The sequence below is a fragment of the Brassica rapa genome, chromosome A05, assembly GCF_000309985.2.
Source record: "Brassica rapa cultivar Chiifu-401-42 chromosome A05, CAAS_Brap_v3.01, whole genome shotgun sequence".
NCBI lineage: Eukaryota > Viridiplantae > Streptophyta > Magnoliopsida > Brassicales > Brassicaceae > Brassica > Brassica rapa.
Genome location: NC_024799.2, coordinates 12,370,543 through 12,642,125, shown reverse-complemented (window position 1 = coordinate 12,642,125; position 271,583 = coordinate 12,370,543). Strand labels below are relative to the sequence as shown.

The following is a 271,583-nucleotide window of genomic DNA, read 5'->3' as shown; positions in this document are numbered from 1 at the left end:
CTCGGTCGCTACGTAGCGACCGAACGATCGTCCCGCTCGGTCGCTACGTAGCGACCGAGCTCGGCCAAGCTCGGTCGCTACGTAGCGACCGAGCGATCGTTCCGCTCGGTCGCTACGTAGCGATCGAGCGATCGTCCGCTCGGTCGCTACGTAGCGACCGAGCTCGGCCCAAAGCTCGGTCGCTACGTAGCGACCGAGCGATCGTCCCGCTCGGTCGCTACGTAGCGACCGAGCTCAAGCCGAAGCTCGGTCGCTACGTAGCGACCGAGCACTCGTTTCGCTCGGTCGCTACATAGCGACCGGGCTCGAGCCAAAGTTCGGTCGCTGTGTAGCGATTGAACCTTTCCGAACATCGATACGACACCAGTCCTTGCATTCTCGTCAAACCTTCGAATGCTATCTCCCGAAGACCGTAGCAAGCTCAGTCTATGTTTCCCGCTATTCTAATTCATCGATCAAACTTCGCGGATTAGAAACCGCGGAAAACTCGTAGTAAACGTGTCGAGTCGGAAGACGGCCCAAAGGGACCTAAAACACGACTCGAGGCCCATCCTACGATTTTTCCTAACCAAAAGCCCGTGAACCACAGCATGGTTCGCGCTTGGCCCGCGAGGAAGGATAAATGTCAAGTTTCCGCGGATAAATACGGAAGTTTTGAAGATAATTGTGAAGATCGGGAAAAATGGAATATCTCCATTTTTATGCTATGACGGCTTAAGGGCAGAAGAGTAAAAGCGTAAACCGACCTTGGAGCTAGTATATAAGGAGTCCTAGGCGAGGAGCAGAAAGGGAGAACTTTTTCAGAGCAAACTTAGCACTTAGAGCGATTTAGGCAACTTTCCGTTTTTGTTATTTCGAGCTGCGACTCAATTAGGTTTAGCCGTCTTAGGGTTGCTAGAACTAGGAATCTCGCCGACAGCTCTCGAGCCCAGGCTTATACCTTGTTGTAACGCTCATACGCAGATTCGGAATAAGATCTACTTTGCTCTCTTTTCGATTTCTTATTTTTATCGTTGTTATTCTCGTGTTCTGATTGCTTGACGTGTGGTAATTAACAGATATCCGGGTCCTCTGGGAAACTAGGGTTTTCTTAGTTTCCTTATTTAAACGGAAATCGACAGTGCGAATTTCGGTTCCCACAGTTTGGCGCTAGAAGGAGGGGGACTTACGGATCAATCTAACCCGCAAAAACCACTCAACGATCAGGAAAGACATGCGAGATTCGACGTGCGCGAATGTCATCTCATTCAGGGGGGGAGAAACGGTCGATCGAGCCAAACCTCGGAACGATCTCCTTGTTATCGAGTTGACAATTCGAGATATCGACGTCGCTAGAGTACTAATCGATACCGGAAGCTCGGCCGATATCATCTTCAAAGACACTCTTGAAAAGATGGGGATCAGTCAATCCGAGATCGCAAAATGCCCAAGCCCACTGCTAGGGCTTTCGGGGGAAACGACCATGGCCTACGGATCGATTAGACTCGCTGTCAAAGCCGGAACCGTGACAAACATCACAGAGTTTCTAGTCGTCGACCGCCCCGCATCTTACAACGTTATCATGGGGACGCCATGGCTGAACACCATGCGCGCAATCCCATCAACCTACCATCTTTGCCTCAAGTTCCCGACCCCTAACGGAGTCGAGGTAATCTGGGGAAATCCAAGAGTTTCTCAGGTTTGTTTCGCCGCGGAACTAAAACGAAAGAGACCGATCCTCGAAATTACTCCTAAGAAAGCGGAGAAAGAGACCTCCAGCAAAGATACGCGAAGTCAGGATTCAGCGGAATTCTTCTGGCAATCTCGTATCTTCGCAGCTCTAGATGAAAAACGCGAGCCAACTTGTGAACCCGTGGTAACGATCTGTCTCGACGAAGCCTTCCCAGAACGCTGCGTCGAGATCGGAGCCAATCTCCACGAGCCTTTAAAGACAGAACTCATAACCTGTCTTAAAAAGAACCTTAATACTTTCGCGTGGGCTGCGGAAGATATGCCAGGAATCGACATTAACATAACATGTCACGAGCTGAACATCGACCCAACATTCAAACCCGTCAAACAGAAAAGACGGAAGCTGGGACCCGAACGTGCTACCGCAGTAAACGATGAGGTCGAAAAACTGCTTAAAGTTGGGTCGATAACGGAAGTAAGATACCCCGACTGGCTCGCCAACCCCGTAGTAGTCAAAAAGAAAAACGGGAAGTGGCGAGTTTGCGTAGATTTTACCGACCTAAACAAGGCATGTCCAAAGGATAGCTTCCCTCTACCACATATCGATCGATTGGTAGAAGCAACGGCGGGCAACGAACTCCTATCCTTCATGGACGCTTTCTCAGGCTATAATCAAATTAGGATGAATCCCGACGATCGTGAGAAGACTGCGTTCATTACCGATCGCGGAACCTATTGCTATGAGGTAATGCCCTTCGGCCTCAAAAACGCTGGAGCAACTTACCAACGACTCGTGAACCGAATGTTCTCCAAACAACTCGGAAAAACGATGGAAGTTTATATCGACGACATGCTTGTCAAATCCCTCAAAGCAAGGGATCACGTGTCACATCTCGAAGAATGCTTCGCACAACTAAACTCCCATAACATGAAGCTCAACCCGACGAAATGCAGATTCGCCGTGGCATCAGGAGAATTCCTCGGCTACTTGGTCACCAACCGCGGTATCGAAGCAAATCCAAAACAGATCAACGCTCTAATCGAGATGGCTTCGCCAAAGAATAAACGGGAAGTCCAAAGACTGACCGGCAGAATCGCAGCACTTAACCGATTTATCTCACGATCAACAGATAAGTGCCTGCCCTTCTACGACGTCCTGCGAGGAAATAAAAAATTCGAATGGACGGAAGAGTGCGAAAACGCCTTCCAACAGCTGAAGCGTTATTTAGCTACTCCTCCAGTCCTCGCAAAACCCGTGGAAGGAGAGCCTTTGTTCTTGTACATCGCGGTATCGGCAACAGCCGTAAGCGGAGTCCTGATCAGGGAAGAACGCGGGGAGCAGAAACCTATTTTTACATAAGCAAAACCTTGCTGGATGCCGAATCTAGGTATCCGTTGATGGAAAAATTGGCATGCGCGGTCGTAACATCGGCCCGAAAACTACGACCATATTTCCAATCCCACACGATTGTTATCCTCACGACTTTTCCCTTACGGACAATTTTGCATAGCCCAAGTCAATCAGGCCGATTGGCGAAGTGGGCGGTCGAGTTGAGCGAGTATGACATCGAATACCGACCAAGGACGAGCGCAAAATCACAGGTGCTCGCGGACTTTTTGGTCGAACTTCCAACGGGAGCAATAACCAACGAGGAACCAAATTCCACCTGGCTCCTCCACGTCGACGGATCTTCATCCAAGCAAGGATCGGGTATCGGGATCCGTCTCACATCTCCAACAAGCGAGATCCTGGAACAATCGTTCAGACTGGAATTCCATGCCTCAAACAACGAGGCCGAATACGAAGCATTGATCGCAGGTCTACGTTTGGCTCACGGCTTAAAAATACGCAATCTCCACGCTTACTGCGACTCCCAGTTAGTGGCCAGTCAATTCAGCGGAGAATATGAAGCCAGAGACGAACGGATGGACGCGTACCTCAAACTGGTCCAAGGTCTAGCTCAAGACTTCGACTGTTTCGCCCTTACCCGGATCCCCCGTTCCGAGAATGTCCAGGCGGACGCCCTCGCGGCCTTAGCATCAAGTTCCGATCCAGGACTCAAAAGGGTAATTCCGGTCGAGTTCATCGAACATCCGAGTATCGGACCCCCAGTCGTTGTCAATCTCATAGAGGGTCAAGACGACGAGGAAGAAGAGATTACGATACCACCACCATCGGAGCAATCCGATTACGGTTGTGATACCCCATGGCTTCAGACGATTCGAGACTACATTATCGACGGGCAACTGCCCGCCGAAAAATGGTCAGCTCGCAAGATCCGAACACAGGCCGCACGCTACGTAACAGTGGACGGCGAAATCTACAAGTGGAGATTCTCCGGACCGCTCCTGACGTGCCTGGAAGGAGAAAAGGCGAGGAAAGTAATGGAGGAAATACATTCCGGCTCATGCGGCAACCATTCCGGCGGAAGATCACTAGCCGTGAAAATCAAACGCCACGGGTACTATTGGCCAACAATGATCGGAGATTGCGAAAATTCGCACGAAAATGCGAAAAATGCCAAAGGCATGCGCCAACTATCCGACAACCCGCCGAAGTTCTTTCCTCCATCACGTCGCCTTATCCCTTTATGCGCTGGGCCATGGATATTGTCGGACCTCTGCATAATTCAAAGCAAAAGCGTTTCCTTCTAGTCCTTACCGATTTCTTCTCAAAATGGGTAGAGGCGGACTCGTACGCGAGTATAAAAGACGTCCAAGTCGAGAATTTCGTATGGAAAACATCATCTGTAGGCATGGAGTTCCTTACGAAATCGTAACCGATAACGGGTCTCAATTTATTTCCACCCGATTCGAGGCATTCTGCGAAAAGTGGAAGATACGACTCAACAAGTCAACTCCCAGATATCCGCAGTGCAACGGACAGGCTGAAACAATCAACAAGACCATTCTCGACGGACTGAAGAAACGCTTGGAGGCCAAAAAAGGTAGATGGGCCGACGAACTCGAGGGAGTCCTCTGGTCTCACCGTACCACCCCAAGGCGAGCAACGGGAGAAACTCCCTTCGCCTTGGTATACGGCGCGGAGTGCATGATTCCCGCGGAAGTAGAATTTCCCGGTGTTCGAAGAAGGTTCTTACCCGAACGAGAGGAACTCAACAATGCTATGCTCTTGGACGATCTCGACCTCATTAACGAACGCCGGGATCGAGCGCTCATCCGAATTCAAAACTACCAGCACGCCGCTGCGAGATACTATAACTCCAACGTACGGAACCGAAGGTTCAATCAGGGAGATCTGGTCCTTCGCAAAGTCTTCCAAAACACCGCTGAACGAAACGCGGGAAAACTCGGAGCAAACTGGGAAGGTCCCTATAAAATCGAAAAAGTCGTCCGACCAGGTTCTTACGAAATAGCCAACATGCAGGGCATAAAAATCCCTAGAACCTGGAATGCGATGCATCTCAAAAAATACTATCACTAAACGAACCAACTCGCAATCACTGAACTACGAGACGGCTTGATCTCCGCAAGGAGTACGTAGGCAGTTTGCCGAAAGGCAAATTCAGCTGTCCTCCCTTATTAAAAAGGGGGGGAGTGGGTACGTATACTCGTATACTCCCAAAAAATCGAAAAACTTCTTACCGCACTTTTGGTGTTTTCGACTTATCAAAACATCCTCACCCGCGAAATCGCAACGAGGTCTTCGGAAATTGGTCGGCCGCTTGGGAGAATCGAACCTTTAGCATCGCGAGACGTCGCAAAAGATGCCTCAAAATTGGTTTCTTCCGAGCAAACGAAATCTCCGCCAAAAGACACATATATGCACACATTAACATTTATTTTGCGCAAATTAATCAAAACAACGGCACACGCCACCAAGTCCGATGCTGATCACATCGAACTCACAAACGTCCTAAACAGACATAGCCATCTCATGGAGATGACTCTCTTACATCCGACACAAGGATAATAGCGCTATAAAAGAAATCCGAAATTTTGGTCTAGCACTTCCGGTCTCCGGAGAGATGCTCGATTCGTATCAAACAAGTCGTATAAGCCGAGAACTTTTCGCGGACTTTACATCGATACGAATCAGGAAGAAATCGCGACAGGAAAAACGATAGCCGGTTAGTCACCGCACAATCCTTAAACCGAAAGTAAACCTAGGTCTTGCCCTAAACCCAGCGCACTGGTCTCTAACATCTCAAAGGCATGATATCAAAAGATAAGAGATTCTTAAACCACGCCTCTATGTTTACGTTCGATCCTTCAGCGCCCCCGCAGAGTTCACATCTCGCGGAAGAACTCTCGAAACAGGTCTCGATAAAACATTTCACAATCGAAGAAGGATATGAGACGACAACTCATCACCTTCCTCCCCACTATTCACAAATTCATAAAAACGTTATCCGATTATCATACCATAAAGCCGCGGAGCGGCAGGGATTCAAAGCCACACACGGCCAGTCCCGAAATACAAACAAGGCCGTTCAAGGCCGAAGCATAAAGACATAAAAAAAAAAAAAAACAAATCTCTCGCAAGAGATCTAACCCAAGTCACCCTCAGAACTTACGCTCCCTCTTCACCCGCCGCCTCGTCCGAGCCTGGAGCCGCGTCGCTTCCGTTCTCCGACCATCGGATCTTTCCCCTCTGGGTCTTCTGGACACGTCGGAAGGAAGCAAGCGGATTTTAGGTCGGCCAGGATGAGATCGAAATCGCCATCCTCGGCCGCCATATCTCCCTTGCAGCCGGACAGTCGGGCCTCTTCGGCCTCCAAGGTCGGGGGAGTCTCACTTTGGAACGACCGAACCACGGCCATCCCGCCCTCAATCGTCGCCAAAGCGAAATCCCTGCTCCGGATACGCTCGAGGGAACCCAGGGAAGCAGAAATCTTCGCCAAGCGAGCCTGAAACTCCGCACGAAGGGCATCCGTAGCCTCTTGGATCCCGCGGCGCGCTAGTCCAGCGTCACTCTCGATCTGACGCTGGAGTCGACGCACCTCCGAGGATTTGGCCTTCCTGGTTTTCTTTTCCTTAAGCAAGGAACTCGCCGTCTTCCCGAGGTCCCTCTCAAGCTCTCCTATCGCAACCTCGAGCTTCGACACTTTCGCAGAGTGAGAGTCCTCGACAGCCGTCAACATAGCCTCGGTTTCGGACCATCTACCCTGAAGCTCCACCAACTCCCCGGAAAGACGACTGGTCTCAGAACCACATTCGCTGATCATCCCATCGATCAACGATATGAACTGCGAACAAAAAAAATTCTTAAGACTAAGTCCATGAAAAGAATGCACGACAGACGATCGAGAATTCAAACAGGAAACAAACCTTTCCGCGAAGTCCCGATGCTAGGCTCGACCCACCTCGCTGCGAAGTCTCCCCGTCACCGCTCTTGGCCAGTTTCCTCTTCCGACTCTTAGGCTGAGTAGCCTGGACAGCGCTAGGAGCACGCAATGCCAGAACGATTTCTTTTCTGGCTGGAGGCGGAGGCATAGAGTCAGCGGCCTTCTCTTTGTCCTCGACGAGGATCGGAGTCGTGGAAGATCCCGCAGGTAGGACTTGCGGGGGAAGAGCCGCGACGCCGGTCCCGTGACACGGGGCAACGACCTGCGCGGAGGAAGACGGAAACTCGGAGCCAGTCTGAGCCAATTCTTTCTCGGCTTGGCGACGAACTAGTTTCTCTCGGAAAGAAAGATGACCGGCAACACAAGCCGGCACTTCCGCCGGAGAAGTTGGAACCGGAGCCAGAGAGGTGGCCTCACCCATCTCGACGTCGGAATCCTTCTTATCACCTTGGGAGGAAGACATGTTGAAAGGAAAGTTATGAAACTAGAGAGGTTTTGAAGAAAATGAAGGAGGAAAGGTGTGAAGAAAATGAATGACAAGAGCTCACTACTTATAGAAGTATGGGTTCGGAATGTCGCCTCGACAACTTTTTTCCGCGGAGTTTTAACTGTAAATTTCGTCCAATACACTTAACCTTGTCAAAGTCATCTATCCGCCCGCTAGAGTCACAACTCTAACGGGCTGGGGGGCTAACTGTTGGGGTTAAAAACGGTTACGACAAATTTAAACATTCAAAACGTTCGAAGAAGAAAATAAGAGTTTCTCCGAAGAGTACTTTTCGAAATAGATTCTTCCTTACGAAAAAGCTTGGCGGAAGAAAGAATCGAGACGTCCGACGAAAGCTCGAAACAGGTCGTTACGCAGCGACTGAACGTCCGTCCCGCTCGGTCGCTACGTAGCAACCGAACGATCGTCCGCTCGGTCGCTACGTAGCGACCGAGCTCGGCCAAGCTCGGTCGCTATGTAGCGACCGAGCGATCGTTCCGCTCGGTCGCTACGTAGCGACCGAGCTCGAACCAAAGCTCGGTCGCTACGTAGCGACCGAGCGATCGTCCCGCTCGGTCGCTACGTAGCGACCGAGCTCGAGCCAAAGCTCGGTCGCTACGTAGCGACCGAGCGATCGTCCCGCTCGGTCGCTACGTAGCGACCGAGCTCGAGCCAAAGCTCGGTCGCTACGTAGCGACCGAGCGATCGTCCCGCTCGGTCGCTACGTAGCGACCGAGCTCAGCCAAGCTCGGTCGCTACGTAGCGACCGAGCGATCGCTCGGTTGCTACGTAGCGACCGAGCTAGCGACCGAGCTTAAGCTCGGTCGCTACATAGCGACCGAGCGATCGTCCCGCTCGGTCGCTACATAGCGACCGAGCTCGAGCCAAAGCTCGGTCGCTACGTAGCGACCGAGCGATCGTCCCGCTTGGTCGCTACGTAGCAACCGAGCTCGGGCCAAAGCTCGGTCGCTACGTAGCGACCGAGCAATCGTCCCGCTCGGTCGCTACGTAGCGACCGAGCTCAAGCCGAAGCTCGGTCGCTACGTAGCGACCGAGCACTCGTTTCGCTCGGTCGCTACATAGCGACCGGGCTCGAGCCAAAGTTCGGTCGCTGTGTAGCGATTGAACCTTTCCGAACATCGATACGACACCAGTCCTTGCATTCTCGTCAAACCTTCGAATGCTATCTCCCGAAGACCGTAGCAAGCTCAGTCTATGTTTCCCGCTATTCTAATTCATCGATCAAACTTCGCGGATTAGAAACCGCGGAAAACTCGTAGTAAACGTGTCGAGTCGGAAGACGGCCCAAAGGGACCTAAAACACGACTCGAGGCCCATCCTACGATTTTTCCTAACCAAAAGCCCGTGAACCACAGCATGGTTCGCGCTTGGCCCGCGAGGAAGGATAAATGTCAAGTTTCCGCGGATAAATACGGAAGTTTTGAAGATAATTGTGAAGATCGGGAAAAATGGAATATCTCCATTTTTATGCTATGACGGCTTAAGGGCAGAAGAGTAAAAGCGTAAACCGACCTTGGAGCTAGTATATAAGGAGTCCTAGGCGAGGAGCACAAGGGAGAACTTTTTTCAGAGCAAACTTAGCACTTAGAGCGATTTAGGCAACTTTCCGTTTTTGTTATTTCGAGCTGCGACTCAATTAGGTTTAGCCGTCTTAGGGTTGCTAGAACTAGGAATCTCGCCGACAGCTCTCGAGCCCAGGCTTATACCTTGTTGTAACGCTCATACGCAGATTCGGAATAAGATCTACTTTGCTCTCTTTTCGATTTCTTATTTTTATCGTTGTTATTCTCGTGTTCTGATTGCTTGACGTGTGGTAATTAACAGATATCCGGGTCCTCTGGGAAACTAGGGTTTTCTTAGTTTCCTTATTTAAACGGAAATCGACAGTGCGAATTTCGGTTCCCACACTGGTTATATATACATAGAGGACGTGCCTCTATGAAAAGAGTCGTCTCTGCTACAAGAAGAAAAGTCGAGAGATCATTGTTTGGTGATTTTGTGATCAAGCCTTTGGTGTCATTGCTCTGCATTAGGTGCTAAAGTAGTTGTTGAAGTACTTCCGAGTGTTGGAAGATTGAAGCCTAGACTCAAAGGGAGTTTAGCTCGGGATCGGGGTGATTCTGATAAACAAAAGTCTAGACTCTAGGGTGAGCTTTAGCTTAGGATTGGGGTAATTGTAAATGATTCTTGTAATAGAAAAGATTGGTGTAAGACTTTCTTGTTCTAGTGAAATCGAAAAGAGAAAAACTTATGTCTTGTTTATTTCTGCATTTTACTCTGACCTCACTGCATTAACAATTGGTATCAGAGTGGGTCACCTAATTTACTGGTGTGATCTTGAAGGGTGAGGACAGAAACTGGTTCAGGAAAAAGGACAGAGTTTCAAGTAGATCTCGAGGTTTGATGGAGAGAGCTAAGTTTCCTTTCAAGAAGCGTTTTTCATGGAATGTGCAAATCAGATCTTCTATGAGGTTCGTGGTTGGATATTACACGAAGGAGAAAGAAACAAGAGAAATGTTTGCTAATTCTCCGAAGGTTCTACATTGCTTTGAATGCAAAGGTTTTGGGCATATAGATGCTGAATGTGCAAATCTGCAGAAGCGAAAGAAGAAGGCAGTCATCAAGAGTGATTCCAAAAGTGAATCTGATGATGGTGAGGAGCTAAAGCATATTGTGGCGCTCACGATCTGCGTTGGGTTCTGCTTCAGCGTCTATGTCAGAGTCTTCATGTGGAGGTGATGATGATGCTGGAAGTGATGATGATGATGGTGGAAGCTTTGATCTTGCTGGGTATTATGAAAAGTTGTATGAGCACTGGCTCAATCTTGTTCAGGCAAACTCAGATTTGGCTAAGGAGAAAGCCATGCTAGAAGCTCAAATTGCTGAAGCACTTAAGTATGCCTCAGAGAAAGAAGAAGAAGCACGACAGGCTGGTGCTCAACTTGCAGAGACTCAGAAGGGTTTGAGGATGCTGAATAATGGTACGGATCAGCTAGATCATCTTCTCAGTATTGGGAAAAGTGATAGATGTGGCCTTGGATATCAAGGAGAATGCTCTAAAGCTGGAGGTGTTTTTGTATCTGCAGGAAAAACTAAGGATGTAGGTACGTCTGATACAAAGCCAGAGGTTAAGAGGTTTGCTAGGAATGCAACAAATGGAAAGACTGCAGTGAAGCATGCAACTGATGTGAAGAATGTGACTGCTACACGTACTGCTGCTACGAGTACTGCTACGGCGACTGCTCTGACAACTGCTCCAGAGAGAGTTTCTGGATTGAAGAGTGCATCTCAACGAAAGTTTCGGCCGGTTTGTCATCACTGTGGTGTTGTTGGACACATTAGGCCAAGGTGTTTCAAGTTATTGAGGGAGAAGAACCAGATGGAGTAAGCTTATGGTATGAGGTATCATGGTCCTATATGTTATTCTTGTGGAGTTCAAGGGCATATGCGACGTGACTGTTTCAGGTCTGTTCAAGGAGCTAATCATGGAGGATTTGTGCTCAAGAATAAATGGTCTAGGATATTTAATCACTATGGAGATGGTGGAATATGATTTCCTCCTCACTTTGACCATGATGTGACTCATATGGGGAGATTGAAGACGTGGTTTTCTATCCAAAGGTGATGAGTTCACATGCATAGTCAAAAAAGGAGAGAATGAAAATGTATATTTTGTATCAGTTCGTGAAATACTACAGGAGGTAGTACATGCGTGTGTCATGAAGATGGGCTTGGTTGGAGTTTGTGTTGTGTGATGCCTGTGGGCTTGTTAAGCTTGGAGAAGAAGCAATATATTAATTGGGAATTTACATTAAGTGTAAAGGATACTAATTGAAGAGGAAAACACAAGAGAGGTATTCCTCAGGAGAAAAAGGAAACTTGCTTAAGTTGCTTTTGGAAAAATTTGAGGAGCAAGTTCTGGTTATGTATACATAGAGGACGTGACTCTATGAAGAGAGTTGTCTCTGCTAAAAGAAGAAAAGTCGAGAGATCATTGTTTGGTGCTTGTGTGATCAAGCCTTTGGTGTCACTGCTCTGCATTAGGTGCTGAAGTAGTTGTTGAAGTACTTTCGAGTGTTGGAAGATTGAAGCCTACACTCAGGGGGAGTTTAGCTCGGGATCGGGGGTGAATCTGATAAACAAAAGTGTAGACTCTTGGGTGAGCTTTATCTTAGGATTGGGGTAATCCTAAAGGATTCTTTGTAATAGAAAAGATTAGTGTAATACTTTCTTGTTCTAGTGAATTCGAAAAGAGAAAAACGTGTGTCTTGTTTATTTATGCATTTTACTCTGACCTCACTGTATTAACACGGTGGTTATGGGGTTTTTGGATGTCTGGCTCAACAGTCGAGATATGTGAGGACCAGATATATGTCCTCTTGCATTGCTCTAGTTCTCCTTTTAGATCAACGGCGTTGAGGGTCTCTCGGTCAAGAAGTGAAGTGGATATAGTTTTTTAGTGACGAAGCAAGACTTGGAAACAAGGTTTTTCGTTACATAACCAGTTGTGGGGATCCTCTCTCTTTTGTAATTTGCTTTGAGCATGGCAAACAGAAGTTTTAAGGTGAAGCTTTCTAGTGGTGGTGGGGGTGAGTCAGTTTGTTGAGTACGTTCTAGGCCAATCCAAACGCTAATTCTGAATGGGCAAAACCGGTTTGTTCTTGTAGAGCTCACTCTACCGGCACTTCTCCTTTTCTTTTCTTTTCTTTTTATTTCAAATATGGTGGCTTTGAAATCATGCTAATGTGGTGGTGGTTACGGTGAGGGCGTCCTTGCGTTTTTATCCTCCCCTTTATTTGCAGACCGAGAATTCGCCTCTTCGTCGGAAGCAATACATTGTTCAGCAAGAGAACCGCGGATTTCCAGCGGTGAATGGCTGCAGTCGACGTGGTACCTGCTTCGGCGGAAAAGTTCCGTCAAGCCTATCAGTTATGATTTCCAGTTTTGTTCTCCCAAAAATTCAGTTTGTTCTAGTTTATTTTTGGTACTAGGTCTAGGATTTTAGCTTATATGTATTTTCTTTATTTTTCTTTTTATCTTTAATTTCAATCTTGTTTGTATCTGTCAAAAACCACAAAATTTTATTTTTGTGACAGCCTTTAAAAATTATCTTCTCCACAAGTACAATAAAAACAAACTAGACCTTGATCCGCGTAACCGCGCGGGTGTTTGATTTCATTTTTATATACATAAAAGTGTTTTTCTATATTTTTAATTGTAAATATTTTAACATTAACCATATTTTCAAATGTTTATGTTTTTTTGAACAAAATAGTGTTATAGTCAACATGTATGGTCTTCTTCTTCCATTACTTCTTCTACTATTTTTGCAGATAATTTCATAATTTTTAAAATCATATTTTTGTTTGCTCTTACTCCATAAAGCTTTGTAGTATATATTTTAAATTATTTCTCACAAACAAAAATGTATATCACAAAATAATGTAAACTATGCAGTTATAACAAAAAAAGTAAATTAAAATTTTAATAAAATATTATGATATAAATTTCAATTATTCATACTAAAACAGTATAGGGTTGGGTCATAAACCTTTCTAATTTCAAAATTTTAGCACCTCTTAAAATAAATAAAATAAATTTAAAAAAATTGGAATTATAATTTCTATTAAAATGATTTTGTTAAAAAAAATATTCTGCACTATTATTGTTTATTCCTAAAGTTTGACATGTGACCGTCTAAATATTTGTTTTCAGGTTAAAAAACAATTTGTACTAAATGGTATAATATATATTTGTAAATTAAATTGTATTAACTAATTGTTAGTACAACATTTTAAAACATAACAATTTTATATATTACTTTGAATAATTATATTTTTATTATTTTAATTGTTTATTATATCAGAGTGTTTCATAAATTATTGGTATAATGTTTTCATATACATAAGTCCAATTAGTTAATTTAGTAATATATATGATAACACTATATCAATAATTTATGAATAGATTATTTTATATTATATTTATATATTATAAATTGATTATGATATATGGTTTTTACTTTATTATTTATTACTTATAAATATCGAAACACATTTAATACGTTAATACAAAATATATTAGGAAATCTATTGGAAAATCTATTTTGGTTAAGATTCGATTAAGGAAATCTATAGTTTAAATTAGAAAAAGAAAACGTACTAAAATATAGGTTCAATAAATATTTGAATGATATGTCATTGTAAATAAATGGTAAATCTAAAGGGTAAATCTAATTTTGTATTCCTCTTTTAATAGAATAGATGAAATTAGTAGAGGACCCTTGCATAGATATAAGTGGCGCAGCCGAAGCAACATAATGTTTTCAAATGAATCCTAACAAATAAGAAAAAGTAGACTCTTATGACTAATTGACTCTGACTAACCGACAAAATCAATGGAGAAAGGAGAAATCTATGAGGATCCAACGCAAAGGTCCAAACTTCTATATTTGAGACTGTGGTCTTTGTATATCATTTGAAACCACTGGTTGATGGGTAAGATTCTCATTTGATATAATCTAACTAGCATAAAATACATACATATTAAGTGGGAAAGTAAGTAAATAGTTAGATTACCTTTCCAAAATATTTGTCTCGCATTTGTAAATTCGAAGAATATATATATATATTGGCACACTTTTATTCTTCACTAAAATGTGTTTGCATGTTTGGTTTGGCAGACAACACTATTCTATGCACATGACATGATGAGTAGTCAAAATATGCCTAAATATATACCAGCCATTATTCCCATTTGAATCATTTTTGTTGTTCCAAAAAAGTCACTTAAGATTTAAGAATAATCAATTTTTACGTGATTAAATCAAAACAAATTTATATAATTACGTCAAATCCCCTTAAAGATGAAACATGATTCTAGATATTAAAATTTACAAAAAACTATTTTTTACATTTTACCAGATCACACTTTCGATACGATGTTTCTAAAAATGTAGAGAATGTGATCTATACTAAGTATTTAATAGTATTTGATAGTTTTGTTTTTAATATATTTGATAGTATTTGCTTGTAATGGATACTTAGACTTCAGTTTTTTTGGGGTTTAAATTTATGAAAACATATCTACTTTACTAAAATTATATATATCCTAGTTCTGTTAAATTTGGTAAATTGATGACTCCATAATGAAATACTAGTGGATACATGGCCGTAATCGGTCGGAGAACAAGCCAGAGAAGCATTTGCGAAAGTTATTCATTGGAAAAAAATCTTCAACTTCACAAAAGCTCTAAGAAGCGGAAAGTGAAGAAGAGAAAGGAAGAAACAACAACATTTCTTTGTGGTTTTGGTAAATTTGACTTTGACGCACCACATCTTTGAAATTAAGCTTTCACCGACAATTACCATTTAATTTTGTTTTCTAAAGCAAATATTTACTACTCCTTTTCTCAAAAAAAAAAATTTACTACTATTTTTTAAAATGATTTATTTTTAAAAAAAAAGATCGTTCCAAAAAGATACATTTTAATGTATTATTTAATGATAAATATAAACTTAAAAAATATAATTCTGTTTATTGAGATTCTATTGAAAAAAATTGCAGGAAATATTTAATTACATAAAATAATACATAAGTAATCAAAACTTAATATGTTTTCTTAATATGTTTGAAAATTTTAGAAGTTACATTTTTTAAAAAAATAGAGAAAATAATATTATCATAATTAATTTAGTTGGACCAATCATTTGTTTAGGAAATATATGAGAGGTGAGTGTAATAACTTGAAAATATAATGTTATGAGTTATTAACTTATTACTAATAAGTAATAACCAACATGAAATTGTAGTCAAGTATGTGTATAAAGGAAAAAAATCTTTATTGGGTTGAGATATATTAAATCTAATTGCATATGCATTTGTCATCTAAATGGCATGTTTGTTACTGATGCTAGAGCCAGAATCAGAATATCCAGTCTTTTGGAGGCATTCGTGATGCAATTATTAATTATTCGTTCTGATACAATCTGTAGTTAACCGAAAATTCGATGTCAGAAATTTTATATTTTAAGAAAATATCAGATTTGATTCGTTCAAATAAAATAAAAATTAAATAAATAAAAAATTGAAATCCAAATAAATAATAATTTTTTTATTATTCATAATACTAATAACCAAAATAATCAATTTAATAAATAAGAACAGTAAAAATTACAAAAATATAATAATAGATATATTAAATATGTAATTCTTTAAATACATATATATATGCATATAACGGATCATATCAGATACCTGCTCATAAAAATATTTGTGATTTGCCACAGTTCTTTAAGATTTTACATATGAATATTTACATTTCTTTGTAAAGTTACGAATATCCTAATTTTCTTGATTCGAATCAATATGAATAACGAAATAAATCAAAATTCAAAAATATTTTGTCTAATCCTAAATAATGTCGTAGTCTTTTTTATCAAAAACAATAAGGCACAGATGGTGTGATTGCACATAAATCAATGTGTCGAATCTTCATTGGGTTGAGAAATTTTAAAGATGTTAATTTTAGTAGCAAGAAAAAATATGTTCTGGTTTTTAGTTGAAATATAGGGAAGATTTATTTCTAACAAAACATAAAAAAAATACTAGTGTTTATCAAAACTTCAATTGTTAAAAGATATATTTCACACCAAAATGCTACTATTGAAAATAAAATGGTTCAACAATCAATGCATATAAATTGATGATTCAAATAACAACGTCATGATTTAGATTAAAAAAAAAATTCCTTATGAAAACGCCTATACTCAAACTTATTTATTTTTCTTAAATATAATAATAGTTGAAGGCTCATTAGTCTAGTTTAACTAATGGTTCATTAATTTTTTATATATCATGAAGTCCAAAGCTTAAATCCCAAATAATGCAAATTATGAATGGTATAGAGAAAATGGTTTCAAAGAAATCTTCAGTATAATGAATCTCAGTAGGTCTAAAGTTCAAATATTATGGAAAATGGTTTCAAAAAGATTTCCATCATGGTGCATACCATCAAGTTTGAATCTCATTAGCTGACTCGAATAATACGGTAAAATATGGCTGATATAATTATTGGTTCTAGAATCGTCTATCTAATATTTTCTAGTTTGTAATATCAGCTAGACGTTAAAAATATAAAATAATATCTTTTGTTTAATTATCTATAATAATTTAAGCCAGAAATTTTGGTCTAGTAATCAGGTTTTAACCCACTAATTCTAAGAGAATGTAATGTGAAATGTTTAAAAGTAAAAGCATGGAATGTGAATGGTAAAAGAAAAAGTAATGAAAAAAAAAAACAATCACGGATTTCGTATGAATAAGAAGAGAACGAGTCAACTCGCGAGTATCGTGTAGAACTCGAAACAAAGCGAGTGAGAAGGATAAGGAATGTGAGAGATACGCGACGAAGCGAACAGTTTTGTTGTCTTTTAAAATACCCCACACACGAATCTTCTAGCTTTCCTCTTCCTTCGATCAATCTTCTTCGTCTCTTTCTTTAGAAAGTTGAAAACACTAATCTCTAAAGAAATGGGTTCTTTAGGAGATGAACTTAGTCTAGGACAGAGGAGACACAGTTCCATTCCGACAACGATCTGTCGTTCCAAGATCATGAATGTTGCCGTGGAGCAAGGTTGTAAACTAGAGGAACACGTTCAGAAGCTCGAAGAAGAGAAGAGGAAGATCCAAGGCAGTGAACTGGAGCTTCCTCTCTGTTTGCAGATGTTAAACGATGGTTCGTCTGATTCATCAGAAGGTTGCTTAAACTTTGTTTTATCTCTCGATCATGAATGAGTGTGTTTGTTTTCGTGCAGCGATTTCGTATCTCAAGAAAGAAACAGAGACGGATACTCAGCCATTGTTGAAAGATTTCATCTCTCTCAGTAAACCAATTCGAGAAGAACATGACGAAGAGCTTTTCAAGGAGAAGAAGTTTCAGCTATGGAGAGAAAATGATCGCATCTCCAACGCGAGATTCTCAGACACGCTAGAGATTGAGGTAATAATAAGAACCCTGAAGACTTAAAAACATGTTTTAAGATGGGACAAGGATTTGAGTTTGAGAGTTGTGTTTTATTTTGATCCAATTATTGCAGAGAGATGAGGAGAAATCTTCCAATAGCTTATATATGTTGTTGAGTCCTGGCATGACGACTCCAAAGGTGGAAACCGGTTTAGGCCTCGGTTTAACTTCGAGCTCGATGGTTAAGGGAAGAAGAAAACTAGTTGCCTCTAGCTCTGTGCCACAGCCACCACCGTATCTTCAGCAGCAATCGTTGCGGAAGCAAAGAAGGTGTTGGACACCTGAGTTGCATCGCCTTTTCGTTGATGCGTTGCAACAGCTCGGTGGTCCTGGAGGTATAAAAAGTCAATCCATCTTCTTGGTCTTGAAGTTTTGTTTACTTAAAACAGAATGTAATATTTGTGTCTGTTTGAGATAACAGTGGCAACTCCTAAACAAATCAGAGAGCATATGCAAGAAGAAGGCCTAACCAATGATGAAGTCAAGAGTCATTTACAGGTACATTTTAAAAGAAAACAAGTTAACATCTTTGATTCTTTTAATGGCTCTTACTAACAACCCATCTTTGTCTCTTATATTCAGAAATACCGGTTACACATCAGGAAGTCTGACTCGAATCTGGAGAAACAATCAGTAGTTGTTTTAGGATTTAACTTGTGGAATTCATCACAAGAAGTAGAAGAAAGTGGTGAAGGAGGAGAAACATCAAAGAGAAACAATTCGCAGTCGGATTCTCCTCAAGGTCCTTTGCAGTTACCTTGTACAACAACCACAACATGTGGTGATAGTAGCATGGAAGATGCTGAAGATGCTAAATCTGAGAGGAGATATTGAGATCTCCATAAATCTCAAGGTCCTTTTTCAAGAACCAAACTCTTGATTCCCTTTTTGTTAGTTTTGGATTCACTTCTAGTGAATGACAATATAATCACAGAAAAAAAAATATAGATTTATTTTTATATATAGAGAGAGAAAGATAGAGATAGAGAGGGAGCAAACGAGTGAAGGAAGGATGTGGTTGATCAAATTATTTGCAGAGATTGTTACTTGGTTGGGTTTTTGTGAACGGCTTTTTGGTTGGGTTTAAATTGAGGCATTGCCCAAGTAATAATATTGTTTTAGTGTTTGTTTCGTACCTTTTTTATCTTTTCTTTAAACGAAAATATGAATTAGTTTTCTTTTTTTTGAAACAATGAATTAGTTATATTGGTTCGATTGGTTTACGAAGTGACAATTACTTAAAGAGAAAAAGATCAAAATAGTACTAAATCAAGTTTTTGTTCTCAAAGTAGTACTCAAGGCCAAAAGTCACAAAAATAGCACTCAAGGGGTGGGGTTTAGGTTTAGAATTTAGGGTTTAGGTTTTAGGGTTTAGAGTTGAGAAATGAGGTTTTGGAGATAAAATTTCAAATTTTGAAAAATAAAAAAAATTAAAATTTTCAAAATATAAAATGCTATTTTGGTCATTTTAGTTTTTGAGTGCTATTTTTGTGATATAAACTTAGAAATGTGCTATTTTGGAGATTTGCCCATACTTAAATCATCATTTGAATATGATCAGACCCTCTATACATAAGAATCTTTTTTTATATATATACGTAAGAATCTTGATATTACACACTTGAAGGGAAGTATTTAAACTTGGTGGTTAATTATTATCATTCAAGCTCAAGAAACTAGTTATTGTCTGGGGATTTGATAAATTTGGAACCAGATTGGGAGAAGAGTCTGCTGAATGTCTTTAATGGTCACTGTAGGATCCGTCCTTGTTGAGTTGGTGTGAAGCCTAGCTGTTTTTCTCCTTTTATATGAAATAAAAAGAAGCATGATTCTTCCATGCATGTTGAGTTGGAATTTTTCTCAAGTCTTTTTCTTTTTCATAAATGTGTTTTTAATGATCTGTGTAGTACTGATATTATCATGGCAGATTTGATGCTTGACAGTGCTTCTGGATATTTTTACAACCAGATCAACGGTCTGCACTATGACTCAAAGTCTGATTCTTAGTGACTCAATAGCTATGTATTAATTGTTGAGCTTGTTTTCAAACATAGTTTGTGTACAGTTTACTTGTGTGGGCTTACTTGGGCTGGTGATGCAACGGGAAGTTGGGTTATACAAGACGATTCACACACTGCGGTCAAAACTTCATCAGATAAAGGAACTAAAGTACCTCTCATTGAAAAGCATGTGCCTTCTTCATAAGCTGGACCAAGTATGGTGACACCACCTGGGCTTGTTGTCTAGGCTTTCTTTAAACCCGAAAAGAATTATGAGAGGAGCTGGAGAGACGAGATGAGAAACCCAAGAATGTATCTGCAGAAGAGAAAGATGCATTGAAGGAAGCTGCTAGAAAAACCGTTGCTCGGTCTTTACAGTAGACCGTTTTAATGAAATCTTTGCTTGATGGTGTCTCTAACAGGGAGGAGAGTGATGATTAATCACATTCTGGCGGTTATTTCAGTTATTAGTACAAAAATTTATTCCAAAAACTCTTTTTCTTTCTCGGAGGATTGGTCCTATGTTCTTTTTAACCGTTGTTACGAATCAGTTTCTTTTTGTTGTGCAGAAACCTATTTGATTTTCTAGTCACAGAGATGGAAACTCTCCACCATTTGGCAAACTAAATTACTGGTAACATGACAAATAAAATTAGGAAACTGAGAAGTGAGAACAAAAATTCAAGTCTAAGCAACCCCAAAAATTTTGACAGATATAGCAAGATAATTAAAAATTCAAATCCAGGATACAAGACCATCTTTGGACACTAGAGGCTTTTAGTTTCGTTGTTGAGAGCTAACCCCTTAACCAACAACTGATCATCGGATCGTTTGGACATTTCCGATGGCTTGTTTTAGTAACCAATGCCCCGAAAGTCCAGGACTCATGGGGTTTTCAATAATAGTGACATACCAACACTTTCAAGAAGCTCCAGGGACAGCAGCGGCCGCAGTAGCATACATGTTTGAGTCATGATTTGCATTTCCGTTGTTGTACCCCTGCCCTCTTGAGTATCCTACGTTCCATTGGTTGCCCGAGTCACTTCTCCACTGTCATTTGAAGATTCGAAGTTGACCAATATTAGGAAACGGATCAAAAACATTCAGGAAAACATTTAAGGGACTATGAGAGACTCAGTTAACTAGTCCACTGATTTCAACAGTTCTCTTAGTTTCACAGCTAATCATCACAGCTGTAAATATATTCATTCAGTTGTAAGAAACACAAGATCACCACAAACTGCTTCAGAAATTTGATAATGTTCATGGAGATGACATGTGGGCCGAGGAGACAAGCTGACAATCAAAATAGTCAACGAAACACGCGAGAAGGTTCCACTTGGTCTTTCTAGCCCACAATACACCTACTATCCATTGTCAACCACTGACTTTGGCTTTTAAGTGTTTCTATAACTTTATCCACCCCATAAAGACCAAAAAAAAAAAGAACACTAAAACTAAGTTTGACACCATACTTGTAGAAATGCATAAAGATTCCATTAAGATAAAACAGACTTTCTTGTACCTGTTTGTTTGGGCTTCTTCCCCAAGAAAGCCGGACAGTGTTCTTCCCAATGACGGTCCCGTTCAAGCTCCCGATGGCTTCTTCAGCACTCTGTCTGCCAAAACAAATGGCATCCTTCATTGTTCAAATGGCAACTTAGGGGATTGCTCATCATGACTGACAAGCACAAAGCATGTTAGTACCTGTTACCAAATTGAACAAAACCGCATCCTTTTCCTACTGGGATCTTCACCGAAACAACCTCCCCAAACTGGGAGAAACGTTGCATGAGGTCTTCTTCAGTAACATCAGCGTCAAGGCCCCCAACAAATATCTGCAATGTAGTAAAAGACAATAAGCAGTGAGTCATACTGTAGTTAACATAAGAAAAAGCTAGAAGAACTAACTGTTGAGTTATTTGATTCCCCATCAGCCATAGAACCATTTCCTCCATGTCCACCAGCCAATGTCAGAGCTAGTTCAATAAAAAACATCACATATCACTTCAAATGCTAAGTTAAAAGCATAACATATACCATCACTTACCTTGTGAGCCATTTTGTTGGCCGTAAGCAGCGGCTCTTTTGGGGGTTGCAACACCAACGCGCATTTGCCTGCTTGAGCAGAAGGCACCATTCATCTCAGTCAACGCCTTTGATCTCTCATTCTCATCGCCAAACCTGACAAAGCCATAACCTTTGGAACGCCCAGTGTTGGAATCAATCACAACTTTTGCACCTTTGACAGATTGGTATGCAGCAAAAGTCTCCAACAGCACAGTATCAGTCACATCCGGAGCCAAGTCTCCTACGAATATCGAGAGGTCTGGACCATTTTCCGATGCTCTCTTCTCACCAGTACTGAAAGATGCCCAGTTCAAACGGAAGGGCTGCTCTGCGTTGGGCATTGTTACGCCGCTATAGCTCTGAAGAACTTCCTCAGCTGCGGAACGTGAAAGGAACTCGACGAAACCATACCCTTCTGACTGACAAGTTTGCTTGTTTCGTATGACTTTCACAGAGGAAACCTAAGAAACCATAAAGAGTATAAGCTAAAAAAAGGAAAAAAGAAAACAACAAGTTTATGATAGAGAGAGAATAAGCTAAACATAAACGTTAAAAGACGATCTTCTGTAACTGATCTTATTACCCAATTGGTGACATGTTTTTTTATTTATTTGTCTCCCCATAACAAGAAAGGTACTTTTAATTTATTTAGGAGCATTTAAAGTTGTTCTATTTAAGGTCAACAATTATTACCCTAATAATAATGGTAAACCACTTTGGCTTCTACATAATCACAATTGAAGATGTAAGAAGCAAACAATACGTTGCTAACTTTACATAAACGAATCTAGTTTCCAATAATGGATACAATAAAGAAAGAAAGAAAGAAGACAACCTGGTTGGTGTGAGAGAAACAGGTGTGGAGATAAGTCTCGTCCATCCAATGAAGAAGATCACCAATCCAGAGAGTCTTCACATCGTCTCCACCACCACGCTGCTGCTGATTCTTCTGGTGATAAGAAGGAGGAGCGTATTGAAACTGAGGATGATGATGATAAGGAGCGTATTGGGGATACATCATCATCTGTTGCTGCTGCATCATAGCCATAGCCGCCATCCATTGTTGATGTTGTTGCCACTGTTGTTGTTGTTGCGGAGGAGGAGGAGGAGGAGGTTGCTGCAACGGTGGCGTTGTCCCGGCTGCTGTAGCCGACGACGAATCTTGACCGTTGTTTGCAGTCTGCATCTTTGAAAATGTCCGATCCGATCTGGAAACTCTCAGAAACTCAAAATATCTCTCTCTCAAGCTTGTGGGAGCTCTCTGTTAATGGCGGACACGGGTATAGAGAGAGAGAGAGGACTAGATTTGGTCTTTCGAAGATGATGGAGGCGGAGAGAGAGAGAGAGAGAGTTGAGTAGTTTCGGAGGGTTTAAGAGCATGATTATCGCAGTTTCTTAAGGAGGGGTTTTAACAAATTGCATCAATTAATTAAATCAAAACTAAAAGAAAAAGCTATAACCGATCCTTAATCTGTGATTTTCATGACCGATCCTTAGGCAAAGAAAGAGCACACGTGTCAGCTGACAAACCTCAAATATTTTTTTTTTGTTCTCTCTTTTCTCTTTGTTTTTTTCTCTCTTGTTTTTTTCTGTCTTTGGAGACGATGATTTTTGTGGAGGATCACATTTGTCTCCGTCTGGACAATTGTTTGTCCAATTGGTTTCCGTTTGTGGAAGATCAGAGCCAGGGTGAAAACCGAATGGGTTCATAATCGGTTCTTCGTCAACATATCCTCTGAAGATACACTCCATCTCTTTTCTATCGGAAAAATCCAAAGACTCCAACTTTTTTTTGCCAATCTAGAAGAAATCGAGATCCCCAGGAATCTCCGTTTCGTTGCCCAGATTCTCCTCTTCTCCAGGTACTCTTTCCCGGATAATTCAATTCAATTCTCCGGATAATTCTATTCTATTTCCGTTTGATCAGCAAAAGAGAATTGAATAATTCTGATCGGAGTGTATTTCTCACTTGTACAGGTAAGAAGTTGAATTGAGTGGATTATATTGAATATGATAGCCACGGGAATTTGGAACCAAACGTATCTTTTGATTTAGTTTTCTTTGTGGTGCATTAGATGTTAAAGTTTCTTTCTTTTGCCTTATGGAGAAACAGCAGAGATAGATCTTGCCACCATCACAGATCGAATGGCTGTTAGAAAAGCTGTTCAAAACGGAAACGTCGAGGATGCTATTGAAAAAGTTAATGACTTGAACTTTGAGGTATACATCATCAATGCTTCTCTCTTCTTGTCTTTTCTGTGAGAGATACTCAAGAATCAAAAACTGACTGTGCTTGCAGATACTAGACAGAAATCCAGAGCTCTTCTTTCATCTTCAGCAGCAAAGGGTGATTGAACTTATTCGACAAGAGAAGCCTTGGAGTTTGCTCAGGAGGAACTTTCACCACGTTGCAGCAAGGGAAAAGCATGATTGTTGCGGGCTTTGCTGAGTCTAAGAAGGATCATGGTAATTGGGAAGAGTGCTCTTTGTTTGATCCTTGTTTGCATTACCTTTTAGTAGTTAACTAGATAGTTTTGGACTAGCTTTTTGTTTGATTTGTTGGTTCAAGTTTTAGAGATCCTATCTATTGATGATTTTGATGATTTTTATGTGTGTAGTACTTCTCATTTGGATTGAAGAAATTTTTTTTTTTTTAAGAACACTTAGTTAAGAAACTTCCATTGGACCACTCAAAATGGGAGTTTCTTAACTAAAATTCTTAGGTTACTTTTATTAATTAAAAAATTATTAAGAAACTCATTAGGGGTGATAGGGATAAACATGGTCTAAGGCTTAGGTCTGACGAGAGAGAGAGAAGTGGTGGGATTAACGTGGGGTCCACTTTGATCTAACGGTTCTCATTCTACCGTAGTTTTAGGTTTGACATCAACTGATGACAGTTGATCATGATCCAAGTGCCAAACCGGCTAAATACAAAATCATTCAACCTTATTGATAGCGCTCCGGCCGGGTAGCCGTTTAGATTCAGATCCAATATTTTAGATTATAGAACCCGTTCGGTTATTTTTGCATATCAGGTCGGTTCAGTTATTTCAGGTCAGGTTCGTATATTTTAGATGTTGAAAAAACAAATTTATTCTTTATTGCTAAAGTTTCTTATGCCTAAAACTTTATAATTGATTTTTAAAATTTTAATAGATTAGACGATTAATAGGTTGGAAACAAATTTTTGAAAATAGAAAAAAAAAACTAATCTAGTTGTTATTTTGAGAATTTGGATGCAAGTTGATGCATGAAACAAAAAGTTGTAACATATATTTTGTACTAATTACAAAAGAGACTTGATGATGTGTCATTTAATTAGAAAGTTAATTTGTCTTACGTGGTAGCATAAAAATCAATTGAATAATTTGTAGATCCAATATCCAATTGGTAGGAGACATTATATTAACCCAAATTATAAGAAGGTTGCATTTTTTCCTTAAATAAAAGCTACAGTGTTACCTAATATGATTAACATATATATAACAATTAATTATTATGAATAATAAAGATTTGATAACAATTTTTTTATACTTTCTCATTTTTGTTTAATTTTATATTATTAAAATAAATTAAACAATCACATTAACAATATAATAAAAATAACTTTTTCTTTTATGTTATATTTTAAAATTTTTAAACGACTTTAAATTACAAAAAATGTTAAAAATCTCATTGAAAATTTTGTGATCAGTGGCTTAATTTTTTTTTTGTTATAACAAGATACAATGATTATAAATCGTATTAATATGAATTTTTATTTAATATATATTCATATTATATAATATATATATATATATATATATATATATATATATATATATATATATATATATATATATATATATATATATATATATATATATATATCCATTTTAATATTTTTTTAAATTAAACTATGTGCCATTTAAAAATACATAAATATGTTAATTTTGAAATTTGCATTAAAGGAGTATCGAAACATTAATATTTTAATTTTGAAATTTAGATAAAAAAATATCACATCAAAAAATTTGGGATTAATGATTTACATTTTTTTGTTACATCAAATATACAAATGTTAATAATAAATATTTATATTCAAATATACTATATATTTATGTAAATATCATTAAAATATAATTATATACCATATAAAATAAATAAAATAATTATTTTGATTTATTCACCATAAATATATTAGAATAAACAAGAGGTATTATGGTGATTTATGTGATTACTTTAATCTCATATATATTAATTGAGAAACAATTCAGCATGTGTAGGATTTATTAGTTAATATTATTCGAAAATCTTACAAGAGATCGCTACAACTAAGATTTATTTAGAAGCTATTGAAATCATTTAGCGAGAACATGGATTGCGCAACAAATTTACTTTCCTAACCCTTACCCCCTTTATATTCGTCACAACACTGACAGAGAATATTGGAAGTGTCGATTGACGATCTGAAATGGAACTTTCTTAAGTTCAGCCCGTTGTTTTCTTTAAATTGGCCTAAGCAATTTTTAATGATTAACTAAATGGACCATATACATAGTAAAATGTGTTCTGGTTTAAAATTTATTGCATACCCAAAATCAATATGAACCATCATCATTTTCGGTTAAAATTTTGTCATAATAAAATATAGGGTTGGGCAAAATATCTGAATCCAAAAAAAAAACCAAAACCGGTCCAAAAAATAGTACTGAACTTTAACCAAAACTGGTTAGATATCCGAATGGGTTCAAAATTTTGGTATCTAGAGAACCAAAACCGAACCCGATCCAAACCGAAATATTTTGGATATCCGAATATATCTGAACCAGATTTATATACTTAAATATATTAATTATTTTTAAATTTAATATCTAAAAGAATATACAAAATATATAAAATGTTTTTAAGTTGTCCAAAATACTTGGAAATATATACAAATAGTTATAAGTACATGTTTAAAATAGCTAATCGATACTTAAAACACTTAAAAATACTTAAAATATCTATTGATTTCATATCCAAATGCTTAAGCTAAACCAATTTTTATGTCAAGTTTAAGTATTACGACATACATTATTCAAATTTATATGTTATATATTATTTTTATTTTTAGTTTTTTAAAAAAATAAATAAATAGGTTATCTGAACCCAAACCAGACAAGTAAAGATCGGAACTGAACCAAACCTGCAAAGATCCAAACCGAACCAAATGGTACTCAAATGCCCACCTCTAATCAAATGTAAAAAAGTTTATTGATAACAAAATATATATTGTTTATAATATTTACAATATATTTTTTTAAAAATTCACTCCGCATATGGCGCGGATTATCATCTAGTGTATTTTAAATGAACAGCAAATCATTTTGTCTACAACTATATGTACATTATCTGATCTTGACCATATATAACATCAATATAAATATTTTGAATAAAAGCAGAGGTAAACTAGAAATATAGTTTAGGTATACATGTGTTCGGTTATTTTCGGATATCCATTCGGGTTCAGGTATTACCCTTTCGGATTTGGATATCCAATCTCTCCTAACTCAATACCCGTTTGGGTACTTTATTACTTCGGTTTGGATTTTTCGGGTTTGGATTCAGGTATCGGGTAAAATGCCCAAACCTAGATATTGAGATAAATTCATACCTCTCTACAAAAAAACGTGTAAGTTGAATAATATTTTTAATCTTAATTACTATAACATTATATATAGTATATAATTATTTCATTATTTCAATTACTATATTTATAGTAATTAGGATTTTTTATATATTATCAAAATTACATTAATATTTATTTTGAAAGCAAATCTAATTATGTAATTGAGTATAGGTGTGAGCAAATGTATCTCACAACTTTTTGCAAAAGTTCGAACTGTTCTCACCTCGGAGTTGAAAGACAGAGGACATGAAGTTGTGAAAAGGTTCATGAGCAGTGTGCTGAAGCTTAAAATATTGGACATTGGGGCTTGTTTTTGGAACAAGTCTTCATTCTCATTCGACTGAATTTGATTTCTAAAAATTTGAGCTAATGACTTAAAACAAGTGCTTTGTGGGAGGTAATTCATGGTAAGTTTGTTTGTTCTAAAAAAAATAAAGGTACACTAATTTCTATAACATTAATTTATATTATATTATTTTATAATATAGTGGAATGGGTTACATTTGATATTCTTACTATTATAAAATGTATGGTTTATTTCATTAATCATGTAATATATTAATAAAATAGCAGACATTTTAACAAACAAATTAACTCATTTAAATTATATGAAAAACTATAAAAACAAAATATGACCAGCGCGAGACATATTAAAAGATGTATTACTCTTAATTTGTTAAAAATAAATAAAATAAATGCAAAACACACTAAATAAATGAGTTAGCCTATTTTGAATATTTGATTATTATATTGCTAAATTTATATACATTTTTAATTTAATGATATACTATTAAAGACATAAAAAAAATTTATGGACATATGTTATTTCGTAAAACAAAATACTATAACTTAATGCAATACATATTAAACTTAACAATGATTATTTTATTAAAAGATGTTAAATTTTAAAACTATGATATTGTGTTATAGTTCGAGTTAATCAATAGAATAACTATCATTTTTAAAAAAAATTGTATTGAAAATTACTCTTCTCACGTCTAAAACATGAATATATTAACATATCAAGTTAATGTTTTCGTTTTATTTCACAAATTTATGAATGAAATCTACTCTTATACAAATTTAGTAAAACTAAAAACCATTTCTCATTAGTTATTTTCATCTAACTTTTAAATACTTAAATTAAGAAATTATATATATGACAAAAAGAAAATCTATATAAAAAAGTTATTATGATTTTTTAGAAAAATTCAGAACTAAATTTAAATAAATAATATTCACAAATTTAAGTATATAAACTGATAAATTGTGAAAGCAATTATAATTTATAAACAAAACCAATATCGGGTTTTGACAATGATGATCAAAATCTAGTTACATATAGCAATGCAATAGCTAACTTTAATACTTTAGCCCAACAAAATAAACCAAACCAGAAGGGAAAAATGTCGGTCATGAGATTTTTAACATTAAAAACATGTTTGTTTTAAGTTAGGTTGTTGGTCTTAAAATATAGGTTGAAACAAGCGGTTGCTACTCTCCGGTCATATGGTTCATTTACTCCATTCATTATATAATACTCTCTCTGTTTTTAATTATAAGTAGTTTTACTTAAAAGCGTGTATGTTTAGAAAATTGTTATTTAAAAAAATATATCATTTAATCAATTAATTCAACCAATTATAAAAAGCTTAACATTATTTTATTGGTCACACAATATCCAATAAATGAAAAATATACATTGAAATATGTAAACTATTGTGAAACAAACTCTTTTTGCTAAAACTACCTACATTTGGAAACAGAGGGAGTATATTAATAATCAATGGAACTGTGATTCAAAAAAAAAAATCAATGAAACTAAGCAAAATTATTCCTGTTTCTAAACCCGTTTGTCGTTTGTCATATCCAGATAACCCTCACAACCTTTGCCGACGATTTGATCCACCACTCTCGGTGTGCTTCAGCTGCAAAGGCCAACACTTAGAGAATAGAAGGTACTATTACTACTGTGCTACTTGTGATTTGGAATTTCACAGAGGTTGTCACTTGTTTCCTCCCGAAATCAAACACCCTTTTCACCTTCTCCACCCTCTCACTCTCATCTTCTTAGATCCTGATTTTCAAAGCTCTAGAATCCCCATTGACTGGCCTGATTCCTCCTCTGAGTCAGATGACTATGATTCATATGAAGAAAACTCTGGATCATATGAAGGCCATATTGTTAAATGCAATTATTGTCGGAAAAATCTTCAACCAGAAGAGTTTGGGATGGCATACTATCATTGCTCTACCTGCAATTTCAGTTTACACAGGATTTGCGCGTATATTAGACCACCTCTCACTATTGAAAACCTGAAAAGCCATGACCATACTCTTACCCTATTTCCTAGACGAGCCCCTTTGCCTTGCGATGCTTGTGGCTTCTCTCTTGACGCTCCATTCTTTGATCATGTTTACTCTTGTTTGCTTTGTAACTACATGGTCCATAGAACATGTATTTACTTACCTCGTGTCATTAAGATTACCCGTCACCCACACCGTCTCTCTTACACTTCCTCCATTGTACCTTCCCGTGAGCTAGCTTGTGGAGTTTGCCGCAAAACCGTTGACGTCAACTACGGATCATACTCCTGCACCAAGGGATGTCGCTACGCCCTCCATTCCAAGTGTGCAACAAACAAAAAAGTTTGGGATGGGAAAGATCTTGAAGGAGTTCGTGAAGAAGAAGAAGAAATACTTGAGCCCTTCTTGTGGATTGATGAAGAGACGATACAACATTTCAGTCATGATCATCACCATCTAAAGCTTCGTCAGAATGGTGGCAGCCATGATAATGAGTTTTGCGAAGCCTGCACCCTGCCCATGACAGTTTCAGATCGCTTCTATAGTTGTATAAAGTGCGAGTTTGTCCTACATGAAACATGTGCATCCCTTCCTCGGAGAAAACACCATCCCGTACACAAACACCCACTGACCCTCTTCCATCCATCCTCTTCTTATCGTCACAAGGTTGAAAGGAAGTACTACAGAGACGGTTTCTTCACGTGTGATGGTTGTATTCGCAATTGCTGTGGCTTCATATACAGATGCAGCGAAAAGGTTTGTGAGTTTCAGCTAGATGTAAGATGCGCTTCGCTTCCTGATCCTTCAATCCATGACTGCCATCCACCTGATCACCCTCTCTTCTTCAATTTCACCAGTGGATCCTGCATGGGTTTTGAGTCTGTTGCATGCGACCTTAGTGAGTACTTAGAATGTATTCAGTGTGAATCCTTTTTGTGTCTTCATTGCGCTACTTTGCCTTGCGTGGCTCACTACAAGCACGATAAGCATCCACTCACTCTTTGTTACGGAGAAGAAGAGACGAGAGATCTCAAATATTGGTGTGAGATCTTTGAAAATAAATTATATGCAACCAAGTGGTTTTACACATGTGACTCTTGTAGAGTCACTCTTCACGTTAAATGTTTACTGGGAAAGGAGGTCTACTACATGAAGCCGAACCATATCATCAAAATAAATGGCAAAAATGTTGACATTGAATTGTGTTCAAAAAAAAAAAAAAAAATGTTGACATTGAATATAACAATGGCAACACAAGACCAGTGTGTACAAAATGTGGACTTCGTTGCATATACACATTGGTATACTATACAAGTGTGAAAATGAAATATTCTGTAGTCTGACTTGTTTATTTCAGCCTGGTTTGCCCTTGGGATACCACTACTACATGACAAGAAGAATCATGAGGATAAGGGAAACAGAAAAATTAGAAGAAGAGGCTGAGGTGGAACTAGCTAACGAATAAAAGAATAAGCTGAGAGTCAGAGTCAAAGTCCAAGTCTGTATACATTGAGTTGAATTGTTCATTAGCTATGCAGTTTTATTGTGTGAGAGTCGAATATTGCTTTTGTAATTCTTCTGATAAATTAATAAAGGAGGATTGGTGCTTTATCAATTCTTTAATAGATTGAAGAGAGTGATGACGGAGATTATCAAGATAAAAGAACCTAAAGGTCTTCTGAATGACATTGCTGCAGTGATCAGAATGAGGATAATAATTTTTGTAACAACAGTTATCTAGAGTGCAGAAACCAGATCAAAGTGTGTCGTTCGGACCTGCAACATTAACTGCTCAAAGCCAAGGAATGTTCTAAAGTAAAGGAAAAAAAAAAGATACTAGTGAGGGCTTTTCTACGGAGCATGGTGGCTATCGGAATATATTCTCCGACAAGGATTGCTTGCTTAATGTGGGCAACAATACCTCATCCAAATCTTGACCACGTGTACTTACTTATGTTTGGTCGGAACACATGAAATGGAGCTATGAATTTTATTTCTTTTTTTTGTTGCTAAAAGCAGATCATGTGAATGAATTTTATTTCTTGCAAGCATAATGACCAAATTATACGTACTACCATACTTAATCAACATCATCATCAAGAAGATTGTTCAAGGAGTGGTTATAAACTTGACAAATCTCTCGAAGAACTTGGAAGCATTCTCAGAATGAGGGTTTTGGAGATGAAACACATGTCCCTCCTCTTCTTCCTCAACCACCTCCACATCTCCTTTCCACCCACTCTTCTTCAGCTTCGCCGCGTACGCCAAACCTTGCCGCACAAAAACATCTTTCCCCGCCACCGCAACCAAAACCATCTCACATCCCAACCCGGAAAGATCCGAGTCGGATCCAACCACGTTAAACAACGGATCATCCGTTCCATTAACACTGTTAGGGCTCACGACCTTCTCCCAGAGTTGAGCGATTCCGCTTCTCATCTCTCTGTCTTGAACATCGTGCTCGTCGACCGGATCTGTTCCCCAGAAAGCCGGATGAACAACCGCAATACCTTTGATCTTGGGATCAAGCTTCTCCTTACCGGCTCTCATCGCCATGTGATGAGTCATGTTAGCGCCGGCGCTGTCTCCGCCGATGAAAACTCTACCGAAGTCGGCGTGTTCGTTGATCCAATCTTCAGGACCAGATCCATCGGAATGTGAGAAAATCCACTCAACCGCCGACCATGAATCCTCATAAGACGCCGGAACCGGATGCTCCGGCGCGCGGCGGTACTGGATCGATACGGCGAGGCAGTTAGCAGATTTGACGACGTCGGCTACGTAGTTGTGGTAGGTGGGAGAGAAAGGTGACTCGATGATCCAAGCTCCGCCGTGGATGTAGATGAGAAGAGGTAGTTTCTTACTGTTGGTACCGGCGGTGGCTTTGTGAGGAAGGAAGAGACGGACGGAGAGGTTATGCTCCCGTGAGTATTGTACGTCTTTCGAAACGACGTCGTTTGTTTTGTCTAGTGATGTTGGAATGGTTTCGGTGCCGGTGAGACGCTCAACGCGACCGTCTTTGTAAATCCTGATGAAGGGAGGATGCTCGGAGACAAGATCTGATTCCATTTTTGGATCTTTGGAATGTGAATGAAATTTGAAGAAGTAATGTAATGAAAAGAGTGGTTGGTGACTTGCTTGGCTTGTCATATCAAAATCATTTAAACAAAAAATAAATCTATGCTGTTTTCATACGAACACGTAGCATTGATACAAGACACATATCTTTTATATTTTTATTTTTATTTTTATATCTAACGAACATGACAAAGTATCGAGGTAAATGGATTGTTTTAGGAGTAGTTATTAACACTGCAGGGCAGTTTCTATGTTTTTTTTACACAATGGGACAGTTACTTCTACTAGGTTGGTTTTCATGTGAAATATCTTAAATTGCCCTTCCAAAAGGTAACTGGATTAATTGGTGGCTCATTTGGGTTTTGCTTCTGGTTAGTGGGTTCAAATTTTGAAAAAACGTGGGCCCAGCGTTTGAAAGTAAAAATCAATGTGACTTTTTACTTTTCTCCCGTGTAAGTGAGAAAAAGCGAAGAGGCGATAGCGATGTCGACGAGTCAGAGCCAGATGGTGATATCGATGTTCGGCGACGGTGATATCGAGATTCAGAGCGAAGAGGCGATATCGATGTCGATGACGCATAACGGAGATTCGACGACGGTGGCAAAACCCGAACCAGACGACGTAGCGGTGGCGATATCGATGTCGACGAGTCAGAGTAATCGTGGGAAGAGCAAAACGGGTGGTGAGTTGTGCAAATATGACCACTCAAACGCTTTTTAAAGAGGATTGTATATGATGTTTGGATTTGTTATTTGTCTGTGTAGATCCCGTGAATTCTGAGTTAGAAGACAACGGCCTTCCGGTGAGACTCTTCGCCACGGACCGGTACCCGTCTCAAGGCAGGTTGTCACGAAGAAGAAGTACGAGATGTGGCCTGTGTTCAACTACCCTGAAAGTTCACTACCTAAGCATTCTGGTCTAACGGAGGCGGCGGTAAGGAAGGCGGAACATAACCCTGCGGTGAGTGTTTTCTGAACTCTAGCTTCTATGGACAATTTTAAATGTTTTTCTTGAAAATGGCTCAAATATGTACACGACAAAATTGTTGTACATAGGTTCCCGTGCAACAACATACATAATCTATTGTACACGTGCACTGATGAAGTTAATGTTTTCGTGTACATTAAAATAGTGCTAACCTAGTTAAGTTCAACTCGTGTACATGACTAAATTGGTTTATGTACTCACTTGTGCGACAATATACATAGTTTATTGTACGCAAGTACTGATGAACTAACTTTTCGTGTACATTTTCGCTTTATATATATTAATGTACATGTGAACATGTCTTTTTATTGTATACTAGTTTACGCAGTTTTTGTACATTCATTTGTCTTTTTGGTGACACTTCGGAGTTTCGGAGTTTCGGATCATTTTCGTGTACATTACAGAGTTTTTGTACATTCATTGCCTATTTGGTGACACTTGTTTACTTTTTGGTTTCAAATCGGTGTTAACAGCTTGCAGTGAAGCCCATGATGTTGCTACTGGTAAGCACGAAGATAGGTGGACCTTGTGGGACGATGAGAACTACGACAAGTGAGTCAATTCTATGTTGGAGCTAATTGAAGGGGGGCATGTGTTTACGAATGCGGAGTGGTTGGGAGGCGATGCTGGGGACCCATTGTTTGTGTACGGCGCGAAGGCTCGGATTACGAAAAGTAAAAAACAAGTGGATAGCGACGAGGGAGCGCCTACCAAGCAAAGGCGTGTGGCTGACCATAGCACTCGCTTTGTGCCCGTGGACACATATGGCGATAAGTTAAAGCTTTTGGAGGGACGTGTCGATGAGATGGTGGCGAAGGTTGCTATCATGCGCGAGGTCTGTAAGAAACATGAGGACTTAATTAATGGTCTGAAGTTGTCGTTAGAGGGGAGGGACAATCAAAAAACACAAAGGAGTACTAAGAAACCGCATAGGAGTACACGTAATAAACGTAGAGGCGAGGGATTGGAAATCTGTGGAACCTCATTGCACTGGGTGAGGCCCAACGCGATGTCCATGTCGAAGAGGCAAGTATGGAAGTGTGTCAATTGCGGGCCAGTGGCGGTGAAGTTCTTGGAGATGCATGCGACAGGGAATCGTAGGCCAACCATGTCAGGAAGCACTATGCGATGGATATCTACAAGGGGGTGGTGCTTCCTCTATATCTTAATAGGTAGAACCGATTGTAGCTCGCAGGGGTGGCTCTCCATTTTTTTTTTGAAAACCTATCGTGTTGGCCAATTGCACTGTGTTTTTTATGTAAGGATTCTAGGTGTTTGGGTTGTTTAGAACAAAACATTATGAGGTGTTTGTTTTTTTGTGACATTGACATCTTTTTTTGGTTATAATCGTGTTAACGTAATGCCTTGCCTGTTATAATCATTTTAGCGTAATGCCTTGCATGTTATAATTAGAGCATACGACAATATATATATGATGTCTAGGTGTTCATGTGTACACTAACTCGGATATATATCTTTGGTAAACCAGGTACGGCGGGATATATGTGTACAGGTAGGTCGAACTATATGTGTAGAGTTACATGTTGTGTACATGTAGGCAACCAATGTACACGTCGCTGAGTGTGCCTTTGCACCCAGCCGTGTACACCCGTTAATATACACTCTTATATGTACACGTCTACTATATACTCTATGTACACTTTTCAATGCACGCATGCCCTCTATATATGCACTATATGTACACCCATATAGTCACACCTTTTATTGTACACTCTTTAATGTCCACGGTCACTATTTATGTACTAACAGTACACCCTTCAACGCACACATGCACTCTATATGTCCACTATATGTACACCGCTATATGTACACCCTTAAATGAACACGTCCATATGTACACCGACATATGTACACCCTTAGATTTACACGTTCATATGTACACCGCCGTATGTAGTTATCTGGCTTCAACCCCAACTTCAACCACTCACTCAAGCTGATCTATATGGGTGTACCCCGCCTTATGTACACCCTTAGATGTAGAAGCCCATATGTACACTGTCGTATGTATACTCGTAGGCTTGCACATATGTATCAGTACATATTTATGTGTACATAACGATGAGTGTGGGTTATAACGAATTCTTGAACGACGTTGGTCTATAATTCACTGAGGGACATTCCGGCGCAGACGGGGACGCTCTTAGACATCTTCTTCTTGTCGATTACAAACTCCCAAAGCGAGCCTGATGAGTTCCATTCGCCGGGGATAACCATGCAATGGTCAGCCATGCTTACACCTATGAAACTTAAGACAGCAGGATAATTAGTAGGTCATTGCAAAATACCTTTGCCGTAATACCAGGATGAAGCCGGAGGGGAGCTTTGTTTGAGAAACCGTAGAGACAACAAAAAGTATGGAGATGAGATTGACTTTTTGGTGAGGGTTTAATCTGGACCGTCGAGTTAGAAAAACAAAAGTATTATCCAAGGGCTGAGATTAGAGGTAGATATAAGTCAAATCATAAAAAAAGGGGAATTGATCTGAGACGTCTAAAATAAAGGCGAGATGAGCGGCTACGGTGCGTTCCCGCTCATAAAATCATTTAGTTAGTGTGTTGTTTAGTTAGTTAGTGGGGTTTAGTTATACCCAAAGTCTTTAGTTGGTACAAACTACCTTTGTATAAGAAACTGCCTTTTGGTGATAATTAAAACTTGAAACTGCCCTGCAGTGTTATTATCTCTTGTTTTAGTATATACACACTCTCTCTAAACCGCTAAACGTCTCATCTCGCATCTCTCACCAAACTCCTCAATGTAATTAACTTTGGTGTGTAACGTGTGTTACAGAAAAAAAATGATAATAATTTTGGTGTTCGGCGGTGACTTCTTTACCATCAGTCGCCACTAGAACCGATATTAGCAATTTCTTTGCTAGAAGCGTACATAAAAAAAAAAAATCCTTAGGATAGATTTAAAATAGTTTTTATCACAAATATAGATCTTAATTCAAAATGATCAAAATGTTTTATTAAGAGGTGTATTTTTAGGTTTAGAATTTAGAATTTAAAATTTAAAATTTAGGGTTTAGAGTTAAGGGGTGGGGTTTTAGAGATATGATTTCAAATTTTAAAAACTAAAAAAATATTAAAGTTTTCAAAATAAAAAAGTCTATTTTGGTCATTTTATTTTTTGAAGTCTATTTTTGTGACATAAATTTAAAAGAAAGTCTATTTGAAAGAATTGTCCATAGAAAAATGTGGCCTATAATTAAAAATTTCCAAAAATCCTTCATTTTTTTTATCAACCTCCAAAAATCCTTCGGCAGAAAATTGAACCCACAACCTTAAGCCTATATGAATGATAAACCCAAACGCTGACAAAAAAGAAGAAGACTTATTATTGGGTTCACCAACCAATAGGATTGTGTTATTTTATATTTGATATGTTTTAAAAAAAAAGAAATTAAATATTGTGAAGTTATACTATATTTTTAAAATAAAAAGATAAAAAAAAACAAATAAATAAAAATAGTAGTAGTTAAAAAAAATATTTTAAACGCCGTCAGCAAAACAATAAATCCTAAACTCTAAATCTTAAATCCTAAACCCTTGGGTAAACTCTAAATCCTTAGATAAATCATAAATTCTAAATCAAAAACACTAAACACTAAAACACTCAAGGTTTAGGTTTTAGTGTTTTGGTGTTTACTGTTTTTGATTTAGGGTTTAAGATTTACCCAAGAGTTTAGGGTTTACCCAACGGCTTAGGGTTTAGGATTTATGGTTTAAGGTTTAGTGTTTTGCTGACGACAATAAAAAAAATTTAATATTTTTTTGTAACTATTATTCTTTTTATTTATTTTTCCCTTTTGTTTTTAACAAAATAATATAATTTGATAATATTTTGTTTTCGTTTTTAAAAGATATTAAATATAAAATAACAAAATTCTATTTGTTTGTGAACCTATATCTTCACCCTAGGGGATGAACCCAAGAATAACTTTCGGTTGAATCAGTCAATGGAATTTTCATCTGAAAAAATGATGAAAGTTGGGTTAGCCTATACATCTTTATAGTGCCCTATTGGACTTTTCTCATGATAATGAAAATGGACCGACAAAAAAAATTAACTTCAAAACAACCAAATCTTTTGTTTGTTTATACTTTTATTAATATTTCTAATATATTATTTTAATTTTCTTTGAAATAAAGTTATTCCATAATAAAACTAAATTTCATTTCAAATGTACTGTATTTTAAAATCCAAATGTAATAATTAATGAAAATTAAATATGTTACTTTATTTATGAAATAATCTCATTTTTTTCTATTTTAGAGTTACGAATAAAATATAAATGAAATTGTTTTTATTTAAATCTCCATCTCAGTGGGAGAAACGAATTAAGATTGATGATACTCTAGTTAATGCAAGTCAAAAGTTGTCCTACGTACAATCTTCTCACACTTACATCATAAATCATACATTTATACTAGATTTTAATCCGCACACCCGTGTGAGTAACATTTCATTTATAAATATAAAATTTTATATTATTTTTATATGATAATATATTGCTGTCATTTTAAAAATAACTAAATAGATGATATATAGTTTTAAATATTAAAATTTAACATATGTTAACAATTTTATTTTTTTGTAAAAATTATTACATAATTTATGAATATTAATCATCTTAAAAGGTGAATGGTATTTTAGTCACTTTAAACGGTGAATGATATTTTATTTATTTATCTTAATGAAAGTATTTTTCAAAACATATTGGTTTACCAATTCAACATAATTTTAATATGTTTCCACAAAAAAAAAATTTTAATATGTAATTCATTAATTAATTCTATTTTAATATAATGTATAATATACATATAAAATTTATAAAATTAGCAAATAATTTCATTATTTTATTTATAATAAAAATGTAGTTAAAATTAATTTATAATAACATTATACTACTAATTGCAAAATTAATCACTGCATTAATTAAAAGAATATTTAAAATTTTAAAAAGATTTTGTTAGATTTTTTCTCAACAGATTTTGCTATTCCTAAAACTAAAATTTAAATTTATAGTTAAAATGGATGTGTTATTAATATCCTTATAATTATTTAGAAATATTATACATTAAATAAACTAATGTAAACAATAAAAATATTATTTGAATATATGGACCTAGACTTCTAGTATGACTATTTTGTAGTAGATAAAAATAATACTTCTCTTTTAATAGAGAAGATATTAAAACAACTTTTTGTGCAAAAATAACACAAGAAAAAAATTCACAAAGTAATATTTATTACAAATTATATAATATTTGAGTTTAGAGTTTAGTGATTAAAGTCAAAGAATTAGAGTAATTTAATTTTTAGTAAAATGAGTGTACTTTAAAGATTTTTTTCTTGGCGATACATTTATTATAACCTTTAAAATGTGTTATTTCGGTGATTTTTCCTAAATATTTCATAATTAAAATATTAATATTGTATTATAAAGAGATAAAATAACCATTTTACTTTTAACAGTAAACTGAAATATGTAAAGATATTTTAGAAATACCTCACAAGTTATCAAATGAAAACTATTTCATTTTCTTTTTCAATTTTAAATTTTAATTAGTATTTTAATTTATATGCTAAAGAAAATTTTGGAAGTACTTTCAAAGCAACAATATCTTTTCAAATGTTTTCATTCATAATTTTCAAAATTGTTAAAATATATTAACTGGTTGGCAAAAAAAAGTTAAAATATATTAACTGACATGAATTCGCCTCTCTCGGATTTTGACTAAAAGACAAGTCAAAATAGTGATACAAACTATCTATATTATTAAAACTGAAATACCTTTTAATACTGTTTGGATATATAGATAACATCATAAATGAGAATTGTTTAAAAATATGGATAGCAATATTAAAAAAAAAGGTATATTGTATTTTTAGTAATTTCATTAATATAATTACATTAATTATATTTTCATATTTCACTCAGTTTAACAATTTCATTAGTTATATTAGATTCAAAATACATCATATCATTAATTATATTACCATAATAATAATATTGCATATTCTTATTTATTAGTTAATTAACATTAACTTTATACCAATTATAAAATGAAAAATGAAAAATAACCAGGTTTTGCATATGGTTAACCGTTTGGTTTAGTTTTTTTACTAATTTTTTTTTTTATAATTTTAGTTTCAATTGGTGGAAATTATGTAGCCAAAAACATAATTCAAATACCTACATGTTTTGTGAATAAAATAATAACATAAATAAAAATAATAAAATGTATTACATTTATTGTCACTTAGTTTTCACTCCATTTAATTATTTTACTAAATAATTTTTTTTTATTTCACTTACTTTAGGCGAACACATATAAAGAGTCTTTTTATTAGTTTATAAAATCAGTTAGGCATAGGCATTGGCTATCCATGTAGGTACAAATTGTTTTTTTCGGGTATTGCTTTTTCTTAAAAAAATTAGGCTCCGTTTGAATATTATATTTTGAGTTGGGTCCTTCTGGGTCTAGATGAGTTTGGTTCTGATATATAGGAATTTAAAAATATTTAAATAACAAATGTATCTGAAACGAGTTCATATATTTGTACCAATTACCTGATTCGGTCCATGTCTTTTGAATACAATTAGTTATATTATAACTCATCTATATATAACACTAATTATGAAAAATAAATATCAATGTATTAAAATGTAATAACTAATATCCGCGCGGATGCGCGGATCAATCTCTAGTACATAATTAATAGTGCATGCTTAAAAATTTAATATGATGAAAATCAATAATAGCTTTAGAGATAGTTTCTTATATGGACAATGAAAATTTATCTGTAATAAAAAAAAAATTATCTGTAATGTGCTCTCCTCACTTTGGTTATGAATCTTTGTACGTAACGAGCTGCTTGGTTCTATAAACGAAAATAGGAGAAGTCGTTGCATGATGACGTGAAAATCATGAATTTTTAGGCCTGAAAGCTTCAAATTAGTCTCGTCTATACATCTACTAAACTTTGAAGCGTACCCATCTAGAAATTTTATCCCTTCAACCATCACAAGAATTCTTTTTTTTTTCTTCCTTGGACAACCGAAATATCGGGACCGGCATCGTTCCATCATCTTTGTTATGTAACTCTTCCTTCTGCACAAATCAGGTAGATCCATCCTTGACTTTGCATTAACTAAGCACCATGTTGATAAGATTATCAAAGAATTTTTTCTCAACGTGTATGAAGTCCACGTTGTGGCAAAGAAGAAGGTTTTCCCAATACTGAAATTCCCATAAAATACTCTTCTTTACCCAATTGTGATCTTTTCCATAGCCGTCTATGTTGCTTGCAGGTTTCTCGTGTCCATTTCCTCCGCATTCAACAGTTTTCTTCAGCCCTTCGATGTTGTTGAATCTTTCGTAGAGAATTTCTTCTCCTGTCAACCATGGTGGAGGATCATCAGTTTATTGTCTTCCCCCTTCTAAACGCTTGGACATTTCTCCTGTAAAGATGCTTTTTAGGCCAAAACATTCGATGACAAACAAACCAGCTATGCTTCCTTCCATGTTGCAAAAAAAAAATGACTGTGTATCATCTAGACAAGCTAAACGACTATGAGTCATCCAACCTGACATCATGCCATAAGTGGAAAAGTCGTTAATTCTCCATATTAGTGCGGCTCGCATCGTGAATTTTTCCTTTCTCGAGATATTGTATGTTGTTTTCCCCGTGACTCCACAAACTTTGTAATTCTTCAATTAACGGATGCAGATAAATATCAATGGTCTTCTTTGGATGTCTTGGCCCGAGCACTAAGACTGATAAAAAGAAATATTCCTTTTTCATACACATACCGGGAGGTAAGTTATATGGAGTAACGATTACAGAACATATCGAGTGGGCTTCACCACTCATACCAACTGGATTAAAGCCATATGTTGCTAATATGATCCTAGATATATATCCCGACTTTCTTCAGCGAATTTAGGATATACCTTGTTAAAATGCTTCGAAGCTGCTCGATCAGAACGGTGAGGCATTTCTCTTTCGGGGGATTCATGTTCCGTGTGCCATCGCATTAGTGATGCAGTTACCTCCAGTTGGTACAACCGCTTCAACCTCTCTGTAATAGGCATGTAAAACATTCTTTGTTTTGGCTGCTTTTTCCCCTTTCCACGGTTCTGGTGATATATATTTTCCCACAAAACTGACACACCAACAACTTGTTAGCTTCATTCTAGAATAACATGCAGTTTTCCTCAAATATCAATCTTCACAACAGGGAGACCAAGCGCCTTTGTCAACTTCTTCGTCTCATAATATGATGCATGAGCTTTGTTTGGTTGTGGAAGAACATCTCAAAAGTTTTGTGATATCTCATCCAAACATGACTCCGGTAAATTATGATCGGTTTTTACTTTCATTAAACGTGACGCCAAGTATAACTGAGAAATACCTTCAACACATCCTTCATAGTTCATTAGCGGCTGCAAATGCTTGAAACACGCCTTCTTCATATTGCTCTTCATTGGGTGCTTCCATCACATCCTCCAATACATGAGTTGATCCAATCTCTCCTCCCAGTACATTCGGAAAGTTCTCCTGATATGTCTCTTCTTCTGTATGCAGTGTTTCTTCTCCCATAAATTGACCTCTTGTCGATGATTCACCAACGTCATAGTAATTTTTTCCATGGCTTGACCATAAATAATAATTACTCTTGAACCCGACTTGGTAAAGATGGCGAGACATGGTTCTCGAGTGTCGTTGTTATCGATTTTGACATCTTGCACAAGAACATAACATGGATTTCCCCTCTATAAAAGAATTTTGCAATTAAATGCTATAAAAACATCAACACCTTCCTTAAACTCACGAGAAACACAATTATTGATCGGATCAGTGTGTCGATCTATCCACTCTCTTGAATAAAAATAATCAGACATTGAACTCTCAAATTTCCCCCCACCAATATCAAAATCTCTTGTATAAAAACTCTCTTAAGATTGATATCAAACTCGTTGTAATGAGAGTGCAGTGCTCGCTTGCTTTTATAGAAAATAACTTGTCACAATTTTGGTACGTTTTGCTACTGTATCTGCTACATTTTTTTGCCATGAATTGCTACTAAAATGCTGCGAATCTTGCTACATTACGATTTGGTAGAAAGCTCCTAAATATCTTGAATTATTTTGCCTGCACATTGCCGGGCCGAAGGGATGTTACATTTAGAGCAAGCCACGAATTTTGCTACTAAAACTTGGCGTGTTTTTTTTTTTATCCCCGACACTTGCACACGATTTGACTGGTGGGGCGTTTTTGGTGGGTTTGCTATAAATTTGATACGGTTTTCTTACCGTAGCTAAGGTTTCCATTATTTTTTTCAAAACTTAATCTACGATAGTATCGAACCAATTCGTAGCTTATTAACACACAAATTGACACATTTTTTTTATCTTAACATGTTGTTGCCAAAGTTTGCCACGTTTTTTTTTGTAGCAAAAACGTAGCAATATTGCTACGATATAGCTTCTATTTGCTACAGTTTGCCTTTCGTAGCAAAAAGTGACAAGTTTGTAACTTTTGTTTTTGCTACAAACGTACCGTAGCACCTTTATTGCTATTTGCGTTTTTTTACTAGCGATAAATAATAAGTTCTCGTTTGAAAACCTTTAAAGTATCCACATTTTTTTAAATAACTTAAATTTTTTAAAGATTATATTAATATTTGACTTATCTATACTATTAAAACAGAAGACCCGTTTTTTAGGTACCCTTATGTTTTGAAAATATTTACAGACCACAATTTTATGCAAAACCTATGCTTTTTTTAATTATAGATATATTCAACAAAATACCATTTAATCCAAAAAATATTGTTTGATTTACATATTCCAAAACAATATTTTCTCTTAACATATCTAACAATAATTATATAGTGTGTATTTATCCAGTATTGTTTTATTTATATTTTTTATGCAAGCTAAAGTCACCTTTTCTTTTTGCCATATGTTTTTATTGAGTATAGTTTATGCTTCTCTTATAGATTATAACAAAAAAATTAATAATGCAAGACATAATGTATACATATGAACTCACATATACTTTGACCAACACATTGTAATTTCATAAGATTTACATATTAAAAAGTATGGCAATCATATTGGATTAAATAAGTTATGTTTATTAAACATTTTAGATTTACTATTTAATGTTTTAGAGTTGAGGATTATGATATTCTTGAAGTATTAAAAAAAATATAATGGCCATATCGTGATTATAGACAAGTTTACACTATTTATTTAAAAATATTTAAGAATTTAAACAGTTTACAATATAAATCCATTCAATCATAAAATATTAAAAATCTAAACTTAAGGAACAAGAAAGATTTGGGTCATATTTTGTTCCCTATTACAATCACATCTTATCTATTAAAATAGTCGGTGACAAAAAAAAAATCTGTTAATATAGAATTTATGACTTATTTTATATATGATTTTGTTTATTTGGACCATTATTGAAATTTTTTATTAAACGTAGTTTATTAAGACTAATAATATATAGAGTCTATGAAATATTTTAATCATAATATGTTTTGATATCTTTTCATTTTAAATATAAATATATTTATTTCGAAAATTCATACAAATCTGTTTTAAAAGATTTTCATAAGATGTTGATTTTCAAAATTTTTATTTAAATATTTTCACTAATTTTGAAATTAGTTTTGAAACATTATACATTAATATATTCAGTTAACCTTTTTAAAATGAAAAATAAAATTTATTTCCTATGTTTATCTATTGTAAATCATAATCAATAATATTAAAAGAAAATTATTATATTGAGCTAAATATTATAGACATGTATTAAATTTTTAATTTTTATTTTCATAAGTATAAAATATTTTTGTTAAAATAAAACAAATTATACGTTGGTAAGACGGATTAACATTAGTAAACTATATAATATATGTATAAAAATTAACATGTGTTTCATTAAAGCTAATAGAAAAACAATGTATACTTTAATCATGATATCTTTTTATTTTAAATATAAATAAACATTTATATATATATTATATTCTAAAAATTCTGATAAATATGTTTAAAACTATTTTAGCGATATCCTAATTTTCAAAAAGTTTATGTAAATATTTTCACTAATTTTGTAATTAGCAATGAACTATTATTATGCATTAATATATGTTAAGTTTTTGTTTATAAAATGAAAAATTAATATTCTATCATATTTTTATCTACTTTATCATTATAATCATCAAGTTATAATTATTATATCCACCAAAATATGATAAAAGTATATTAAATTGATAAAATTTACTTTCGTAAATATAAACTATTTATGTTAACAATATATATTATTTATGACAAAACAGCTTAAAATTAGCAAACTATATAAATTTTTTTTTATGTTTACCACTTTCATGCTATCACTTTTCTTCATTAAGTGTTAAAAAAACTCTTATATTGTTCTTTACATATATAATAAAGAAATATTTAAATAAATAAAAAATCTAAAAAATAATTTTAATTTTTTTTGGAGTTATACTATTTCGAAATTCAAAAACTTTAAAACTCAACTCTAAACCATAAACCATCAATCGTAAACCCTATTTTTTTTTTAAATGTTAACCCTAAATCCTAAACTATCAATCTTAAACCCCCATATTTTTTTTTGAAATACGAACCCTGAACCCTGAAACATCAACTCTAAACCCTAAACTCTGAAACATCAACTTTAAACCATAAACCTTCAACTCTAAACCCTAAAATATCAACTCTAAACCCTAAACTTCAACTCTAAACCCTAAACCATCGACACTAAACCCTAATTTATCAACACTAAACCCTAAAAAGTAAACCCTAACCCCAAAACCCCAAAAAATTAACCCTAAAACCTAAAACATCAACTCTAAACCTTAAACCTTCAACTCTAAAGCCTAAACCCTAAAACCCTAGAGTTGATGTTTTAGGGTTTAGATTTGAAAGGTTAGGGTTTAGAGTTTTAGGGTTTAGAGTTGATGTTTTAGGGTTTAGATTTGAAGGTTTAGGGTTTAAGGGTTTAGGGTTTGAATTTCAGAAAAATATAGGGTTTAGGGTTTACGTTTAGGGTTTAGAGTTGATGTTTTAGGGTTAGATTTAAAGTTTTAGGGTTGATGTTTCATGGTTTGGGGTTTAGAGTTGATGATTTACGGTTTAGAGTTGATGTTTTAAGTTTAGATTTAGGGTTTACGTTTAGGGTTTTGAGTTGATGTTTTAGGGTTTAGATTTGAAGGTTTAGGGTTGAGAGTTGATGTTTCGGGGTTTAGGGTTTAGAGTTGATGTTTCACAGTTTAGAGTTGATGATTTATATGGTTTAAAGTTGATGTTTTATGTTTAGAGTTAACCATATGTTTTTTTTTTGTCAAAGTTAATCAAAGAGTTATAAATGTCTTTTATCCTTCAATAATGATGATGATAAAAGTGGTTAGTGTAAATATGAAAAGTGGTACTTTGAAAATTGTATTTTTGGCATTATCCCAACTATATAATACATGTCTACAAATTAACATTCTTAAACTTTTGTATATACAATAATATATTATCTAAAATTTTGCATAAATTAAACACAAAATAATTTTTAAATATATATACCAATTTTCTTAACAAGTAAATGCAAATACAATAAAATAAATATATAATAAAAAATGACAAATACATATTGTTTTAATTTTTAAATAATTGATTAACTATAACAAGTAAATTATAAAACTATTGTATTTGAAAATAGCTGTATAAACATTCAAGTAAATGATTAACGTTAAAAATATATACCACTAATGATGTAAAAAATATATGTATATAAAAATGAAATCAAATACATGCTCGGTTGCGTGGATCAAGATCTAGTTAAAAATTAAAGAAAGTGTAATATATATATATATATATCTTTATATATAAAGTAGAGATTGTTTCTCTTCCAGGGTGTCCACCTAGGATTCCAGCTCAGTAATTTGGATGATGTCAAGCCGACACGTGGCTGCTTTAATAAAAACGCAGCGGTTCTTTAAAGATCTGTCGTCATGGGTTTTGTGTTGTAAATATTGTGTAATTGGGCTTTAGATTGGAAATAATCAGGGCCCGGAGTGAAGGAGACCCTTTAACCCTAATCCACTGTAGCGAAGAAACGAAGTCTGTCTATCCTCTACATGCGACGGCGCTGCAGCGACGTTTGCGATTTCTCACCATCTGAAACTTGAAACGGTTTGAGTAAAGGCTACTTGATTACTCCCATTGATTCACACCCCCACTTCGTCTTCTTCAATGCTTTTCGATCTGAGATTTTGTGATTACGGTATAAATACGTGTGAGATTTTATCTTCGTATCTCTTAAATCTCATACTAATAGATTGTGTTATGACTAACTCAAGGGTTTTTTTTCTCTGATCTTAAGTCCGGCAACTGCTCCTCCGTCGTCGAGGCGAGGCTCCTGCGGTTCTGGGAGTCTATAAATGTTAAGCGTGGTGGTGAACTGATGTGGGTCCATATGTTAATGGTTGACGTGAATGTAAGTTCCTTTTTTCCAGATTTTGATAGTTCCTCTTCCTGTTTATTAGCACTGATTTTTATTTTCCAGTAAAAATTCGTCCTGATTGTTATCATTGATTTTGATTGCTGTTAATTAGCATTGATAATTATTTCCGGTTAACTTTCCTCTGTTAATCAGCACTGATCTATTTCAAAATATGTTTCAGGTGACCCATATATATATATCTATGACGTATATTTCAAACTTCGGTGAGTTACATCCCTACTATATATTTATGTATGTATACATCTACACATATACAAGTTTATCTTAATAATTTGGCTTCCTCATTACCATCTTCTTTCAGCTATCGTGTTGAGACGCTATTGCTGATAATACTGCCGAAGGAACATTTGTTTGGTTTGATGGTGTGATGACGAAACTACATAATCTCAGAGCAAGTGAGGCTGTTCAGATGCTGGTAAAATACACCTCTGTCTACTTGGGTTTTTATCGCCTATTAAATAAAAGCTTAATTTGTATTTGGTTTCCTGTCAATTAGGCTGTAGACGTAGTGAACCCTGAAGACTCTAGGATACCTCCGTTCATTGCAGATATGGAAGGAAAATCATACACTTTTCAGGTGATGGTCACTGCGTATAACTTCATGGGCAATCATAAGACGTTCACCATAACATGATATATGAAGCAACATTTCAGAAAGAAACAACAATGTAAGCATAATGTGTAATAGTGTTAATATTGTTAGGTTATTGACAGCATTCCACTCACGTTTTGTACACTTTTTAGATTGATATTCAGCATTGTTGATGAGCTTGGTCGTGTGCGAGACGATGACGTGGACGACAATGTAAATATAATTTGTAATACGTTATCTCACTGTCTTATTGCTGTTTACGAATACACATATGTATAACAATCTCAATGGATCAGGGAGGTAACAAGGATGATGATGACAACATGCCTAATGGCAAGCCAGCTCCTATTGGGTTTGCATCTGGAAGGGCCACTGGTAATGGATCAGATGCTAAGACGGGTCTATACGGTACTGCACGTAAGAATCCGGACGTCTCATCCTCTAAGGTGGTCAAGAAAGCGCGTGTTGCTTAGGATGTAGCAGCAACAAATTTATGATCAGAATCTCAGTTTTAATAATATGCTTATGCATCTTTGTTTAATTTCAAGTATTTGGTTATTTATGTTTTGGATATTCCCAATTATATGGGTACTTTAAGTTTGTTTCAGTCTTTATTCAATTTTATATTATGGAGTATATTTATTATTCCAGTATAAATTGTTCTTAATATAGATCCTATAGACGAAAGTGAAATTCTGTTATAATTTGACTGACCATATTTAAAGACTACCATTTCTTATTTAAACAGTCACAAGTCACTTTGTGTTTGGGAGACTTACCATTTCTTAATGGTGAGATAATATTTGGTATTGGTCAGATTTTAAAATTTTTTGTTTTGACAATTGAATTTGGTGAGTTTTTTTGTTAACTTATAAAGTTTAAAATTTGTTACTTTATTTTAAAGTTTAAATTTAAATATTGTTTTAAGCTTATAAAGTTTCTATTTGCTAATTTTAATTTGTCTAGGGTTGGTTACGTCATACACACGCAAAACACGATTGTAGAATATAAATGTAGAAGTCATGGGTTAGTCTGTGAACCAATAAAACTGGTCTTCTTCGTATTTACCAATACAGAATTAATTTATTCACTTTTGTTGTCAACAATTAATTTATCCACTTAAAAAACAAAACATATTACATAAAAAATCAACAAGCCAATATTTGTTTTAAGCTTCGACGAAAACATCATTTTCAAAACTATAAATGCTATTAGTTTGAGACGTTTGACTCTGTGTTATTTTAAATTTTACCAGCATACTACTATGTCTTATCTTAGAGATTTATATTTCCCATTCTGATGAGAAATATCATATTAAAAATTACATTTATGTCAAATTATTGGCTTCAAATACAGAGACCCAAATATGTATATTTTGTATTCCACCGATTAAAAATATCTATGGAATATATCGTACAAACTTATTCACATATGCCTAATAATAAACCGTCCAAATACTAACTTTTCTCAGATATATTTACCTAATCTAAAATACTAATAATGCCACCCCAAGACAAAATAATTAATTATCGAGATTGCATGATTATTTTAGTCTTAAAACCCCTTCCAAAATAAGCTAATATGTATATTTTAATACATAAAAATTTATATTAAAAAAATTATTCTAACTATTTAAATAATTTTCAAATCTTCATCCCGCCCGTAGGGCGGGTCGGCCCTAGTATATATATATATAAGGGTTTCCTTCACTTCTACGCCATCCACATCAGATTCCATGTCACTAAGTTTGAGTCTGTGGTGGCGACACGTGTCACGGTTAATCAAAACTCAATGTTTCATTTATTTTTGAGTTTATTGAGCTTTATGTGCCTACTACGGCTCAAATACATCTTCTCCAAAAAAAACTGTATACGAAACCTAGGGAATGTGGCAGCCGTGAAAAAAATTCCTGCTCAGTTAACTGTCAATAGAAATCCAACTGTTTCACCAGTGACGAACAATTCCGATCAATGTCAGTTAGAAGCCATCGTTTTTGGCGAATAGACTTCTTTAATCTGGCGCCGTTACGGAAATTAACTTGGTTCATGCATCTTCATTAACATTCGCATTAATACCTATTCTCCACTTCTCACACAATCTCACATTGAATAATCCCTTCATTCATTCCTTTGTGTTATTCCTCCACTATAAATATGAAACTTCTCTTCCAAAAAATCATCAGTTCATTTCTCTTAATAAACAACACAAAAAGGTGATAAAAAAATTATTAAGCCCATGGTTGTGCTTAACGGATTTTGACAGAAAAGTAATAAGAAACAAAAGAAATAAGATGAATAACAAAATAACCAGAGAAGAAGAGAAAGAAGGAAGACGATAGAAGAGGGGAGAAAACTTTTTTTTTTGTCAACATTTTTCATTTATGGAAACGCCCAAAGGCTATTACATGGTGAAGCAATATTAAAGCCCATCCAACCCGAATACAATTTAAAATTTAGCCTAATAGCCAACCCAATTTACAGATCGATGAAACGCATTCACTTCATTGCACACGAGTTTGGAAGTTGCGACACGACATATTAATTTAAATAATGCTTATGCATCTTTGTTGAATTTCACGTATTATGTTATTTCTGTTTTGGATATTCCAATTATATGGACAATTTAAGTTTGTTTCAGACTATCTTTATTCAATTTTATATTATAAAGTTTATTTGCATTCCGGTATAAGTTATTTTGTTTTATACAGGTATTTAAATCGTATTGGTTTAATTTAGGCGAAAATGAGTTTATGTTATAATATAACGACCAAATTTAGAGACTACCATTTTCTATTTAAACAACCAAATCACTTTGTGTTTGGGACATTAACGGTGAGATTATATTTCAATACTAGAATGGTCCACGTCTTAGCTGACTTGACATGCACGCGAAGCACTATGTTGGGTGTCCTATGTTCCACTAATTACATTTAAAATGTAAAAAAATATTCTATATCACATGATCTCTAAAAAACACAGGTACTAAAAGAATATTACTACAATATTCATTATGTATAATGGAACGTTTACTGCAGTTATTTATTATTCGTTATCATGGTAACACATTCACTAAACAAATAGACAATAAGCTTTTTATAAAAAGTTTCAATTAGGAAAAATATACACATTGAACGATTTAGTGAAAAGTCTGGAGATTATAACTGCTTCATTGCATAAATTAATTAGTAGATACTAATAATTTCTTGCCAGAACAAAACGATGGCCAAATAATTGAATAGTCAATTTCAGATATGGATCGAACGCATCCAAAAATTACCGATGCTTATGTAACGTATAAACTGGTTAACCAAAACTCGAATGATATAAACCATAAGGCCACAAAATATACCCTAAAAGAAAATAAGGGTATTCTCCTTTAGAAAAAAACAGGTACTAAAAAAAGATGTGCATACCGTATAACTTCTTTAAATTAATACTCTATAAATTAATATACACTAATAATCTATTTAAAATAATATAATTTTAGTCCTAAATTGAGGTTTTGGCTTAATTAGTATATCGATAAATTAATATCTATATAAATTAATAAAAAGCTTATAGTTTTGGTGTAGTCCCAACATTATTAATTTATAGAGGTTTCACTGTATTTGCTTGAATCAAAATTTGGCAGCCTTTATAATAAAGATTTTAGGCATTTGACATACGGAAACTCTGTTAGTCTGTTATCTCTAATGAGTTTTTTTTTAAATACTGACTGCATCACTTTCATCCAGGAACATCAGCCAATGTGTTCTCCAACACTTTTAAGATTCGACGGAAACATCGTTTTCAAAGCTACAAATGCTAATATTTTGAGACTCTTGACTCTGTTTTATTTAAAATTTCGTCAACAAACGACTCTCTCTTATCTTAGAGTTTTACATTTCCCATTCTGATGAAAATCATCATATTAAAACTTACACATAAGTCAAATTAGTGGTTTCAAATACAAAGTCCCTAATATGTATTTACTGTGTTCCAACGGTTTAATATATCCATGAAATATATTGTACTACCTTATTCACACAACAAATGAAATAAATATATTTCGAATAAATCAACACAACTGGTGCGTGACATAACTGCATAAAATAAAATCCATACACCATAAATTATTTTGTCATAATTACAAGCGCAAAAACATAATAGTAATAATTTAAAAAAACAAAATAACTAAATTGTACAGCCATAATATTGTTAAATAAAATAATCAATCACATATTAATAAAATTCAAATAGTATATTCTTTTTAGTAATCCATAATTATTATTAAAAATACAATGAAACTATTAAAATCTAAATTTAAATAATTAGTTAGTTTTATATGGTATATATTTTACTTTAAAAGATATCCCCCTATACATTAAAAGAGAAGTCACTTTAGTGATTTTTGCTGAGGTGGCACTCATATAGAGCTTCTCAGGAAAAACGTTATAATTCTATTGGCTGGTTTTTTTTGAATTTTTCTTTTTTCATTTATTTTAATCAATCGCTTATGTAGACAAACCCAAAACTATTGTCGATTTCGTTAAGCCCATATATAGCTAGGGGATAATAATTATCGATTTAGTTTAGCCTTGGGTACCCGTTTGGGTTCGGGTCGGGTATTTCGGATTTTCGGGTATTTCAGTATAGAAGTGTAGAACCCGTTCGGGTATTTCTGTACTTCGGGTCGGGTTCGAGTATTTTTAATTCGGATTCGGTTATTTCGGATCTGGTTCGGATATTTAGATTTTGAAAAAAAAAATTAAAATTTTCATTTCTCAAGTTTCTTATATTTAAAAATATAACTTTCAGTTAGCTAATTTTTATTTTTAATAGATTGAATAGTTAATAGATTTGGACATAACATTTTAAAACTAAAAAGACATTAATTTAGTTATTTTTTTTTAAATTTCGGATGTAACTTTTTATTAAAAACTAACATTTTTTTTATTATTCAAACGGTAAACTTGCGCATGTTGATATCATATTTATTATATTGCTTACAAAATATTTTAATGTTTCTAATTAAGTTGTTTGTTTTTAATAATTTACCTTTCTAATATGGATTACTTGTGCAAGTTAAAATCATATCATATGCAAATCATTTTTTGACAATACACATTTAATATCGATTAAGTTGAAATTATTAAATATGCAAATAAATTATTGACAAAATTTGTTTTTAATAACTTACCTTTCTAAGATAGATTACTTGCACAAGTTGAAATCATTAAATATGCAAATCACTTATTCACAATATGGATTACTTGCACAAGTTGAAATCATTAAATTTTATCGATTTAGTTTACCATTGGGCAAGATTTAGAATTAAGAAAAATATTAAAAACTTTCCTTATTATTCAAACGGTAAACTTGCGCATGTTGATATCATATTTATTATATTGCTTACAAAATATTTTAATGTTTCTAATTAGGTTGTTTGTTTTTAATAAATTACCTTTCTAATATGAATTACTTGCGCACGTTAAAATCATATCATATGCAAATCATTTTTTGACAATACACATTTAATATCGATTAAGTTGAAATCATTAAATATGCAAATAACTTATTGACAAAATTTGTTTTTAATAACTTACCTTTCTAATATAGATTACTTGCGCAAGTTGAAATCATTAAATATGTAAATCACTTATTCACAATATGGATTACTTGCGCAAATTGAAATCATTAAATTTTATCGATTTAGTTTACCATTGGGCAAGATTTAGAATTAAGACAAATATTAAAAACTTTCCTTATTATTCAAACGGTAAACTTGCACATGTTGATATCATATTTATTATATTGCTTACAAAATATTTTAATGTTTCTAATTAGGTTGTTTGTTTTTAATAACTTACCTTTCTACTATGGATTACTTGCTCAAGTTAAAATCATATCATATGCAAATCATTTTTTGACAATACACATTTAATATCGATTAAGTTGAAATCATTAAATATGCAAATAACTTATTGACAAAATTTGTTTTTAATAACTTACCTTTTTAATATAGATTACTTGCGCAAGTTGAAATCATTAAATATGCAAATCACTTATTCACAATATGGATTACTTGCGCAAATTGAAATCATTAAATTTTATCGATTTAGTTTACCCTTGGGCAAGATTTAGAATTAAGACAAATATTAAAAACTTTCCTTATTATTCAAACGGTAAACTTGCGCATGTTGATATCATATTTATTATATTGCTTACAAAATATTTTAATGTTTCTAATTAGGTTGTTTGTTTTTAATAACTTACCTTTCTAATGTAGATTAATTGCGCAAGTTAACATCATATCATATGCAAATCATTTTTTGACAATACACATTTAATATCTTTCTTTAAACGATTTTATTATTTATTGTGCAAAATATTAAAATCATTAATATGAGAATAAATCGACTGTATATATATAGGAGACACCCAAGGTCTTAAAATACAAACATTCTCTTTTCACTCTTTAAAGTATTATTCACAAATCTCTCCTCTCATACTATTAAGGTATTACGACAATGTTGCTTGTGTGCTAAGAAAAATGTGTTTAGACGCAAAGGCTCCTCATCTTTAGAACCCTGAACTCAACTATTTGTGTCTTGTCTCCAAAAAGCATTTCTGGTCTATCTTTTCCATGTGTTGAATACTGGTAACGACAATATGGTCTTCCTTTTCTTATATGTAGACCAGGTCGTGAGAGTGATAGTGATCCAGAAAACTTTGATTGAACATGCTGAGAAGCTTCGCCAAGTTAAAGCAGTTCTTGAAGAGGTTCTTTAGTACTTTCTCTCTCTTTGTTGAATATTGTCCGGGAAAGTATTACATAGTATCATTTAGTAATACTATCTTATATCATTTTTTTTTGTTAAATATACTATCTTATAAGTAAGCTAGCATTATGCATTTTTTATTTAATTCATGAGGTCATTTTCTCACAGCATAGAACCTTTTGGAATGGCGCAGGGAGGAAATTTCTCAGGGATATACAGGAAGGTTCAACTGAAGCCGCTGAAGTGGGATGATGAAGGCGAAGATTAAAGACCTGTAGAGGCCCTTATGATTCTTAAATACAGCTGTGTTCTAACTCACGCTGGTAGAAAACATGTGTTTACATACTCTACCATTTAATTTGTCATTGTTATATATATATATATATGTTTTCCAAATATGGAAGAATTGTTTAACTTATTGACGTTTAACATCACTTGCCATATAATCTAACGAATATTACAAATAACAATTTATGGAAACTATTCTCGAAATTATTGAAAGATTAATAATGTTTTATTTATTACTTTTAATATTTATAACCTATAAAATAAAATGAACGAAATTTTATATAAGATAATTATAATAGTTTTATCCTCTACTTGATGAACAGTGTTCGAATATAATTATATAATAACTATTTTAAATATTACAAAATCCAAAAATGTTTATTAATATTTTTTTAAATTATTTATCGTTGTTTAAAGAATAAATTTATCATAATTTTAAAATAATTTATAAAATGCTTACAAAATGCAAGGCAAAGTTGCACTTTCAAATCAAACCATTGAATGTTGTCTACAAACAAATTTTTCAGAATATTCCGTAGTCACGGTACGTAATTTTAATCTATTTTTTTCAAATACAAATTTTAAAATATATAAACTGTTACAATTATTTATTTTTTGTATTTGCCAGATGGGTTGTGATGAGTTAGGAGACCGATGACGGTATGTCAATTTAATATTTTTCATGTTCAATAAAATTTAGAAATTTAGAAATTTATCAAATAATGTTAACCCGTCAAATTGCTTACAAAATTTATTTAATTTTTTGCACGTTTCTAATTGAATTCGCTTTCTTTATCGAGAAATGTACTTCATAATTTATATTATTTATGGATAATATTTTGATTTTAATTATATTTTCTTTTAATATGTCTACATAAATGTTTGTTTATTATTTATGGAAAAATAATATTATTCACCTAAAATAAAGAATTACGAAACATATACAATACAATTCTAATTAATGATAATATAAAATATGTTACTTCTAAAACTATACACTATTTATTCCATTTTTTGAATGAAAGTATCCTCGTAAACACACAAAATATTTTGTGACGTTGCAATTATACATACACACAATATCTGCTTCTTCATACTGACGTTACTGTGTTTTCTCTCGTGAGGTACAGGCCGATAGAGAACACATGGTGCAGACCGATCATGTTCTTATGCCCGCACAGGGTGCGGGCCGGTCACCTAGTGCAAATTTAATGGAGAGCAATTGTCCAGCCCTTTTTTCTTCTTCATTGCAGATCAGACAATTTAATGATAACATTAATCTGAATGCAGTTTTTTTATTATTTTAAGATATTTTTGTGTTCTGCATATTTTAAGGTGAATGGCAAAAAAACATACAGTCCAATCTGCATCCTATTAAAACTACATTTATTCTGCATGTGTTCTGTGTTTTATTCAAACCCTAAATATACTCTCTTTACATCAGTTGGATTGATTTTCCTTGTTAATAATATTATATTGGTATTAAAATATTAGATAACCTTTGGAAAATACTCTACCATGTGGATGTTCTTAAAACTTAAAATTATTTTGAAGATATATATATATATATATATCTGAAGTCATGATTCGTAACTAGTTAACAAATGCATTTATTTAGTTAATACTTAATATAGAATTTATAAACCGCAAATGGTATAAACACTTATTGTAACACGCCATAATACATCAAAAAAAGTTTATCTGTTTTGAATCCGGTCCGGGTTAAGTGCCCAGTAAGATACCGGAGAAGAAGTTTGAGCTTGTTCGTCCTTCAACTGCTCTTGATCCAGTCTGATCCTGTTTGGATTTTTACCACAAGGGATCCGAAACATGGACTTGGAATTAGGACATGTATGTTTCCGCATGAAGAAGTTCGCACATTCCAGTGGCGTTTTCTGGTTTGGAAGATCAAGTATACAATTCATACGAACGTCGAGAATGTTTCTCTTGATGAGATTCCTACATTTTGGACCGACCTGAGTGAAGAAATTATAGGAGAGGGAGAGGTTTTTGAGACTAGAAATCTCGCATACGATCTCTGGTATGGTTCCAAAGAATTTATTTCTGGCTAAGTTGAGTTGTTCCATCTTGTCTAAGCAACCGAAAGAATATGGTATAGGACCAGTTAGGTTGTTATACTCAACATCAAAAACAGTGGCTCGGTTTAGCTTGCCTATTTGATATGGTAAGCATCCGGTTAACTGGTTATTCAAGAAAAGTACTTCTTGTAGGTACTTGATGTTGCCTATGCTAGCAGGAATTGGACCAGTGAACCTGTCATAAAGAAAGTAGCTACTTTAATAATTTACGGTTTAAAAAACTATAGGGAGGGACCATAAATAATTTTAAAATAAATCTTTAAAATTAAAATAACTTAGCTACTTTAATTTACCCAATAACTTTAATCGGGAATCTAACCTGTTGTTGGCGAATGTGAGATAAAGAGCGGTGATGGAGCCAAGATTGTGTGGAAGTTTCTGAACAAGATTGTTGTTGTTGATGAACAAGACGTCGAGATCGAGATTAAAGACCTGACGTGGAACAGAGCCTGAGAAAGTATTGAACCTGAGATCGAGAAACGTGAGATTTGTTGCTTTTAAGACAGAAGCTGGGAACTCTCCGGTAAGTTTGTTGTTGCTTAGGTCAAGCTCGAATAAGTACTTCAAGTTGCTGACTTTAGGGACAGAGCCTAAGAAGTTGTTGGAGTTTGCGTGAAAGATGGTGACTGTGTCTAACTTGTCGAGAAAGTTATCTAATCGAAGGTTCTTGCCGGAGAAGTTAAACCCGTTAAACTGGACGCTGGCGACTGCTTGATATTTTGTTCCAGGGAACGTCGCGCATTCGAGTCCGCGGTATTTGCCGCAAATGTCGGAACCATTCCAAGAAGCAAGAATGTTCTTTGAATCGACTTCGACTAGTTTCTTGAAAGCTTGGAGGACTGGGTAGACTTTCTTTAGTAGTGGACTCGCAAAAGTTAGTTGCGGCGGCGGTGGTGATTTCGGTGGTTTAGGCGGTGAGCGTGATGGCTCCGACGGTGAAAGTGGCGGTGCTTTGGGTGGTGAATGTATCGACTCCGGCGGAGGAAGTGGTGGTGTTTTGGGGGAAGGTGTAGGAGGAGGCGATGGAGGAGGAGGCGGTGGAGGAGAAGGAGGAAGAGGCGGTGGAGGAGGACATTCTTCAGGTTTTGGTTGCGGTGGAGGAGGGCATGGAGGAGGAGGTGGAGGAGGGCATTCTTCAGGTTGTGGAGGCGGTGGCCGTGGAGGAGGGCATGGAGGAGGTGGTGGAGGAGGGCATTCTTCAGGTTGTGGAGGCAGTGGCCGTGGCGGGCACGGAGGAGGGCATTCTTCAGGTTTTGGTTGCGGTGAAGGTAACGGTGGTGGAATGCCACCGACACCACTGCCGGAAATGATTTCTAAGGATTTTCTGTGGATAATATGGTTGTTCCCAGTAGATAGAGTGCAATGTAGTTGTAAAAGTGAAAGAAAAAGAAGTGAATAGATTGAAGCCATTGATTAGAAAAATTATGAGGTGAATTTTGAGAAGAAGCTTGGGACTATATATAGCAAGACTTTTGTTTTAGAGGAGAAAATGAGAAGACTTATAAGAATTTAAAAGTCTATGGACATCTTTTTGGAAATGGTGGGTGGGTCTGTTATTATTGTAGAAATTTTGGTAAAGAAAAGAAAATTTTTAAATTGCTTTGAGAAAAGAAGAGAAAATAAGATTCTGAGATAACTATTATTATGAGCTTGCATATAGGTAAAAGGTTAACATACCATACATAGTTCATTAATTCTCTAGCTACATAAACTATTGGGTAATGTATCTGAAACCCCCTAAAGTATTAAAATGTGTCATAAACTACATCAACTCACTGAAATATATCGAATTCATCACTAGGGGTGTAATTAGATCTAATCAAAAGTTTTTGGCGCTTAATCAAATTCTTTAAAATATAATATGATCCAACCGAAATCCAACTAAAATGACCCGACCCGACCCTTATCATCTAACTGTTTCGTTTTCTCTGTGGTAGCTCCCGAAATCCCAGAAAAAAAGAAGATTCATGAATGGAAGCAATACTTTATGTAGTCAGAGAACTTTTTTCCTTAATTCAACTGAAAATGACATTGGCCATTGTGTCAAAAGTTTATACGGAAGAGACGAAACTAACATTGAATGTTGTGGTTTCAGATTTGGAAGATTACAGGTTTAACCTCATAGTATTCAAAAGAAGAAAAAAAAGTCACATATTTCTTATGCAAGGTGTTGAAATTTTCAAATCCAGTAAGGCTTTTGTTCCCATAATTTTTGTTCCCATATTTATTTTAAATGAAAGAGTATACTACCGGATCCTTCCTTGCTAGTAGATCGAGTTTCTAGATGATTGAATCAAATCAAGTCGTTTTTAGTTGTAGAGAAATATATGGTTAAATACAATATGCTTTCGATTGATGGGTTATGATATTTTGATGGTAGTTTATTAGACATCAAAAATTTCAGAATAATAAACGCACTTTCGTTTGAAGTAACATTTAATGCCTGTGGATGCCTAGTTGATCTCGCCTAAAGTGCTTTTTACAGTCGAGAAGAAAATGGCAAATAAAAGTTGGGCCAAATTATGATGAGTTACACCCATGCTTTAAGGTAAAGGCGATGACTTGTCCTTATCTTAAAGTTGGAAATCTGCCAATTTCACTTCAACAGTACCTATCTAGTCAATTCAGTGATATATTAATTACATATATTTAAACATACTTTAACCTAATAAGTATTTGAATTAATGCCTTAATCATGCTTTCACATACACTAAGGGGGCCTACTGAAAATAGAATTTGAGTGGAGTTTGAAAATTTCTAAATTTAAAAGAATTTTAAGAGTTAAGTAGATTTGATGAATTTTTGCCATACATATTGTATAAATTGTCATTGCTTATGATTGATTATCATGTATTTTCATATATATAGTTTCTTTCCAAATTATCTTTCTATAAAAAACTTAAATTTTTCTTTCAAGAAATATAATTATTTGATGTTAAAATAAATTTTATTGATTTTTTAAATATTTTGACATTTTGATTTGTCTTGTTTGATTTTTGTTTAAAGTTTTCTAATTCTAGATTATGTTACTTCAATAATTTTGTTATTTTTTAAATAATTTCTACTAGTATTTTAAGAATACATAAACCAATAACAATAGAATTTCTAAATTTTATAACTCATTCAAAATTTAATTTTCTTTTTTTTTACAATTATCTTTCACATGAAAATAAAAAATGTAATACAAAACTTTTTGTGTTTGTATATTTGTGTTTTTTGTTACATAGATTTTAAGAATCTTATGAGTATAGATGATATTTGTAAAGTTGAGTGTTATGAGTAAAACTAGAAAGAATTTATGTCCAGTTTACTTGAATTACAAAATTAATAAAAACTAAACTTTTTGAATAACAAAAGATTTTGTATGGAATTTAAAAATCCATAAATCAATAAAAAAAGATTCTACTAATATTTTAAGAATACATAAACCAATAACAATAGAATTTCTAAATTTTATAACTCCTTCAAAATTTAACAAAATAAGAAAAGATAAACAGTAAGTAAATATAATATAAAAATGAAAAAAAATAAAATTAAACATATATCTGAAAAATGTATAGTTAAATAAATATAAGTAAATATACAATATTAAAATATTAAATTAAACGTCTATTATAATAAGTAAATATAAAATATATGAAAAATAAATAATAAGTAAATATAAAATATATGAAATAAAAAAATACATAAAAAATCTATCTTAAAATATTAAAAAGGTGTATATATCATATATAAATAAAAATATTACATTAAAAATCTACTGTAATATTACAATTTGATATAAAAGCTAAACAATTAGATAAGAAAATATATAATAATAAATATTTATATACAATATAGAAAATGAAAAAACTACATTAAACATCTATCTGAAAAATGTATAGTTTCATATTTTTCTTAATTCTAAATATTTTTATAAGTAAATATACATTATAAAAAAACAAGCATACAATATAAGAAATAAAAATATTACATTAAACATCAATCATAATATTTTTATTTGATGTAAAAGCAAGAAAATTATAATAACTAAATATACAATATAAGAAAAAATAAACAATAGATAAAATACAATTAAAAATTAAAAAACTAAATTAAACATATCTCTGAAAAATGTATAGTAAAATAAGAAGAAGTAAATATACAATATAAGAAATATAAATAGTATATTAAAAACCTATCGTGATATTAGAATAAGTTATACAATATAAGAAAAAATACACAATAAGTAAATATAAAATATCAGAATTGGAAAAACTAAATTAGGCATCTATTTGAAAAATGTATAGTCAAATAAGTAATAAGTAAAGATAGAGTATAAGAAACACAAATATTACATTAAACATCTATCAAAATATTACAACAAAAATAAATAATAATTAAAATACAAAATAAGAAATCTAAGAACTAATTGAACAATTGAAAAACGTAAAGTAAAATAAATAATATGTAAATATACAATATAAGAAATATAAATATTACATTAAACATCTATAAATAATATTACCATTTGATATAAAAGCAAAAAAAAGAAGTAAATATACACTATAAGAAATAATAATAATAAATAAATTTACAATATAATAAATAGAAAAACAAAATTAAATATCTACCTGAAAAATGTATTGTTTTACATTTTTATTATTTACAAATAATCCTATAAGTAAATATATATACAATATATCAAGAAATAAATAGTAAGTAAATATAAAATATAAGAAATATAATTGTTACATATTATAATAAGTTAAATAAAATAAAATAAAAAAATAAATAAATAATAAGTAAATATAATATATAAGAAATAAAAATATTACATTAAATATATATATCATAATATTAAAATTGATATAACAAGAAATTTAGAATAAATAAATATACAAAATAAAAAAGATAAACGGTAAGTAAATATACAATATAAAAATGGAAAAACTAAATTAAATATTTATCTGAAAAATCTATAGTTAAATGGAAAATGTATAGTTAAATAAATAATAAGCAAATAAAATATTGGAAATAGAAATACTACATTAAACTTCTTTCGTAATATTACCATTTGATTTAAAAGCAAGAAAATTAGAATAAATTAATATAAAATATAGAGAAATTTTCTAGGATAGCCTATTTTAAGTTTTTGTCGCAAAATAACACTCAATGAGAAAAATGACCTATTTTAAACCTAAGTTTAGAGTTAATGAGTGGAGTTTTGAAGATATAATTCAAATTATAAAAAAAAGAAAAAAAAATTAAAATTTTTAAATTAAAAGAAACTATTTTGGTCATCTATCGTAATAGGTAAAATACAATTAAGCAATGAAAATAATAAATTAAACATCTCTCTCAAAAGTGTATAGTAAAATAAATAAGAAAAATATACAATATAAGAAATAGAAATATTATATTAAAAATCTATAAGAAAAAATACACAATAAGTAAATATACAATATCAAAGCTGGAAAAACTAAATTAGACATCTATCTGAATAGTCCCAAATATTAATGTTGATGAAAATTTCTTAAGCTCACTTATAATCTTTCATTAGCTATATGTTTCACCTTAAGCAGATGAGATAATTGTTCAACAAAATATTCTTTAAATTATTGTAGTCTATTCCTTAATATTTATTACTAATAAATAAAACTTTACAAACCCATGTAAATAATCAATAAAAATATATATTAAATTAAAATGGTTGTTTAAATATGTTATTTCATGCATATTTTATATAACTATATGCCAATGCGAATCTACTAAGACAAATTATAAAAACTAATCTAATTGACAGTTAGATAAATAAATAAAATTACACATATAAATAAAAACTTTGGTGTATAAATGTTATATAAACAAATATTTAATACCAATAAATGTAAAAAATATACACTACCAAAAACTATAGAAAACTATTGATATATATAACTGTAAGAACAAATCCGCATGGGCGTGCAGATTATACTCTAGTAAATTTCAACAATTTTTAACACAAACTCAATAGATCTATATACTAAATCTGTAAAACATATTTTCTCAAAAACAAAAATCTGTAAAACATAGAGAAATTCATTTTTTTTTTTTTTTTTGTCAGCAACATAGAGAAATTCATTAGGATAGTTTTTCTAGTTTTTGAGTATTTCAAGAAAAACAGTTTTTTTTTTCTAGTTTTTGTTTTTCACCAAAAGAACCCCATGTAGTAAAATGACTAATTTTTTTAATTAAAAGGAAAACATACATTTATACCACTAGGATTAATTAATGAGAAAATTGGGAAAAAGATACATTATCAACTTAGATTTATCCCAATAGGATTTGTAGAAGTTTGTTTAGGTAGCTAGGATTTATATTCTTTTTAATACCATTATACCTTTCAATTAGCCTAATTAATTTTTATTAATGGTAATTTATTTAATTTTATATAAAAAGAAAAAAGAAAGGAAACAAATCGTGAAAGAGGTAAAAAAAAAAAAAAAAAAAAAAAAAAAAAAAAAACACTTAACTATCGTGTTTTACCCTAATTTCGGGTTTCACTCTACTCATCTTCTCCGCTGAAACCTTCAAGCCATGTCAATGGCGATTTAGTGTGAGAATCCTTGTTTCTTCATCCGAAATCATCGATTTTTCGTCTCTAATCGCCTATTCCGTTTTCACATAAGTTCCCACATGCCAATCCTCTCGCTCTTCGTTTTCTAGAGAACATGTTGTCTTTTGAACCCAGAGACAGGCTTACATCTGAAGAGGTATTCCTTTATTACAATATTGTAAGTGGGGTTGGATTAAAATTAAAATTATGGTTTTATGTGTTTACTTCACAGGCGCTTGCAGATCCGTACTTCAAGAATTTAGCTAAGGTTGAAAGAGAGCTCTCTTTGAGAGGCAGAGGATAACAGAAGAGGACGTGCGAGAGCTCATTTATAGGGAGTCTCTCGAGTATCAGCCAAAGATGCTTAAAAATACTTGGATGGATCAGAGCCAACGAACTTTATGTATCCTAGGTACTTTCCGAGCATAACTATTCTGTGAACATTTGATGATTTGGGATTCTTTTGGGAACAGTACAGTGAGTCTATGCTCTTATGTTTTGCAGGGCTTGTGTTTTGTACCCTGATAACAACCATGCGGTGGCACAACAGAGTTTGTGGAAGTCACTGATGGACTCTCCAACTGTAGCATCAGAGATACAGAGCGACCGCGTGGTGCTGACAGGAGAGTTCCTATTTGCATCCCGTAAATTATCCAAGGTCTCTTGCGCTTTCTGTTTGATATAATTAAGATGCAGAACTTATAGGGTTTCTGAACATTTACCTTTGTTTAAATAAATATATAAATAGTCATACTAATGTTTCAAATGGTTTTCATATTTTTTAATATTTTAAAATTTTAGTTTACTATTTTTTCCATTATAGAAGGGTAAAACATGTCCAAAAGTATCAAAAATCCTATTTGGACATATAAAAATTGAAAGTGTCTGTTTTTCCCAATTCTCCCTTAATTAATTTAGACTTAGGATTTTGAGCATATCCAAAAGAAACACTATAACTTTAAATATAGAGTTTTTTCTATCCAAAATGGAACTCAAAACTTCAAATTTGAAGTTTCATTTTTTTATTTACATTTTTGTCCTTACAATTAATTACACATCACAATTATGATTTTGAAGTATTTTCTCAATTATCATATTAATTTAATTTTTTATATCTCATAAATATTTAAAATTTGTTTTTATAAATTGAATTTTTACACATAAATTAAATAAAAATTTTAGATTAAGGTTTATAATATTTGAAAATGAGAATTAGAAAACAAGAATATTACAAAATAAACTTGATAAAAAAATTTTTAGAAAGGTACATGAAGACATAATTATTACACAAATTTAAATATCAAACGAAAAAAATAATCTGTTAATTTTTTTCAGAACCTCCAAAATCTCCAAAATATTATCCAAATTGTTTTTTTTGTAACCAAAGATGGAGCATTATGGAAATAATTTTATGGAATAATGTGGTATTTTGCTTGTATTTTAATAATTAATTATGTATTTCTATTTACAATTTTATATTTTAGTGCAAGATTATAGTAATTAATATTGTTGTAATATTTTTATATATGTGCTAGTTATTTATAAAAGTTATATGGATTTGATTAATTATGACAAATATAAAGATTATAGTGTAAAATATAAATAATTTTCAGGTTACGTTTGAAGTTTTGCTTTTGGAAAATAACACCTTGAATCTTCAAATATAAAGTTTTGGAAACTTTAAAAGAGAGTGTTTTTGGAGATGCTCTTAGAGTTAAGGGTTAGAGTTTAATATTAAAATTAAAATTAAAAATTTCAAAACAAAATTTTTAAATTAGTTTCAAACATCATTTTTGGAACTTCAAAAAGAAAATTTGAAAAAGAAAAATCTTGAAAAGAAATTTTGAAATTTTATTTGAAAATAGAAAATTTATAATAAAGCTCAAATTTGAAAACATATAATTCGAAAATATAATTTATTTTAATCATTTATTTATATTTTTATATCAGTAAAGCAAGAGTTATAAAGATCTTTTGCCGTTTAAATAAAAAAAATTTGGTCATTTTCCTCCTTGTGAGATCTTTTGGTGACAAAAAATTAAAAATAGCCATTTGAAAAAATTGCTCTAAAACATATGATAGACACATATTTCCGAGCCAAAAATCATCAAAGATTCAAGTTGTTTTTTCTATTTTCCGCGTTGTAGAACAAGGACATTAACCAACATTGACATTAATTATATAACTTAATTGTTTCATGCGCTTAGTGTGGTAAAACTGGGTCACAAGAATTTAGGCTAAATGTTTCTCGTATCATTGTCTCACACGGCTTTCAAGGGACTAACATTTTCAAAAATGGACCGTCTTATTTTTTTTATTTAATATTTAAATTTAAGTAAGTAAAACAACCAAAAACTTAAGTAATTAAATTTAGTAAATTTTAAAGGACCAAAAAAATATTCACATGGTTGTATAGTATATTATAAGGCTTGAAGGGATTGATGGGTGCAAGGAATACGAAACCAACTCTACCACCTTTACACTCTGAGGTAGAAGCTCTCATATGGACAATGTAATGTACGAGAAACTTAATTGAATCTATTTATGTTGATGACAAAAAAACTTAAGTAATTAAATTTATTTACAACCTCATGCAACTTCCATCCTACACCAACATGGATCATGCCCCACCTCCCCACCTGATACTTGACCCAATTCACAACCCTAGAAACCCAACTTTTAAATTCACATTTGGTTATCAAGATTTGCTATCCCATAGTCCAAATCGAGATAGAAAAAAATCTTCAAACCTTCAATTTTTCTTCTTATCCCAAATTGATCAATCCATCATCATTCTCAATTCAGTTTTATTTCATATAAAACTGAATCTTATCTTCAGTGTACAAGATTCACGACAACAAAGAACATAAAGTATTACTAGTACAACTAGAACGCATATAACTAGCATAACATTTACAATTAAAACACATATAATTACTATAACTGATACAACTAGAACACAAATAATTAGTATAGCTGGTACAACTAGAAAATGTATAATTAATACAACTTTGCAACTTTGTTCAGGCAACTTATAAGCATAGCTTTTATTCTGTTAAATCACTGTTTGATTAATGGTCATTTGAGATTATGTGTTATAAGTTTTCATGTTATTTTTTAGTACAACCTCTTCGGATCTACTCATAATTGAAATTTGTTGGGGTTTCAAACTTGTTGGGATTTTCTATAATATTTGATTGATGATTTGTTTTACTAATTGTATTAGCAGTATTAGTTGTGATAAATCCATCAAAATGAACAGAGAAAAAAAAAGTTACATCTTCTTATAAAAATTTATGGATTTTTTTCTTTGGAGATTTTATAGAAAGAGTAATCAACGATATATGTATGGAGAGAGTGAGTTGTAGAAAATAGGGATAGTGGAGAACGGAGATTGTTGATTTGTTTTTGTGTAGAGATTTTTGGAAAAACAATATTACTCGAAAAATATTAAGAATTATTTTTTTGGAAAAAATCCAATAAAAGTTAATTTTTTAAATCACTGTTTGAGTAGTGGTCATTTGAGATTATGTGTTATAAGTTTTCATGTTATATTTTAGTACAACCTCTTCGGATCTACTCATAATATTATGTTTAATATTTGAAATTTCTTGGGATTTCAAATGAAATTTGTTGGGGTAAACTTGTTAGGATTTTTCTATAATATTCAATTCATTTTTTCTTTTACTAGTAGTACTAGTATTAGTTGTGATAAATCCATCTAAACGAACATAGAAAAAAAGTTATATCTTCTGATAAAAATTGATGGATTTTTTTCTTTGGAGATTTTATTAAAATGGTAATCAACGATAAATGTATGGAGAAAGTGAGTGGTAGAAAATAGGGATAGCGGAAAACGGAGATTGTTGATTTGTTTTCGTGTAGAGATTTTTGGAAAAAAAAATTACTTGAGATAAATTAAGATACACTACAAGAAAACGTAGCAGTAACAACGGCGTTTTACGAGGAAATAATTTCCTCGTAAATTTACATACGCTTTACAACGCAATTACGACGAGACATAACTTCGTCGTAAACTCCATGGTAATTTACGACGAAACGTTTTCGTCGTAAAGTCAATGTAAGTTTACGACGAAAGTACGTGGAATGCAAAATAGTTGTAAACGTTACATCGACATTACGACGAATCGTGTTACCGTTATATAAAGGTGAAAACGTGTATTCAATGTGCTTTAACTTACCTAAATTCGTTGTAAACGCGTTGTAAATTTTCTATGTAAAATCCATGTAAAACTTCTCATATTTCTCTATATATATGTCATTTCCCACAACTCTCTTCCTCACAACACACAACTCTCTTCCTCACAACACACAACTCCTCATTCAGCCACCAATTACTATTTCGAAGATAACGATAACGAACATGAGTCATTCGTCTGTCTGCCAATTCAGTGGAGCGACAAGGAGAAAATGGAGGGAAGTGCAGTTGGTTTATACTTGAGTGGAACCTCCGATCATCGTCAAAGGTTCCTCTCAAGTACAAACCAGCTGCACTTCCGTCCACTTTCTCCTTGTCGTTCCACTGAATTGGCAGACAGACGAACGACACAGGTTCCTTATCGTTGTCTTAGAAATAGTAAATGGTGGGTTAACAACGCAATTACGACGAAACCAACGAAACCAAATTTCGTCGTAAACCCCATGTAATATTACGACGTAAGTACGTCGAAAAGAAAACTTTACATCAATATTACAACGAATCATGTTACCGTTATATTTAGGTGAAAAACTTATCGAAGTTCGTTGTAAAGTCGTTGTAAAAAAACTATGTAAAATCCATGTAAAAGTTTCCTTGTAAAATCGTTGTTATATTTCAACTACCCAACTCGAAAATTTCTCTATATATATGTCATTTCCCACAACTCTCTTCCTCACAACACACAACTCTCTTCCTCACAAGACCCAAACGGAAAAAAAAAAATTTATAAAAAAATAGAAGAAAAAATGGTCGGTGGCGGTAGTATTTACGAGTTACGAAGTTGGATGTATTTGCACAAAGATTCCAACGGGAGAGTGACGAATGCATTTCTGAACGGACTAGAGACATTCATGCACCAGGCGGGCTGTACACCGATCACGCAGGAAAGCGGTAAGATGTTCTGCCCCTGTTCAAAATGCAAGAATTCAAAATTTGCACGTAGTGAAACTGTATGGAATCATTTAGTAAACAAAGGATTTACACCACAATACTACATTTGGTATCAACATGGAGAGGGTTATGGGGGAAATGAAGCTAGTAGTAGTAATGCTAATTTTGAGGATGCTTATCATAATGAAGAACTGAATCATGTGCATAATGAACATAATTATCATCAAGAGGAGCAGATGGTAGATCATGATAGGGTTCAAGATATGATTAGTGATGCATTTTTAGAAACAACTACAACAATAGCAGATGGAACTGGAAATGTAAAAGAACCTAATTTGGATGCAAAAAGGTTTTATGAAATGCTAGATGCTGCAAATCAACCAATCTACACTGGTTGTAGAGAAGGTCTCTCTAAATTGTCTCTAGCAGCTAGGATGATGAATATTAAAACGGATCATAATTTACCTGAGAATTGCATGGATGCATGGGCGGAGTTGTTTAAAGAGTATTTGCCAGAAGACAACGTGTCTGCTGAATCTTATTATGAGATTCAGAAATTGGTTTATAGTCTTGGGTTACCCTCGGAGATGATTGATGTTTGCATCGACAACTGCATGATCTACTGGAAGGAAGATGACAAGTTAGAAGAGTGTCGTTCTGCAAAAAACCACGATTCAAACCGCAAGGCCGTGGGAGGAATAGGGTACCGTACCAAAGGATGTGGTACCTACCAATTACAGACAGATTGAAAAGATTATATCTATCTGAGAGGACTGCTGCGTCGATGAGGTGGCATGCCGAACATGTCCAGAGAGATGGTGAGGTTGCACATCCATCAGACGCAAGAGCGTGGAAACATTTCAACAAGGTACACGGAGATTTTGCTACAAATATTAGGAATGTCTATCTTGGGTTATGCACCGATGGATTTAGTCCATTTGGAATGTCTGGTAGACAATATTCTTTGTGGCCAGTCATTCTTACGCCGTATAATTTACCGCCGGATATGTGCATGGAACAAGAATTTCTATTTTTGACCATATTAATCCCAGGGCCGAAGCATCCAAAACGGTCTCTTGATGTTTTTCTTCAACCGTTGATAGAAGAGCTAAAGCAATTGTGGTCAGAAGGGGTGAGGACGTACGATTGTTCCTTGAAAAACAATTTTACGATGCGAGCAGTTCTGATGTGGACGATAAGTGATTTTTCTGCTTATGGGATGTTGTCTGGCTGGACAACACATGGAAGATTATCTTGTCCGTATTGTCTTGGATCCATGGATGCTTTTCAACTGAAGAATGGTAGGAAGAGTTGTTGGTTTGATTGTCATCGTCGGTTTCTTCCACTTGCCCATCCGTACAGAAGAAATAAGACATTGTTTCGACACAAAAAATTTGTGAGAGACAGTCCTCCTCCATATCTCACCGGCCAGCAGATCGAAGCGGACATTGATTATTACGGAGCTCAGGAAACAGTTAAGGTTGGAGGAAATTGGCATGTTCCTGGAAATATGCCTGATGGGTATGGTGTATCTCACAATTGGCATAAGAAGAGTATATTTTGGGAGCTACCCTATTGGAAGGATCTTCTCTTACGCCACAATCTGGATGTCATGCATATCGAGAAAAACTTTTTTGAGAACATCATGAATACATTACTTAACGTCCCTGGGAAGACAAAAGATAACAAAAAGTCAAGGATGGACTTACCTGATATTTGCTCAAGAAGTGAGTTACATATCAAGAGCAATGGAAACGTTCCTGTTCCCATCTTCCGGTTGTCATCAGCAGCCAAAACAACCCTCCTCCAGCGCATATGCCTCCACCGCAAATGCCTCCACCGCATATGCCTCCACCTCCTCCTCCAGCGGCTGCACCTGAGCCTGTCCCAGAAGGTGCAGTTCATCCGGATTTGCGTGTGCCTTCATATGCCCCATTCGCGAGATATACGGTAGAGGATTTGCTTGCCCAGCCTGGACGGGAGGGTTTGGATGTTCTAGACCCCGATAGACCCCGAGGAACTTATTGGTAAGTTATTAATTTTTATTACATTAAAATTTAAATTATTTTTATTTTTTAACGGTTAAATTGTTTTCCTTTCAGGTTTGGGGCTAACAACCGTGTTGGCCGGAGCGTTTCGAAAACGATTAAAGGTTACTACGACGGGGCATATCCGAACTGGAGCAAGACTCCAAATCACGTTAAGATCACTTGGTTTAAAATGTTTGCGGTAAGATTTTTAAATTTAATTAAATTTTCACTTTTAAATATGTATATATTTTTTAAATATTATTATTAATTGTAATTTTTCAAATTTTTTGTGTTTCAGCAAAAGTGGCATTGGTCTTTGGGAATCACCGAGATGGTGAAGGCGGAATTCGTTGCAAAAGCAAAGATCCGCCTCTGCAACACAGTCTCCGATTGGAAGGACAAGTGGGAGCTCGACGGGTATGAGGGAAAGCCCACTGAGCTCACGAAGGATGTGTGGGATGGCCTCATCGCCTACTGGAAGCACCCCTCTTCGATCAAAAAGGCCAATTCGTGCTCGGCTTCTCGAAGAACGAAGAATAAAGATGGTAATTTGCCCATGCTTCACAGAACCGGCCAAAAACCACATGCAGGCATCCGTCTAGAAGTTGTAAGTTTTGTTTTTAAATATTTATTTTAAAATATTCAATTAATATAATTTTTAATATTTTTTTTTTGTAGTTGGAGAAGACGGGAGTCTTACCATCTCTGTCTGACCTATTCAAGATGACTCACGCCACATTCGACGGAGTTTTTGTGGATCCTGCATCTGAGAAACTCGCTCAAGCAGTGGCTACTCGGATTGAAGAACGGGAGACGCAACTAACTCAGGAGTCTCCCGATGGATTACCCGTCACATTGTCCACCGAAGAAGCCGACAGAATCTTCGAAGAGGTAGTACAACTAAAAATTTTTGTTTACATTATTTTTAATAACTATATTAATATATGTTTTAATTTTATAGCTGGCTCCTAGAAAGAAGGGACGAATAGTCGGTATAGGCTCTGTTAACCAAGTTGCAAGGGCAACTTCGTCATACACTTCGAGACGGGATGAAGAGACTTCTCAGATGAAAGCTCGAATGGATAGCCAGCAGGTTCGTTTAGACTCTCTTGAGGATTTGCTAGACGTGATGGCCGTGGGAAACCCGGTTATGCAGAGAATGTTGAGTCAGAGACGAGCCGCTCTTGGGTTGCCAGTACGAGATCCCCAAGAGTCCGATCCAACCCGTCAACAGCCGAGCAACCCCACCGACTACTTCGATGATATGTAGTTTTTTTAATATTAAATGCTTTTTTATAAATGTTTTTTATTTTCATATTTCGTTTTAAAATTAAAATTATTTAAAATTCAGAATTTTAAATAAATTCAAATTTATATATATATATATATATATTTGAGGTTAAAAATAATATTCAAAATATATTATACAACGAAACGTCGATGTAGGCTCGACGTAAACATTTACAACTGATTACCGTCGAAAATAATTACGAGTCTTTTACATCGAAGATTTTACGTGGTCTTTACATCGAACTGTTACGTGTAGTTTACATCGAAACATTTACGAGGATGTTACAACGAAAATGTTTACGTGTGCTTTACATCGAATCCATTACGTGGAGTTTACCACGAAATTTTACATGTCGTTTACGACGAATCTCTGCCCTGCGCTTTACGAGGAATATATTTCGTCGTAAACTTAACAAGTCATTTACGACGAAACGTCGGTTACGACGGGCGTTTTACGACGAAACGTGTTTCGCGGTTCATTCGTCGTAACACCCCGTTTACGACGAAGTTACAACGTATATTGCCCTCGTAAAAAATATGTTTTCTTGTAGTGATATAGTTGACTTATTGTATGTAATCTTTAAATTTGTATAAATCATATTATAAGAAACATTAAATGTTAAGAATTATAAACATAGTTTTGTAAAACTTAATTTATAACACATGCAGCCATTATCTGGTTAGTAGGTCTGATTCATTTGTTTATCACCCCGTAACAGGTGTGAATTTTAAAGGATCTGTCCCAAGACTATTGGTAAATTTGATTATTACCTTCCTCCCAACGGGGGAGAATGGGAGATCTTCATCATCTTACTCTCCGGTCAAAAAGAAAAATTCCCACCATCCCTTCTCTCTGTGAGAGATAGCTGCAATACCAGAAAGTTTCCCAACTGCTTCACTGTTTTGATATTTGTATAGTGTTCTATACGAGACCAAAAATGTAATTGGATTCTTCTTATCGATGAATTCATGAGGTACAGGTGGTCCTCAACATCACATCATATTTATCAAAAACACACAAGTGATTAATTATGTTTTCTGAATGCAGTTACACCGTGAGTCTGTTATCCATGCATTTAAATAGTTACATGTTCGCTATCATTTTCTTCAGGAGAAAATATGTACTTTAACTTATGTTGTTTTAAAATTTCATTGTTGTAATAAAAGAAGATGTATAATTTCTCTCAATCTACTGTATGTTTGAAGATTAAGATTATGAAATGCTAGGTTACCCAGAAAACTATGAACACGTAATGTTAATATTTTTCTATCAACAAGTTGTTGGCCTAGTGATAAAAGAGTGTTTAGTATGCACTTCACCACTCGAATTCAATCTTCGTTGGAAAAAATATATTACATTATTTGGATTATCAGCAAAAAGGTGAAATCATCTTCTTTTTAGAAAATAAATTTTAATTTTTAATTTATTATTTTGTTTGTGTAGATTTCTGTACATAAGAAATTATGGAAACATAGAAAATGTGAAACTTTTCTGAACCATAAAAGTGTGGAAAATTAATAATAATAATAATGTGTTTGAGTTTCTTAATAGTTTTTTCCCCTTTTCTATCGCTCAGATATTGGACTCGAGAATTGTGATGTGTGAATGATTGCCACGTTACATAACACAAGACTTACCAAAATTTTGCTTATACATGTAAAAGTGTATCGAAATCTAGTCCGTTTAAACTTGCAACTTCACAAGTGAATATGAGCATATTCAGACAATTTAAAGTTAAGTGTAAAAAGTGTTTTTTATATATTAACTTCAAAAGAAAATCAGAAAAAGACAATTGAATCTCTGGATGTCAATGATTACATGCACTGAAAACCATGAAGATAACGCTCGCTTTTACCACCACATAATTATTAGACAGTTAACATAATCACAAGTTAATTAAGGATCTTAAGTTTAGCTTTTCATCTTTTTAAAATCAGAGTAACAACTTTTTCAATTAAGAGTAACTTCTTTCATTTATGTTGCTTTATTTTTGAGTTAGCGCGTAGTATTAATCAAATGAAATATCACATAAAATATTTGACTAGTGAGTTGTGCATGACATATTAGAAATTTTCTTTAATCATTGGCATTTTATTATTTTAAATATATTCTATAATATATTACCATCAAATATTTAAGTATTCAGTTTGTTTTCTCTAGTGGTTTCCAATTTTATTAGTACTAGGTACATGAGCTCTTTGCTTCTCAGATAAAATAAACTGGTAAATGAATAGCGAAAAATCTTGAAAAATTCGTTGAAATACTTAGTACTCTAATGATATTTCTAGTTTAATAAATTAAATTTTCTAAATTAGTCTTTGATAGAGAAATTATATTTTTGAAAATTGGTCATAATTAGAGTGTTTTTTATATATTTTTTTATTTTTATTTATTTAAATAATAATTTATTATATATAGATAACAAAGATATAAGAGTATTTTGTTACTTAATGAAGAAGAGATTTTTGAAAATGTGTCTTTAGTGGTGGTAAAGATAAAAAATGGTACCATGATCCCCAAGAGAAATCTTCTGATTAAGCATTGTATTATGTATATCTTTTGTATTTTTGTGTGTCTATCTCATAATTATAACTAAATTTCAAACTTTTATATAGATTTATTTAAAGTAGTACTGACACAGATTGGAAATTTTGAGTAAAGTAAAAAAAATAAATATGTTTTGGAACCTATTTTCGGCATTTCCAAAGAACAATAAAAACAAATAATTTATACAATATACGTTATTTGATTTGAACGTTTTACAAAATACACTTCATGTACAACTGTTATTCTGATTAACTTCACTGTTCCACACAATAATCCGAACGTTGAGAACCAAAATATGCTAAAGACAAATCAGGGTGTTGTGGCATAATGATGAGTTAACTCGTAAATCAATATTCTGGTAAATTTTTGTTTCCTTCATAGAAACGAATTTTCCATTTTATATGTAATATATGGGCAAGTGCATTGAACGTTATAACGTAGGATCGTGGTAGACTAATGGTACACTACGTATCATATTTTAGTACTATCAGGTTAAAACTACACAACTGCTTCGAATAAAAACTTTTACATCGTTTTTATTTTGATGCCTTAGTAACGGTTTCGATAATATTTTGGACTTTTCCTAATAGTTCACTTATCTTTTTATTTATATCTCCTCCTATTTCTCTTTCTTTCACCATCTTTAAACGTCTCTCTCTTTTATATAAGACATTCATAGAAGCATAATAAATACAACAAAGCAAAAAGGTAAAATGAGCATTCAGTTCAATATGACTAATGCTCAAGAGTTGGGGCAAGAGAGTATTGTGTGGGGCATATCCAATTCTGATGATTCTCAAGGTGGCTGCAAGAGAATCGACAAGCAACCGCCTCTAATGCGTCCTTCTCATCCGTCTGAAATTCCGACATCCGATAAGAAAGCTTCAAAAGGAAAAAAGAGGACCCAAAGAAATGAGAAAAATCATGTAGAAGAATCACCCGATCATGAAATACATATATGGACTGAAAGAGAAAGGAGGAAGAAGATGAGAGATATGTTTGCTAAACTACATGCTTTGCTTCCCCAACTTCCTCCTAAGGTATACCTGATTAAATAATAAACGACTTATCAATGCTTTTTTAGTCTTCATATTTTTTTTCGTATTAAGTCCAGTTTTCGATAGGTAATTTGCATGTGGATCAGGTTACTGTGTTTTATAAAGAAATTATGCGTATGAACACTAATCATATAATACTGTGGAGATGGTTCAGTCTTATCCAACTCTTCAAAAGAGGAATTTTTGTGAAATGAAATTATATACTCATCCATCTTTTTTTTGTCAACCTCATCCATCTTATTTAGTTCTGCAAATCTTACCTTTAAAAAAGTTCATTCTTTTTATTACATCATGAAAGATAGTTAGTATCAACTTAGATACGGTTCTCATTCTTATATATATATATTAGTTACAAACGATTTCTCAAACAACTAACATAAGATTATGTTTTAGAACAATTTATCTAAATCGTTTGTGGTCTTTTTTTCATCTAGAACAATTGTTTAAGGCGCAGATGATGTGATCGCACATAAATCAAAATGTCAAATCTTCATTGGTTTGAGGAATTTTAATTTATGTTAATTTTAGTAGCAAGAAAAAGTTATGTTTAGCCATTTTCTCAAAAAAAAAAAAAAATTATATTTTAGATTTCGATTTATTCAACTATTTATGCTTCTTCCTTTTCAAGTTAAGTTTCGTATCCTTTCGCTTTATATAAACACAAACATATATATATATATATATATATATATATATATATATATATATATGTCACTTAGATTTGGTGTAATTTGGCAAACCTGCCAGGCTTTCGATTCCTTGGTTCCTTTTTGTTATACTTTATTTGTGGGGATGTTAATGTGTCGGATATCTTACGTTACGCAAAATCATGTATTAAATACTATTTTAATCCATGATTCACAGGCAGACAAATCAACAATCGTAGACGAGGCAGTGAGCTCCATCAAATCCCTTGAACAAACTTTACATAATCTCCAGATGAGAAAACTCGAGAAACTTCAATATTCTTCGGCTTCAAACACAACAGCTACTACTGCTTTCCCTTATGATCCATCTTCTTCTCCTACAATTCTCCTCACACCAATATCAAACCAGCCCCATATCCTTCCCGTAGGTGCCGCCTCAGCAGATTCTTACTCCCGTGAAGCTTTATTGGCCAATCAGATATCTTCTTCCAGCATGAACCTGCCCTACCCTTGTGATGACCCGACTGCTGAGTTTGATACTTGGTCCACACGTAACGCCGTGCTGAATATCTGTGGAAATGAAGCTTTCTTCAGTTTGTGTTGCCCTAAAGACAAATCAGGGGTTTTCACTAATATGTGTTACTTGTTTGAGAAGTATAACATTGACGTTATATTTGCTAGTGTCTCCTCTAATGTTTTCCGGAGCACCTACATGATCCAAGCACAAGTATAATATATATTATGGTCATAACATGTTCATGTTATATGTTGTAGTTTTTGTTATTTATGATGGTTCTTTTCTTTGTAATGGAACAGGTAAAGCCGAGCTATGAGAATCAGTTATTGGGAGATGGGTTTGGAGCTGCGGAAATTTTCAAGCAAGCTGCTCAAGAAATGGCCTTATGTTTTTCATCTTCTTGAATCAAATATGGCTTCGGTTTAAATTTATTTTCAGGTCATAAAATGAATTTTCAGTTTTAAGCACTTTAGGGTCTTTTGCAAAGTCCTTGTTTTTATGTGCATGTATAGATTAGTTTGGACTTTGAACTTTAACACCCATTATAAGAAAACAAAACAAGAATAAAGAGAAGTGATATCTTCTTGGAACATTGTTGTCTTAGTGCTTGTTCCCGGAAATTTTAGTTTATTTTTCCTTAATCAATGTATATTGGCAAACATTGTCCAATAGAATATAGAATGCATTGTTCTGTATGATGAAGATGCATTTATATTTACCCTATTTTTTATTGTCCAATACATGTTTCCAACATACGTAATAAATTTAAAACAACAATACTGTTGGTGTATTTTATTTTGGAAAAATGGTTGATAACTACCTGATGTACATACTGACCATCACATCACATGGCTAACCATGCAAAATAAACTAATGTATATATACCCACATGAAATATATGTTATACATGCTAACATCCTTCAAATTTATGATGTCATATAATGAACATCACAAGCCTAATTACATTAATCAGAAGTCGTCACATGGACGCCGAAGACATTAAAACCGTCAGTTTTTCGGTCGGTCTGCTAAATGATTTCTCTGACCCATCCGACCCAATTAAATAAAAATATGACCCAACACGATTGCTTCAACTCTATATTGTCTCTTTCGAAGATTAGAGAGTCGAAGAACCTATACACCAAAATCGAAGTCGAGGAACGCATTTCCACATACCGAAACATGTAATAATCGTTAAACACTGTATAGAGATATTTCCTTTTTGTTCAATTGTTAGGGTGTTATTGATTTGTTCGATAGATGGATCTAAGATCGTGGTCATCAAGCAACATTAGTTACATAGGTTGTGGTGGTAGCAAAAATGTGTGCTTGTCGTATGCCATCAAAGGTGTTCACGTCTTGGACATAAGAATCTTGGCCGCTGGTTTTTTGGGTGTGAATTGTACATTACCACCTTCTGCTTCTTCATGATTCTCTTTCTCTTTTTCATGTAAGCTCGTCTCTTTATCCTCTTCAGAAACAGATTTTTCAATGTATATGTCAACTTATTTATACCATCGAGCTGCTGTTTCCAAATTCTTCTTGTTAAGCTCCACTTTTCCGCACAAAGGCTTACACGTCAAGACTTTCAGAAGGGAGCTTGAACCACATTTTCCCAATAACGATCCTTCTCTCAAACAGCTTTAACACCAAAGCTGTGAAGACAAAAGCTAAATCCACCGTGAACAAAACGAGTTCTCCATCAACGAAAGTCAAGACCCCTTCTTCCTTTTTAAATTGTCCACCATTGACTTTCACTGAATTCTCGTCAATATAGAATATCAAAAAAAAAAAAAAAATTAACCTTACATAAAATCAAGGCCTAAAATCAATAAGTAATCCCGACAATAACCCCACATGAGACCCACCACTCGACAATAAATAATCCTCATACAAGCCTGACAATAGTGTGACCTCCACAACAACCCAAAAAATAAACAATAAACTACAACAATTTCATTAACTCTAATAAGAGTTAGGCAACATCTATCAAGACTTCTTCAGCAGCTAAAATATACTTGCTATACAATCGGTATCTAAGTTTCTCTCACACAAGATCCACACAAAAGAAACAAACTCAAAACAACAAAGAGATTTTATCAGCTACAAAACTGTACATTTTCATGATTGAGTTACCATTTTTTTATCGTTTTTGTGAGGTCTGGCTCATGCATAGCCCATCAGTACTTCTGGCCTACTGTCGATGATATTATATGGGCAAGATAGAGTTGGGTTTAGTCGGCGAAGCCCACCACTGGATCATCTATATGATACAAGCATTAGGTCTAGTACTCTCTACGGTTCATTATCATCAAGCTGGCCCACCAACGTTGAGCTTAACTTGGTCAAAAAAAAATAATTCTTATCGGGCCAAAAGTCCAAGCCGACTAGACGGCGGCAGCGGCGCGCATGGTGAGCCTTCTCTCCCTTGAGCTGTTTAACCTCTCATAGCATGAAGCCATATATATATAACTCAACATTGAGTCTCCCAACCGATGTGAAACTTTACTCAGTTTCTTCATTAAAGCCAAAAGGCTTTTTATTAACCCGTAGGCCCATTTCTATTCAATTCTTGCCTTATATTATTTTACACATTTGGTTTGATAATTTAGGCCCAACAGATCTGATGAGATCGCGATGAAGCCAACGTCCCGAGACTGAGGAAGCCGACATCTCGCTCGAGACCAGTGCAAAAAACTTCTCGCTGGAGACAACTGAACTGATTCATCGCTCAAGACTGACGAAAACTGCCAGCATGGTACGATTGATCAAAGATCAAACCCAACCGGGGTAGACTTGATCCACGATGATGAAACCAGGAGCCACAAGTCGCTGCCACGGACAAAAATCTATTATGGACCAAATGGTCAAAAAAAAGTCTACAACATCCAAAAAAAATCTAACATGGACCAATTAAAGGGAAATGACGATTTTGCCATTAATGAAAGAGTAATATGGGCCATTGGATCATAACATCTACGTTTTAATCTTGGCCATACAATTTAACACATGTCTCATTCTCCCTCCTTCTCTTTTTTTAATCTCAGCCACTCACATCCACACAATCTTCCTTATCTCATTCTCTCATTCGAGTTGGTAAAACTAGTATAACTCGTACAACTAAACATTTTAAAAAATTATATAATTAGTATAAAAATATTATAATTTACACATGAAATTAACAAATAAATATTCTAATTGGTATATGATGACAAAAATGTCTTCTAATTCGTTTAAGATTTTTCAATTTTTTGTTATATTATTGTATTACACACTTAATTTTATATTATATATTTATACTTTTAAGGTTATTAACTATATTAGCCATATTTTTATGATAATCAAACATCAAACATATTTTACAAAGCTATGATGTGAAAATATTGGTACAACCCTTATAACTAGACATATAACCAATATATATATATATATATAATTTTTATTATATATTAGACTAGTATTACTGGTATAACTAGTACAACTTCGACGTTTCAGAAATTAACAAAACCAATTTGGTATTTCATATGAGAAAAACAATCATATATCCCAGTTGGTATGTACTCATAAAGTTTCTCTTAATTTAAATTGAAGTTTTAGAAAAAAATATAAAAATTATTACACAATTCCATAAGTTTACATGATCTACCTTATACTTTTAATGTTTGTTAACTTGTTTGTCCACATAAGTTTTGGAAAACATACATGAAATGTAGTTTTACAAAATTGATGATTTCATTGTAACCGGGCAAAGACATGTAAACATAAATAAGTGGTACAACTGAGATAAAATGTATTTATTATGTGGTACAACTAATATTTTATGATTTCACTGCCAAAATACAACTATGCACAAACTGGTACAACTCAAAAACTAGTACAACTATTTACAGTCGGTACAACTAGAAAACTGGTACAACTACTTGTTATTTTATTTAGTATTATTTTAAATATGCATCATGTTGTAACTTAAATATATCATCCCATTTAAATATGTAATTATAGATTAAAATTATGCTATGAATATATTTGATATCTTTTTTTAAAAGTAAAAATAATTTTCTGTATTATTTTCATTAATATATTTTCTTGCAATATATTTGACTTAATATTATTTACTAGTTATTTTTTAATAACTTTTCATTATATATTAAACGTTTACTACTAGTACAACTCATATAATTAAAAATATATTCATATACTAGACATGTAATATTGGTACTACTGGTTCAACTTCTTAATTATAGAAATTTTATTGGGAAAATTGCCAAAACAGAATAAAAAAACAGAATGGTTGTCCCTATGGTATAAATTCAATCTAAAGTTGTCCCTATAGTATAATTTTCTTCATAATACCAAAATTAACCTTAAACTAATCCCATTATAAATGATTAATTGTATTTAAAAAAAATGGAAATCAGTTTGTTTAAATGGGGAAAGAATAAAAAAAAAACAATCTAAAGGGAAAATTGTACCCCTAATTCCCGTAACCCTAATAAAAAATAAAACAATCTCTCCGCCTCTCTCTATCACAGCGACGAAGAAGGCGATTGCGTCTTCTCCGGTAAAATCAACGGCGAGTGCAGACGCCACCGGTGGAAATTTCGGTTCCCACACTATTGTCATAGTACAAACACCAAACATGAAGCCTATCCATCATTTTCAAACCCGTGAGGGCTTCTACATCATCTTTGCATTATACTCTTTTAAATCTTCTACATCATCTTTGCATTATACTCTTTTAAAACAAAATATAACCATATTAGTTGGAGAGTTGTACTGGTTATACGCGTTTCAGTTTTACTAATATACATGTTATACTCCTTCTAGCTGTATTATAGGCTATTACAAAACACATCTTAACCTAATATAATTTTTCTGGCTTTGCAACTACCTTCTTCGGCTTCGAGAGCAAAAAGAATGAAGATGATTTTTTCCTAAATAGTACAACTAGTAAAACAAATTCATTATCAAAATTAAATATTATAGAAAACAAACTATTAAAATATTTTAATACATATAGGTGGGAGGATTGTACCAATTTTTCATTGGTTCTGCATCATCATCTTCTATAACATTATTAATAAGCTGAAAACAAAAACCAAATATCACTATACTAATTGCAAAGTTATACTAGTTATATGCGTTCTAGTTGTACTAGTCATAGTGGTTATACTCACTCTAGTTATACTAGATGTACTGGTTTGAGTTGTACTAGTTGTACTAGTTTGAGTTGTACTAGTTATACTATTAATACTCTGTGTTCTTCTTTGACGCGAATTTTTTACAACGAAGATGAAATTCGATTCAGATAAGAGTAAATCGATTAAGGATGATAATAGGTCGATCGATTTGGGATAAGAACAAGAAAACAATAATATAAATCTGGGTTAAAAACAAGAACAACAAAATTGGATTGTGGGAGGTGAAGGAGATTGTGTTTTGATTTGGGGATGTAGGGTTACAAATGGGTCGGATTCTGGGTCAGAAAATGGGTCGGATTTTGGGTAGGATAATAGTGGCACAGGTTGTAAATAAGTTAATGTCTTCTGGTTTTTCAGTTATTTACTTTTGTTTAATATTTAAATTTTAACTGAAAATAAATAGAAATTATGAGTGGGTCATTTTAGATTTTTTTGACCCCTTGTGGTCCATTTTAGGATTTGCAAAAATCTATTATGGACCAAATGGTCAAAAAAAAGTCTACAACATCCAAAAAAAATCTAACATGGACCAATTAAAGGGAAATGACGATTTTGCCATTAATGAAAGAGTAATATGGGCCATTGGATCATAACATCTACGTTTTAATCTTGGCCATACAATTTAACACATGTCTCATTCTCCCTCCTTCTCTTTTTTTAATCTCAGCCACTCACATCCACACAATCTTCCTTATCTCATTCTCTCATTCGAGTTGGTAAAACTAGTATAACTCGTACAACTAAACATTTTAAAAAATTATATAATTAGTATAAAAATATTATAATTTACACATGAAATTAACAAATAAATATTCTAATTGGTATATGATGACAAAAATGTCTTCTAATTCGTTTAAGATTTTTCAATTTTTTGTTATATTATTGTATTACACACTTAATTTTATATTATATATTTATACTTTTAAGGTTATTAACTATATTAGCCATATTTTTATGATAATCAAACATCAAACATATTTTACAAAGCTATGATGTGAAAATATTGGTACAACCCTTATAACTAGACATATAACCAATATATATATATATATATAATTTTTATTATATATTAGACTAGTATTACTGGTATAACTAGTACAACTTCGACGTTTCAGAAATTAACAAAACCAATTTGGTATTTCATATGAGAAAAACAATCATATATCCCAGTTGGTATGTACTCATAAAGTTTCTCTTAATTTAAATTGAAGTTTTAGAAAAAAATATAAAAATTATTACACAATTCCATAAGTTTACATGATCTACCTTATACTTTTAATGTTTGTTAACTTGTTTGTCCACATAAGTTTTGGAAAACATACATGAAATGTAGTTTTACAAAATTGATGATTTCATTGTAACCGGGCAAAGACATGTAAACATAAATAAGTGGTACAACTGAGATAAAATGTATTTATTATGTGGTACAACTAATATTTTATGATTTCACTGCCAAAATACAACTATGCACAAACTGGTACAACTCAAAAACTAGTACAACTATTTACAGTCGGTACAACTAGAAAACTGGTACAACTACTTGTTATTTTATTTAGTATTATTTTAAATATGCATCATGTTGTAACTTAAATATATCATCCCATTTAAATATGTAATTATAGATTAAAATTATGCTATGAATATATTTGATATCTTTTTTTAAAAGTAAAAATAATTTTCTGTATTATTTTCATTAATATATTTTCTTGCAATATATTTGACTTAATATTATTTACTAGTTATTTTTTAATAACTTTTCATTATATATTAAACGTTTACTACTAGTACAACTCATATAATTAAAAATATATTCATATACTAGACATGTAATATTGGTACTACTGGTTCAACTTCTTAATTATAGAAATTTTATTGGGAAAATTGCCAAAACAGAATAAAAAAACAGAATGGTTGTCCCTATGGTATAAATTCAATCTAAAGTTGTCCCTATAGTATAATTTTCTTCATAATACCAAAATTAACCTTAAACTAATCCCATTATAAATGATTAATTGTATTTAAAAAAAATGGAAATCAGTTTGTTTAAATGGGGAAAGAATAAAAAAAAAACAATCTAAAGGGAAAATTGTACCCCTAATTCCCGTAACCCTAATAAAAAATAAAACAATCTCTCCGCCTCTCTCTATCACAGCGACGAAGAAGGCGATTGCGTCTTCTCCGGTAAAATCAACGGCGAGTGCAGACGCCACCGGTGGAAATTTCGGTTCCCACACTATTGTCATAGTACAAACACCAAACATGAAGCCTATCCATCATTTTCAAACCCGTGAGGGCTTCTACATCATCTTTGCATTATACTCTTTTAAATCTTCTACATCATCTTTGCATTATACTCTTTTAAAACAAAATATAACCATATTAGTTGGAGAGTTGTACTGGTTATACGCGTTTCAGTTTTACTAATATACATGTTATACTCCTTCTAGCTGTATTATAGGCTATTACAAAACACATCTTAACCTAATATATTTTTTCTGGCTTTGCAACTACCTTCTTCGGCTTCGAGAGCAAAAAGAATGAAGATGATTTTTTCCTAAATAGTACAACTAGTAAAACAAATTCATTATCAAAATTAAATATTATAGAAAACAAACTATTAAAATATTTTAATACATATAGGTGGGAGGATTGTACCAATTTTTCATTGGTTCTGCATCATCATCTTCTATAACATTATTAATAAGCTGAAAACAAAAACCAAATATCACTATACTAATTGCAAAGTTATACTAGTTATATGCGTTCTAGTTGTACTAGTCATAGTGGTTATACTCACTCTAGTTATACTAGATGTACTGGTTTGAGTTGTACTAGTTGTACTAGTTTGAGTTGTACTAGTTATACTATTAATACTCTGTGTTCTTCTTTGACGCGAATTTTTTACAACGAAGATGAAATTCGATTCAGATAAGAGTAAATCGATTAAGGATGATAATAGGTCGATCGATTTGGGATAAGAACAAGAAAACAATAATATAAATCTGGGTTAAAAACAAGAACAACAAAATTGGATTGTGGGAGGTGAAGGAGATTGTGTTTTGATTTGGGGATGTAGGGTTACAAATGGGTCGGATTCTGGGTCAGAAAATGGGTCGGATTTTGGGTAGGATAATAGTGGCACAGGTTGTAAATAAGTTAATGTCTTCTGGTTTTTCAGTTATTTACTTTTGTTTAATATTTAAATTTTAACTGAAAATAAATAGAAATTATGAGTGGGTCATTTTAGATTTTTTTGACCCCTTGTGGTCCATTTTAGGATTTGCAAAAATCTATTATGGACCAAATGGTCAAAAAAAGTCTACAACATCCAAAAAAAATCTAACATGGACCAATTAAAGGGAAATGACGATTTTGCCATTAATGAAAGAGTAATATGGGCCATTGGATCATAACATCTACGTTTTAATCTTGGCCATACAATTTAACACATGTCTCATTCTCCCTCCTTCTCTTTTTTTAATCTCAGCCACTCACATCCACACAATCTTCCTTATCTCATTCTCTCATTCGAGTTGGTAAAACTAGTATAACTCGTACAACTAAACATTTTAAAAAATTATATAATTAGTATAAAAATATTATAATTTACACATGAAATTAACAAATAAATATTCTAATTGGTATATGATGACAAAAATGTCTTCTAATTCGTTTAAGATTTTTCAATTTTTTGTTATATTATTGTATTACACACTTAATTTTATATTATATATTTATACTTTTAAGGTTATTAACTATATTAGCCATATTTTTATGATAATCAAACATCAAACATATTTTACAAAGCTATGATGTGAAAATATTGGTACAACCCTTATAACTAGACATATAACCAATATATATATATATATATAATTTTTATTATATATTAGACTAGTATTACTGGTATAACTAGTACAACTTCGACGTTTCAGAAATTAACAAAACCAATTTGGTATTTCATATGAGAAAAACAATCATATATCCCAGTTGGTATGTACTCATAAAGTTTCTCTTAATTTAAATTGAAGTTTTAGAAAAAAATATAAAAATTATTACACAATTCCATAAGTTTACATGATCTACCTTATACTTTTAATGTTTGTTAACTTGTTTGTCCACATAAGTTTTGGAAAACATACATGAAATGTAGTTTTACAAAATTGATGATTTCATTGTAACCGGGCAAAGACATGTAAACATAAATAAGTGGTACAACTGAGATAAAATGTATTTATTATGTGGTACAACTAATATTTTATGATTTCACTGCCAAAATACAACTATGCACAAACTGGTACAACTCAAAAACTAGTACAACTATTTACAGTCGGTACAACTAGAAAACTGGTACAACTACTTGTTATTTTATTTAGTATTATTTTAAATATGCATCATGTTGTAACTTAAATATATCATCCCATTTAAATATGTAATTATAGATTAAAATTATGCTATGAATATATTTGATATCTTTTTTTAAAAGTAAAAATAATTTTCTGTATTATTTTCATTAATATATTTTCTTGCAATATATTTGACTTAATATTATTTACTAGTTATTTTTTAATAACTTTTCATTATATATTAAACGTTTACTACTAGTACAACTCATATAATTAAAAATATATTCATATACTAGACATGTAATATTGGTACTACTGGTTCAACTTCTTAATTATAGAAATTTTATTGGGAAAATTGCCAAAACAGAATAAAAAAACAGAATGGTTGTCCCTATGGTATAAATTCAATCTAAAGTTGTCCCTATAGTATAATTTTCTTCATAATACCAAAATTAACCTTAAACTAATCCCATTATAAATGATTAATTGTATTTAAAAAAAATGGAAATCAGTTTGTTTAAATGGGGAAAGAATAAAAAAAAAACAATCTAAAGGGAAAATTGTACCCCTAATTCCCGTAACCCTAATAAAAAATAAAACAATCTCTCCGCCTCTCTCTATCACAGCGACGAAGAAGGCGATTGCGTCTTCTCCGGTAAAATCAACGGCGAGTGCAGACGCCACCGGTGGAAATTTCGGTTCCCACACTATTGTCATAGTACAAACACCAAACATGAAGCCTATCCATCATTTTCAAACCCGTGAGGGCTTCTACATCATCTTTGCATTATACTCTTTTAAATCTTCTACATCATCTTTGCATTATACTCTTTTAAAACAAAATATAACCATATTAGTTGGAGAGTTGTACTGGTTATACGCGTTTCAGTTTTACTAATATACATGTTATACTCCTTCTAGCTGTATTATAGGCTATTACAAAACACATCTTAACCTAATATAATTTTTCTGGCTTTGCAACTACCTTCTTCGGCTTCGAGAGCAAAAAGAATGAAGATGATTTTTTCCTAAATAGTACAACTAGTAAAACAAATTCATTATCAAAATTAAATATTATAGAAAACAAACTATTAAAATATTTTAATACATATAGGTGGGAGGATTGTACCAATTTTTCATTGGTTCTGCATCATCATCTTCTATAACATTATTAATAAGCTGAAAACAAAAACCAAATATCACTATACTAATTGCAAAGTTATACTAGTTATATGCGTTCTAGTTGTACTAGTCATAGTGGTTATACTCACTCTAGTTATACTAGATGTACTGGTTTGAGTTGTACTAGTTGTACTAGTTTGAGTTGTACTAGTTATACTATTAATACTCTGTGTTCTTCTTTGACGCGAATTTTTTACAACGAAGATGAAATTCGATTCAGATAAGAGTAAATCGATTAAGGATGATAATAGGTCGATCGATTTGGGATAAGAACAAGAAAACAATAATATAAATCTGGGTTAAAAACAAGAACAACAAAATTGGATTGTGGGAGGTGAAGGAGATTGTGTTTTGATTTGGGGATGTAGGGTTACAAATGGGTCGGATTCTGGGTCAGAAAATGGGTCGGATTTTGGGTAGGATAATAGTGGCACAGGTTGTAAATAAGTTAATGTCTTCTGGTTTTTCAGTTATTTACTTTTGTTTAATATTTAAATTTTAACTGAAAATAAATAGAAATTATGAGTGGGTCATTTTAGATTTTTTTGACCCCTTGTGGTCCATTTTAGGATTTGCAAAAATCTATTATGGACCAAATGGTCAAAAAAAAGTCTACAACATCCAAAAAAAATCTAACATGGACCAATTAAAGGGAAATGACGATTTTGCCATTAATGAAAGAGTAATATGGGCCATTGGATCATAACATCTACGTTTTAATCTTGGCCATACAATTTAACACATGTCTCATTCTCCCTCCTTCTCTTTTTTTAATCTCAGCCACTCACATCCACACAATCTTCCTTATCTCATTCTCTCATTCGAGTTGGTAAAACTAGTATAACTCGTACAACTAAACATTTTAAAAAATTATATAATTAGTATAAAAATATTATAATTTACACATGAAATTAACAAATAAATATTCTAATTGGTATATGATGACAAAAATGTCTTCTAATTCGTTTAAGATTTTTCAATTTTTTGTTATATTATTGTATTACACACTTAATTTTATATTATATATTTATACTTTTAAGGTTATTAACTATATTAGCCATATTTTTATGATAATCAAACATCAAACATATTTTACAAAGCTATGATGTGAAAATATTGGTACAACCCTTATAACTAGACATATAACCAATATATATATATATATATATAATTTTTATTATATATTAGACTAGTATTACTGGTATAACTAGTACAACTTCGACGTTTCAGAAATTAACAAAACCAATTTGGTATTTCATATGAGAAAAACAATCATATATCCCAGTTGGTATGTACTCATAAAGTTTCTCTTAATTTAAATTGAAGTTTTAGAAAAAAATATAAAAATTATTACACAATTCCATAAGTTTACATGATCTACCTTATACTTTTAATGTTTGTTAACTTGTTTGTCCACATAAGTTTTGGAAAACATACATGAAATGTAGTTTTACAAAATTGATGATTTCATTGTAACCGGGCAAAGACATGTAAACATAAATAAGTGGTACAACTGAGATAAAATGTATTTATTATGTGGTACAACTAATATTTTATGATTTCACTGCCAAAATACAACTATGCACAAACTGGTACAACTCAAAAACTAGTACAACTATTTACAGTCGGTACAACTAGAAAACTGGTACAACTACTTGTTATTTTATTTAGTATTATTTTAAATATGCATCATGTTGTAACTTAAATATATCATCCCATTTAAATATGTAATTATAGATTAAAATTATGCTATGAATATATTTGATATCTTTTTTTAAAAGTAAAAATAATTTTCTGTATTATTTTCATTAATATATTTTCTTGCAATATATTTGACTTAATATTATTTACTAGTTATTTTTTAATAACTTTTCATTATATATTAAACGTTTACTACTAGTACAACTCATATAATTAAAAATATATTCATATACTAGACATGTAATATTGGTACTACTGGTTCAACTTCTTAATTATAGAAATTTTATTGGGAAAATTGCCAAAACAGAATAAAAAAACAGAATGGTTGTCCCTATGGTATAAATTCAATCTAAAGTTGTCCCTATAGTATAATTTTCTTCATAATACCAAAATTAACCTTAAACTAATCCCATTATAAATGATTAATTGTATTTAAAAAAAATGGAAATCAGTTTGTTTAAATGGGGAAAGAATAAAAAAAAAACAATCTAAAGGGAAAATTGTACCCCTAATTCCCGTAACCCTAATAAAAAATAAAACAATCTCTCCGCCTCTCTCTATCACAGCGACGAAGAAGGCGATTGCGTCTTCTCCGGTAAAATCAACGGCGAGTGCAGACGCCACCGGTGGAAATTTCGGTTCCCACACTATTGTCATAGTACAAACACCAAACATGAAGCCTATCCATCATTTTCAAACCCGTGAGGGCTTCTACATCATCTTTGCATTATACTCTTTTAAATCTTCTACATCATCTTTGCATTATACTCTTTTAAAACAAAATATAACCATATTAGTTGGAGAGTTGTACTGGTTATACGCGTTTCAGTTTTACTAATATACATGTTATACTCCTTCTAGCTGTATTATAGGCTATTACAAAACACATCTTAACCTAATATAATTTTTCTGGCTTTGCAACTACCTTCTTCGGCTTCGAGAGCAAAAAGAATGAAGATGATTTTTTCCTAAATAGTACAACTAGTAAAACAAATTCATTATCAAAATTAAATATTATAGAAAACAAACTATTAAAATATTTTAATACATATAGGTGGGAGGATTGTACCAATTTTTCATTGGTTCTGCATCATCATCTTCTATAACATTATTAATAAGCTGAAAACAAAAACCAAATATCACTATACTAATTGCAAAGTTATACTAGTTATATGCGTTCTAGTTGTACTAGTCATAGTGGTTATACTCACTCTAGTTATACTAGATGTACTGGTTTGAGTTGTACTAGTTGTACTAGTTTGAGTTGTACTAGTTATACTATTAATACTCTGTGTTCTTCTTTGACGCGAATTTTTTACAACGAAGATGAAATTCGATTCAGATAAGAGTAAATCGATTAAGGATGATAATAGGTCGATCGATTTGGGATAAGAACAAGAAAACAATAATATAAATCTGGGTTAAAAACAAGAACAACAAAATTGGATTGTGGGAGGTGAAGGAGATTGTGTTTTGATTTGGGGATGTAGGGTTACAAATGGGTCGGATTCTGGGTCAGAAAATGGGTCGGATTTTGGGTAGGATAATAGTGGCACAGGTTGTAAATAAGTTAATGTCTTCTGGTTTTTCAGTTATTTACTTTTGTTTAATATTTAAATTTTAACTGAAAATAAATAGAAATTATGAGTGGGTCATTTTAGATTTTTTTGACCCCTTGTGGTCCATTTTAGGATTTGATCCCGCTGCCACCCTGGTCACTAAGACGCATAAAACAAACGATCTAACCATCAGATCTGATGGGAACCGACGGAACAACAGACCAAGCGGAGACAATCCTATAGCTCAATCTACTACTTCAGGCAGGTATCTCCCTTGCCGACAGCACACACCTTAAAGAGGAGGAGGAGCTGTAATGCGCACGCGCCACTCCCATCGCCAAACCACCGAGAATCTCCAGGTGCTCCTAAATTTTCCATCTCACGATCTGTATATTTCTAGACCGAAGAGACGACTCACCTGGATCCGGATCAAACCACCAAAACCTGAGTTTAAGAGGACCAGACGAAATTCGTACAGGGAACTTAAACAGGAAAATCCCTCGAGCCTTCGAGCCTTCGAGCTCCAGATAAAGGGACCAAGTAAGCTTAATAGGATGTTTCCTACAATAACCCGAACCCATAAGCGACCAACTTGCGAAATAGTACCAATGTAAACAATTTCATAGGTTACATTGAAAATAGTGTGAACACTGAAGGACGATATCCTCCACCGATGACCTAAAGAGGTGGATATTTTTTTGGTAAACACATAACTCAACAAATTCAACAGCTCGCAAGACTCCTCATCTTCTGATAAAGAAAAAAATGATATCTCTATTTTATCCCAGAACTCGAATTCGTTGGAGGAAGGCTAAAACCGATTCCTTAAAACAAAATGACCTCTTTTCACGAGATTTGAACTTGAAAAAAGCATAGTAGATGAAGGACGTGTTCCATGGACGAACCTAACCATGAAGTTACTTTCTTTGAAAGCAAACGACGAATCTAGACAAATCATAATGATACGCATATTTCTAAACGAAAACAAGACCACAATAAAGAAAAAGCTTTATATCTCAAGTCCTCAAACGTGACCTAGCTCCGTAAACGGCATTCCGAGCATGAGAGCTCGAGACCTAAGGAGAGCGCGGGCTGAGCAAGAGAGGGACCAAAAAGATTACTTGCTTTCTATGTAATTAAATCATTTACGTTTGCGAAACGACCAAAAGATTCCTCCACCATCTGATTATGGAACGAGAAGAACACGAGGAGTATTTCTTAATGTTTATTTCATTAAATAAACACAAATTGGATAAAAGTCCAGAATCGTACACACAACAAAAATGAACCTAGCTCATGCCAATCACATGAGCTCGTCTCCATACGATGCAGTTTACACAAATCAGACGTCTCCTTGAGACGATTATAATCAAACTACGTCTAGACTTACAAGTGTCAGGACGCTCGATATGATCCGAAATGGACGAGTTGTATGCGAACCAAATAAATAATTCATATCCCGGACGCCTCGCCCTCTCATCAGCTACACGAGGAACACATGATCAAACGTCCAACACATTTACTTCTCAGTTAGCTCAAAGTTACCAGGACCAAAACACATCCATGCGATAAAAAATTCTTTATAATCTATTTATGCATATCAATATAGTGCATAAGATAATACATATTCTTGCATAGCTATTGTGATCTTCTGAGTCATCAGATTCATATTGATTCATTATTTTGCATCACAACTTCATAAATAAACTTATACAACTGCAAAATGTTTTATAAACTCTTCTTGCACAAGCTTGAATTCTTAGCGAGTTTACCATGCGGTCTCAAACGACCCAAGCTCGCATCGACCTAAAATACCATCCATATAATAAAAGAAAAAACAATATCGATAAACCACGTCCTTAGGCCATCACTGGCCCGCGAGTTAGATTCCTATCAGCTTCTATCTCGCAAAACACCTCGAGGACGAGCGATATAAATTGCTCCAGTAACCGAACCAAAGTAAAAACTCAACTATCGAACGTGTAGCCGATCATTTTGCATTGACTTAATGATTCATTGGGATTATATTTCTAGTTCCGTACCTTTACACAAACACAAAATATTTACACAAACGGCGTGAAATAAACGACTAGATTCATATCAAAAAGCTCATAAAATAAAACAAGCTTAATAAACATATTTATTATGCAAATCCAATCTACCACGAGAGATCAAGGTAACTCCGCATCAGCAACCCTGTGCACAAGCTCGTCCCACTACCTTTACAGCCACAAGCTCCATCCAACTTTCATCTCACCAGCAGGATCCACATCATATTACATCGAAATCTTGTCCGGACCCGTGTACATAAACGAAATCGGTCACCTGATGATCAAAAGAACCTCAGATGACTCGGTGTAATGCATCTAGTAGCTTAGGTCGGACTCATATTTTGATCACGACAAAGGCGCCAAGACCAAATGCTTCATGCGACCTCTTGTGAGCGACCTCACTAAGTAATGGCAAACGACTTTGTAAACTCCCTAGAAGAAAATCAAATTGGAATTGTATTATTGTTCCGGATGCTTTACCGCCCTCCAACCTCGCCACCTTGCTTGAAGAACTGGGGGACAAATGTTGGACCATAATTCGGCACCAAGTTTCATGTGATTAATAAAATGTCAAAAGACGACGTCAAAAGTTAGTTAGCAAGCTCCCCATATTTCGGACTCACATGGACCTAAGAAGAGGTCAAAGATTTGATCAAATATTAAGGAGCACGTGCAACTAACTTACGAACTGACGGAGGCTGATTGCTCCTATAAAAGACGAAGTTATTACTCTTGTAAAGAGGGGGCTTCTTCTGGAGATGGACGAGACACAAAGCTTGCAAAAAAGGAATAAAGACCCACGAACATGAAAAGAGACTTCGGTCTCGGCAAAATCGACATCTTCCTCCACCAACACATGATGGAATCATTATATCTATTTAATGATTAAACAAGTCATCCATTTTTTGATGATTTAAGAAGAACGAGAGAGATGAGATTCCCAATAATAATCTCACGACGTAAACACATCTTTGTAATTGTGAAAACAAGAATCCATAACGATAGCGACCCTCGTATCATGTTAATGATCGACCTTATCTTCATACGACAAGATCGATCTAAAGAGATCATATGCAGTTCGAGAACTTATCAATCGTACACTAACTACTAGTTATTCAAGACAAGAGATCTCGAAGCAAACATCGAGCTCGAGACCGAGAATCCGAGGTCTCTCCCGAGACCGAAGATACTGACATCTCTTTCGACATGATTATAATCGAACTACGTTTAGACTTGATCCCTTGACGGGTACGTAGGCAACTTGATACCGAATCCAGTCACGATCTTTCTTTTCCTGATATTTGTATGCTATTTTTTTGTTGACTCATACCTGATTAATTCGTTGCGTTCTAAAGATATTGTTGCCCACGTTATTTCTTCCCCAGGTTAAGCTCTCGATCACTACAAAATACTTAATGTAGATTTTAAGATCTACATGTACTATTAAAAGGAAAAAAAATGGGTGTTGAACAAATTATACCAATGTACATGGTCTAAGGAATATTTATGTGATGTGTATATTAGAGTTTGGCTTCTCCACAAACTTACTCGCATTGTTTTGACTTGTTTAATTTGTGAACCATCCAATGCATTTTGTCATCAAAGTTGGCACATCAGCTTCATTTCCACAGCTTTTGCCATCATTAATGGATTAAATGTATCAATGTTTCCCAAATCATACCTGTTTTAGTTAATTTTGGTACGGATTGGCTTCTAGCAAACATTAGCCTAACAAATGTCTTCTATACTCCCGTTTGTTTCTCATGAAAAGGGTGAGGAGTCATATCGTTTTGGGGAGTTCAACATCGCCTATAAAATCATAGTGTAAGTAGTTTTGGTTTTACGTAGATACTTAAGAGCATCTCCAATGTAAAACTTCATTTTTTCTCCAAAATGGAGTAAAAATAAGTATAGAATAAAAAATGTTCCAATCCAACACTATTTTTCATTCCATAATGGAGTAATGAACAAACAAAAATATATTACTTCATTTATGAAATAAATTTCATTATGAAGTAAAAATGAAGTAGGGTTAGAGTACTTTTTGGGTAAACGACTTATTTCCCCACCAGAAGTATCGTATAGTAACAGTTACCCACGAACTTTCGACCTCGTCTTAATTCCACATATTTAAAGTTATTCAACCTATTACTCCCCAATACAGAAGATCGAAACACAAACCTACATAATATTTAATGTCGAAACTAAAACCGACACAGAGCCGGTTCACACTGGTTTACTGTTTTTTAATTTGAAAAATAACCAATCGGTAATCTAGTTAAACCTAAAAATACCCGGTTACAAATTATAAACCAAAATTAACTAAATCCAACCTAATAACCTGACCCATTTACCCAATAACCTAATTTCTTAAATTATTAACACAGCATCTTCTTCTCTTCATATGACGCTTGCGAGTTGTGACTTGTGAGTTTCTCCTTCAAGATGATTCAGACGTAATATGATTACTTCTTTGACCATAAGAATGTGAATTCTGAGAATTAATCAGTGTCATCTAATTCATCATCAGTCAACGCAAAGATTCTTAAGATCTCAAGTGTGTTCAAACAACTAACCATTCGTGTTCAGAACCTGCTCCATGATCTTGTGGTTGTTACTCCACAAGAGGTGAGCTAGATATAACAAAACAATGGTTTTCCCTTTAGCCTCCTTTGTTAGTGTTCCCAAGTCTCTGATTTTTAACAAAAAAGCAGACGCAAAATCGCTTTGCAATTTATTGTTCGGATACAAGCTCTTGTCTCGTGATAAGAATGTCCTGAGATCTCCAAGCCCTCGTATCAGAAACTGTTCTATTCCCTTCTCCACTAGACCACTCGCTGACTTCACAATAAGAGAAAGAAGACCCTTCACCATGTCGAGTCTCATTTCAGAGTCCAAGAACTGAATCCCAGGATTTACAATACCTTGTAAATCCAAACTCCAGTTTCCATCCTTTCTTTTGGCTCAATTAAGAGCTTAAATATCTTTCTCCTTTTTACAACCTAATAACCAGTAATGCCAAGTCGCGATCTTTCTCTTAATCATTTCAAGAATCAGATTGTTCTTGTTGAAATCGAATCCAGTGACTTAAATCTTGACCTTTTTTTATTGTAAATTTCACCTCTGAAGAAATCAATTAACGGTTTAAAGTGGAAGAAGGAGCTGATGATCTTGGTGAATTGCAGAACTTGGTTCAAAATTCACAGCAAACGAATAAAAAAGGACAAATTTTTTTAGCTAGATTCTCCAATCCACCACAATTGCCACCATCAACCACGCTGCCAGTGACAGAATCGAACAGCTTGGAAACGACGTTGCCATTCTCCGATGAGTTGAGGCATCTGGTTTAGGTTGGGACAAATCGGGTTTTTGGTCGGGTTGAGTTGTTTTTTGGTTTGGTTCAAGTGTTTCAAATCTGGTTTGAATTGCAAACCGTTAAATCAGTGTAGAATTTTGGTCTATGTGGGTTTGTGTTTCGATCTTCTGAATTGGGGAGTAATAGGTTGAATAACTTTAAATATGTGGAATTAAGACGAGGTCGAAAGTTCGTGGGTAACTGTTACTATACGATACTTTTGGTGGGGAAATAAGTCGTTTACCCGTACTTTTTATTACATACTTATTTTTACTCCATTTAAAAAAAAAATGATGTTGGGTTGGAAATGCCCTAATAACAAAGAGAAGCGTGTACAATAAAGAACAAAGAGAAGAAAACGTTAGGCCAAGGATAAAAGAAAGAAAAAAAATTATAAAAGAAACTATTAGAAGAAGAGTTGAGCATATTTTCTGTTTAAGAAAAGCTACAAAGGAAATAGTTAATAAAAATCATTATTATAAATTTTTGGTTATGGGGCAAAAAGCCCAAATTTCTTCTTTTTTTTTTAACAACAATGATACTCGAATACTAAAACAAAAGCAGCGTACATGTGTTAAACATTCAAAGGCATAATCTTCCTACCTCTATTGGGCCAAATAGTAGCTTTATAACAAGTTATCACTGGAGTGATGACAAAAAAAAAGAAAAAACAAGTTATGTATTCTACCAAAGAGAATAGTTGCAGAGAAGTTGACAAATAACATAAGAAGTTTAAATACTTGCAAAAAAAAAAAAAAAAAAAAAAGAGCGGCCAGAGTAAAGCATTCTTCTTGTTAAACTGCAAGTAACAGCGCTCTGTCTGAATGTTTGATTCCTCTTGGGATCGACTAGATCCAGCTTTGCTCGTAACCGTCTTCCAGGTATCTACGCCTTGATTCGCCATGATTTGGATTGAATCGATCTGAGAGATAAAAGAGCGGCCAAGTACAAACGCAGAGTGGCTAGGTTTTTAAAGCCCAAACTAGATTTTGACCCGCGCTTCAAAAGCGCGGGTTTTTTTGATTAATAATATTATTTGATATAAATTATTATTTTGGTTTTGATGTTTTGAAGTATATTATTAAGTTATAAAGTGTTATTACATCGAAAAAGTAAAAGAATTTTAGTTTAAAATTATATAATTTATCAAATAGTTTATTTTAAATTTTATATGTGTATTCTTATGTTACAACGTCATTGTTGCATTTTGTGTGTATTTTGTAAGAGTCATATTTGTTGAGTTGATGAGATAAAAAATTTACTTGACAGATTTTAGGCTAATCTAATAGTATATATATTGTAGAATTTTTAATAGTTTTAGCAATTTTTTCATACCCGAACCAAACCTATAGTCTCAAAAGTAAATCAGGTGATTCATATAAATCTAGTCTAAATTTTGTTAAAACCTTATATATAAAAAATCTGATAAAAGTCGGTAAAAACGTAAAAACTATCATTAACCCGCTATCCAATATTGGTTGACCTGATAAAATCCCATATAAATTGGATGATATTTTTTCAAAACTCAATTCAAACTTTTGAATCAAGCTTTGAAGCACGGGGTTAATAATTTTTCAAAAGAGAAAAATCTTGTTTAACTTAGGTATTCCAAACCTAGTGAAGAGTTTATACTAATCTCAATGTGTTTAGTATATAATATATGATTGAATAACCCGCGGAAACCTGCAAGCTTGAAACTCAAATAATATAATTATTAATTCTGGACCTAATTATATTTGTAAATTTATTTTGTTATTTAAATTGAATTACAAAAGTGGACTTGTATTTGAGCATCTTTTATACTAAACATTATTTGTTGCCCAAACAAAAAATACTAATCATTATTTTGGATTTTAGTAACTGTTCTTCATAAGTAAAAATCAAGTCAACTTATTTTTTTATAAAAAAAAGAGAGAATATGGAGCAATAGTTTCTATAGTATTTGTATTTTTTAATTTTTCATAATATAATTTAAGTGGTTGTATCAGAATTATAGTAAAAATTCAATTAAATAAGTTGGCCGGAGGATAATTTTTAACTAACTTCATATGCATTTTTTCAAATTTGTTCAGTACTTATAAGTTAATATCGTTTTTTATGAACTGAAAATAATATAATATACTACTCAGTTTGATCGGTTCTATAGTAAAACATGATTTTGTGATAATTATTTATCATACTTCATTAACTCATTTTTTTAAAATACATGTATTACTTACAAGACTATTTTAATTTAAATGGCATGTATTATTTAATGGTGACATGCACCATACCATTCGTTTTATATAGATATGAATTTAAGAATTAAAATAAACATTATATAATATATATATATGGTCACATACATAATATATTAGTCTATGGACCCACGAATTTATATATTATTGCATCAACAAAATATTGGTTAGTAAATCGTATATGAGATATTAATAACTAAATGGAGAAATTTATAATTAAGGGGTGAGATTTATAGAAGGTAATATAGTAGTTGCCATAAATATAGGAGTGGCACACTTATGATATCTAAAGAAAATCAGAGAAATTTATGAAAATATATTGTTAGGAGAAATTTAAGTAGGACCATGAAATTATTAACTCTTAGGAAATAGTCCAAACAACCTTGTATAAGTAGATTTTTTTAAGACTGCTTCCTTTTTAATAGAATAGATTTCTAAAACTCAAAACATTTTTTTCCAAAACGCTGATAGACGCCACCAAAAAAGATCCACCACATCCTCCTAGTGGGAATAGAAGGTGGTATGACCCATTTTACAAGTTAAGTGAAAATGCAAGATCATACTAGCTTAAGATCCGCGCCTTGCACATGATAAACATTATATATAAAAATTATTTTATATATTATATATTTATAAATATATATTGAATAATTAAAAAGTTATTATCTACTACTTATATAATTAAATTGGTGCGAACATATAAATAAATTTTAAAAATCAAAAAATATTTTTTCTATTTGATATAATATATAATTAAATTTAAATGACAGTAAGATATATATGGTATATTTTAATGTTAATATTTATTAGATGATGCTTTTTGCTCATATTTTTTTATCATTTAAATCTGTTATAGCAAAAAGTGTAAATTAGTGATAACAAAATTTTTACTGTGGGATTAATGGTTTAAGTAATTTATAATATTTTAAAAAATTAAGTTGTCAATATTTTTTCAAATTTTTTATCAAAAAAATGTTCAAAGTAAATTTCAAAATTAAGATATTTATGTATTTTTATATGGCATATAGTTTAATTTAAAATGATACATATATTTATATATATTTTATTTTTGATACTTACTAAATGAGACTTTCAAGTTATATTATTTTTTAATTATTTGTATCATGTCATAACAAAAGTTTTAAATCATAGATCACAAAATTTGAATGTAAACTTTTAACAGTTTTAGTAATTTATACTCATTTTTAAAAATTCAAAATATAATATATAAATAATGTTTTAATTTTTATTATATGGTTACTATGATTGTTTAATTTATTTTAATAGCTTAAAATTAAATAAATATAATTATAATACACACTTATTTTTATCAAATTTTTATTATTCAAAATTATTAATTGTTATATATACTTTAGCTACATTAGGCAATTCCATAATCTTATTTAAGGAAATAATGAAGCACATTAATAATGTATTTATTGTGGTTTAATAAAAAGTTTATTATATATTTAGATGGACCAACCTATTTCTCTAAAGATTCTCAGAATTATTCTAGTGATGACATGTGGCTACAAAAAAATATTGCAATGCTTCTCAAATAATATATAGGGGATTGATATGAGACTTTTTCTTGGGTTCACCTCCTAGGGTGAACCTTTAGGTTCACCAACCAATAGAAAGTTGTCATTTTAGATCTAGTATCTTTTAATTAAGGAAACAAAATAACTTGCCAAATTATATTAGGCTTTTAAAATAAAAAAAAGATTAAATAAATAAAAATAACAATAGTTCTGAAAAAGATTATTTTAAAAAAAAAATTTTTTTTAAGATTTAGAGTTTAGTGTTTAAGATTTATAATTTAGAATTTATCCAAATGTCTAGTGTTTTTCTAAGGGTTTAGGGTTTACCTAAGGGTTTAGGGTTTACCCAAGGGTTTAGGGTTTTCCCAAGGGTTTAGGGTTTAGGATTAGAATTTAGGGTTTAGTGTTTTGTTGACAACATGTTTAGTGTTTTTCCGAGGGTTTAGGGTTTACCCAAGGATTTAGGGTTTACCCAAGGGTTTAGGGTTTAGGATTTAAGTTTAGGATTTAGTATTAGAGTTTAGGGTTTAGTATTAGAATTTAGGGTTTAGTGTTTTGTTGACAATATTTTTTTTTTTGAATTCGTTTTTTATATATTATTTTTATTTATTTTTAAATTTTATTTTGAAAAGATAATATAATTTGCCAAATTATTTGGTTTCCTTAATTAAAAGATACTAGATCTAAAATGACAATTTTCTATTGGTTGGTGAACCCAAGAATGACTCTTGATATGAAACCTGGTAGGATTGTTTTTGAATCTCATGACTAGGTATAGCTGAAAGCAGATCTCCATTTGAAATTTTGGTTTAAATTTTACAATTATTTTCATGAGATATATATATAGGTCGAATCCACGAACATCCAAACTCGAAAGTATTTTCTTGTCTGTCTAAAAAAACTCAAAAATCCCTTTATTTATCATCTGAAAGATTTTGATATTAGCTTTATTAATGCATTCCATTGTGCCTGTATTAGATATATGTCTTAGCTATTGTTACAGTGGTTTATTTTTGTGTTGCATTATGTATTGAAAGTTGATGTTTAATATAAATTATCGTTTTGCTATCAGCCTTTTTTTTTGGTCATCAACTATCACCTATACAATATATTTTTTTATTGAGTTTAAAAATGAATTATCAAATAAACAAGAACAATTCTTTTTTTGATAAAATATACAAGAACAATTCTTTTTAAGAAAATATAACGTTGATATACATATCAAACTATATGCATATATTCAACTTTAATCAAAATGAGATAAAACCGAGAGAGGAGAATCACTTGGGTGAATATATTGGTATATATATTTGAGAAAATCAAGCTATTTTTAAATTCGAGATATCGCTGAAGAAGATTGGTAAACTATGTATAATTGTTAGGGTGATTTTGCTCTATATTCATAAGACGATAAAAATGAAGAATATAACCATACTACAGTAACAAGTATTTGACGGAACATTTTAACCACGTACTTGACCATATTCTCCTTACAGATGTGTGCGCGTGAAAATTATAATATCCAAATGACGAAATAGACTATACTATATATGTTAAATAAATAGTATATAACACTCAACTCATGATGATAACCTATTACAAACAAAATATAATTGTTTTACTAACTGCCAAAGGCAGAAAAAACGGAAGAGGAGAAAGAGGGAGGAGGAAGCAGAGCCGGCTTAGGGCATGGGGCAAGGGGGCATGGGCTCCAGGGTCCAAATATTTTTTAACAAAAATAGTATGAAAGAGGGGTCTAATTTTTTCAAAAATAATTAAAGATAAGGGCCCAAAATTTTTAAATTGTCCATATATACATATAAAAAAAACCTAAATTTTTTTTTGCCCAGGGCCCACTAATATCTTGAGCCAGGCCTGGGAAGAAGGAGAGAGGAAGAGGATGAAGAAACGGAGGAAGAGGAGGGAGAGGAGAAAGGATGGAAGAGGAGACAGTACGGAGGAATGAGCGAGGAGAAAGAAGAATGTTATAATACACTATATTTTCGACCAAAAAAAATACACTATATTATGTTTATAAATGGAATCAATAGTATATTAGAATGCTTAAAATTTATTATAAATGATTATAATAGTCGATGGAAAAGAAAAATCAGAGTAATTATATATCCATTTAAATTGTATGAAACTGTTGTAAAAATCAAGTGTTAATTATAAATCTTCACAAACCATTTTTTCAAAATAAAAATACAGATTTATCATAAATATATAAATTTTGTTACAAATATGGACTATTCTATATAAATAGTATAGAATATAACATCCTTCTTATTAAAAGAAATTTACACATTTTGGAGAGAAAAATTATGTCCGTTTGAAAAGATTTAAAATATGGCATATGTACAAAAAATATATATGTTTTTTCTATTATTAATATTTAACTAAATATAATTAAATGAAACCCCACACATCAAATAAAATCAAAGGGGAAAGAAGAAAAGAGAAAAAGGAAAAATAAAAAACAAAATAAATAAAGCTTTGTGATTGGTGAGGGACAAACAATGTAATATTACACAAAATATACAAAATAATGTAGCCATGTTGTTGCTATGTGCATTCACTTAGTTTTCATCCTAATAATGGACATGAATCATGATCCCAAATTTCCCTAATTGTTAAGAAAGATTAATTGATAGATCTATCGAATCCGAAAACTAAAAATTGATTTTTATTTTTCTGAGATATAGAATCAATACATAAGGATTCAACCGTTCCGTTGTGAAATGTCACAAAAATCAAAATGAATAACAAAATAACTCCTGAGTAATCTACATCTTTTAAAGCAAAATGTCCATTGTCTTCTTATGAAAACAATATACATTGGTGTTGGATGATTAAAAAATTTATGTTAATTAGTTTTTGGAGATGAGAAAACTCATTCTCTGTAATGAAACAAGGGTAGCATAAAGTGTAAGGAACAGTTGGTGTGATGTTTTTTTGCTCATTTAGCTTGATATCTTTTTGGTTTTAGAAACGACTTTGTATTTTTTCGTATAATCTCTTACAATGTGTACAATCTCTATACATAACGGTTGGTATAATCATTATAATTATTTGAAGGAACATTATGCTATTGTCTTTTGTTTTACACTATTTTATAAACTGCTATTTTTGAATCTTAACCCAAACAAATAAAAGTAACATATACAGTGACCACCATATAATATCATTGTCTAATGCATTATTTCTTTCTTTTTAGTTTGCTTTTACTATGAATCCTAGACTTTTCAAATTTATCAATTCTTTGAATCTTCTATCACTAGATAGTAACGCGATTTATTATGAGGCACTATGGTTTTGAGCAGATTCATATGGTGATCTTTTCCTTTGTTCATATGTCTATTCACTTGAAAACCTAATATTGTTCTTAAAGGCATTAGAAACAACTCTTTGTGAATAACTAAATATGAATTTGTAGATTCTGATGTACCTATCAATTAATTTAACAACCCTGATTTCTGTTTCTTATTTTTATGTAGAAATGTTGCTAAAGGAATAGCATATTTGTAATCCATATGTGCTGGTGTCCAAGAGACAAATATAATTGATGAGAGATACACTATCCACAAAGATTGAATACATGATATTTTCTTTGGGTGACGGGCACCTAAACAGATATTCAAATACTTGAAAATTATGATCAAGATTCGAGGACGAATCTTCTCCAACCCTAAGAGAATGATGCAGAGAATATTTGGATATATTCCAAATATTATTATTATTATTTATTAATAGGATAATTACTTTTATTGTTTTAATGGTTTTCTAATATTAAATTAGATTAGGGTTTTCTAAGATTAGTGATTTATTATAAGATAGCATTTACGCCTAAAGTTGTATTCAGTTTTATGATGATTTAATAAGAAAGAGATTTTATACGAGCTTTATAGCACGGGAAAGAGTATTTCCAAACGCTAAAGATGTTTCTATAAACCACTGAGAAAAGTATACTCAATCTTAAGAGCTTTTGATTAAGCACTGCGAAGAGTATTTACTAAACTTAGAATTTTCTAAGTTTAATTACTTTTATTATTTGGATATTTGGATATATTCCAAATATTATTATTATTTATTAATAGGATAATTACTTTTATTGTTTTAATGGTTTTCTAATATTAAATTAGATTAGGGTTTTCTAAGATTAGTGATTTATTATAAGATAGCATTTACGCCTAAAGTTGTATTCAGTTTTATGATGATTTAATAAGAAAGAGATTTTATACAAGCTTTATAGCACGGGAAAGAGTATTTCCAAACGCTAAAGATGTTTCTATAAACCACTGAGAAGAGTATACTCGATTTTAAGAGCTTTTGATTAAGCACTGCGAAGAGTATTCACTAAACTTAGAAGTTTCTGCTACATCACTTTTCTAAAGACAAAAATCGAAAATTAAATTTCAGATAGAAAGCACAGGAGGCGTAAGGGCATGATTAACCCCGGTCTCTTAGCCGGGGTTCTTAACTCATGATTTGACATTTTTTTTTATTTTTTTTTTACACTTTTTGGCTAAAAAACAGTCTTATATCTTTTATTTAAGAGACGGTTCTTAGATTTTCTTAGTTAAAATCAAAGAAAAACTACGTCTCTTAGCCGAAGCTATAAAAACTCCAATTAAGAGACACAAAGCTCTTAAAAAAACATAATGGCGATAACATCTCTACAAATTACGACCCATTTCCCATCTCTGAGATTTCTTCCAACCGGATAGCCACACACTTTAAATCTCTTCACCATCCTCACCACCGATATCAAATCAACAGAGGATACTCAACCGGATTCAGAAACTAAATAGAGACCAAAGACTCCGACAAATTCGATTCCCATCTCTCAATAGATCTGACTCATATACCAAAGTGTGAAATGGAAGAAAGCAGAGCTGAGAAACTCTATGAAAGAGTCAGTCGAGTCTGCATCAAAAATCTCGGGACTTTATTTCCCACTGGGAGTGCAAAGGATCCGGTTTCAGGTGGTTTTGAAAGTGGAGTTAGGTTTTATACCTACCTTACACTGAACGGCTTAACGGAAGGATTGCGGTGTTAGAGCTTGTGATGTTTCTTCAGGTCTATTTCACAGTAGTTATTTCTGCTATGTTTTTTAACAGCGAGAAGGAAAAGATTGGTGTCTGACATTATAGTGAATAATAAACAATGACTCAGTTTCAAAAAGCTAAACATATAACTCTTCCTGCTTTTTCTTAAGTTCTTGAATTCTGGGATTTTTTATAATGTCACCTTGTTGTTCACCTAATAAAAGATGGGTGTTTGTGGACATGGCCAACGGAAAGTACCGTGGTTACTGCTCGATAGACACCATCACACCGAAGCGGGTGACCATCAGCGACTCGTACGTTGAACTCCTTTGTCGGTGAGACCTGGAGATTCAATCGATTAGCAACCTTCTCACTGATAAAATTGTGGGTTGATCCACTATCTATCAATGCCACGAGATTCTGGCCACTGATCTTCATTGGTGTTCTTAGTGTTTGTGGTGTATCCCAGCCGGTGAGAGCTTGTAGCGTTATTTCTGCTTCGTCGGTTTCAGAGGTTTCCTCGTCCTCGTCGGTTTCATCTTCCGCCGCAACCATAAGAAGTAGCTGAGATTTTTGACATTTATGCCCCGGTGTGTACCTCTCATCGCAGCTAAAGCAGATTCCGAGACTTCGTTTCCGCTTGAGTTCCTCCCAAATCAACCGCTTAGGTTTTGATGTCTGGTCCTCGTTGGCTGTTGAGTTGTTGTTTGCATTGGGTGGTGGTGGCGGTGCCTGAGAACTGTGAAAGTTCCTGTTGTTGGTTGGAGTATAGCGTCGGTTGCGCTGGAGCTGTTCATCACACATCCGTGCGAGTTCCACCGTTGCTTTCAACCTTTTCGGTTGAAACATCTTGATGTTGTCGGATATGGAATATCTAAGTCAACCGATGTATGTCCCAATAAGCGCCTTCTGTGTCTAGCCTGACACCTTGTTCTGGAGCTTTTCGAACTCTCGGTGATACTCTCTCAAGGTACCGGTTTGTTGAAACTTGGAGAGAGCCCCATCAAAGTCTTCAGCAGCAGTTGGTCCAAATCGGGCCCAAAGTTCTTCCTCGAATAGACACCGAGACTCCATCTTCATCGAGGGCTTTTGAAGTAGCCTGCCACCATTCATTTGCTTCATCCTCGAGGTGATACGAAGCAAAGCTGACTCTTTGCTCTAGTGGCATCTCTTGGTAAGCGAAGTAGCCTTGCTCACCCATCTTCTTCTCGAAACATTCATTTGCTTCATCCTCGAGGTGATACGAAGCAAAGCTGACTCTTTGCTCTAGTGGCATCTCTTGGTAAGCGAAGTATTGTTTCGCCTTGCTCACCCATGATGTTGGATCTTCTTCTCGAAACTTGGGAAATTCCATTTTCACATGCCGGCGGTTAGGTTCGTTGTGAAAAAGATTAGGAGTTTCTCCTCTCTGAGCGGAGGCAGAGAGTGATGGTATCTCCGATCGTCTGACCCCTCCAGCCGCACTCGTTCCCTCTTCATGATGACCCGCCATCGTCTCTGTTGGAACTCCTCCCTTCGGTGCAATGGACCCCTCTTCACGAAGACTTGACACTGCATCAGTCAGCATCCTCTTGAAAGAGTCTTCCATGCCACGAAACTTTGCAGCCATCTCTTCAATCGACTTTCACGTTGATCTTGGCAACCTCATCTTGTACCATTCCGATACTTGTTTCCAGGTCTGTCAATCTCTCTTTGTTGCTTGCCATAACCCTAATATAGCTTCAGGTTACAGCAAAAAGTTGCTCTGATACCAAATGTTGGTCCCAGTCAAAGCAATAAAAGAAAACTTAAGAACACTTTGTTTTTGGGTAGAAAAGACTACCTCTTTTTGGTTTTTCCATTAGCTTAAATAAAGAAAGAAACAACTAACGTGGAGTTCAACTCCTACAAACTTGGAAATGGGAAATGTGGAAGAGGTGGTTCCTAAACATAAGGATGACCAATTCTCTTCTTATTGTGCTTAAGATAATTAGACAAAATACTGAAATAAAATGTTGGAGTGGTTTACTCCAAATACTTTCGATTGGGAATCTTGGTACGTGATGACATCCTCCGGTTTGGTTCTGGTCCATGACCAGCTTCAATTATAGCTGCATCACGCAGCTCCAGCTTGTCTTCTTGGATCTTGGCCGTTGGAGTTTCTTCTTTTCTTTTTCAGGTTTTAGCTTTCAGGGTTCTGGTGAGATGCTGCTGTCCAGGTTCGTCTTTTGCTGACAACACATTACACATGACGTATCCCTCCCTACTCCGGTGGATTAGGGCTGCGCCGATGACGAACCAGCTGTCTTGCGATGTGGCTGTCGGGATCAAGGTTCTGCTCTGGCGTGTGGTCTTCTCCGGCCGTTTCGTGTCAGTTTGTACTACTCGGTTAGGACAGAACCGGTAAATCCGGTTTGGGATTATGCTTGTACCGGTTTTTCCTTTATCATTAATAAAATTAATTCTTTTTAAAAAAAAAATTAGATAACGATTTTTGTAGCTTCGTTTTCGAAACTATAATTTTATGCGAAAGATTACAAAAATGACTTTTTGATATTGTCTTCCCTTGTGGACATGGTGATTTGATTCCCGTTTAACAAGTTTCACAAATCTATGGAAAGACTAATAGAGTTTACAGATTACTGGGATTTTTTTCCAGCAATTCAACAACAAATCTGAGACCTGCCTTTTTTTTGTTCTTAAGCTAACACAAATTCATTGGATTTGTGTATTTGCCATTGTCAAGAAAAATCTCACTTTTAATAAAATAAACGCAAAAATATATCCCCATTTTTTATTCATTTGTGAAACACCACAAAATCTTACAATAATTCAGAAGGACATAAAATGTAAGATTTCATTTGCTTGGGCAGAGATGTTGACTCATTTAGTTCCATATCATAGGTTAAGCTCTTTTGAAAGACAAATGTCCAATGGGTTAGTGTAATCCTCAATGGGTTTCATGTAATCCCTTTTTGGGCCAAAAAGAGGACCCGATAACAAAAACCCTGAGGAACAAGAAACAGAAGATTTTATTATTTATTATTAGGGTTTAAACGTTAAACAGAAGTTACAGAACACTCTCCTCCTCCTCTCGTTGCAGTCACCATGGGGCGCTCTGGAGTTCAAGTCAATAAGGCTCACAAGACTCGTGTCTCCTCTAAGTCTTCTCGCAATCTCCACAAAACCTCCCTCCAAGGTAATCCCCTCAACGATTTGATCTCTTTCGATCTTCACATAACTAAAAAAAATATTGCAATTGAATCAGATAGAGGCCGGATTGGTAAACCGGAGGGTAACCATGTTAAAGGCGCTAAAGCTGCTCGTCTTCAGCGTGCCAAGATGGTAATGATTCTCCTTCCTACATTTTTTTTTAATTAATCTGCGACTCTTGCAACACAATGAATCTTGTTTAGCTCTCTCTCTCTGTCTCTTTAGGTTAGAGAGCAGAAAAGAGCAGCGGTTTTGAAGGAGAAGAGGGAATCAGGAGGCTTATCCAGTGCTCCTCGAGTTATCGTGAGTTTGTTGGAACTTTTGTAGTCAGAAAGTTACAGCCCTTGCAGTTTTAAAAACTCTGTTTTTGGCGATAGGTCTTGTTTCCTCTCTCTGCTTCCGTGGATTTGAATTCACTTGGTGAAGATGTTTTAAAGCTGTTATCTACTGATGGTGATGTCACTTCTTCTTCAACAGTTGCATCATCTGAGCATAAGCTACGAACAACAGTATGTCCATTCCCTTAAGAGCAACAGATTGGTTATTTATACATATTTTAAGTAGAATACATACGTATCTTAGGTGTTGAAGGCGCCTCATGGGGATCTTCTGACATGCATGGAAATGGCCAAGGCATGTTGATTTTCAATTTTAGTGAGCAGAGTTTGTCATAGTTAGTTGCTAAACTGAATTATTATTTCTTACTGGTGGTATATATAGGTTGCTGATCTGATCGCTTTTGTTGCATCTGCAAACGAGGATATCTCTAGCTTGATAGATTCATTCGGAAGTCAGTGTCTTTCTGTGCTTAGATCAATTGGTCTGCCAAGTACCGCTGTGTTGATACGTGTATGTTCTCTTTGCTTCTGTTGGTCTCCCATCTCTCAAACTTTGCTTGAAATTTAGCTCGTGTTGCTTGATTGCAGGACTTACCCAGTGAGTTGAAAAAGAAAAATAAGCTGAAAAAGATGTGTGCCTCTCGGCTTGCTTCTGAATTTCCTAAGGATTGTAATTTTGATCCAGCAGACACCACAGATGAGTTGCATCAGGTGAATTACTCAGAGACTCTTATGTCATTTTACTGAGTGGTCTTCAATAGATTTTATGTCTATAATTAGCCAAGTTTAAATGATGCAAATCCATACTTTTTGGTGTGCTCGCAGTTCATGGGATTATTGAAGGCACAAAGGCTTTCTGTACCTCACTGGCGGAAGCAACGACCTTATGTTATGGCTCAGAAGGTGCTTGTTTTATGCTGTTATTCATAACATCTAATTTAGCTGTGAGTAAAAAAGTAAAATATCTGCATACTTTTGAATGGTGCATCTAGGTTGGGATGCTGGTGGATGATACAACCCCAGGAAAGTGCACTCTACTTCTCTCCGGTTACTTGCGTGCTCGTAAACTATCAGTAAATCAGCTGGTAATCAGGCAATTCTACTCTCTCTGTAATGCCTTATGCTATATAACCATATCTGAGAACTGTTTTCTTTACAATAGGTCCATGTTACTGGCGTTGGTGATTTTCAGCTCTCAAAAGTTGAAGTCCTGAAGGACCCATTTCCATTATTAAATGAAAGGAGAAAACAGAATTCCATGGAATTGGATGATTCACATGATGAAGAGGTATCTGATATTTTCATCAACCATCGATAATCTCTTAGTCTTTTACCTTAAAGAACACATATTGCTGAATGCTAGAACAGCCTATATATAACAGGAATTGTCTGTCATGATAAATGTATAATGATTGAACGTATAATACTCCTCCTGAGAGCACCATTAACCCTGGGTGCTTAAAGGTTGCTTAGCATTTTTTAATTAAAAAAAAAGGAAAGAGAAGAAGAAAAAGAAGGAATGCTTAATTAAACATCACAAACAGTTATTGCTTGCACTATTCGCGGATCCACGGACACGTAGTGGCCCGCGATTGGTATTTTTTTTTTTTTTTAATTTCTTTTTTCACACAAACAAAAAATTAAAAAGTTTTTTAAGCACCCCAATTAAGCAACTTGAGGGTTAATGGTGCTCTGAAGCTCTTAAAGTTGTTTTCTTAATAAGAAGTGAAGTGTTTATTGTGCTTTTATTGTGCCTTCATCTCTTTGTCAGTTCACTTCGTTCTGTTTTGGGATTGATCAGGTATTGAGGTCTCTGGTTCCTGATCCCATGAAACAAGAGCCTTTAGTAACTGAAAACACTCCAGATCCATTAGAAGGGGAACAGGTAAGTCTGATTAGTAATTTAACAGATGAAGGGGCCATTTGCTTGTCTTGTTATCTGTTGTGGAAATTCACTTGTTATTGTGTAGACATGGCCAACTGAGGCAGAGATGGCTGAGGCTGACAGAAATCAGAAACAGGGAAAGCCAAAGAAGAGGAGTTTGCCACGAGGGACTTCAGAATATCAGGTTTCTTGATGATCTTTTTTTCGCTATTCCTGTCTCTGGTGTTCTTATTTTTGGTTCACAGGCTGCTTGGATTATTGATGAGATAGATGAAGAGGATTCTGATAATGGTGATTCCTATGACGATCGTATGGTGTTGGATAGAGGAGAGGATCACTATTCCAATCAAGACCAAGATTTTGAGGATGATAAAGAAACACTGTACGTGCAGGATATGGATAATGAAACTCATAATGACTCGGAGATGATGGTAAAAGCTTTCTCTCCATTTACGTAGCGACTTACAAACACTATTTGTAGCTTCAATACATTTTTTTTTGTTATGAATGCGTATCTTGATTAAGTTATAACCCAATCTGCTGATTGTTCAGGACGATGAAACCTTGACAAGAGAACAATATGAGGATCAAATCAAGAAAATCAAAGAGGCACATGCTGAGGATGAGGGTTGGTGCTTTGTTCTTACTTTTGTAGAGTTATTTTCTACATTAGAGTGTCAAGTGCTCTTGATTTTGTCTTCCTTGTATTTTTCTTATTAAGATTACATCAAAGTGAATTAAGACTTTCAATTGTTGTGTCCTCAGAATTTCCAGATGAGGTGGAGACTCCCATTGATCAGCCTGCAAGAAAACGTTTTGCAAAGTACAGGGGTCTCAAATCCTTCAGAACCTCCCCGTGGGATCCAAATGTAGTAAACACTGATCTTGATCTGAAGCTCATTATGTTCCTTCTACTGGAAACTGATACTGATTTTTATTATTTGTTGGCAAAAATGCAGGAGTCTCTACCTCAGGACTATGCCAGAATCTTTGCTTTTGATAACGTCGCTAGGACTCAAAAGCTTGTGCTCAAGCAAGCCCTGAAGATGGAAGAAGAAGAAGAAGAAAGCAGAGATGATTGTGTACCAACTGGGTCATATGTACGGCTGCATATTAAGGAAGTGCCTCTTGTTGCTGCCTCTAAACTATCCTCCATTGTTAGCACGAAACCCATTATAGCATTTGGGCTTTTGCAACATGAATCCAAGATGTCGGTTCTGCGCTTTAGGTAACTCACGATCTTACTGTTTATATTTTTCTGTTGATGAGACCTTGTTTGCCCAGCTAACTTCTCTAACTATGCTCCACAGCTTAAAGAAGTATGATGGTTACGAAGATCCTATTAAAACAAAAGAGGAGCTAATGTTCCATGTTGGTTTCCGTCAGTTCGTTGCAAGGTTGGTAAAATTTGTTCATGTTTCATTTACTGCAATAGCTTTTCTTGTTTGCAATCTCTTATAACAATGGTCGGTGAAAATTTTCCAGGCCAGTATTTTCAACCGACAATATCAGTTTAGACAAACAAGTGATGGAGAGGTTTCTGCATCCAGGCCGTTTCTCATTGGCTTCAGTATACGGCCCAATATCCTTCCCATCCCTTCCTTTGGTTGTTCTGAAGATTTCTGACGCTGATGCTCCTGCTTTTGCTGCCTTTGGTTCCTTGAAAAGCATTGAACCCAGCAAAATAGTTTTAAAGAAGATAATATTAACTGGGTAATCTTACTTATTACCTTTCTCTTACCAAGTACAGTCGCATATTTCTAGTCTGCATACATGCTTAAGCTCTGTAATTCTAACCAAGCTTTGAATGTGGCTTGGGTTCAGGTATCCTCAGAGAGTATCAAAAATGAAAGCATCAGTAAGATATATGTTCCATAAACCTGAAGACGTTAGATGGTTTAAGGTAAGAAGTCAAAAGTAATTAAATCGATGTGTTACTTATTATAAGAGTGAGGGCTCAAAGCTGGGGATGAAACAACGTATTTCTTGTCTGCAGCCTGTAGAAGTGTGGACAAAATGTGGACGGGTTGAGTTTGTCTTTTTCTAGAATCTTTGCTTATTCATGTGGACTTTGCCACAGGGGCAATGAAATGCATATTCAATGGAGTGGTTCAGCAACATGACGTTGTGTGCATGAACTTATACAAGCGTGCTTATCCCAAATGGCCCGAGCGTATGTACCCGCAGCTTCTGTGATTCTAATTAATAGATATGAAGTTGTTGATGTTGTCAAGTTTCTTTGAATTCAAATTCTTACTTTTGATAACTTTATGGACCTGGTTTTGTGAAGTCCTCCGGTTTTGTCATGTATGTGTTAAATATAAGGAGGCAGTAGAAAAGCTAAGTGACCCAGTTAAAACTTACTTCACAGACATAACACAGCTTGAAGCTCTTTCTGAAACTGAATCACTTGATAACTTTATGGACCTGGTTTGTTGGAAGTCCTCCGGTTTTTTGTCATGTATGTGTTTAATATAAGGAGGCAGTAGAAAAGCTAAGTGACCCAGTTAAAACTTACTTCACAGACATAACACAGCTTGAAGCTCTTTCTGAAACTGAATCACTTGCTCACAGTCATTGAGCAATAATTCAACAATGCATGAATACAAGCAATCAGTTTAACAAAAAGGTTGTGCTCCCTGGAATCAAAACAAAGACGGATCAGGCGAAGCATACTCTTGCAGATATCTATAAGAATCCGAGGTTGTAGTTGCAGATTGTTCAAGAAAACTGCATGAGGAATTTGTTGCATGACTCACTTGGATTCAAAGGTGCAAAATGATCAGCTGAGAGAATGATATAACAAACTGGCATTCATTTGCAATCCCAATCATGTTAACATGATAATGACTTCGAATCATCGATCTAAATAAGATAAGAAACTATCTCTTTCCAAGATCTTCTCGGAAGGGAGAAAGTTCAACTGTATCAGTGAAGATGTTTCAGCAATTCAACAGCAAAACTAAGACGTTTTTCTTTTCTTCTGCTAAAACAAAGAATTCCTGAAATTATGTTGCTCTGATCTTAGAGCATTAACATCATGGAGTATCTTCTCAGATAATGTCTAACAAATGTAGTAGTATTAATACTCCACGACCAAATTTGTTAATGCTATTAAATTTTGGGGTGGGGGGGGGGGGGGGGGGGGGGGGGGATTGCAATTTAACCACAAGTTTGATATCAATTTTTAAATTTACTTTGAAGATTACTATTTTTCATAAATACCTAAAATTTGTGATTAGAAATATTAAATTAATTCTCCGAAATCATTTATAAATATTTAAGAATAATTTATAAAAGTTTATAAATCCAACCCCGCCCTCTGAAATATGATAGTCAACAAGTAATTGAAAAGTTTATAAAGTTTATTAATCATTAAACCTTAAACTCAAATGTTAAAGTGTTTTTGATTAAGTGTATTCTTGAAATATAATATTCAACTTAGATATCTTAGAGTATTTTAAGAAATATCTCTTAAATTTATTATATCTTAAACTAAATAATAGTGAAATAAAGGGAGAATTTCAATTTACCACAAGTCTGATATCACTTTCAAATTTACACCTTTAAAGAATAACTTTTTTTTTTATAAATACCTTAAATTTGTGATAAAAATAAATTTGTTCACCTAAATCATTTATAAATGTTTAAGAATAATTTATATAAAATTTATAGAAGTTTATATGTCCAATTCCATCCCATAAATACTAAACTCTAAACAATAATCACTAACCCTAAACCTAAATGTTAAGGTATTTTTGATTGTGTGTATTTTTGAAAAGGGATAACCAACTTAGGGTATTTTAAACAATTTTTCATGTACTATTTTATTAAGATTTTCATTCTGTAATAACTTTTATCCTTATATATTTTCATATTATCTCAAATTTGAAAATTAAATATGTATGTAATATTTAAATTTTAAACTAGGTGTTTGGTCTGAGGGCATGTGGGCATTTATTTTGCAATTACCTTTAATATATGTATTACTAATTTAAAAATTATCATGATAAATTATTTTTTATGTTCCTAAAATGCTTAGAACGGACATTAAATTATTTATATATGACAAAAAAATTCATCAAAATATGATCAGTATTCTATTAGAATTTTGTTTAGACACTCTCAATAGTATAATATTTTGAAAATATCTTTAACACACTACATTTATTAATAATAATAAATAAATAAATAAATCACTTAATATTCTCTTCTCAGTTATATAAAATTCAGTTAACTTAATTAATACTTAATTATGCATCTTTATGTTTCTTAATTTCTGATTTTTTATGATTGAAATCTATTCTTTTCGGATAACGACGCAATATATATAGAAAATATCTTTAAATTTTTAAAATCTTTTTTTAATGTTTTTGACCAATTTTATTATATTAATTTTTAATTGATACTCTAATCTAATAAATACATCTAATACTTCATTAAGGATAATAACAAAAAGTTTAAACCGAATATAAAATTATTTGTATATAACAAAATACTTCATAAGAACATATATATATACTCATTAATAATTTATTGCGTTAAAGTTCTTGGAGATTAACACGTATTATAAATATCTCCAAAACATTCACTAATAATAAATAAATCTTTGAAATCACTCAATTTTCTATTTTCAATTTTACTTTATTAATATCTTGTTAGGGAAATTACTTAGAATAATACATATTTTATGAGTAATGACTAGAATAACATACCAAAACAAAGAAAGAAGAAAAAAGTGAGTTAAAGTCCAAAATACCCAATCAATAAATAGATTTAAATATAATATAACTTTTTAATACAGAAAATGAAAGACTCTAGATAAAGTAAAAGCTTTGGTTGAACAAAAAAGGTAAAAAAAAAAAACATTTTCTCCCCCACGACACTTTCTCTTTCCCGTGACCCTCCCCAAGAACCCTAAATCCCCAAATTGTGTAATCCTCAAACTTTCGATTCTCTTTCTTATTAAGATGAGTCCTCATCGATTGGGTCATGTCGACACTATACTCTACCAATAAAAGCCTTTGATTCCTCATCCACTCGGCCGACGAACCCTAAATCCCCTTTTTAAAATTCAAAGTTTCGTCGAAGGTCGTGGATATTTACGTTTTCTCAGTTATTTCTTCAGATACAACCTCATCTCCTCTTGAAGCTATTCAGTTGACCAAGAAATCGTGGCATCAAGGTTTAGTCTCTTTCTTATTTTTTGGGTATTTTTGAATTGGATTTCTGGAAATATAAAATTCGTGTGTTCCTTACTTCATTGTTCATTATTTACAGAGATATGACTACATCAAGCACCCACAAAAAATATCCAGCAAGACTTTATGAAGAGGGAAAATGTCCACTGCAATATAGATCAATGAATCATAACTGTAAGGCAAATTGCTGTGGTTTTGAAGGACTTTCTGACCAGTGCATTCCGGCAATGTGTATTAAGTTAGCTGCTGAGATCTATGATGAGGTCTTGGGTCTGTAGTATTTCACGTTTTAGAAACAAACTTATTGACTGCTATGTAGTATTTCATGTTTTGGAATCATTATCTACTTGCTGCCTTGAAGTTGTGTACTATCATTGTGAATTTTTAGTAGAAATCGTTGGAATCAAGCGGACTTATATCTACAGACATCATTGCCCATCTTGTCTTTGTTTATTATGAGTACAACAGGACAGATGACACACTGTATAACCAGTAAATAAATTGTGCAACCAGAAACAAGCATGTCAAATTGTCACCAGAAACAAGAAAAAAGTCCAAATCAAAATAAAAAACAAAAGATTCAAACTGTCTAACCAGAAACAAGAAACAAGTACAAATCGAAACAAGAAACAAAAAAAAACATAAGAGTCAAACTATCTAAAGAACAGGACATGTTTTGCAATTGTGACCAACCTGATTACAAATAAAACATTTATGCTCTTTCCTTGGGTGTTTTTTATTTTCACCTTTCTCAAGGCAAGATTTCATTCTTGATTTTTTACGTCTCCCTGGTGGTTGGCCAACCACCGGAGGTAAACAAATGATTCCTGCGATATTTTCAGGAACTGATGTATATCAACATCTCTCGGCAGTACTGCAGGGGAGTAAGCATTGTGTATATAGTTTGCATGGTAGTATGGATGACATAGAGAAATCGTTGATAACTTTGTCGCCTCTGCTGCTGCTATTGCATGCGTGCATCGTAAATTTTCTATGTCAAATCTGCGGCATGAACATCTCCGCTCAGACAAATTCACTATGTGTGTAGTTGAGACACCAATAACTGTTCCGGTTAGTGGTCGAATTTTTTGGTTTAATTAGTAACCCAGAATTGATCTAAATCTAATTAGTAAACTGATTTTCGCGAATAAGTCTGCTACAACATATAACTCCTTCAAAGTCTGCCATAACGTATGTTAAAGTCTGCTATCACATAAAAGTTAGTTTTGTTAGTTTATTAGTCTGCAGCTTAGCATACATAAAATATAAGTCTGTGATCTCATGAACACAAAAATCTGCCAAATTATAAAAAGTATGTGAGAAAAATATGTGTGTGATTATGAAAGTCTTCGAAATATTATAAAGCTGCCATCAAAAGACAAAAATCTGCTATAAAAACCTGCCAATTAAAAACAAATTTGCTATTGAGATTAAATCTACCATAATGTGTGGTAGACTTTTTCAAAAAGTCTTTAACGATATAAAATCTACCACAATAAGTTTGTTGAAAAATATTAATCTGTCAAGTACTAATAAAACTGCCATTAAATGTCGCAGATTTTTAACAGTAGACTTATTTATATATTCTGAAAATATTTATTTTCTGTAAATTATTTTTTGTAAAATTTTTTTTGTAAATTTTTTTTTTGTTAACAAAGAAAATAAGGACATTATGGGCATAAAAAAATAGTCTAAAATTAAAAAAAAAGTATGTTATTCTATTCATTACTCATAAAATGTGTGTTATTTTAGTAATCTTCCCTTTTTTGTTATGCATATTTCTGTTTCATTTTGATCCGAGAACTACTGCCACTAGGTTTACTATAAATCAACGTGCATGACAGAGAAGAAAGTGAATTGTGAGGATTGTTTCGTTCTGAAGCTATGTACTGACCCTGGAACATTAAAGGCGAGGAGTAAAGGACCAGCAGAGATCGTATGAAACACTATTTTTGGTTAGTTCAGCCAAAGAACAGGGCTTTTAGCTCAAATAGAGGATTCTCAGTTGACTCGGATCCAATTTAAGAGTGATGATGTTGATTGCTGGGTGACCAAGACCAATGATTACAAACAAGTCGAAGGAATTATAATGTATTTAGACTGCTTTGTCCCACCGGCTTAGGTGTAGTTCTTTAACCGAGCATTGTCAAGAGAAGGAGAATTGCTGCTTGCGATGGAAAGTTCATTGTTAGTTTATGAAACAGTGTTCTAAACTGAATTAAACCGGCCCCACTTGTTTTGAATTTGAATCATATTTGGTTTAAGTGTTGTTGACACATGAAATCAATATTATAGAAAATAGTCATATATTCTTACCGTGTGTGTTTTGTTAATCTTAGAGTGTAATTGGTAAACAAAATAGAGTAAATGTGATGGTGGAAGTTAGCCTTTCTAGTGGAGGTAGTGATGGTTGTCGCTGGTTTTTGGAGAGCTTGTTCTTATGCGCTCTCTTTATCTTAGTCTGCTACTATTGGTGATATTGGTGTGAACCATCAATCTTCATCATTTATTTGATTTATATTTGCATTCAAAATGTTTTGATGGTAGCTTATCTGAAGCGATTTCATTCGAAACAAAATTGATAAAAGCAATTGAAGATGAAGACCTATCTAGACGATGAGATTGTCATGTTTTTGATAAGGTATTAGAAGTCCGTCTGCTACTGCTGGAACGGGAACACCTAATCTACCTTATTCTATAATAAGACTAGTTTGATATGGCTAATGTGTCATCAATGATGATTATCCTCACGAGCTTCTGTTGCAGAAGAATCATTAGTTTCTCATTATCGTTTTGTCGTATTCTTCTATGATGTAATATGTTTCAAATCACTTCAATAAAACAAAGTTAAAAAAAAAAAAAGAGTAAATGTGAGAATAATACAAATAAAGTACACTGGAGTAAATATTTTTTTAATCAAGTGATTTGTTTTTTTTTTCTCTGCGGAAAACTTACTTCCATATAAAAATGTTCAAAAATGTTAAGGTGAGAAATGTTAAGGTGAGTCCAACTAATTTTTTTTTTTACTTTTTGCTTCCACCTATTTAAGCTAACTTTTTACCAATCAGAGAATTAGTGGAGAGTGAGTCGTGTCAGATACCACTCGAGAAAGGGATAGTTAGGAAAAAAGATGAGGAAAAGGGGTCTATCTCTCTACTCTCGTAGCAGAAAGTACAAAATAGTGTGCATTGTGCATTTTGCGCAAATTTTTTTTTTTTGTGCATTTTGCGCAATTGTCTTCTATAACTTTCCTTTACAGTTGCATATATTGATTGCTTCTTTGTATAATCACATCTTCATGTATGACATAACGACATCTTTATGGAGGCAACGGAGCTTAAACGTTTCCGGATTGAGATTTGAGACAGTAAAGATATCTAAAGTTGTTGAGCTTTAACCTCAAAGCTTAACCAAAATGTCGGATCAAGATTTGGAAAAAGTCTTTGATAACCAACAAGACATTAAAAAGAGAGATCACAGTGAAGGAAACTAAAAAGACTCATAATTGCACACAAAAACCGTTACAAGAACAAACATGTGACAGAAAAAAAACACAACAAAACTGAAAGACCTGTGTAGAGAAAGAACAGAAGATGCGTGTGGGTATGGTTAGGGGGAAAGGTTCCTATTTACATGTTTCTATATCCTTAGCTATGGCTCTACGGCAATAAGGGCAATCTCCACAAGCTTTAAGCCAAGGGTTTAAGCACGAGGAATGGAAACTATGAGTACATGGTAAGGATATAAGCATGTCGCCGTTAGTGAAACTCTCTAAACATATGCTACAATCACTCCTCTCGGTTTTAACCTCCGCTGAGCTAAAAGTTAGCCTGTGTAAACCATTAATGGCACCTTGTGTGAGACCTAATGGTTTCTTGTTGCATTCATAGGACACTTGAATCCCTTCTGGTTCTCCATAGAACGAGGACTCTCTCTGATTCTCACTCAGTGTAACTCTATTAGTTCGACTGATTCAAAAGAAAAAAAAAAAATCTCTGATTAGACAAAAGCAATTATCTTAAATCACACTACACTTGATTAAGGTAGAGACAAACCTGTTACTAGACAAAGAAACGCCTCTCAATCTTTCGAAAAGTCTTTCCCTCGCGAGAAGAACAGCTCCGGGAAGCCTCTCTAGGCTTCCAAAGCTGTTACCTTCAGTTTCCAAATCAGCACCGTTGGTATTCAAATACTGTGAAGTGCCTTGAACATCATGAACAGGTCTACGTTCCTGTGAAGACAAGAACCAGAAGGGTTTGAATTCAAGTTTCAAACTAACAAATTAAGCAAGATTTTCACTAACCGAGAGAGCAAGATGGTGGCAGAAGCGTCGGAGACGCGGCGGGGCTCGTCGGGGAGGATCACAGCCGTTGGAATCATGACGGTGATTAAGATGATGGATCCCGTGACGTCGATGTGAGTGTTGTCGATAAAGAGAAGAGTCGGATTCTGAATCCGGGTCGGATCTACCCGGACGCGATCTTCGAGTAGAGAAGAGTTCCGATGCGCTCGTCATGCACCGATCACCTAATTCTTGTTAACTCTCAAAGAAATGAAGATAAGGATTAAGGAGAGAGAGAGAGTGCGAGAAAAAAAAAGTAAAAGGAAGCTGCAGTGAAAAACTTGATCTGCGCGGTGACATCATCCCACTCGCTGTTGTCGGGGTGTCTGATGTGGAAGACATCTACAAAACCTTGTCGTGTAATAACTGCTGAGATAATAAGCCCAATTCAGTTTGGGCATGTACAAACGAAACCCAATAGTGACAGAGCGAGTGTTCTCTATACTAATACAGAAATGACACGACACTTTGTATGTAATATGCACATATGAAGGTCGGTGTAGCGCATGTGTTACGCAGACCAAGCTAGCAATTAAGATTGAATGATGCTGAGAAGAGATGGCCAAAGTTGAATGGATCGACTGTAACTGGAAGATGAGTCAGATTTATCATAATGGGTGAGCTAATGATTTTGAATAAAACCAGGATCAAATTTTTCTTAGTCATTCAGTCGGTCTTACGTTCATATCATGTCGAGCTAATCCAATTTGTAATTTCAAAAATGTTCAGATGGTTAGTTAGACAATGCAGAATTTTCAGACAATAATTTTCCGATTCAGACAAGAATGATCGGATTCAAACAAGTGTAATTGTCTTGACAAGAGATCTGTGAAAACATGCACAAGAGGTGTCAGAGAAATCAAATCAAATCAAATCCGAAAGACAAAGGTGAGTGTGCGGCTATATGTCTTGAACCGTACTCTTGCTTGAATCCACTTAGTCTTTGGATGGTAAGATATTGTTTTGACTAATTACTTATCTCGATTCACTATATTGCTAGCTTAGACCGAGTAGTCATTTCCTTCTTGTGATTCATCTGGATCAGTGTATGCACTTAGGCATGATGGCTCATGACTTGTAACGGTTATTTTCGCCTTGAATATTGATAAGCATATAATTATATAAGTCTGATTGAATTTTCTGTTTTGATGTTATTGATATACAGCAGCTAAGTGGGGCAGGATGACCGCTCTCACTAAGAATCTTTTTTGCTTATGCCTGCTTTGTGGATACATGAAAGGATCAAACATGTCATGGTAAAGACATTGCTTGATCACATGACAAAGGCAGGAAGGAAAGATAGTGGATTTGGGTAGATATAGGTCAAGTAAAACATGCAATAGCTTATGTAGAAAACTGATATGTTAACTTGATCTTCGGTTATTGTGGATCCTAAAATCTACACTAAGTATTTGATAGTGATTATTTGTAAAGATTAGAGAAGAAAACAACATGGACAGCGATGAAATCAGATTCCGGTTGACAAAATGGACTTTATTAATGAATATTGATTGGAATACACTGGAGGTTACAATGAATGACAATGGCTAGTATCTAAGAAAAAAAAATAGAGAGTATGAGATCAAGGTTGAGGTCGAGTGTAGTGTATATAGGGTTAAGAATGTGTGTCCCTTCTCTCTTGACATCCTCCTCTTTTATAGTCTTCTTCCTTGGTCGTCTAACAGTCACCGGGGATCATAGGGGTTCTCTTGACCGAGTCGAGCTCGCCTATCTTCTTGATATTGGACTTCCTTCGGTAAATTCTGGTGGCCCGGTCTTTGTTCTCAAGGTCGCTCTTTTGCTCTTCTCTCTAGCTTGTTTTGGATGGATATTCATCTTTCGTTACTCGTTCCGATGGATGGGTTAAATCAGGCCGATCAATTGTCCCCAGCCATTTTAGTGAAGTACTAGAACAAAAAAGGTGTGAGTACTTCAGTCATGATTCCTGCTCGACACGATTGTTTTAATTGAGATAGAATCCGCCAGTTGTGGGTTTTTTTTTACAGGTGTTGGAACCCGCCGCCTACGACTTAAATCACGATAATGGTTACTCCTTCATCGTGCGGCTGAGATGGATTATAAGGCATAACAATAATCATTACTTTTCTCATGAATTGAGGATGCACCGCCTTGGTTTCCCTCCATAAATACTCGGGGAGACCTTTCTTTCACTTTCTTCTTTTTGTTTCCTTCTTGTTTATTTTTATTTTCTCGAAACTCCTACTTGTTCTCTATTTTCTTTTTGAAAGACTTTCTTCTAGGAAAAAGTTCAGTCCCTTCCATGTCCCCGTCACTAAGAGTTCTGACCTAGACAACCTCTACGAAAACTTCAAGAGCTCAATCAACTTCAAGATCGATCACGCTGTTGGAATCGATCGTGTGTCGGGGAACAAGACTCCTGAGGACACTAGGGAAGAATACTGTGGGGCTTACACCACGTATTTCGAGGATTGCGATCTCTCCTTCCTGATTCCAGGATTATCACTTGAGATACTTACAGAGCTAGGTTTGGTGTCTGCTCAAATGTGCCTGAATTTTCTCAGCATTTCTTGACACTGTCGGTAGGGCTCGCAAGGAAAGACTAATTTTACTCTAGAGGAGCTCTGTCAAATGTGCTTGCTAAACAAAATGGAAGGGAGGGAAACAACTAGATATTTCCAGTTAGAGAGAGAGAGGAGAGGGTATAGGGGTATACATTTTGGTTGGATTCAGGTTCATATTCGGGTTCTGAATTTTTTTGGGTTAAAGATTTAAATCCAATCCGGTAGTTATAAATTTTGTTTGGATTTGGTTCAGAAATTTTGTGGGTTTAGTTCGGACACAGATAAAGGTTTAAATTATGTAAAAAAAAAATCTAAGATCTAATTAAACCATAAATATTAAAAATCTAAAGATAAATAATTTATAACATATAAATTTTAAAAATATACGATCAAATATCTAAAACTAACATGAAAATTACTTTAGTTTGGATATTTGGATGGAAAACCGGTAGGTATTTTGGATTTTCCATTGATTTAAGTATTTTGGCTATTTTAGATATTACTTTTGGGTATTTGAATAAATTTGATTTTTCAGGCATTTTAGATAATTTTGAATATATTTTGGATATTACATCTAAAAAAAATAATATATTTAAAATATAATTGTGATTCATATATTTTATGGTATCCAAAATATTCTGATTTTAGGTTGAAAATGCTCTCTCTTTCTCCCAGTGATTAGCTTTAAACCAATTTTTGAATGTTAAAACAACATGTCTTGAGTCTATTGAACCTTTTTGGGTCTGAAAATGTAATTTGTCTTGGGCTATTCTAGTAACCCTTGTGTTATATGGATTAAGCTCATTTATGTCAAGGATGCTAATATCATGGCTAGGTTGATGAAATGAATTATGTAGTGGTCTGAATGTAACTGCAAAGGAAAATGTTTTTCTTGAAAGATGTCAAGGTTTCTTATCAAGAGTAGCAGCTATGCAGGTAAGGAAACTTTTTCACTATCTGCTTTTTTTTATTCGGGTTTGGAGATTCGATGTGTTATCTACACTATTCTTATATTAATTTGGGGTAAACGCAAACAAACAGGTTACATATTGTAGCATGAAGATGCACATAATACAACTAAGTCGGATACCAATCACAAGCAGCTTGACTTCATAACAACTATTCTTCACCAAGAACAGATTTGCTAACACAGTGCCTTTTCCTTATCGTTTTCAAACCAAAGATCAAGGTGGGATTCACAGGTTATATTATCGTCATCCCGCTAAGCTTAGTTTTGTATACAAAAGGTTTTTTCTAATAGTTCTTTGGCTTGTTTACATATATACAGATGTAGTAATTGTATAAATCAATCACTGATTTTATTTTTTTTTTGAATTGTAGACTTGTAGCCGTTCTTTCTGTATGCTGAGATGTCTTGTCGTTTCTTGTTTCCGTACATCAACGCGTTGTTGTCTTTTCTCCCTTGTAGAGATTCATCAACACACAAACACTACTACTCTACGCTTATCTCTCTCTCTCCCTCCACCTGCAAGACATGTAGCTTGTTCTTCTTCTTCTGTCTCCACCAGAAGCACAGATCTTCTGTTGAATCAAAATTTTCAATACAACCAATAAAATGTATTAAAATATGTAATTCTATAAATCCCTAGATATAATAAATAATACACTTGCCTTTAGTTCAGTAGGCAAATATGTACATGGAAAGTCCTCACACTTGATTGAAAAACTCAAAAGTTTACAAATCCAAAGAAAAGGGATTATATAAAACTGCAATGAACAAGTAAACAAGTAATAGACACACATACAATTACTGCTTACAACTAAAAAAAGTTCCCAAGTAGAGAAAACATCATCAAACACACAAACACTACTTCTCTCTCAACACATTTAGCTTCTCTCTCCATCATCTTAGGCACGGATCATCTGTTGAATCAAGATTTTCAATACAACCATTAATAAGCATGTTCTTTGTCAATCATTTCATGTACTTGTGTTATAAAAGGAGTGTGTGTGTGTTTTACCACTTTGCAGTTGTTGTATTTTCCTTTCAGTGTCTTTAAAGCTTCTTCTGCAAAAGCTTGAGCTACTTCTGCTTCCGCTTCTGCTAACTCTGCATCCCTTGCAGCTTCTTCAGCTGCTGCCATGGCAGCTTCTGCCTCTGCAACTGCCTGTGCTGCAACCGCTGCAGCTTCATGTACGTTCATAGTCTTCATTCTGGCTAACTCCGGATCAATCTGTGCGTTTGTCTCAACACTGACTTCATCTCCGTCTGTTTTAGGGGAAGGCGAAGAGAGACTTCTCTGTTTTCCAGAAGATGTCCCCAATTGTCTTTTCCTGTGGGAAGACAAAGGAGTGGAGTTTGGAATCCTATACTTGCGTTTAACCTGTTAAAGAGAAAATCAAGTTATGGTGACTGAAGCATGTCCCTTTTCTACTAACAACCATGAATCAAGTTGATTCACAAAGACTATATATACACATGATACCTACGGTCAAATGATTGTATTGACTCTTACCTTGATAAGTTTCCTACAAGCTGTCAAGTACTTTAGTTTGGCCGACAGCAACCGTTTGAAGTCTGGAGGAGCGTGATATTGTTCCTATACAACCAAAATAAAAGGAACAAAGGTACAGTCAATGACAACATATCAATTCAGAGAGGATCATCAGGGTCTATTGAAAAAAAAGGAAGTGAGAACTAAAACTGAATACCTCAATGTAGGTACCAATTGATGTTTTGTTAGAGCCACCAGGCTCTTTTATGGTAGATATTGCTTCCATTATAAGGCTATCCAGCCTGCAATATTTATAAATAAGTTACAAACCATATAACACAATAGATCCAAACGATATAAACACCTACGTAAATGTATTATGTATGACTTTTACCACTTAAAGCCTTATCATAATTTCACATTAAAAGATGGAGCAAACAGCTTACAAGCTATCATGACAATCATGCAAAAGTATATAACATACACTAAATGCAGTTAAGACATTTCAACAATGTTTACATACAGAGTTCACATTAATGTAATCTAACAAATTATAAATTCACAGCCAAAAAGTGATGGCAAACCGTTTCGTTTTGATATGTATACAACAATGCATGTTATAAACTTCAGACATACCATCTGGACAGATATGCAACAAAGCATCTCCTTCCTATCTAAGACAAGAGAAACAGACGTAGATGATCATTTTCTGACCTTACATTAGGTGCAGAAGTGCCAGTGGCATCTGCCATTTCCTCATCACTCTGCAATGGGCTAGTGTTGGCAAGTGAGGTAGCTTCCTGTTTAGGAAGAGAGTGCGTCCTCTTAACAGCTAACCTAGACTTCTCGCGCGAACCCCACCCATTCGCAATGACACTCATGTTCCTCCATTTGTCCTGTCTCAACACAATGAAACAAACCCAATCCAAATCAGATTCAAAAAGGGCTTCAACAGAGGATGAGAAGGAAGGATCAGACCTTAAGATCAACATTGGAACGCAGGAACAAGACTTCACTAAAGTCAGGGTCTTTGAGAATGGTGCGCCATTTACCAGGTCCATGCTTGATAACGCCAGACCTTAGAGCTGACTCTTCTTCCTGAGTCCATTTCTGCTTTGGAGCACCCATCAAACGCTAAGCCTGTTCTGCAACCACAGAACCAAATCACACGTCACAAGGCAAAATCAAAACAAGCATCCATTTCCTAGAGAATCTCTAGATCTTTTTCCTGCGGAAGTCCTAACAGGTAAAATAGCAAAATCCTAGAAAAGAATCCTCGTTTTGATTGAACAATCGACAGAGGGAACAGATGAATTCACCGAGTTTGATCTTCGCGAGACCAGCTCCAGCTTCTCTTGTTGGTTTTTTTCTCAGATTTCGAGAGGCTTTTGAAAATGAAATTAGGTTAAAGACAGTAGATTCAACCTAACGGACCTCCGTCCATTTTATTACAGCCAAACCAAACCAAATGCACAGAAAGGAGGAAAATACAAATTACAGTAATAGTATATTCTAAAAATGAAACTTCATAAAAATTAAAAACATTATTTTTTTATAATTTATTGAGTTTGTAAAAACTACAAAGTTAACAAACATTTTTTCAAGAAATTTTTTTTTTATGAAACAACGTAAAATGTCATGTTATGATTGTATTTGCTGTCTATAAAAATCTAGTCATATATTTAGATAATTATGATTCTAGAAATGATTTTAAAATTTTCATTTATTTTAATATCTTTTGAAGCTATTTGAATATATCAGAAATAAAAATGTATAATTTAAATTATTTTTTAAAATTATTTTTTTTTATTTTTTTAGATTTTCTTATATGCTTACAATATTAAATTTTAATTTAATTATATGTTAAAGTTATAAGAAATTTGTATTGAAATTTATATTTAATAATAGATATGTATATATTTAAAATTATAATCTTGGAAATATTTTTTATCTATTTCTTTTGGTTAAAATATACTAAATAAAATTTATACATATCAAATGGGGTTAGGTATATAATTATCAAATGTAAACTAAATAATAATTCTAAAATTTGTAGATATTAAAAAGAAACTAATGGGGTTAGAAAATAGCAATTTTAAAAAAAAATCGCACAAATTTTTGAAGATTTTTTTATAAAATTATAAGTACTAGGTCCTTGTCCGCGCTACGCGCGGATAGTATTTTGATTTTTTTTCATATTTTTGTACTATTAATTTTTTAGTTTTATAAATGTTATGTTTTTACTGTAAATTTAGAATTAAAAATCTAATTTTCCCTTACTGTAAAGTAAGTTAATTTTTTTGAATCTTACCACAACACATTATACATGAAGAGAATATAGTTGGTCTTTATATTCTTATTTGGTGTAATACTGAAAATTTTGATAGTTTGTTTAAATGGTTTTTTTAAATTATATATTTTAGGATTGATTTTTGTGACTATATTCTATAATTATCTAAAAAAAATTATTTGTCCCATATAGACATCCACATAAATATGGACTTCTGATAAATTTGTTCATTGGGATATTTAGGTTCACTTTCAACTTTATTTTCCTTTTTGGCACTTTCATGCTACCTTGTGGGGCTAGCCAACTTGGTGCAAAAGGGTTTACAAAAGCTGATCGAGATGCGCATGATCGGACACCTTTTGCTAGACTATTCGTACGGAATTTTAAAGATCTAGGAATATAAGCAATAGAAAGTTCAAAAAATTCTTTGGATAGAGCTTGTATTTCGTCGAGCTCCGAGTCCAACGCAGACCAATCTTCTTCCTTTTGAATGAGTATAACCAGTTGTTCACAGTCGATTGAAAGACCATCTTTCTGTGTCCAAACTTCAGTATCACTTGCATTGCCCATAGCAAACCTTCAGCTTCTGCCTGCAGTGGAGATTTGGTGCGTGTATATCAGCCATTGCTCCAAACAGCATTGGACAGTCACCATCCATTAACACAAAGCGAAGTCCAGATATGTCTCTTTCATTTATCCAGGATGTCTAGCAGAAGCGTTTTTTTGCGGAGGAACAGTTGTGTCAGTTACCTCAACTCCCATATCAATCTCCATAATCTCGTCTATATGTTGAGCTATCCTCCAACACTCTGCTTCAATTTTATTCGCTAGTGGGAAATACATAATTCCTACGACACTATTAATGATTGTTTTTTTTGTAACACCGATACGGCAAACTTATGTTTGATTTAGCAAAACTCTTATTTTAATTTTGTATTAAATAATCAATCATATTTTATATTATCCATAATTTTAGTAAATTTGCTTATTTGTCATGTTTTTATTAGGTTTTAGTTAAATCATTGATTTATTATTTATTTTTAGCTAAGTCACTAATTTATTAATTTAAAAAATACCCTTAATTAATATTATATGTATATATTAAAATTTATTTTAGTAATATTAAATTTCTATTTTATATTAAAATTTAGTTAGTTTTTCTTATTTGTCATATTTTATTAGGTTTTAGACTTTTAGATACGTTATTGATTTATTATTAATTTCTAACTGATTCGCTAATGTGTTAATTAAAATAATACTCTTAATGAATTTTATATATAATTAAAAACGAATTTTATTTTAATCATATAAAATTTATATGTTATATTAATATTAAATAATTGATTCTAAAATAATATAATAAAATTATCAAAAAATTTTAAAATAAGATAATTCTTATCTATATTTTGTTGCTATCTGAAAAAAATATTTTTATTATAAAAGTTAAAAAGATACAAAAAATTATGATTAAATATTATTCAAGAAAAAATATTTATGTAAAGATATTTTCTAAATTATTTCTAAGATATGAGTTTTTTAAAAAATTTAACACATGATGTTTAGAACACGGGATTATGCTTATGAGAGAGTGGTTCGGGAATGGGCTTCGAGATGGGTCGAATGGACTCTGAAAATAGCTTATTTTTTTTAACTTAAGCCCACCGGATGACATGGCATCTTGGTTGGTTCATAATATTTTGTCCATGTGGTACCTTTAAAAAAATTAGGATTTAGTTCCTTTTATATAATAGGATATAATTAAATGATATTTTGAAAATTTTAAATATTATTATAGTTCTGTTTCTACTATTATATTATTTATTATTATATTAATGATGATTTATGAGTTATTACCATATTCTAAAAAATTTACCAACAATAGAGACTAACATTAAATGTAAATGTTCATGTCACAATTAGTTTCAAGTCATGTCATCGTTTATGCTTTGTTATCAGTTTTCTTTCAAAATCAATGTCGTGATGACAAATGTCAAATTGTTCCGTAAGAATTTTTTTTGTTATTTAATTTCTAATAGAAATTATATAAAATATAGTTTTTATAAACTAAAATTTTCTTAACTTTAATATTTAATATTTTAATTACAAAATATATTATTAATAGTAATTTCATTATTATTTAAAAAACTATATATGTTATCATGATTTATCTTGTTATCTTTATGCATCAACAATTTTGCCACACCATAAATTTTTGAAGTCATTCGATATGTTATAGTTCTTAGTTTGAAAATCAGAAATGCTAGTGAAAAAGAAAATAAATTTTACAAGTGTATATAAGTGCCAATTCTAAGGTTTAAACTAGGGATGGACACTTTACCGGATATCTGAAGCCGCACCTGAATCCGATCCGAAAAACCCAAACCGAATCTGAACCGAAGTAGCAAAGCGGGTATTGAATTAGAAGAGATTGGATATCCGAAGCTGAACGAGTAATATCCGAACCCGAATGGATATCTGAAGATAACCGAACATATGCATAATTAACCATATATTTCTAGTTTACATCTCTCGTTTTATATAAAATATTTATATTGATACTACACATATTTTAAGTTCATATGATACATATAGAATTACAGAAAAATGATTTGATACTCACTTAAAATATATGGCAAACTTTTTATTTCAAGAATTTACAAAAAGCTACATCCAGAATTTAAAAACAATGACCAAATTAATTCTCTTTTAGTTTCAAAATGTTATGTCCAAATCTATTAACCATTCAATCTATTAAAAATAAAAAATTAATTAAGTAAAAGTTATATTTTTAAATACAAGAAATTTGAGAAATGAAAAATATTTTTTTTTTCAAAATCTAAATATCCGAACCCGATCCGAAATAACCAAACTCAAACTAAAAATACCCGAATCCGACCCAAAGTATAGAAATACCCGAACGGGTTCTATACCTCTATATCGAAATACCCAAAAATCCGAAGTACCCGAACGGGTACCCGAACGCCTACCCCTAGTTTAAACTGTGATTTTCTTTTCAAAATCCACCTCTGAGTGAAGAGGTTGAAACTCTCCCTAACGGTTCTTGTCCCATCAGTTCATCAAACCCCTCCAGAGTGTTATACCAACCTTGTCCTGAATAAGGTTTTTTTTTTTTTTTAAACCATATGTAAAGCACCATCGTCCTGAAATTGATGGTAAAGTCTGAACCTCTACCTGTTATGCTGCCCGCTGTATATCAGCACCTGTGCATCTGCCCAAAGTATATTCTGTTTTCGTTAGGTTGAGCGTTTACGTGGGATAAATATCCAAATTACTAAAAATCTTTATTGTTCCAACAGTAGCTTAAATAAACGAAAGACCAAGGCGACCAGCCGACCACATAACCAAATAACTACTAGCACCATGCATGCATTCAAAACATTGAAAACACGAGACTAGGATTATAAAACTCCATAAGGGAAACGGCTAAAAGGACCAATAAATTTTACATGTGTGTACACAAACTCAGTCAGCTGACGTCAAAAAAAAAAAAACTCAGTCACCTATAAGTAAAATATAATCACCTCCTCACCAGAGAGAGGCTAAAAACCTGTGCTCAAGTTCTCTCTCTTTTCTCCTAGAGAGACAATTTTCTCTCGTTTCTTCCTTCCTGTTTAAGGTGAGTTTGGTCTCGGGTGAAGTAAACAATACTAAAAATGGGTCGAACAGAGGCGTTTATTAGATTTCGAGATGATGTTACAAAGGTGGAGAAAGTAAAAGCAAGCCGGAGCTCGTGAGAGCTTAAACCGGAAAAGTACAAATAGTAGAGAGATGATTGTACGGATGATAAACCCTAATCTCGCCGCTAAGTTTGTATAGCTCAGTGTCGATATCTAATAAACGCCTCTGTTCGACCCATTTTTAGTATTGTTTACTTCACCCGAGACCAAACTCACCTTAAACAATTGGCGCCCACCGTGGGGCCGAACAGACCCAGCGTTTCTAGACCGATATGACCACCGGAGGTACGAACCCAGATACCTCGGGAGAGGAGCCGGCGCTCACTCCCCCTCCGCCTCCTCCCATCCTCTCGTCGGAGTTCATGAGTTCAGTCATAGCCCGACTTGCTCATCAAGAAGAAGTTCAGAAGACGACGAATGACCAGCTTGCCGCCATTGTCGCTGCTCTTAGCACCTCCGCCGGCGACTCACAACCGCTCCGTCGTTACCTCTTCAATACAAACCCCCCTACTCCGGCAGAAGGACGAACGACGAACCCAGTCGATCCTACTCTTCAAATCGCGGAAACCCTCGTCGCCGACGCTCTTCCTACGGCGTCAGACCCATCGACTGTCCGAGAAATCGCTGAACTTAAACTAAATTTCCAACAAATGAGTTCGAGAATTCACCAAGCAACGAGCGCAGTTCCCGAGATCGACAGTGTCATCGCATCAACCTCGCGTACTCCTTTCACCGAGGAACTGACGGAGGTTAAACTCCGAAAGATGGACAAGTTGCGTCTCCCGGAATACAAACCAGGAGGAGATCCCGTCGAGCATTTGACAGCTTTTAATATTGCGGTAGCGAGAGCCAGACTTGCTCCCGATGAAAGAGATGCGGGATACTGCCAACTTTTTATTGAAACACTCAACGAGCAAGCCTTAACCTGGTTCTCGGAACTCGAAGAGAATTCAATTAGAAGCTTCAAAGAGCTCTCCTCGGCGTTTCTCAAGACTTACATCATGTTCGCCAAACGTGAAGCAACGGCTTCAACGCTCTGGAACCTCAAGCAAACGAAGGACCAGAATCTTCGTGACTATATGGAACGGTTTAAGTCGGTCGTGTCAAGAATCAACATTCCAGACCACATCGCCGTCGACGCCTTAAGGAACAATCTCCTTGTGGACTGTAGGTTCCGAGAAGATCTCTATCGGTGCCCCACCACGTCGTTGCAAGATGCCGTTGCTCGTTCTCATAACTTCATTCGTATGGAAGAGGACACCAAAGCCATCTTGAGCAAGCATAACTCGGCGAAGCAATCAGCGCCTAAAAGCGCCGCCGCAGCTCACGTCGAACCTCGTCAACATGCCCCAAGCGATAAAAACAACCGTAAGAACGGTCTCCTTTACGTCGTCGACGAAAACGGGAAGAAGTGGAACACCTTTCATCGGGAAACCGACCGTCCAAGCGAATCCCCCCGAGCAACGGCGCCAGCCACGGTCGCCCAGGTCGATTCGGCAGCGGGATCTTCCCGGACTCCACCAGGGCTTACTAAATCGTGCAAACTCCACGGTGTAAAAGGTCACGACACTTCAGAGTGCAAAACACTTTTTGCGCAATTCCTCTCCTCACTCGAAAGCGGTGAGATCAAGATCCCTCCTCCGAAGCCAAAAAGCGAGAACAGCTGGAGCGGAAACAAGGACAGGAAAAATCAGCGAAAAAATCAAGCAAAACCGCGTCAAGACGACCAAAAGCCAAAGGTCCCCGAGCAAATCCCACATCCAGACGACGATGGTGACGCCTCAGCTGACGAAGATCCGCCAGCAGCCAGACAAAGGATTGAAGTTATTCGCGCCCAACCGGAGTCCTCATCAGACGAAGAGAGTGACCTCGAGGAAGCCCTCGATCCGTCGGACTTACGCGTACTCCTCAAACGAAAGACCACGTCGACGAATGACAAGACTCCCGGATCTTCCGATCTCCGAGTCGAGCTCAACGCTAAAAGAGCTAAGCATTCGCTGAGCCCAGGACCTTCACTGGCAACTCCTGATGGAAATCTTATCGTCGATCTACGAGATCAGCTTAACGCGCGAGTCGGTGATCTGCGTGCAAAGCTAGACCACAAAAAAGCCGGGTCGCCGAAAGAAAGCGAAGACCTCCGAGCTCTTCTCACCAGGAAGCAATCAAATGTCAGGCCACGGATCAACGTGATCATGGGAGGATCTCCACCTTGCGGGGACTCCGTACGAGCGGTAAAGGATCACCGACGAATGGTGGACACCTCGCAGCGCTGGCCGCAGAAGTCCCCAGCTGATCCTCCGATTTCCTTCTCAACCGAAGACCTTCTCGGAGTAAACTTTCCTCATAACGACCCTCTTCTCGTCGTTTTGGCTATCGATAAGTACGACGTCACCAAAGTGCTGATCGATACCGGCAGCTCGGTCGATATCATTTTTCGCGAAACTCTCGTAAAAATGGGAATCGACCTAAAAGACGTGAAACCGTCTTCTAGGACTCTCACCGGCTTTAACGGCTCCTCTGAAGTGATCATGGGAACTATCCGTCTCTCGGTACAAGCTGAGGGAGTAGCTCGAATGGTCAAGTTTTCGGTAATCAGCACCAAGGCTCCCTACCACGTGATACTAGGCACTCCATGGTTATACTCCATGCGAGCGATCGCATCAACGTACCATCAATGCGTCAAATTTCCGGGAATGGATGGTACGGTTAAGACAGTGAGAGGAGATCAACGGGCCGCGCGAGATCTCTTGATTGCCACGGTCAAACTGCAGCGATCTCAATCGCTAGTCAACTCGATCTCCCCTCCTGTAAGCAAGATCTGCCCACCAAAAGAAGAGGTGCTCGAAGTCCCAGTTTTCGAATCAGATCCAAGTAAAGTGCTACGAGTAGGCGCTTATTTATCGGACGAGATGCAGCGCGATATCACGGATTTCCTGAGGAAAAACTTGTCTACCTTTGCTTGGTCGATGACTGACATGAAGGGAATCGACCCATCCATCACGACTCACGAGTTAAACGTAGACCCAAATATCAAGCCCATTCGACAGAAGAGACGAAAGTTGGGTCCCGAAAGATCCAAAGCAGTTGTTGAGGAAGTCGAGCGCTTATTAAGCGCGGGCTCGATAGCAGAAGTTCGTTACCCGGAGTGGCTCGCTAACCCGGTGGTTGTCAAGAAGAAAAACGGCAAGTGGCGCATGTGCGTCGATTTTACCGACCTCAACAAGGCTTGCCCAAAAGACAGCTATCCGCTTCCAAACATCGACAGGCTTGTCGAATCAACTGCCGGCAATGAAATGCTCACGTTTATGGACGCTTTCTCGGGATACAACCAGATCATGATGCATCCTGATGATCGAGAGAAGACGTCGTTCATAACTGATCGAGGAACTTACTGCTACAAAGTAATGCCCTTCGGGCTGAAGAATGCTGGTGCGACCTACCAACGACTTGTCAATCGTATGTTCGCCAAACAGCTCGGTACAACGATGGAAGTCTACATTGATGACATGCTCGTCAAATCAGTCCGAGCAGACGACCACCTGGCACATTTACGGGAGTGTTTCGACATCCTAAATGCGTACAAGATGAAGCTAAACCCGGCCAAATGCACCTTCGGTGTATCGTCCGGAGAATTCCTCGGCTACATAGTGACGCAGCGAGGAATCGAAGCGAACCCAAAGCAAATATCAGCTGTGCTCGATCTACCCAGTCCGAGAAACTGCCGAGAAGTCCAGCGACTAACAGGCCGAATCGCAGCACTTAATCGTTTCATCTCCCGGTCAACCGATAAATGTCTCCCTTTCTACGATCTCCTCCGAGGAAACAAAAAATTCATTTGGGGCGATAAATGTGAGGAGGCTTTTAGTCAGCTCAAACATTACCTGACGACGCCCCCTATCCTGGCAAAGCCAGACATAGGCAACGTTTTATCTCTCTACATTGCGGTCTCATCCGCCGCAGTCAGCAGCGTGCTAATCAAGGAGGACCGAGGAGAACAACGACCTGTTTTCTACATGAGCAGGAGGATGACCGGACCAGAAACCCGGTACCCGACACTTGAAAAGATGGCCCTGGCCGTCGTCGAATCAGCGAGGAAACTCCGCCCATATTTTCAGTCACATTCGGTAGAAGTTCTCACCGACCAGCCGCTCAGAACTGTCCTGCAAAACACGAACAGAGCTGGCCGTCTTACCAAATGGGCGATCGAACTCGGAGAGCTCGACATCACTTACAAGTGTAGAACCGCCGCTAAGGCTCAAGTCCTCGTCGATTTCCTCGTGGAGTTATCTCCGGAACTCGCTCAAGATTTGGAAACCTCGGATTCAACATGGATCCTGCATGTCGACGGTTCCTCGACAAACAAAGGCTCTGGAGCAGGAGTTCAGCTTCAATCCCCATCGGGAGAACTCATTCGACAGTCGTTCAGTTTCGGTTTCTCAGCATCAAACAACGAAGCAGAGTATGAGTCACTCATCGCCGGCCTTCGCCTCGCCAAAGCAGTCAAGGCTAAGCGACTCAGTGCGTACTGCGACTCACAGCTCGTCGCCAGTCAGTTCAGCGGTGATTACGATGCGCGCAACGATAGAATGGATGCTTACCTCCGAGTCGTACAAGCATTGGCTAAAGAGTTCGAATTCTTCGAGCTCACAAAGGTTCCTCGTGGAGAAAATGTCTGTGCGGATGCGCTAGCAGCACTCGGAAGCAAGCTACGCGATCAAGTCAAAAGGACCATTCCAATCCACCGAATCGAGAAACCAAGCATCGACATCTCAGCGGAATCAGCTAACTTCATCACCACAGAGCCCGAAACGACGCCCTTATCTGAGACCAACGACGACTCCGAGATGACAGACCAAGATCAGCTACTACCAGACTGGAGGACTGAATTCATCCAATATCTCACCGCGGGCACACTCCCAACGGATAAATGGGCCGCAAGACGATTAAAGAGGCGCAGCGCGCACTACGTCGTCATGGAAGAAGAACTCCACCGAGTAACGGCTAACAAGGTCCTCCTGAAGTGCATTTTTGCCGAGCAAACGCAGCTAGTAATGGCGGAAACTCACGAAGGAGCAGGTGGAAACCATTCTGGAGGACGGTCACTAGCCCTGAAGATTCGGAACTTAGGATTTTTTTGGCCAACTATGAATACCGACTGCGAAGCATACGCCCGGCGATGCGACAAATGCCAACGACACGCTCCGAGTATCCATAGTCCAACCGAGCTACTACGAACGTCCTCAGCCCCTTACCCATTTATGCGATGGGGGATGGATATCATCGGACCAATGCCGAATTCTCGCCAACGTCGCTTCGTGCTGGTATTAACCGACTACTTCACCAAATGGATCGAAGCAGAAGCCTTCGTGCAGGTTACAGAGAAGGAAGTTCGCGGCTTTGTCTGGAAGAACATCATCTGTCGCCACGGTCTACCATACGAGATCGTGACAGACAACGGATCACAGTTTATGGCCGGAAATTTTAAAGATTTCTGCAACAAGTGGAACATCCGACTAAGCCCTTCGACGCCGAGATATCCTCAAGGAAACGGACAAGCAGAATCCTCGAACAAGATCATCATCGACGGAATCAAGAAGCGCCTTGACCTCAAAAAAGGACATTGGGCCGATGAACTCGACGGCGTGCTCTGGTCGCACCGGACAACCCCCCGAGGAGCAACAAAATCTACCCCTTTCTCACTCGCTTACGGGATGGAGGCAATGGCTCCAGCCGAGGTCAATGTAACAAGTCTCCGCCGGTCCAAGATGCCTCAGCATGTTGAGCTCAATCAAGAGATGCTGCTAGATGCCCTCGACGGACTAGAGGAGAAGCGCGACCAAGCCTTACTTCGAATCCAGAACTACCAAAACCAAATCGAGAGCTACTACAACAAAAAGGTCCGCTCGCGTCCACTCGAGCTCGGCGATCTGGTTATGAGAAAAGTCTTTGAGAACACCAAAGAACCCAACGCTGGAAAACTCGGCGCGAATTGGGAAGGACCGTATAAGATCACTCGAGTCGTCAAACCAGGAGTATACCGACTCGAGACTTTCCGCGGAGAAGCAGTCCCACGAGCTTGGAACTCCATGCATCTTCGTCGTTTTTACTCGTAAAACGAGTAACCTATCAGAACGAGTAAAATGATCTACATCACCGTTTTACTCGCAAAAAAAAAAAAAAAAAAAAAAAAAAACCGAGTAGATGCACCCTACGGTCACTTCTACTCTACCAAGTAAAAATGATTACCAAGCCACTTTTACTTGGACCAAAACGAACTACGAAAGGCTTGATCCTCCTCGGAGGTACGTAGGCATCCCCTCTACGGGGTCCAGCCCCAACCTAACAAAAATACATCTCGTCTCACTCTCTCGAGTAAAACGACGAGAGTAAAAGCCCCATCAAATGATGCTAGCCCCTTAATTCGAAAGCGGCGCACGAGCACTCATCCCACTTAATCGAAGATATCCTGATCAGATATCAAACGAAGGGAAAAACAGAGTCCCGCGTCACCGATGCTCGAGGCATTGACCGGCTCATGAGCGAAATTTCTGGATCTTATTGCAAATCGAAGAATAATGAGTTGGCCGACCAAATTTCTCTCGATTACCGCGGAGCATCCAGATACCTTTTCCTCGGAAACTCGTTAAAACTCCTCGCCTTGTTTTTGTTTGTTATTTAATTACAGACAAGGTTAGCAGGAACGACTTAACGAGAAACGGATTACGATTCAAAGCAAAACAAACACTTAATAGAAATTTCAAAGTTTTTACAGAATGCTGAGTTCATAGATTCCGAGGAACCAAGGCTACAAAAAAAGAGCGAAAGAAGTTACAACAAACAACATTGATTATTAGTCGACCACAGGAGGATCCTTGTCGCCACTGCCGTCACCCTCTCCGGGACCCGAGACGCGGCCAAACTTTGTTGGGATTGACTCAGTAACATTCGCAGCTGGCGTCTCAGTTGGAAGGTCGTCTCCCTTCCCCGGGTCTTCCGACGAGGAAGCCGACGAGCTGGCATTCTTCGATGCCTTCGCAGAGGAATCGGTCAGCACGATGGTAGGCACGGCCCCGTCCTTCTGAACAACCGGTCCCACTGATGTTCGCTCCGTCGGGTCGACACCTTGGTCGGTGTGCTGATTGGAAGATACGGCCGTCTGAGCGGGCTTCTCCGTCGGATCTGCAGATCGGGGATCTCGGTCGGCGAGGGGAGTGCGAAGAGCAATGGCAGCCTCTGAATCGATCAAACCAATGTTCGACCCAAATGGGTCGAGCTGACGCCAAATCTCTTCGATCAGGAACCGAGACTCCAACACTAACGGGGAGAGGCGAAGATCTTCTGCTGGAATTTCCTTTACTTCCAAGCGTTCTGCTTCCTCTTCATAATGCCTCTCTTGCCCAGCGAAGAAATCGATGGTTTCCTGCGGGATCTCGACACCTGAGGCCTTAATCTGCTCGAGACATTTCCTTGTTCCAAAGGCTTGGCTGTAGAGACATCTAGCATCGTCATACTTGTCCCTTTGGTCCTCACGAAGAGAAATCCTATGGAAGCGTTTCTCGGCCTTAGCAATCATGGCGATCAACACGCGAATCCTCTCGTGCGTAACCTCGTACCTACGAGATTTCCGAAGCCTGGCCATCTCCTCGGAATGCCTAAGTGATTCCGCGGCTATCCTTCTCTCTAGATCGACCTTTTCCTTCCGCTGCTTGTCTACCACAACTTCAAGGTTGTTCATCGCCTCCTTACACATCTGCAATTCAGCCGCGTCAGATGTTCGCGTCTCGTCAAACGCTTTCCTGAGAGACCTCTCCCGAGCAATGGCTTCAGTCTTTTCCCGCGAAGACACCCGAAGAGCCTCCTCCACTCTCTTCTTGGCTTCTTCGCTCTCGCGGATCTGCTCTCTAGCCCGCCTAAGGGCTGAGTCATACTTCCCGACCAGAACATTCCAGTCGCCGTGACTCTGATCAAAACACAAAAAAAGACTTAGCCAAAATAATTTAAGGTTCGGAGAAGAAGGAAACGAGCAACCACTTACCTTTACCGACGAGCAAGAAGCATGTTCATATTCATCTTTGAAGATGAGGTCCCCCACTGAAGGAAGCAGATCGGGACCGCCTTTGACTAGCCGTAGCAAACGAGCGCAATCCTCCGGGTAACAGGCCAGCGGGAGCTCTCGGTTGAACTCGAACTTGAACCCATCCTCCGGGGTTTCCTTGGGACGGCCGGACACACGGGTCTCAGAACCTTCCGTGATATGAGCCGAAGAGTCGCCCCTCAGAGGGACTCGCGATCTTTCAGAGGCTGGCAACTCTTTCGGAGTCTCCGAGAGGCCCTGATCACCCACTAAGGCTCCGCGATTCTGCTGAGGGCCCTCCCGTCTTCTCCGACGCAAAGCGATGGTCTCGTTTTCATCATCATCCGAGGTCCCAACCTCGGGAGTAGCGTCAGGGACCAAAGCTTGGAGTTCCTCCTCGCAAACCGAGGATGGTCGGGGCACGGAGAAATCTTGCTTCTTCGTTTTCTTCTTCCTGGGAACGTCTTCCGCAGGTGGTTCCGCGGCTTTCCTCTTCTTACTACCCTTCTTAGAGGGGTTATCCGGATCGGTTTGACCTATCTCATTGGACTCCTTCCGAGTCTCCTTGCTTCTCTTCTTCTTCGAGGCCTTTCCCTGAGAAGAACCACCAGTAGGCGCCCGCTTGGGGGTAACGGGGACAGCGTCCGTAATCTCGACTCCTGCAGAGCCGTCAGTACCCTTTTTGGCACCTATCTTCCCCGCCGCAATAAGGCTAAGATCGGGCAGTTGCTTCATTGTTCGGGCCTGATTGATTGCCTTTTGCTCGGCTCGTGTAAAAAGAGATAACCGCTTCGAAGTCGATCGATTGATGAGAGGAAGCGAATCCGAAATCCAATGCTCTGCAAAAGAAAATTCCTAATAAGATGTTATTCGCTTGATAGGAAACATAAAGGGGGAGTGAGAACTTACGACTCGCAATCCGTTCTACAGATCTTTGAATTCTCTCCCGAGTAAAATCCTCCCAGTGATCTTGCTTCTGCAACGCGACAATCCGAGCACTCTCCTTCCAATCCTCGGGGTACGTAGCAAGATTCGGGTGACCAACTACAAAAAAAAAACATATACGCGTTAGACGAGCACACGCCACAATCGTTACATAAGATAGCGTGCAGTACCCATCTCTGCATTCCAGAGAACGCGGTAACCAGACTTCGGAGGCTCTTCGAACGCTGATCTGTTCGACTTCACGTAGAAGTACGAGCGCTGCCAGTCTGAAGTTTTGGTCGGATACCCCGTGACCACGTTATAGTTTGGGCGCATCCTCGTCGAGACGAGCCCATCGTCGGAAATCGAAACTGAAGTCAATTCTTCAAACGACCTCACACTCATCGATGTCCCTGCCTCAGCCGCGATCACCGATAAAACGACCATCAACCGGAGAGAACCGTTCATCAACTGGCTTAAAGCGACTCCTCTGCGGAACGCGTAAGCCGTGACGATTCGGGGAATTGGGAACCATAACTTCGTGTCGTTCCTGAAATACGACTCGTAGATGCACTGATACCCCTTCGGAGGCGACCAAGGCCTCTGATCCCGCTTTGGAATGATGAACGAGACCCCGTGTGCATTGAGATCTCGGAGGATAGCTTCCACCGACTCCACGGTGGACTTCGTCCTCTCGACGTTGGACCAATCTTGTTCGTCGACGACCGAAGGTCGAATTCTCCAAACCTCCAGTGGACTCTCCTCGGCGAAGATGTTCCCGGGATAATAGCTGATCGGAACAATCGAGGTGTCAACCGCTTCCTGACCGTCGTCATCACCCCGGAACTGTTCTCTCGCTTCCGAGACCAAGAGACGCTGCGATAAGTCCATATTTCCCGTATCCATCATCGCTTCGTGATGGATACCGTCAGAATCCCGAGCAGATACCACCCCCTTTCCCTTTTGTTCTCGCGTCAAACGATGAGATGACGACATCTCGGATAATCGCAGATCTAAAAACAAAGATAAAGAGAGAGAAGGAGCGTAGAGAGAGAAAGTACCTTTAGCGCTGCGGAGAAAAATGAAAAGAAGTGGAGAGGGGGGGAGCTATTTATAGGGAGAGATAAGCGCGGAGATCAAGGCATCATCATTACGCCTAATAAGGCCTAAGTGGGCCTAAACCCAATTAGGCGCGTGATCGACAGATGCGCCGGTCCGTCTTCTCGACCCGTAAGCGTTTATCTCGCGATCGCAACGCGTGAGAAACGGACGCGTCAATCCATTCTCTCGATTGAGAAGTATCGATTGAACGGGTCGACTCCTCAACGATCAGTCGCTTGCTCGGATTGAACCTTTTGTTCTCCGAACTACAGACACCAAATTCATCGAAGATCGATTGCTCGACCATCAATAAACTGGGGGGGGGACTTACTGTTGGGGATGGATTTAACCCATCCACAAAGCCCATCGAACAAAAGGCCCAGTCCAGCAAACCGAGTCGACGTCGGCGCAGAAGCCGATTCTCGAGGCTTCAACTTAACCAGGAAGCGCCGTTAGTCGAAGCGGAGAGCAAGCGAAGCGAGGTTGATCGACTCAACGGCTCGAAGCGAGCATCTCATAATCAGGCCCGAAGGACCGACAAAGCCCAATCAGTAAAAAGAGATTAGGTTAAGGTAATCGAACAGAGTATAAAAGGAGAGGAAAGCAAAGGAGAAAGGCATCGACACTGAGCTATACAAACTTAGCGGCGAGATTAGGGTTTATCATCCGTACAATCATCTCTCTACTATTTGTACTTTTCCGGTTTAACCTCTCACGAGCTCCGGCTTGCTTTTACTTTCTCCACCTTTGTAACATCATCTCGAAATCTAATAAACGCCTCTGTTCGACCCATTTTTAGTATTGTTTACTTCACCCGAGACCAAACTCACCTTAAACACTTCCTCTTACCACACACCCATCTTTCAGAGGGAAAGAAACGGAGACTTTTTGGTGTATAATATGGTTTTTAATGTTCTGATCATGCGATCAGATCCTCTGTTTCGGCTTTGTCCAATTAAAATTTTCCGTTGCGGATTTTGATTCGGTTTTGTCCGATTTTGTTGTGTGTAAAGCTCTTCTCCTTCTGTTTCCACCTTCAATCCATCTGTCCAAAGGATTGATGTTCCCTTTATTAGAAAAGCTCAACTCTTGATTTGGAATTGGAATCAATCTTCGCATATGAGAAAGTGAAGTATCCATGAAAGTCAAGATTAGAGGGTTAGAAGATACTAGAGAGATTTCGAAGCAGGAATAGAAAAGTCGGAGCTGCCGTTCAGGCTAGTGTTCCAACAATGTTCTGTCTCGGGTCTTTTGAAGTTCTTCGCTGGATTTAATTCTAATGGATGGAAAAGAAGTCCTTGTTGAACGGGAGGCGATCGAAGGAGATTGGAGCGAGCAAGCAGTTTCAAGAGAGTCGGAGATGGTGAGCGTGATCGGCCGGCCAGAGTTAAGGCGACGTTTCTCTTTCTTCGATTCAGGAAGCGGTGGAGTTTCAAAAGAGGACACGTGTTGTATACGTGGTACTCATGTGCATCATGTTTATCTGTAGGTTTGGGCTCAAGTTCAGCTGAATGTATTTTATGAAAGTTTTGAACTGCTTGTAAATGTGTCCTTTCGGGTTTCGTTTTATAAAACGAAATGTTGACAAAAAAAAAGAGAGGCTAAAATCGAAATCACTACATACTGATACCTAATTTCACAACATAATCACATCCAACTAGGATAAGATCTGCGCCCTGCACGGGTGAGATAAGTATAAAAATGATATATTAAAATTATAAAATTGTATTTTGCATGGTTTGTATAATATAAAGTGAATTATATAAAATTTAAAAGTATATATTTTATAAAAAGGAAATATAATGTCAGCACTAAATATAGTGGACTTTATGTAATACACCTTAATTTTTAAAATTGTTAGTTTATATTTGGTGGACTTTGGTGAATAGAATAATTTTATTTTGTTGGGCCTTATTTCAAAAATGTCGAAAATCAAAACAAAATTGATTTTCTTAAAAAAAAAAAAATTCAAGTTGCGTGATTGAGGATAAGGGCCACAAAAATAACACGCTACCTAGATTGATCTTTTTTTTCCATCAAATTTTGTTTTAATAAAAAGAAACGGGCTAAGCCCAACGACCGAAGCCCAAGTACAAAGGCCCACACTACTAACGGGCAACCAAAAAACAAACAAAAGCAGAAGCCCAAATTAGCTACAACTGCCCAAAGCCCAAACCCTCAAACCCAGCACCGACAGGCTCTGGTACGCATGCGTCGAGGAGGCTGAAGCGAAACACGTGTGGAGATCCTGACCGTCAGTGCGCCACGCGTCGCTCTGCCTCGACCCAGCCGTCTGCGCCTCACCAAGCCGCCGTACCCAACCGCTGAAACCCTCGTTTCGCCGGAGCTTTAATCCCTTCAAGCCTCCACTGATATCATGGTCGGAGGTGACTATCCTCATTCCCAAAACAGAAGCTATAGGCTTCTATATATATATATATATATATATATATATATATGCTCTTATATCACACGCTTTTCAACGGCATCCGGACCTCCCTACATATATATATATATATATATATATATATTTATGTAGCTTTTTCAAATGCATTGATTTGGATCAATGTATTCGTTACTAGCATTGATAACATGGTTTATAGTTACAAATCTTTTCGTGAGCGATCCGGTTTTAGAACAATGGGTTGAAACCAGGGGCGGAGGCAGCTAAGGGGTAGGGGGGTCAGCTGACCCCATAAAAAAAAATTAAGATAAATTTTGTATTGATTCCACTTAAAAAATAAATTTGACCCCACAAAAATAATTACAAGACATTAAAGGCAAAATTTAATTATATTAGTTTTAATCTTATTTTATTTCTATAGTTGCAAAAACAATTTAAAATCATTAAACATATTTTGGGTATTTAAACTTTAGTGTTATTTTAGTTTAAGCCCAGCTTATATTAAGCCCAAATAAATTATAATACAAAAACATTGAAAATAGGAAAAAAAAACCTTTCTCTTCCTCTGCAAACACAAGACGACGGCGACCTGTTCCAACTCGTGCTCTCCACATTCAGGTTCGTTTTTTATATACTTTTTTTGTTATATTCTACTCTTTTGTTTATTTTGTTACTTTATGTCATGATCTGAATATTTTTAATGATTAGTTTTATATCTCAAAAAAACTAATCTATCTTATTTAACAGTAAGCTAATGGATAAATTTCTAAATCTGAAAAGAAAATCTCCATCAACCGATGATATTCATCTAGACGACATGCCGCATGATCCCGGAGAAAGAAAAGGGATTCATGAATATGATCATAATCAAATAGATGAGGTGAGACGCAAGTACTTGACTAGAGGACCTTGTCAACCTCGTGGGCATAGTTTTAACCAAAGAGTTATCTCAGGTGCATTAAGGCGGTTTAATCCTTCTTGGTTTGATCAGTATGGTGATTGGTTGGAATACAGTGTCAAGAAAGAGAAGGCATATTGTTTCTTTTGTTATTTATTCAGCAACGAGAAGAAAAGTGGAAGTGTTGGATTTGTCACAGAGGAATTTGATAGTTGGAATAAGTCTGACAAATTGGCTGGCCATGTAGGTGCGGTAAATAGCTTTCACAACATAGCCAAAAAGAAGTGTGAAGATTTGATGAGACAAGGTCAGTCAATCAAACATGCTTTCCAAAAGCAAACCGATGTTGTAAAAAAAGAGTATCGTATCCGACTAAATGCTTCAGTCGATGCTGCTAGATACTTACTGAAAAAAGGATTACCGTTTCGTGCTCATGATGAGACAGTCGATTCTAGCAGCAAAGGAAATTTTTTGGAGTTAGTGAAATATACTGCTGCACAGAATGAAGATGTGAGCAAGGTTGTGCTGAAGAATGCTCCTGGAAATAATCAAATGGTGTCTCATCCTATTCAAAAAGACATTGTTAATTGCTTTTTAGAAGAAGTAATTAATTTCATAGTTCAAGAGATGGATAATTATGTGTTTGCTTTATTGGTGGATGAATTCAGCTGATTGTTCTATGAAAGAGCAAATGGCTATAGTTTTTCGCTTTGTCGATAAACACGGTATGGTCAAAGAGAGATTTGTTGGTCTTATCCATGTGAAAGATACATGTTCTTTATCTTTGAAATCTGGAATTGATTCATTGCTTGCTAAATATAGTCTGAGTCTGAAAATGGTGAGAGGACAAGGCTATGATGGAGCAGGAAATATGAGAGGTGAATTTAATGGTCTGAGAGCACTGATTTCAAAAGAAAACAGTTCGGCATACTATGTACACTGTTTTGCTCACCAACTACAATTGGTAGTTGTTGCTGTCGCGAAGAAACATTTTGAAATTAGAGATTTCTTTGATAAGATTTCTTTGTTAGTGAATGTGGTTGCAGCTTCTTGTAAAAGGAAATATAAAATGCGAGAAATTCAGCGGGATATAATTGAAAAGGGAATAAGCAGTGGTGAAATCAAGACTGGAAAAGGATTGAATCAAGAGTCTTCTCTTCCAAGACCAGGGAGTACACATTGGGGTTCTCATTATAAAACGTTGATGCGGTTAGTTGAGATGTTTTCTTCTGTGGATGAGATGCTTATGTACGTCGAGGATGAAAGTGCTGATCTTACCCAGCGAAGTCAAGCAAATGGTCTTCTCAAATATATCCATACTTTTGATTGTGTGTTCTACCTACATTTGATGTTGCACATTTTGGGACTCACAGAGAACTTGTCACTGGCCTTCAACTAAAAGATCAAGACATCCTAAATGTTGTCTCACTAGTAGAATCCACTAAGCGGCAACTACAGAAGTTCAGAGATGATGGCTGGAATTCTTTTGTGAATGATGTTTTAGCTTTTTGTAAGAAACATGACACTGGTATTCTCAACATGGAGGACGATTTCATCGATCCAAGAAAGCCACACAAAAAGACCAACATTACCAACTTGCATCATTATCAAGTTAACTGTTTTTATACAATATTGGATATGGAGCTTCAAGAGTTTAATGGTCGCTTTAACGAGGTAAACTCTGAGTTACTCGTTTGCACATCAGCTTTAAGTCCTACTGCTTCATTCCGTGAGTTTGATAAAGAAAAGTTATTGAGACTGGCTAAATTCTATCCTGAGGATTTTAGTGTTATGGAGTGCATATCACTTAAGCAGCAACTTGACATTTATATTGATAATGTACGAGGAGATGAAAGGTTTGCTGATTTGAAACATCTTGGAGATCTATCGCGGTTAATGGTAGAAACCAAAATCATCTTTCTAAACCTTTGGTGTATAGGCTCTTGAAGTTATCTTTGACTTTGCCCGTTGCAACCGCAACCGTTGAGAGATGTTTTTCAGGAATGAAGATCGTCAAGACAGTATTACGAAATCGTATCGGTGATCAGTTTCTAAGTGCTTGTCTTATTTGTTTTATTGGAAAAAATATATTTGAAGATGTAGCCAATGAAACTGTTATAAAAAGGTTTCAAGCTATGAGTGAGCGTATAGTACATTTGTAGTTTTTTTTTGGTATAATATATTTGTAGTTTTTTTTTGGTATAATATATTTGTAGTTTTTTGGTCATTTAAACATTATGTTTTGATTTTTTTTCCGATTCCGGTACAAAAAAATTTCTGGTTCCGCCACTGGTTGAAACCCCTCCACCTCCAGATTAATGTACCGCCACTGGTTTGCTGTGTGGAGAATGGTATCGTCAAAGGGTTTAAAATGGTGAGTAAGGACTTACCGCCACTGGTTTGCTGTGTGGAGAATGGTATCGTCAAAGGGTTTAAAATGGTGAGTAAGGACTTGTGACACTTGTCCAATGAGTAAGCGTATATAGACATTACATGGGAATGCATGAATGGTGAGTGTATGTTTATTCGTTTGATACAGTTTATGGACTTTAAAGCGATTTCTCTCCTCTCATCCGGTCAACTACACTGGTTCTTAACCTCTCTTGAATATCAATGGGATGGTGTCCTTGATTTACTGATCTCATAGCATACAGAACCAATAGAATATTGCGTTTTTTTTTGTTTTTTATTCAAAAAAACAAATATAATATTTTTTTTTCTATAAAATCTAAGAACAAGTGGTTTACTTTTGATGCTATGATTACATTTCTTTGTTTTTGAAACAAAATGCTATAATTACATAAAACTAAATTCATTTGAGGACGTAAATTTATTCAACACCATCATTTTTTATGTCTTCCACCTAATTGTTTAACACCATTTCATTTTTAACCTATACAATAGTTTTGTTTAATAAATTCAACACCTTACCTCCACCATTTTTGTTTCATCTTTTTATATTTTATAATTTAATAATTACATATTAATAATAATTTTGATTGTAATTAACTTAAATAATTAAAATAACATAGCTTTAATAATTTTTTAGTAAGTTCATAACTAATTTTCAAAAAATAATACTAAAAATATCATAAAAATAACATTACGAAACTTCAAATACACACAATACAAACATACAAAACCGCAAATAAAACACATAATTTAATAGTACAATAGGCTAAATTCAAACAACAAACTTTTAAATCACATCCATAAATTTTAAAGTCTTTTTAATCATGGTACATTCTGAATTTTGAGTGTTATGGATTATTATTGTGATCCATTTAACAAAAAAAAATTAAACACACATTTTTTTTATTGAAAGCTGATACAAAAAATATCGTAAAAATTGATTTTTTTTTGTATCCAAATAAAGTGAGACTAGGCTCTATTTATAGATCATAAAAATCATTAGTTTTGATATATATATTTTTCTTAAATATGATTACTATAAAATAATTGAATTTCAATAATTTGAGGGGATAAGAATCTCACAAAAATTTTGCCAACCAATAAAAATATAGTTACACATTTTAAGAGGATATTAAGTTGGTGTGTTTCACTCTCAACCAATTTTTTTAAACCCAGACCGAACCGACGGTTGGACCGGGTTAATCCGCCAACCAGAGACCAGTTCCGGTTAGGTTAATAGCAAAACCCAACTAAAAGTTGAACCGGTTAAAAACTTGTATTAAACCATAAAAATCTAGAAACCAGCGACCCAATGAACCGACCAAACCCGGATATGATTTATATGTAAGCCAAAATTTTATTAGTAAAATAATTACCCTTTCTAGTTTTCTTATTTTAAGTAAATATATATTTTGTAAAAGATTAATAAAGCAACGCCGTAATTCATTTTTTAGAATTTTACCATCTCTGCAAATCACAAATCACAAGAAGACTCACAACCATAGATTTTCACGTCAAGGTATTATTTATGTCTATGTCTCACTTTGTCTAATTATTATTTTATGACCACTTGTGTTAATAATTAAAACATTAACATTATGAAATTCCAAATTTACATAAATGAATAAAACATTATAATTATTCTTGCTTCACATTATACGAGCAAATAAGAACTTAGTTTTCATGATTTTTTTTAAAGTGAAAGTATTTGGAGTGATGAAGACTTGAAGAACAAAGTTTAAATGTGTTTTTCATATATTTTAAATTTTAACTATTAAATAATTCTATAAGTTTTTATTTTATTTGTTTTTTTTTATTTTAAAGTTTTTTAAACCATTTTGGTTACTAAAAAATTTATTTGACAGGATCTGTTTTCTAAATAATATGTATATTATTTACAAAATATCATTAAACTGAATTTGGTTGAAACCAATTGAATCCAGTCAAACTATAGGGACCCATTATCCAAAACTTTTCCGGTTCGGTTTTAAAAGCATCTCTCTATTCACATGTTGCCACCTGTCATGATATCCCCTATATTTTTTTTTGCGTTCACCAATCACACAATTTTTTCTTAACATTCAACACTCAACGCTCAACACTCAACAGCCATTGAAACCAAAATTTAACTACCTCAGTGCAAGTATTCTAACTATAAACAACTCAAGATTTGAGTCTTTTGACTCAAGATACAATGTCCATATCAACTTTTTAAGAAAGGTGACACTTGCTAGCTCAGCCAGCAATTGCAACTGCCACCTCATCATCCACTGTTGACTGCGTTGACCTTGTGTTATGTATTTTTTCTTCTTCCGCATAAACTCGAGCTTTCACCCAAAAGACTTCTTGTAGCAAGAAAGAGAAGGAAACCCTAATCCATTGACCACAGTTTATCAAATTTCTATGGAGGCTGCTGCTACAACAACTATCCCAGAGGCGATCTTAGTGGAGATTATTGTAAGACTGCCGTTAAGAAGCATTGCCAGATTGAAATCGGTCTGCAAACAGTGGAAAGCGCTGATAGAATCGTCATATCTCCGTCGTGTCTTCGTCTCTCTACAAAAACAATCGTTTTCCTCCTCATCCTCATGGTCTCTCATGTTCGGAACCGATTATCCTTACCCCATCGCAGAAGCTATGGGCTTCCACGGATGCAGCACATGGGATCTTCCCAGATCTCTAGGCTCTTACATCATGCCTTTTCAACGTTACCCTAATCTCCCCACCCGTAGCTACTTCTATACATCTTCTTCCAACGGCTTGATCTGGATCGATCTGTTCCCTACTCGCACTGTCGGCATGACTTTCTATTACAAGACCTTTGTCGGTAACCCAGTTTCACAGCAGTGGGTTGAGATCCCTCCGCCTCCTCATGAATGTAAAGCTACTGCTTTGGTAACGCGTGTGGACGAAGACGGCGTCGTTTTGAGCTTCAAAGTGGTCAGGACATGTGACCCTGACCCTTATGATCAGAGTCTTGTACCAAACGACATGGGAATGTATGAATGGAGAGTGTGTGTGTATTCTTCCGAGACAGGGGCATGGAGTTTCAAGCGGCTTCTCTCCTCTATTCCCGTTCAATACACTGCCTATTACCCTCCTGTCAATGTCAATGGGATGCTTTATCGGTGGGAGAGGATAGTGGACCCGGAAGCCTTTTAGCTTATGACTTCTTCGGCCCTGAAGACCATGATCACTGTCAGGTTATACCTCTCCCTCTTCCGTATCACGAAGACGTTAGGAGATGCTTGACTACCTCGGGAGGAGATGTTATCTACATTGAGATACTGTATGGAAGATTGAAAGTTTGGAAGCTGAATAACAACAAAAACGATTCTGGGCACTTGTCAGGGGAAGAAATCAACTTGGTCTCTGTGGTGGGATCTGATTTTGATTGTTTTCCCATGGCAGTGAATCCGTTTAATGCGGATATCGTCTATATGTGGAGTGTTCAAGACAGTTGTTTGGTGTCAGGTAACTTGCGGACACAAGAGTTTGTTGTTCATCAAGAGTTAGAGAGTTGGAGGAATAGTGAAGGTTGTTATAGCATAAATACATACCATTCTAAAGGGTATATAGAAGATAATCACAACATAACTACGGTACTCATGTTATCTTAGTTTGTTCTCCCACAATGGATGGATCCTGTACCCTGTCTGCCAAATTGAACTTCCTTTTTGTGGATCCTGTAACTTAAGGACTCTTGAGAGTTTATTGTCCATCAAGAATCAGAGAATTGGAGTAATAGTGAAGGTCTTTTGGGGCATAAGCATATCCCTTCTAAGTAGTAGTATATGGTTGGATTGTCAGGTAAGGTTATCCCAAGTGGCTCCCACAATGGATGTATTCAAAACCTCATCCACCATGTTGAGTTTGTAACTTTTCTGTTGCTTCTTGCGAAAGCTTATTTTGGTGTTTAATGTATTTTGTTTTGTCTTCGTTACAACTAGCGCTTTTATCAATATCAGGTCTTGTTTTTTGTGATGCAATAAAATCCAGACTTATCTAACTAAAATCACAGAACACAAGACGGGCAACACACACTTAAAGCCCAGTCACCATTTAGACCGTCTCCTGAGAGTCACACCACATCACTAGAGTGGCTAGAAGATCAATAGTTGTCGTCTCAACTCGTTACTGGTGTGGCCCCAGTCCAACAGCTATACCGCCAGCTTCCAGCATCAGCCCCACCAATTTCCTCGTGAAGTATGATCCATTGTCAGTGTTGACTGTTAGATTGTTCTAATTGAGACGAGTCATAAACAAGAATATCTAATTTGTGTCTAGTAGAGCACTAACCAATCATTTCGACAATGTGGAAGCGTAGCACATCAGCAGAAGGTTTGAGATCTGCATCAGACAATGTATTGGAGAAAGGATTTCTTAACGCCTTCCGGGCCAACGATTAACAGTCCGTAGGATCTTTTGCTGAGGATTTTACTGCACTGAGAAGAGGTGTACCTTCGGCTGAGCAACCAAACATAACTTTGACTCTTTCTAGAAAACTCCAAAAGGTGTTAAAAAAAAAAAAAGAAAAAGAGAGTTACGAGTTCTGTAAACGGAGGATTTTAGAATTGCTTAGAGGGATGTTGCAACTTACATGACCCAAGAAGGCATTAAATTTAATCGGATGGTTCAGCACCATTTGATGTAGCCTTTGGCCTGTGACATTAACAGATAAAGGCAAATAGCTTGTACATGCCAAGAAAATTAAAAAAAGAGCAAGATTTCGACCAATCAAGTGTTTCCTTACAATATGGTTACTTACATTGCTCACCTGCAGCAAAACTATCACGTTCCAACCTGTCAACCCGGTTATCACAAATTATGGAAGATCTTTCTGTTAAAAGTGGTGTGACACTTCTCGCTCCGAGTTCCTACAATGAACATATACACAAATTCAGTGGCACAACATTCACATGTGGTTTAGACCAGACATAGTAGAAGAAGCAAAACACTTACTGTACATTTCTCAATAAGCCTGAGATTGCACATTTTAAAAGTTATCATGACCCGAGAGCTAAACATGGAATAAAAAAACTGCCGAGGTTGTAAAATCAATAGCAATCTATTTACATACATACCCAAAGCTGCAAACACCTGCCACTGCATGATGCCATGAGGAAGAATCACCTCCTGATCTTCTTGTGCGAAAAAATCAACTCTAGATTTGTCTATGCTTTGTATACAACCTTGTACCAAACCTCTTTTGCCATTAAAGAGTTCTACCCTTGCATAGAAAAAAAGGTGCAAGCAGTTACTTACAGCCACAAAATGATTGCCCCTTAATTTACTATCCACACACATGACACACGAGTAATTTAACTGAAAGAAATATTCTAAATACATAGAAGCAAGAAAACAAACTAAGAAGAGCTTTAGATTGAGTCAAAGACAAAGAAGTCAACTTTTACAAATGGTCTCGTGAATCTCTATCTAATACTTCCATAAAACAAAAATGAGTGTAATTTTTTAACCTGTCTTCTGCTTTCAATCTTAGAACTTTAGCCATATGCCAAAACTCAGTCAGGGCATTGAACACGAACCATTCCACCCTTTTTTATAAAAATTGATATTTGCACAAAAGAGAGAAGCTTAGTATCATCACTTGGCGCAACAATAAGTAACAAAATGAGAATCACTGCCGCTTACTTAGAACTCTCATCTGATAGAATTACAGTTAATTAGCTCAAGTCCTAAGTGATTACTCTCCATCTGATTCTGATTGGATTGTTGCACAGATTCACATATAACAATAACTACATGAGACGAAGCGAGGGAGGCCAACGGAGGAGACGATGACGAAGACGCGAACCTCTCGAGGCTTGAAGGCGGAAGCCATAAAGCAAACAAGACTCGGCAAATCGGAAAGCTATGGCCGTGAGGCTTCGATTCGGTTTACTCGATATTGATCAGGTCCGGTTATATTCCGGTTAAGCGTATCTCAAGGGATTTTGAAACGAAAATATCCCAAAGAGAAGCAAAGCGGCAAATTTTAAAATAAGAAAATAGTAATATACAGCTCAGGAGAACAACAACCCTATCATTAACCATGGTTTGCAGTTACCCAATCTTATCATCACACGTGTCCTAGAGGAGCCGTTAACCTAAAGATGGATGGTTTCGCTTATAAAACAAACAAGAGCAGCATCGATTAAACCACCACACCAGATCTAGATTTATTTTTCCCAGGAGAGCGTCTTCATACACGCCCACCTTCCTTCGTCTTCTTCGGCTAGGAATCTGAAAGGAAAATGAGGGAGTGCATCTCGATCCACATTGGTCAAGCTGGTATCCAGGTCGGAAACGCCTGTTGGGAGCTTTACTGCCTTGAACATGGCATTCAGGTTCGTCTCCCCCTTCGTATAGATCTGTGCGTTTTACATCAGATCTAATGTATTCGTTCCTACATTTCCATTGTAGATATAGTTGTGTAGATCTGTGTTTGATTTTAGATCTATTGTAGAAGAAATGTACGTGGCTTGATGCGAGATCCGTTAATACGTGTGTGCACGTTTGTTATAGTTGATTTGAGATCCGTTTAGATCTGTGTTTGCTTGCTATGGTTGATTCAACAATGTTTGTTCGATGAACTAGAACTCTTGTAGGCTTTATTATTATATAGAAGGTGTCGATTGATTTAGTCCTGATTTGTATCCTCACTTTTTCACTGTTTCGTTTTGTATTAACGTACTGGTTGGATCTGGAATTGTGCAGCCTGATGGACAGATGCCAAGTGACAAGACTGTTGGCGGAGGTGACGATGCTTTCAACACCTTCTTCAGTGAGACCGGTGCGGGCAAGCACGTCCCACGTGCCGTCTTTGTCGACCTTGAGCCCACTGTGATCGACGAGGTCAGGACCGGTACTTACCGTCAGCTTTTCCACCCTGAACAGCTCATCAGCGGTAAAGAAGACGCTGCCAACAACTTCGCCCGTGGACATTACACCAGTAATTCTCTCACTCATCCCTTTTATAAATAATATCATCACTCTATATTAACTGAAATTGCATTTGAAATCTGTTTTCAGTTGGGAAGGAAATTGTTGATCTGTGTTTGGACCGTATCAGGAAGCTTGCTGATAACTGCACTGGTCTCCAAGGGTTCCTTGTCTTCAACGCCGTTGGAGGAGGTACTGGATCTGGTCTTGGATCACTTCTTCTCGAGAGGCTCTCTGTCGACTACGGGAAAAAGTCCAAGCTCGGGTTCACTGTTTACCCATCTCCACAGGTCTCTACCTCTGTCGTTGAGCCTTACAACAGTGTCCTCTCCACTCACTCCCTCTTGGAACACACTGATGTCTCTATCCTCCTCGACAATGAAGCTATCTACGACATCTGCAGACGTTCCCTTAACATTGAGAGGCCTACCTACACCAACCTCAACCGTCTCGTCTCTCAGGTATCAATCAAGCCATTCATTCGCAAACAACTCAAATCTTGAAGTTGTTTCATTACTCATGTGTGTGTTTTTTTTTTTTTTGGTTTCAGGTTATCTCTTCCTTGACTGCTTCTCTAAGGTTCGATGGTGCCCTGAACGTGGATGTCACTGAGTTCCAGACCAACTTGGTTCCATACCCAAGAATCCACTTCATGCTTTCATCCTACGCCCCAGTCATCTCTGCTGAGAAGGCCTTCCACGAGCAACTCTCTGTTGCTGAGATCACAAACAGTGCTTTCGAGCCAGCTTCCATGATGGCCAAGTGTGACCCTCGTCACGGGAAATACATGGCTTGCTGTTTGATGTACCGTGGTGATGTTGTCCCCAAGGACGTCAACGCAGCTGTTGGAACCATCAAGACCAAGCGTACCATCCAGTTTGTTGACTGGTGTCCTACTGGATTCAAGTGCGGTATAAACTACCAGCCACCAACTGTTGTTCCAGGAGGTGACCTTGCTAAAGTGCAGAGAGCTGTGTGTATGATCTCCAACTCCACGAGTGTTGCTGAGGTGTTCTCGAGGATTGACCACAAGTTCGATCTCATGTACGCCAAGCGTGCTTTCGTTCACTGGTATGTGGGTGAGGGTATGGAGGAAGGAGAATTCTCTGAGGCTCGTGAGGATCTTGCAGCTCTTGAGAAGGATTATGAGGAGGTTGGTGCTGAAGGTGGCGATGATGAGGATGACGAAGGCGAGGAGTACTGAGAAGAATAAAGTTTCGAAATGTTAAATTCTGTTATCCTTTGTGTTTGCGTGAATGGGTTCGAAACACTCTTGTGACGAGCCCTTTGTTTTTTTCAAACTACTTATCCGATTTATTTCTTTTTGAATTTCTATTGTGGTACTCTCTCTATTTGGGTTTATATTTTGTTTGGAAATTTCGATCAATCCCAGACGAGGAACCCTAGGAGAGCCGATCATATTTTTATTGAATAAACATTTTCAGTGAAATATCAGTATATGTGATAAAATTTCAGGTATAACTACTTGAAAATGGATTAAATAAGAAGATAAATATGTGTTTTTATAACACAATTTTGGTAATTTGTATATTTTCTTAAATCTTATGTGTAGTCCAGTTTGCATTATCCCATTAAACCTTTCTATTTTATAAAATAAGAGAAAGTCAATGTTAACTTTTCTATATATTTTTTTGTTAAATTTTACGATTTTAATTTGTCATTTTTACTTAACATTTCTATATTTGTTATAGACAACTAATGACTTTCACCTGAATTTACTATGTTATCAATGTTTTTGAAGCTGTGACAAAAAAAAAAGCAATGTTTTTGAAGTTGTTCCAGCTCTGTTCTCTTAGGTGGGGGTATTGGATTTAGAAATTTGATAGAATCAGAAGGAATTATAGTTTCCATTAAATTCCACTGTTATTCAATTATGGATTTCATCAATTCTTTTAAATTCTTTTGTTATTGGATTAAGCATTTGGAATCATTCTTTTAATTACTTTAAATTCTGTTGTTATTCAATATTTGATAGATTTTGTAGTAATGGTATTTGATAAGAATTTAATGGAAAATGTCATGTATAAATGTAAAGGGTCAATTCTTTGCTCTTATGCAGAGATTTGTAATGAATCGTAAGAAAACACAAACAGTAGCATTTCTCTACTTCTCATTTTTCCAGAAGTACGTGAAGAATGAAGAGACCTTTGTGGATGATAATTAACGAGTTACCGGCATATATAAAGAACAACAATTAACAAATATAAAGTCAATGTTGCCTTGTTGCTGAAGAAACCCAGTGTCTGTTAACCAAATCAAGATGCCTTCTGAGACTTTCGATTGTGTGCTTTCGCACATCGTTGTTAAGAGCCATTACGAACACAAGAGCAAGATAAAAAATGCAAATACTTGGAGAAAAACTATGGCAGAACTTAGAAGATATGTGGAGAGATGTTATGGTTTAGATGATCCATATATTTTATTTATTAGTATTATGATTTTAATAAATTTGCTACAATCCATAAACTATGTAGTACTAATTACTATTTTCTTTCAGTTTTAAGAATAAAATAAATTTTGTTACCTTTTTAAATACACAAGGATTCAAAAATTTATAGAATTTAGAGGAATTAGTATTCTCTCAAATTTATGTATATTCTTTTAAAATCCATAATTGAAGTAAGCATAAGAATTAGATAAATGCATTAAAATCTCATCAAATCTTTAAAAATACTGCAAAAGCTTTTCCTTATGAATTCTTTCAAATTCCGATCATATTTTTATTGAATAAACATTTTCAGTGAAATATCAGTATATGTGATAAAATTTCAGGTATAACTACTTGAAAATGGATTAAATAAGAAGATAAATATGTGTTTTTATAACACAATTTTGGTAATTTGTATATTTTCTTAAATCTTATGTCTAGTCCAGTTTGCATTATCCCATTAAACCTTTCTATTTTATAAAATAAGAGAAAGTCAATGTTAACTTTTCTATATATTTTTTTGTTAAATTTTACGATTTTAATTTGTCATTTTTACTTAACATTTCTATATTTGTTATAGACAACTAATGACTTTCACCTGAATTTACTATGTTATCAATGTTTTTGAAGCTGTGACAAAAAAAAAAGCAATGTTTTTGAAGTTGTTCCAGCTCTGTTCTCTTAGTTACTACCATTCTTTGAAATTTCATCCACGTCATACCAGTAAACAACTTCATTTTTGTTCTTAGTACTCATTCAAATGTATCTCTTTTTCTGGTCTCCAAGTCTCCCTATAATTAATCAGCAGTAGCACAGTTCATCTACTATCTATTTTATTGGACTGACATTGCGTACAAGTGAGTTTGGGTACCTTCTCACATTTTGCTTCTCAACTTTGGATCCAGCCATACTTAGACCTTCTTAGAACTATTTTCCTTTTATTATTTATTTATAAATGTTCTCTCTAGTTCTAAGACAAGACAATTCATCTTACCTCATACTTAGACCTTTTATTTTATTTTTGTTTGGTTTTCAAGACGTTGTCACCCTAGCCTCCAACTTTCTTCCACCATTTTCCAAATTGTTATTTTATGCTTTTTGGCAGTGATTCTTAGATATTGTAAATTCCATTGTCAAACATTTCTAACGTTATTAATTATCTTTATATTCAATTGTGTTTGCACAATCAGGGACATAGAGATCTATTTGTAAAAAAGATGTAGTACTACTCTAGATACTGTAAAAACTAAAAACTGAATTAAAATATAGTCATTCTTGTCAAAATATAGTCAGCCAAATGTGATTCCTGTAACGAAGAAGACAAGTTAAAGTTCAAACTGTGGAAGAAGAGACAACAAGAAGCATAACATCAAGTAAAAAGAAAAAAGAAAACTTGTTATGATCCAATGAAGCAAATAAAATATAGATGAGACAAACATCGGCTAATTGTTGGATAGAAGGTAACATAGGATCCTTCTCTATATTAAATGTGCAACAAATGGGATGATCCCATTCACGGCTAGCCACCCGGAGAGGCTCACGTCCTCCTCCCCCCACTATTAAAGTTGCAACTGTTTCAGTTTCTTAAAGTTAAATCTTGCAAGCTGCAACAGTTATGAAAAGCTGAAGTTTAATGACAAAAACAATCAGATTGGTTAGTATACTCGAACTTGAACCGTGAAACACTCACGTTTTTATTGGGTTTTTACTCAAGTATTGAATATAGTATTTCAATTTTGCCAACGTGTAAACTTAGGTGTATAAATAAAATGTTTTTATTGGGTTTTCAACTTTTTTCATTTATTGACATGTCAATCTCTTATGCTCTTAAAAATATGATGTGTCATTTTCTGGAAAGAACCTTGTGTTATTATTGTGTTGCTTCTCGTTTCATCTTAACTATCTTTTTAGAAAGGATCTACTCATGCTAGTTTAGTTTAAAGAGAACTTGAACTTGGTAACGTGAAGTCAATTAAAATTGCCCAATCAAAAATGTTGGTTCAACTTAGGTTATCAGTTTTGATTTGTTATTCTTATCTAAATCATACTACTAAAAAGTAAAAACCAATTATCCAACAATCTATTTCAGACAAACCAAAGTTATCTAAATTTTAACGAGAAATATTGATTGTTACGCGGAACTTGCAAAAATGAACTATCTTAAGATCAAACTTCGGTTCAGTTCAGCAGAATTTTGTACAAACCAAACTAACAGAAACCGAATAAACCTATCTAATTCTAAGTCTAACCTAAGTGAAGGTTTCGACACCTTTCTACCTTTTTAGTGAACCTTTTTGTTGAAGATGCAAGAAATAGAGAAGCAACATTTTTTTACAAGCGTAATAAGATAAAAGAACAAATGGAGTAAATATATATATTTAGTGCAACAATAACTAATACTTGTTTAGAGGAGAAAATAAGACGTTGTTAATGCTAATTTAGACAAGAATCGAACCCTGATATCCTCTCATCCCCCAACGGAGCATAAGGATCAATGTAGGGTCTGCTTCCATCATGAACACGAAGTCTGCTCCAAATTACTTACATTTCTCAAGCAAAAACAAAACAACACAACCCAATCAGAGAACAACCTTATCAACGAAAGAAACCTCAACAACTCATTCCATACTCATTTTGAAACACTTATGGCGACACAATGTATGAGAAGAATACTAATAAGCATAAAAAAGTATATATAATTAATAGAAGTCGGATCTTTGACTAGTTAGATGTTTGGGAGAGTTAAAAAAATCTTCGACATGTAGGAGCCCAAATCCGAATTGAAAAGAAACAATAAAATAAAAAACGATGTTAAGAAAATAGACGAATTGAAAGATGGTATGTTGGAAAATGCTTTCGAAAACATGACTGTTGAATGTAGATAGATTTATTTTCTTAACACTTTATATTAACTCCGTAAGTGCGACAAATCTTATACAAATAAGAGTCCCATATAAAACCACAAAAGATAGTTACGCGGCAATCGTGGATTGTCCCTATGAACTACATACCTACGAAACAGTCTCAACTAATAAACTATTGGTTGTTGTATTTTAATGGATCTGAAAATCCGAACTACATCTAGTGTTATTGGTTCTGTGATTTTAAAATATGTATTAAAATCTTGTGTTATTGGTTTAATGATTCATAAATTCTATATTAAATCAAGTATTATTCAATCGTACGGATTTACTAATATATTTGATTTTATAATGGATTTGAATGGATTTGTTTAGATTTTTTAGTTAAAAATACAAAGACTCAGATCCGAGAAAAACCTCCAGATTTGCATATTTTACTTGGATTTATAAATACTATAGGGATTTCTAAATCAATCAAAATATATAAACCAATAACAGCCAAGAAGTTTTTTAGTGTTGGTGTCTTGATGTAAAAGATCGAAGAAGAATGAAAAGAGACTGATATTTAAAGAGATGACGAAAAGAACTTCGGAACGATTGTAGAACGTGGTCACATTAGGAGGGATTCGGGATTCTGCGGAGATCGCAGGAAGTTGAAGTTACAATAACTTATTTTCCAAGATTCTTTAACTCTTTTTTTCGTTTAAATATCTTGGTGAAACATTTGATGTTTTTATTGTAAGACAAAGTATTTATTGATCAACCATCATGACTCCTAGGGTTTCTGGCGACGAGCCGCCGGGCTCTTCCTCCTCCGATCTCCCACCTCCCGCCTCTCCTCCCGTTCTCCGTTCTGTTTCCGTTCATGGCTCTCCTCCTGCTAAATCGGCTTGGACGAAAAAGCAAGGAGATGGGGCTCTCCCGGTGATTGATGTAGTCGATGGAGTTGCTACTATGACGATACCTGATGAGATCTTTGAGGACCCTAATCCTCTCTGGAAAAGCTTCGTTGTTGGTTATTTCATCGGGGATGCTCCTCATGTGGGATCCATTCACGCGACTGTGAACCGAATCTGGTCTTCTCCTCGTAATGGGTCTAAGATCGATGTCCAGTTCATTGAGAAGAAAACGGTATTGTTTCGTATTGAGAATCCTCAGATGCGTGCCCGAGTCATCCAGCGCAAGTATTGGCACGTCGCGGACGTTCCTTTGGTCGTGCACGAATGGTCACCAGAAACTGCGATGAATCCCCCAGATTTGTCGGCGATGCCAATGTGGGTGGATCTCAAGGGAGTTCCGAACTCTCTTTTCTCGCACAAGGGTCTCAAGTGTTTGGCCCGTGCAGCGGGAACGTTTGTGAAGCTTCATCCCAACACAGAGAAATGTACGCGTTTGGATGTCGCGCGAATCCTTGTTGAGGTGGATCTCAATAAACCACTTGTTGAGAGGATATCTTACTCAGATAACGTCGGGGCTTTGGTTGTTCTTGAGGTTAGCTACCCGTGGCTGCCTCCAAAATGTGAAGTGTGTCGGAAATGGGGGCATAAAGGCTCTGAATGCTCCGCAAAAAATGTTACTATCCTGCAGCATAACAAGGAAGCCGATCTACAACTGGTGGTAGTGACTGAGGACCAAGGGGTGCAGAAAAACCCTGTCTCTGATCTCATCCAGGAGTTGGAGGAGTTTGTACCGTATGCTCCTTTGGGAAATGGAGTGGAAGTTAACAACATGCTCAACTCTATTGTCCTGGGTGCTGGAATGGTGGAAGTTGGCCAGTCAGGGAAAACTCCTGTGGCTGAGTCGCGGTTACTCGAAGGTGGTGATGGTATTGTGGTTGAACTTGGGAAGTCTTTGGTTTCTCAAGTATCAGGCGGTGGAAAGGTAGACAGTGGTGCTATTACGGTGTCTCCATCGCGGTTCCATGTTCTCGCAGATATTGCTGAGGAGGGCGAATCTGATAACGAGGTGCAAACTGACACAGAGGAAGGGGAGATTGTTGCTGATACCACTGGTCAAAGTATAGCTGATCACTCTCAACGGCAACGTAAGAACTCTACGGTGCAGTTGCGGGCGTCTCATAATGCTGCCAGCACGGTGAAAACGAGTAAGAAGAAGATTGTCCGCACAAGGGACCTGAAGTTTGCGCAGGTTCATGCCTCATCAAAGAAAGCTTCCGTTAGGAAGTTATGACGTCTTTTTTCGCATGGAACATGCGCGGCTTCAATATGTCGCGCAAGCATGATGCAGTAAGGAAATGGATACAGCTAGAAAAGCCCTCTTTCGGATGCCTTATTGAAACGAGAGTCCAACAGGATAAACATGCGGATTGTATGACTGCTGCTTTGCCTGGATGGAGCTCTATTACAAACTACGATCACCACAGATTAGGTCGGATCTGGTTTTGCTGGTCTAGTAGGGCTGTGGTCACTAGACTACACGCAAGTGCACAAGTCATAACATGTGCAATACAAATCCCAGAGACAAGAGAGCAATTTATCTGTTCTGCCATCTATGCGTCTACTTGTATGGTGGAGAGAAGGAGGTTATGGGAAGAGATTAAGGGAACTCAAGCTGCTTATTCTCATCTTGCTTTGCCTTGGATCCTAATTGGTGATTTTAATGAAACGCTTGCTTCTGGGGAGCATTCTCGGTCATTGGACTATCTAACGGATCAGCGAGGTATGAGGGAGTTTCAAGAAGTATGTGGAGATTGTGAGCTTACGGATTTAGCTTACGTGGGAGCTCTCTTTACATGGTGGAACAAGAGAGAAGGCAATCCGATAGGGAAAAAACTAGACAGAGCTTTAATCAACGGAGCTTGGTTACGCTTCTTCCCTCAGTCTTATGCTAGCTTTGATGCAGGAGGAGTCTCTGACCATGCTAGATGTTTGATACGTACGTCTGCCTCCATTGACAGCACGAGGAAGCCTTTTAAATTTTTTAATTATCTCACGGATCATGAGGACTTTCTGCCTACAGTTAAAAATATTTGGGACTCCTCCCCTGTGTTATATCACTCACGCTGCTCTCTGACTATGTTTCACCGGAAACTGAAGCTTCTGAAGAACGACCTCAGAGCCCTGAATAGAAATCACTATGGTGACCTCCCCGCCCGAACAAAGCAGGCGTATGAGCAGCTATGCCACTGTCAGAATCAGGTTCTCTTAGACCCCAACCCTCAGACCTTAGCTGCTGAAGCAGAAGCTTCGAAGCGATGGAACTTGCTGGCTAGTATTGAGGAGAAGTTTTTTAGACAGAAGTCATGTCTGCGTTGGCTTCATGCTGGGGATCAGAACACTTCAGTCTTTCACCGTGCTGCTCAATCTCGTGCATCTAGAAATGCCATTCGGTCCTTGACCACCACGTCGGGAGAGATTCTAACTGCTCCTGGGGATATCCGGAGAGAAGCTGTCTCTCATTTCCAGCGTTTTTTACAGACTCATCAGGAGGGTGAGGAGATCTCTGTGGAATCTCTACAGAATTTGCTTACTTACCGCTGTCCTCTCCCCCAATCTTCTCACTTGGTTGCTCCCGTAAGTGGAGAAGAGATCAAATCTGCTCTGGACGCGCTGCCAAATGATAAAGTCTCTGGCCCTGATGGTTACACTAAGGAGTTTTATGTAGCTGCTTGGCCGGTTCTTGGGAAAGATTTTGTCACTGCCGTGCAGTCTTTCTTCTTATTTGGATTCCTTCCCTCTGGAATCAATGCAACCATTCTCTCACTGATTCCGAAGACTGAAGCTGCTCTGACTATGAAGGATTACCGTCCCATAGCCTGTTGTAACCTCCTATATAAGGTTATCTCGAAGATTCTTGCTCGCCGCCTTAGGGAGATACTTCCTGATGCTATAGAACCAAACCAAAGCGCTTTCATCAAGGGTCGTCTTCTACTGGAGAACGTGTTATTAGCATCTGAACTGGTTAATGGCTATCATAAGACTACCTCCTCCCCTAGATGCGCTATCAAGTTCGATATTGCGAAGGCTTTTGATACAGTTAAGTGGACGTTCATTGTTTCAGTCCTTAAGGCCATGAATCTGCCAGATCAGTTCATTATGTGGATCAAAGCTTGCATCTCAACTGCGTCTTTCTCGGTAGCTGTTAACGGTAGTCTGGAGGGGTTTTTCACTAGTGCTCGGGGAATCCGTCAAGGCTGCTCCTTGTCGCCGTATTTATACGTCATCCTCAATAATGTTCTTTCCAAGATGTTGAATCAAGCAGCTGAGGAAGGGAAGTTTGGGTATCATCCGCATTGCCTTGGGGTTAAGCTCACTCATCTGAGCTTTGCTGATGACATACTCGTCTTCTCAGATGGGAAAACTAGCTCTTTAGATGGAGTTATGGAGGTCATGAATCAGTTTGCAAATGTCTCTGGTCTTTATATTAATGCTTCCAAGTCTACTATCTTTATCTCTGGTGATGCATCTGGAGCTCTCAGTGTTGCTGCAACAGGAAAAGGTATTAGCACAGGGACTTTGCCTATTCGCTATCTGGGTTTTCCCTTGACTACTAAGACACTTACTAAGCATGACTACGAGCCTCTGATTGACAAAGTTCGGAGTAGGATGCTCACTTGGTCAAACAAAAGTCTCTCCTTTGCAGGCAGGCTTCAGCTGATCAAGTCTATCATTACAAGCATTGTCAACTTCTGGAGTTCCGCATTTATCCTTCCTGCTGCTTGTCTGAATGAGATTGAAAGTTTGTGTAGTGCTTTTCTTTGGTCTGGCTCACCACACCAATCACATAAGGCAAAAGTTGCTTGGGCAGAGCTTTGCTATCCGAAAGATGAAGGTGGTTTGGGTCTGCGGAGACTTAGAGATTCTCAAGTGGTGTTCTCCCTTCAATTGATCTGGCGGCTGTTTACTCTAGCAGGATCGCTGTGGGTGTCTTGGGTACAGCATTATCTACTCCGAGACAGCTCTTTTTGGGATGTGAAAGATAACCAAAAGGGTTCTTGGATTTGGCGTAAACTCCTAAAGCTTAGAGACACTGCATATCCTTTTCTGAAGGTGGCTGTTCAGAATGGAAATGATGCTTTCTTCTGGTTTGACAATTGGCTTGATCAGGGGAAGCTCATAGATATTACTGGCGACGCCGGTCCAATGCACTTAGGTGTTCCACGCAATGCTCGAGTTGGAGAGGTCGTTACTAATGGAGGCTGGAATATTAGGGAGCGCCGTGGGAGACTATTTCCTTCCCTCTGCCATCGGATAAAAGAAGCGCCAGTTCCTTGCTCAGACAATGGTAAGGATATCGTGGTTTGGAGGCAGTCTGATGATCAGTTCAAGGGTATGTTTTCCACTTCAGAAACTTGGCAGCAGATCAGAGATAAGCGTGAGATTGTACCTTGGTGTAAGGTTGTGTGGTTTACGCAAGGGATTCCTCGTTACAGTTTCATGACTTGGTTGGCTGTTAAAAATAGGTTGTCCACCGGAAATCGAATGCGTACATGGGGAATCACTCAACCTTGTACTCTGTGTGGAGAACCCGATGAGACTAGGGATCATTTATTTTTTGCGTGCCCCTACAGTTACACGGTCTGGGATAATGTGGCAGGACGTTTACTTGGTCGAAGGATGAATCCAGACTGGTCTGCAACTCTGTTGTCTATTCAGCGAACTCGTACTCCTGCTCTTGACTCGGTGCTGGTCAGACTGGTATTTCAACTGACCATTTATAGTATATGGAGGGAACGGAATGGGCGACGACACCAGAAGCCGTGGTCTACGACATCGCAGATGACGCGTCTTATTGATAAGACAATGCGCAATCGCATTAGCTCTCTTAAGTATCGCCGGGGGCACAAGTTGGAAGGCCTTCTTTGCAGATGGTTTGAAGTGTCACCTTGACTCTAAGTTTATTTTTGCAATTATGATACTTTAGACCTCTTATTCTTTATTAGGCCAATTCTTTTGTAAATTTCCCTCTGATCAATAAATATGAAATTTCATCAAAAAAAAAAAAGACAAAGTATTTATTGTTTTATAAAGAACTACATTTTGTTTTCAGAAAAGAAATATGCCAAAATAGAGATTTGTTTAGGGCTTATTTGTGTACTAACCATTAAAAGAAGGGAAATTGGTTTTCTAGAGAGAAGGAAGAAAGAGATATGAAGAGGAAGTTGGAGAGAGAGAGCGTGTTTTTGGTTATTTAACAAATTTGAATTTTTTTTGTAGTTATAGAGGCAAATTTCCCTTTTTTCTAATTACTACTGTTATGAATTTTATGGAAATCTCCTTTCAAAGTTTTTTTCGTGAAAAATGCATTCCCTAGACTATATTTGCGAAGTGATTTTGCCACATGTCTTTTCTACAATCAATTTCACAAAACAAATATGACATAGCTACTGAAATTGATGACATGTCTTATAGCTTAATATGACATAGAAAATTGCATTTAATGTTATTATATTTTTGGTAAACTTTTTATAATATGGTAATAATTCATATATTACATTTAATGTCAATTTATTTTTTTGGAAATTTTTTTAGAATATGAGAATAACTCATAAATCATTATTAAAATAAATATATTCAAATATGGCATTATAAATTTCGAAATATAATTTAATTATATATTTTTAAATCATGCAATTTTATTACTAAATTTTTCAAAAATGTATACAATTAAAAAAAAAAAACTTAATCATAAAATCATTATTTTCTTATATATCTACAAATTTTGTAAATATTGTCTAATTTTAATTTTTGATAATTATGCAACTTTTACAAATTTATTTAATATATTTAATTAAAATAAATAGATAAAAAATTTATCTAAGATTATAATTTCAAATATATACATGCATATTCTTAAATATAATTTTATGTTTAATTAAATAAAATTTATATTAAAATATTGATACGAAAAAGAAAAATTTACAATATTAATAAAATTTTATTTTAAAATATAATTTATATTTATCTGTTAAAAAATATTTAAAGCATATGGTGCAGAAAGATACCTAGTAAATCGATAAATTCATAAAATAACTTGGGAGGTAACTGGTGAGCAATGATTATTCCAAATGCAAAAAGGAAGAAAAAATGTAGGAGAATGTAGCATGCTCATCTATTCAACCACGCTACTACACTTAATAAAATTATATAAGACATGACTAGGGACCTAGCACATCTTTTTTTTCACTTCAAAATACTTTGATTGAAACATGCGAAAGATACAAAGACGACGTTGATATCCCCGAAGCTAAGCCGGCCAACATAAACAAAAACGAAACTCCAAATCGACTTCACACATTATTTACATACAAAAAATACCATAGTTTATCATCGAATTAAATTTAAAAAAATGCAACTTAGTTGAAATTTTACAACGCCTATTTACAATAAACAGAACATATGATCCTTCTCACCAGAAAGGGCACCACCTGCAAACAAAAACAAGAAAATTTGTTCACATTTTTGCATCGATCCATTGGAAATGCCAGTGAAAATAGATAAGCACAACAGTGGAGAAGAACATACCCAACATAATTTTGACATAGATTTTCATGGGAAGTGGCTTGATCAATTAGCTTTTGAACCTGAACTTTCACAGACAAACCATGTTCGACTTCATGAGAATCTCCTCCGAGCAAGTTATTGTGATCAGCAATGGGATTGCTTGGAACCGCAGACGTAGAGAAATCACGGCCTGTAAGCTTATGACTCATACGAGCCATGACAACTACTGCACGCTCGTTCAATACCTCATTTGCATCTCCAAGCATATTCACAGCCTGAAACACAATCCAATACTCAAATCAAATCAACAATAGAAATAATATTTGATGAAAACATGATAGCAAGATAAAGATTTTAAAAAGAAACCTGAAGAATTTCCTTCTCTCGAGTACTCCTTTGAGGCTGAGGAAGGTCTACATCAGCAGGATCTTCATCTACTTCCTCAGGTTCAACATTAGCAGGACCGTTGGGATTGTTGTTACCGAGTAGGGCTAGTTGAGGGACTTCATTGAAATTAAAAAGACGCCAATTGATTAAAGGATCATGCACAAACGCCTCCATCATTGCCATTACACTGTCTTTGTTGGTTCTGAGAACTTGCATAACATTTTCGCATGTCGACCGGAAGTTTCCTTCGATGCCACTTACTTCCATTGCTTTGACAAGCATTCTTGTCAGACGGAACGGAACCTAACAAAATGTTGTTTAGCCAATAAAGCTCTCTCTTCATATCATTGTCGCAAACAACTATATTATTACGAGGAAAAGATTATAGATAATACCTTTTCAGGAAACTTCTCTCTATTCATAGACGCCTCAAAACAATCTCCGAAATCAATATGCAAGATTTTCCCACTGAAAAATTGAAACCATTGATAAAGAAATAGAACCATAGTTGGATCTTTTAAGTAATGTAAACAATTTGTTAATTTTATGTACCTGTATCTATCTAGCATAAGGTTACTTGGGTGTCGATCACCTAACCCAAGAATATAACCAACCTGACACAAAAAGTAATGCGAGAGAAGTTCATTTAAACATGAGTAAAACTCTACTTTGAGGCTAGACAAGTGGTGAGCAAATGATGAAAGCAACCACATACCATACTCATAACGGCTAAACTTCTAGTATAGTTGGTTCTTCTCTCCAGCCATACCTCTGACGAGCGACTTTTTAACCAGAGAACCTACCAAGAAGGAGAAACAAAGCAATTTAGTATTCCAGATTAGTTACTTTAGCCAAGAGAAAACTACTAGAAGTTAAAGAGATTGAGTACCCTGGACAGATCATTTCCCTCTGTGTTTTCAAGAGCGTACTCAAATACTTCAATCTTTGCTATGAGCGGTAGATTGTCGTAGTTTGGAGCAAAACTCAACATATGTTTGTGTTCTTGATTAAGAATGATCTGGAAATAAGGAAAGGCATGTGTAAGAATCAACAGAAACTGCAGACAGCTTCACGAGTGAAAACCTTCATGAATAAAAAGACAAACCTTTCGTGCATCTCTGTATTCTCGAATAAGATGGTGAAGGGTATCGCAGTTGGGAACCCATCCAATGAGTCCACTATTGGGAGATAATGGTATTACAGAATACCGTTGGATGGACAAATCTTTTTCTGCTGTTTTTCTGGAATTCTCGAGCAAAGTGTTCACCAAACCAAAAAGCTGGAACACAATAGAGCAAAGTGTTATCTTGTAGTTAACACAATAACTGAACAACTGTTTTTTTTTTTTTTTTTTGAAAATCACCTGCATAACACGCTCATCTTGCCTTAAATCTTCATGTCCCTTTAACAAAAATGCATAGTCCTCACCGTCATTTCCGTGAATAGTCAATTTCCGTGGTCGTTGTTTAGATGTTATGACAAGAAGTTGACGAGAAAACGATGCTATCGTCACAACGGGGGCATCTATTTAAATAAAACCAAAGCAGTGATCTAAGCACCGAATCCTAGGTTAAAACCGTAAATCAGCTCAGACAAACTGTAGTTCAAAATGTTACCCGCACGGTATGTTCCAGGAACAGCTAGCTCCAAGTCACGACACAGCAGCAATTCAGGAGATACAGACTATCCAACATGTAACGTGATAGTTAGATTATAAAGTAAAAAAGAGAAGAGAGAACAATAAGAAATAGAGAATCTAATTACTTCCAAATCCAATGTTGTGAGACTGGCAAGCTGTTTGTCAATCCGTTTGAATACGTGATAGTAAAGATCCCAAGCCTAATGAAGATGAACAATTGAAAAGAAAAACATGTCAATTTATGCCCCTTTCCTGAGATAAAGAGCAAGAAGACATCTGAAATTTTGCTTTAAAACTTTCGTCACCTGTGTAAGTTCAGCATCTTTTCCAGTTCTCTTGTAATTGATACAACATTCATATGCCTCTAGTAGTTCGTGACGGTATGCCTGCATCAACAATACACTAGCTTCAGTTGCTGATACGAAAATCATCATCCAGTTTGACATATAGCCTTTTACTGAAATATATGAAAACAAATACTCCACACCGTAATCCTCAAATTCTCTCATGGTCAGCTAGTTGATTTAAATTCTTAAAACTTCAAATGACCACAGGTTACATGGCAAAAGCAAAACTAGATGCTGCAATGCTGTGCAGTTCTGTGCTAGAGAAAAGTAAAATCAAGGATACCGTGGAGACACACACAGCTAATGGCATGTACGTGTAAGAAAAATACTATGTTATACCAAATTTGGAAAACCAGGAATGAAAATGGACATACCTCTATAAATGCTCTCTCTTGTATGGTCACATTGTCCTTTCTTGCACCTTCTTCAAGCATCTCATGTAATGGCTCAAGTACTTTCAGCATTCCTTCAATGTTATGTTCTCCAAAATACAAGCGACTAGCTTCTTCTAGTGCTTCATGCCACATTTCATGCCAGAGTATAGCAACCCTGATAAGTTCATGTGATACAAGTTGTGCCTGTTTTTTTTTTTTTGTTGTGGGGGTAAAGGAAAGGGGTCACCAATTAGCTCAGTTGAAAGAAAATGCTTTCAAAGTTATAGACAAAGCTAAGCACAATAAGACGACTACTAGCCTGATCCACAAGGGCGCCACTGTGCTGGCGAACTTGATCAACCACCTCTTGAGCTGCAGCTCTCCGCAGATTGCTTATTGATTTACATGCAACGAGAAGGGGATACATAAGAGCCTGAAAACATTCAAGGAGAAATTATGAGTTCTGTGTTAGTATGACACTTCGTTAATAATAAAGAGATCAAACGTCTGCAATATCAAATTCAAAATGGTAGAGCAAAACTTATTCATATCTTCTTAAATTCGTAAGATAGATGAAGATTGTAAAGTTCAGATTAATGGAAAACTACAAACCTGTGGGTGGTTTTCTCCTATGCGGATGAGAAGAGACTGTATCAATTCCCTGACAGCACGGTTATTTGAATGTATCCTAGCAATTATTTGAGGCAACACAACAAGCCATGTGTCAATGCTGACATGACTGAATCCTCTCTTCAATGCTGTTTGGACATCAGCCGTAGCTCCATGGTTGAACCATAACGTGAGAAGACGCAGTATATCCTAAGGAAATGAGACAGAAGGGAAAACTAATTCAACAAAAGCAACTTAGAACTTGAGGCAAACAAATGAAATAATTAAAAATGTCTCCTGATGCAGACATTTTTAGGACATAAGTCAATAATTTCACTGTTGGCTAACGACGTTTTGCCCTTAAAATGTTTGTTAAAGTAGATTCAACACCAGAGTAAACGTCAGTCTGAAGCAAACAAAGCTTCGATCAAACTCCCTAAGAGCAATCACCTTTTTGCTACTTATTAGCATATTAGAGATTTCAAAGGGTAGGTTCATACAGAAACCATTAATATTTATCAGAAAAAAAGAAGAAAGACATTTCTTTTTTATATGCAAACAAAAGACAGAAAATAAGGAAAGACTAGTGTTGCAAAAAAACTCCTAACTCAACAAATATCAGAGATGGAACCTAATCTATGTGGCATAAAAAGGTGAAGAAAAGACATTTGGTACGTGAAACATGGAATCAATGAAAGCATGCACACTTAACCTGTAAACTATCATCAACTCCTTTCGCATTCGCTGCACATGCTATAGAATGGAAGTATCCAGTGACTGCAGCAGCAACAAACTGAGAAGCAATTTGACCTTTTGATATGTAATGAGACATCACTGCCGTATTGAATAACGCCCATGTGTGCCATGCCTTAGCCCATTTAGGAGCATAGATGGTAGATTTGCTAAAGGCATCAAGAATTTCTGAAAAAAGAGTATTAGATTGTCACCAGAATGTTATGGTCAGACCTAGTTTGACTACACTTACACTGTTAAAAGTAACTAATATTCACCTTGAATAGACCCATCATTCAATCCGGGAGAAAGTGCCCACTGCCATGTTCCCAATTTGAGATTTACACGTGCAAGAAGTGGAACATTTGCTCCCTTGCTAGATACCATACTAGCCATCATGTCAGACTGAGAATGTGGCACACTTGAGAGTTCTCTCGTCAGAATCTAAAAACATTCAATTCACATTGAGAAGAAACATGGCCATTTAAATAAGAAAATGGGAAAATGTGAGAAAGAGAATCAATCCAGACAATGCAAGTAGCTAATACGAATATGACATACTTGCAGCTTGGCAAACGCCTCTTTGCGCTTGCGTTCCTCTCCAAGTGACCATTGGTATTTTAAATATCCAAGCATCACTTGTGGAGGTCCGTGATATTGCATGTCTTCTGGTGATACTTCTGGATCAAACTACAAAATTAGGATGTCATACGTTAGACAAAACAGAATCAAGCTGCACTCACAGAAATATTTTATCAAAAGGCAAAAGGTCAATACCGGCAAGAGCTTGAGTAGAGTAGACTTTGCCTGACTGATCCTCCCACTTTTTCGACAAAGCGAGGCAAACTTGAGCCAAGTTTCAACATCTTCTGTAGGAGGTAGCACAAGTGCCCGAACAGCCAAAAGTGATTGCCACACCTGAGCAGAGGATACGAAGTATTAAAAATAAGACTGTCATATGGAACAACTGAGATCACTTCAAAAAAATGTCAATGAAATTCCTTGTTGCTTATTATTTAGGTGTACGATACAGTCGCTACTTTCTTTATAAATCAAAAGATAAAAAAATAAGTAAAGCAAACCTTGATTTATTAAGAAAAACCTCAATCTGTTAATTTACTAAAGTCACGATACAGCAAATATCTCATGCTTACAATACCATATGACTTGTCATTCATTTCAGTAGCTCAACTAACATGTAAACACAAGAAATATTGTACCTCTACATTACGCTTAGATCCCTGAATCCGCTGAGTCCACATACTACGAATTAGGGCTCTCCGTTCTTCAGCAATATTATTTCCCACAGGCAGCGTATAATATTCAATTACCTATTATCGATAGAACAGGAAGAAATACAAAGAAATAAGAAAGATTCATCATGTATTTGTTAATACTTTCTCCTGTTTTCCCTCCAACTCAGGGGGTTAGCGAGGCTCGCAAGGACAATTGATTTTGAATGAATGAGATCTGACCTCTTCTAGTTCTGACAGCTGCTGGACTCGAACCATATTGCTGTAAGCACGCTCGTAACTCTCCAAAACCTGCAGAAGCGCAAATATAGACAAAATGGACAAAGACAGTTACAAGTTTTCAGTCCACGAGAGAAATACTCAAGAGAAACTAAGAAGGCAACCATTGTGATTTCATGATGCTTTTACTGACAGGAACTAAACAATAACATGCACAAAATGTTGTTTAACAGAGCTCAACAGTGCAACTAAGATGTCGAGAATGTATCTTCCTACTTCCAACAGTCTCTGACGTACTCAAATAGTTTAATGGACATAATGCAAAAGGCTGAGACTCTAGTTACAAATATCCTTGCTGCTTTACTTCTGATCCCTTAATCACATCAAATGACTAACCGAAATTATATATGCTACCAGATATGAAAACCTACCAGCGCTGCAAGTTCTGTCGCAAGACATTTTCTAGCTCTTTCAACATATTCCCGCGCCTCATCATACTAGAGACAAACAACAAAGGAACACATACACATAAATAAGTGCGTCCGCAATTATTTTAAGAAAGCCTGCTATGAGGCAAAAGCAAAAAAGCATAGATTCAAGTGTACCTTCGCCCTCCGAACTAACAAAACAGCCCTGAAGAATGTGCCATTGCTGCTTCCATCGCCACTTGAAGCAGGGCTTGCTAAACCCCTAAGCTTTGTTTCATCGCCATCATCTAACCGAGACACATATTCCGCCATTTGATCCCACTCTCCCATATTCCACGCAGCATTGGCAGCCTAGTATAGTTGCAAAAAGACATCCATTTAATTAATGTAACCGAAATTAGCATAAGCATTAATTACCAACCATTGGTGCCATTTCCAGACGTGCAGATGGCTCAGCTGGACTCCAGTACTCCTTGCAGAGATTATTTAGCTCTTCCCATCGTGCAAGTGCAGCGAGACATCTCATTTTTCCTACAGCATGGTCAAAAAGCTACAGATTCAGGACATTTCATTTAGGGAAAGAAGAAGCACCACAAAAAATGTAGCTTTTGGGAAAAATCCCCAAAATTAATAGAGAGAGAGCGGCCATAAGATTATGAATCTAAGGGGGATGGATTCTAGGAGGTGTAAGCCACTCGAGATACTGTTAAATCTCAGAAAATCATAGAGGACAAATTCAGCCTTCATATGAATAGTAATAACAACGAAAAATATATATCCAGATAATGAATAAAAAGCCATATGGATTCCATGTCTAGAACTAATGCACATAAAACAGATGCATGGACTTTTTTGTTCTGCCAACTAGAGTCTCAGAGCGAGAATATTATGAATTTAAGACCTATAATTCTTTATGCGATACTAGCTGCTCAGACGCTGGCGATACATATCGACCCCCCAAAAAACTCACAATACCTTAGATTCCACTTCCACGAGAAACTATATGGAAATGGGAACACGGATCTTCCCAAAATAAGACTTGGTTACCTAATGTGGCTTCTAATACAAGATGGGGATTAGATGTTTGAGATGCTTTCAAAGTGTACGCCTTGAGTGCATCGTCCCATCGCTGCAGCTTCTCGTACCTAGAAACAAACACTGTTACTAGTAACAAACAAATTCTGTCTGCGCGCCTATCAGGCTATCACACACAACCGGAAATAAATGAAATTAACAATGAGAAAAGTCATGTTACCATGATTCTTTTAATTGCACATCAAGATGTTGTTGAGCATAGGTCAGTATGCCGACAGCAGCCTATGACAACAAATCCCAAACAATCGATAATGACACATAGCAGAGATGAGGAAGTCGTAGAAGTAAGATAATGTACCTCATGCTGGTGTAATTGATTATTTATGTGTATAAGTGCCTCAACAATAGCAACTGGGTTGGCATCCATCCTCCTGGACCGTGGACCCTCAAATTCCATCTCTTTATAGTGCAAAGCTTTGGCAAAAACACGGCACTGCAAAGTTGAAAATCGCACCATTACCAAGAAAAATAAGATGAATGCTTGATTCAAAAAGGACAGAAGTGCCACATCTTAAGAAATACATGACGCAGACCTTTTCAGCAAGAGCCCCCAGGAGACGAATATCAATGGGAAGAGGCTTTTCATCATGTTCCATAAACTCTGCCTAAAAAGAGTACTGAGGAAATCAAGCTCATGTGACAGGACAAAGCAACAGGATCACACAGAGGAGGTTTATTTTGACAGTGTTAATATTGGATAAAACATAATATATTCGTCATGTTTCCAATAACGTTTACATATTGTTTAGTTGATGGCTTTAGCAACGAAAAACGTGTTTCCAGTAGAAAGAATACAGGTGCAATCACTAAGGAAATGGTGACCTAAGCAGATTTTTGTTTCCAAACTAGCAAGACGTAGCTAACTCATTACTGAACAGTATCTATTTGCCTATGCTTAAAACACTAGCATTCGATGAGCATAACCATAGTTAAAGGAAAGCATACTTAATTTTTTTATAGCTTAACAAAGAACGTACCAAATTAAGTAGTGTCGCCAAAATCTCAGGAGGGATATTTGGAGATGAAAAAGCCATCTCCAAGCTCCTAACTAACTGCGTTTGGCTAGCTTCATTCAGCTGTGCCCAGCAACTGACAAAGCCAGCGGCAAACAATTCTCTCCCGACAAAAGGCTGAAATGTACAGTCGTTAAAATGCATACCCTTATGAGAGATAAAAAGAAAAGAGTATAGATGAAGCACCTGCAACTGAGCAAGTTTTGCACAAGTTCTCAATGCTGGAGAGGGAGACTCTTTAAGTAATTCAATACTAAAATGTCTCATCCATTCTTCCCAGTCTTCCTTGGTACTGCGTTGAGAAGCTTCTCCAGCTGTCCGTAGTCTACCATCATTAACCTGTTCAACAGATCATCAAAAGCCATAAGTAACAATTTCGTTCTTTCAAAACAAAGAAAGCCTAGAGAAACTTTGAAACTTTACAAGAGGATAATGTAAGATTGAACACATATAGTGTTTTATTAGTCTACATAAGCTGAAGGAATGTGTAGGTTGAGAAGAGCAAAAGAGGGGCATATTTTACAAAGTTATTGAAGCAAATGGCTCAGGTTGGCTCTCGAGTACCAAGACTGAACTTCAATGTATGTACGTTGTTATACACAGATAAGCTGCCTAGCATAGGCACCCAATAAGAAAAACGAAAAGAAACAAGCTGGTTAAAAGACCAGCCTTCTCACTAAGCAAATTCTACATAAGGCAATCATTCCCATGGGTTCTTTCCTTTGTAATATTCTTATCAAATTACTATTCCATCAACTAGAAAACTACCGACTAGAAAGTTGTACAATGTTACACTTGCATAATGAGCTCAACAATGAAACTTGATAACAAAATTTTAACAAATCGAGGATATGTTCATTTAATATGACACAACAAAGAGTACCTGATGGTTTTTGTCGTTTCCTTCTTCAAAAGGATCGATCTCATTCTCAATTACAGGATCCCTGATAACCTCGACTGGCAGTCGCCTACTTAACTGTTGAGTGGCTGTTGTAGCTACAATCAATGGTTCACGTCTCCGGGATCGAGCATAAATTTCCTCAAACTCTTTATGCTGTAAGAAAATTGTACAGTTAAATTTTACAGACAAAAGTATATATAAAAGAAAAAATGTGTATGTTGCATGCAAGCTATAATACAAAATACGCGACAGACATATTTCTAGTGCTATTATATGTAGAAGATAGTAAGAAGAGCACCCGCAAGCGATGCTTCAACAAAAGCTTGTGAATTGATTCAATGAATATGGTGAAGTCCTCTCCAAGAGCATGAGCCAAACAGCATAGTGCATCGACAGCCTCTTTCCGCAACTCATCATTCTTCCTGGATAACAACAAAGAGCCAAAGACCCGCATCAAAAAATTTAAACGAGAAGGTAAAACTATGAGTAAGAAAAGAGAAATATGAAACGTCAATCCCACCAAAAAGTATTCCATGATATAAGCAATTTTATACTTACATTTGAAGACAAATGATAGATAATGATAATAAGTAAACAATGACAAACAACAGACAATTATAATAATTAAACTATGTTCTGATCATGCCTTGCCAACTCTAGGATGGTATGAATGAACCCAGTCATTATAAAGAGAAACTCAAATAGTGATATGATGCATTGAAGAAAGACCTTACGAAAAAGTAAACATTGCAATGTTTTCTAATTAAGACAATCAGCATACCAAGAAAGGTACAGATGTTGTCATAAAGATATATCACAATTGTTGGACTTTTAAGAAGACGAAACTCACCCATCTAATACTAGCTTCAAGTGATGCACAAGAGCGGAGATGTGACCAGTAACCTGAAGATATACCAATAATTAGAACAGGTATTAGAAGAAGCTTAACATGGAGTGGATCCGCAACATACAGAAATATAGTAATAAATAAATAAAAAATATACCAACCTGAACACACGGGATAACTCTTGTCAAAGTTTTGATGGCATCGCGTCTTATAGCTACAGGAGCATCTACTTTAAACAATCGGATAAGGGCAGGAAGGAGTAAATGCATGTGCTCATCAAGTGTACCTGCAAATATGGAATCTAAGGGTCAGCCAACGGAGTGAATTCTGGCTAATAATTTCACTATTCAAAGATCCTATATATACAAAAAAAGAGTTTGGATATCTCTCACTGATTACCAAAAAAGAAGATATCATACCGTGGAACCTAGTTACGTTTCGGTTAGAAAATTAAATACGTTTATACAACACTACAATTCGTGTGCCCTAGTAGTACAAAAAGAGTATGAGGATGTCAAAACAAGAAAAGTTTACTGACCGCCAAACACTTCGAGTGTGTGGAGAATATCAGGAACATAGATATAATCATTACACCGCTCCGCATCACCTAATACTTGGATGAAACATGGAAGGATGACTGGAAGATAAGTTCTGAATTCATCATTAAGTGCCAAACAAAGATGTTCCAGTAGATGCAGAACCTGGTGGTCAGCAAGAGAGACGAAGTACTCTCCATAAGATATATGCTCGGAAAGCAATAAGAAACATATCTCGGTCTAGGCTACATACAACTTACCGGAAGACCACGAGAGGGGCGTACGGGACCTGGCAAGGTGAAGGATGACCATAGTTCAGAGACTAGTGAGAGCAACTCTGGCAGATACTTTCGTATGTGCTGTAGACAGATAACGTAAGCTAGGAGTTTACACAAGTCAGTCGCACTTTGGCCATAACTACAAATGTTAATATGGATATACCTGGCGCACGATGGAAACAAGAGTCCCAAGACCCCATGTAATGAAGTCCTTTAAGTTTTCATCAGAAGTGCGGACAGTGTGAAAAAGCTCAGGTAAAACCTTAGAAAATTAGCAAAACTTCAGAGGATACATATATTATGGCAGTGACTGAAATAGTAGTGACTGAGAAGCTGCTGGAGATATAATCTTTATATACCTTTGGCAAATAAGGCACGCATCCCAATCCCATTGACTAACCTCGCAAGAAAAAAGATGGGATAGAATTGTAACGTGTTCTTATCAATCCCCTCACAAGTTCAGCCGTAAGAACTGTCAAAATTGTTCTAGTTACCTTAAAAATGATCATCAGAGATCTAACAACCCTTTTGTGGTAACTAAGAAGTGATGGATCTCTAAGAATTCGCATAAGCGAGTTGATAGCAACCTATAACAACGAGGTAGGTGATATGAGCACGACTTAGACCAAAATTTGCAAAATGTTCACACGGGTTTAGAGCTAACCGTAGAGTAATAATCCTCAGATGTAGCAAATGATGGCCGGAGTTCCACAGGTAACTCATCAATCGATGGAATAGGTTGACCTGAATCACCAGTACCCCGAGGAACTTCACCATGTGATCCTGATAAACTTTGCTGGTTACGTTTATGCACATGAGGATCCAAAGCGCCCATAATTCCAAGAACCTGTAGATATAACCAATGATTTTCACATAAACTATGTTCTAGAATACTCTAGCTTAGAATTTTATTTCTCTAGAAACTACCTTGAGCACTTCTCGTCTGGTAGACCACACTAAGTCACCCTTAAGCAATTTCAAGAGTAAGCCAAGCAACAACGGGTATTCCTTGTATGGAGTCACAACATACCTACGTTAACAATGAAATGACATGCAGGGAGGACTTTAATTTTCTGGAACTCCCTTGATATTGTATTAGGTATGTGCACAATATATAGCAATTAGCACATGACAAACACTCCCCAAGCTATTCAATGCAACGTGCGAGTTGTTCACCCCACTATCTATAAGTATGTCTACAACCTCGTCAATGTCAACAATACAGTTGATTAAATCTAAGCAGCATAATACACTAGGTCGTGGCAAATCAATCAATTTTGTATGCAGAGAGAATAAGAAGACATTACAAGTTCCAACACAAAAATTGGCAATTGAAGAACTGGCTACGAATAACAATCTTTCATTTCATCTAGAATTTCCTCACTTCTAGTAGGTCACAGGAAAAACATAAAACCAATCCTCATTCCTGACATTGATATACATCAACTGCCTAAAGATAGCTCAGGCTTTTAGCTAGTACTAGTAGAAGAACTACAAGCCTGTATTCATGTCAAATATTCACTTGCAAGCCAGTATGTCCATCCAATCGAACCAAGCTTTCACCAATCAAGATAGTAGCGTTTTATTATTTTGCAGAAAAATCAGCATGTTCATAATCTAGTAAGATTAACAAAAAAAAAACATAGTTTAAGTTATTAAAAGAAGGTAAAAGTATTATCTCCTACCCTGTACTTTGAACGACTTGACCAAGGGTGGAAACAGCCACCTCACGTTTTGCTACAGCAGCTCCATCCATTAAAGCTTCAACAATCAAAGGCATTAGCTCCGGAATATATTGTCTCATTGCCAAGCCACCCTGAACACGGTGAAAAAAAAAACAGGGGAGGGATTTCTTAGCCAGACCAAAAAACAACAATTACAAATAAAATAAATTTGCCACCGCTCTGTCCACTTAAAGACAATAAAGGACAACATCTTAGATACAGGCTAGGCCATTATAATTTTGAAATATGCTTTGCCAGCACAGCTGGGACGAGTCAAAATCAGATTGCAAATTCTACGTTTACTACAGTTATAAATTTGTTCAACAATACAAAACTAAAAACTTACCACTCTTGCAAGATCCCCAACAGTTACGAGAACTCCAGTGACAATATTATTGTTAGCATTCACTCCAGTTCCTTCACTAAGTCTTGCAACAAGTGCCTAGAAAATAAAAGAATCACAACCCCGTGAATTACCTAATAATCATATTACGTGAGGAATTAATAGAATTCAAATAAAACCTTTTGCACAGGAGCTACATATGGAAGAATGAGCCGTTCACAATTTCGAACTAAACAACCGAGGAGCTTCGCACTCTCTTCTCTGCACTTGTTATCCGCACTGCTGACGTCACAGTGGGAAGTTAATCCAACAGATACTGATAATAGGAAACAAATCTTCATATAAGAACTAAAGAAATTTGCAGTTACCTCTGCTCAAGATAGGTTAACAGTTGTATAAGATGGCGACGAAGTGCTGGAAGAACGTATGCTGGGTTTTTTTCGGATAACCTCCCAGCAACTGAGATGGCATATTCTCGTACATCAAGGTCCTGTTGAACAAAGATATTCAAATATATGAATTGAAACGTAACATGAACGGACAATTTGTAAGGCGGAGTGAAACATAAGCAAAGCATCTTTATCAAGTTAAGATGGGTTTCACACTAAAGCATTTCGTGCATCAATCAGAGCAAGTTATGCATTCCATCACACTTAATTAATTACGACTGATCTGTGACAGAATAGAAGATAATCAGTCGACCAAAAGTCAGCTAAGCCTTGGTATTCAAAGTTTTGTTATAAGGGAGTAATAAGGAAACTAAATTAGGTAACTACTTCACGAACCCACCAAAGCTGATGTCAAAAAGCAATACAATTGCAAGTTTTCTGTAATTCACAGGTATGTCCACGTAATATATCAATCTGAGATAGGTGGATGTCTAATTGGAGTATGGTAATGATGGAGTTCGAAACGGTATATAATAATATCATAAACGGAAACGAACATATAAAGTAATAAGGAAACAGAAGTATCATCACTTTCTAAAACATATCATGGCGTCAAAAATCTAATTTGGAGCTGCTTGAAATTGACACCCAAGAGATGCAAATATAAGATATTTAACAAAACAGAATTGTCTTATGTCATATCCCTACTTTAATCAAACAACTAACAAATCCATACCTCATCATTTAATGAAGCAAAAATGGCAGTCAAACTATCAGCCTGTGCTAGATAATCATCGAAACATTGGTTGCCATACAAAGCAACGAATATAGACTTGCGAACATTTACATCAGCATCTGCAACAGCTGTCCTGAGAAGCTTTTCCACAATCTACAAAACCCAAACATCATTTCTCAGGAAGGCAAGCAGAAAAATTGAAACAGCGAATGATATTACAGTTATAAATGCCATCAGGAAGCAGATGGGATACTGGAGGCCAAACTTGAAAAACGTTACAAAGACGCCTTTTGTAATGAGAAAAAGTGATGACTTGGAGACGAGCAATAATAAATAAAAATGTACAGGGCTTTTGGTATGTATATATAACCTCTTCCACAAGGCGCATTCGTCTTCCTCCAGCTCGAGTTGACCTGCTTGAGCCAAACTGCGTGATCCCCGATAAGGAATCTGCAATTAGTCTACAACAGCACAAAGCAGCATCTTTTCTTGTGGTTGCATCCCCATCATCCAAATAAATAACAACCGACTCCCTAGCGAATTCAAGAAGATCATGCCCCTGCCAGAAAGCAGAAGTTCAGTAACATAAATAACATATTTTTTGGAAATATCATCAGCAAGGAGCATTGACCTTGAAATTGAAACGAGCCAGAGTCTGCAGGGCTAGTTGAACTTGGGCTGAACTACTAAGATCAGTAGACTGTGGTGCCATGCTAACTGTACTACTTCGAACCAGGGTAACAGGAGGCTTGGTTTGAGAATAATGAGATCTTGAAAGAACCAATGAAATGCAATCTAGAAGCCGATCTTGTACCGTCGGCAGCAATGAAGGAATGCTGAGACCCAATAGAATTGTCAAGCATCAAATACACATCAATGCAAGTAGTAACAAACTTCTATCGTGCAACTATTACCTAATGGTTATCTGATCAAGAGCGTCAACAAGCGTAGAAGAGAGACCAGAAGAAAACATAGCATCTAGAAGATCTCGAACATAATTTTCCACCGTGGATCCCATTGCCTTCGCGATGTTACCAACACAAGCCACAGCTTCAAGCAAAGGTCTACCTTTACGTGGAGCAATCTACATAGGATAATCAAAGGAAACCTCTTTCAAGTTCAGCTAAAAAAAATTACTAACACACAAAAGTAGATAATATGTTCAAGGAAATCAATTTAACCCACCGCCTCCCGCAGATGAGACATAATAGTCGGCAAATAGTGGATAAGCTCACCATCCAAAGCACCAGCCATTTCCCCAAGGGCGATGAATCCACTAGCACGTTCAGCCGGTATTTTTAACACAGTAAGAATATGATTCATACATATCTGCAAGAAAGTAACTCAGATAATCACGTTTTACGGATATACTTTCGCTTCAAAGAATCTATCAGTCACTTACCGTTAAATAGTTTGTAACAAAGCGGTCACGGAGGAAATGAGCAATTCGAGGCAGCAACGAGGTGATGCTAAGGCGAACAAGGCGATCACGATGTTCAAGGTATCTAAGGACAATGTCAGCAACTTCTCGGTACCTAGACATCATGAACTCACCAGTATTCCTGTAAATGAACTCTAGCATTAAGTCATTAACAGAGTGGAAGAAGATGCATGAAATATATATATTTTATTTAACAGTGGAAACTAAAATACAAAGACAACGAAAACAGAGGCATCACTGGAAACAAAAAGTTCTTCTGAGGGCCTGTTATAAATCTGGGCGTCTGGCTATTGTAAAGGATGCTTTAAGAATACAAATTCACTGGTTATTTACCTCAATAGCTCCCCCACAGCAAGTAAGGAACCATGAATACTATGGACCGGAGCATTTCTGCCCAACCCATCCTGTGTAGCTTCAAACATTCGATAGTACCTGCAAAAGCCAGATGGAGAGAAGATGAGTTAACTTGACTTTATATCATAACTAACAAGGAAAACCCTATTGCTAAATTAGGGACATTGTATGGGCAAAATATCTAAATCCAGCAGAAAATCTGGTAAGCCAATATTTATTTTGAAAAAGCTTAAAAACTGTGTACAACATTAACGCAAGAGAGAGACAGGTTCGCTATATTTCCAATGGAGACTACATCGATCATGCCATATATGCTCAAGAAGTATCACCATTGGGAGAATATATGGTAAAAAGCCAATATAAGTTGCATTTACACAATAAAAAAAATGCGAAGTATAGCACTATCGCGTATTTTAGGACACTAAATCATAGTTAGAGGAAAGGGATACGAACCATTGTACACGCCATCGAGTCTCCCTTTTCTCGATAACGCGAAGGCAAGCACGTAAAGCTTCAACAGCTCGCTCCCGTACTTGCAACTGGGGATCCCTTAATGCAACCCAGATCGCATCCACAAATTGAGGGACGTGAACATTAAAGACAGTGGATGCATTTTCTGCCATCTCCTGCGACGTTGCAAGAACATAGCCATATTAATTGTGAGTAACCAAAAGAGAAAAGAGAGTCGATGTCAGGATACCTTCAAAATTAGAACAGCGGCGAAACGACGATATTCCACCCTGTCTCCGTGAAGCCAATCAAAAGCAGTTTTCATCTGGGAAAAGAAAGAAGAAGATCAATCAATACACTTTGTGGACCAATGAGAAGAAAGAAACAAAGGTCGTACCTGAAACTCGACTTCATCAGAAGTCATGACTCCACCAGCTCGAGCAAGGTGGCCCAAAACTCTACTAGCAAGCACCAAGATTTCAGGGTCACGCTTGGACAACACAGTCCTCATAAAACCCGCAAAGCGAGAAACATTTGTAGCATTCTCACCAAAACCAATCTCTGTCAACTCATCGATGGCTCTAAGGCCACCCATGTTTTCAGCCTCATTCGAGCTCTCAATTAAAGTAGCAATCCTGTCATATAACTGTTCCATGAACCTAGAGGAAGCTTCACCGCTAAGATCACGAACTGCTTCCTCCACATGTTTCCTAAAAGCTAAAGAAGCTCCTTCCTGATACAACAAGTCGAAAAGCATCAAAAATTTGCTAAAATCAGATACATACTCTAGAAAACCAACTATACATTCAACTCAGAGAGTTTTTTCTGGGTTTCTACTAATTTCAATAATCCAAAGGAACGAAGAATCTTTGCGTTCGTTACCTTAGGATTACCATGGCTGCAAAGGTCAGTGATGACACGGTTCAAAGTGTCGAAGCTTCCGCCGCCAGAAGATGTAGCTGAAGGCCCACAAAAGCGGTGAGATTGCGACGGAGAAGCCAGGGGTGAAGGCCGTCCAGCCGAAAACGATTGCGACGAGGAAGACATGGACCAAGATCCACTCAGAAATCTCGCAAAAACCCTAAATCTGACTCCTTTAGATTTCAATCACACTGGGAACACAGAGACAGAGAGAGACTGTACAGAAGAAGAGAGAGAGAGAGGTATCTTCAACACATCGTGCGTAACAGAGAGAGAGAGAAGAAGATCGCAGGAAACTATAGGATTCTCTTTTTTTTTTTTGGTTTGCCTTGGGGGTTCTTTTTTGACACTTTCTTTTTCCCCTATTGTTATACCTTGTATTGTTTCCATAAACTTACACTTAAATTAATAACTAGATTTTAACTACCTGATTTATTACCTTCTAAAAACATTTGTCCAAGATTATTGCGGATAATTTTTCATTTTACAAATGTATAACTTTGATATTATTATCATTACGAATGGAACCTCCGCAAGATAAATTAATAACTAAAGTTTAACCACACGATTTATTAAGTTCTAAAAACATTTGTTCAAAATTATTGCTGATTACTTTTCATTTTACAAATGTGTAACTTTGATATTAGTATCACTAGGAATGGAACCTCTGCGGAGATATCTATATTAACAATTAAATATAAAAATGTTTAGAAGAAAAAGATAATAATATAAAGAATTGAAAACTTAAAAATATTTCTATAGTTTGTGTAGTTAAAATTAAAATACAATTTTTAAAATAGTTTTAAGTTATTTAAAATAATTATAAATAAAATATATAAAATTATGATAAAAACATGCAATCTCTTAAATCTATTTTGGTTTAATATTATCAATAGAGTATGAATATATAAATATATATATATATATATATAGAAAGCGAAAAGTGTTTGAGAAAGTTATATAACTCTTCAAAACATTATCTTGTAATGTAGAATTGCTCAAACAGTCTAATACAAAAAAAAAAATTGATTTAAAGATGTAATTCTAAAATATAAATTTTAAGAATTTCAAATAAAAAAATTATAATTAAGTTTGCAACATACCAAAAAAATCTCTAATAACAGTTGTGTCAGTATGAGTCTGTATTGTTGATGACAAAAAAAAAAATAGTTGTGTTTTTATTTTCTTTTATCTTTTCAATTTTAAAATTCACATGTTGCTAATGTTTTATTTAGTCTCCTTTTTATCTATTTATTTATTTGTTTCGATGTTTCTTGTTGTTGCATTTTTCATTGCTCACAACTACTATATATATAGATACCAAAGATTGCAATGATTAACCACTAAATATTGCAATGGAAGTAAAGTTACAATGGTTGATCACCAAATATTGCAAAGGTTGAACACCAAAACTTACAATGGTTAAATATAAAAGATTGCAATGGTATATTTAAACAGTTACAAATGGTCATCCAAATAATTGAAATGTTTCATTTAAATGCTTGCGACAGTTCATTTGAATCTCCAACAAAACATTATATATATGAAAATAAATATATAATTTAAAAAACAAAAAAAATTATAAGTGCAAGGTACAATAAATAGTTGAGGAAAAATGAACAGCATTCATGGTAGAACTAGTGTGTATATATTCCTAGAGTTGGAGGAAATTGCTGAACTTATATATTCAGAAGTGGAGATTGGAGAAGATCGAATATTTTAAAGCTATAACAGGGATCCTAAGCAATGTCTACAAATGTATCTTTTGATCTTTTCATTATAAATTTACTCATAAACGTGTAATATAATTATTAGATAAATATGATACACATGTATCATTTCAATATTGCGACTAATATGGCTTCTTCTAACAATAACGACTGGTCTTTGATGATTATCTGCAACAATTTTTTGCTTATGTAACAATTTGTTTTTCGGAAATTATGTTTGTTATCTTTTCATATATATATTATATATTTGTAATATAAGAATAAATAAAGTTATCACTTCTTCAAAAATAAAAGTAAAAATAAAATAATAATAATAATATATCGTAACAGTAAGAAAAAAGAATAATTAGATGCAAAACCTAATCTTATTATTAATTTACCATTTCAGTTTCCTGATACTTTATTTGCAACATGATTATATCAGCCCACATGAGTTACCACGCCAATGAATATGGTAAAAAAAAAAGATTGTTAAGAAAATTTATAAAGTCTATTAAGTTATGTAAATTTAATAAGTTTTCTAGGGATGGTCGAAATAAAAAAAATCACACATGAAAGAAGTCATGACTTCTGTTTTAATAGTATAGATTGACACAGACTTCGGCGTGGGTAGGGATGTTATATTGGGTTATCCAGCCCAACCCAGCGCTATAAAATATAAATCCAGCCCTATTCTAGCCCTAATCATACTTTAACCCTAATAATATATGTATGAAGGGCTGAGCCAGGGTTGAATCAGGGTTAGCCCATATTGTAATATCTTTCAAAACACAAGCAAATAATACATGTGATTTAGATAATTATAGTAATAATTATAGTAATATCATCAAAAGATATATAATATAATCACACAATGTTTGCGGTTTTGGGAATTTATACGGAAACAAAAAAAGTTCAGGAAATTAAATTGTTGCGGTTATGACCAAAAATAAGATTTGCAAGTTCAACAAAAAAATATGATTATGCATTTTAGCGGAAAAACTTGATTTTCCGATTTTGGCGTGAATCTCGCTTTTACTGTTTTGATGGAAAAACTTGATTTTACGGTTTTGGCGAAAAACTCAAATTTTCAGCTTTGACGGAAAAACTCAATTTTCCGGTTTCGATGGGAAAACTCAATTTTTCGGTTTCGGCGGGAAAACTCAATTTTTCGGTTTCGATGGGAAAACTCGATTTTTCAATTTTGGCAGGAAAACTTGATTTTCCGGTTTTGGCGGAAAAACTCGATTTTCCGGTTTTTGGCGGGAAAACTCAATTTTCCGGTTTCGGCGGGAAATTTTGATTTCTCGGTTTTGGGTGAAAAATCGATTATCCGGTTTTGGCAGGAAAATTCGATTTATCGGTTTCGGGGGAAAAACTCGCTTTTACAGTTTCGGTGGGAAAACTCGATTTTTCAATTTTGGCAGGAAACTCGATTTCTCGGTTTTGGCAGGAAAACTCGATTTTTAGGTTTTGGAGGGAAAACTCGATTTTCCAATTTTGGCGGAAAAAATCGATTTTCCAATTTTAGCGAGAAATCTCGTCTTTTTTAGTTTTGAAGAAAATTTCTAGAAACACAAGAATTATAAAAACAACTTCTCTTATCTATTTTATTAGAACTGAAGTACCTTTTGCGACTGTTTGGAAACTTAAATTGTAAATTAAATGAAAGTCGTTTGAAAACAAAGATAGCAGATTAAATATTTTTTTATTTACATATTTAGACACTTTATTTCTTTTTCTTTTACAGATTCTATCGTTTGGAAACTTGGATAACATATTAAATGAGAATTGTTTGGAAACACAAATATCAGATTAAATATTTCTTTTTATTTACACATTTAGCCATTGTATTTCTTCCTTATTTACAAATCTGCCCCTTCACTTAATCAAAAATTTAAATTAATTAATTAAAATGAATTGTTATTTTTTTTTTCTGAAAATAAAAACACAAACTGTAATATATAATATATATTAATCTGCTACTGTACAATTTTCAAGAAAACCAAATATCATAAAATTAATAATAATTCATAAAAACCTACTGTAAAAAATTAAATCATTTTTAATTAAATAAACAAAAAAAATCAATAGGTTAATATATGAATATTACAATTACATCAAATTGCATCAAGTTATAAAATTATAAATATAATATTACGTACAGATAAAAAATTATTATCCCATCTGAGTTTTGCGGACGACATTGTTGTGTTCACAAATGGCTCACCCTCATCACTTCGTCACACTCTCTCTGTCTTCCAGCAGTTCGGGGATTTATCAGGGTTGAGAATCAACATCGCAAAGTCTACGGTGTTTGCAGCTGGCCGGGAGAAACATGCTTTGGAAAATGAAGCAGCAGTGGTGGGGCTGTCGATCTCTGCGTTGCCTATTAAGTATTTGGGCCTTCCCCTCACCTCTAAAATCATGTCTAAGAATGATTATGAGCCTTTAATATCAAAGGTTAGGAAACGCTTTCTCTCCTGGACAAGTAAAGCTCTTTCCTACGCAGGTAGGCTTCAGCTCATTAAGTCAGTAATTGCGAGTATGACCAACTTTTGGTGTGCTGCTTTCTGTCTTCCTCAAGCATGTATTGATGAAATAGAGAGTATGTGCTCGGCTTTCCTATGGAGTGGCTCGCCCCATGATTCCTCCAAGGCCAAAATCGCCTGGGAAGAAGTGTGTTACCCGTATGCAGAAGATGGTTTGGGTATTCGACGGGTGCGTGAAGTTAGTACTGTGCTCATGCTAAAGCTTATATGGAGGCTGTTCTCGTGCACCTCTTCTCTGTGGGGAGACTGGGTGAAGAAATATCTTTTGAGAGGGGAGACATTCTGGGATGCAAAGGATACAGGGCTGGGATCATGGGTTTGGAGGAAATTGTTACGGCTTAAACCTTTGGTGAAAGGCTTTCTAAGAATGGATATTAAGGATGGATGCAGTGTGAGGTTCTGGACTGATATATGGCACCCACTAGGCCGCCTGATTGAGATCACAGGAGAGGTCGGTACGCAAAAGCTTGGTATAGCAAGGGAGTCTAAAATCTGCGAGGTCTTGCGTGATGGTGTATGCGGTTTCGAAGCTGTCGTGATCAACACATTAGAGATGTAGTTCTGAGTGTCTCCGGCTTTCCGCTCTCTCTATCAGCAGTCCCTGATGGTGTGTTGTGGAAGTATGGAGAAGATAACTATAAGGATGTGTTTGTAGCGTCGGAGGTCTGGCAACAGCTACGTGGGCGAAAGAAGGAAGTAAGGTGGAGCAAGCTAGTCTGGTTTCCCCAAGGAGTTCCCCGCTATGCATTTATAACCTGGTTGGCCATTAGAGACAGACTAGCTACGGGTCATCGTACTAGACAATGGGGGCATGTGCAATGGTGTGTTTACTGTGGTGAGCCGGATGAGACAAGAGACCATCTTTTTTTCGCTTGTCCATATACTTTCACACTCTGGTTACAGGTTGTAGGCAATCTGTTTGGTTCAGACCCTGACCCGGACTGGGAAATCACGCTGCAAAGTATGCTTTTGGGTTCTTATGATCGGCTTACTTCTATCTTATTGCGTCTGGCCCTGCAAACCTCCGTTTACTTCATATGGAGGGAGCGGAAAGACCGGCGACACAACGGGACGGGGAAGACTGTAGATCAGCTGGCTCGGCTAATTGATAAGTCAATAAGGAATAGGATTACTGCTGCAAACTACCGCTCGAATCAAAAGCTATATGGACTGATGCAGAGATGGTTTAGTGCTCATCTATAGTCTAGAGTTTATGCAGTAGCCTTTAGTAGCCTAAAAACTCATTCTTTGTACATATATTCTTTTAAAGTTGATCAATAAATTTAACATTTCATCAAAAAAAAAAAAATTATTATTATCAAACATCTATATTATAATATAATATATTCTAATCTAAATGTATTTTACAAAACATAAAAATATTAATGGACATTTTATAAAATCAATAGTTTATAAATTTACATTGAACTCCGTGCGGGTCAAGATCTAGTTAGCTTTAAAAATTACTCAAAATAAAGCTCTCAATATATTTCTCTTAGATCATATCTCAATCCTATGGAACACATCTCCAGTAGATCTATTTATATGAAAATAATATATTTTCGAATTTGGTAAAATAAATTCATAATATGAAATAATCAAATTGAGAATCTTTTTTAAAATATGTTTTTAAAAAAAAAAATCTTTACAGTTTGAATACGATATGTATAAAATTGTGTTTAGTATACTATAGAAAAAATACTTCTCGGATAAATTATATTTCTATGTTGTGTTTTCAAACAATACTATACTTTAACATGTGTTATTTTAGTATATTGCAAAAAAAAAAGATAAGTAAATACATTGTTCAGTTAAAGTAATTTAGATCAATTATTTTAGTAGATTTTGTGCATAGAGCATCTATTATATTATTCTAGTTAATTTTATTAATATATGATATTTTTGGATGTTATGTTATTAATGTTTTTGTTATTAACTTAAAATTTCAAAATATTATATTACTTTGATTTTCGCAAAATAATTTTTTTTTCGTGTTCCATTAAAACAATTATAATTTAGCATCTATAATTTTATATTGTAAAATTGGAATATTATCAATTGAATTTGAAATATATATTTTTAAAATTACATATTTGGTCGAGAGAAATTTGAAAAATTATATGACTTTTGACTTTTTATTTTGTTACTAAACTAATGCATTATTTGTTTAAAAAATGAAAACTTTAGTAAGATTTGTTATATTTTCTCTACATATTTTTTATAAATAAAAATAAACACTAATTTTATAGTTAAAATTGATTTGTCATTAATATCTTTAATATATTATTAAAATTTTCTAGTTTTCTAATAGCATATTTTGTAAATAACAAATAAACTAAATGTAAGTTATATACTATTATATTTGTATATAATCATTTTTAGATAATATTTATTTATTTTTGACGATAATAGCTAAAATAAAATAAAAGGAAAATTATCCTGTCGATTTTGAAAACTAAATCGGAGTATACTATTATATTTGGTATATAATAATTTTTAGATAATGTATTGTTATGTGTTGTGAAAACAAATAAAAATATAATTTATAGTTATAGATATAAAAGTTTAATATATGTTAATAAATTTCTATTTTGTATAAAAATATTACATCTTTTACAAATTTTAACATGTTTTAACGGTGAATTAAGTTTTTCTAAATAAAAACATTAGATATACGAATTTTATTTAATTCATAATATACTTCTCTTTAATATACTACTATAATTATGAAATTTATAAAAATTAGCATATAATATTTTATTTTATAATAATTTAAATTAATATTAATTTATAATAATATTATATTACTAATTATAAATAAATTAATGTATTATTTAATAAAAATATTTAAAAAAATTAGTTCGATTATATTTTCTCAATATATTTGAAAATTTAAATTTAAATTTAAAATTGATTATTATTAATATCCTTATTGATTATTAGGATTTTTTAGAAATGTTATATATTTGATTGATTAATGTAAATAATCAAATATGTTATTTTAAGTAATTAATTAAATGATCTTAACTTGTCAAAAGTCGAAAACAATAGTGACTTAATTTTAATAAAATAGATAAAATAGATGTTTTGAATTTTGAACTTTTGAATCTTATGAATTATGATGTTTTGAATATTTGGTCGATCCATTGTAGCAGATTTTGATTGTAACATGTTTGCTTTGTATTTTGAATGACCCATTGTAGCAGATTTGCTTTGTAGTTTTATCTTTCTTATATTGTCTTAACGAACTCGTGGACAACTTATATGAACATGGTCATTAATAGATTTGATCTTATAGCGGTGGGATCCGGGAAACGAACGGGATTTGAATAGGAAGGATTGGTCGGAACATCATTACTGGATCAATTTCGGAAAGCTAGGAAAGGAGGTAACTTCAAGAAAAGATCACACAGATCTTCGAAGAAATCAAAGGTGTAAAGGCTCGAGTGGGATCGATAGTTATGGGGAATCAATATGGGATCGTATAATCTTACGGATCTTTGAGTCTTCGATTGGTAAATCAACGGATATAAAGGTGCGATCTGCGGTCTCTTTAAACCGAAATTTGATCTGGGTATAATGGATCAGGAAGTGAATCAATGTGGATTCTCCTCTCATGGCTTGTGGAAAGCTTGGGTATGATATTGTGTGTTTTTTACAAAGGATGCATTGGGGGTCATGAGTTGGGTCTGTGTTTTTTTTTTTTTTTAAGCTCTTTAATAAGCTCTCAGAGCATGTTATCTTGTTTTTATCTTTGCGGTTTATTGGATGTCTAGCTGGTACTTGCTGCAGGTTAGACCTTTCTCTAAGATTATAACTTGGAATAAAATTAAACTCTATAGTTTTTGGTGTGGATGCTTCATAGTTTCGATGACAGTGCTACAGCATGGAATAGCAATTTGGTTCGGTTATGTCTTATTTCATTGGTAGATCGTTGGATCATTGGTGTATTGTGGTTAAGTGGTATATACAAGGGCTTCGTGTCTGTGGTGTACACAGCAAGCAAGATAATGTGTTTGGTCTCCTTAACCCAAACACATACACAGAAGACTGAGTATATGAAGCAAGGATGGATCAATTGCCTCATGATATCGTCCAATGGGTCTTCTGTCCCCAATAGGAGAACTTATTATTCTTATTATAATTGGTCCAGGCCTAATAATCTAGTGAAAAGGCTATTTGGTTTACAAATATGTGGGTTGGGTAGTGGAATTTCTGAGAATAAACGAGGCCTTTGTTTAATACAAAACCCAAGGAAAAAAAGGAGATGTTTACGTATTATGGAAGGCTATGGTTTGTGGTTTCTGTAGGATTGCTCTTGGATCTTTTTGATGATGGAGGTGGAGTTGATTGGGATGAAATAGTGGAATACACTTGGATCATAGTTATTATACCTGACTGCTCATATCATGGGTGCAAATCTTTAATTATTTTTTTATGAAAATTTTAAGTTAGAATTGTTGAGGAATGGGAAACAAATGGACTATGAGTTATCTGAGAGAGATATGACACAAGCATAAACCAGATTTTCTATTCTTATCAGAAACAAAGCAAGAGTTTGACTTTGTACAGAGATTTCAACTCCACTCTGGATTCGATAATCTAGTTACAGTGGATCCAGATGTGGAAGCGGTGGCTTTGGAAAAAAGGTGTTTCTAAGATTTGTTTATGGAGATCTGGTCCAGAAAATGAGGGAACAAGTCTGGAAACGGTTAACTAGGTATGTAGTTTCAAGATCCGAACCCTGGTTTATTATTGGCGATTTAAATGAAATTACTGGAAATCATGAAAAAGATGGAGGAGTTTTGAGAAGTGCGGATTCGTTTATTCCCTTTAATGACATTATAAGAAACATCGGTTTGTTGGAGTTTCCGGCCCGGGGAAACAAAATGTCATGACAAGGGAGAAGAGTAAAAGGAAAAGGGGCAGTGATGATCAGATGTTTAGATCGCGCCCTAGCAAATGAGGAGTGGCACACTCTATTTCTCTGTTTATACAGAATATTTAGGGATGATGGCATCTGATCATCGGCCAGTGGTGGCGTACCTAGATGATAAAGTTCCCAAGAGGAAAGGGCAATTCGTTTTGATAAGAGATGAGTTGGACAAGAGGGTCTTATGGAATCCATTACAATGGGCTGGTCAGATCATAGTGTAGGAAGAGCGGATGATATAGTGGCAAAAATTAGCAATTGTCGACACGAAATTGTAAAATGGCGGAAAAACAATCCACCTTTTGGAAAGGAAAAGATAAATGATTTACAGAAAGCTCTCGAAGAAATACAAACAGATAATACCAGATCTGAGGAGGATATTGTGGAGGTCTCCAGGAAGTTACAAGATGCATATAAGGATGAAGAAGATTATTGGCATCAGAAGAGTAGGAATATGTGGTATTCTTCTGGGTATCTTAACACAAAATTCTATCACGCTTTAACTAAACAACGATGAGTTCGTAATAGGATCGTTGGATTACATGATGATGCGGAAAATTGGATTACTGAGGATAATGGGGTGGAAAAAGTGGCTGTAGACTATTTTGAAGATCTACTCAGCATCACTTCACCTTTGGAGTTTGAAAGTTTTCTCACATAGGTAACAACGGGTATCACTCCTCAGATGAACCAACATTTGTTGAGGATAGCAACTGAGAGTGAGGTTAAAGAGGCTTTATTTATGATGCATCCAGAGAAGACACCATGACCGGATGGCATGACAACTCTCTTTTTCCAACATTCCTGGCATTTATTAAGAATGATTTGGTAGAAAGGGTAAACAATTTGGTTTCTGGAGAAATGAATCCAAAGTTAAATATTACTAATATCTTTAAGATTACAAAAACGAAGAGACCAACAAGGATGACGGAGCTGAGGCCAATTAGTCTATGTAATGTAGGGTATACAATTATCTCGAAGGTTTTGTGTCAGCGGTTGAAATTATGTCGTACGTCTCTCATTTCAGAAACTCAATCGGCATTCGTGGCTGGGAGGTTGATAACTGATAATATTCTTATAGCTCATGAGATGTTTCATGGATTACGGACTAATAAAGCATGTCAAAGAAAGTATATGGAAATTAAAACGGACATGAGTAAAGTGTATGATAGGGTGGAATAAGATTTTATTAAGGCTTTACTAGAAAATATGGGCTTTGATCTTCAATAGATTAAGCTAATGATGGAGTGTATATCATCGGTTCAATATCGGGTTCTACTAAATGGCCAACCACATGGTCTCATTATTCCACATACGGGGTTACGGTAAGGAGATCCTTTATCCCCTTATATATTTATATTGTGTAATAAGGCTTTGATTGCAAATATTAAAAAATCGGAGAGTGGGCGACAACTGATAGGTATGAAGGTAGCCAGAGTATGTCCATCGATTTTTCATATTCTCTTTGTGGACGATAGTCTCTTCTTTTGTAAAGCCCAAAGAGAAGAATGTCAAACTATTCTTAAGATCTTAAAGGAATATGAGATGGTATCAAGTCAACTCATTAATTTTTATAAGTCTTCGATCCAATTTGGGCACAAGATTGAGGAATCAATCAGATATAAATTGAGAGATATTTTGGGTATTCAGAATCTTGGAGGAATGAGAACTTATCTAGGATTACCAGAAAATCTTGGGGGTTCAAAGATTCAAGTTTTCAGCTTCGTGCAAGATAGGCTAAACAAAAGGGTTAACAGTTGGACTTTTAAGTTTTTCACAAAAGGAGGAAAGGAAGTGATAATTAAATCAGTGGTCATGACATTACCAAATCATGTGATGTCTTGCTATCGATTACCTAAAGCAACCGCAAAAAAATTGACAAGCGCGGTAGCCCAATTTTGGTGGAGTCCAGGGGGAAGCACAAGAGAAATGCATTGGAAATCATGGGACAAAGTATGTGTTAGCAAGGAGGAAGGGTGATTAGGGTTCAAAGACATCACTGATTTCAACACAGCGATGCTTGGTAAACAGTTATGGCGATTGATTGAGAAGCCAAATACTTTATTTTCTCGAGTTTTCAAAGGTCGGTATTACAGGAATGCCGCACCCCTAGAACCGATTTGTTCATACTCTCTGTCATATGGCTGGCGGAGTATCACATCTGCTAGATCTCTGGTAAGCAAATGACTAATCAAACGGGTGGGATCAGGATCATATATATCTGTATGGAATGATCTCTGGCTCCCAACCACTCGCCCGAGACCAGCTAATAAAAACCAACAGAATCATTACCCAGACCTCACAGTGGATTCTCTCATTGATCCTACTTTGCGAAATTAGAACTCGCAGGCATTATGGGCTTTAGTGGACCCACATGATTTGAAAATTATAGAAAGTATACCAGTGAGCAGAACCAAGTTGGTAGATAGAGATGGATGGCATTTCACAAACAATGGAAAATATACGGTCATATCAGGATATCAGGTAGATCGGGTTTATCCAGACATGGAAAGATCATCAGTAATGTTTGGACCCACATTAGATGTATTGAAGTCTTTCTGCTGGAAAATACGGTGTCCACCAAAGATAAAACATTTCCTATGGCAATTGGTGATAGGGTGTGTAGCAGTCAAGAAAAATTTGCAAGCGCGAGGGATAACTGGTGATATATGTTGTGCAAGATGCAGAGCTAACGAGGAATCGATAAACCATGTGTTTTTTGAATGTCCTTCAGCACTTCAGGTTTGGGCTCTTTCAAAGATAACATCAAATCCAGCTATTTTCCCAACAAGGTCTCCTTTTACAAACATGAATCATCTTTTCTGGAGAGTCTTTCCGCAGTTAGATGATCATCAGTTTGCATGGATACTATGGTACATTTGGAAATTAAGGAATAATAAAGTTTTTAGCAATCTGGATATTGATCCTAGGGATACGCTCAAATTGGCAGTGGCAGAAACAAAATCAACACTTTGGGCTAAAGCACAAATAGTGAATGAACAGAAGACAATATCACACGTAGAGGTTACGTCTTTACCGTCAATTCCAGGTAGATGGTGTTTCACAGATGGTTCATGGAAAGAGAATGATATTTTCTCCGGACAGGGTTGGTTCAGTACTTTAGAAGGATTCGATGGGCTGATGGGGGCGAGGAATGTTCAGGCTAGTCTCTCTCCTCTCCATGCGGAGATGGAATCACTACTCTGGGCAATGGAATGTATGAGGAACTTACAATTTCAGGTTACATTTGCAACACATTATTCTCAATTGGTGAAGATGGTTTCAGAACTAGAAGAATGTCAAGCTTTTGCAAGTTAGTTGGAAGATATTAAAACCTGAAAGAAAGTTTCTTCCAATCCGAGATCGTTCATGTACCAAGAACGCAAAATTCAAAGGTGGATAGTCTAGCACGCAGTGTCAGGAAGCAACCGTCTTTCGTCGTTCACATGGATCAGTATCTCCCGGTTTGGTTCACAGAGTCTGTATAAGTTGATGACAAAAAAATGGGCTCAGTCCTTAGAGGACATAAATGTTTGTTTGGATATGGACAAATGGACATAGACATACCAATTTATAAGAAAATTTACTTCTATTTATTAGGAGAGAAAAATAATTTTCCTTCCGAAAGCTCCATAATGCTAAAGTGAGACATCAATCATTTGACAATGGTAGTTAGAAAGTGGCAAAATGCATAGGCTTAAGGTTAGGAATTCCTTCCAAAGATTTAAGTTCTCCATGAGTATTTAGCTATTCTCCGGAAACAAGAAGACTGAGGTTGAAGCTCTCCCATTAGCTATCCCTTATGTTGTAACTGACTGAAGATGTAACTACATGGGGTAATTGGCAGCATTGAGATGATTCTAAGTGTATCTCATACCTACTATCCTCGTTAATTTGAACAATTCTTTTGGGAACAGTAGCAATTTGTCTACCGATTCCATATTGGTAGACTCGCAAATCGGGTCTGGAAATTTCGATATACTTAAACTCTTTCTATGACAGACTTAGGTTTATTTTCCATGCGTCCTCCACAAATTAAATGTAGCATGTTGGTTTTCAACACTAGTTTATTATTCTCTTGACTGATTATCAATGTAATCTCTAAATAGTAGTATATTGGTTTTTCATCCTCATTTAGTTATCAATTTATTGTCAACCGTCTATTTTACAAAAGTAGATCTGTATTAAATATGATATGACTTTTCTAGTATCCTTTTTAATATTAACAGTAAGAGAATAAAAGTTTTGTTAAATAGCCATGTCATATAGATAGGACAAGTAAAATTGTAATTGGTAAAAAAATGTTAAGAAACTTTTAGAACATATACTACTATTAGATTATATCTATTCTATTAAAATAGAGTCACTATTTATATCTACCACAAAAATATCATATTAGATCCATTTCATCAGTAACATCAATTTGATTATTGGGAGATATACCAGAAATGACCTAAAACTTAATTTTACATGCAAAAGTATACTTCAAAATTCAGTCAAATGCAAAAGTTACCTAAAAGATTAATAAAATTATAACTATCTCCTTATAACCAAACAAAAAACATGTAATCACTTTTATGATTATAATTTAATTGAAAAAAAAATAAATTCAGAAGCAAATGTATAGTTTATAATTTTAAATAAAAAGATAAAGTTAAGATAAAGTAAAAAAAATATAAATTAGTAAGTAAATCATATTTATTTATAAATTAAAATAAATTTAAAATATTTCAAAATAAATTAGTTTTTTAAAAAAAATAAAAAATTCAAAATAAGTAAATAAATCCAAATCCATTGCCATTAAAGAAGCTATCAACATCAATAATAATGTCTGAAAATTTTAAAGTCAATATCGGGAAACTGTCACATATGACAATTATATCAGAAACTTTCGCTGGTATATGTTGAATTTATTTACTTATTTGAGTTTTAAAATTTTTATTTTTGAAATTTTATTTTATTTTAAATTATTTTAGTTTATTAATAAATTTGATTTATTTATTCATTTTTTTTTTCTTTTGTACATTTACTTATGAATTTTTATTTTATATAAGAATTAAATTTTGATTTTGTTGCTATTTATATTTCATTATATTAACTGTTTTTCTTATTTATAAATTATTTTTCAAATTTTTAAAAATAAAAATAAACGACAGTGTATCGATTACATTTTAAGTGATAAAACAGTAGTTAGTTTGTGCTTCAAAGTTTAAAATGTTCTTTTTTACGTTTTTAAAATGCTATGTTCTTTTTTTTTTATTCCCTTGACTAGCTTCTTTTCTTCAATCGCTTTTACTAAAATAGTGGACCTAAAACTAAAAGAACAAAAAATAGTGGACCGACTTTATCTATCGGATCGATCATGAATAAGAAGTAAAACCCATCTCTAAAACAATTCAAATAGAACCCCCATAAGTCATCACTACTAAACAATAATGTAGTGAATATCCTAATACAAAATAACAAAATAATTGCGATAACAACCAAATTCCACGCGGATCACGATGCCTTTGGTCAATAGTTTCATCATATAAATCAGACCCACATAAATAATTCATTAACGTGGATCACGGGGACCTTTGGTCCATGAAAAAAAAGCAATGAAATCGTAACTAAATCGGATTACTGGCAAATCTTCCAAACATACATGTATTTATCATTCTTTTTTCATTCGTAATTTTGTAACGTCACATGATATTTACCCGTTCTTTAACCTCACTAACACGGTATCACGAATCATTTCTCGATAGATCACCTATCATTTCACTATTCCAGCTCAAACACGCTTAACTCTGAAATTCTAAACAGACATATGAAGAAAAATATAAATCAATTTTGGTGACATAAGTAGCAAATCAATTATCTTAAGCTTTTTTATATATCACAATTCAGAATGTTAGAAATTCATTAATAATTCAATCATCAGGTTATGTCGGGTCCAGAGGATAAGTGAACGGCTTTTTACTATTGGTATATTAGTAAATTTAAAATATTTTTTTTTTCATTAATCTGAAAATATTTCGGCCCAGACTAGTTCCAAAAGAAAATGTGCAATTCACGGATATACCGTCTCTTCGAATATACAAATGGGCAGTAAGCAAGGCCCATATCCATGTAAGTATCCAGAAAAAATGTAACTTAGTTTCATGTATCATGTGGGTCTAACTTTGAAACGTGTTGGAATTCCAAACTCTCCCCCTTACCACTTGACATATTGGCATGTTAGTAAATTTAAAATATATATATATTTTGATTAATCTGAAAATATTTTGGCCGAGACTAATTCCAAAAGAAATGTGCAATTCACGGATATACCGTCTCTCCGAATATAAAAATGGGCAGTAAGCAGGATTCATATGATCATATCTATGTAGGTGTCCAGAAACAATGTAACTTAGTTTCGTGTATCATGTGGGTCTAACTTTGAAACGTGTTGAAATTCCAAGCCCTTCCCCTTACCACTTGACCACCAAGTCTCGAACAATGTGAAAATGTTGTTTTAGTATTGATAACAATCAGTTATGAAGAACCAATCATTTTTATTTATTTTTAAATGTACTTATTAAATATGAAATATGCAACTCAAACTGGGATTTTTGAATTGGTTACATTCTTGAATTAGCGGAACCTCTTTCTATTTCGACCACTAAGTATCTAACCAGTACATCCCCTAAGTATCTTTCCAAACCAGCACATCTCCTTAGTATCTAAGATATACGCGGAACCGGCACCATTCTCAACATCAAATGCCTAGCCCGAAGAGATGGAATTAACTCATGATACCCGCATTACCAGTACCCCAAGCTTAGGAGACTGTACAATTGTCTTAATCGACCTTCCAACAAGAGTAGCTGAATACCCGTTACTTCTTCAATCCTGTAATCTACCCGATATTGAAGCTCACAAAATCTGTAATAACGGGAAAGGGTTTGAGCCAACCTGAGAAGACTTACAGTGGCTGAGAAGAGACACCCTCGAGCAGGACCACATGCTGGATTTGAGCTGCACAAAACTCGAACTTCAGTACTTTCAAGACGAAGGAATTGATCTTTCTACTGAACAAAGGAGTATAGCAGACACTGGGATGACGAATAACGAACGAGCGATGATATATGGTGTTTTTGATATCATTGTATATATGTTTTCTAATTGGTTTCTGAGTCTTTATCGAGTCTTTCTAGTCCTTTTCGAGTCATTACAGGTCTGGAGTTGCACTGGATAGAGATGGACCAGTTTGAGCAAAAAAGATAGAAAACAGTGCAATTTGGTGATTTTCACGCAAAACAGTCTGAAGTGATTGTTCCTGATCGAGCGGAGCAACCAGAAGTGCATGTTCCCGCGGCATAGATTTTTATGGAAACTTCTAATATTTTTGGATTTTCCCTAATCATCTCAATTTTCTCTCATAGCCGCCAACAGCCTCCATATATCTTATGTTTATCTTTTCTATCATTTTTCTACGCTATTTTTGGAGAAGAAACAAGACTCTAGAACTCTATTGTTGTGATTTCATACCTTGTAAAGGGAGAAAGATCTCGATATTTTTGAGAAAATTCTTGAACTCTATCTTATTTATTTATTGATTCAGCATGTTTTCTTCATCTATTGTCTCTGCGATTTCTCTGATTATGGCTGAGTAGTCGCTTGTTAGGTTTAGGGTGTTAGGGATCATAGATCAATGAGCTATACACAAATAGGATTGTTATTCTTTGATATCTCTATCTATTGCTATACATATTGCTTGTGTTAAATTGGCCATTCAGCATCTGATCATAGGTTTAGTCTAATCATCAAAAGTGTTTTACGTTGCTAGAAAAAACATAGATATGCGATTTGTCCTTAGCCAACGAAAGCTGATGTTAAGGTAAATCGTGAACCAATTAAATATGAGCTTAATGCTTGTCACCATTCTTTGATCCAAACGACAGTTTAGGCATTAGGATTGCTTGATAAATTGGTAGACACCATGACAGTGGATTTATCTATTCATGTTGTTCATGTTCTAGATTGGCTCTTATTGCCTTCCTGAATAGTTGTGTGGCTCATGGTCTTGAGTATTCCAATGAATCACCCTGAACCTAGCTATCTTAATCATCTGAAAACCTTAAACGAATTTGTTACTTGCTTGTCACAATACCTTAATCTCAAAATCCCATCATTGTTTTAACTAATTATTGATCCCAAAAAGATAAAGTATAATCGTTGGTCTCTATGGATTCGATCCTAAAGTGCGACATTGACATACCGTTTGATTGTGGTAGTGTGCACATTAGGTTAATTGGTGTGCGTATAGACGTAATATCAAGCGTCCACGCTGAACGATGAAACTAGAAGATACCACCAGTAACACGAAACAATGTCTTGCTCTGTGGCAGAGAACCTGACCCAGACCTTCATTGCGACTCAGGGAGAGACTATGCTGTAGAGACGAAGCCAATCGAAGAAGCGGTACCGGAGAAGGGAACCATCAGCCATAGACAACAAAGGATGACTGCTAAACCATTACTACACAAGGACCCACACATCACACAAGGACCCACACGGAGAAGACAGCCACACGACCACCACCTTTTTTTCTAATGCTGAAAAGAACAAATTGCCGGACTTGAGATGAAAACAAAAGACCACACAATGACCCGACACTGAGTCGAGTTGAAACAAGAGAGATTTCTCCCCCCTACACAATGAAGCAAGCAACTCTGAGATGAACAAAGACTGAAGAGCAAGTAGAGATACCGCCATCGAACTCATGCATCACCAATCTTGAAGGCCACCACCAGATCTGAAAGGGAAAAAATCAGATCATACCGTGACTACAACACAAAATCTGACTCTCTTGTTTCACCTGGCACATGTCGACTCGCTGGAACACCAAAGGAGCTTTCAACAGACAAATCTATCTCGCCCCGGTGCAGATCTAGAAGGCCGCCTTCGGATGATCCTCCACTGCTCCCAACATATTGAAGACTGAGAGCAGAGAAAACGGGAAGCAAAGGGAAAAACAAGCAGAGGAGGAAGAGGACCCTCCAGCGCTGGAGAGACCAGACATCGGATCAAACACTGACGTCTTTAAATTGTTTCGAGAGAGATAGGGAAGAGAGAGGAGATAATATAGAAGAAGAACCAATCTTCTTCATTCTTTTCATAAAATTTAAGAATACGGTAAACATCTTAAAACAGTACAAAACCTTAATGTAAACCCCTCCCCCCCCCCTCCCCCGATACGGTATAAGTCAAAGTTGACTTGATCAGTCGTGCAATAATCAAACAAAAACATACACATCCAACCACTTTGAATCCAAACCAAACCAAAAAACCAAAGATGCTACAATGCGTACAAAGACATTTAATCCAAGGTTACCAAGATAAACCTGAGACCCTAGTTTAATCATCCAAGCACACATTTACTATCAAAAATAACTCAAAGCTTTTCAACCCAAGATACATTTGATAGTTAGTTTGTCCCGGACCAAAACCAAGTAACATACATAACCCAAGTATTTTATAAACATGATTTATTCATATAATACTTAGGTTTTACATGTAACCAAAGATACATATAGATCCCGCGGGGAGTTAAGAATCAAGACATGACCATACATACTAAATGCATACTTGCATATTCAAAAAAGTACAACACTACACCAGCTTTCTCTAAGCTCCTTCAGACTTTATAGTCTCTCACTATTGGTTACCTGCAAAAAAAGTAGAGTCATGAGAAACTAGTTTGCTCATGGAGTCCGGCTTCCCACTACCTGCATAATCAATTCCCCATAAACCCAAAATAACAATCATCATGCAAGATATCATCATCAACTAAGTAACGGCCATGATATTAATGCATACTTATATATACTAAAAGCATATACTTTACTTCAATCACTTCCACCTCGAGGCCTTTCCACACCCATTTGAAAATTTCCACCCATTTACTCCATACACCCAAAAATATTATAGCCAGAAAGGCTAAATAATCGATGGTCACACACATATCCAGCTGCTTCTAAAAACCAGCACCCCCGGATCGCGCATCGTCATGCGCCCATACGACACAAGTCTGCAATCTCGCCCCTCCGTGATTCCATACCGCTGGGTTTTCAAATGGCCTTAACAACACTTTCCACACACAACTCAATAATGCATAGTAATAGTATTATATAGTTCCTAATTCATGCATATCATAATATACTATAATCTTCTAGGCCCAACAACAAACAAGCAACCATGCATATCTATCACACCAATCAATATTATCATCATCAATCATAATAATCATCACAACATCTCATTTATGATAATATTCTCTAACTCTAGGTTCACATAATATATTTATAGTATACCATGTTCATTCACTTAACTAACCACCTATTCATGCTACAATCATATCATAGCATACCAAGCAAGACCATCATATTATCAGCCAAGACAAACAATAAGCATAGTAACATCTCATACTTGCTTGCATACAAGAACAAGCATAACCACAAATCACCTTGGCTTTTCGGACAAGGAAACAACAAACTATGATCTCGTCGGGTTTTTTTGGGTCTCTTAGACAAAACCTGAAATCTATTTTAACATAAGCTTCTTAAGATCTCTTATCTGTGGGCTTCTAGAGTTGGCTAAACTTTATCAATTTGTTACTCCAAGGATTTCGTGGTTTCTACGATGAAACTAGTGACTAATGGCTTATATATATAGGTCACGGAGGCCGGATCTGAGTTAGAAGTGGAACCACCAAGCTTACCTCGGAACACGACATATTTCAGTGTCAGAGAAACGGCTCATTGGAAGCAGTTAAAGCATGATAAGCATGTGAGTCACCCTTTGTTGTTGATATTTTCCATGAAACCATAAGTCCAAGGAATAATCTTAGCTTCCCTTTCACTTGGAAACCTCTCTTTCCTTAGGTGAATTCAAATCATGTCTCCTGGTTCCGCCACGAATTCCGTATACCCCATGGTAGCCTTTCTTGAATATATCTTTGTCATTTCTTCAATGTTCTTTTGTATTGACTCATGTAAATATTTCAAAAACTTGGAATTTCTTTTGCTGTGAAGGTTAGTCTGCTCTTTCAAAGGTAAGACAACCATGTCTAACAGTGATAAGAGATTAAAATCATAAACAACCTGCAAAGGAGTTAACTTGGTTGCTGAATGCACATAATGACTATAAGCAAATTCTACATGTGGCAAACAATCTTTCCAAGTTCTAATGTTTTTTTTAATAATAACACATAGTAAAGTAGACAAGGTCCTATTTACTATGTCAGTTTAGCCATTTTGTGAATAAAATGTAGTTTAAAAGAGCAAATTGATATTAGTTTTCCTCCACAAAGTTCACAAGAACTGACTAAGAAATTTAGTAATTCTATCTTAAACTTGGTCCTAGATAATCCATGCAACCTGAAAAAACTCTCCGAATAATAAATCGGCCACCATAGTATACCTGTTCAGTTTAATAATAATATTGGCTTTGCATGTAGGATAATGATCACCTAGTTTCGCTATATTGGGGATTTTTTTTTGAAGTTACATGTTTTGGATTTTTCTACCTAATGAATTTTAAAACCTGCACATGCCTATACATTAGGAATGTAAGACCTTCCATGCAACAGCAAAGACTTAAAGAAAATCGAGGTGACAGTCACAATGTTTCTAAACGAAAAAAGAAATTTAAATTTAAATGGTGCGATCTTTCTCTTTTCTTCTTTCTTTTGTGCGGGCTTTGCCACCATGCAGGTAAGTCTTGTACCTACCAAGGGAACCAACAACGCAGTGCCTTGTAACCCTCAGAGTTCGAGGCTTGCAGCGATTAATGGTGCGGAACCTAGGCTCTCGGCCGAACAGAAATTCATGCGAACTCGTCCACCAAGCGCTTATTGCGTGCGTATCGAATCATGCAGCGAACTAATGACGACATCTCCAAACTTGCAGTATGAGACCCGTCCATTCTCTGTGGGAGGATTCAACTGGTATATGTTAAATTCTTCTTCGTATCTGGTATAATTTTATTTATTTATTTTAGATTGTGTAGAAAAATTTCAATTAAACTACCGAAAATTATGTATAGGACTTTTATTCTCCAACCGTTTGGAAACAAGACTAGCGTAGGGGATTGGATCTCTGCATATGTTGCAATAGATCCTTCTGGGCTAGTTGGCGAGAACCGTGAGATTTATGCAGATCTCAGGTTTTTGGTCTATAGCAAGAGTAAAGATCAATACTGGACATCCATGGGTATGTTTTTTTTTTAAATAACTTACTTTTAAAGTCTAAAACTTTTATAGTTCAAAAAAAAGTCTAAAACTTTTATTTTTGATTTTATATTTATTTTCAAGTTAAACTCAATTACGATTTAAAACAATAATAAACTATACAAGGACAATCGATTAAATTTTCAAAGAATGGATATTGATTTTTCTTCACACTTTTTAATAAAAATGAGTATTACCGCCATGCTAACGCATTAAAAGAGTGGAAATATTATTTTAAATGATTTTCGGTTCATCTAAAATTTCTACAATACTAGATTTTGATCCACGCATAAAAGATTGAAAATATTATTTTTAACAAAGTTTAATTTTGCTAGTTAAAAATAATAATTTTGTTATAAAAACGAAATTGTAGTTTTGATGATGTTTATTCAGTTTTAGATATTATTGTTGTATATGTAAAAGATTAATATATGTTGATCATTTTGTTTTTGGTATAATTATATAATATTAAGCCGTTGAGACACTGGATGATAATTAATTTATCTCCACATAACATATTTTACAACAATATTTTAATTTTAAAACTAAAATTGAAATACTATATAATTATAATAATTTAATAATATTTATTAATTTTATTAATTGTTGAAGAAATAAGTATTAAGAAATTGTAAGATTTTATTATAGTAGAATAGAAAATATTCAAAATTGAAAAAATATTATTTAAATTGTAAAATAATATCATGTTCTTGTATTCTATTTAAATGGTTCAATCAGTGTTCATATGTTTAACAAGATATATTTGATTTTTTTTGTCAAATAATTTCTTTAACTATATTTTTCTATTTAATTTGCAGTCTTTCGTACATACAAACTTTCCTTCCTTTTGTTCAATTATTTTTTCCCTCTTTGCTAAAAATAATTCTTGAATCAGCCACCATTATAATATATGCAGACACAGAGATAAGACATTTCCATCAATTCAGGACAACTTGGGGAAGTCCAAATTTTATTCAAACAAAACAATTTAAAGCTAAAGATAAAGAGTACATTTTCGACGATGACCAATGTGTGTTTGGAGTAGACATCTCGGTGTATCCTTATTTTAACCAATGGGAGATCTTGTCGATCGATAAGACGGTTTATGGGCCTAACTCATGGAAGCTTATGAAATTCTCGACATTGACCAGAGACTTTTATATATCTGATGACTTCTCTGTTGGAGGAAAAAAATGGTGAGAAAAATGAGGCATATAGATATCGATAAATCAGTTACAAAGAAAATAGATATCAGTAAATCTTCAACTAATCAACCTTTTGTTATTTGTTTATTCAGGGCACTTAAGGTGTATCCAAACGGTAATGGTACAGGAGAAGGAAACTCGTTGTCTCTTTATGTAATTCTAAGTGAAAACCAAATCTTGAAAACTTACGAAAAGGTTTATGTCCGAGCCAAGCTGCGAGTTCTCGACCAAAAACAATCAAAACATCTCCAAAAACCAAGTAATTTTTTCTAACCTTACTTAATTATATGATTAGGACATTGTCTATAACCTTTAACATCATATAATGTGACTTAAATTTTTCTTTTTGTTCTTGGAAGTTCTATCATGGTTTGATACACCAGGAGAAGGTTCTGGCTTCGAACAGTTCGTGTCTTTCACTGATCTCCAAAATCCAGCCAAGGGATTTATCGTTGATGATAGTCTGACCGTACAAGTTCAGTTCGAGGCTACCTCATCTACCAATTATTATTCTGCCAATGCTGCTCAACTTATGAGTAATTTGTAAATATGCACCTTATTAAATCAATAAATAAGAGGCGTCCATTATATGCAAGCCGAAATATATAAGTAGTAAATATTTGACAGGCTTTCAAAACGTTTAAACGTGATGGCACAAGGAATCTGTAACACCCGTCTCCTCCTCTCTCGAGAACGACGTATTACGTACCATAAAATATTGAAATAAACGGTTTACTAAAAACGAATTAAATATCAAAACTTTAATTAAAATAATTTTGATGGAAATACATCTTTAAATTGAATTATAAAAATTTGTTAATAAATCGACGGAAAACCGAAATAAAATACGGTGATCCCAAGACACCAGTTTGATGATTTGAAAATCATATTCGACTGCACAACTGCTAATGGTAGTTTTTCAATCGGGTTGAGTGATACTACGGATGCTCTCACCTTTACGTTTGGTGATAGTCAAGTACAAGAAAACTTGAACTTTGAGGACATCAGTGATGATGTATATGCGCAGCAACTATCCGCAGAATGTGTTGTCAAAAGGCGTGTGGAAAAACTCGTCTCGAGGAAACTATCTCGAACGGAGGCATCTAGCAGTTCAGTTGAGATAAACACTGATCAAAGTAATTCTATGGTAATGATGACCAGCAAGATCCTTACTTTCACAACAGAGAGAGAACAAAAGCAACAAAAATAAGTTGAGAAAAGAGAAGCTGAAAAAAAAACAATGTTTATGATCCTATGTAAGAGGTTCCTAATTTGGATCAGCGTATCAAGTTAAACCGGTGGCCCTTATATATTCCTTATATATGAATGAAAGATGTATTCACTGATATGTACATAAAAGAACACTATGTTTGGATCCAAAGCAATATCAACTCCGATTGGTATTTGTTTTATTTTGTCTGTTTTAGATTGTTTTGTTTCTTTACAATATCATTCTAAACTGTTTTCATTATTTATAGACATCAAACTGGATTTTTCTTAAATATTTATGATGAGATTTTTATATATATTTTGTTGCTTTTAACAAAATAAAATGTCATGCTGTTATTTTATTGCTATTAGTGTTCAGTAAAATGATCCATGTGACTTTGTTGTTAGTGTCTTGTCTTTACATGGTTTATTGGTTTTTTAAAATTTGTCGTGTATTTCAGTTATTAAATAATAAACTCTTTTGTAGGTGTTTTATCATGGAGAGTACATTTGAAAAAGACGAGCAAACATATGCTGAGATAAAAGCAAACCAAATGGAAGAAGACGAGGCAGATTTAGACATTATGCTGGTGGTGTTAAATAATATAGCAACAACTTATCCAAGGAGTGACAATCGCATACAATGCCTCGTTCGTCGGCCAATCACTAACATTGGTTATGATTACATTCAAAATGCTTTGAAAGAGAATCCTAAGCACTTTCGATCACTATATCGCATGTATCCAAGCTCATTTGAAAAGTTTTTTGATCTTATTAGAATGAAGACATGTCTAAGAGATACCTGGAATATATGCGTTGAAAAATGGGGGTCATATTTTGTTTTTTTGGTCAAGGTTCGAAATATGTGTACATAAAAGTCACATTCAAGAGATCAAAAGTTCATTATCAGTGAGAATTTCAACAAAGTCTTACGAGCACTAAATACCTTAGCACATGATCTGATGGCAAAGCCTGGAGTTACAACAGCTGAAAGATAAGTGAGAGCACAACATTTTATCCCTACTTCCCTACTTCAAGGTAAATATAATATTAAACTAAGTTATGATAAGTTCTTTTTCAATAGTTTCATTGAAAATCTCTATTTTAAAATTTATAAGATTGTATTGGACCTATGGATAGTACGTATAATTTTGCAATGATACCAATTTCTGATGTTCCACGCTATCGTAATCCCAAGGGATTTGTATCACAAAATGTTCTTCCTGCTTGCAACTTTGATCTGGAATTCATGTATGTTTTAAGTAATGCTTTGACAAGGCACAGTAGCAGATTAATCGTTTCAAAAGGTATGTATTTAAGTTGTAGGAACAAGTTATATATGTGCACATTTGTTTATTGATTTACAAAATGAATTTCAGGAAAATTTTATCCGGTAGACTATGGATTTGCAAATCGTCAAACGATTTTAGCTCCATTCAGACGTACTCGCTATCCTTTACAGGAATTTAGAGGTGAAGGCTGTGATCCTAAAAAACAAGCTGTTCAATTTGCGGTATGCATCTTTGAAAAACGTGATTGAGCAAATTTTTGGTACTATCAAATATCATTTTTTTATCTTCAAGTCATCGCCTCGTTTTTTGTTTACAACACAAGCAAAATTGGTTTTAGCTTGTGTCGGGTTACATAACTTTCTACGGAAGCATTTTCGGTCTAATGGTTTTCCAGAGGAAATGATCACTCCAAACAATAACCAAGCAAACTTTGAAGAAGTTGTAAATGTTGGTGCTCTTGAACAACAAAGAGAATATGCTACAACAAGATAGACACAATAGCTTTAAGTATGTGGAATAAAGTTATAGAATCTGGAAGTTAGCAGTAATGGTGATATATTTATCAATGAAATGATTCATGTGCTTCAAGTTTTCTGAATAATTTGTAACTCATTTTTCATGTGTATGGTGTTAATTTTTCGATTCATTATTTTGATATGATGTCGTTTGACATTAGAATATCTTTCATAGCTTTTCTATGAATAACAAAATTCTGGGTTATATTAATATTTTTTCACATTATATATTGCCTCTCACGTATCATATATACTTGTCTGATAAAGAGATTGGTTTTGTCATTTCAACTTTGAGAATACAATAGTTGACTCTTAATATTTTGAAAGTTGTTGGACCAATCCGTCCAAACCATCACATACGTACCTTTGTATGTGAAAACGTATCTCATCTCTTAGCCCATAAACAAACTGGTCCATGACATTCTCATTGCTTACTCCTGGATTGAGCCGAATGCGAAGATGGTTGAATTGCTTGTGATACTCCATGAACGTCTTATTTTCTTGGCAAAGGGTACAAAACTGCCTCCGGATTTCTTGATACTGATCACATGGGATGTATTGCTTCCTCATCAGATTTTTCATCTCATGCCAAGTTGATTCTCGAGAATACCGGCGATTATCTTTTTTTGCAGTAGATTGGCTCCACAAGTGTTGAGCTTGGTCAATTAGTTGATCAGCAGCAATGTATACCTTCTCAAAATCTGGACAGCCACAAGAATTGAAGAACTTGTTCATCTTGTGCTCCCATGCATTCAAAGTACTCATCAGGGCCTGATCTTCCTGCAAAATAATAATCTTCTAGCTTCAAAAGACTACAAGGATGGCTCGCCATGTTGTTGTTGCTGGGCTGGTTTTCCATATCTTCTCTTTATATATCTCTTTTTTTTAAAAAGAAACTTAGAAAAACAAAATAGAAAAGAAAGAAAGAGGTAAAATATTTTTCTGGTTTTTTTTTTTGAGAATATAATGAAAAACAAAACAAAAACAAAAAGATAGATGATAGGAGTTTTAGCTTTGATACCAAATGATACAGCCTCAGAATCGCACCTTAGCTAATCTCACAAGAAATCAAAACCTATGGCTTAAATGGAATGAATATCGTCACTCAAAGAAGTGAAAGACCATGAACCAGAACCTAAGTGAATCACACACAAAGATAAAGGTTCCACACTTGCATCCTAAGAAAAAATCTCACATAACTTAAAAATAACAAGAACAAACATAAAAGCTCTCAAGAAAAAATCTCACTTTCTATTCAATACTCAAGTCTGCTCTTTTCCAATGAGTGCAAGGAGCTTTATATATAGCTCGTGTACAAAGGTTTCAGAATCAAAGAATTAAATGACAAGAGGATTTTTAGGATAAATCATAACTGGTCAAAAGGCTAATCTCAAGGGATTGAAATCTGCTTATTAAGGAGAGTGTTGACCACGTCTTTAATACCTTTGGGCCATATCTTTTGGAGCTGATAAGGAGGCTTAAGTGGTGGCCTTTGTTTGGGGCAGCCAGCTGAATAAAACAAACCATAAGTTTGATGTCGTCTAGGTTCATCCAAGTTCAAACATGGAAAGTCTTGTCTACTTTATGAGCAGTGGATTTGATGCCCTCATCAGACGTGTCACAAAGCAGGATATTTCTTCATGTCTATACCGCAGAGGAAGATGAAATTGCGTCGAAGAGCTTGAAAAGATGAAGCGGGTTTGCTGGGATTTCCGCAAGCTCTGCGATTTGAAAATCTCGTGCTAATAAAATATGATTTTCCGATTTGACTCTCCAACAATAAAACCCAAAAACACCGTAAATCGTCATCGTTGACTTTCTCATACCTCATACATTTTCCGCCGCATCATCGTAACAGTACTTCCTCCATCATAAAAAAACCGTCTCTAAATCACTCAAAAAAACCCCAGAGTTAATAGAAATTAACCACATGAATAGCATAAACAGTTCTGAATCATAAAAACCTTTACTTTCACACTTCTATTTCTTGCCTCTATAAACTGAAATTAAAATAAACTCACTAAATACAAAACCAGGCTAATTATGTCTTAAGTTCTTACTTATCCTGAAACACACTTCTTATGTCTAAATAAATACTCATAATTTAAGCTATCGCTTGGACTGATGTGTTCAAATCCGAGCAAACTGAAATCATCAAAGTGACAATAGTGAAAGAAAAAAAACAATCCAAGTTCAGTTTGCCGCGTAGCCCTTATGAAAAGAATCCAAAGTCAGCCGTTTGCCCTCTTCAACATCAGGAATGCGTAATTCAGCAAAGTTGAATCTCAAATGGCAAATTGAAAAATGAGATATTTCAAGTGATAGTTAACATAGTAATACTATAAGTTAAAGGTAACACGACATTAATAGCTAACTTCGATTGAACTGTAATATCACTAGAAACACGACAGTTCATATATTCTCAACAAAATGTGTAACAATGATATCAAATGAGTGGAGGTGGTTCTAGTAAAACAGATTATGAAATCGCCCAACCACATCAGTTGAGCTTCATTGAGGCAAATGATGCAGCCAGGTCCAAAGCCGAACTCACCTGGGAAGCATCCGTTCCCTGAAACCAAAACAGCATATATAGAAGATTGTGATCTCTTTGTGGACCGGAACTCGACTGGAGACTAAAGAGAAACATCATATACCTGTCCCGAAGCGAGACCACTTTTTCCTTTCCCGCACTTCCCTTTTATGGGACTTAACGCAGTTGTCAGCCATTCTGTGACGTCTAATTGCTTGAACTGATCAGATTTGTCTGGAACTCCAGCACACACAACCGCCTTATTTGTGCTTTCATCTGTGCTGAACACCATTACGGACATTCCCTGCAAGATTCACCAACAAGCCCTTACGTTAAACTTCATTACTTCTAGGAACAATGCTCTACGGATATACGGATACCTTCTTTTGCATCACTTTTGAAACGGCCTCTCGAACTGCAGCTGCATCAAGTCCCACATCAAGCTGGACAATGCAGAAGTTTTTCCCATCTGATGCTGCAGACTCAGCTCCCTCTGTTGCTATTTCTACAGATTTCTTCAGGTTTTCCTTTGCTATTTTCTTTTGAGCTTTCCTCACTTCATTCTGTGATGTAAGAAGAAAAAACAGCCACTTTAATATTCTCTTGACCATAATCCAAACTAAATAGATGGCAATATTACCTGAAGCTGAGCAATCTTGGCTTTGATATCCGCCCTTTTGGCTGCAGGGATATCTACTTCATCTACTCGTCTTTTCAAAGCATTAACTTTCTGCGAATGTGCAAAAGAAACTAACACAATCAGTGTTTCACATTAATAAGAGCAGAACACATGGTGTCTTAGTTTGTCAAGGGATGAGAGAGAACCTTTTCTAGTGCATTTCCCACCGCCTTGGACGCCTCATCTACTTCTTTTTCAAGCAAAGACGCCGTATTCAGAGAATCAAATGCAGATTTAGTAGTGACAGCAATTATCCTACGAATACCTTTCGAAATGCCATCCTCTGATAGAAGAGCAAACGCTTTGGCTTCGCGTGTGTTTGTTATGTGGGTTCCTGTAAATTTCAAAAGAACCCAATATTCAATATTCTTTTCAGAAAAAAGGATCTCTTGGTCCAAGTAACTAACGCCAGTGGAAACCGACCTCCACAAAACTCGGATGAAAGTGATGACCATTCATCGTTTTCAGGGTCAGCCAAGAGATCCTCCACCCGTCTCCCAATTGCAACCACTCTGACAGGATCAGGGTAGACCTAAATGGAAAAGAGAACAAGCTTTCACAAACTGTACAAAACAAAACTAAAAAGGCACAGCAAACGAACTGATGGAGAGCTTACTTCTCCAAACACTGCTCTTAGACCTTTGATGCGCTTGGCTTCAGAGAGAATAGATTCCTTTGAATATACTTCTAATTCATCCTTAATTTGTGTATTCACTATGGACTCGATCTTTCTCAAATCTTCAGGATCAACCGGCTCACCTACTCAAAATTGCGGAAACCCATTAAGACACTCAAAATGATCATCAACATCAAAATAAAATTGCCTCACTAAGAATGTACCATGGGAGAAATCAAATCGTAGTTTTTCAGGAAGAACTATTGACCCCTTCTGATCAATATGATCCCCGAGCACTTCCTGGATTCATGGGGCATATATGTTTTGAGATACAACAACATACAGATTAGGTAACATAAACTATAGAAGGATACCTTCAGGGCAAAATTCAGCATATGTGTACAAGTATGATTAGGAGCGATGAGTTTACGTCTCTCATAGTCAACCTACACGCAAACAAAACAAAGATGGTAACTAATCGATGGTACTAAATATTCTGTGTGAGAGAAACAACCTCTGGTGCTAAGAATTACCTTGCAAGTTACTTCATCCCCCACCGATACCTCTCCAGTTTCTGTAGAAAGACTACCAATATGAAGAACAAAGCCCCCGAATATTTTGACATTGCACACGTTGAATGTACCAAATGACCCTTCTATAATCCCTGTGTCAAAAATCTATTGCCAGAGCAAAATGTTAGGGTCACTGATTGCATATATATACAGATAAAGCATGGAAAGTGTAGCAAAAACTAGGTTTTATTGGTTACGTGAATTTTTAATATTTACAGAACTAAAACTGAAGGTTTTAGAAATTAGTACACAAGAACAGCTAATACCTGAAGTCAAAACGATGCAATCATGATAGTTTCATATGATTGTTTGATCGGAAAACGGTAATAAAGAAGACGTGGGTTTAACAAAGACGTTTTATTATGGTCGGAAGAGACAATCAGTCGGTTACAAGAGAGGTAAGAAAATGCGACAGAGAAGAAGCCGGTAACTCGGGAGCTACCGGAAAAGTACAAATAGCGGCAAGATGAAGCAAAGGTGAAAACCCTAATCTAGCCGCCAAGTGTTAGTCAGATGATTTCGGATCCTCTTCTCGTTCCTCTTCCTTCTCATTATATAGTCCTCTGATGTGTCGTTCTTGACCTAGCTTATGTCGTCTTTGCGGGCTTTCCTTATTGGGCCGAAAGGCCCGTATTCATTCGAGCGGTCGCCGAGCCGGATGCCTCTTAGTCGACAACAATCGACTCAAGGTACTTCAGAGGCGAGCCGAGAGACTGACCTATTAAGCCGACTATCCGAGCCGTCGCTTCCCTTGGTCCGGGCCAGGCCTTCTATTCCTTGGGCCTTGTGGGATGGTTAGATCCATCTCCTACAGTAAGTCCCCCCGGTCCATCAGTGAGCGAGGAGTCGCCTAGCTCATGATGGATTCTGGAACTTGAAGGTTCAAAGGAATAGAAGTCCTGTCGGGAGGTTAAAGCGATGGGTCGCGGAAAAAGCTCTGATGACGCCTCCTCTCGGAACTGTTGAATCGCAGGCTCCCAGATTTTAGTCGGCGTGTCTTGGTTAATTGCCGGTTTAACCAATTTTAGGATAACCGTCGATTAATTAAGACGAGAAGCCGGAAAGTCGCGAGAACCGTCGGGATCTTAGGGAGAGTTTTGAGGCCCATTTAGGCCCGTTTAGACTTAATGATGACGCTTCGATTTTCCCCCATCTCTTCTTTTCACGACTCGTCGAGAAGCGGAATCGTCGCGAGGGTCCGCTGGGTTTTTAGGGGAGATTTCGAGGCCCATTTAGGCCCGAATAGGCCTAATGATGACACCTCGAATTTCCCCCTTCTCTTTTCCTTATAAATACGCGGTCCTTCTCTCATTTTTTTAAGTTTTTCTCCGCGATCAAAGGTACTTTCTCTCTCTTCCCTTTATCTCTCTAAGTGTTGTTAGATTCATTCGAAGCGTTCTTCATCGTTACGCTCCGCGATGTCGTCGGGTCAGAGGTTATCGAGGCAACAGAAAGGGAAGGCGGTCGCAGCGGTGTCGAATACGGCAAGAAATCCCGACGGGGATCGTGTCGGAGATCCAGAAGCGATTCACCGTGAGGCGATGATGGATGCGGCAAACCTATCCCGTTCTCAGAGGCTCTTGGTCGCGGATGCCGCGAGACTCGCGAGGGAAGGGAGTGAGAACGTCGTTGCGAGAGATGCGACGGAATGTGCGAGAGACGGGCAGAGCGGGGCGATGCCTGTTGAGTCGATCACCTTGAGGGCTCGACCTGTGGAGGGCGGTTCCTCGGAAAGTGTCGATTCTGAAGCCGAACTATTCCCGACTATTTTCTACCCTGACGGGATTTTCGAAGAGCTTCCTCAACTTCATACCGACTTATTGCGTTCCGCCTTCTTAGCCGGTCAGGACTGGAAGGCGTAGAGAAGACAAAGTCGACTTCGAGAAGTGTGAAAAGGGTTCTTCGGGCAGCTGGCGCCGTGGGCGTGACCTTTCTTGTGCCTACGGAGACGCAGAGGCCTTGGTCTCCTCCGATTGGGTACCAGACAGTGTATGAATCCTACTTTCAGGGAGACACTCGCTGCTGGTTCCCCATCCCGCGACTGATTACTGCATACGCTAGGCGTCGAGATCTCGCGATTAGTCAACTACTGAATGGCTCGCTGCGACTAGCGGTTACCTTGTTGGTTTTGGCGGAGCAGATCGATATGCCGATGAGCGTCAGATCGTTCGAGGAGATGACTTCAATAACCGATATGAAGGATGGCACCTACTCGGTGAAGATGCGACCGAACTGCAATGTATGCGCCGGTCATCCGAACAAGACGCAGTACTGGAAACGTTCCTACTTCTTCCTCAAGTCCGACAGTTCGGCCTTCGAGGAACCTCCCCGAAATGATTATCGAGTTCTTTGGAACCGTTCTTGCGGTAGAATATTCTGTCGCGATCCGTAAGCAACTTTGTCGATTCTAATCATGTATATCTTTTTGCTTTGTGTGCAGTCGGCCATCCTACTTCTCCGGTTTATCCCGAAGATTTCTTGAGGAGTGTTCGTGCCGTCGCTCTGCTTCGAGTCTATCGCTGGTCCGAGATCACCGTCAAGAAGATCCACGAGCTCAAAGATCGAATCGCTCGAAGTATGTTTTCTTGCACCTTTAGGTTAAGTCATTTTAGTCGTAAGATCTTTTGTCGCATCTTGACTCTTCTGCATATTTTCAGGGGAGTGGAGATCCGACCTTCCGACCGTTCTTCCTATTCGCGCTAAGCGACTAGACATCTTCCCGAGAGACATTCAGAAACAAATTTCCGAAGCAAAGAAGATGGGCACTCTTCCTGATCTGAGCGCAATGATAGCGACCCAGCTGGGGCTGGTCAGCGGGGAAGGTCCTTCGACGGTGGTTCCTCGTGCTGGCGACGTTCCCCCTTCCGAAGCCAGAGGCGCGGGGAAGGGCAAAAAAAGAAAGAGAGGCGACGGCTCGGGAGCTGAGAGGAGTACCGAGGAGGCGAGTGATGTCCCTCCTTCTGGTGAACCTCAGAAGAAGAAGAAGAAGAGGACAAAGAAGAAGTCCGTTAGCGAGGAGTCGGGGAATCTCGAGGGACCGACCGAAACTGAGGGGGGAGATGTCGAAGAAGAAGGACTTCATCCCGAGGAGGAGGCTCTCGCAGCTGGGGTCCTTGGAGAAGAAGACGACGAGGAGGAGGCCGTCGACGGGCAGGAGCCCGAGGCTTCTCTCGGAGATGCGGGCTCAGATAACCTTGAAGAGGAATCTGAGGGGTCGCCTCTTCTGATAAGAAGGCGTGACGACGAGGCAGATGGCGAGGAGCAATTTCCTGCTCCGATATCTCCTTATGTAGAGGTTCCGGCCCGTCGCAATATCGGGGCCGTCCAGACTGGTACCTCTTCTCGTGGGGATGCCATCTTGAGGAGGGTGCCCGGAGTTAGCTTTCCTGACAAAGTCGACTTCCACTACGAGGGGCCGGCTCCATTGGCGTACGTTCCAGAGAAATGCGGGGAGCTCCTTCGTCAGTTTAGGGGAAGGGCGAAACCTTTGCCCGCCGTGAAGGACCTCATCTTCGGGGGAGAGTACGAGGAAGCCGCGAGGGCCAAATTGCTGGTAAATAATTCAACTTCTTCTTATCTTTTTCTTGCTCCATTGCCCTAGTGCTAATTCCTCGCGGTTTTCGTTGCCTCGCATCTTTAGGGGGACAGCGCGATGAATGTCTTGATTGATAAGTACGACACTGCGCTGAAGGGAGCTTTGGGTGAACTAGAGCTGGCTAAGAAGGAGTTTGCTGAGAAGGAGGAGGTCCTGGCTCGCCAGCTAAGCGAGAAAAGGAGCAATCTCGAGAAGCTCAATGGTATGATGACTCGCACCATAACTCGGAGAGACGAGCTGAAGGCTGAATTGGAGGCGTCCCGAGGTATCGTCCGTGAGCTTGAACAGAAGAATGCTGATCTCGAGAGCGAGAAGGTCTCACTTACTGCGGCTCATGAAAGGGAGATGAAACGCCTTAGAGACTCCAGGGTCCTAGAGGTTACTAAGGAAAGGGCAAGAGTCGAGACCGAGATGGCCGCGAAGGCTAACCGTCGTTTCGCGAGGATTCGTTCCCGAGAAGAGCGACGAGGCCTATATGATGAAGCTCGGTTACTCCATAGCCAAGCTTTTGGAACCAGGAAATGTCTCGAAGCCTTGAGGAGGGCTGGGAGCGACATCTCGCAAGCTACCATTGAGATTTTCGCGGAGCAAGAGAGGAAATACGAGCAAGAGGCCGAGAAGCTCAAAATGGGCGAGATTCCTGCGGGAGACCTCGCACTCTCTCCTCTCATGCTGGACTCTCAGTTCGTGGATGCTCGAATCTTGGCGAGTCTCGATCCGTATGGGTCCAACGCTGGCTTGATCGATCCCGAGACCGCGCTGACTCTTCACACTCCGCTCACCCATTCGACGGAAGTGCAGCATGCAGTCCTGACGCCCCTCGTAGAGGCCTTCGACTGCATTCGAGGGAGAGACGCCTAACCGAGGGAACCTTGCTGCTGAAGATAACGCCCCCCTGCTCGTACTTTCGGACACTTCGGCTGAAGGGTCCCGTCGAGGCAATGAAGAAGAGAATGTGGGGGTGTTTGAAGAGATCCCGAGATCAGATGAAATGTACGTCTCTCCGGCTGCTCGTGAGTCGAGTGTTAGGGCTTCGGAGCTTTCTGCCCTCAACGATCGTGAGAGCGACCGAGAGGATTAGGGTCTCTTGTATGTTGTTCTCTTTTGAGTCCCGGAGGACTTTTGTTGTTGTTTTTTTTTTTTTCTAGGATTCTGCCTTCTGGGGCTTTCGTTCTTGTGCTCGTTATTTCGAACTGTTTGAATCACATAAGCCGTTTTATTTAACTTAGACTTGTCTTATCGAATGCATGAACTTTCTCGAGATTCGAAGTAACTCTATTTGTTCAGTGTAGATGCTGTTTGAGACGTCGAATCATTATAGCTTTAAGCTCGTTATGACTTTGTCTCGGTCGATCTCTTTGAGTCGTGACCGTTTGCCATTTTGAGTTTTAGTCGTCAATTGAGAGTTTTCGACTTTGACGGTTCCAAGTCGATCCTAATGTAATTTTTCAAGCGTTTGGTTGGCCAGACCTTACTTAGTTAATTATAGGATGAGTTGGAGTCATTGTCTCGGCCGTGTTGGTTTAGGTCGCAACGCGGTCGATTCCCGTGAATATGTGTCTGATCAGGACGTATTCAACGTGGGATGCGAGTGCCGATACATTTGTTCGAGGAAACGGGGCGTGCTCGTGTAGGCATCGCTTAAGTGATCGTCTGCTTCGGAGATCGATTCCTCGGGGAGGGTTTATTTTATTTTAATTTTATTTCGGCTGGACCCTTTTTCTTTGGGCTGCCTACGTATCCCTTTGCGGGAATCAAGCCATTCGTAGTTCTTAGATTGCGAGTAAAAGTGGCCTTTGGGGCGCATTTACTTTTTTTTTTTTTTTTTTTTTTTTTTTGCGAGTAAAAGTGGCCTTTGGGGCGCATTTACTCGTTTTTTTTTTTTTTTTTTTTTGGGTGGCGCGTTTACTCGATCAATAGATTGCGAGTAAAAGTGGCCTTTGTGGCGCATTTACTCGGGTTGGTGTTTTTCTTGACTAAGGATGGAAGAGGCGGAGATGTTTGGAGTTCCAGGCTCTCGGTACTGCTTCGCCTGTTGAAGTCTCGAGGCGGTATACTCCTGGCTTGATGACTTCAACTATCTTGTATGGTCCTTCCCAGTTGGCTCCGAGCTTGCCGGCTTTCCACTCCTTAGTGTTTTCGAAGACCTTTCTTAAGACAAGGTTGCCCATTTCGAGAGGACGCGACTTGACCTTTTTGTTGTAATAGCTCTCGATTTGATGCTGGTAATTCTGGATACGGAGTAACGCTTGGTCACGCTTTTCCTCGATGTCGTCGAGTGCGTCGAGGAGCATGTCGCGGTTGAGTTCAGCGTTCTGTGGCATTCGCGATCGGCGCAGACTCGTCACGTTCACTTCTGCAGGAGCCATTGCCTCGACGCCGTAGGCCATTGAGAAGGGTGTAGTCTTCGTCGCTCCGCGAGGAGTGGTTCTGTGAGACCACAGGACACCATCTAGTTCGTCTGCCCAGCAACCTTTCTTTAGGTCGAGTCGTTTCTTCAGACCGTCTATGATGGTCTTGTTCGTCGATTCGGCTTGACCATTACTTTGCGGGTTTCTCGGTGTCGACATGTTGAGTCGAATGCGCCATCTGTCGCAGAAGCCCTTGAAATGATGCGAGATGAATTGCGAACCGTTGTCCGTGATTATCTCGTATGGGAGCCCGTGTCGGCAGATTATGTTTTTCCAGACGAAGTTTTGTACCTCCTTGTCGGTTATGCTGGCATAGGCTTCGGCTTCAACCCATTTTGTGAAGTAATCGGTGAGGACCAGGATGAACTTCTTTTGCCGAGATGCCGGCATCGGACCAATGATGTCCATTCCCCTTCGCATAAATGGGTATGGAGCAGTCAAGGTGTGGAGAAACTCCGTTGGGCTGTGTATGGTTTTGGCGTGGCGCTGGCACTTATCGCATTTACGCGCGTATGTCTCGCAGTCGGCGTTCATGGTTGGCCAGTAGAATCCGAGGTTTTTAACTTTTAGTGCGAGAGCTCGCCCGCCTGAATGGTTGCCGGCTGCTCCTTCGTGTGTTTCGGCCATGACGAGTCTTGTTTCTTCGCCGGCGATACATTTGAGTAGTACCTTTGTTGCAGTCCATCGGTGTAGTTCCCCATCCATGACGACGTAGTGTGTGCTGCGTCGTTTCAGTCGCCGGGCGTCCCATTTCTCGACGGGCAGTAAACCTTCCGCGAGGTAATCGATGAGTTCCTTGCGCCAATCTGTTGGGTGATCGTCTTGCGAGGGAGACTCCGCTTCGTCGATGTTCATTGCGTCGTTGATCGCTGCTATTATCGCTTCCTGTTCTGCCTTCGTGTCGATGCTTGGTTTCTCGATTTTGTGGATCGGGATTGTCCTTTTGACTTGGTCGTGTAGCTTGCTTCCCAGAGCGGCGAGGGCGTTGGCACAAACATTTTCTCCGCGAGGAACCTTCGTGAGTTCGAAGAACTCGAAGTCTCGCGTAAGGTCCTGGACGAGTTTGAGGTAGGCGTCCATCCTTTCGTTGCGGACGTCGTAATCACCGAGGTATTGGCTTACGACGAGTTGAGAGTCGCAGTAAGCGCTGATTCGTTTGGCTTTCACCGCCTTGGCGAGACGAAGCCCCGCGATGAGGGATTCGTACTCGGCTTCGTTGTTTGATGCCGCGAAACCGAAACTGAATGACTGCCGAATGAGTTCTCCTGTTGGTGATTGCAATTGCACTCCTGCTCCTGATCCTTTATTCGTGGATGAACCGTCGACGTGGAGGATCCAGTTTACACTTGGTAGGATGAGGTCTTGCTCCAGCTCTGGCGTCAACTCGATCAAGAAGTCGGCAAGGACTTGTGACTTTGCTGCTGTGCGATTCTTGTATACGATGTCATGTTCGCTCAGCTCCATCGCCCATTTGGTCAACCGCCCCGATTGGTTAGTATTTTGCATAACCGTTCTGAGTGGTTGGTTGGACAGTATTTCGATCGTGTGCGACTGGAAGTAGGGTCGCAGTTTTCTTGCCGAGGTGACGACAGCTAGGGCCATCTTTTCGAGTGTTGGATATCTCGTCTCAGGCTCCATCATTCTTTTACTTGTGTAAAAGATTGGTTTTTGTTCTCCCCTATCTTCTCGAATCAATACGCTGCTGACGGCGGAGGATGTGACGGCGATGTAGAGAGATAGTGTGTCGCCGGCTTCTGGCTTCGATAGCATGGGTGGGGTCGTGAGATAATGTGATGTGCCGCAGTCCATGGATCATTACATGGAACCAGCTCAGCATGGAGTTCAGGACGTTCTGAACATTTAAACCGAGGTTCATGTTTTTCACCGTTCCAGACTTGACAAGAATCATGCCAGACTTGACTTGGGTCGAGCCAGACTTAGCTTGGGTGGGGAAGAAACCAAAGACGGATATGCATTCTCATCCGGCGGACCATCCGGACAGTCCCGCAAGCGTCCTTATCTTTACCCCGTGCATCCATCTGGTTCGGATGAATCTGGACATCTTGACTGGTCTTCTCCATTTTCCGTGCCTTGACTAGATCTAGTCAAATTTATATTTTCTATGCATTGTTTTCCCACATTTTCTTTAATTGTCTTTGACTACAAAACACTATAAATATGTAGTCCCTTTGATGAATAAAATCAGTTCATTTTGGTTGTTTATTTCATCTTTTCTCTGAGTGAGAGAGAGAGTTCTTTAGCTAGTTCATCGGTTTGAACCGGCTTGTTGATTTGGTGGTCAGCCAATCATCTTTGTGTGTTGTTTGGTGGTTAGCCAACACATTCATTATTTCTTTGGTGGTTAGCCTTAGATCGTGGGTATATCAAGAGCCATTCCGCATCTCTTGACGATCCTTTCAATCCATTTCAGTTCCAGAAGTGCCAATTGCCTTCTCGGTTCATATCCAACACCCAGCTAAAGTGATCCTCCCTATCTTAGGGTTCTTCAGTTGGTATCAGAGCCACTTTGGCTGGTTTGTTTTCTTTCATCTTTCATCTTCTCATCTCTCCACGATTTTTCTTTTCTTATTTCTTGGATCCGGGCTGTTCCTTTACTCCCTTGTGATCGCCTATTATAAAAAAAAAAAAAAATCGATAAAAAAGAAAAAAAAAAGTTTTGGCTTGAATCACCTTCTGAAGAGAAATCCAGGGGGAGTGGTGGAAGAAAAATCCTGCTGGCTGAAGAGAAACCCAGCCTTAGGACAGTTAAGGCGGATCCATTTCAAAAATCTCTTCATCTTTCTTTCTCTTTTCTTTTTCCCACAAAAGTTTGTTTTGGGTTTTGATTGCTGAATTTTGACTGCCTATCATCCTTTGAACCAGTGGAAAGAACTCTGAGTGACCATCTAAAAATCGTGAGCTAAACACTTGAGAGTGTGAGGATTTTTATTTGCTAACTTTGTTAAGTGTTTTCAGGATGTTTGGACTTCTCAAGAAATCAAAACCACAACAAGACGTCTACTTTCCTTTTAAAACTGTTTTTGAAAAGGAGCAATTGATTTTTGATAAGAAACAGTTTGCTTCTAATGAGTTTGACTTTGTGCAGAAACAAAAGAAGAGACAAAACAGGAGTGATGATGAGAAGTGGGTCAGAAGTCGTGATCGTCCCTTCACCAAAGCCAAGAGAAGCAACTGTGATGTGCCTGAGCAGAACGAGCTTCAGACTTATGCCAGCTTGGAAAAGATGTTGCATAAGGCGATTCATGTTGTCCGGCAACTCAAAAAGAAGGAAAACAACAACACTTCTTCTGCACCAAAACAGCAAAGTAATTTTTCTTCTCTTTCAAATTCTGATTTGAAAACTAATGTGTTGTCTTCTGATAAAAGCAAGGCTGTGAAAACCACAAGCAAGGCTCTTTCTACCAGGTGCTTCAAATGTCATAGGGTCGGTCATTATGCCAACAAGTGCCAAAAACAGAAACCGTTGGTGACTTTGGAGAAAGTTGAAACCGAGCCAGAAAAGGAAGACCCTTTGCCAATTTTTGATGACTATGCACATGAACCAAAGGAAGGGTCAGGTGGAGAGCAAAATTGTGATCATAAAGAAGGATCTTCTTCCATTCACAAACCGGACCGAACTCAAGGTGAGCAACATTCTGATTATGGTTCTTTTGCTTATAATCCTTTTCCTTTTAATGTTTCAGATTTGAGGACAAATCTTTTTGAAGAGGAAGGGAATGATGTGCCGCAGTCCATGGATCATTACATGGAACCAGCTCAGCATGGAGTTCAGGACGTTCTGAACATTTCAACCGAGGTTCATGTTTTTCACCGTTCCAGACTTGACAAGAATCATGCCAGACTTGACTTGGGTCGAGCCAGACTTAGCTTGGGTGGGGAAGAAACCAAAGACGGATATGCATTCTCATCCGGCGGACCATCCGGACAGTCCCGCAAGCGTCCTTATCTTTACCCCGTGCATCCATCTGGTTCGGATGAATCTGGACATCTTGACTGGTCTTCTCCATTTTCCGTGCCTTGACCAGATCTATAGTCTTCTCCATTTTCTGTGCCTTGACTAGATCTAGTCAAATTTATATTTTCTATGCATTGTTTTCCCACATTTTCTTTAATTGTCTTTGACTACAAAACACTATAAATATGTAGTCCCTTTGATGAATAAAATCAGTTCAGTTTTGGTTGTTTATTTCGTTTCTTCTCTGAGTGAGAGAGAGAGTTCTTTAGCTAGTTCATCGGTTTGAACCGGCTTGTTGATTTGGTGGTCAGCCAATCATCTTTGTGTGTTGTTTGGTGGTTAGCCAACACATTCATTATTTCTTTGGTGGTTAGCCTTAGATCGTGGGTATATCAAGAGCCATTCCGCATCTCTTGACGATCCTTTCAATCCATTTCAGTTCCAGAAGTGCCAATTGCCTTCTCGGTTCATATCCAACACCCAGCTAAAGTGATCCTCCCTATCTTAGGGTTCTTCATAATGCTTGAGTTGATTGAATGCCTCTTCGCATTTTTCATCCCAGACGAACCTCTTGTTTCCCCTTAGTAGCTCGTAGAAGGGAAGACACTTGTCGGTCGATCGCGAGATGAACCTGTTGAGAGCTGCGATGCGTCCCGTTAGTCGCTGCACTTCGCGGCTGTTTTTCGGGCTTGGAAGGTCGAGTATCGCCGAGATCTGCTTGGGGTTAGCTTCGATTCCTCGCTGAGTGACGATGTAGCCGAGGAATTCCCCAGAGGTGACACCGAAGGTACATTTGGCCGGGTTGAGTTTCATCCCATAGTCGTTCAAGATCTTGAAGCAGTCGCGTAAGTTATTTAGGTGGTCGTCGGCCTTGAGCGATTTGACCAACATATCGTCGATGTACACTTCCATGGTGTTGCCAAGCTGATCAGCGAACATTCGGCTAACGAGTCGCTGATAAGTCGCACCGGCGTTTTTTAGCCCGAAGGGCATCACCTTGTAGCAATAAGTCCCTCTGTCGGTGATGAATGCTGTCTTCTCGCGATCATCGGGATGCATCAAGATCTGGTTGTAGCCCGAGAAAGCGTCCATGAAGGTTAGGAGTTCGTTACCAGCGGTTGATTCGACGAGACGATCGATGTGAGGGAGTGGGTAACTATCCTTTGGGCATGCCTTGTTGAGGTCCGTGAAATCGACGCATATGCGCCATTTGCCGTTCTTCTTCTTGACGACGACCGGGTTGGCTAACCATTCAGGGTATCGAACTTCGGTAATAAAACCCGCGTCGAGGAGCCGGTCGACTTCGTCGTTCACTGCCTTAGATCTTTCTGGACCGAGTTTGCGTCGCTTCTGTCGGATGGGTTTGAACGTCGGGTCGACGTGCAGTTCATGGGAGGTAACTGCGGGGTCGATCCCCTTCATGTCGGAGGTCTTCCAGTCGAACGTTGAAGCGTTGTCTTTGATGAAAGAGATGATCTTTGAACATATGTCGTCGGAAAGGTAGACGCCAACTCGGATGATTTTCGTCGGGTCGGATTCATCGATTGCGACTTCGCGAACTTCCTCCTTCTGGGGGTATATCTTGCTGAGTGGTTTACTGACGGAGTTGACGAGGGAAGCCTGTTGCTGCATCTTTACGGTTGCAATCAGCAGTTCTCTCGCGGCTTGTTGATCTCCCCGAATCGTCTGTGTTTTTCCGTCTTTGCCGGGAAACTTGACGCATTGATGGTACGTCGAGGGAACGGCTTTCATGGAATGCAACCATGGTGTTCCGAGGATGGCATTGTAGGGTGCTTTGGCTCGGATGACGGAGAACTTGACGGTACGGGTTATACCACCTGCGTATACTGGAAGACGAATTGTTCCGATCATCTGCTCCGAGGCCCCGTTGAAGCCAGTGAGCGTGCGAGAGGAAGGCTTCATATCTCTCAAATCGACTCCCATTTTGTCGAGTGTGTCGCGAAAGATGAGATCGACTGAGCTGCCGGTGTCGATAAGGACTTTTGCGACTAGGCATTCTCCGATGTCGAGGTCGACGAGGAGAGGATCGTTGTGTGGCGTATGGACGCCCTTGGTATCCAGTGCCGAAAAAGTGATCTGGTGATCATTTTCGACTGGAGGCGGCCACTTCTTGGAGGTGGTGGCTTGTCGTTTGTAGTCTTTGACAGCTCGAACTGAGTCGCCGCAAGGAGGTGATCCTCCCATGATTACGCTAATGTGCGGATTGCGGGTAGCTCGTCTTCGGAGGAGACCAAGGCCTCTGGTATGAGTGAGGTTCCACAGGTCGGACACGGTCGTTTCTTGGTTGGTGAACATGATATAATTCTTCAGGAAGGCCGTCGAGAGGTCGTGGAAACAATCGACGGAGTTTTCTCTGAGGCCTGTGAACCAAGTAAGGGCCGGTCCCTCTAAGGTTTCGACAAAGAGTTGGCAAAAGCCGGCGTCTTTGTCTTCGTCGGTCAGATTTGCGCGTCGCATCGCTATGTTGAAGGACGTGACATGAGTAGAAGGGTCGGAGAGACCCTTGAAGGTTGGAAGACGAAGTTTCTCCATCTTCTGGAGCCGTACGCCGGTGACCCTTTGCGTGAAGGGTGTGCGAAGAGATTCCGCGAGTACGTGCTCGATTTGGGGCGCCGAGGTCGTCACCTGGTGGATCTTTGAGTTGATGTCGAGGACCGACTGTTTCAACGCGGCTAGCTCGCTTGCGGTGTCTGCGTTGATGTCGTTACCGGCGCTCTGGTTGCTGTTACCGGCGCTCTGGTTGTTGTTATCCCGCGCAGGTGCTACGTTGGTGGTTCGTTCAGTGGTGAACAGGTGTCGACGGTACTGCGCCGTTGAAGCTTCGGCGTTTGCAGCGATAGGGGCGAGTATTTTTGCTATCGCTGTGATTTGGTCGACCGCCGCCTTATGCGCCGCTTCTTGCAGGGCGAGGCGTGCCAAGATGGTTTCCATGGACGCAGGAGGGGGTAGCGGAGTTACTGGTGTAGGCGTAGGTGTTACCTCGGGAGCCGGCATCACCTCGAGGGCTTCGCGCTCCTCGCCAGACGAAGAACTGTCGTTGCTGACAACCATAGTACTAACGTTACTTTGCTAAAAAGGCCCCACGGTGGGCGCCAACTGTTTGATCGGAAAACGGTAATAAAGAAGACGTGGGTTTAACAAAGACGTTTTATTATGGTCGGAAGAGACAATCAGTCGGTTACAAGAGAGGTAAGAAAATGCGACAGAGAAGAAGCCGGTAACTCGGGAGCTACCGGAAAAGTACAAATAACGGCAAGATGAAGCAAAGGTGAAAACCCTAATCTAGCCGCCAAGTGTTAGTCAGATGATTTCGGATCCTCTTCTCGTTCCTCTTCCTTCTCATTATATAGTCCTCTGATGTGTCGTTCTTGACCTAGCTTATGTCGTCTTTGCGGGCTTTCCTTAATGGGCCGAAAGGCCCGTATTCATTCGAGCGGTCGCCGAGCCGGATGCCTCTTAGTCGACAACGATCGACTCAAGGTACTTCAGAGGCGAGCCGAGAGACTGACCTATTAAGCCGACTATCCGAGCCGTCGCTTCCCTTGGTCCGGGCCAGGCCTTCTATTCCTTGGGCCTTGTGGGATGGTTAGATCCATCTCCTACAATGATCATAAATGATAAGACAATCAGCGAATTGAGTTGCATATCAAATAGAATGTAATACCTGACCACCCTGCTCAGGATAGAAACTTGTAGACGCTAATACTAGTCCCACATTATCGCCACTGGCAGAACTTTCCAGGAAAGCAGAGCCAGTGTAGATACCCTTCACTTCACTATCGTGACCCTGCACCAAAACCCCCCCGCAGTGTAAGTAAGCTTATTTAAGACTTATTCATAGGAAGAAACATTTACCAACATATGCTCCCTAACTTCTGATATGCTAATGGTATACAGTTTAGACAATAACATGCGAGTTATATGGAATTACTGAGACAAACCTGGAACCAAATGTATTTGAAAGAATCATTTGTTGCTGAAACACCCATCTTGTGCAACGTTGATGTAGCATTAGCATCCATGACAATGGTGCCACCAGCTTGCTAACAGAATAGATATTAGCAGATAAGTTAATATTATAATGTTCTTTCAAACTTTAGTCATCTTCTAATGTTAGTCTAGCATCAAACACTCTTCGAGAAAATGAAAATAGGTATGTTAAAAAGACACCTTATTCTGGGCATTCTTTGATATATCCCTCGCCTCTTTCTTGGCTTTGTTGAAACCATCAACATCAACTAGCAACCCGTGTTCTTCAGCCATTAACTAAAACACGAGAATGGAATTTACAAAAAATAGCACACAAAACTTTAGAAAAAATACAACGAACTAAATACCTGAGTCAGCTCTATAGGGAATCCATATGTCGCCGATAATATAAAAGCATCCTGCAAGGACAAGAATAGTTTATTTTGAAAATAAAGCAACAGCAAGTACAGTTTCTACGACCGCCACAACATTGCAAAGTGTACAAATACTGCAATGTATGACATAAAATATTAAAACAGCACAAAAAAAAAATTAGATACGAGCCTCTCCACTTAGCGTATTCCCCTGAACTGACTGACCAGCCTTCCGAAACTTCTCAATTCCCTGCCATAAAACTTTATAGTCAATCAAGCTGTTCTCATACTCACCTATATAAAAAATAAAGTAGATGGGCAAACAGGTCACTCAATTGATCTTTCAGAAGAAAGATCCCTACAGGAGTGGTATACAGATTCATGTCCAAACGATATCACTAAAATTACATGACGTTGAAATTTGAAAGTGTATACTAAAATAATCGGGGCCGTTGATATTTAAACAGAAAATTTTAAATCATTATTTTGACGAGCAGCAAAGCCAGTATAAAGAATTGGATAACAAGTGGGGAGGTTAATCGGAATTTCAAATCAGCCCTCACCTTTGCCAGTGTCTTGCAGAAGCTTGCTTCCTCTTCTTTGATTATCTCTGTGATCTTTTTTTCATGTTCCTTCAACTCCCCAAAGACATCACCCATCACCCGAATAACAGAACTTACGAGTCTGCAGATAAGAAAGTATAAACTGCTTAGTGAAAAACAGACCAAGCTGCGCATATGGAAACATATGTTGCATTAACAAAGATGAAAGATAGGAACAACATGTTCCAGCCCAAATGAAAAGATTAAAACAAAACTTGCTGCGACAGTAAAGAGGTAATTTCCTACCCGTTGAAAAATCCTTCCTCAGCTTTTAGGATCTCCTTTCCATAGCGAACTGCTCGACGAAGAATATGTCGCAGAACATACTCACGGCCCTCATTACCTACAGGAGAGTGAATATCGTATGGTATTTATCAAATTACAAGAAATAATAGAACAGTGCCGTAATAAATTCGGTGAGCAAGAAAAATCGTATGAAAATATAGAAGTATGAACTCAGTTAAATAATCAAATACTAAGACGTTTGAATAAAAATGTGTGTGTATTATCCCCAACGTAGATTAGACAAGAAACCATGGTCATACCAGGACGAGAGCCATCAGCAATAGCGAAGGATAGAGTCCTAATGTGATCAGCAACCACTCTATAAGCCATGTCAACTCTGTCAACATCTTCCAGACCAATTTTTCCAGAATATGGCCTAGCTCCCGTGGCCTAAAAAATATGAAAGGAAATGACACAAGGTAACAAGGAAATGATCTCCAGGTACACATACTATGACACCTTAATCATCATATCCTTAGAAACATTCAAAACACTTGACAGTGTCGCATAAAAGGAGAACAACAGTACCTTACGTTGATAGAGTAGGCAAAGATGATCATAGATTCATAAAACTACAGTAACTATCATGATCTACTTGACTATAGATAAACCAAAATGCTGATAGAACTACAATGAGGCAACAAAATCATCGCTAAGAGGAGTAACAAACTAGTAACTCATTATCTTAACATGATCATAAAATAGTCAACAGGAGGTTCCAAAATTACCTTTTGGATGTCATCAAAGATAGGCATGAACACATCTGTATCATAGTTGCTCATTTTGTTCTGAAGAACAGAAGTCAACCTCTCGAAACCCATTCCGGTGTCAACATGCTTCGCAGGCAGAGGTTTAAGTGAGCCACCAATCTCTCTGTTGAACTATTTTGAAAAAAATAGAACACAGGATCAGTTAGGGGAACACAATAGCAAAGCTAAAGAAGCTAATACAATCTAGCTAACGGAGTAATATAGTTTTCCAGTTACAGGATCTACAGAATTAAAGGCCAAGCGTAATAGCCAGCCTAAAAGTAGTAAAATAGAACTAAATAACATTGGGGATAGAGAGGGTACGTACCTGAATAAACACCAAGTTCCATATTTCCAAACATGTTGGATCGTCATTGTTAACTAAGGATGCCGCATCACGGTTACCAACTCGGGAGAGTTTACAAAGGAAGACGAAAGTATACTGGACATGTAAAATCTTGATTGATTTAATCTTCTTCCTTAATCTGTAACTGATTTGATTTGAATCTTGGTTATATACACTTGTATGGTAACCAGACGGAAGTTCATCATGAAACAAGGAAAGAGTGAGAAAGATATACAGAGTCCAAGACAAGAAATCAAGGTTATATACACTTGTATGGTGGGTGTGTGAGTCTCTCGTTGGATTTGACCAGCATACTATACTTGTTTGTATGCTTTCAGATATTGCGGAAGCTCAAGCTTGGGAATATTATTGAAATGCTCGATTCCTTTGAGAACGAACGAGAGTTTTGTGTTGTCACTGAGTTTGTCCAAGTATGCTTGATTCTAGTTTCCAAAATCACTGATTTATGAGGCTCTTGTAGTTGCACCTATAATATGATGGAACTCTTTTTGTTTCACAGGGTGAGTTGTTTGAGATTCTTGAAGATGACAAGCGCCTTCCCGAAGAGCAAGTTCAAGCCATCGCTAAGCAGCTGGTAACACGTTTTTTACCACATGGTTCTTATTACTATATCTGATTGATAAAACAATGTCTATAATTCTAATAAAACTCAGGTAAAATCATTTGCATTACTTGCATTCCAACCATATAATTCACCGTGACATGAAGCCACAAAACATTCTTATTGGTGTTGGGTCTGTCGTTAAGGTAATCTAGCCTCCCTTTTTCTGCTTCAAGAGTTATGCTTGAAATGCTGGTTTTTATGCTTCCCACACACATCACCTGTTGATATTTTTATTCTTTAAGATAGAGTTTATGTTAGGTTTAAGGTTAGTATACGATTCTTCTTGAATATGATGTATGACCTTGGAACTTTCAGTCATTGGATGTTGAAGGAAACTCAGTTTATCATGAAAATTTTTTACATGACAAGAAGAGGATCTGGCTAGCCAGGAATCTCATATGCTTAGCTAATCATAAGTGAAAACAAAAATACTTTTCACACAGCTTTGATTATATGCTTTTGTTTCTTCCCTATCATTTCTCGTTAGCATACTTTTTTACTTGTCTACCCTTTAATTTTTCAGCTATGCGATTTTGGATTTGCTCGAGCTATGTCTACCAACACTGTGGTTTTGCGATCCATTAAAGGTTAATACCTTTTATCAGTCAATGAATGAATAACTCAATAGGTCCTGCCTTGTTAATTTTCCATCAATGAAATTTTACTTCAGGCACTCCACTGTACATGGCGCCAGAGCTTGTGAGAGAACAGCCATACAATCACACTGCTGACCTGTGGTCCCTTGGTGTTATATTGTAAGTGGAGAAAGAAACTCATTTTAGTAGTCCCGCTTCTGTTTTATATGTTATCAAAAGTTACTGCATTAAGCAATTTGATGATTGTGATGGATTTTTCTTTCATAGTTTTTAGTTTTTGCTTCATTCTTGTATTATGCAACTTTACGCCACTTGAGACGGTTCTAAATAATCTCTTGCTGTGATACATCAGGTATGAATTATATGTTGGTCAACCTCCATTCTACACTAATTCTGTTTACGCTCTAATCCGACACATTGTTAAGGTATATAAATCATTGCATATTCTTGTCCATAGTCTATGCAAATAGTTTGAGCTATTTGAGTCCTTATTTCAAAAGCCCTGATGAAATGAGTCCTTATTTCAAAAGCTTTTTGAAAGGATTACTCAATAAGGTGAAGTTTCTATTTTGATCCAAGCTACTTTTACTTGTTATTAATATTTGTGAGATCATCTTGGAAGGGGCTAAAATGTTTGTATATTACAATGCAAAACAGGTGCCCCAAAGTCAATTGACCTGGCCTGCTCTTCTCGAGCACCCCTTCATTAAAGATTCACTAGAGGAAGTTGAAGCCAGGGTAAGAATCTAATATTGATTACTTAAACTTTGCAGCTTGTGTCTTATATACAAAGCTTTTTTTTGTTGAAAATTTCCATTTCACTCAATAAAAACATTGAAACTGGAAAATATTGTTGGAATAAGAACATTTTGAACTCTATTTAGGAAATGCATACTGCGGTAGTTAGACATAAGGCAGCCTGGAGACTCAAAGAAAGTGGAGGTCAACAGAAAAATGGTCTGACTAACTTCAGTATGTGGTTCGACTCTATCTCTTAGTTACTATTCTCCTTTATTAATTTTCTAGTGTTAATTTGACCCAGAAAAGTGTGACTCGTCGACCCCATTTAAGGACGCCTCTGCTCCCGGAGTTGTAGCTGCTGCTCAGTCAGATATGAAGAGTGCTGTCAAAGTAAATTATCCCTCTCCTGAGGATTTCCTCGGATTCTCAACCCATGAGGTTATTAAAAGTTCAGGTAATGGGAAATGTTATTTGTAACCTCTTCTTCTTACTTTGAGAATCTAGATTTATCCAACAGATACATAGAAGCGAGCAGTGCATGTATATATATGTACTTTCAGTTTTATTTATGTCTAACAGTTTGGTTAATCATTCGGTTCATCCAAATCGAACCGAACCGAACCGGTAACCAAATTGATTTTTAAATCTTGTTGAATTAAACCAAAATCATAGTCGAACATAAACCAAAAACCAACAATTTTGGTTTAAGTTCGGCTCCGTATATAATTTTAACATATTCATGTCATGACTAGACTAGTAATGCTGTCATAACTTAAGTCACAAGGCAGTCTTCTGACCGAACCAGCCTAACCGGAAATAAACTTCAAAAAGTTTATTTCTAAAATTTACTTCTAGAGACACTTTATGAGTTTTCAGTTATACTTAGAGACACATTTGACTTGTCACACACATTTTGCGTGTCTAAAGACACTAACACCCCTCAACTAGACCAAACTTTAGTTTCTCATTCCTCTTCTCTCCTCACTTGTTATGAAACTCATCCTCTTTTTTATTAAATGAAGGGTATAACAAATTTATCCTCTTTCCTAATTCAATTATAATTTCTTAAATGCTCAAACCTAATAATGAAACTTCGATAAAAATCAAAAGAGGATTGATAGGTGTGATGATAAGACCAGAGCTTGTAATGAAATTGATCGCGGACGAGCTCAGGATTCCCCGTGGCTCGGGATTCACCGTGGCTGAGCTCAAGGTAGCTGCGATGGAGTTTCAGAGAGTGGATGAGCTTGGGAATCAGGGACTGTTTCACCGCCTCGAGAACCCTTAAAATTCATCGGTCATTTCAAATCCACTGTGAGATAACTTCTTTCCAAATTTCTTTGGAACTAGTCAACTAGATCTGAGTGTTGGTGAGAGGGTCTTTGATCCGTTCGAGAATGAAAAGTTTGATAGGTTTGATTAACAAAATACAGAGTGCTTGCACTGTACTTGGAGATCACGACGGTGAAGGAATGTCGTTATGGACAAGATACTTGTGGTCAAGAGAATTGTGTTATAGAAGAGATAATTGTGAAAATGATAGTTATGGACAAGATACTTGTGGTCAAGAGAATTGTGTTAAAATTATTCATATGTACATGTAACATGTCCATAATTTCTTATCCATGTTTTTGTATTCACGTCTATTCATCCACAAATAGCCATCCATCAAAATCTATCTACAAAAACTTCTCTGCATATATATATTATGTCCATGACATCTTAATTGTCAACAACATATCGACCAATTGAATATCCACAAAATACATATTCATCGTATCGTAATCTAACACAAGTTTGTCTTTCCAATGAATATCCACCAAATATGTGTCCACTAAAATCATGTCCATGCAATTTTATTATTTTGTTGTATAAAAAGGTATATCAAACTAGATGTTAGAATATAGAAGAAAAAAAAATTCTAATTTTAGGTAGCATAAAATTTTGTTTTAAATATCATAGAAAGCAAAATAGTCAAATACATACATGAAAGGATGAAATATTTAACAACTAATACTCCTAAATATCTTTTATTTTTTATTCTCTTTTCCACAACCTGATAGAGTTACAGAACCGAACCGACACGTCTCAAATCAAACCAAGTCTCCAAACCGAAATACACTACGTAATTGATAACGTAAAATCTTTATTGTTTCTTTTCTGCATTTTGTTTCAGTTGATAATAAGAAGAGAATAGGACTTCCTTGTATATAGAAAACCATCTCCTCCACTTTCCCTTAATTCCCATGTTGAAAGGAGTTACGACTCCACTTTGCTTCTGTATCTTCTCTATTTAAATGAATGAAAAAGCCAAAAAGAGGCAATCTTAATTGCCCAAAAAGTATTGTGTTCTTCTTTGCTTTCAGTTTGCTTAATTACTTGGTTCTCAAGCTTTGACCAAAAGTCATAGCTATCACAACCATTAGATTGTTTTCTACAATCAGATCCTATGGCTCTTATTGTTGTTAATCTAATGAGAGAAAGTACACGTCAGTGTCATGTTTTATTAAAAATGGAAAGACATCAAAATGGAGAACGAGAATTTTACTTTTCTAGTCACCTACTAGTTAGTTTACAAAAGACCTATTACGACAATGACTTGCGCCTGGGGCATATTGGCCATTTTTCTGCCTCAAACGCAGTGAATGTGTTGCTTCAGCAAAATGTGTTTCTGAGAGTAATAATAAAGACAAAAGTGTCTTAAAGAGTAACTCACTCTTTTTCTTACAAGTTCCGTAAATTTTATATCCAATAATTTATCAAATTCAATTCAATTACAAATTTGTTATTAGAAGATTCTATTTTCAGTTAGAGAGTATATTTTTCTAGTTATCTCTAACACAGTCTAAACCCACCTTATCGGAAATAATCTTCAAATATATTTGTTTTCTTTGGGTGCAACTGGAATGCTTATTTGTGGGATAAATTTATCTGGAATGCATCATTCCATTGAATTCCATGAAATATTTACCAGTTAGCATATTTAACTTCCACATAGACTTTATTTATCCCATTCAAATGCAACTATCGATTTGTTATTACAAGATTCTATTTTCGGATAGAGACTGTTGTTTTGTATCTGCGTATCTCTTACACAGTCTTGTGTAAAAACGAAATAAGAGCGGAAATTGTCTGTGAAGAAGAACAAAACATTCTATAAAAAGACAGTGAAGTCTCCACTAAAACAGGTTTTTAAAGAAGATAGGTAAAAAAAAACAAAACAAGAACCATTCCCCTATTCGTAAGCCAAGATCAATCTCTAACAGCTCAGATCACAATCCATACCTAATAATAGACCACGAGAAATCTTATATTTAAGAAGCTGACAAGCACCTAAGTTTTGGATCACAAGCTCTCAAGTGTTTGTTTGAATAACAAAGCAAAAGGCAATAACTACTAATAAAGCAAATAATTTAATAAGTGAAGAATGGCTGGAGGAGCCTTTGTATCAGATGGTGGTGGTGGAGGAAGCTATGAAGGCGGAGTCACCGGCTTTGTCATTATCACATGTATTGTGGCCGCCATGGGAGGTCTCCTCTTCGGTTACGACCTCGGAATCTCAGGTCTGTAAATTTAAACATACGTTTTCTTCTTTTCTAGAAGTGGACATTCTAGTAATGTAATGTTGTTTCTTGTGCAGGAGGAGTTACATCAATGGAGGAGTTTTTGAGCAAGTTTTTCCCTGAAGTGGATAGGCAAATGCACAATGCTAGGCGCGAGACTGCTTATTGCAAATTCGATAACCAACTGCTCCAGTTGTTTACGTCCTCACTTTACCTTGCGGCCCTTGTCTCTTCCTTTGCAGCTTCAGTTGTGACTAGGAAGTACGGACGCAAAATCTCCATGTTTGTTGGAGGGCTTGCTTTCCTCATTGGTGCTCTAATCAACGCATTTGCAGTGAACGTTGCAATGCTCATCATTGGTAGATTGTTGCTTGGAGTCGGTGTTGGGTTCGCTAATCAGGTGAGTCAACATGATTCTCATGTGGTTTAGATCCGAGTAATCGGTTTCTCAATTTGGTTTGGTTTAGTTTTTATTTTTCAGGTTTTGGAATGACTTTTATATGGACTAAAATCGGTCATTTTAGGCGATATTTTATTAAAATTATGCGGTATCTTATCTGAATTATCAAAAAAAAAAAAGAACCGAATCAGAAAAAAACTAGTCCCAAATTTTTCGGGTATTAGTAGATTCTTAGTTTGATGATCAGATTTGAACCAAACTGAGAACTATTTGAGCAGGTTTTTCTCGGCTCTTATATGGATCCTAAAATCCGAACATGATACCTGAAACAACCAATTTGAACCGAACCAATACCCGAAATACCCATGCATAATCCTAACAACTGATTTGTCAATTTAGTTTGGTTAATTTTTTTCTTTTTCTTGTTTTGGATTGGTTTTTATATGGCTGACTGGTATTCTTTCTTTTTCTTCATCAGTCTACTCCGGTTTACCTCTCAGAGATGGCTCCTGCCAAGCTAAGAGGAGCACTCAACATAGGATTTCAAATGGCTATTACTATCGGGATCCTAATTGCAAATCTTATCAACTACGGAACATCTCAAATGGCTAGGAACGGATGGAGGGTGTCTTTAGGTCTAGCTGCTGTTCCAGCAGTTGTGATGGTAATAGGATCTTTTGTCTTGCCAGACACACCAAACTCAATGCTCGAGAGAGGCAAGTATGAACAAGCGAGAGAGATGTTACAAAAGATTCGTGGAGCTGATAATGTGGACGAGGAGTTTCAAGATCTTTGTGATGCTTGTGAGGCTGCTAAAAAGGTGGAACACCCTTGGAAGAACCTTTTCCTACAAGCTAAATACAGACCTGCTCTTGCTTTCTGTTCTGCGATACCCTTCTTCCAACAGTTCACTGGTATCAATGTGATCATGTTCTACGCTCCTGTTCTCTTTAAAACTCTCGGTTTCGCTGATGATGCCTCGCTCATCTCTGCGGTTATTACCGGTGTGGTCAATGTTGTCTCTACCCTTGTCTCCATCTATGCGGTTGACAGGTATGGAAGAAGGATTCTATTCCTTGAAGGTGGCATCCAAATGATCATTTGCCAGGTAAAAAAAAAAGAAACAGCTTCAGGTTCTGTAATGACGATCACGTACCTTAACATGTATTGTTTTGATGGATCCATTGAATTTGTAGATCATTGTTGGTAGCTTGATCGGTGCGAAGTTTGGAACCACAGGATCAGGGACCTTGACACCTGCAACAGCAGATTGGGTGCTAGCTTTCATATGCCTATATGTTGCAGGATTTGCATGGTCATGGGGTCCATTAGGATGGTTAGTACCAAGTGAGATATGTCCGTTGGAAATCAGACCAGCGGGACAAGCCGTCAATGTTTCTGTCAACATGTTCTTCACTTTCCTCATTGGACAATTCTTCCTAACGATGCTTTGTCACATGAAGTTTGGTCTCTTCTACTTCTTTGGAGGTATGGTTCTGATCATGACCATCTTCATCTACTTCTTGTTGCCGGAGACAAAAGGGGTTCCTATTGAAGAAATGGGAAGAGTGTGGAAGCAGCATCCGTTCTGGAAACGTTACATTCCTGATGATGCTGTTATTGGAGGAAGTGAAGAGACTTCTGTCAAGGAGGTTTGAGATTTTCAAGAAAAGTCTAGGCATTGGTTTTTTTGCTTAGCCGTTGGTGTTTTGGTTGCTTTTTCAAGAGAATAAGCCAACAAGATGTGAGAATCTGCAGGCCGAGAGGACAAGATGAAGAAGAATGGAAACTGTTAAAAAAAAGTTTTATTGTTGAATTCTTTTACTTGATTCAAACCAATAAATTCAATCAGATTTTTCTATTTTGCATGTAGTCTAGTTTGTTTGTGTGTTCATTTCACTGCCAAATGAAATTAAGTGCAAACAAAATGCAATAAACTAGTTCATTGAGCAAAATAATGCAACAACAAGTCAATGAAAGATCTATGAAAACTTTACTAAACAAAGAAAAATACGGATACAGAAGCTATAAAGCATAGGTATATATGTATGTGTATATTTATATACTTGCATATGATGCTTGTTTGTTGCTAGATTTACACATGAAGATCAGAATTCAAGAGATTTTGAGTACATGATAAACAATGTTTAGAGACTGAGGAATACTGGTGGGAAGAGAGACAATTAAGCAAAGATAACTGGTTATTCTTAATAGGAATGCTATGAATAAAAGGAATGAATATTTGTGGAATAAGAAAAAATGGAATGATGAATAAAATGGAATAGAAACTGAAATTAATAATGGAATAGTTGATTCCATTCATTCCATCTTTCACGAAGGTTTATATTATGGAACAAAAGGAATGGATTTTACAAAGGATTTTTTGTTTTTGATTCATTCCAAAACTGGGATGTGTGGAATTGTTTTGGAAAGGTATTCATTGTGACTGATAAATATTTTTTGGAATCTCATGGAATGATGCATTCCAAACAAATCTATTCCACAAAATAATAGTTTGGTCAAGAGGCCATCAATGTGCTCCTTAAACTTGGCCTTTTGTGATAGTACCTTCCCTTTTGTTATTTACAATATCCTTGGCGCCTAGAAGAGGATGAGATGCAGTAGATCATATATAAACCTTTCTCCTATTAACTTGGGGTTAGCGTCGTGATCAATCTTAACAATCTTCAATCTCTTTTCCATATTCCTGAAAGTGGATAACATTTTCAGTCTTACAAGGCAAGAAATCCTAAGGAAATCTCGAGACACAGCATGTCCCTGATAAGATGCAGAAAGACATTACTTTTGACTTTTGAGTGATGATGAAAACATTGTAGGACGGGAAACTGCTCATTTATTTTGAAATTTTTTTATTTAATATTTTTTAATATTTGAGACCCTATATCTAAAACTTTACCCATTAACTTTAAACTCTAAATTTAGATTAGTTAATCGTAAGGTAGAAATATACTTTTATCCTTTAATAAAATTTATTTTGGTCATTTTCTTCATTAATAACTATTTTTGTGAAAATAAACTTAAAAGACTATCCTATGAAATTTCTCTTTTTCTTTTCTTATCAAATTTTCGAATAAAAAACTTTTGTTTGCCTACGTCTTGGTTTTGAACTTCTTTGCTCCAGCATTAGCGTTGAGATTGGAGATGTTGTACTTTTTCAATTATAACACATTGCTAGTTAGCTATCTATTCTACTACAACCAAATTACAAAACAATACTTGTCTTTTTAACTAATTCTAACCATTTCATTTATTATATTTTTTAATTAATTCAATAACATTTATTATAAAGTATAAAATAGAACTTATCTATTTTCAATTGTTTTATGTCATCTTTTACATTCATTTTCACTATTTTTAATTACTTCATTAATTACATTATTTTAATTACTTCATCTTTTACATTCATTTTCACAATATTTCAACAACATTTAATTTACATTTTACCCATAACAATTCCACATGTTTGAATGTAATTGCTCTATTTTTGACAAAAATTCAAAATTATTAACAAATAGTTTTTTTTTTGTTTACAGAATTAGTTACACGTAGGTATTCAGGTACCCATTTGGGTACAGGTCGTTTCTTTCATGTATTATGTTTTTTTGGGTTCTGAAATTAGTCTATGTTTGGATATTATAAATTTTTGGGTGGATTTCGAGTCGGGTCCTCCCATGTCCGAATGAATTCGGTTATGATGTATAAGAACCTAAAAATATTCAAATAACCAAAAGTAACTCTATTACGGTTTGGATATTTTGAACCAAAAGTAACCATATTACGGTTTAGATATTGTGTATTCAAACTAAAAATAACCAAATAATCAAAAGTAATCATATTATCCAATTCGATTCGAGTTCGATTCTGATGCGTAAAAAGCTAAAAATATTCAAATAATCAATATACAGTTAGTTATATAGTGATATATATAAAATAAATAACACAAATCATGAAAAACCAATATCATTTCATAAAAAGATAAAAAAAATTTACGCATGCGAATGCGCTTGTCAATCAATAGTGGTGATTAAGGCAGCTTGAGGGCATCACCAGTTAGGATGTTGCATTTAAAACTGTTATCTGCGGGTTGCCCCCTCTGAAACCGTATTTGAGCTGGCTAGAGCCGATTAAGGCCCACCACCATCATAGCATGTATCTAGTTCTAAATCGTGGGACTGATGAATAAGATGGTGATTAGTTGCTTTGTGTCTTGTTTATGGTTTGATTATGGAGCAGTATTTTATACATATGTGCGATTTTTATCTGTAATAATTATTTGTAATTATTCATTTATGCAACTGATTATTTAATATTAATCATAATTATTAGTATTTTGATATTATTTTATGAAAATACTCTATGTTATCACTAAATCATATTTTTTTCCAAAATAACAAATAAGGAACATTTGTTTAAAAAATAGTGTTATTAAAAAGTTAAAACGACTCTTTTACTTTGTATTTGTGTTTTTTTAACATCAACTAGAAAAAAACACTCATATTGACTCTGTAAACCAAACAGATAGCTCCGAATCTATGTGAACGACATTGGACGGTTGAGTCCGGGAACAACGTGCTAATCTATCCGCCTTTATGTTTTGCATCTGTGGTACATGAATGATCGTTGAGCTAATGAAGCTTTCTTAAGGGTCATGATATCTTCCAAATAGGTTGGAAAAGCTGGTCATTCTTTTGGTTCCGAAACCATCTTCACCAATTGAGAACAATCCATTGCAAAGGTAATCTGAAACTGCCGTAGATTCCTCATACATTACATTTCCCAAAGCAGTGCTTTTATCTCCGCATGAAGAGGAGAGAGACTCGCTCTAGTATTTCTCGCCTCCATCAAACCATCGAAACCTGGTAAAATACTATACCATCCTTGTCCGGAGAAAGTGTCCTTATCCTTCCATGATCCATCTGTGAAACACCAACGCGCAGGAATGGATGGAAGAATCGAAGGCTCTGCTTGTTAACCATCCCTTGTCATTTTCGGTACATGTGCCTCAGCCCAAAACGTTGATTCTGTTTCTGCTAGTCGAAGAGTCCGAATCTATATCTAGGTTACTGAAAACCTTATTTTTCTTCCTTTTCAAATGTACCAGAGTATCCATGCAAACGGATGATCATTCAATTGCGGGGACACTCTCCAAAATAGATGATCCATATTTGCAAATAATGATCAAGGCGGAAATATCGCTGGATTAGAAGGGATTTTTGAAAGCGCCCAATCCTGGATTGCAGAGGGCATTCAAAGAAATCATGATTTATGGATTCTTCTGCAGCTCCACACCTGACACAACATATATCTCTTTGTATCCCCCTCCCCTCTAAATTTTCATGACTGCTATGCATCCTGCCAACAATTGCCATAAGAAATGTTTCATTTTCGGTGGATATCGCACTTTCCAGCAAAAAACCTTTAAAATATCCACTGTAGATCCATACATTGCAGGTTGTTTACACTGATCCAGATATACCCTTTCTACCTGGTAACATGACTTTACCGTATATTTTCCATTTTGTGTGAAGTACCATCCATCCCTGTCCACCATCTGAACTTTCAAAATATCCATTGTAGGTCCATACTTTGTATTTGTGTTTAAACTTTAATAATCATAGTTTATGGTTTTAAATTTAGGAGGTAGAGATCAGGTTACAGTTTAGGGTACAAAGTAATTTATTTTATTTTATTTTACCTTTTATTTTTCTCTTGGTATACTATTTTATGATAATTGTTTTTGTCATTTAAGAAATTTACTTTTATTTTATTAATTAATATAATTATATAACTGTTTTTTCATGTTTATTTTTATACAATAACATAGATATTTTCAGTCTAAAAGTTATATTGCGATATTAAGATAGATGTGTGTTTTCTTTTGGAAAAATCCTTTAGATAGCACAATAATATTATGACTAAATAGAATAGAAATGATTTTTTGCAATAACACTAATAAAAGTATAAAATGACTAAATTACTTCCAACCCTAAACCATTCGAAGTTTTAATGTGTTAAAGCTAAATCCAGTTAGAATGTACTAAATCAAACATTTGGGGGGGGGGGGGGAGGGGGGTGGGGTCGTCGTATCACTCTTTATCATGATTTTAGTCCTGCGATTTTGGTTTTCCGAAACCGAACTGAACCAAACCGTCGGTTAACCAAAATTTTGAAAACCAATTTCAATATTAACTGAATTAAATTTCGGTTCGGTTCGGTTCTCGGTTATTTTCAGTTTTCACATTTATTTCCAAAAATAATCAATTTTTTTGGTTTTCGGTTAATTTTGGTATAGTTTTCTAAAAGAAATTAGGATATTTTTGGTTAAAATCGGTTAAATTTGGCTATTTTTCGGTTAATTTTGGTTTGTTTTTTTCGGTTATTTTAGGTTTGGTAACATCTTTTTTTTGGAAATCAAAAACCGAATTATTTTTTTCAAAATCTTACCAAACTAAACCGAACTCAAAACTGTAACTGAACCAAAACCCAAAAATTTTGGTTCGGTTCAGACAAAAGTCCAAACGGCAGGGCTAATCCGTATCACTCTTTATCATGATTTTAGCCCTGCAATTTTGGTTTTCCGAAACCGAACTGAACCAAACCGTCGGTTTTCAGTTAACCAAAATTTTGAAAACCAATTTCAATATTAACTGAATTAAATTTCGGTTCGGTTCGGTTCTTGGTTATTTTCAGTTTTCACATTTATTTCCGAAAATAATCAATTTTTTTGGTTTTCAGTTAATTTTGGTATAGTTTTCTAAAAGAAATTAGGATATTTTTGGTTAAACTCGGTTAAATTTGGCTATTTTTTGGTTAATTTTGGTTTATTTTTTTCGGTTATTTTAGGTTTGGTAACATCTTTTTTTTGGAATCAAAAACCGAATTATTTTTTTCAAAATCTTACCAAACTAAACCAAACTCAAAACTGTAACTGAACCAAAACCCAAAAATTTTGGTTCGGTTCAGACAAAAGTCCAAACGGCAGGGCTAATCTGTACGTTCTTTTGGCCAAGAATAAATGTTCGGTCGGCATACTAGCTAACTACTAATCCCTTATATATTAATAGAGAAACATTTTAAAAGTTGTAACCTGTAATTTGTAATAATTACGAAAGAGTTTTGATGAGTTGTCACTTAATTAAGATGCCAATTAATCTTATGTGGCAGTTTAAGAATTAGTTAAAAAAAATGTTGGTCCAAAATTTAATTACTATGAAACATTATATTAACCCAACATATAAGAAGCGTGTATTCTTTCTTTAAATAAAAGCTACGGAGTTACCTAATATAGTTAACATATATACGATAATTATTGATTATGAATAGTAAAGATTTGATAACAATTTTTCATTTTTCCTCATTTTTGTTTACTCTTATATTACTATAAGAAATTAAACAATCACATTAACCATATAATAAAAAAAATTGATTTTTTCTTATATGTTATATTTTAAATTTATCTAAAACGACTTTAAATTACAAAATTAATATGAACCATCATCATTTTCGTTTAAAATTTTGTCACAGTAAGAATATAGGATTGGGCAAAAAATCTAAATACAAAAAACCGGGCCAATGCCGATCCAAAGAATAGTACTGAACTTTAACCAAAATTGGTTTGATTTTCGAATGGGTTCAAAATTTTGTTATCTAGAGAATCGGATCCGAACCCGATCCAAACCAAAATATCTTAAGTATCTGAATATATCCGAACAAGATTTATATACTTAAATATATTAATTATTGTTAAATTTAATATCTAAAAGAATATAAAATATATATAAGACGTTTTTAAGTTGTCAAAATACTTGGAAATATATACAAATAGTTATAAGTACATGTTTATAATAGCTAAACGATACTTATAATACCTAAAATACTTAAAATATCTATTGATTTCCTATCTAAATATTTAAGCTAAACCAATTTTTATGTTAAGTTTAAGTATTTTGGCATACATTATTCAAATTTATATGTTATATATTATTTTTATTTTTAGATTTTGAAAAATTTAAAGTATATTTAAGTTTTAATTTTTGAAAAAAATTTAAATAAGTGATTCGAACCTAAACCCGAACCAAACCCACAAAAATCCGAATTGAACCAAACTCTCAAAGATCCGAATCGAATCTAATGGTATTTGAATGTGCACCTCTAATCAAATCTGAAAAAGTTATTACTAACAAAATGTATATTATTGATAATATTGAAGTATATCATGACTCCTAGGGTTTCTGGCGACGAGCCGCCGGGCTCTTCCTCCTCCGATCTCCCACCTCCCGCCTCTCCTCCCGTTCTCCGTTCTGTTTCCGTTCATGGCTCTCCTCCTGCTAAATCGGCTTGGACGAAAAAGCAAGGAGATGGGGCTCTCCCGGTGATTGATGTAGTCGATGGAGTTGCTACTATGACGATACCTGATGAGATCTTTGAGGACCCTAATCCTCTCTGGAAAAGCTTCGTTGTTGGTTATTTCATCGGGGATGCTCCTCATGTGGGATCCATTCACGCGACTGTGAACCGAATCTGGTCTTCTCCTCGTAATGGGTCTAAGATCGATGTCCAGTTCATTGAGAAGAAAACAGTATTGTTTCGTATTGAGAATCCTCAGATGCGTGCCCGAGTCATCCAGCGCAAGTATTGGCACGTCGCGGACGTTCCTTTGGTCGTGCACGAATGGTCACCAGAAACTGCGATGAATCCCCCAGATTTGTCGGCGATGCCAATGTGGGTGGATCTCAAGGGAGTTCCGAACTCTCTTTTCTCGCACAAGGGTCTCAAGTGTTTGGCCCGTGCAGCGGGAACGTTTGTGAAGCTTCATCCCAACACAGAGAAATGTACGCGTTTGGATGTCGCGCGAATCCTTGTTGAGGTGGATCTCAATAAACCACTTGTTGAGAGGATATCTTACTCAGATAACGTCGGGGCTTTGGTTGTTCTTGAGGTTAGCTACCCGTGGCTGCCTCCAAAATGTGAAGTGTGTCGGAAATGGGGGCATAAAGGCTCTGAATGCTCCGCAAAAAATGTTACTATCCTGCAGCATAACAAGGAAGCCGATCTACAACTGGTGGTAGTGACTGAGGACCAAGGGGTGCAGAAAAACCCTGTCTCTGATCTCATCCAGGAGTTGGAGGAGTTTGTACCGTATGCTCCTTTGGGAAATGGAGTGGAAGTTAACAACATGCTCAACTCTATTGTCCTGGGTGCTGGAATGGTGGAAGTTGGCCAGTCAGGGAAAACTCCTGTGGCTGAGTCGCGGTTACTCGAAGGTGGTGATGGTATTGTGGTTGAACTTGGGAAGTCTTTGGTTTCTCAAGTAGCAGGCGGTGGAAAGGTAGACAGTGGTGCTATTACGGTGTCTCCATCGCGGTTCCATGTTCTCGCAGATATTGCTGAGGAGGGCGAATCTGATAACGAGGTGCAAACTGACACAGAGGAAGGGGAGATTGTTGCTGATACCACTGGTCAAAGTATAGCTGATCACTCTCAACGGCAACGTAAGAACTCTACGGTGCAGTTGCGGGCGTCTCATAATGCTGCCAGCACGGTGAAAACGAGTAAGAAGAAGATTGTCCGCACAAGGGACCTGAAGTTTGCGCAGGTTCATGCCTCATCAAAGAAAGCTTCCGTTAGGAAGTTATGACGTCTTTTTTCGCATGGAACATGCGCGGCTTCAATATGTCGCGCAAGCATGATGCAGTAAGGAAATGGATACAGCTAGAAAAGCCCTCTTTCGGATGCCTTATTGAAACGAGAGTCCAACAGGATAAACATGCGGATTGTATGACTGCTGCTTTGCCTGGATGGAGCTCTATTACAAACTACGATCACCACAGATTAGGTCGGATCTGGTTTTGCTGGTCTAGTAGGGCTGTGGTCACTAGACTACACGCAAGTGCACAAGTCATAACATGTGCAATACAAATCCCAGAGACAAGAGAGCAATTTATCTGTTCTGCCATCTATGCGTCTACTTGTATGGTGGAGAGAAGGAGGTTATGGGAAGAGATTAAGGGAACTCAAGCTGCTTATTCTCATCTTGCTTTGCCTTGGATCCTAATTGGTGATTTTAATGAAACGCTTGCTTCTGGGGAGCATTCTCGGTCATTGGACTATCTAACGGATCAGCGAGGTATGAGGGAGTTTCAAGAAGTATGTGGAGATTGTGAGCTTACGGATTTAGCTTACGTGGGAGCTCTCTTTACATGGTGGAACAAGAGAGAAGGCAATCCGATAGGGAAAAAACTAGACAGAGCTTTAATCAACGGAGCTTGGTTACGCTTCTTCCCTCAGTCTTATGCTAGCTTTGATGCAGGAGGAGTCTCTGACCATGCTAGATGTTTGATACGTACGTCTGCCTCCATTGACAGCACGAGGAAGCCTTTTAAATTTTTTAATTATCTCACGGATCATGAGGACTTTCTGCCTACAGTTAAAAATATTTGGGACTCCTCCCCTGTGTTATATCACTCACGCTGCTCTCTGACTATGTTTCACCGGAAACTGAAGCTTCTGAAGAACGACCTCAGAGCCCTGAATAGAAATCACTATGGTGACCTCCCCGCCCGAACAAAGCAGGCGTATGAGCAGCTATGCCACTGTCAGAATCAGGTTCTCTTAGACCCCAACCCTCAGACCTTAGCTGCTGAAGCAGAAGCTTCGAAGCGATGGAACTTGCTGGCTAGTATTGAGGAGAAGTTTTTTAGACAGAAGTCATGTCTGCGTTGGCTTCATGCTGGGGATCAGAACACTTCAGTCTTTCACCGTGCTGCTCAATCTCGTGCATCTAGAAATGCCATTCGGTCCTTGACCACCACGTCGGGAGAGATTCTAACTGCTCCTGGGGATATCCGGAGAGAAGCTGTCTCTCATTTCCAGCGTTTTTTACAGACTCATCAGGAGGGTGAGGAGATCTCTGTGGAATCTCTACAGAATTTGCTTACTTACCGCTGTCCTCTCCCCCAATCTTCTCACTTGGTTGCTCCCGTAAGTGGAGAAGAGATCAAATCTGCTCTGGACGCGCTGCCAAATGATAAAGTCTCTGGCCCTGATGGTTACACTAAGGAGTTTTATGTAGCTGCTTGGCCGGTTCTTGGGAAAGATTTTGTCACTGCCGTGCAGTCTTTCTTCTTATTTGGATTCCTTCCCTCTGGAATCAATGCAACCATTCTCTCACTGATTCCGAAGACTGAAGCTGCTCTGACTATGAAGGATTACCGTCCCATAGCCTGTTGTAACCTCCTATATAAGGTTATCTCGAAGATTCTTGCTCGCCGCCTTAGGGAGATACTTCCTGATGCTATAGAACCAAACCAAAGCGCTTTCATCAAGGGTCGTCTTCTACTGGAGAACGTGTTATTAGCATCTGAACTGGTTAATGGCTATCATAAGACTACCTCCTCCCCTAGATGCGCTATCAAGTTCGATATTGCGAAGGCTTTTGATACAGTTAAGTGGACGTTCATTGTTTCAGTCCTTAAGGCCATGAATCTGCCAGATCAGTTCATTATGTGGATCAAAGCTTGCATCTCAACTGCGTCTTTCTCGGTAGCTGTTAACGGTAGTCTGGAGGGGTTTTTCACTAGTGCTCGGGGAATCCGTCAAGGCTGCTCCTTGTCGCCGTATTTATACGTCATCCTCAATAATGTTCTTTCCAAGATGTTGAATCAAGCAGCTGAGGAAGGGAAGTTTGGGTATCATCCGCATTGCCTTGGGGTTAAGCTCACTCATCTGAGCTTTGCTGATGACATACTCGTCTTCTCAGATGGGAAAACTAGCTCTTTAGATGGAGTTATGGAGGTCATGAATCAGTTTGCAAATGTCTCTGGTCTTTATATTAATGCTTCCAAGTCTACTATCTTTATCTCTGGTGATGCATCTGGAGCTCTCAGTGTTGCTGCAACAGGAAAAGGTATTAGCACAGGGACTTTGCCTATTCGCTATCTGGGTTTTCCCTTGACTACTAAGACACTTACTAAGCATGACTACGAGCCTCTGATTGACAAAGTTCGGAGTAGGATGCTCACTTGGTCAAACAAAAGTCTCTCCTTTGCAGGCAGGCTTCAGCTGATCAAGTCTATCATTACAAGCATTGTCAACTTCTGGAGTTCCGCATTTATCCTTCCTGCTGCTTGTCTGAATGAGATTGAAAGTTTGTGTAGTGCTTTTCTTTGGTCTGGCTCACCACACCAATCACATAAGGCAAAAGTTGCTTGGGCAGAGCTTTGCTATCCGAAAGATGAAGGTGGTTTGGGTCTGCGGAGACTTAGAGATTCTCAAGTGGTGTTCTCCCTTCAATTGATCTGGCGGCTGTTTACTCTAGCAGGATCGCTGTGGGTGTCTTGGGTACAGCATTATCTACTCCGAGACAGCTCTTTTTGGGATGTGAAAGATAACCAAAAGGGTTCTTGGATTTGGCGTAAACTCCTAAAGCTTAGAGACACTGCATATCCTTTTCTGAAGGTGGCTGTTCAGAATGGAAATGATGCTTTCTTCTGGTTTGACAATTGGCTTGATCAGGGGAAGCTCATAGATATTACTGGCGACGCCGGTCCAATGCACTTAGGTGTTCCACGCAATGCTCGAGTTGGAGAGGTCGTTACTAATGGAGGCTGGAATATTAGGGAGCGCCGTGGGAGACTATTTCCTTCCCTCTGCCATCGGATAAAAGAAGCGCCAGTTCCTTGCTCAGACAATGGTAAGGATATCGTGGTTTGGAGGCAGTCTGATGATCAGTTCAAGGGTATGTTTTCCACTTCAGAAACTTGGCAGCAGATCAGAGATAAGCGTGAGATTGTACCTTGGTGTAAGGTTGTGTGGTTTACGCAAGGGATTCCTCGTTACAGTTTCATGACTTGGTTGGCTGTTAAAAATAGGTTGTCCACCGGAAATCGAATGCGTACATGGGGAATCACTCAACCTTGTACTCTGTGTGGAGAACCCGATGAGACTAGGGATCATTTATTTTTTGCGTGCCCCTACAGTTACACGGTCTGGGATAATGTGGCAGGACGTTTACTTGGTCGAAGGATGAATCCAGACTGGTCTGCAACTCTGTTGTCTATTCAGCGAACTCGTACTCCTGCTCTTGACTCGGTGCTGGTCAGACTGGTATTTCAACTGACCATTTATAGTATATGGAGGGAACGGAATGGGCGACGACACCAGAAGCCGTGGTCTACGACATCGCAGATGACGCGTCTTATTGATAAGACAATGCGCAATCGCATTAGCTCTCTTAAGTATCGCCGGGGGCACAAGTTGGAAGGCCTTCTTTGCAGATGGTTTGAAGTGTCACCTTGACTCTAAGTTTATTTTTGCAATTATGATACTTTAGACCTCTTATTCTTTATTAGGCCAATTCTTTTGTAAATTTCCCTCTGATCAATAAATATGAAATTTCATCAAAAAAAAAAATATTGAAGTATAATATATATTTTTTTAAAAATTACTCCGCGCCATCTAGTTAATTATTATTCTTGTTGACAAATACGGCCGATGAACGAATATAAGCTAACATATTCCCAGGTAGTAAAGTTGACTACATAAAACCGGAGATGTGGTGGAAACGTGGACCAATTCTAAATTAATTTATTTTTACTTAGTTGATTAGGCTCCACACGTTTTAGTTAATTCTCCCCCCCCTTAAAATTTTCTGTGGAAACTAATTATCTATTGAATATAAGATTGAAGATTCCTTCTGAATAGGGGTGGGCACTTTACCCGATATCCGAAATGGCATCCGAACCCGATCCGAAAAAACCGAACCGAAATCCGAACCGAAGTAGCAAAATACTCGAACGGGTATTGAATAATGAGAGATTGGATACCCGAACCCGAACGGATAATACCCGAACCCGAATGGATATCCGAAGATAACCGAACATATGTATAATTAACCTTATGTTTCTAGTTTATATCTCTCATTTTATATAAAATATTTATATTGATACTACACATACTTTAAGTTCATATGATATACATACAATTACGGAAAAAATGATTTGCTACTCACTTAAAATGCATGTCGAGTTTTTTATTTCAAAAATTAACAAAAAGTTATATCCAAAATTAAAAAAAATAACTAAATTAATGCATTTTTAGTTTTAAAATGTTATGTCCAAATCTATTAACCATTCAATCTATTAAAAATAAAAAATTAGTTAACTAAAAGTTATATTTTTAAATACAACAAACTTGAGAAATGAAAATTTTAATTTTTTTTTTCAAAATCTAAATATCCGAACCCGATCCGAAATAACCGAATCCGAACTAAAAATACCCGAACCCGATCCGAAGTACAGAAATACCCGAACGGGTTCTAGACCTCTATACCGAAATACCCGAAAATCCGAAATACCCGATCCGAACCCGAACGGGTACCCGAACGCCCACCCCTATTCTGAATTTGAACTGGTAGAAATTAGATTATAAAATTGATTACAATTAAACAACCATTCATACAGGTCACAGTAACGTATATTTCATATTTTTTAAAAATTTCAAAATAATAATTCCGTTGTTAAATTTAAAAGTCATTAAATGAGGAAAATACCATCATTAAACTCTGCGATCACATAATAAGTTGAAAAAAAAAACATAGAAAAAGGTCGGATGACTTCCAATTAAAAAAATAAAAAAATCAAAGAAAACAGTTTTACTCTGCACAGAAAAAGTTGCCATCTTTCGTCTTCATCCTGTTCTTCTTCCTTTTTCTCGATCATCTTCTCCAATTCTCTGATTTATTTCTCTCTCCAATTTTCTCAGTAACCATTGTTACTGCCAAAACCCATACATAACATAACCCCCAAGTGTTGTCTAATGAATCTCTCCAAAGTTGACTTTTAGTTTCCTCTCTATTCATCGTTTACTGAGTCTACCACGGAGATATTTGCGTGTGTATATTCAAGATTTTGGAGAAACCAAAATTCTTGTGAATAATCAAGTCTCTCTCTCTCTTAACATTAAAGTGTTTGTTGATACAATCTTTGAAAAAGGTATTTGTATCAGCTAGCCTAGATCCAAATCAATTTCACAACTTTCAAGTCTTTATTCGTCTTGATATTTTCTTATTTATGGTGTATAGAAGCCGTCTTCTGCTCAAGAACGTCTTTACTTGTTTTGTTTATTTTTTAACCATAATATAGAAATTAGATTCTGTCTAAATTGGTTTTGTGTTAGATCATCTGATCATAAAGTCTAATTGTCTTGAAGCCAAGTAAGCTGTATATAGAATAAGCCTTAGATCTTTGGTGAATCCGTTGGTCCCAAACGATGGTTCCGCTTTCTTGTTCTCTTATATAAACTTGTGTCTGTGTCTTATTTGTAAGGAAACCAGAAGGGTCTTGTCTTTTGAACTGAACAGCTCTCTTTATCTATCCCTTACAGAAAAATGTCTGAGAAGAAGGCTAAGCCATTTGTTCAGTCACTTAAATCCATGCCGGCCGACTATAGATTTCTTGGTTCATCACCCCTTGAAGACTCCTCCTCCTCTGGCTCAAGTGTTCCTGTGTCTATCCCACGAAATGGTCACTTAAAGAATGGAGCTGTTGGGGGAGTGGACAGTGGTAGTGAGGATTCACCCTATGGCCTGCAAAGCATTTCAAATGGAGACGAATCTTCACTTGTTGATGAAGATCCTATTGTGCCATTGCCTGAGAGTAATGATCGCAGGTGGAGTGACACTAGCGTATATGCTCGGAAAAAGGTATGCTTAAAGGTTTTGTCTTTTTCTTTTTTTGGAACTAACATTCCTTTTCTTAGGCACTGCAATTTTGGGTCCAACTTCCAAACGGTAACTGGGAGCTGGGGAAGGTGTTGTCAACTTCAGGGGACGAGTCTGTTATTAAACTGCCTGAGGGCAATGTAAGTTACATTTTGTTTTTCATTTCCTCAAGGAGATTGTTGATTATTAAGCGTAATCTGTTACTGCAACTTGGTTTAACAGGTTTTAAAGGTCATATCAGAGACTCTAGTACCTGCAAATCCTGACATTCTTGATGGAGTGGACGATCTCATGCAACTAAGTTACTTAAATGAGCCATCAGTGTTGTATAACCTTGAGTATCGGTACAACCAAGACATGATATATGTAAGCCTTTTTTTTTTTTGTATAATATTGACAGTATAGTCCAATGTTTCAGCCTTTATCATTGATTTTCTGAATTTTCTTTGAGGTGCTAGACAAAAGCTGGGCCTGTTCTAGTGGCTGTAAATCCCTTCAAGGAGGTTCCTTTGTATGGAGATCGCAACATTGAAGCATACAGGAAGAGGTCAAACCAGAGCCCTCATGTCTATGCTATTGCAGATACAGCAATCCGTGAAATGATACGAGGTGGGATCATGTTTCTTAATTTGTCAAAGTGTTCAATGTATTGCACTCTATGTTTTCATTCTCATCTTTTTCGGTTTCCTTTCCAGATGAAGTTAACCAATCTATCATTATCAGGTAATCTCCTCCTTTAAAGTTACCTTTTACAAATTAAGTAAATATAAGCGCACTTATGGAGCTTACAAGTGTGTCTATATTCACTCGTTGAGCATTCTTCCCGCCAATATTTTTGCCTCTATAGAATTTATCTAGTGCTTTAAATCTTTGTGCATTTTGAAATGTTTTCTTAACACATGATATCTTTTTATATAGTGGAGAGAGTGGAGCAGGGAAAACTGAGACAGCGAAAATAGCAATGCAATACTTAGCTTCTCTTGGAGGTGGAAGTGGGATCGAGAATGAGATACTAAAGACCAATCCCATCTTGGAAGCCTTTGGAAATGCAAAAACATTGAGAAACGATAACTCTAGTCGTTTTGTAAGCCCCCAGTCTCCATTAGGCCTTATGCATGATCTTATTTTTACAATGTGAAAGTTTTGTTTGTTTCATAATATTTCTTTGGTGTTAAAATTGACAGGGGAAGCTGATAGAGATTCATTTTAGTGAAACAAGGAAGATTTCCGGTGCTAAAATTCAAACATGTAAGCATAAGTCTTTTTAGTTGCTGCTGCTCCACAATTCTTTGTTATTCTTTCCTTTACAACACCTGACTTGGCCTTTTGCTGTTTCTTCAAATTTTGCAGTTTTACTAGAAAAGGTAAGTTTCTCTATATGATTTTTGACGCTTACACGGTTTGAGATAACCTTTGTATGATTTTTTATTTTATTTTTCTGACACATTTTAATAGTCTAGAGTGGTTCAATGTGCGGAAGGAGAGAGGTCATATCACATATTTTATCAGCTTTGTGCTGGAGCTTCACCTGCGCTTAGAGGTATGATTTTAAAATCTGAATCCCATAAAGAGCTTATAACAGTTCTCTTTAGAAAATATTTTCTGCCTTTTAATGTAAATTATTTGTTACCTGTTAATATGTTCATCATGTATTAATAGAGATGTAGTTGCTGACTAACTGGTGTAACAATATTTTATATCTGACCTTTTTATTCCACTCATTGTAAAATCAGAGAAGCTAAATTTGACAAGCGCAAAAGAGTATAATTATTTGAGACAGAGCAATTGCTATTCAATTAAAGGAGTTGATGACGCTGAACGTTTTCAAGCTGTTCAAGTAAATCTCTTCTTCTTTTTTTCCTCCGCATATTTAAATCATTTAATTCGTCCTTTTGATTGAAAAACTTTTTGCTGTTGCAGGAAGCTTTAGATATTGTGCACGTTAGTAAAGACGACCAAGAAAGTGTATTTGCAATGCTTGCAGCAGTATTATGGCTGGGGAATGTCTCATTCTCCATTATTGACAATGAAAACCACGCTGAACCTGAATCAGACGAAAGTAATGCTCTATAGCTCTTGTTTCATTCGGTTGGAGACGGGTTTTGTTTATTTCAAATTTTACTGCTTAATATTTGTGGATGCACAAGCAAGGCTAACTTAAGTGCTGTTTCTTTTTTTTTCCAGGTTTATCAACTGTTGCTAGATTGATTGGGTGCAACATCAATGACCTTAAGCTAGCTCTATCAAAGCGTAATATAAAAGTTAGAAATGAAACTTTTGTACAGAAGCTAACCCTTTCGCAGGTTGGCATCTAACTTTTTGTGCATAACTGTATTCTGAGTAGGGTTGGTTTTCCACTCTGTAATCATGACCTATGCCTATTATTTATTTGGCTTCAAGCCTTGCAGTACACGACTATTCCTTCATCAAAATAATGGCTTGTTTTTTGTTTATTTCTTTCTTGTTTTATCTCATCAGGCCATTGATGCAAGAGATGCTTTAGCAAAGTCAATCTATGCCAGCCTATTCGACTGGCTGGTTGAACAGATAAACAAATCTCTTGCCGTAGGAAAGAGGAGAACTGGCAGATCCATCAGCATTCTTGATATCTATGGCTTTGAATCATTCAATGTATGCTTCTTTTTAGTCTCTCTTTTCTTTTTTTCCTGCATGAACTTAGAGAAGCTATCTGTAGATTAGATATTTGGTTTGCTGAATAACATCTTCACATGTTGCAGAAGAATAGTTTTGAGCAGTTCTGCATAAATTATGCGAATGAGAGATTGCAGCAACACTTTAATCGCCATCTATTCAAGCTAGAGCAGGAGGTAATGTTACCCTTTTCTGCTATGGGTCCTTGTAGTATATCTAAGCTGAGCATTCACGTGACAGACAATCTATTGAGTTCGAAGGGCTTAATATGTCTTTCTGCTCTTACAGGAATATATCAAAGATGGGATTGACTGGACAAGGGTTGATTTTGAGGACAACCAAACCTGTCTCAGGCTCTTTGAAAAGGTAATACGATAACTAGTCTACTCTACAGCCAGTTACCATCAATTGCTACTCAGCTGTGAGTTTCGATCATCAAGCTGCATAGCAGTCGTTGAGATATATTGTGTTGGAACATGTTTATTGTTTATTCCAAAGCATGTCTTCTAAGTTTCTATGACACATAAGTATCACATGTGTGCAGAAACCATTAGGTCTGCTCTCTCTTCTTGATGAGGAATCCACATTTCCGAATGGCACAGATTTGACACTTGCCAACAAGCTTAAGGAACACCTAAGTGATAATTCCTGTTTTAGAGGAGATCGAGGGAAGACTTTCACGGTTGCTCATTATGCTGGAGAGGTAATATCTTTAGAAAACTCAGTGGCACCATTTTACAAGACATGCCACAACATAATTGGGTCTGTGGGTTGCAATGACAAATGAATCCTTCACAAGACCAACCTTTACTTGTTTTTTTCTAACTCAGGTTACATATGAGACAACTGGATTTCTAGAGAAGAACCGGGATTTGCTGCATTCGGATTCTATTAAGCTTTTGTCGTCTTGCTCTCGCGACCTTCCCCAAGCGTTTGCTTCTAGTATGCTCGTCCATTCTGAAAAACCTGTTGTTGGTTCTTTACACAAAGCAGGTGGAGCTGATTCCCAGCGACTGAGTGTAGCAACTAAATTTAAGGTAGGGCATTTTTTCCTTAAACACAGCTTGCTTCTATTTCTGCTCTTACATGTTCTAAGCTTGTTTAGGTTTTTTCTTATCCAAAGTGCTTGTACTTACTTTAAAAGGAAACATCTCATCATCCTATAATATTTGATATTGCTGACCATGCTTCATGCTTGCATACTTTTTTCAGGGTCAACTTTTCGAATTGATGCAGCGTTTAGGGAAGACTACCCCACATTTCATTCGCTGCATAAAGCCAAACAGTGTTCAGTCTCCGGGGTTGTATGAGCAAGAGCTTGTCTTACAGCAGCTACGATGCTGTGGGGTCCTAGAGGTAGTTCGAATTTCTCGGTCTGGGTTTCCCACGAGAATGTCTCATCAAAAGTTTGCCCTAAGGTAACAACTCCATCAGTATTCAGTTGCAGCACTTTCATTAGTTTTGCAAGTAATCATTCATGTTACTTTTCTTGTTATCATACTTTAGGTATGGATTCCTTCTGCTGGAGAGCATTGCAGCAAAAGATCCACTTAGTGTTTCGGTTGCCATTCTTCATCAGTTCAACATCTTGCCAGAGATGTATCAAGTCGGCTACACAAAACTGTTTTTCAGAACAGGCCAGGTACTATAGCTAGTCGCTTGATCTCCTGCCAAAAAATTATAGACTCTTGCTTCAATGTATTCGCTTCACCATTGGCAGATTGGGGTTCTTGAAGATACAAGGAACCGCACCCTTCATGGGATTTTACGTCTCCAAAGCTGTTTTAGAGGGCACCAAGCACGAAGTCGTCTAAGAGAGTATAAAAGAGGAATTACTTATCTTCAATCATGTATTTCTCCTTCTCTCATCACTATAAAGTGGAGACATTTTCAGCTTAACTTGAGCTAAGGCCTCTTCATACATCCTTTTGTTTCAGTTGTTCGTGGAGAAAAGATAAGAAAGGAATACACAGAGTTACTGCGGAGGCATAGGGCTTGTTCTGCTATACAAAGCCATGTTAAGAGAAGTATTGCTAAGAGACGGTATAAAGCCAAGGTTGATGCATCTCTTGTAATACAGTCAGGTAAATAGGGTTTGATTAATTAAAGCAAATCTTGAAATGCCATAACTAACTGAAACCTTTATTTTCTTGCAGCAATTCGTGGCGAGCTGGTTAGAAGATGCGGTGGGGATATTAAATATGGAGGCACCAAGGTCCTAACATAGTTATCATTATTTGCTTGCATCCGACTTAAAAGGATATGAATGAACAATTGCTTGACTCTTGAACCGGTTTCTTATTACGCAGAGAAATGAGTCAGGGGAGGTGCTAGTGCAGGCATCAGTACTTTCCGAACTTCAGCGCAGGGTTCTGAGAACCGAAGCTGCTCTTCGTGAGAAAGAAGAGGAGAACGATATTCTCAGACAAAGACTCCAGCAGTACGACAACAGGTGGTCTGAATACGAAATGAAGATGAAATCCATGGAAGAAATTTGGCAAAAGCAGATGAGATCATTGCAATCCAGTCTTTCCATTGCAAAGAGAAGCCTAGATGTCGAGGGTTCACCCAGATACTCGGATGCATCTGTGAACGCTAGCGATGCAAGTGATTTCTCTGTGAGTGGTGATTTCAGGACCCCTGGGAGAAGTGGAAGTGTTGGTTTAAGCGTGATAAGCCGGTTAGCAGAAGAATTCGGACAAAGAGCTCAGGTGTTTGGAGATGACACAAAGTTCTTGATGGAAGTGAAATCTGGTAAGGTGGAAGCAAACTTGAGTCCGGAAAGGGAGCTGAGGAGGCTGAAGCAGATGTTTGAGACTTGGAAGAAGGATTATGGAGGGAGACTAAGGGAAACGAAAACGATACTTAGCAGACTTGGGAATGAAGAAACTGGTGGTTCACCCTTAGTGGAAAGGGTGAAGACGAAGTGGTGGGGGAGGTTAAGGAGTACCAGGTTTTAATGGTATGTTCCTTTCTTGAGACGCACGTCTCTTTCTTTTTTTTTCTTCTTATTTGATGTTATTTGAGGTTTTGGTTTTGTTGCTGCGAGAGGTGAGAAGGCTCATGGGACTAAAATGAGTCCAAATCTACTGGCAAATTCAGTAAATATTTTTTATACATTAAACTTGTATTGATAATATCCATTTGTCCCAAGACTATGTGGACTGACCAGTGTTGTGGAAACATATAAAGCATCAATAAAATATGTTTGCGAGAAGCATCAAATACATTGAGAGAATAATATATCACTGATCTGCTCAACAGTTTAAAAACCTGGTAGAGTTGATATTGAGAAATCTTAAGTTGGATATTTCCAGCAACTTCGTGACATAAAAGAATATTTCCATGAACTCTTTACATAAAATGTTAGAATTGTTAGAATAGAATGCTACTTCACAATGAACCAGGATACTGTATTGGGATTATTGTATTGTATTAGATTATTATTCTACATCTGGTCAAATTAGTGAATAGTGAGTTTAGTTCTTCGCCTGGTCTCGTTTGCTTATATGAAGATTGTCGTGATCTGTTCCGGACGGTGCTTTTCATAATCCACTGCATGGCATGGTTAGAGCAGTGGTGGACGAACTTCATGCAGCTTTTCACTGTTGGGGCTCTGGTTATCTTTCACTGGATCAAATGCTCAAATGCCTCCCAAAATATCAGAACAGTCTCAGTTACAATTTTCACTTTATTTCCACTCTTTTTTATAAAAAAAGGTGATCTCTCCCTTCAAACCAACTATATTAATTCTGGATCATATTTCTATTCAAAGTTAAACTAAAACTAGATTTTTTATCCACGTCACTGCATATTTTTTCATTTTCATATGAGCCAACATTTTCTTTATAATATAAATTATAAAATATGTCGACTAATGTTTGATGGTTTATACTGTGTTTGTGTTGTTCAAACCAATTAGAAATAAAAGTCTTTTGTATGATGCATGAATTTTAACTCTAAACGTATTATTTTAGGGTCATCTATTAATCGTTGGATTTACAGAAACATAACAATAACACAAAATAGTAAGAGCACCATTAGTGTTTGAGCCCGGCCCGGCCCGAAAATATTTTGGACCTAGAATTCAAAACCCGGCCAGGTCTTTGTAGGCTATAGGGTTTTTCGGGCGTTTTGGGCTTTTCGAAAAATAATTTGTCATTGTCACTTCCATCGTTTAATACATTGTCACTTCCAACGTTTTAATACATGTGTATTTTCATTTAAAAAACAGTTTCATTTTTTGTTTTAAAACATAAAATGAGTTAAAACTTTTCTTCTTTATCAAAATTTTTTTACTTTTTCGTATGCTTTTAAAAACATATTATAAACAAACCAAACTTAATAAGGTTTAAATAATTAAATATAAATTAAAACTAAACATATAAGAGAACAAAATTTATGACAAACGTGGTCGAACATTTTATATTTTGTATTTTGAAATTAAAAAAAAACATGTTGTACATAAAAGAAAAATGTACATTTGCAAAATTTAAAATGTGACACTTGAAATGATCAAATAATAAAGTGCATTAACAAATTTTATATTTGCTTTATTAGAGTTTGGATAAAAATATAAAAATAATATGTCAATACTAATAATGGTTTTAATTGCAAGAACGATAATATTTAAAGTAAAGTATAAAATTTTGGGTTTTCGGGCCGGCCCTAACCCAAACAAGCTTAGGCCCAAAATACCCGAAACTCAAATAGATTTAGCCTAAAAACCCCAAATTTTTTAGGCTTATAAAACTAAGCCCAAGTCCGGTAATTTCTACGGCTGGGCGAACTCGAACTGCAGGCTTCGACCCTAATTGACATGCCTAATGTTCGTTACCTCGACAAGAGCATCTAGCAAATAAAATATTAATAGTTGGAATATAAATCAATTAAACATTAAATTTTAAATAAGAAAAGTAAATTAAACCAGTAATAAGAAACACATGGAAGGGAAGAGTCACGTCTTTAACAGAGAAGAATCAAACTCTGGCAGGCTCTCCGACGATAGAAAAAAATTCCCATACGCTATTCTTCATTTTTTCTATTTAATTTTTATTATTTAATTACTAGAAAATAATAAAATACCATAATACCAGGATACAATTCAAAAAAATTATAATCTACCCATGCGGACTATAAAACCTGGTATCACCCACCCGTTAAACCCGAAATTATTCCTCATTAAATCGACTACGTACATTCAAAAATTCGGACACGTTCATTAAAATGAGTCTTTTTCAAATCCACATTCAGATCATTTTGTCCAACCGTTGCCGACGGAACAAACAAGAATGAAGCAATCAATTTCAAAGATGGCTCCACCGAACAAAACTGAGGGTCAGAGAACCCGTTCAAAGAAGACATCCGTCTGTCCAAGGGTTGCAGAGGATCCAAAGTTTGGATCCAACTCGAAGAAGAAGAAGAAGAAGAAGAAGAAGAAGAAGAAGAAGAAGAAGAAGAAGAAGAAGAAGAAGAAGAAGAAGAAGAAGAAGAAGAAGAAGAAGAAGAAGAAGAAGAAGAAGAAGAAGAAGAGAAGAAGAAGAAGAAGAAGAAGAAGAAGAAGAAGAAGAAGAAGAAGAAGAAGAAGAAGAAGAAGAAGAAGAAGAAGAAGAAGGTGAACTGGTAAAAGTGTGTAGAACTCAGTAATAGTTATAGTGTTCCTGTTTGTATAACTTGGTAGAACGCAGTGAAACGGAGAATGCTGAAATGTATAACTTGGTAAGAAAGTGAGTAAAACTTAGACTGTTTGATTATATAACTTTGAACAACTTAGTAGTAAAACGAATTTGTTTTAAATTTAATTTAGTTGATCCGCTTTTGGTATTGATAGCAGTATTTGGAGGACATAACTGAAGTTGTTCAAAGTATTTGGAGGACATAACTGAAGTTGTGCAACCAGTACTTTCCTTCAACTAAGTATGGGAAAGTAATACATATTTCATCAAAGTGTTATATCGCAGAGACGATAGACTTTCTAGCGTAGAAGCTGACCGAGACAGAGATGGACTGGTTCTACAACCACCCACAGTTAAAACATATATTTCATTTGAAAAACCCAAAACACAAGTGGACGGGAATCTGGATGCTCGTTCTTCATACAACTAAAACAAAGAATGATAAGGAGTTATGGTTCATTGTCAATGGCGTTCCTATCCGATACTCCCTCAGAGAAATGACACTCATCTCGGGACTACACTGCTATGCTTATCCCAACAACTATGATAGGATGGGTGGTTCAAGCTTCATTGAGAAGCATTTTGAATCATGGAAGAAGATTAAATACGAGACTGTGGAGAAGAAGCTGAAGGCAATGAAAGGGCGTTTCTCTGGGGAGCGTCTGAAGAAGGATGTCTTGTATTTCTTATACACTGTCATCCTAGGACCCAAAAAGACTGGATAAGATGCACCATCTATTGACCGTTTCTACGAGTTGTCAATAATTTTTTTTTATGCAGAACTTTCCCATAAGGACGTTTTGCATTTGATAAGAACTTGGATGATGTGTCTTGGTTATTGCGGAAGGCCAAAGGGGTTGGGAAATGCAATGGATAGTTTCTAGTTTATGTATTCCTTTGTTGATAAACCCTGAATATTTACTCATAATTTCAAATTTGAAAATTATATACAAACCCTGATTGCCCACGAATGTGCAAGATGCAGTACAAAAACGTTGGTGGAACCAAGGCTTGCACTATCAAAGAAATTAATGCGAGACTTGGCAGACTAAGAATTTTGAGAGTATCTTGGAACCTACGTCCATTGAAAGAAATTTTTTGCGAAGAATCATGGGAGAGGAGAGCAATTGGAATGTGAACTACGATAATGATGCGGTTGTTGATCGTTGGACCAGGAATATACTTAAAGGGAAGCAGAAAATCTTCTTTGAAGAAATGTAAAAGAACGATTACGCTACCTGTATAACTCAGGTTGAAGCTCTCCATGCTCCTGCTCGTAAGAAGAAAAAGAAGACTCCAGTTGAGACTGCCTCGATTGAGACTCTGGAGTATCTGATTTAAATGAGATTGAATCTCGCTTGAGAAAGGAGACTCAAGAGAGTTTTAATGAACAAAAAAGTTTTGTCTTAACTGGAATGAACGTTATGAATCAAAAGGTTGATTCTCTACGTGACTGGCCGAATTAAAATCTCTAAGTGAGGCTGTTGAAGAGGTTGTTGGAGAGCCTTCTGGAGAGCCTTTTGGTGAGCAGCCTGATGGAGAGGCTGACGGACAGCCTGGCACAGAGGCTGTTGGACACCCTGATGGATAGACAGGTGGTAAGACTGATGCACTCTCTGTTTAAGAAATTTCTGGTGCCGCGGTGAAGCAAGGTAGTAATGAACCAAGTGAGAAAGAAATGGAGGGTGGTGAAACTTTGTCGGCCTTTGTCAAGAGGGTATGTGTATCTGATGGACAAAGAGGAAGCTTGTCCGTCCAAAAGGCCTAGATTAAAGCAAGAGCCGCAAAGGATAGGAATCAGAAGACTGAGAAGAAGGAGAAGCAGAAGAACGACAAGGCGAAGAAGGAGAAGAAGACCAAGAAACATAAGCAAGGGAATCACAAGTAGGCTAAACTCTTTTCCTAAACTTTGAATGGAAAATTAGCTTTTGTAAAATTTGATGTTTGGATGAGAAAACTTTATCATTTATCGCAATGTTAGACTAAGTTCCAATTTTACATTTTCGATTGCAAAAATTGAGAATTTTTTTCCAAATTTTACGTTTTCATTTGCAAAAGATAGGAATTTTTTTGCAAGTTTTACGTTTTCGCTTGCAAAAGATGGGAAAAGTTTCCCAAGTTTTACATTTTTGTTTGCAAAAGAGGGGAAAAGTTTCCCAAATTTTACATTTTCCTTTGCAAAAGTTAACCAACTTTTACTTTATTTTTTGGAAAACTTAGGAGGGGTTGTCCAACTTTTACATTTTTGTATCATTGTAGCAGCATAGTTCCGATATGAAAGCAAACAGAAAAACAAAGACTTGTTCAGATAAGTTTCGAGTTGGCCGACTTTCCAGTTTCGAGTTAGATAAAACTTAGGATAAAAGTTTCACAAACTTAAATTTAACAAATAATTTAACCGTTGGCTGATTTCTTGATCTCTGCAAGTTCTAAGATAATTTGTGCAATCTTAGATTCCAACTTCGTGCGGTTGATCGCCTCGTCACGAGCGTCATTCTTCAACATAGTCAACTCATGTTCGATTGCTTGAAGACAACAAATGCGAAAGTGCAAACCATCATCCTGTACGGTCAACAGAACTTGCAAATTGAAGACAACCAATTCTAGATCTTGAAGAAAACATTTTCATTTCGTGCAATCGATTCTAACCTCACACTTTTTTCATATATAGTAATGCCTTCCCTGCTCACCAGTCTCCACTCCGATAGGTTGGCCACAAGCACACTTTGTTGGAATGCCATAGTTTGCATCCACTACGGCATAGAGCCAGTCACACTCTCTTTTCTCTGCCTTCATCAAGCTGTAGTAAGGATCTAACATTTTAGATTCAGATTTGAGAGAGAGCGAAATAAAAGGAGAAAAGATGGATGTGTGAGAGAGAGAAGTTGAGGGCTTTGTTGACCTCCACCACCTTCTTCTAGCTCTTGCTCTTGTTCCCTAAGTGCAACTATGTAGTCGTATGTACTGACTCCCTGTTAAGAGAAATGCATTTAGCTAAAGAATTGGCATGTACTGGAGCATTGGAAACAACCTTTTTGATGAAAAGAATGTGGAAGAAGAAAAGGTGAGCAACATGTAGTGTTTCCAGCATTGCTAGTAGAGTGCAAACAGCCTACAAGAGAAAAGAACAGTCACATCTTGCATTCAAGAGACAATAAAGGGAAGATCAATTGTAAAAGAACATTAACTTACAACGACTATGACAAATGGAACTAGCGAGAAGCTGCTTCCCAACTTTAAGGCAATGTTTGCGTTGAACTGGTTCCTTCGGAGTAGACATAGTACTAACACAATTGGGACAAAAAATTTTGTGCTAGAGGTTATAACAAGTTTGCAGTTTTACAAATATCATAAAAGTTTCACTTTTATTTTTTCACACTTTTCTTAGTTTTAATGGACTCAAGGGAGTTATATTATGGTTTACCACTTACATGTAGTTTGCTATGATCATTTCAACTAAACATGTAAATACATAAATAATTTCATGAAATATATAAGATTGATCATTTCATAAGGGCAATACAAAGAAAGAAGCCACAAAAGTATACATACTGTAATGAAAACCTAGCTATTTGATGAATATTGAGAAATGGTAAATGGTAAAGAAATATTATTTTTTCTAATTTAATTTTGTTCAATTCCATAACTAAATTAGAAAAGTTCTAATTTAATTTTGTTCAATGCCATAAAATTTGCAACAACTTACTAAGTTTCACTATCTTTTACTTTCTTTGTTTTACAAACTACAAAACTAGTTTTACCATGTCTTTACAAGTATTATTCAAAGTTTGGCTAACATAAAACAACATAACTAGTTTTACCCTTGTGTTTTTTGTGAGCCTTGTGTTCCTTGTGATCCTTGTCGGATTCCTACTGAGCCTTGTGTTCCTTCCGAAGCATATAAATATGATTCCAACGTTTCCCTATTCCGCACTATCTTGTTCTTCTTCCAACGTTCCCCAACTGATGGATAACTTTTTTCATTAAATCCTCCCTGCCGTTTTGTGTATTGCGGAGGCAAGGCATACAACTTTTTAGTTTCTTCTGGAACAATCTATTCTGAACTTGATATATAGTCCTCCTATAAGCCATTCCCCATACATTCGTCAAGTAACAAGGCGAGCAGAAAGCAAACAAATCACGCATGTCATATGGACAACCATCCTGCTTGAAACACTTATTCGATGCGGCTACTGCATGTACACATGGGTATTTATCAATATCAAAATATTTGCAGCTGCAAGTTTCACATCTCAAGTCCACAAAATAATTCTTGTTGTCATCTTCTGTGACACCATATACAAGATCAAAAGAATTCAACTCAGCCACCTCAAGGGTATAGAAGCAATTTCCTTCATTTGCTTGTTGAACCACTCAACTATTTTTTGAAGAATTGCATGAAGCATATGCAGTGAATCGTACCCACATGCCTTATTAAAAACCTCATTCTGAGACTACACAATGTTAGAGGTGTCTATGTTGTACTTTTTTGTCGGAAATTTACATTTCACCCATTTGAACATTTCACACGATTTATCAAAATACCTACTACGTGTTGGATACTTCTCCATGAAATCTGCATATCTTCTTTCAAACTCAGCCTCAAAATAAATCGTTACAATCTGTCAAAATTGTGATGCAACCTCATCCCTATGATGTTTACACTTAGTTTCACATTGTGTGACAGATGAAAGACACAATACCCATGTTGAGGCATCGGGAACAATTTAGCTATTGCCTTGATGAGACTTGCATTTATGTCTGTAACAAACACCAATCCACTACTATCCGATATAACGGTTTCAACATTGTGAAAAATCTATTCCAACTTTATTTTTCTCGCCATCAGCAACATTAATAGCTAAAGGATAGTGGTGATGGTTAGGATCCTGCGCAGTGGCAATGATTAGTATACCGCCTTCCATAATTTTCAAAAAAATTTCATCCACAGTTATGACTTTTCTCATATACTCAAACCCTTCCATGCAAGGTCCGAAAGTAGCAAATATATACTTAAAACTTTTTTTCTCCATCCAATAACATACTTGTTTTTGAACCGGGGTTCATCTTCTCTAACATATAAAAATATGAAAACACATTCTCCTAACCTTCTTGTGGAGTACCACACAGATCATGAACTGCTCTATGCTTTCCTCTCAAAGCTGTAGGGCACTTCCACACAGAGGCGAATCCAAAGATTATTTTCAGTGGGGCACAATTGCTAGAATAGGTGTAAACTTACATATGATTATAGGTGTAGACATCAAATTTGTTATGAAATATACTAAATTTTAAAATTATTATGGGGGCAAGTGCACCCATAATCCTCTACCTAGGTTCGCCAGTGCTTCCACACCCAGTTTTCTTTTAACTAGAGTCATGAGAGTTCTAGGATCTGGGGTCTCCATATGTCCAGAAAAATTATTCTTAATAATAGCTGCAACCATTCGTGGGTTGCCTTTATTTTTTTTGCTGGAGCTGAATTTCCCTTGAGCATGCATGCATTTTTGTGTATCTTCTAATCGAAAACATTTCAGAGTTCCTAACCTTTGTAGCCCTAACATACCATTCACAACCGTCTTCTGCTCCTCAACATCTAACCACATACTAAGACGTATCAGAGTCCGAGACAACAATACCAAAGCAGTTTTTTATTGATGCTCTATCAATTAAATATTTCACAGCTTCTTAACTTAGAAATTCTAGACCCATCTCAATACCCATCCCATCTTCCCATTCCTCCATTGGTCAAACTTCTTCAACAACAACTGGAAGATCAACATATATAGCATGACTACACACAGGGCTACCCATTTTCTCCACATTCTCCACCTTCTCCACGTTCTCCATGTTCTCCACCTTCTCTACGTTCTCCAAATGCTGCACGTTTTCCCCACCAAAACCCACATCTTCTTCATTTCGAGTTACAACAGTTTTTATTGCCTCTTGCACCTCCACATGTTGTTCTTCACAAGAATTGCGTTCAACTTCGGGTACTCCACTTGAAAGCTCACTAAAATTCCTGCCAAATTAACTTGCTTTCTCAGTTCTAGAAAATTGCTCAGTTATGGGAACTTTTTTCCCTTACGTGATACCCTCTACATGCAGAATATTTCTTCTTTGGTCTTTATCCATTGATGTTAGATAAACAAACACATCTTCATCATCCAATATATATTATTGCCTCTTAGGTTTCATTACCACATGAATGTAATTCAAATTCAGCCTCTTCATGGATCTATGGCCATATTCCTGCATATCCTATCCACAAAGGCCGAGTAAGTGATCTCCTCCTTCGAAGATATCCTAAAAGATAATCATACAATCGACCGTCACTTGGAGTCATGATCATCTTCTGTCTTTGAATAGTATCCTTCGTAATCAAAGTGTATGTTCTTTGAATAAGAATTATCATCTCCTGTACAAATTAAAATGATAAACTTAAATTATACCTAGTTGTCCATTTTTAACTCATACGTTATACTAAGTTTTACATTTTCACCAATAAAGTTTTGCCAAGTTATACCATATTTTATATTTTTACAAAAAAGGTTATTCTAAATAATACAATTTTACCAATCAGGTTAGACAAAGTTATACAGTTTTACGGTTATAATTTACTTATTTCTACAAATTGTTTTATTATAATTGTCCAGAGTTACACTAAGTTTCACTAAGTTTCACTAAGTTTCACTAGTTCAACCCACACCAAAACATCTTCTATTCAACCAGTTTTGGTTGGATCCACTAGAAGTTGTTTCCAAATTCTCAATTATAAAATAATATGAAATAGAAGGAAGAAATAGAAACTGATTTCAACTCCAATTAAAAAACCCAATGTATGTCATCGATTACAACTGAGATTCATATGAATTTCAGCTACTAAACAATAACACAAGGAATATAAAAGTTTGAAGGTTACACTTATGATTCCTCGCCAGTGGCTTCAATGTGATTCTCATTTTAATTTGATTTCAAACAATTGATGTCGTGAGTCAGTCAGTATTTCCTGAATTTGAATTCCACATCTGTTCCCCATGTCCCCTTTTCTATTAGATTCGAATCCCCGAAGAGAGAAAGTCTAATTAGGAAGCGGACCCACATGTGACGAATTAGAATGATTGGTTGAATTGAATCAATTAAGTGGGAATGTTTTTGACTTTCACCATTCCCCTTGAGAGTATCACAATGCATGAAAAGTACGCTAGACTCATTAAGAGTATTGCATATCAATTTTTTTAGGAGCCTGCCAGAGTTTAGAAGAATCGTTTTTCCTTCCCTCTCTCACTTTTCCCAATATTCATTTTTTAATTCTGTAGAAACCATGCAAGGTACTTGCGATGCATGTGCTCTAATAGTCAAAACAAACCGTTTAACCAACTCTAGAAATCCTCCCCATTGCTCAGAATTGATTCCAAGAGTAGGTGATTTTGAATTGAATGACAGTCTCTGACAGCACCACTCTCAAATCCCATCGATTGGGTATTCATTATTAACTCCGACCTCTTCTTGTTCTTCTGAACAATAGTTTTAAGAGCTACATTGAAGCTTTTCTTATACGCGTATTTTCTCTCACTTACTACATCTATCTTTTGTAATGCTTTAGTTATCTTTATTTATCATTTTACTGTTGAGTGCATCTTCGGTTGTAACGGTCAAAGCCCAATGAACTTTTAATTTTAATATAAACATTTGCTGTTCAATAAAAAATTGAATGTCCATCTAGTTTTGAATGGCGTCGCATCTTTAAGTAAGTTGATGTCTTTAGGAGGAGCCATACAATTAAGGAAATGATAAGCTAGTATTTGTTCTATGAGTTATGTTATATAGCATACAAGACTATTTATAGTGTTTAGTTAATGGTTTAATTATTTTATTTCTTTAATAAAATTGTATATATTTAGGTAGTAGATCTCCAGGAATATACTGCAAATTTAATTTTAAATGAGAAATCTAAAATATTTTAGTAGTTACCAATTTTTTCTCAAAATTTTAAATTTGAGTATATATTAAGATTCAATTACATAAATTGCTTTAGTAACACCTGTTTTTGATCCTCTACTTTTATTTTAAACCGATTGTTTCAAATCTACTTGATAAATATTTCAAAATACATATACATACTATATATATATATATGTTCCTATATATTAGAAATATATTTAGGTCTAAGTTCCACAAATATTATTCCCAGAAAAGCTAGATTATTTAGTCATATTGACTCTAAGTTTCTCTCACTCCACTGGTCTGATCTACGGTATTGGCTCTAACCAATTGTTTCAAATCTACTTGATAAATATTTTCAAAATATATATACATATATATTCCTATATATTAGAAATATATTTAGGTATAAGTTCCACAAATATTATTCCCAGAAAAGGTAGATTATTTAGTCATATTCACCCGCTGGTCTATTCTACGGTTGTATTATGAAACTGGATCTTCATTTGTCTACAGCTTCGAGAGACATGAGTAAAACTAGACCTAGGCATTTTGGGTATCGTGTAGTTCAGATAGTGGTTCAATTAGTATTTTAGCTAATTTCGATTCAGTTTGGTTTAAGTCCGGTTTAGTCAAAATATGATTTTCATATCCACAAAATACCCAAAAATAGTCAGATACCTTATTGTTGAGATATACTATTTTGGTTCGGGTAATAATTATCCAAAATACCCAAAGCATAAATAACCGAAAATTTTGGATTATTTTGGATAAAAATATCTTTGATATTTTTGGATAGTTTTGGATAATTCAGAAACTAATAAAAAGTCAAAGTCAAACTTTCTCTCATCCTGCTGGTCTTGTACTTCCTTTCTTCTTCCTTTGCTTTATGGAAACTCCACTTTTCAAGTCAAGACTTGCTTTCACAGCTACATTGTCTTTTTTGGTCTCATTTTCATTTTGGGAATAACAGAAAACTTATTAGAGATGAACAATTCTCAATTTCTCAAACGAACTATTTCCAATTTCGTTGGAGAGTTCTTCTTTTCTTATATTTTCTCTATTTTTCTTAAGTTAACCTTTATATATATATGTGCCTACGAACAAAGAGAAGTATACAAATATATTTCTTCGACATTCATAAGCTATCTTCAGTTCTTTTTGTAAAGATTCAACAATATGAACAAGATGATTCTCGAAGATCCACCAAACCCTGCTAAGATCATATCAAAAAAATTAACAAAGACTGATCTTGTACGCAATGTGAAGCTACCGAAAAAACAAACTGAATCCGTCCTCCCTATGATGACTGGTGGGACAACTGAGAATTTGCAAAACGGTAAGGAAGTGAAAGTTCTCGACTATATTGAAGGCAATGAATACACAGTTGTCCTGAGATGTACTGAGAATGGTAAATACCATTTTGGAGATGGTTGGAGTACCATGAAGCATTCATTAAAACTTCAAGAAGGCGAAACTCTGAGTCTCTACTGGGATTACAAAAACCAGCAATTCATTATTATTTAGACTAACAATGATTCATATTTTCTATTTTAAGCTGTTTCAATTATGTTTTGGATTTCATATTATCTAGTTAAGTGTTACTTTTCCTTGAGTTTTGAAATTCTAATATAGTTAGAATATTTTGGACTTGCAATAAAATATTTATATGTTTTTGTCGTCTCATTATTCCAAATAATCAAAACAAATACTCCGGTGAAAAAAATAACAGAAAAGCTATCAAAAATTAAAAGCCCAACCTGACAAGTTTTACTTTTGAACGTTTATACTTTTGTACCATATTATCTGTTTGAGAAGAGTTGAGTTTAAGAAGAGAAGATGAGGAATGATGAAGGCATTTGGTATGAAGTGTGTTTGGAAGAGTTTGGGAATGTACAGGCCGTACTGGCCGTACAGGTCTGGGTACCAAACCTCGACCAAACTCACCAAAAATCACTCGGGTGAAAATGTAACTTTGAAGGAGTTACATCGGGTTCTTACCTTGGAGCTCATGACCATTGAAGGGATAAAGAGCGCATGTGACAGGCTGGATCAGGCTGTAAAGTAGCAGCATATTTGGTTCAAGATGCCTTGATTCCAAAGATGCCTTGATCCCAAAGAGCGTGAGCCTCCTCATTGGTTCAGTTCAAATGGGCGCTCCACCACCTTTTGACTATGTTTTCAAAACCCTTGTATCTCTCTTGCTATATATTGCAACTCTTGCTCATTAATAAAGTGATACACGAGTTTAGTCTTTCTCTCTTGTTCATCATGATTCTCTCATACATTTCTACATAAATCTCTTAATCTCTATTCTAATCTTGTTTAGTACAAAATCTCTTAAAGATTTTATTACCATAGACAGCGATTGAATTGTGCTTAATCAAGTATTGTTGTTAGCTTAGATGCCATTACTATCAAATTATGACATGATACACCTCATCAATTCAATGGTCTTAGGTTTTTACGAAGTTTGGTAATTCACTCTTCCTGGCTTTTTTCATCTTTTCAGTTTCATATATTATCAGTAACAGGTTTGGTTTCATGAGGTGCGGACATAGTACAGTGATGTATGCCACAAGAACAGGGGCAGATCTAGGGCTGAAGGAGGTGTGGCATGTGCCCCACACTAAATTATTTTTCTCCCATGATAATTAGTAATAAGCTTATCTAAGTACTCACTTAACCTCAACATTATAGTTACCAGAATTTTGTTAGTGCCCCACACCAAAAACAATCCTGCGTCCGGCCCTGCACGAGAAGGATGATATGTATCATCACGCCTCTGAGAGCCATAAATATATTGCACCCGAAAGAAAAACTACCAGATTTGTCTTCTCGCTTGATGTCTCCAAACCTCAAGAAGGAGTTAGGGTGCTGACAACCCGTGTGCATTTGTACATTGATACATCTGTCAGTCATCAACGGAACCAATTTTTCATCCAGAGTTGGAGCACTGGATTTTATGGTTTTGTTAGAATCTTTTTGCCAATGTCAGTGTTCTTATCCAACTAAGTCTCATTTATGTTCTTTGTCTTAGACCGCATGCATGGCTGGTTTCTTTTCTTAATGCTAATTTAGTTTTATGAAGCAATTATTTGCTCAAATTTGAGTCATGGCATCATAACACTATGTTAAGACATGGTCGTCATCACTTGGTCTTCATGATAACCTGTTGTATCTCAAAATTCATGAAATGGGCACTGCATCTAACGGAAATCAAATTCAAATGTCTATTGTTTATAACAAAAGTCTTGGCGCTGGCCATTTCTCCAAATCTGGGAGGTATGAATTTACTCAACATTTGCAAAAATGCAGATCCTATACTTTGTTTCAGGATTTGAGTTCTGCTCAAACTAAGGAATGTTGTTTTTTTTTCTATGTGATTGATCCATGTTTGATGCTGTTGAATCTGACGTGCAGAATCAAGAAGCAATTAGGAGGATGCCTTTGGATTGATGATGCGAGTATTGGACTTGATACCTGCTAATGTGTGGGTGCTCTCTCACAAGAAAGCCTCAAATAGTTTAGGTTTTATATTGTTGTCTTCTTTTATATGGTCTTTCTTTAAGCTCAGATTTCTTGTAGACACAATTTATGCGTTTTAATGTAGACCAAATGAAACTTTACCAAATCCGTAAAAATATAATTCTTTTTTTTTCGTTCACGCCGTAAAAATATAATTTACTATGAACTGAGAATTCGGTACAAATTTTTTTTTGACCAAAGGAACTTTTTTGATTGATGATGTAGTTGCTGTGGTAGTAAACTGTTTGTCAAAAAGAAGCTAGAACATTGAACAACTTTAAATCTACACTAGGTAGAGACCTAC

General features: G+C 36.2%; 20 protein-coding genes, 3 long non-coding RNA genes and 2 pseudogenes across 31 annotated transcripts; 16 read left to right on the top strand and 9 right to left on the bottom strand.

Annotated features, from left to right (window-relative positions):
- Positions 1-1,990: 1,990 nt before the first annotated feature.
- LOC103868797 (transposon Tf2-1 polyprotein) lies at positions 1,991-10,876 on the top strand. Its single transcript, XM_033292622.1, is given in 7 exon segments — positions 1,991-3,020; positions 3,023-3,747; positions 3,898-4,162; positions 4,165-4,407; positions 4,410-5,104; positions 9,832-10,141; positions 10,197-10,876. Coding segments are annotated over 7 exon segments (3,948 nt in total).
- A 5,883-nt stretch (positions 10,877-16,759) lies between these two features.
- Positions 16,760-18,649, top strand: LOC103868788 (transcription factor HHO6). The gene is made up of 5 exons (XM_009146855.3): positions 16,760-17,224; positions 17,304-17,488; positions 17,586-17,847; positions 17,934-18,010; positions 18,095-18,649. Exons 1-5 carry the CDS (start codon positions 17,020-17,022, stop codon positions 18,344-18,346), a joined length of 981 nt encoding a protein of 326 aa, XP_009145103.1. The 5' UTR covers positions 16,760-17,019; the 3' UTR covers positions 18,347-18,649.
- Positions 18,650-20,142: 1,493 nt separating this feature from the next.
- On the bottom strand, positions 20,143-22,908 carry LOC103868789 (polyadenylate-binding protein RBP47A). The gene is made up of 6 exons (XM_009146856.3): positions 22,418-22,908; positions 21,563-22,043; positions 21,424-21,491; positions 21,220-21,350; positions 21,038-21,131; positions 20,143-20,562 (listed from the first exon to the last, which is right to left on the bottom strand). Exons 1-6 carry the CDS (start codon positions 22,766-22,768, stop codon positions 20,434-20,436), a joined length of 1,254 nt encoding a protein of 417 aa, XP_009145104.2. The 5' UTR covers positions 22,769-22,908; the 3' UTR covers positions 20,143-20,433.
- A 296-nt stretch (positions 22,909-23,204) lies between these two features.
- LOC108872049 lies at positions 23,205-24,239 on the top strand. Of its 2 annotated transcripts, XR_001958812.2 has the most exons (3): positions 23,205-23,444; positions 23,696-23,802; positions 23,882-24,239. It is a non-coding gene; the product is annotated as an uncharacterized LOC108872049 (long non-coding RNA). The 2 variants fall into 2 exon arrangements; XR_004458083.1 differs by lacking the exon at positions 23,205-23,444 and having other exon boundaries at positions 23,581-23,802.
- A 1,437-nt stretch (positions 24,240-25,676) lies between these two features.
- On the top strand, positions 25,677-31,167 carry LOC103868791. The gene is made up of 2 exons (XM_009146857.3): positions 25,677-30,736; positions 30,775-31,167. The coding sequence occupies exons 1-2, from the start codon at positions 29,051-29,053 to the stop codon at positions 30,883-30,885; spliced, it is 1,797 nt and encodes a 598-aa protein (XP_009145105.1). The 5' UTR covers positions 25,677-29,050; the 3' UTR covers positions 30,886-31,167.
- A 351-nt stretch (positions 31,168-31,518) lies between these two features.
- LOC103868792 (probable carboxylesterase 5) lies at positions 31,519-32,743 on the bottom strand. The gene has a single exon (XM_009146858.3). The coding sequence runs from the start codon at positions 32,690-32,692 to the stop codon at positions 31,652-31,654; it is 1,041 nt and encodes a 346-aa protein (XP_009145106.2). The 5' UTR covers positions 32,693-32,743; the 3' UTR covers positions 31,519-31,651.
- A 13,525-nt stretch (positions 32,744-46,268) lies between these two features.
- LOC103868793 lies at positions 46,269-48,440 on the top strand. 4 transcript variants are annotated; one of them, XR_004458481.1, is made up of 7 exons: positions 46,269-46,963; positions 47,051-47,168; positions 47,324-47,394; positions 47,493-47,606; positions 47,688-47,859; positions 47,936-47,996; positions 48,080-48,440. It is a non-coding gene; the product is annotated as an uncharacterized LOC103868793 (long non-coding RNA). The 4 variants fall into 4 exon arrangements; XR_004458480.1 differs by having other exon boundaries at positions 46,276-46,951; XR_633023.3 differs by having other exon boundaries at positions 46,286-46,963; positions 47,051-47,164; positions 47,352-47,394.
- Positions 48,441-56,361: 7,921 nt separating this feature from the next.
- On the bottom strand, positions 56,362-58,538 carry LOC103868794 (uncharacterized protein At4g06744). Its single transcript, XM_009146859.3, has 2 exons — positions 57,250-58,538; positions 56,362-57,105 (listed from the first exon to the last, which is right to left on the bottom strand). Exons 1-2 carry the CDS (start codon positions 58,338-58,340, stop codon positions 56,529-56,531), a joined length of 1,668 nt encoding a protein of 555 aa, XP_009145107.1. The 5' UTR covers positions 58,341-58,538; the 3' UTR covers positions 56,362-56,528.
- Positions 58,539-69,478: 10,940 nt separating this feature from the next.
- Positions 69,479-70,789, top strand: LOC117134137. Its single transcript, XM_033291937.1, has 2 exons — positions 69,479-70,644; positions 70,720-70,789. The coding sequence occupies exon 1, from the start codon at positions 69,561-69,563 to the stop codon at positions 70,569-70,571; it is 1,011 nt and encodes a 336-aa protein (XP_033147828.1). The 5' UTR covers positions 69,479-69,560; the 3' UTR covers positions 70,572-70,644; positions 70,720-70,789.
- A 4,141-nt stretch (positions 70,790-74,930) lies between these two features.
- LOC103868796 (transcription factor bHLH95) lies at positions 74,931-94,103 on the top strand. The gene is made up of 3 exons (XM_009146860.2): positions 74,931-75,525; positions 76,408-76,917; positions 77,007-94,103. Exons 1-3 carry the CDS (start codon positions 75,199-75,201, stop codon positions 77,109-77,111), a joined length of 942 nt encoding a protein of 313 aa, XP_009145108.1. The 5' UTR covers positions 74,931-75,198; the 3' UTR covers positions 77,112-94,103.
- Positions 94,104-107,557: 13,454 nt separating this feature from the next.
- Positions 107,558-112,735, top strand: LOC103849552 (pre-rRNA-processing protein TSR1 homolog). The gene is given in 21 exon segments (XM_033291483.1): positions 107,558-108,106; positions 108,176-108,252; positions 108,346-108,423; positions 108,498-108,629; positions 108,703-108,753; positions 108,841-108,969; positions 109,047-109,169; positions 109,284-109,361; positions 109,451-109,543; positions 109,621-109,746; positions 110,260-110,343; positions 110,429-110,527; positions 110,589-110,774; positions 110,896-110,971; positions 111,109-111,212; positions 111,303-111,571; positions 111,654-111,740; positions 111,829-112,056; positions 112,168-112,246; positions 112,340-112,384; positions 112,387-112,735. Coding segments are annotated over 21 exon segments (2,388 nt in total). The 5' UTR covers positions 107,558-108,015; the 3' UTR covers positions 112,540-112,735.
- A 35-nt stretch (positions 112,736-112,770) lies between these two features.
- LOC117134044 lies at positions 112,771-119,082 on the top strand. The gene is made up of 2 exons (XR_004458151.1): positions 112,771-115,528; positions 115,624-119,082. It is a non-coding gene; the product is annotated as an uncharacterized LOC117134044 (long non-coding RNA).
- LOC103849551 (probable E3 ubiquitin-protein ligase RHY1A) lies at positions 118,968-120,231 on the bottom strand. Its single transcript, XM_009126314.3, has 3 exons — positions 119,848-120,231; positions 119,600-119,775; positions 118,968-119,512 (listed from the first exon to the last, which is right to left on the bottom strand). The coding sequence occupies exons 1-3, from the start codon at positions 120,058-120,060 to the stop codon at positions 119,170-119,172; spliced, it is 732 nt and encodes a 243-aa protein (XP_009124562.1). The 5' UTR covers positions 120,061-120,231; the 3' UTR covers positions 118,968-119,169.
- Positions 120,232-124,008: 3,777 nt separating this feature from the next.
- LOC103849550 (telomere repeat-binding factor 1) lies at positions 124,009-126,397 on the bottom strand. 2 transcript variants are annotated; one of them, XM_009126311.3, is made up of 7 exons: positions 126,205-126,397; positions 125,864-126,030; positions 125,600-125,781; positions 125,103-125,187; positions 124,907-124,990; positions 124,412-124,774; positions 124,009-124,313 (listed from the first exon to the last, which is right to left on the bottom strand). In XM_009126311.3, exons 2-7 carry the CDS (start codon positions 126,011-126,013, stop codon positions 124,299-124,301), a joined length of 879 nt encoding a protein of 292 aa, XP_009124559.1. In that variant the 5' UTR covers positions 126,014-126,030; positions 126,205-126,397; the 3' UTR covers positions 124,009-124,298. The 2 variants fall into 2 exon arrangements, with proteins under 2 accessions (XP_009124559.1, XP_009124561.1); XM_009126313.3 differs by having other exon boundaries at positions 125,864-126,025; positions 126,205-126,383.
- A 13,123-nt stretch (positions 126,398-139,520) lies between these two features.
- On the bottom strand, positions 139,521-140,867 carry LOC117134347 (meiosis-specific protein ASY2-like). Its single transcript, XM_033292621.1, has 2 exons — positions 140,063-140,867; positions 139,521-139,991 (listed from the first exon to the last, which is right to left on the bottom strand). Exons 1-2 carry the CDS (start codon positions 140,865-140,867, stop codon positions 139,660-139,662), a joined length of 1,137 nt encoding a protein of 378 aa, XP_033148512.1. The 3' UTR covers positions 139,521-139,659.
- A 2,349-nt stretch (positions 140,868-143,216) lies between these two features.
- Positions 143,217-150,648, top strand: LOC117133965 (annotated as a pseudogene).
- On the top strand, positions 148,070-150,672 carry LOC103849548 (annotated as a pseudogene).
- A 2,088-nt stretch (positions 150,673-152,760) lies between these two features.
- On the top strand, positions 152,761-155,009 carry LOC103849546 (tubulin alpha-2 chain). 2 transcript variants are annotated; one of them, XM_009126309.3, is made up of 5 exons: positions 152,761-153,033; positions 153,404-153,638; positions 153,719-154,089; positions 154,179-154,639; positions 154,722-154,990. In XM_009126309.3, exons 1-5 carry the CDS (start codon positions 152,941-152,943, stop codon positions 154,855-154,857), a joined length of 1,296 nt encoding a protein of 431 aa, XP_009124557.2. In that variant the 5' UTR covers positions 152,761-152,940; the 3' UTR covers positions 154,858-154,990. The 2 variants fall into 2 exon arrangements, with proteins under 2 accessions (XP_009124557.2, XP_009124556.2); XM_009126308.3 differs by having other exon boundaries at positions 154,179-155,009.
- An 11,073-nt stretch (positions 155,010-166,082) lies between these two features.
- Positions 166,083-183,543, bottom strand: LOC103849545 (serine/threonine-protein kinase TOR). The gene is made up of 56 exons (XM_018656068.2): positions 183,379-183,543; positions 182,894-183,229; positions 182,747-182,821; positions 182,500-182,672; positions 182,026-182,124; positions 181,654-181,813; positions 181,437-181,580; positions 181,166-181,335; positions 180,883-181,087; positions 180,622-180,810; positions 180,252-180,404; positions 179,495-179,616; positions 179,306-179,405; positions 179,130-179,225; positions 178,745-178,875; positions 177,987-178,089; positions 177,724-177,906; positions 177,554-177,646; positions 177,419-177,454; positions 177,223-177,321; positions 177,042-177,140; positions 176,784-176,946; positions 176,407-176,531; positions 176,249-176,301; positions 175,697-175,820; positions 175,381-175,551; positions 174,684-174,836; positions 174,462-174,614; positions 174,018-174,089; positions 173,783-173,917; positions 173,645-173,706; positions 173,437-173,534; positions 172,811-172,920; positions 172,567-172,740; positions 172,393-172,458; positions 171,965-172,033; positions 171,710-171,820; positions 171,267-171,407; positions 171,051-171,179; positions 170,768-170,933; positions 170,470-170,678; positions 169,761-169,967; positions 169,468-169,581; positions 169,149-169,352; positions 168,733-168,813; positions 168,553-168,627; positions 168,405-168,471; positions 168,152-168,312; positions 167,894-168,067; positions 167,678-167,806; positions 167,504-167,587; positions 167,341-167,402; positions 167,184-167,256; positions 166,768-167,091; positions 166,423-166,676; positions 166,083-166,325 (listed from the first exon to the last, which is right to left on the bottom strand). Exons 1-56 carry the CDS (start codon positions 183,541-183,543, stop codon positions 166,307-166,309), a joined length of 7,443 nt encoding a protein of 2,480 aa, XP_018511584.2. The 3' UTR covers positions 166,083-166,306.
- A 19,263-nt stretch (positions 183,544-202,806) lies between these two features.
- On the top strand, positions 202,807-206,721 carry LOC103849544. Its single transcript, XM_009126305.3, has 5 exons — positions 202,807-204,585; positions 204,684-204,850; positions 205,784-206,063; positions 206,165-206,331; positions 206,432-206,721. The coding sequence occupies exons 1-5, from the start codon at positions 204,263-204,265 to the stop codon at positions 206,617-206,619; spliced, it is 1,125 nt and encodes a 374-aa protein (XP_009124553.1). The 5' UTR covers positions 202,807-204,262; the 3' UTR covers positions 206,620-206,721.
- A 2,618-nt stretch (positions 206,722-209,339) lies between these two features.
- On the bottom strand, positions 209,340-230,167 carry LOC103849540 (alanine--tRNA ligase; the record flags this gene model as incomplete). Its single annotated transcript, XM_033291476.1, has 20 exons — positions 209,340-211,660; positions 211,746-211,925; positions 212,002-212,184; positions 212,262-212,351; positions 212,447-212,634; positions 212,724-212,832; positions 212,917-213,059; positions 213,141-213,216; positions 213,291-213,362; positions 213,450-213,593; positions 227,156-227,278; positions 227,433-227,534; positions 227,662-227,757; positions 227,829-227,879; positions 228,025-228,084; positions 228,398-228,518; positions 228,683-228,779; positions 228,982-229,111; positions 229,450-229,602; positions 229,799-230,167. Coding segments are annotated over 20 exons (2,559 nt in total), but the record flags the coding sequence as incomplete, so codon positions are not given.
- On the bottom strand, positions 223,802-227,142 carry LOC117134040. Its single transcript, XM_033291475.1, has one exon. The coding sequence runs from the start codon at positions 226,540-226,542 to the stop codon at positions 223,975-223,977; it is 2,568 nt and encodes an 855-aa protein (XP_033147366.1). The 5' UTR covers positions 226,543-227,142; the 3' UTR covers positions 223,802-223,974.
- LOC103849541 (serine/threonine-protein kinase TIO) lies at positions 230,163-234,941 on the top strand. The gene is made up of 9 exons (XM_033291478.1): positions 230,163-230,247; positions 230,337-230,411; positions 230,491-230,584; positions 230,965-231,028; positions 231,112-231,196; positions 231,390-231,462; positions 231,695-231,775; positions 231,922-232,009; positions 232,080-234,941. The coding sequence occupies exons 3-9, from the start codon at positions 230,540-230,542 to the stop codon at positions 232,253-232,255; spliced, it is 612 nt and encodes a 203-aa protein (XP_033147369.1). The 5' UTR covers positions 230,163-230,247; positions 230,337-230,411; positions 230,491-230,539; the 3' UTR covers positions 232,256-234,941.
- A 1-nt stretch (position 234,942) lies between these two features.
- On the top strand, positions 234,943-237,613 carry LOC117125635 (sugar transport protein 9). The gene is made up of 4 exons (XM_033291477.1): positions 234,943-235,341; positions 235,419-235,741; positions 236,220-236,849; positions 236,938-237,613. Exons 1-4 carry the CDS (start codon positions 235,206-235,208, stop codon positions 237,397-237,399), a joined length of 1,551 nt encoding a protein of 516 aa, XP_033147368.1. The 5' UTR covers positions 234,943-235,205; the 3' UTR covers positions 237,400-237,613.
- A 12,515-nt stretch (positions 237,614-250,128) lies between these two features.
- Positions 250,129-257,349, top strand: LOC103849539 (myosin-3). 3 transcript variants are annotated; one of them, XM_033291479.1, is made up of 24 exons: positions 250,129-250,718; positions 251,142-251,462; positions 251,519-251,620; positions 251,703-251,846; positions 251,939-252,089; positions 252,176-252,203; positions 252,399-252,564; positions 252,665-252,728; positions 252,831-252,844; positions 252,936-253,020; positions 253,214-253,317; positions 253,401-253,539; positions 253,665-253,783; positions 253,959-254,111; positions 254,219-254,308; positions 254,421-254,498; positions 254,677-254,835; positions 254,963-255,169; positions 255,345-255,550; positions 255,639-255,774; positions 255,853-255,982; positions 256,070-256,216; positions 256,289-256,347; positions 256,442-257,349. In XM_033291479.1, exons 2-24 carry the CDS (start codon positions 251,148-251,150, stop codon positions 257,090-257,092), a joined length of 3,447 nt encoding a protein of 1,148 aa, XP_033147370.1. In that variant the 5' UTR covers positions 250,129-250,718; positions 251,142-251,147; the 3' UTR covers positions 257,093-257,349. The 3 variants fall into 3 exon arrangements, with proteins under 3 accessions (XP_033147370.1, XP_009124543.2, XP_009124542.2); XM_009126295.3 differs by having other exon boundaries at positions 250,130-250,700; positions 251,144-251,462; XM_009126294.3 differs by having other exon boundaries at positions 250,130-250,752; positions 251,144-251,462.
- The last annotated feature ends 14,234 nt before the right edge of the window (positions 257,350-271,583 follow it).

Excerpts from the sequence above, each read along its gene's own strand:
- LOC103868788 (XM_009146855.3), top strand. The coding sequence starts at position 17,020 with ATGGGTTCTTTAGGAGATGAACTTAGTCTAGGACAGAGGAGACACAGT. Across the intron at positions 17,225-17,303 it reads TTTGCAGATGTTAAACGATG|CGATTTCGTATCTCAAGAAA; the intron begins GTTCGTCTGATT and ends GTTTTCGTGCAG. Across the intron at positions 17,489-17,585 it reads CAGACACGCTAGAGATTGAG|AGAGATGAGGAGAAATCTTC; the intron begins GTAATAATAAGA and ends CAATTATTGCAG.
- LOC103868789 (XM_009146856.3), bottom strand. The coding sequence starts at position 22,768 with ATGCAGACTGCAAACAACGGTCAAGATTCGTCGTCGGCTACAGCAGCC. Across the intron at positions 21,492-21,562 it reads CCAACAAAATGGCTCACAAG|CTCTGACATTGGCTGGTGGA; the intron begins GTAAGTGATGGT and ends TTATTGAACTAG. Across the intron at positions 21,351-21,423 it reads GGGAATCAAATAACTCAACA|ATATTTGTTGGGGGCCTTGA; the intron begins GTTAGTTCTTCT and ends ACTACATTGCAG.
- LOC103868791 (XM_009146857.3), top strand. The coding sequence starts at position 29,051 with ATGAAACTAAGCAAAATTATTCCTGTTTCTAAACCCGTTTGTCGTTTG. Across the intron at positions 30,737-30,774 it reads TAAATGGCAAAAATGTTGAC|ATTGAATATAACAATGGCAA; the intron begins ATTGAATTGTGT and ends AAAAATGTTGAC.
- LOC103868792 (XM_009146858.3), bottom strand. The coding sequence starts at position 32,692 with ATGACAAGCCAAGCAAGTCACCAACCACTCTTTTCATTACATTACTTC.
- LOC103868794 (XM_009146859.3), bottom strand. The coding sequence starts at position 58,340 with ATGGCTTCAATCTATTCACTTCTTTTTCTTTCACTTTTACAACTACAT. Across the intron at positions 57,106-57,249 it reads CTCACATTCGCCAACAACAG|GTTCACTGGTCCAATTCCTG; the intron begins GTTAGATTCCCG and ends TCTTTATGACAG.
- LOC117134137 (XM_033291937.1), top strand. The coding sequence starts at position 69,561 with ATGTCTGGTAGACAATATTCTTTGTGGCCAGTCATTCTTACGCCGTAT.
- LOC103868796 (XM_009146860.2), top strand. The coding sequence starts at position 75,199 with ATGAGCATTCAGTTCAATATGACTAATGCTCAAGAGTTGGGGCAAGAG. Across the intron at positions 75,526-76,407 it reads TTCCCCAACTTCCTCCTAAG|GCAGACAAATCAACAATCGT; the intron begins GTATACCTGATT and ends CATGATTCACAG. Across the intron at positions 76,918-77,006 it reads CCTACATGATCCAAGCACAA|GTAAAGCCGAGCTATGAGAA; the intron begins GTATAATATATA and ends GTAATGGAACAG.
- LOC103849551 (XM_009126314.3), bottom strand. The coding sequence starts at position 120,060 with ATGACGAGCGCATCGGAACTCTTCTCTACTCGAAGATCGCGTCCGGGT. Across the intron at positions 119,776-119,847 it reads GCCACCATCTTGCTCTCTCG|GAACGTAGACCTGTTCATGA; the intron begins GTTAGTGAAAAT and ends TTGTCTTCACAG. Across the intron at positions 119,513-119,599 it reads GTTTCTTTGTCTAGTAACAG|TCGAACTAATAGAGTTACAC; the intron begins GTTTGTCTCTAC and ends CTTTTGAATCAG.
- LOC103849550 (XM_009126311.3), bottom strand. The coding sequence starts at position 126,013 with ATGGGTGCTCCAAAGCAGAAATGGACTCAGGAAGAAGAGTCAGCTCTA. Across the intron at positions 124,991-125,102 it reads CAATTGGTACCTACATTGAG|GAACAATATCACGCTCCTCC; the intron begins GTATTCAGTTTT and ends TTGGTTGTATAG. Across the intron at positions 124,775-124,906 it reads CTTGTAGGAAACTTATCAAG|GTTAAACGCAAGTATAGGAT; the intron begins GTAAGAGTCAAT and ends TCTCTTTAACAG.
- LOC117134347 (XM_033292621.1), bottom strand. The coding sequence starts at position 140,867 with ATGTCGTCATCTCATCGTTTGACGCGAGAACAAAAGGGAAAGGGGGTG. Across the intron at positions 139,992-140,062 it reads TCTCTGGAATGCAGAGATGG|TTGGTCACCCGAATCTTGCT; the intron begins GTACTGCACGCT and ends TTTTTTTTGTAG.
- LOC103849546 (XM_009126308.3), top strand. The coding sequence starts at position 152,941 with ATGAGGGAGTGCATCTCGATCCACATTGGTCAAGCTGGTATCCAGGTC. Across the intron at positions 153,034-153,403 it reads GCCTTGAACATGGCATTCAG|CCTGATGGACAGATGCCAAG; the intron begins GTTCGTCTCCCC and ends GGAATTGTGCAG. Across the intron at positions 154,090-154,178 it reads TCAACCGTCTCGTCTCTCAG|GTTATCTCTTCCTTGACTGC; the intron begins GTATCAATCAAG and ends TTTTGGTTTCAG.
- LOC103849545 (XM_018656068.2), bottom strand. The coding sequence starts at position 183,543 with ATGTCTTCCTCGTCGCAATCGTTTTCGGCTGGACGGCCTTCACCCCTG. Across the intron at positions 175,552-175,696 it reads TGTTGAAGCATCGCTTGCGG|CATAAAGAGTTTGAGGAAAT; the intron begins GTGCTCTTCTTA and ends ATTTTCTTACAG. Across the intron at positions 168,814-169,148 it reads AAGAGAGAGCATTTATAGAG|GCATACCGTCACGAACTACT; the intron begins GTATGTCCATTT and ends TTGTTGATGCAG.
- LOC103849544 (XM_009126305.3), top strand. The coding sequence starts at position 204,263 with ATGTTTCTAAACGAAAAAAGAAATTTAAATTTAAATGGTGCGATCTTT. Across the intron at positions 204,851-205,783 it reads TCAATACTGGACATCCATGG|ACACAGAGATAAGACATTTC; the intron begins GTATGTTTTTTT and ends TAATATATGCAG. Across the intron at positions 206,332-206,431 it reads AAAACATCTCCAAAAACCAA|TTCTATCATGGTTTGATACA; the intron begins GTAATTTTTTCT and ends TGTTCTTGGAAG.
- LOC117134040 (XM_033291475.1), bottom strand. The coding sequence starts at position 226,542 with ATGGTTGTCAGCAACGACAGTTCTTCGTCTGGCGAGGAGCGCGAAGCC.
- LOC103849541 (XM_033291478.1), top strand. The coding sequence starts at position 230,540 with ATGAAGCCACAAAACATTCTTATTGGTGTTGGGTCTGTCGTTAAG. Across the intron at positions 230,585-230,964 it reads GTGTTGGGTCTGTCGTTAAG|CTATGCGATTTTGGATTTGC; the intron begins GTAATCTAGCCT and ends TTAATTTTTCAG. Across the intron at positions 231,029-231,111 it reads GGTTTTGCGATCCATTAAAG|GCACTCCACTGTACATGGCG; the intron begins GTTAATACCTTT and ends ATTTTACTTCAG.
- LOC117125635 (XM_033291477.1), top strand. The coding sequence starts at position 235,206 with ATGGCTGGAGGAGCCTTTGTATCAGATGGTGGTGGTGGAGGAAGCTAT. Across the intron at positions 235,342-235,418 it reads TTACGACCTCGGAATCTCAG|GAGGAGTTACATCAATGGAG; the intron begins GTCTGTAAATTT and ends TTTCTTGTGCAG. Across the intron at positions 236,850-236,937 it reads TCCAAATGATCATTTGCCAG|ATCATTGTTGGTAGCTTGAT; the intron begins GTAAAAAAAAAA and ends TTGAATTTGTAG.
- LOC103849539 (XM_033291479.1), top strand. The coding sequence starts at position 251,148 with ATGTCTGAGAAGAAGGCTAAGCCATTTGTTCAGTCACTTAAATCCATG. Across the intron at positions 251,463-251,518 it reads GCGTATATGCTCGGAAAAAG|GCACTGCAATTTTGGGTCCA; the intron begins GTATGCTTAAAG and ends TCCTTTTCTTAG. Across the intron at positions 251,847-251,938 it reads ACAACCAAGACATGATATAT|ACAAAAGCTGGGCCTGTTCT; the intron begins GTAAGCCTTTTT and ends TTGAGGTGCTAG.